Source organism: Anopheles merus, chromosome 2L (genome assembly GCF_017562075.2).
Source record: "Anopheles merus strain MAF chromosome 2L, AmerM5.1, whole genome shotgun sequence".
Classification (NCBI taxonomy): domain Eukaryota; kingdom Metazoa; phylum Arthropoda; class Insecta; order Diptera; family Culicidae; genus Anopheles; species Anopheles merus.
The window spans coordinates 23,502,620-23,788,025 of record NC_054083.1 but is presented as its reverse complement, the minus strand read 5'-3'; the positions used below and the strand labels follow the sequence as shown (position 1 = coordinate 23,788,025).

Below are 285,406 nucleotides of genomic sequence, written 5' to 3'. Positions count from 1 at the left end.
CTGCTTTGGGTGGGCAGATTTCATGGGTTTTGTGTAAGAAGAAAGGAATCTTTAATTCAACGTAGGAGTAATAATGAGAACATAGCATTCAGGTAAGCTAATATTCATTCAAGTCTTGTACTTGCTTAATTATGTTTTTTTTTGCGAAATTATATAATTGTATTCTGTAGTTCTTCATTTTCTTCTTCTTTGACACAACAACCATTGTCGGTCTATACCACTAGTTTAGCCTTAGTTACCCTTAGTATGATAGTCAGTACTACGTATGGGGGCAAGGTCCATTCAAGGATTGAACCCTATACCACTACCCCACGAAAACGGGCCAGGTATTTTCTCCACCCGCATTAATATTCGTCCAGGACTTTCTGAAACGGCTCAAGAACCTAATCCTGTATATATCTATGTGTAATTTGTAGGAATATTCGATGTTTAAATCAAACAAAGAACCTATAGCCATTAGCAGTCGTATTACTTTCCAGGAAATTGATCAATTGATCATCCTCAAAAGAACGATGACAGAGATGTTCTGCACATTTAGAACGATCCGAATCACTGTACATATTCTACTAAACTTTCTACGCTATTTCCTATGCTATTTCCAAGGCTAATTCTTACGCTCTTTCCTACGCTAATTTCTACGCTGCATTCATGGCTTCATGTTCCAGGAACGGTAAGGGTTCAGTGTCCGTTCCAAGTCCGGTATGGATTCAGTATCAACTTTAGGACCGCTATAAGTTCATGATAGCTTCGAGGATCGGAATAGGTTCATGATAAGTCCCAGGACTGCCATGGGTCCATGATAGTTTACAGGGCCAGTAAGGGTTCATGATAGTTTCCAGGACTAGTATGGGTTCATGATAGGTTCCAGGCCCGGTATTCGTTCATGATAGGATCTAGGGCCAGTATGGGTTCAGTATCAGTTCCGGTACCGTTATTAGTATACGATCAGTTCGAGGACCGGTATGATTATTATTTCTTTCCTGGATCGGTTTAGGCTCAGCATCGGTTCATGGGCCTGCATAGGTTCAGTGCCGGTCCTAAAGGCATTAGGTCATGTGCAGTTCTTGAACCAGAAAGGGTGATGTATTGGTGTCAGTACCAGTATAGATTTGGTTTTGGTTTTAGGTCTCTTCAGAAGTGTCTATAAGTAGCTCATTTTAATTGGGTTTCGAGACCATGTTTTGGCGTACTCTTTACAATACAGGGGACCTTTGATTTATTTGGTAACCCTGTACACTGGCCAGATTGACTGAATAACACAAATGCAGTGCAGTCAGAGTCGGCCGAAAGAGAACCCTGTAAGTCATCTTGAAGAGATGATACTTTCGAATACTACGAATTCTATTCTATAGATCATATCGGATTTGAAGTCCTCTAACTGATGCAATCTAACTGATGTTTCTAATGAGCTCCGAGATACTTCAAATTCCATTTATTGCATAAAAAAGAGCATTACCTCAACTTCTCAGATAACGGAACTTCCTGTGGTTCCAAAGAGAACAAAGATGTTGGGAACGCTTCAAGATGTTATACATCGTTGATTAAGCGATAAAGGAAAGGTTATAAAACAGCTTATTATGTACCTTTGCTTCATTTATACCTGAATCTGGTATGTTTTCCATAAAATTCCTCATCAAGCCAATATTGAGCAACGATTGAATGGATGTAAGGATGGTGAGCCTTTCTGGAATGTTAATAGCCCTCTAGTATCTCTCCATCAACGAAGAGCATTGAGAGTAGTGAGGGGATAAGTGCATCGATTGATTAGAACCCCGGTATCAGTAAATAGCCTTACTTTTCATTTTCCATTACATTACACGCCTTATGCCAACCGCATCCTGCTCTAATTCCGATCCCTATCCTCACCAACATGACGACTAACAACAACCTGGTCGAAACAAGAGACCAGTCTCCCCACCTTGCTAGGGGTTTCCAAACTGCCTCGATTACAAACACCCGGTGCGAATGAATCAACATGCACTCCCTCCCTACTAGTGTCCTTTTTGCAGCTCACGCTCTTCCATTGCTTCAAGGGAAGAATTTCCCTAGCCAAAGGATGATACGGGAGGGAGGGTTAAAGGCTGCAAAAAGTGTGAAACCCCTTCGACCATTCAGACATTCATTTACCGAAACACCATCCACTGACACGATCGACCACAAGGACCTGTTTTTGTCGGATCAAACTCAACACGACCTCTCGCAACAACGGTGCGATGCGCTTCTTTGTGCAAAGTGGTCGAATCGGTTCCTTCAGGCATGATGGTCGCCGGAGTTTTTTAGAGGAAGATAGGAGGAAAAAACTCTTCACCAACCGAGCAAAAGGAACGAGCATGGTACACAAAGGGTTAGCAGAAGCGAAGAGCAGAACGGAAGAGTGGAGCTCGGTTCCTCGGATAAGTGTTTCGCATTCTTGATTGTTTTTTCCAGCACACACACACATATGACCCATTCGTCCCATACCTCCTCAAAGTGTCACACTCCTCGTCGTGGCAGAGTGAATGGGTTTTGCGGATTACCCCGGCACTGGATAGGAAACCTCTTCTGGTTCTCTCCTATCCCCACACACACACACACACACACACACACACACACACACACACACACACACACACACACACACACACACACACACACACACACACACACACACACACACACACACACACACACACACACACACACACACACACAAAGGGTGAGTTTTTAAGTTTCCGTTTGCCCGCATCAACACCATCGACACCGGAATCTTCTTGACCGATTGTGAGAGAGAGCTGTTTCTTGTTTCAATACAATCTCCCACCCCGTGGGTTGGGGGAGTGGGCATAAGGTCCGGAAGGAAGCAGTGTGAATATGTGACCTCGGCAGTCGACGTACTAGTTTTACCCTCGGCACGGAATTGGGAGCGAAGAACGGGAAGAACATCTGCGAGTGTGTGTGTGTGTGTGTGTGTGTGTGTGTGTGTGTGTGTGTGTGTGTGTGTGTGTGTGTGTGTGTGTGTGTGTGTGTGTGTGTGGTGTGTGTGTGTGTGTGTGTGTGTGTGTGTGTGTGTGTGTGTGTGTGTGTGTGTGTGTGTGTGTGTGTGTGTGAATGTGTGTGCTTGTGTTGTTCATTTTCCATCAACCGATCTTTCGACACGTGGAACATCATAGCCGGGCAGAGAAAGAATGAGGAAATCGATACTTCCTGCATGCTGTGTGTGAGAGAATGTGCAACAGAGTCTGGGGGTTGGTGGTTTAACACACACCTCCCTGGAGCATCCCGGGTGGTCTTCCGCCTTTCTGGGATGGGTTGGGAGTTTAAGACCAAGCCGGGTAGCCGATGAATGCGGCACCGGTGTAGAATTGTGGATCGTAAAATGTTAGTGCTACTGATTGGAATATATATTTTTTAGTACCAATTTCGAGAGCTCAGCGGCACTCTGTTGTTGGCCCTTGTTCCACTGCCAGCTAGCAAGCAAGAGGAGCTGAACAGAAGGAAGCTTTTAAACAAAAAGAATTGATAATCTGCCTTGTTCCCTTTTTTGTCTTCTTCTTCTTCTGAGCACAGATCCCAAATCGAATGAATTGAGGGCAGTTTTGGGGCGATTTCCTATCGCTGCATTTCCTGATGCCTGGTGTGCATTCATTGAATTATTGAACCTACAGACGATTATCCATTCGAATGGAGCGTTGCCTTTCCTTCGCGCGGTGGCAAAGAGTAGCGTAACAGAACGGTAGCAATTTGGTTGTGCTTCGAACCGATCGGCAGTGGATTAGTTTCTTGCAGCTGTTTGTTATTTACCGCCACTTCATTTGCGCCATTTGGGTGAACTAAAACTCACCCGTCTGTTTACAGTTTCTGTTCGTTACCATAAAATGCAGCATACCAGTTAGTGGTAGCCGTTAATCGTTAGTGTTTAAATTTTGACGTTGATTCTAATGAAGTGACAAGGAAGGCTTTTGTTCTGGCTGGTAGTTAAAGTGGTTCCCAAATGAGATGGTGAATATATACGGCAAATGAAATTGACAGGTATACAATAGATTGATGTAATGACGCCTAAACTTAGGCAATAAAAACTCGGAATAGAATTAGGCGTCATCCAGCAATAACGTTACGCTTACGGGGGAATGGGGATGTCGTCAAACGTTACGAATTGTTGCATCAAAGAGGAGTACTCACTATTTGTTTTCAAACGCAACATACATTGTAAAAAAGATCACAATAAGGACGGCACAAGTATCATGTTTTCTGAAAGGATTATGCAATTCCAGCTATTTAAATAATGGCAAACAAATCCCTTTTCTTGTAAGCCCAATTTTAACCGACAGTGCAGTTCAATTTTGAATCGTAATTCGAATTTTTTTCCAAAATGCTCCCAAAATTCCTTTTAATAGACAAAGAGCTATGCATTGATCGGGCAATTATAGGCATAAATTAGAAAAATTATTTTATTCGGTTACGTTTTTGTCATGTTAAAGAAATCACGGTAATGTAAAAGATAAAGAAATTAAGAAATCTCAATTTCGTGCAATAAACTGAAAGGTCACCCTTCAACTGGGGGAAGCAATTTGTATTGCAAACATTGAAGGGAACATCTTCCATAATTATATTTTGTTAAAATTAGTTAATTTAACTACTTTTTTCAAATACCTTTGGCTTTCGAGAACTAAACTTATTGCAATTGAAATTTTATCGAAAAAAAAGACAATTTCAGCATTACGTTATTCATAGATGAAGCCTTATTTGAATATCTCTATTTTTAAATAGCGTTATGACGTTTCGTTCGAAAAGTTTCGTAAAAAACGTATATTATGTACCAAAAAAGGATTCCTGTAAGAAAAAACACCTATTGTAAGAATTAAGAGCTTTAAACAAATAAAACAATCAACATCTAATAACATAACATAAATCTCTGTTACAATTTTCGTAGAAGACCATTGTGGTTGCTTTGAACTCGCAGGAGGACATAACTAAACTCTTCAAATGAGATGTCGATAGATGTAGGATGGGCATAGTCCTATCCTGACAGTCCGAACGAATCTGACCTGCCATGATCGGAGTTGGTTTTATTTATACTCAAAATAAGTTAAGGGTTTCTCACATTTGGTTCCGGGTTGTATGTTGGAAAGTTATTGTTTTCACTCAGCTAGTTACGTTTGTCATTTGTTGACAAGAACGATGGTTCTTGTCACTAAGTTCCTGTTTTGGGTTTAATGCTTTAAACTGTTCCTGCTTATGTTATACGTTTCGGTTGGTTCTGTTACATGTGTCACAATTGTTTTCATATAAACGGTGTGGCCTGAGCTCTTCCGGCTCTGTATGGTATGATCTGATTTGCTGAGAGTGTTATAATGAATGTGTTGCAATTAGTGCTGGGCGTTCCGGAGCGCACCAACGGCTCCGGAGCCGGCTCCCGACTAACGGCTCTGCACTCACGGCTCCGTTCCAATAGCTGCGGAGCCGGCATCGGGCCCACCGTTCCGGAGCCAGCGACGAAACAACGGCTCCGGACCAACAGCTCCGCACGAACGGTTCAATAGAGACATCATTGTATGATAGCGTAATAAAAAAATCAATATATATTCTCGCACGTGTGGAAGCTAACACACGATATGATTGCAGTATTGACATGCATGACGTTGTGTAGCATTCGTTAGTATCGTCTTTCTTCACAATACTCAAAACTAATCGATTTTTTTTTTGATAAATTCTTTTAAACTTGACATACTCCGCTATTTACGGATTTCCTCGATTGAAACTTAATTGAAAAAGTTCTTTTGGTCCTTCGTGTTAAAACCGGCTCCGGAGCCGTCGGAGCGGAGCCGGCTCCAAAATTGTCTGGAGCTTCGGAGCCGTTTTGCCCATCACTAGTTGCAATAGTGTGGTTTGGCTTACAGAAGTGTGTTACAATGAGTCTATAGCTGATAGTGTGGTTTATAATAAGATCTGTATAGCAGATATGCTACACCATACCGTGACTGATGTGCTGGAGCTTCATGAAAAACCGTAAAACAAACAGCATTAGCCGATAATTGAGTGTCATAATTCGAGACCGTGTGCAATAAATCTATCAAACGCGAGTTAAAAAGAGTAATTGTTTGCCAAAGAAGTTTAAACTGCTGCTATTAATCCCAAACTTTTACCGATCGCTTGCTCTACCGCGCTCCATTGACGTTTAATCCTTTTCCAAGGCTCACCCCTTTTGGCTGGCCACCGCTCTAGCTGTGATGGTTTTATCGCATCATAAATCCATCAATACCACCAACACCATTCTTTGACAGCAATATTCCTCCCTCCCCATGCGCCGGGTCACACCACATTAAGACGAGAAAGTACACATTCAAGCGTAGAATGGAAAGTGTAATGCCGTCTCCAATGTGTACGTCTTATATTTGAGAGCGTTATGTTTATTGTTAGTAAAAGCGGGGCTTCATTCTAGCACGATCATGCTCATGCTCTCTGCTGGCCTTTAGCTGCAGCGGAACATCGTGTTTGGGCGGGGGAGAGAAAATTGTAATTCAAGTAAAGTCAGTCGCCCTTCCGCGGCGGGTGGTACCTGCCAGGTTCAGCTATTGTTGTACTCGTGCTCTAAATAATCTATTCACCAGCGTAGGCAATGTCTGTGCCTGTTACTTCGCAGACTCTGGCCCACCACCTCACAGTCCCTCCGCACACTCTTGGAGAGCAGCGACAAAAACTAATGATCTCCCGGAGCGATGAATTATGATGTTGGAGCGAGGAACTAGTGGGGGAAAAACGGCATGTGAAAGAGGTGTACACGCCCGGCAAGTGCATAAATAGATGCTAGAAGAGGCTGAGAAGTGGAGAGCGGAAGAAAACATTCAAAGCCTCCCAAGTACAACTGGCAGAAGGTCATAAACCTTACGACAGCTCGCACCTTAGTGGCGCACTGGGTCGGGCCAAAGGCTGGCACGGAAATGCACTTACATTGTAGCATATTGTTGTGTTGCTTTTTTCTTTCCATTCTTTTCTCTCTTATCCACTCCCAGGGAAGAGGTTGCGCCGCAAACAATCCCCCCCCGTGCAGAAAGAATCGCGAACGATAATAATGCACTAATGTTCCAGAGCAGACTTGGTACCGTTGGAAGCTCAAAGTTGGTATGATACATGTGTGCCACCCTCCTGCTATCCTATCGCCCCGGCGGAAACGACAGCCAACCTGGCTGGCGACAAATCGTGAGATGCTTTGGGATTATTATTATTTCATATACGTACGTGGATATTGTTTTCGTCTTTATGTTTAGGCACTCCAACAGCAGCAGCAGCAGCGAACGGAAACAAGTTTGTCCGGAGCGACCACAAACTGGGCATGTATTTTTAACCCCAGCGCCAGCGGAGGCTAATTTTTTCACCCTGCACAGAGTGTGTGGGACCAACGACCGTAACGGTGAGCACTTAAAAAGTTTAGCAAACACAAACAAATCATTTTTCCCTGGCTGACGCTTTCCTTCCTTCCTTCCTTCCGCCATTCGCAATGGCTTTCATCTCTCTCTCTCTCTCTCTCTCTCTCTCTCTCTCTCTCTCTCTCTCTCTCGCATTTCTTCGGGAGATGCAGTTGTTATGTGTTGCTTTCTTTCGTGGATGCTATTGTGTGAATAAAAACGGCACACACGTAGCTGACTTTCATAATCTATGCATGCTTTCAATAGTCTGTTAGTTTCGTGTTTTCCCCCACATGCTGGTGTATACAGATACACTGTCTTGCACTAGGAAGCCTTCGGAGTTTTCAATCGTCCGACCGTTGTTAGAACCGTTCGGTGGGGGGGGGGAAAGGGTAGATCTTTATTCCTTTTTAGTTTAGGGCACATGCATCTCTCTCCGGTATGCATTTCAATGCAGCTCCGATGGCATTCAGTGCATTCGAGTGTTGTTTTTGTTGCTTGCTCGTCCGTTCGACTGAATGATGCTGCTGCTACTGCTGCTGCACGTTTGGTTGTTTATTTCCGTTTGCTTCTTAGGATTGCTTCCACCGTGTGCTGTGCAGTTTTAGTTGAGCATGTATGGTACAATGTTTAAAATGGATGTGTTTTTTTTTCTATTGATGAACGTTTTACGCGCTCCAGTTGCTTTTGGAAATGTTTTAATGTATTGCAACATCATAGAAACACCACATCGTGTTGGGTTGGAATGATGTGAGCATAAAAATGACGAATATTATTTTTTATTGTTTATTATTTATAAATATTATCATCTTATGAATATATCATATTATTTATTATAAATATTATAACAGCATATAGCTGAATGTATGTAACAGCTTTAGCGTCTAGAGGATTGCTTTTTAGGTTTTTTGACATTACTTGCTTGACATTTTTTTAAATTTATTTTTTATGCTATTTCCATATTTTAATACCTTTTGCTCATTTTCCCTTTTTCATGTAATGCCTTCCAACATGACTCAATCTTTTATTTTAACGCTCCATCGAACCCACAAAATGCTAAAATGTACACATTGCCTGTTATGCCAATTGCATACTCTGCAGGGGAGAAAATGGGCCTGCACCCGCACGACCTCACTATGCTGAACCGATGGGACATTCCACACTCGCACACGAGCGAATCATTCTGCACCGCCAGACAAAGGCCAAACTGTCTGCACTGGTCTGCAACATCGCTTTTGTTGCCTCACTGGAAACCGTAGATGGTGTTTTAGGTACGGTTAAATGATTCCATTGTTTCGCTAATAGCGCGCGGCGGATGCCCAACAACAGCAGACAACAAAGCGCATCCCAAGATGAAACGTTCGCGATTGGGGCATTGGGCTGTACGATGCGAAGGTGGCAAATAGTGACGGCGCCTGGGATGGATAGGAAGCTTTTGCCGTACGGAGCCTTGTGTGTGGGTGCCTCTAGACTGATAGCAAGGGCAAGAAGTCATCAACGTCATTGACTAACCGAAAAAAGGGGTTTACGGTCTGGACCGCGATAATGGTTGAATGCAGCGAACCCGTTGTCCCGTGTGTACATTTTTGACACGGTGGCGCAAAGTTATCGTACCCGTCGCTACTGTGTATCTAACGTAAAATAAGAAAGAAATTGAAAAGTAATCAAACGGGGAACCGCCAAAGCTCACTCAATACAGTACACCATCCTGTTCGCTTTTGAACTGAACAAACAGTCTAACGGTTGAGATAGTCCAGCGCGAGTTTAATGCCACCCAAAATGGATACAACTTTCCCATCTCACATTCCCATCTCGGGTGTCCAGTGCAGCGTTTTTACGATTTGTAATAAAATTTTAATGTACTTCTGGCCAGCAGTGTCCGCTACATGGAACGAAGCGTATTGCACCCACAGTATGTGTGTGTGTGTGTGTGGCTGCAGTTTTGGCATGGTGCAGATGCAACACACGCTGGAAACTCGGACACCAACGCCAATGAAAAGCGACAAATGTAAACCGATTTGAAGCGACACCGTCGTTGAGCATGAGTTCCATTCCTGTGGGAGTAGCGTTCCGTTGCATTCCCGATAAAGGGAAAGGGTGTGTGTGTGTGGGTTTGTGATTTCGTGTGTTGCGGTTTATTGCTCTGACTTTTCGAACATTAGAATTTTAATCTGCAACAGGGGACAACCTCCGAAATGATCTCATTTAACCGTTCTTCTCTCCATGGACTCAACACACTTAAATGAACACTGTCTCTTTGTTCTCGTTTTTGTGTTTCCGATTCTAAATATTCTTCAACATAAAGTACAGATAAAACAAGCACCTGCACTATGCCCAAGCCGTCCACATTGTATATTGCAATCGATAAACCTCAAACAGACATTATCCTCAACAGACATTCCATACCGGCAGCAAAATGTCGGTGCATAAATCTTAAGACAGAAAAAAACCCTCCCGCACAGACTTCGAACTTAAAGACGGTCCTAACTCCAGCTTAGCTTCTTGCCAAACTGATTTGCAAGATGGCACAAAGTACCTGGTTGGACACGTGAAGATGCAAACAGAGGTCGTATGAGTTGTATCTGGGTTCTGTGGTTTCTATTTTTCATCCTCCTCATCCCTGATGCTGATGCTCCTTTCTTGCGAGATAATGCCGAGCTGCCGGTTGCTGTTTTCTGCATACACCTCTCTCTCTCTCACACATCACTCTGGCCAGCGGTTTATGGGTTTTCAATAATAGTGTTGCAGCCACAGTTCGGTTGCAGATGAGACACGGCACCGAGCACGGAATGGAGCAATGCGAGTGATAGTACCGTACGAGAATGTGTGGCGCTTGTACGCTTTCCCGATTCTCGGGAAAGGTGCAATCGTTGTGCTGCGAATGCCACAAACCGAGTTAATGAAAATTCATATATTACCTTGCATGGAAGCAGATGAGAGCAGACCATGTGAGGGTTCGTCGCTCGGGTGGGATGAAATTGTTTGAGCTCGTAAAATTAAATTTCCGATTACGTTCGACTGGATTGCTTTCGGTGCTTTAAGTTGTCTCAATCATCCACCGAAGCTTGTGCGAACGTTTATCAAGCACTGCATTCAAACGATGCTGCTTATTGCAATTGCATAGAGGGCAACTCAAACCTTCGCTGAATGGTGTGAGGATATTGTTTCAGGGTTTTTTTTTTGATCTGGTCTACTAATAAATTGGTCATCCGTTTTGAACCAATTTAGAACTTCAACCAATGAAAAGAAACTGATGAATAGGATAAATAAACACAACAAAACGTTTGAAGTGAAAATGCTGCTGCAAGAACAGACACTTCTCAAAAACCAGTTAGCGGCAAGCGGCAAAACAAGCGCAGCATTAAATCTTCCTTCCAACACACAAAAGTCAAACAAAAACTTTTGTCTCCAAGCGTGATTCCCCAGTGCGCTGACCAGCTCCCTTTGTTGTTATCGAGGCACACTCGTTATCGGCACGATGCGAAACTTTGCGCTCAAAGCAAAAAGATTTTCCCTCTGTTTATTTAGCAACGCTCGGCCATTGTGCTGTTTAAGTTCCGTGGAAAGCGTTTGCATTGTCCACCGGAACCTGCAGCTAACAGGGAAATGGAATGGAATGCGATGAAGCTTAATTTCATAAAACTTTTGCTTAAACCCATCGCGGCGAAACTTTACGCCACCTCATCCTCATCCGCACTGCAACTCTTGAACAAGCTTTTATTTTAACCGACGACGGTGATGACGACATGGACGAAAAACGCACCTCGGGCAAAAGCAGGCCACAACTTTTCCCGATCTGCACGAAACGGAAACGCATCCGCATTAGAAGTATGGTAATGGCTTTCTGACGAAATGTACTCCAGGATGACGCACCGCCGCTTCGCCGGTGACGGCGCATGTACTGAAAAATCCACCCGGGGTAAGGAAGCAGGAAAGATGGAGACGGAGCTTTGTGGCGTTTTTTTTGTCTTCGCTTTTCGCCACACTCAATACCGGGCTAAGCCTCGGCGGACATTGACAATGATCCTGTTAAGCACCGGATCGGATTAATTCCCACCACGCTTTAGGGTGGAGGCTTTTCTTTTTCTCTCTCTTTCTCTCTCTCTCTCTCTCTCTCTCTCTCTCTTCTCTCTCTCTCTCTCTCTCTCTCTCTCTCTCTCTCTTTCTCTACACAGCTGTCCAGTTCTCTGTCGGATGGGGGAATGGCAGGGCGTTGAGTTGATGGATCATCGAAACTGAAACCGGAAATGACACCAGTGAAGCACTCTTGGGGAGCAGTTGAGGTTTTGTCACCGTGTGCAAGTTGGTGGTGGTGGTGGTGGTTCGGATGGCGCTTGCTGAACGCAAACGGAGCATAAAGTAAATTTCAAGGATGAATAATTTTCTCATTTTTACCTTTACTTATTTTCCTCTTTGGCGCCGTAAAGGCAGGAAATCGCCATGTCTGGCGGAGCAAATCGTCGGAAACGGATGCTGGACGTGGAAAATGGTCCGGCGCGTGTGATATTATTTACCGAGAAGTGCGATAAATGGTGAGCATGGTGAATGTGTGTAAAATAATATGGTTCCGTGTGGGATTTATCTTATGGCGAAATCATTAAAAATGAAACACGATTCCGAATATAATATGAATGCCAAGAAATGTCTTCTAATTAAAAGATTCATTCAAATTAAATATTACATACTTTAGGATCGGGTTAAAAAGTTGATAATGTGCTCATAACTACTCACCAATAAGTCAGCAGAAGGGTTTTATGGCACACTATTGCATACAATTAGGCGCACAATTTTTGCAATGTATGCAAACTGCGCAACAAAATCTTACTTTTAATACTGTAAGCAGCATTTTTTCTGCTCCTAGCTAATCCCAACTAAGCTCTTTTGATACAGAAATGAATTTAAACATTTCGTTCAAGTACTGAATTCGTCGAATCATCTAAACATCTAAACATGCAAACAGAGAAAAACCAGAAAATGAACAACGAGTGACGCTATGAAACGAGCTTTTCTTGCTATGCAAATATTTCCACTCACTCGTTTGTGGGTCAGTGCGCGCGGGTGCTCCGGTACGGTGTGGAAAATGACCACACAAATGCTTACAAAAAAAGGAGAACATTGAACCCACGTACGCGTCACGTACGATACGGTTGCACAATGCTTTTGCACTCGTTTTGCTTCGTACGCGGTTCGCAAAATTGTTCGCCAAAATCGTCATACGCAATCGCCGAATTCGTACACATTCGAACGCGTGTGTTAATTTCACCAGACGAGACCACCCACTTGCACCAGTCGTATTGAGAGGTTGGGGTTTTATCCTTTTCACTTAGTTCGCTTTCATTTGCAACACTTGCTGGGCGTTTTTTTGGAGGGGGCTTTAACCAGATTGCATTTTTTGTTGCTTCGATTTGTAATCACTTTTCCAGCTTTTTTTTTTGTATGTGTGTGGCTTGATACTCATATTTCTCTCTTTCTCTCCCAAACCAGGAAAGATCTTCACATTTTGCACAGACCCCGAACGGGCAGACATGGTTCCGCCGCTGGGCCAGGATTTATGTGCAAGCTGTGGCAAGCTTTTCCGCTTTCACTGTACCATGATAGGGCATGGTACACACACTCACACACATGCAGCAAGCATCGCGACCGCTTTACCTCATCCGTAAGATGGTACGTTGGAAATTTATTTACCATTCTCACCCTAGCTAGTGTAAGTGGGGGTTCTATTCGCTTTTTTGCAACTCTCCGACGCTCCATGTGGGTTTCGTCCGAGCGTCCCACATGGTAGCGATGGCAAAATTGTGAAGTTATCGCCCAAATTTGACCATGCAAAAGTGTGCAAAAGCTGCTGTCTGGGCAGGGCAGGGCTGGGCAGCGAAAGTCATAATGTGTGGGTGCCTTGCCTTGACGTACGATTGCCCGAAGCGTGTCCGTCAGTAGACAGTATATCTTAATTTTCTGGGCGTGATGGGTTGGCGTTTGTGGAGTTCTGGGTGTGAATTGAAAATTAAGGTAGCGTTAAACAAACGGTTCAAACTTGTGGAAACTTTCTTTCACCATGAACATGAAGTGGATATCTTTCATTCGACTCTTACAAGGGTGTTTTACATATGTTAGATGTAGAAAAATCGATTGAAATTGCTTAGTTATGGTTTTAGTTCAATTAGACGCAGCTGAAAACGATACAAACGTAAAACAAAGTAAAACATGAGCTACGGGTATTAGTTTAACTATTTTTGTGGTTCATATAAAACTTTGTCTTGTGCCTCAATGTGAAAAATTTTGTGGATATGACATTAATTTGAGTAAAAATATTCAAACATGGCATGCTCAAGAGATGAAACACAGTCAATGCCACTGAAGTTTGCCTCAAACGGACCAATTTTTGATAGTATGCATGAGTTTTTTTACTGTACTGTTCCTATTCTTGTCTGTAGAACCAAGATGCCAAACTGGTAACCCGCGGACCAAATGTGGCCAGCGAGGTCGACCACTTGAGCTAAAATTTATTTGTAGAAGCACATTGCTGCTTCAATAGTACATGTCAGTCAAATCCGGACTCCTGAAGGATAGAGATTTTCAACTTCGCAGGTTTCTCTACTAATTGTCCGACCATGCATCGTCATAAAACCTTGTCTCTGTGTTTTCCTACATTCTCTCTACGCATGTATGCGTAAAAAAATATCAGCATTCCAAAAATTGTTCGAGTTATAGAAGGAAACCAAACATATTTATTTTGATGGAACTTAGCATTCAATTTCGGATAATTTTAGTAAAATGGTTTAAAATCAATGAAAATTCTGTTATGTCCTTCCCAATGAATACATTTGTCAGAAATTTTGTTTGATAAACATTTCTTTTAATCGTGAATGTCTTACTCATCTGTATGTTGTGCTTAAACATTACTTTTTTTATTGTTAAGCCATCAATTAAGGTACTTGATTACCAAAAGAGCAATTTCTATACGAAAAAGATTTTGAAAAATTAACAAGATCACTCAACCAACTGGAATTAAAAACGCAAGCTGTCACATTTTTATGGCATATTGTTTTGGGAAAGATCGATCGAACCCCTCTTTAGGTATGGTTGCAGCCTAGAACATTATAAAAAAACATTTAGTAATCAGACATCATTTAGAAATCAGACTGTAAAACATTTAGAAATCAGACCAAATCAGATATCAGCACCAACACGTTTTACTTTTGATAGGATGTTACAAACGATCTCAAGCTGGCTACGAGGCAGCCTTCCTAGACCAATGTGACTACAGGTGGGCTTATTATGACTCTGGTTTTGATCGCCATAATGAATGAAGATCTGTATGGAGATTGGAAGGAAGGGTGTAACGATTACTAATGACTTGTATGACACCTTGCACTCCTCGACTGTAAAATGAAGATCTGAACTGAACTGGACGAACCGACCTGTTGCAATGTACGGACTTTGGACAGCATAAAAAAAGAATTCAAATTAACGTTAATACAGTTTACAATCAATTCTAGCTCAAAAATATTGATAATCAAAATGATACCAATATCAATTTTACTTTAGAAAATTTTCTATTCTGTATTGGATAAACCACTGCAGTAGTTATGTTCAGTTTTTGCCATTATTTTTGAGTACTGAATTTTGTTAGTTTGCTATAAAACTATGCAAATTGCGCGAATATCGGAGTCCAATATCAGAGAAATAAAGATTAAACTTTTGTAACGTAACTATTATTCCAAAATGAAATGAAAAGAACTCATAACGATCTGATTTTTGAATGAAATCTGTATCATATTTGTATCATATATATCATAATATCATAGAAAAACTAGGATGCGGCCCGTGCTGCTATTTTAAGTGGCATTTAGGCTTGCGGAGTCATATGAGTTAGACATCGCTGCTGTAGGTCAACGGTGTTTGCTTCATTGCTTTTTAATTCCTTATCAGTTTAGCTTGAAGAGTTGTGATAACTTTTATGGTACTTTTATGAAAAAAGTCTTCAAATATTCACGACCCATAACTCATTGATGAATTTTGAGGCACACACATACTTTCGGCAACCAAGTAGAACATTCCAATCAAACCAATCGATTTACAGACCAAAATTAATAATGCTTTAGAGACAAACATTTATAAATTGGTGGGCAAATAGGCGGTAGCGACGGTAACATCAAATGTGATTGTTTCATAGCCTTTTGATTGTGCACACTATTGTGCAGTTTTGCAATCATGTATGACGGCTACATGCCAATTAATTTGGAAACAAATTCAATCGTTATCTGACAGGCTTAATGCAATATGTTATTTGCTGTATACCCTCCTACCAGAGCACACCGCTCAAAATTCATCCGTTTCTGCTATGAGGATGTCTGCTAAATTAATATCAATTCCAGCATGAAAATTTGCACACTCACATATAGATGCACAGCAAATAAAAGATAGCCAAATCGATCAGTAAGAAAGCAAAAACAAAATACGCTAAACTGCATCTACTCTTCTCCGCGCACGCACTGAACAAATGTAAATGTGATACGCGTATGAGTGCTTAATAGATGCAAATATTTGCACACGGTACACATATTAGATTGATACACGGTATGCAACCACCACCCCTCACGGGTGCACATTTTATGCTGCAAATGGAAATCGATCCCAGTTGCGTACTGCAGCGACAAATTTGTCTACTCGCTGCAATCGCATGCCATGCTGTCCGATTTGACTGTATTTCGTTATTGTTGTTTCGATGAGTGGTTTTTCCCAAAGCCTTCAACCTCCGATTTGCAACAGAGTGTTTGCCTTGCCGCTAGTTTAATGTTTCACTTCAGCTGCTCTTTCCCCTCCATTTTCCCCTTTCTCTTAACAATAATCTCTTTGCTGCGTGCGATAAGCGTGAATAATGAATCCAATTCGCAATTATGCCCGATCATGGTGCTGCAGTTTGCACTCGGACATGATTGTAGTGCCCGGTTGATTTGCTTTCTCCTTCTGTGTATGGGTGTGTGTTTTGTTCATTGATTTGTTGTATAATTTTCATCACCATACACAACAATCGATTTGTCGCTTGATGACAGCAAACAAGGGAGAAAGAGAAAAAGAAAAATGTGCAGATTTTTTGCTAGCATGACATGGCAAGGGACAAGGGAGCGGGACTGGGTGAGACGCAACAAAATGGTCCACTTCCCACACACGCTTTATTGTGGTCTCGCGGAGCTTTTTCCCCATTGCCGTTTGGTGTCAGCATACATCAGACGATGGAAAGACTCATGCTGTGCCCATCGATTGAGCTGATTGATCTTTATTGACGGTTATGAAATTAAAATTAAATTTTATTAAAATTCACATAACCCTTCGTTGTGAGGTGGGGTTCGAAACGGGAGCTGGTATGTATGTCGGTTGAAGAGTGCGTGCATAAAATTCAACATGCATTAACGGTCGAGTACGATAATCAGACCCGAGTGGCCGAGTGATTTCGGGTTAAACGGTAAACGATGGCGAGGCGTAGGTGAGCTGTTTTTGATGCAATAACAACACTCTCTTTTATTATCGCAGCAACTTCACCCGCCATCTTGGCCCATATGACGCTCTCACCGTCGAATGATGATAACAAAAGGGCAAAAATTGCGAGAAAAAAAATACAGCCCAAAAAAACACACAAACGGGAAAAACAATAAATTTAAGCATTCATTTTTCCTCCAGCTCAAACGTCGCCTCTCGAATGATAAGTTGGTAAATGGGAAATAAAGCAATCAGCATCGGCCGGAAACAATTCATTTGGAGCCGGGCCAAACTTTTCGCGCGCGGCCAAAGAGATTAATAATTTTCCGGCACCACGGTCGGAAAATTAATGTGGTCTTAAATTTTACAGATGGCAATAATTTTTCTCCGTTAGGTGTAGGTGAGAAAAAAGAATGAAAGGGCGAGGCAGGGATAGAAAGGGATAAGCGAGATATGGAACTAATTGATATGGATTTTCTAGGCGTGATTTAACGTTTGGTTGCTCGATTTTTGTTCCCAACGAACTGATTTATCTGATTTTCCTTTTTTAGCTTACTCATTTAAGGTACCATATGATTGTACCGTTATCGTTATCTGAAAATAGCTACTCGACTGCAGTCTAGCATCTTTAAACAATCTCATTCATTTGCATGGTTGTGCGGACTTGACATCATGCAATTTACATGTTGAGATCTTGCTATATCATTCCAATCTCGAAAGCTTACCTTAATCAAAACGTCATATCATGTACAACTAACGATATCTTGACCCATTCCTGAGTGTTACTGGTTACTCTGTTGCTTCCGTAGCTAATCGTTTTTCCTAGATAAGGATGTAGTCTGAATGACTTGGAATTACCTGTCACTAGCAAACAAGACATTCAGACAATGCTGAACACCTTCAGTAAAATCCTTTCAGTCTTTACCACGGGTAGTTAAACTCCTGAAATTTAATTCAGATTCTGTATGCTTCGCATGAAGACATTCGCATGGAATGCTGGAATCCGACTAGAATATTTCAATATCAGGGAGTTTTACTCTTCGCTGATGAAATCTTCGCTTTGTTGAAGGATTCACAAGACTGCAGGTGGCTCCAACAAGCATTACATGTTTTCAATTTGAGGTGCACTAATAATGCCTTGTCCTTATTTGTTGATGAGTGTCGTGTTCTTTTGTTTGCTATGGCTAAACAATCGTTATCCTTTAATTACAGCATAGATAATACAAATCTAGAAAGGACCAATTCCATTCACGATTTGAGTATCCTACTTGACAGCCGTCTCAACTTTAGAACAAAATGTGAATCTGTGATATCCAAACCAAATTAAATGTCAGGTTTAATTATACGAATGACGAGAGAATTCCGTGACCCCACGACTATTATAGCTTTTTATTGTTCTTTTGTTCGTTCAATTTTTGAATATGCTAGCATAGTACGGAGCCCTTCCTCAGACATATATTCTGCACGACTAGAATCGATACAGCGAAAGGTTATCAGATATGCGATAATGCTACTTCCCTGGACGCCTGGAGACCCTCGACCTTCGTACGAAGCTAGATCTTCAGTCTTTAGCCACTCGTAACCAAATAGCCCAATGTCTCTTTGTAGCCAGTCTCCTTAACAACACAATTAACGCACCTAGTATACTAAGCTCATTAAAATTTTCTGCACCGACAAGATCCCTGAGACCACGTCAAGTTTTCCAAATTTCACGTTATCGGACCAATTTCAGACATTTAACGTTATGTGTGTCGCGGTCAACCACGCCTATGACCTGTACAAGTTCAATATGTACGCATTCCGTGAGCGTCTTCGTTTAATGTATAGGACATAAGACTATAATTAAGAAATTCGTATTGACGAAAATTGTTTGATGAATGAAAGAACTAAATAAATAAGAACTCTTCAATATGCTTTCAGTAAGTAGTCCCTGATGGAGCCCTAAAATACTAGACTTTTTCTAATCAAAGGACAGAATTAAAGATTTCTTTGAAATAGAACGATTATTGGCTATTGAAAACTATTTACCGAAACACTCCACTAATAGACGTTCTAAAAGTGGTAAGCTTTTGCCAGGATTGCTGCTCTGCATATACAATTGCATAGTTCTAGGGGTATTTTAAACTGTGGAGAAAATTACGAAATGTTTGAGAGTCAATCACAAAACTTCTCTATAAGCTTCTTAGTAAATCATATTTTCCCTCCGCAGAATTAATTTAAGAACTGTCTGGAAGTTCTTTTAATTTGCGCATTTAATGCTTTGCGACATTTTGATTATATTGCTTTCGTTAAAGCGAACGCCACTCATTCGGCCCACTCCACTGCCGGCCATATTAATTCTTCAAACAACCACCTACACAGTATGGCGGTCTTCTGCAGAAACCTTAAGCAAAACGAACATTAACTACATCTCCAGTGTTTATGCTCTCTTGGACTCTGAACGAGAATTTAATTGCTCCAAACAATACACTACACGGTAGCGACGCAAAGTCGGACTACGCAAAGGATTCAACGAAAAGTCAAAGCCAAAACCCAACCTCCCCGTTTTTGATCCCTTTCCACCGTGAGGTTCTTCTTCACCTGTGAAGCTCCTCTTTGGCCCCGGTCAACGACAAACCGGTCACGGTACATTTGACCGAGAGAATCGTAAATTCGCCCGGGTTTTCGTCGAGTATCTTGCTTTGCATAAATTACCTGCTGCTTTGGCTGCTCCTTGCTTCCATACCCGCCGATCTGCTGTCGATGTGTGTGAGGAGAAGCGGTGGTGTGTGTGTGTGTGTGTGTGTGTGTGTGTGTGTGTGTGTGTGTGTGTGTGTGTGTGTGTGTGTGTGTTGTGTGTGTGTGTGTGAGGTGCGTTACATTTTCCGTGCTCCAAAGGACCTCCCCCAGTCGCCGTGGCTCAAGACGTCGGACAGATTGCTGGACGACGTTGTAGGGGCAATATCCAGACAGGTCGTCTCAAGCCCTGCAGTGCAAAGCAGCACGACAAAAGAAGGTTCTTGGAACAAGCGAGCAAGAAGCCGAAGGTCTGGGCAAAGTTTGCTCAAAGTGCTTCGAAACGTTTGGATAAACGATGCACACACCACCGTCCAGCAAACTTGCCATTCCACGGGATACTCTCTCTCTCTCTCTCCGTCTTTTTCCGCTGGAATTCTTGGCCTTCGGGCAGATGCAACCCATCGACCGGGCGGGCATAAAACTGCCATCGTTAATAAAACGTATAGATAAGTTTATGCATAGTTTTGCCAATTTTACATCCAGTGCCGCCGTTTAGACGGCACAAAACGACCGTCCCATATCACACGTACCAGCGCGTCCAGGGTTTTGGCATCGGTGGCGACCAGTCTGACACGTCTGGGAGATACACTATGCCGGAAGCGTGGCCCGGTCCAGGTACGGTAAGGCGGGTGCCCGAGTGCCCGTTGCCAAGAAAGTTTTTAATTAAGGCCAAAGTAGTTTCCTCATGTTGTTTTTTGGTTTGTTTCTTTTATGTACCATCCTTTGCTGCCCATTTTGCGATCGATTTCGGTGTCCCCCTGCATTTTGTTACTTGATTCCACTTCGGCAAAGAAACAGGAACTCATTCGCTGAGCAGACTTTACAGTACCGTGTCCTTTTTTTCGGCTGCAGGACGACAGTTTTGTTTTCTACGGAAAGCAATCGAGAAAATGAACCCTAGCAGTGGAAACCCCGTCACGCATTCGTTTGCTCGATGTGAAAAGTTATTAATTTACGAGTGAAGTGTGGCACCATTATCGACCATAAAGCAGGATTACTGTCGTATGAGTTTTTCGGGCAAACGATCGGGTTGATCGGATCGGTATAAAGGGGAATTTATTTTACAAGCTTTACTTTCGACACGTGTTCTAACGGGTTTGATGTGAATTTGAAAATGGTAGTAAATATTTGCAAAAAAAAGAGGAAAACAATAAGCATTTCAGACAGTTTATTGGATTAGCTAGAGTTGTTAATAGAAGGTATTGGAAAATGGTTCGTATTACGTTCGCACAATCAAACGAAATTATGGATTGTAAAATGGATGATTGGTTTTTGGGTTTATATGTTAGTAAAAATTTGTCCATTTTTATTTATTTCTTCAGTTTTTACACCCCTCAAACCGAACCACAAAGTGAAATCGTATATTGTGCAATATAACATTGCCTTAATAAATAGAAACTTTCAAATATATTTTTATAACAAAATGGAAACGTATGACAATAAAGACTGAACCAACATTTTCATTATTTCATTTCAAATTATTTCATTTCCGTCTAACAGGTTTTCTCCCTTTTTGTCTAAATATATCTGGTTGAGTCTGTTGAGGAAACATATCATAAGCCTCACCAATTGCGGTGAAAAGCCATTTTCCTGGAAACGATAGTATCGTTTAGTATGATCGGATCCTGTCGGATTAAATCGAACGCTCGCTCATTGAGGTTGAAGTTAACATTGCACGTGTCTTTACATATCAAGTCATTATGGCAGACGAGTTGTGGTTTTGGAAGCACGAAGTAGAATACAGGCGTCCCCCGAGTTACGACCCCCTCGAGTTACGACGATTCGCAGATACGACGATTTTGATTTTGACAGTTGAAAGTTGTCATTGACAAGAAATTGATGCATTATTTTTTAATTTCTGGGCTGATAATCGTTATACACACATTTCCAAAGATTCCACAATTACCCTATCTTGAATATCTATATTGTGTACGGCTTTTAAAATATAATTATTACATTACCGAACATTATTTTAAATAAAATACACGATATCATAAATTCCAACTCTTCAAATTCGGTTATAAACTTAGTATTCATAGATATTCGACATACGACTTTTTCGACTTACGCCTTGCTTTGGGACATTTTTTCGGTCCCAAATACAGTCGTATCTCGGGGGACACCTGTACTGTAAGAATACTGTGATATAAATAGCAGTGAAATAGCATGAAAGTGTTTAAATTAATGTATGGTAACTGTATTCCTTCCCGCTTAAATATACTTTGCACGTTGGAAAAGATTACAGTAATCCTCTATCTTGAATAGTAATTAAGCCACCCAGGGCCAAATTCAATGCCGTAAATTTGCCCAAATACAACTCAAGTGAAAAGAAAAAAAAGCCTAAACGCTTCAACCCTTTCATCCGTTTTTTTTCTTTTATTCTTGTTATCACTTCCAGAATGCCTGGATATCCTACTCTACTCGAAGCACACAGCACATTGATATCCTGCTCTGCAAACTCCAAGCACAGCAATGGTCGGGAACGGTATCGGGATTCGGTTCATTTGCGTTTGCAAAGTCCGACTTCCCTGGCCGCACCTCTCCAATCGCAAGAGCCACCGTTTAAGCCAACACCACCATTTATCAAGCCGGGTTCGCGCGCCTACCGTACCGGCCGGGGCGACCAGTTTTCGGTGATTATATTCGAGAATTTATTGGCAGACAGTTCCGGCAGTTCGGCAGTGGTAGCGCGCACTGCACCGATTTGCAGTACCGCAGCACGCATGGAACTTTCCACGCAGACAATGCGGACAATGTAATTGAAAGGTGAGTGGAACATGGAACGGGGGGGGGGGGGGGAGTTAAAGGGGGCGCTTGACAGAAGTGTAGGATGCTGAAGCATTAATCTTCGGGCAGTTCGGTCCCAGCCTTTCACATGGAGAGCGAACGTGAAAACGTGCACAATCCAGCAAATGAAGATCTAATGGTTGGCCACCGTTTCGAATAGGGGTGAAGTGGATTCTACAAAAGCTCCCGGTTGGTACTGTGGCGGACCATGAACATGATCGATTCGTAGACAGTGAAAACGGGAAATCGGAAAATTTGTTGCAATAGAAAGTCATCGAGAAAGATTGCTGCAAAATGCCAGAAGCAGCAATGTTGGGTGTGTTCTTTTTTCACACTTAGTTGCAGGCTTATGGCGTTACAAAGTGTTGATAATATCCGTATTGTTTTTAAAAAACCAGCTCGCAGTAACTGAGTATGCCATGCTGCATTAACTTGAATAATTAAATTATTTATTAAATTATTAAATTAATTTATTAAATTATATTTTACCACAAATCAGACGTTATTGTTCACCGATCGATGTAAGGCATAACGATGGTTTGCATGCGTATGGGAGGTCACATGGAAATGGACCTACGGCATCACGTGTTGTATCAATTTGTTGAACTCTCTCTTACGATCAATGAAGCCCACAGGACAACGAAACCAATTTTAGTATGAATTTATACAAATTCTATGCACCTATACAATTCTATTACGCATTGTCTATGTTAATGGAAGGAGTTTCTTTAGTACTCGAAACTTACTCAATTCAAACCTTTAACTAAGCTACTACAGCGATGCCACTAGGTAATGAGACTTTACTTTGTTTTTATCGTTCGTTTCTTGAAAGTTTCTTCATTTTGGATACCTCTTCACAAGAAAGATTACATATTTTAGTTGCTTTCAGTCAAAAAATCAATCACTAGAAGAATCACTAGTAGAATCACTTTTCCCTATTCTTGCATGTTTTATTAAGGTGTTAATTCCACAAAATGTTCTTAACACCGTTGTTGAACAACAAAATTGAAAATCTTTAAAACTGAAACTGAACAAACCTAAAGAAACAAACAAAGAATACGAAGCACTCAACCCTTGTTTTCTAACTAGTAATGAATGAGTAATTGTCTTTAGGTTACAGAAGCAGATTTTGTTTTACTTTTTTTTTCATGTTTTTTTTTCATGTAAATAACGAGTGTTTAGTGGTTCGTATCACAGATGTTAGTATTATCACTTCGGCAGCAGAGTGCCATGTTCCGATTGGTGGTATGGTGAGAAAGATATCAAACGCATACAATTAACTCTTACATCTTATCTTTGGTGGGAGATTGAAAACAACTACCATTTTTTGATCGGGCTACTACACATTTGCTATATGTATCATAAGTCCCAGTATTGCGATTCAAATGAGTTGCCAAACGGAAACTTGCGATCTATTTGAGTTCCAATAGATCAAAGATAAGTCCGCGTTCCGGCACCCGTCTGAAACCGTTCGCGTGCTATACCTGTACCCTGTGCTGCTGGAGCGCATAAATGCTTCGATACTGGGTGAAGTTTCCGACTTTGTGGAATGTGTGCACATGAGCTACCCATAGCGTTTAAAATGGTGCAGTTTGTCTGCAAGCATAATGAACTTTTCGATTAAAAATCCGGCTTACTTAGAATCGATTTTGAGCCGAACAGTATATTGATCAAATTAGACATTGTTATTAAACATAGACAGCTTTGAGGAGTCATATATGATTTAAAAATATTTTGTCCTATCACTGACTCTAATTCATGTGTCTTTCTTCAATGTCTGTTAGACTCCTTCTCCTTTTGGTGTTCTGCTAACTTTCTCTCCCTGTGTATCGATAAATGTGCTTGTATATCTTTCTCTCGGAGCTTAAATGTGTTGTCTCATAATTATTCACTAAACTCTGTTGTATTAAATCGTGTTAATGTCATTCGTGATCTTGGGGTTCACCTTGATGCAAAGCTGTCATTCAATCATCATATTGAGCGTACCATTAACCATGCCAATAGTGTACTAGGAATGATTTGTGCTATGGCAAATGATGTGCGTGACCCTATATGCCTTAAAGCCCTTTTCTGTAGCTTAGTCCGCCCTATTTTAGAATATGCTAGCACTGTGTGGTGCCCAGTCAGCTCGGTATGGATTGAAAGGGTTGAAAGTGTTAAACGCTGATTCACCCGTATTGCCATTAGGCGTCTTTTAGGGCAATCGGGTGCTTCTCTTCCCCCTTATGTAGTCCGATGCCGTATGCTTGGATTGATGACACTGCATGATCGTCGCTCTGCTTCTCAAGCTTTGCTTATCAGTGGTTTGCTTCGGAACGAGATTGATTGTCCTTCACTTCTTAACAGAATACCGCTGTACGCGCCTGCTCGCTTTCTTCGACGCCGCGATTTCCTTCAAATCCCGTCGAGAAGAACGCTGTATGGCACCAATGATCCGTTTTTTCGATCCCTCCATCGCTTCAACAGTGCCCCTGATGTGTTTGATTTTCATATTCCCCCTCAATCCCTTCGCCCCCTCTTCCTTTAGTTCTTTGACTCCCTTTTTATTTCCCCATCCTAATTCTTTCATTTTACTTGTGTTGGCTGTGTTACTAATTGCTTGCTGTCTAGTATATGTTTGTCTAGTTAGATTTAAGTATTTGTTTGTTATCATTAATTTTAAGTTTTAGTCAGTAAGTTTCCCTATATTTAGCCCTCTGAGGCAGATATTTGTATCGTAATAAATAAATAAATAAATAAATAAATAAATATGCTGTTTGGCTGCTCTCTTATCTTCACTCTAATTTCAACCTATAGTGAATAGATTCTGAATTCTGAAAATTGATGTTAATTGCTATACATCGAAAATTATACAAATGACAATACACATGACCAGTTATGACGCTTTGAAGCTTTTAACAACAAACATAACAATATCATTTGCCGTGTTAAGCTCAAATTTATAATGTTTCCTGGTATAAATATGGAGCTGCGTAAAATATCGGTTGACGGCTTAACACATCAACCATAAACCTTAGTTCCTTATTGATCCATCTGGTACGTGGGACAACACCTCTCATGGAAAACCCCAACCTCCACCGTACGCTATAAAACGAGACTGTATACTTTATAGCAACAGCGAGGTGGATGCTCTTAATTGCTAAATAATCATCACAAATTTATCCCTTACACGTGCACCGAAAGGGAGAGGGCACGGGCCAAACCCATAAGTACCGAGTGTGTGACCGCACGTTCGCTTGCACATTCTTTAGGTATTAATGTTACAGTAATTTGTTTCCACTTCGTCGCACACTGGCGTCACGCTCTGAAGCGATCCATGGCAGCATTATCGTACCGGCACTGCCGGCAGTCTTTGCGTACCGCTGATGCTTGAGTCGTTAGCAGCCAGCCGGGGCAACAGCAGCATCCACTGCTGCCTATACTTTTGCCAAGTGCAAACAACCGAGACCCGGGAACGAGACCCGGCAGCGGACGTACTGAGGCTTTCAGGAGCAGTGTGCCCGTAAAAGGATCTAATGTAAAAGACCTCGCTTGCATAAGACCCTTCAGTGTGCGCGGCTCGCAAGTATGCGGCAGTATAATTTTGCTTCTGGAGTGGCACCAGCCAAGCGCGTAGCCCTAAGAGGCTGAGTACGGCAGGAATTACGGGGGGCCAACGGTTGCCCTTTGACAACACTGAGCGAAGAATTCATTCAAGACGGTCGTGTTCCGTTCCCAACAATGTGGCAACTTTTCAACAAAAGCTTTGCTTTGGTCATTTCGCTTGCCCGGTGTGGACGAGGAAAGGAACGAAAGGGGAGGAGGTACCGAGGTACTTGAAGTAAAGTTCTAGCTTGATTCTTAACTTAACCCTGTATGCTCTTTCTCTCTCGGGCGTCCCTCTGGAGCACTACAGCAGCAGTCACTGCTTCCGGCACAAAGCACACCAAGTGCCGAATGATTGTTCGATCCTTGGGGAGTTCTTCATCCCCACTGCTCCAATTTTTACTTTCTGCGCCTGTAGACTTCTTGAAGCAACCGTCGACCAGTAGTAGTGTTGATGACGTGATTCCAAGTACGGTGTTTGGGCTATAATGCACTCTCTAGACTGGCATAAGCTTCAACATGTTCAACTCCATAATAAATCCTGATTATATTTCCCAAAAATTAAACCCTCTTCATGTCCCCAAAATCTCTCCAAATCTACGTAATTATTGCCGCTCATATGATTGAAGTCGTCCAAGTTCCAATGTCAATTCTAAATCCACCATCGAGCATTGCATCTGATACAAAACAATGTTGTCGTATAGTTAGGTGATAGTCTTGAAATAGCAAGTGACCTTGATTAAAATCCAACAATTCCCAAGAACGCCCCAAGAAAGCCTTACACGTTCTCATAACACTAATTGAGTGACACAATTTCAACTTCCCAGGCTACATTCCATGCAATGTACGTGGTAGGACCGTCGAAACAGTCTGGACTAGTTCAATGTAAATAAACGTTTCGCACGCTCATTCCGCTAACCGATCGACACGGAAACCGCAATCAAAGCAACGCACTTGGGCTGATTTATTTACCATTTACAGTCACGACCGCACTAGAGGGAGTGAGTTCGGGGTTTTACAGTTCCCTTTCCCACGTACCCAGAGATCACAGGCAGCAGAGCAGCAAGAACGTAATAGGGTTTTTGGATTTTCTTTTTTGTTCTAGCCTTCAACGCCCCTTTCTTTTCCCCAACACACACACACATACACACGCACGCATACGAACACACATATTTGCCCACTGCTCGGAGCCGCCAGATAAGAAAATCGGATTTATTTCTATTTTGGGACTGATCACTTCCTACACGAAAGCCACTCGTAGCAAGATCGACGGTTCCACATGGCCCCGGTACCATTGCTGTTGGATGCGGGACGCTTCGTAGTCTGCTTGTTTTGTTTTTGCTGCTCTATTTTATGGCCTAACTCCGCCAGGCGTTGTTTGGGCTATGTGCGGGGATAACGATTAATTTGGCTTGGCTTGGCCAGTATTTCTCCCCAGTCTGAGAGCTGTCCGAGCTGGAGAGATTGCAATATGTTTCGGCAAACTAAAAGTAGCATTTCATTTACGTCGAGTACTTCGAGTATTTAATTATGTATCATATTCTTCATTAGTAAGCTATTATTCAGTATAAAATCATTTTCAGATGCAATAAAAACGTGACATAATTTTCACCCCCTTCTCAGAAACATGTGTTAAACAAATGTGTCAGAAAGACAAGTTAAAAAGAGACAAAGAGGTAACAAACAACCCACCTCCAAAAAAACAGTCAAACAAGGAGCGCCTTCTCCAGCGATGTCGCAGCATGCAGTTTCTTCCGTTTTTGTCCGCGGAACGTCAGGCAGGAGAACAAACACGCATCCGTAACCTTCGCCAACGCTGCTGACGAACACGGCAGACATCGGAGTCCCGCCCCCCTCCCCATGCGTCATCTGATGCAGGTTTCCGAAGTGACCGAAATCGCTAAATATTTAATGCTGCCAGCCAAACGGCAGCAAGCGTGTACATACTCTCTCCGTACAAGGGCGCCTCGGGCGCTGCAGACACACTTGAGGGCGAGCGAATTTTGTCCTAAAGAGATGAGGGGGGGGGGGACGGAGGTGATGCGATACAACACAACCTACGCCATACCGCCCACGCGCACACACACACGCCACTTTTGGGGGCGAGTTTGGAGATACCCTAGTACGCTGGGGAAGAACATGTACGGGAGGTTATAGCAACCAGCAGGTGGGATGGCGGCGTGAGGGCGACCACGTAAGCGGTTCGCGGGTGTCAATTATGCTTTCGATGGTACACCTTTCCGGCAGCGTTGGTCCGGGGGCACGCAACATCGGAGAGCCATTTCTTCTTCGGTGTGCGCTTCTGCAGAGCAGTCGGTGCCTTCCAATCTCCGGGTGGTTTGGTGGGATGCTGCTGTCGAGAGATAATCATCCCCCGTTCTCTTGTGCTCAGGGCCCTGTTTTGATTTGCTTTCTCTTGTCTCTCGCTCTCTTAGTCCGTCGCTCGGCTCTCGTAATGCTAATTTGCTATCTCACTATGGGCTGTATTCATAAACAGTGAAGTCCCTCTAAGGTGAATCTTTGAGGGACGCATAGCTTAGAGAGACATTTATGATATTTATGAATATGCTCTCCGTTGACCGCTTAGTACAATATTTTTTGTGAACTGCTATGCAAAAGTTACTTATACAAATTGGGGTCACATTTAACTTGAAGAGACAAAAAATGTATGGAATATTACAGTGCTCTCAAAATGGTCATCTAGAAAAATCATTTTGAAGACAGCACACCTTACTTCTATAACTGATGTAAAAATGTTCTTTGTCTATTTGTACATTATTCATAATGATATGATGATTAACAAGTAGAGTAGATCAAAGCTCTTTTATGTATATTTTCTATTCTTTATTTCTCATCATTAAGTGTCTAGTTTCAGTTGCAAACTAGGTTATTGTTTAATTTTGTTTACTGATATGTAATTATGTATTGATGTATTGTTTGCCAATTTACCATAATCAGAGGCTGGTGTTATTATAGTTGTATTTTTGACGTTTTCCTTTTGTTTAATTACCAATTTTCTATAAAATTATCGCTTTCATTTCACAAACTTTAAAATTAGATAAGCTTATTTAAGCATTTAGTTTGCATGCTGTTTGATACTTCCCTTCTACGTTACTGATTTATTTTTGTGTTGTATATCTTAGTTGACGACATTTATATTTAATTAAATTATATAAATTATGTTCATTTCTATTTTTCTCACTACTTTTTTTGTTTTTCTTTTACGTTTTTTTAAATGTAGTTAATGTTTTTTGTTTCTACAAAATTAATTCTCTTAAGCTTTCACTTTGTTTTATTATGTTTCTTTTGCGTTATTTTTTAGTTTTCTTTCTACGTTTCTACAAACTAATTTTTTATTAAAGTTACAATCTCTTCACTTCATTCTATATTTCTGCATAGTCAAATTGGTGAGCAAGAGAGCCGAAATCTCTCCCACGGCAGCAACCCACCCAAGAGAGTGAGAGAACGAGCCCGCGAGAGACAGCTGGCGAGAGTGGACAGAAAAATCAGCGTCAGCAAGCGACATCCGTGAGTTGTTGCGGCCTGTCTCAGTGAGTGAGTTTTCGTCCTGTTCGTTGGTTCGATCTGCGCTATCGCTGCGTTGGAGGATTTGTCTTCTGGCTGCTGTAAGAATTGTTCCACCCTTTCATCGTACAAAACCCAACCAACCGCCACCCCCCCCCCCCCCCCCTGAGAGTGGTTGTGTAGGATACACCCTTTTCTGCCGTGTTCGTTCACAAAAGAGCGATTTGTTTCAAACTATTCCGCATCGTGAAGTGCGTTTTTGTGTGTGGTACTTTAAACCTGAACAAACAGTGCTAGATCTCCAGCATCTTCTTCCAGTGTGCATGTGTGTGCACTCGTGCGTGTGTGTGTGTGTGTTTGTGAGTGGGTGAAACGACAAAAGAAGGGAACGACACTGTGTACGGGACAGCAGCGTTCCTTATGTTTCACCTTTCGCTTAAAGACGCATAAAACTTCATAAAACCATGGGCAACAGCAGTACGCAAAGGGGTGCGGGAAATGCAGAGACCAGAACGCAACGGCAAAAGACGCGGGCGGGAGGGAAAGGGACCATTTAAATGGCGTGTAAATGAAACGGGCTCGATAGCAGGAGGGTGTATGGACAGCACAGGGGAATTGTCTTGCCGTGCCATGTTGCCAACATTATAATGGTGTGGCGTTTTGTGCGAAGATGCTGTATGTGTGGCACTGTGTGTAATCGATTATGTGTGTGTATCTACGTTCCCAAGTGCCAATGCGTGTGTGTGTGTGTGTTTGTATGTGTCGCATTTATGTGTGTGAATGTGTGTGGAAGTAAACGAATCATGCCACAAAGCACAACGACGACGAAAATTGGACACAAAACAAAGAAGCATAAGAAATAGCATAACACCACAGATACAGAAACAGACACGGTGGGAGGCGAAGCAAAAAAAAAACAAGCACACAAAAAGTGATATATAATATAAGATGCTCATAGATCGAGATTCGGACAGCGAGATGCTGGACAGCCAAGCATGGTTGTTAAAGCATTTTTTGATAACTTCTTTACCATGCAACCGTAGTATTGGCTGGCAAATTTTCTTCCATACTGCTTAGCCAAGACGTGATTCCGCCCAGCGAGTTCCAAAACGAGTTCCCGCAGAAGACAGTTGGATAATTTCCAGCGTATGCAATACGCCGTTCCCAGTGCCATTGACCGATGAAACCAGTGCTGCCCGGGGCGGGTTTGCCCTGTGTCGCGTCGCGGGGTAAATAAACTCAATTGAGCGACGGTTGCAAAGACTTAACCAGGGACCTCCAATAGGGGAAAGCAAGGGGAGGAATGGTTCTATCTTCTCCAACTCCAATCCCCACCAGCGGTTGCCCGACTCTTTCTCTACGCCGTGTCATGTGGGGGAGAGAAAGAAAATGGAAAACTCTACTCGCTCTTCCAAGTGACCGTGTGGCCGGCGTTCGTGTCCGTACCCAGGCTGTGACTTTCATTAATTGGATGTATTAATGTCAATAGAGAAACATTGAGTAGATTGCGGATCTAGCTCATACCATGGGATGACTGTGTTGGTGTTGGTGTGTGTGTATGTTTGTGTGTCTCATTCAAGCTTGGGAATAACGGTTTCTTGCAACGATTTGCCCTGCGTCCGATGCGCCCCAATCCGATAAGAGCGCCTCCCGAGCTACAAGCGGTGTGATACGCCGTGAACTGGTTCTGTCATTTCTGCACAACCGACCGCAAACAAACAAAATAAAAAAAAAACCGGGACGCTAGCAAACTAGGGGACATAACTGTGCACCAGGAACCGGGTACGACGCTGGTGCGAAGACGGGCCGCAACGATTAGAGAGAAAGCCTGGTTAATCAGCGTTCGCCCTACGCCTGTGACGCAGCGCAAGCAAAACAGCACAGCCAGACAGGCGCACAAGCGATAACTCTGCTACGTACGGGGCAAGTGAGATGCAGTTCTTGCCAGAGTCGTAAAAGAAGAACGAAAGAAAGAACCAATCGACAGCAAATACAAAATCTAACGCGCATTACAAACCCGTATGGGAAAGCGGGTTTTTATTGCGTTATGAAAGTTTGGAACGATTTTGCTCCTCAAACGCGTTCTGTATATTCTAAGAAGGACTCTACTGGGCAAAAAACCAACACGCAAGTTATCCCAATACGTTTTTATTGTTACTTTCTTTACAGTAAAATTTTCAGCCGTTCCAGTGTGTGTGTGTGTGTGTTTATTATCCAGCAGAATAAATTATTGGTGAACAGAAAAAAAGGTGAAAAACAGTGTTGCGAAGCGCTTGAACAGTGAACTTTGACTTTCCAGAAAGTCCGAAACTCCTTATCGGTGGCATCTTTGAGCCGAAGCAGCAAGAAGCAACCCAACAGCGAACCTCATCGTGCGAAGGTGAGTGGAAAGGATAAGCGCGAAAACTGAACGTAGTCTCTTTCTCTGTTAACACTTCTGGAATATCTCTGATTTGGGCAAGATTGTCGCTTGCTCGAGCCGCATCACCAGTGTTCCAAGCGTTGAGATGTTGAGCCCCCGCAGGATTTTCTTATGCCCCTTAACCACACAGTGCCCAGATTTAAAGTCAGGGTACCGTTGGGTCGTTAATAAATATAAAACAGGCCGTAAAATGGGTTTTACGTTCCCAATACCCAATCCCTCTCTCCACGTTAAGACCCGTTGCTTGGCGGCTCCGGGGAATGGCAAAGACCTGTTTATATCATGACACCTACTTGACTTGGCACCGAGACCTTGGCACTCTGGCCGGTGAAAAGTCGCATTAATCGGTGGCTAATTTTACGATCGACATGTGGTGTCGATAAATTTCAGAGACCTTCCCTACCAGTCACACCATATTCGAGGAGGCGTGGATTATAAACTGGATTATGCAGGAAAACTATATCATTTTGCATTGGATTTTGCTAGGCGCCATATTGGATTGAAGGAGTTGGTTGCAGCTTGCGAGGGAGAGAGAAAGATCAAATTCCCAGAATAAACACTTCAACTTCGACTCGGCACTAAATGTCAGGGTTGCAGCGCCCATGTCCCAAGGGTTGGAAGTTCTCCAGTTTGGAGTGTGTTCTGCCCGATGTATCGATAAACTGGGGCGTGCAGATGTAAAACCAGTTATCCGTGCGCTGGCTCCTTATTTGGAATTCGCCACCCTCCCCAGTGGGCTGGCTGCTCAGACAACCCGACCAGAACGGATACGAGCTGTTCGAAGCACCACCACTCGAGCAGTTTGATGTATTCACCTAGTTAACAGTCAATATTTGAGCTATCGTAAACTTGATGAATAGCTAATCGGATGCAGAATCTTTAATCAAAAAGTTGTTTCCGGACTCCGGGTGGACGGCAGGACCGGAGCCACCGTCATTGAAAAGTCTTTTCGTCTGAAGAAGGTTAAAAAGCTCTGTTTACGGTGCCAGTTTAACCCCTCTCCGGGAGCGATCCTGGGTTATGCGAAGTGGCCGAGATTAGAATCGTTTTGCCGACTCTCTGCAGAAGCTAGATCGGAAGCGCTTTCTGCGAAAAGTGGTGCATCGATTCCGTACCGAAGTGGGATCAATATTTCGTTTTCAATTTCCACTCGCCTTCTGGAAACCCAAGCACTCAGTCTTGGCCAGGCATCTTGTTTGAACAGCGTTTATGTGTGTTTTGTGTTTCCGTGCGGGTGTGTGTATGTGTGTGCATAAGCCCTCGAGCACTGACTTGAAGATTGTCCCTCGAGCGCGCCTCGGGGAGAACAGGCAAAAAAGGAAGCAATAAATCTGATTAGCTTTCGGAATCGAGCCACTTCAAAAAACTACTCTCCCGTGGCTAGTCTGCGTCCCACCGGCAGCACTGTGGCAGGGAAAGGGTTTGCTTCAACGAAAAACTCCCTTTTCCGGCGTGATGGCGCTTATGAGCGTACGATTGAAGCGAGGCAGAGGCGCACAGGGGAAGTGCGCAATGCCAACGACACAGCGCCTTCACAGAACGCAAAAGAAAAGGACACGGAGAAAGCCCGAAGGGACGGACTGTTTCTCGAGATTGTACACTTGTGATAAGGTGTACGGATGTGCTGTGGATGGAAGTTGTTCGACGTACCGTGCCCGATACTCTCATGGTAGCCATTGTCCATAAAATCGATTCGATGCTGTGTGTGTGTATTTGAGAAGTCCTGTCGCAGAGGCAAGTGTGAGCAAAACTATCCAGGGGACTGTTTTGAGGCAAACTGTACGGCACGCGAAAGCGCCTTCCGGTCAAAGATTAGATACGGTAGGGCGTGAAGGCTATAAGTATAGTTTATCACAGCCCACACACTCACACCAAACTGCATTTACGAATCCTTTTGAGATGTGTGGACACGTTTCTGCCATCTATGAGCTAAGCATCGTGGTGAGAAATCTGATCGGACATTGAATACATATTCCAAAACACGAACACTGTCTGTCAATGGATTGTCCATTGAGATGCTGCCTTACTGCCTTACTCCAATGCATATTTACTCGGCAGATTAACAAATAGACAGAGCCTACCAACCTCAGAACTTCCAGATATTGCCAATGTAACCCTTGCATTTGGAGACGTTGTTGTGGAAATGTATCTATAGGCAATGGCCGAGCAAAATGAGTCTGTACCAAGAATCAACGTTCTCGACTTCTTTGGGGTCTCCCACCCTGCCATAAGACGTGAGGATAAGACTGACAGATTTCGTGCATCCAAGAAAACGTTGAACACGGCCAAGTATAAAAACCGAACAAACCACGTGAAGCGAAACTTCGATGGCTACGTTTTCCCCCCCAAACTCCAATCCAATGCTCAAATCACCAAGCAAAACCTTCAACTAGAGTTCAATACTGTTTCAAGATGGCGTGAGCTGTTTTTGTACTCTCCTGTGACCGTCGTCTATGACATTCGCTAGCGCCTGTTCAGCCTGCAGGCAGTGTTTCACTGCTCGTACCGATAGCCCTGTGCTGCTCCATGGCGCAAAGGCAAAAGGAGGACGCAAAATCTTCTCTTGGCAAAATGTTCAATATTTTATATAAACTTTCTTCTTTGCTTCCATGCTTCTACATTCAAAAACTGGAGCGAGTTTTGGGCGGTTTGTTTTGCTCCGTTTAAATTCTTAAGCCAAAACTTTATGCTTAAAAAACACACACACAAGACTTTGCAGATTCTTTGCTGCTGAATTTGCGATTGAAATCGTCGATGTGTGTCCTTCTGTGTGTTGGTGGCCAAATCACAAACGACAAAAAATCGAGCATGTTTTGTTATCTTTATTATTATTGCATACGGCGGGCAAAACTTCATGGTTGCATAATGTGGCTTTAAAAAGTAAAACACTGCGCCACAGTAGCATCATGACAAAACACTTTAAATATGCTCAATTTCTCGCTTCTTTCTCGTTCGCTTGGTCAATCTAAAAGCGACATAAAGTGGAGAGTTTTTTTTTTTCTTTATAAAACATAATTTAAAACCCATTTCAAAGATTACTCAACAAAGTTGAGGCACACAGCAATTGATCCCCGGGTCGGTCTGTGTGCCCGGCAGCGCTTAAGCTTTTGCATATCCCACGCTGCGGTGGTCGATAAAAGATCCTTCCGCTAGTGAGCGGTAGGATTTAGGTAGGAACCTCCTTTAAAACTGTCCTCCTCTGGCTGACTTCCGAAATTATGCCACCATCCAGCCGTCCTGCTGCACAGCAGGGCAGAAATTACCATGATATTAATGCGTGTGGCAAGATGCCGCCACCGACCGACTGCCCCCAAAAGGAAGAAACCTCACCACAGCTTATCATGTCGCCTCGCAGTACGCTTTTCTTTCGCTTCACATTAGCATATGTTCTTTGCCTCAATGAAGCACAATAAGTCATCCTTTACTGTGCGATTTTTTTTTGCGCGCGCTGAAAGTTGCAAGATTTTTGACGCATTTTTCATTCCCTGAACTCCTCCGTCGTCCCCATATTGACGCATTAAAACATCGGCTCCGCGTTGACTTGGCGATTTTGTTTTGGTTGTTTACTTATTTGTGTGAGTGACTTTGTAGAAAGTTATCCAAAAACCAAGGTACTGTAGGATCTGACGAATCTTTTTAACGCCCTTCCAGCCAGCCAGCCAGCCAGCCAGTCTTGTGGACGTTTTTCCGTGCGGTCGTAAGGCCCGGTCGGCCCAGCAGCACCGTGGCAACATAGAGAGAGAGAGAGAGTTTTTGCGAGTTCCGCGCGCTGCCCGCGGCAAACTTTGTCCTGACTCTCTGCCAATTTCATTTATTTCTACACCTCTTCCCTTTCCCGCTGAGCTCCGAGGGAAGGATACATTCTTGTTCGCTCTTACGCGTGGCTCTTGAAAGATTCCTTTCGTCGTTTTTAATTCGTTACCGTCTCGTTCGCGCTCTCCAAGCAGCTTGGCTGAAGCTTTAGTGGCCGCCGTAGGAGTCCTTGTGATGCTGCGATTACTTTGATCTGACCGTCCTTAATCTTCTGCTCTTTCCACATCCCTTAGGCTGTGGCACTCAAACACACACACTAACAGCTTTCAGTTCAACAGAGCTTACAGTACACAGTGCAGAAGGTATGAAACATGCTTTGGCTCAATGTTTCTTGCACGTATTTTTCTCTCCCCGCCTAAAGTCCATCAAAAACCTTCACAACTAAAGCCGTTACGCTGGTTACAAAAATGGACCGAGTTTTTTTTACCAGAAGATACTTGAGCACTTTTGTGGTTTTCTAGGCTTCTTTTTTCTTATCCCAACAAGTCGCTCAGCCCCAGCAAGTGCGCTTTGAGCGTGGGTTATATTTCTGTTTCATACATTAAGCTTTAAGTTAATCGTGGGCTTCAACAGAAACCATACCGCGTTGTTGACTAAAGTTGCTCGTACAAAAGTAGCAAAAAAGAGCCACCTAAAACCATCCATAAAGAGCGCACTTCAATATCCACCTGTATCCTCTCCAGCAGGGAGGAGGCTAAAGCAAGCAAGATGTGTAAGTAATTGCACACCGTAGGGCGTATGAAATTTTACTCATTTAACTCCCACAGCTCGGTCGAATCGACGGCCGGTAAGGGCCCTAGCGCTATCTCGCTATACCATTTTCAATCATGCTTCACGGGCCGGCTTTCCATCAGACATAAATATTGTGATAACTGTTGCCCGTTGCCCATTGTTTACACCGTCCCCGCAAACAGTGGCAGTCGCTATTCCGTGGGTGTATCTAGTGTCTACAATATCCTGCCCACGGGCAGCAAAGCATTAGATTATGAGAGAGAGAGAGAGAGAGAGAGAGAGAGAGAGAGAGAGAGAGAGATAGAGAGAGAGAGAGAGAGAGAGAGAGAGAGAGACAGAGAGAGTTAGAAAGAGGGTGAATACTAAATGAGCTGCTGAAGTATGTACTTCATCAAAGAAAAATGAACCCCACCATCTTTGTCCAACACGGCGCTCGTCAAGCGGTAAAGTTGTCTTGAAGTTTACCTTCCAGCGGAGTTTCTCCAACCCCTCATCGTTCTTTGCAGCTACCACCACTACGCTTGGAAATGGAAGTGACAGATCATTTATTAAAATTCTACCATTAATTTCTCTCCCAAGGTAAGAGACACAACTTCTCTCGACCTGCACCGTTTGTGATCCCTTCGCTGGTTTCCATTTACATTATCGATGGTGGAGGGCGACAAGGAGTCGTGTTCTTACTACGTACTACGCAGCAGATAAGAAACTCATCATCATCGTCGCATCATCCCTTTTTCACCTGCCCCGTAGTGCCGCTGGCATTTTGGAGCACAGGGAAAACGGTGCGCCCAGAGCGAAAGATATCTTTGAAGTGAACTATAAATTTATTCACCTCTTCAATTAATCACCGATTCGAACGAGGTGAACTTTTGTGTCACACTGGTGTGGTACGATAGCAATCGTTTGGGAGATGGTTTAAAGGGGTTGTTTTTTCGAGAAGCTCGATCGATTTGAGGATACTCCTCGAAAGGTCCTGAGCAAACGAGCGATGATAATGAAAATGGTTCCGTGGTTTATTTAGTGTCATTAAAAGCACACTATCAACGCATCGAGGAGGATGTGTGGAGCTCATTGCTTGCGTAACATCCTTTCTGTTTGAGTATATAAGTTGCTACAACCCTCCGGGAAAGTCTCCACACCATTAAACGGGTCAATAGGGTACACTTTTACGGAGCACCGCACACATCGTTTACGAGGGATAGTTTCACATTCATTCTGCCCAAAATAGTTGCATCCCTCGCTTCGCCCTCCCTCCCCGGCATGTGGCTTTCATGTGCGAGTGCCGGTCAAATACCCAACCGGAAACACGATGGTACTTGCAAATGGGTTACGCTCTAAATCACTTTAACCGACTTGGTGCGACCGCTTTCGCCCCTCTTTGTGCGTCTTTATCTCGGCACAATCTTCACCATCGAACCCGACCGTACGTGACCATGATTGTGCATCGTTCAAGATGCACAGTCACGGTTTCGGCACGGTGGAACCGTCAAGGATGCTAACTGACACTTCTTAACGTAACGCTCCGGCGCTTGTTAGTCGGCGAGATGGGGTTTGCTGTACGACGATGGAAGTGTACGAGGGCGGATAATGGTCAATGGATGAGATGACTCTCTCCATGTGTAAGGGTGTATGTGTGTGCGTTACATTAGCGTGTTTCGGTAGGAAATGCAGCCCGGAAGCCCCGGGAGCCCAACACTGAAGGACAAAGCCACCTTAAAAGCTTCAATGGAGCATGCACACACACACACACACACAGACACACTAAGGAGCACGGAACCTGATGCTTACGAAATGGTATCTCTGGCCCGACATTCGAGGGGGTTCGGCATCGTTTCGGGAATGTTGAAGCGCTTGAAGCGTGTTATTCTTTCTTTGTTGTTCTCCCCTTTTTCTTTCCCCACTAACAAGCAACCATTCTCGATGTCACCAAAGAAGTTGTTCTTTGCACGAGGTTGGATAGGTATTTTTGGAAACGATCACAAATGCCATCGCACATACTGGAAGTTTGCAAAAAATAACAAGCACTCGGCACACTAGTACCGAAGAATAGGGCAAGATAGCAGCAAAAACAGAACGAATGTGTGTGTGTCTGTATGTTCTCCAGCGAACTACTAGAAAGAAGTGAACTCATCTGCAAGCATCCGGTAGCACACAAACACAAGTTGGTGTTACCTTTCTCGATTATAAAGGTCCTCGCTTGCACGCCGTCCTGGAACGGTTTTGGGGCCACTGGTACATGGGCTCCTTCATTTCGGCTCCAACGATCGGGACCGGTTCGATACGCACGAAAAGTCCGTTTTTCTTGCTTGCACACAACGGGGCACTCTGGGACACTGGGACGATGAAGCAAAAACACACTGAGTTTCCATTTCATTTCTTTCGCCCCGGTTGTGCGCTTTTTGCTGTTGCTCCGGCTGCTACGCTTTTCGATCCATTTCATCGCGTGGTCATTTTCCGTGGCAACATCCCCTGGTGGCCTGGCAATCAGGCCTTTTGTCGTACGGCCAGCAGGAAGAGGCTAGCCCTTTGTTTCTTACCCTTCTGGCTCCTTCTGGTCGCAAAAATCTTCGACCATTTTTGCTGTGCTCCATATCCCAGCACAAAGCTGCACGTGCACATGCAGGAGGAAATTGATTTTTTGTGTCCCAGTTTTTTGCTTTGCAAGTCCCCAAAAAGACAAAAGAAAAAAAGGACGTACAAATCCTTTCATGCGTTGATGGAGCTTTTCGTTTTTGGCTGGCTGGTGCCCAAAAGCTCAATGCCCAAGTTTGCGGTTGCTTTTGTTGAAACGATGGCAGTTGGTGCCGTGTGTCGGTGACAAGAACGATAAGCCCTTGCCGAACTTAAATGCTCTGTGGATGCGTGTGAGTGTGTACAGCTAAGTGATGTGCAAAACTGTGAACGTGGGTGAAGGTCCGATGCCACCGAGAACACACACACACACACATATTAGTATAATAACGATTACGTTATTAATGATGATAAATTATCTAATTTTCCACTGGGACGTAATTTATGCCCGGTTCGGAGCCGGTTGCCAATGAGTGGTGGGACTGTCGGGTTTTGGTGCTCATAGAGCGCTCTGGTATGTATGTTTGTACGTGCTCCCTAGAAACCGAGAAACATCTTTAAACAGCCCGAATTTTCTGGGCAAGAACGTTGTGGAGTTTGAACGATAAGAGTCATGCATCACCAAAGAGGTATGCTTTAAATCGCTTTTAATCCCTTTTTCTCATACAAATTGCTATCACAAACCCGTACACTAAACGGTATCATCAGCAAGGATGCTTTACTGTCTGTCGAAAATCTTAAATTCCCGCTTGCATTCGATCATTCGCTTTAAACCAGCTGCACTTAATAAAATTAGCACAGGACACTGCGAGGGGGAAACAGAGCCCGCAGATCGGTTTTGTTTCGCCAACCCTCGGTAGCACACACCTCACCCAGCCTGGGGTGTTTTGTCCCGGATAACTTTGTTGACTCCTCCACGCATCATCATAAATTAAATTGCTTTCCGCAGCGCATCCTCATAAATTAAAACATTAAAACATGATTACGCCCTATATTTACGACGGCTCCGCTTGGCTGGCGGGCACAGTTCCAACTGCCATTCGGCGAACGGGTGTGGAATGGTATTTCGATCGTGATAAATTGATCACTAACTAAATAGAAACACACATACACACACATACACACCCAGGGTCATATGTACAACAGCGGGAGCAACAAAAAAAAATGGAGCAAAACGAATGGAAAATACGCGAAATGGATCAAAAATCGAACATGACGGTAACGCGCTGATGATGGTTCGATCCTGCAACCGGACCGTTGCCAAAGGGATAAGGACCCAACGAGCCGTGGCAAAAGCGTGGCGCGCAACGGTATAGGTTTTCTACGTTTCTCAGCAATAATCCAGCCCCCCCCCCCCCCCCAAAACCCATGCTGGGCGTAGTGGGATAATTCGATTGACGTCAGCCCAGTGGCAGGGAGTCGAAGCATTCCATTCCGCTGGTCCGTCGGAAAGGGCATAATTTGTTGCAGCACTGAGCAAATAATAATAATAAAAAAACGGATACGCTGTGTATAAATTTCACTCAACCGCATCGAAAGGGTGATCGATTTTTGATATAAATTGTGGCAAGCACGGGGACCAGCGGTGTCACCGGGAGTGACGGCAACGAGCCGTCAAAATCCCGTTCACATTGAGCGGAAAGCTGATGAGCCCCCGGATGAGCGGATTGGTATGCTTCCCGCGGTCGTGGTGGTGTCGTGGTATAAATAATAAAAATCTAATAATTATTCAAAAATTAAAATCGCCACCCCTTCTCCTGGGCAACCATACCAAAGAGGGATTCTTGGTGCGGCCTGTGCAATCTCTCTGCGCCAAAAAAAGGGTGGCGCGCACACACAAAGGGTATCGCATTACGTGACAGCCGATGCAGGCACGTTGCCAAATTGAAAAACGCGGCTCATTGTCGTGTTTTCCAACCCAGCTCCTACCATCCTGCTGTTCAATAAAATCGTGCACCGATTATGCCGTCCGGCACAGACCCGGACCCAGGAATTCAATTTTCCGATCAGTCGGGTGGGCGTCGCGAAGGCAAGTCTGCTGACTCGTGGCAGCCGACCTGACGTGTGTGTTCAAGAAGTACAGGGGATGGGCTTTCTTTGTGGATGAATCATCAACGTCCTGTATGGTTCTCTTTTTTTTCTTTGTTATTGTCTATGTCCTGGACGTCAAACACAAAGAGAAGTTTGTGCTCCAAAGTGGTTGTAAAAACCTAAAACCGAAAAATTGAAATTCTTTCCCCCCAAATCTGTCAGTCTGCGGGCGAGAAAACGTATCCATTACACATCCAACCACGTGGGGGTTTGGCAAGTCAAAATTTGGGGGTTTGGCGCTCGTGTCGTTCTGGCCGGTGGCCTAACTTGCACCCTTGTTTGGCGAAACTACCGCAACAGCTGGGATCTTCTGGGGCGGCGATGAAGCGCGAAACTATTTTCCGTACTGTTTGATGCCGCGGCTGCCAATTGGGAAAATGGTTCGAACGCATCTCTCACTCCCGGTGAGTGAGATGCAGCGTCGAGGAAGAGCGACAGAGAGAGAGAGAGAGAGAGAGAGAGAGAGAGAGAGAGAGAGAGAGAGAGAGAGAGAGAGCTGATGGAAGATAGGGGAAAATTGCTGGCACGGAAAAGTGATACCAATATTAAAATAAATAAATTGCACGCGCATCCCAAGTGGCCAGTCGGCGCGGAGAGCTCCGGTTACAGTTACAGGGGAGGTTTGACGTGGGGCGACTCTGTGATTCGATTTAGCACCGACGTAAGAAGAATGCAATTTTTCGTTTACTTGCAGCTTGGGGCAGGGTGCGATCGATGATGCTTTTTTTTCTTTTTTATGACAGCATGATGTCATCGAAGTTGCAAATAAACATGGTATCAAATGGTTTTTTTTTGTAGTACATTCGACGCGACTTTGAAACAAGAAGATAGTTTCGAGATTTGCTTTAGGAATTCTTTTACATAATCTATTCCGTTACAAAAATCGAAATCTTCCTTCAAAATGTGAAGCCAAGCTTAGTATTTTGTCAGCATTTTCAGCCATTTTTTTCCTATAATAGCTCTCCATACTTTAATGTAAAGCAAATTATCTTCGGATTACTGATAATTCGTTTGTGCTAAATTACGAAGCAATGCATCACAAGATCATTCTACGTCCAATGCCCAACCTGTCTGCCGTCGGGGACGAGATGATGACTTGAAAGGCGCAAATATATCTGTAAATTTGTCCCGTGCAACTCCTGCTAGCGGCTGCCAGCACCGTGGCATCGTGTCAAACGCCATTACGCTGACAGATCGGATGACAGTCGGAAAATGGAGTGTCTCTATCATCATCCGCTCCTTGCGACACTTATCCTCCTCCTCCTCGGTGGTTTCCACCCAGTAAGTGGCCGTAAAAAGAAAAGCAAACAAGGTAATATTATTGAATCGAAATGATTTTCAACCTGTCAGAGAGAGTGATGCAGCGCGCTGCTGTTTTGAAAAGTTTTGATTTGTCTTCCGGTCTTTCGAGCGATAAAAAACGACGTTACAGCAAAGCAAGACAAAAAAAAAGTGCTCGCACGTGTACCGGCACATGAGGGAATTGAAAAGCCTACACTTTTCCCCTCCCAGACGCTGTTCTGTGTATGTGTGTTTTGGGGGATGGGACATTGGGAAAAAATGTGGAGAGAAATGAAATGAAAAGTCAATTTCGAATGAAGTAGTCCCGTGGGAGCTGGCACTCTTTCCGGGAAGGACAAGTTTGCCGAGCCAGCAATTAGCAACGGATACACGCGATTCGGGGCGGCATTGAGAGCGGTGTGTTCGGGGCATAGATACCGGAGAACAGCCGGCAGTAAAAGCAATAGGGAAATTTATAGACACAACAACAAAAAAAAAAGAAACTGAAACATTGTAATGTTGTGCAAGGGAGAGACGTGGGATAATTTGATTTGGGGAACTAAGAGCTTTCGGAGTCCATTTTCTGTTTTCGTTTTTCATGCCAGTAATAGACTGTAGAAGCCATAGTAGCTAGAGTAAGAGCAAAGTTTGGATCCTACCAACTGATGCTTAGTGTGTGCGTTAGTCCATTATTTGACATCTCTCTTTATCTTTTGACATTTACTTTTAATTCGTTCTCGATGGGCTATCATTGACAAACGGATTCTATGAAAGTAGAACTGCAATTGTGTGCCATTTGCGTATAATGAATCGTTGAATTAATTCTTTCAAATATTTAATTACAGCGGATCAGCTTTTGTTTTATTTTAATCGGATATAGACCACCATACTCAGAGGTAGTTCAATGGTTCATTCGACAGAAGCACCGGCTCCTACAAGTTCGGATAGGATCGATTCTTATTCAGACCGTTCTCTCGTGACAAGGACTGATATTCCGATATACACACAAATATACAATAATTCTATGAAGTTAGTAAAATAGGCCAGTATAACCGAGTACCACATGCATTTTGATTGTTACACATGCTTTAGTACTAAACAAGAAAAAAAAACTGTTGATAGTATGTTTCGAATTCAGATGTAATTTTTTTCATGTTTTGCACATTAATGTTTAATGTTCAAAGTATTATTCCCATGAATTTTTACGAAGTTTTATGCCTCGTATTTTTTTAATCAATATTCAATACTTCTTACTATATACGTGTCTTTATTATGATGCCTTCAAATGGATTTCGATATTGATATTACTTCATCCATCGTCATCGACAGCACACTACAATGGTCTAAAACTTTCTCTATGTGTGTCTATAAATCTAAAACGTCTCCTCTTTGCCATAAAACGACTTCAGAACGTGTTAGACACTGTACTGTACACTGTAGACCAACTTTTATGGCATCTTCAACTCCAACGCCTAAGAGTTTGCAAAACGACCAAAGTTTGTCCACTAGCCACGACCGGTGATAAAACCGAGCAGCGCTACTTTATGACTTAAAATCACAGAACGTTCCCTCTCTCAAACAATTTCACTACAGACTTCCATCCCCATATATCCCGCAGCATCTCGGGCATCATACGTGACGCCTCCAATCTGCGAATTATCTCGCCGTCAAATGTATTGTAGCCTAGAAAAGGCTCCCAATGCTCCCAACAAATATGTATGTATATATGAAGCGGATACGACAAATCAGTCCAACTGCCGGAGGCACAACGAAACGCCCAGAAAACCTAACGCCTAGCAACTTCATCCGACAGGCTGAAGCCTAAACCCGTCGGGCAAAACGTTACGGTACGCACACGAAGGGGGCACCGCTTTACGGCTCGCGTTTTCGTTCCTTGGGCGCGTCCTTGGGCTGTAACGGATCGCCTTTTTCCAAGCTCCGCTCCGGAACCGGAACAGGGTGGGGCCAGCCGCACTGTTTTGTGGTGTTTGATGCTTTCTTTTTGTGGCTTTTTTATGTTTCTTTCTGCGCCGGAGCCTTACGCCTCGACTTTTTTCCTGCTTTATTTCGAGGATGTTGATGATGATGGAACGACGGCAAGTTCCGCTGTCTTTTCATAAAGCGTGCGGGAGGAAATACGAGAACTGCTCTCGCTTTACTCAAATTGTACACCCTTTTTGGGTGCTTGGGGATGCCTTATTCTGCTGCCCTTACTCCCCAGAGGCCACGGATGTACGGCTGCTCGGTGCTCCCACTCAGCGAAGACCAAAAAAAAAGGAAGCAGCAGCACCGATCTGCCGTAGCTGATGATGTAATTTTCGGATCATTTTCACTCGCGTGAAACTTTCGCTTCTCACATTGCCGAAGCGGGAGAATGTTTTTCTTGCTTTGCTTCTGCCCACTCCTCTGCGACTGCCGCTTTCCTTAGATTCAATACAAAACGATACTCGGATAAGCAAAGCAAACGCTACCCAACGTTTGCACGAGATCTCATATTGTGGTTTTATTTTGTACTGTAGCTCTTTTTTCCTCTGGCCAACTCCGAGTCGGTATAAGCACGCACCGTCCCACAACAACCTACATGCAAAATTCCAACATCCCCCCCCCCCGCGCAACAGCCACTCACCCTGATGGAGCCGTTTGGAATTGCCAAAAAGCATTCCCATTCCCAGGTTTCCGCCCACGGCATCCAGCAGGGCACAGCGGCAACCATGGTGAGATAGCGTGCCCCTCTTCACAGTTTGAGGATAGCCCAAATTGGGAGGAAAACTTAACGATCTGGGAAAATTCAGTTAATTACCAGCCTGTCAGTTCGGCACGAAGCGCTCTCGTGCGCTGTAGCAAAAGACGCGCAAACACACACACACAGAACACCGAACTTTGCAACGGGTGGTGTATTATTTTTCCTACATATTTTCTTCGATTTCCAGCTTCTTTGCTGTTGTTGTTTTTTTATCCTGTTTATTTACTCTCGCACGCTTTTTCCCTTCACGCGACAGGAGGAAACCCTGAAACCGATCACAGCTCGTATACGGTTGGAGGGCGTAGCGGGAAAAGAATAATATTTGGCCACCAACAACGAGCAGCAACACAAAAAAAGAGAAGTGGGATGGAGCCCTAAATTAGTCGAGCTCGCGCCGTCGAACGTTACTTTTCGGGCGGCTCATTATCTCAATCTCACAAGTGAAGAACGATAATGCCCGAGACGCTGGGTTTTGGGGCTATTGCTGAAGGCTAAATTGGGTCAGCAGGTTTGATGACGCTAGAGAGTCGTGATTGGCACTCCAGCTCTTGCGCCAGTGAGTTTTGTTTGGTTTCGAAATAGAGCGCACCGAGTTTATTTGAATTTCATGGCGAGGAAATTAACTTAAAAGCGCGTAGCCTGCGGTAGTTTAAGGCTTTGCGCTCTCAAAGGCATCGGGCACGTGCCCGTGTTTTGCATCATAAATAGCTAATCAATCCATCGGCAAAGTCGACCTTTGCCCTCCCATGCCCTCCGGGTAAGATGCTGACGACGAAATCCTAGCACCTTCTTGCGCCCGTTTAAACAGGCGGTCCTATTTTTATACGGTGAAGATGGCTTAGCAATAAAAATAAATGGTGAATATATGTTTCTGTAATGCGATTCTGTAGCCCAAAAGCGGAACCTTTGTCCTCTGAAAGGTTTCTTTTTTGTGTTATTGCTGGGTTCCATCGGCATCAATCAATAAGGGAGACATTTCCATCAACAGTGATGCGGACCCTTTTCCAGCAGGTGGTCCCCGGGCATACAATCAGCCAACCCTAGGCCGAATGGGCTGGTGATGATTTAATAACAACACAAAAATATGACGAAGGAAATATCCTGTTCACCTTTTCGCCCGGTTGAAGGATAGCTGTCGAAGGAAAGAAGGGTGCATTGTGCACGCGTGAAGGTTTGAATAAATTTCGCTTTATTTGACTGCTCTTCCACGTATTTGGGGAAAAGGTTTTGCTTTCTTGGGAAAAATTAGGCAGGTTGATTTATTCCGTTCGGCACTAAACTGTGACTCGCTGGAAAGCGCACAACGGATAACATCAACAAGTGTGCAGTTGATTAAGTAACGGATTAATAACCATTCTCTAATACCGCCACGAATGTGCCCCGAAGCGGTCCGTTCTGGGAAGCATTTTAGGGGTTAAGAGCTGCTGCTAAACGGAACGTTTCTAGTAGCACGGATGGTCCTATTTTGATTTAGACTCTATTAGGAACGAACAAAATGAACTCACAAAAAGTGTGCTTTTTAATACAAAAATGTATCGCCTGGACGGTGAGATGACTGGTATATGCGACTGGTATATCTTAAGAATACGCTCACTTTACATTGATGATTTTTTAAGTGCTTAATGTAATGAAATCAACAAATTCTTTGTAGAATTGCTCGCTTCGTTAATTAAGGCAACGCTGTATCGTAGACTTTTTTTCCAAAATTCACAAAAGTTGCTTATAACAATATTGTGCCTACTACTCTACAAACTTTGAGAAAGTAGTTTTCTCAAAATCAATCGTTTAGAGTGACTGACTCTGAGATTTAGAGTGTTTGCTGAATAATTTACATCATGTTCCACAAGCAGCTCCATGTAAGCAAACCAATTAGGATGTTAAAAATCATCCTGACAAAACGCAAGAACACGCTGGAACAGAACCCGAAACGGGTTGACTGTTGAAGAAGAATTTCTCTTCGTCAATGAATTCTGCACCAATGGAATTCATTGAAATCCGTGTCTCGCAAAATACTTTGCCAAATTTACAGCCACCGATACAACGGTGCCGAAAACATTTCATACCATCCTTTGTGCGATGGATTCCCGTAGTTTCAGTTTCCATTTTTTCACCGAAACGATTCCCATCCTGGGAAGTTAATTATATCGGCAAATTGTGTCGTTCTGTTCGTCCTTTCCTTCCACGAGTTGGCGCCCGGCGCCGAGATCATAAAGGAAAACCTTTCGCTACGGCTGTTGTGTGCTGCTGGCTGCAGAAGCCCCGAACGTGTGCCACACCACCACCGGTTGTCTGGCGCCTTTCATAGTGCAGGCGAACGAAACAATGGATCGGTGGTGCCGGTTTTGAAACATCCAAGCCGACGACAGCGTCACGCGTTCCGTTTCCGTTTGTGAAACTCCAACCCCGTGGGGGGTGTGAAGACGATGAAGCCGGTGCCGATTTATGCGCTGATCCCTTTTTGCATGATTCGTCGCTCATAAAACCCTCGTCAGTTACCGTAAATCTGCTGTCGACAGAATGTCTTAAAATTCTGCACAAAATGGAACGGTACCGGCAGGAGGAGCGCCACAAGGGCAGCGTTGGTCTTCTCTCGCTCTCTCTCTCTCTCTCTCTCTCTCTCTCTCTCTCTCTCTCTCTCTCTCTCTCCCCGGGGAGCAAAATTGGGTGGAAGAGATGGAGGCAGATTTCCACTGCATTCCCGGGCTTTCATTCGGGCACGTGCAACATCTTTCTCCTCCCGACCCCTTGGTGGCGTTAAAAAGGGGGTATGGTCGTTTGCCAATATTTCTATCCTGGTGACAATTTGCATCCGTTTTTCGTTTCGCCTGCCTGTTTCGGCTGAGATCCGCACGCGTCAATCTAGCAGCCTGTTAGAAAGACATTTAAACCATTAGAAAGAGAGAGAGAGAGAGAGAGAGAGAGAGAGAGAGAGAGAGAGAGAGAGAGAGAGAGCGAGCGCCCGAGCGTGTGGGTGGGAGAGTTTGTGAGTCTCTTGCGGAAGGAACTGCCAGGTACATCGAGCAAACATGTTTCATTTCCGTTCCTGGTGAGCGAGTCGAAACAAAAAGATGCGAAACAACGGGAGATCAATAAATATCTTTTGAATCGGGATGGGACGGTCGATTTCGGCTACTGATCGTGCAAAAATGACGTAGACTATGAAGTAATCAATTCTGAATTTTATGAACATGTAGAGTCCAAGGAAACAAAGAAGTATTTCGTTTCGTACTTGAAGCTAGTTTCCATGTTTGTTGTTTATATTAAGTCAATAAGGCATGTTCTATCTTATTTCCTATCTTAGTCTTGTTTTATAGCTTGTAAGTTTGGATTGAAGTTGTGTTATTTGTTTTAATAATGTATGAATGGCCGGTCTGGTGGTACAGTCGTCAACTCGTGCGACGTAACAACATGCCCGTCATGGGTTCAAGTCCCGAATAGACCGTGCCCCATACGTAGGATTGACTATCCTGCTATGGTAACAATAAGTCACTGAAAGCCAAGCTCTCTTCATTAGTGGGTACTGGCAGGCCTTGACCGACAGCGGTTGTTGTGCCAAAGAAGAAGAAGAAGAATGTATGAATGGATTATTCTATTTTTTATTTAATGAATTTTGTTTCGTATTCCACAGAACTACAATTTGACAAATTTCATTGAGCAATAAAAGTATTTCATGTAATTTTCTTTTTCTAAAAATTTCCAACCCATGCATCAAACAAGTCAATGCTAATCCTTGCAAAGCATAACTTCCCATGAGGCAAAAGAAACATGTTTGTGCCATCCGAAAGACAGGTATTTTTAGCATTTACCCCACCTTTACGATTCCAGTGGGGTGAGGCAACTGGAGACAAGGCACAACGACGAGCTACACAGTGCTAGACAATTGACATTGTCTCACCTTTTACGAGCTTTGTTTCGATGCACACACACAGCACCGGAATTGCTTCCCGTGCAGACAGACGAACCGAGTAGTAGCGCCGAGAGTTATTAAGCGGCACTTTTGCGACGGATTATTATTTTCCTACGCCACAGCACAACATCACCCCGGAATTGCCCGGGAAGGCGGCAAGCAGCCGGCGCAAACGAGGTGCGAGAACAAAGCATAAAACTCTTTTCACTTCCTGCTGGGAAAGCATAACAACAACAACGACAACGACGATGGAGCAGCGATGAAACAACAACGGCGGAAGTTGACAGATAGAAAAATATAAACCATCCACCCCATGCTCCCATTCTTTATTGTTCTGCGCACTTGTACATACACACACACACACACACACACACAGAAAGACGCCCAACTCTAGCACCCAGCAATACATCATTCATCATTTCCGCCATGGTCGAAAGCTTTTGCAACTTTGCTCGATGAAAGACGGGCGTAGGAAGCTGTGCAGGAAGCCCACACCCGAGAGAGACCGAACTCCCCAAAAGCAGATGGCGGCGTTTCGTTTGTTGTTTTGTCGAATTGTTGGGCGATGAAACAAAAGGATTGGCAAATTCCGGTGAAGCCTACCTTTTGGCAAAGGAGTCCAGGGAGCGGGAGTTAAACTTTTCTCGTCTCCACACGCACTCCCTCCCTCCCAAACCCCCTGTCAGCAGTTCGACTCGGAAAGAAAAGGGAACTGAACTGAACCAAAGCCTGTTTTTAATGCTTCACCGCGCTCAAGACATTCGAGGGCGAAAACGGTTGGGAGGAATTGGAGTTGGAGGATCTTTCACGTAGAAAACAATGCCCTCAAACCATCACCCCCACCCCTCCCCCCTGCAGCAAATCCTTGACAGCTATTGCCCACAGAAAACACAACACAACAGTCACGATAGCTGAAAGGGAAACAGGGTGGCACCTGCTGCACCGATCAACAGCCACACCACACCTTACGTTGGATGATGGGAGGAGGATGGGGGGATGGGATGATATTGTTAACATTGTGTTTGTTTCTTGTTGCTTCACTGCTCGCGCCCCAAAAGCTGTTGGTTCTGATGCCTTGCGCCTACTTCAGAAAACCCAGTCATCCTTGGGTTAGGTCGAGCCGAGAGTTACGAAAATGCTAAAACGGGATGAGTTTACGCCGTAAGTGGCACATCAACAACACAAGCACCAGCAGCGTATGAATACAGCGACAGGAAAAATAGAGAAAATCGCTCAAGCGATGTTAAATTGAAATGTTTGCATTTGCTTACGGATTTGCCCCATTGCACAGAGCAGCAAAGCAGCCTAGCTCCCGAAGGAGTCGATCGTAGTTATGCACTGTGGGGAGGGCAAAAAAAACAGAGTGCTCCAACTTACCAAGCGTACAAAGTGATTAAATACCAACCACTCCCAATCGTACCGACAAACGTGTAAAGGCATGCCATGAATATGCGAATGAAATGTCACCATTTTCTGCTGGATCCTTTCCATCTCTCCCCAATGGAAACACGGCGCCACGGCAAAAAGGACATGCAGATTGTGCCCCGTGCTTCCCGGGTCTCATTAAAAGTTTCCGGCTCGTTTGCTCTTCGACGGGTTTGCACGGACGAGATGGCTTTTAAAAGACATTATACATTCAGCGACCCCTCTCGCCCGCTTTCACCTTCTTGCACGGTACATTGAGCTGCAATGGCATTCTGTGGCATATTTCCATGAGTTAACATTGCCGAGAAATAACTCCTGTTTGCCGCTTGAGAGGGAGGAAGGATGAGGCTGTCCACTCTCGGGATGATGTCATCTCGGTGTAGTATAAGCGGATCGGGACGGATAAATGAAGGCCTGTAATTAATCCTTCCTTCGAGCAAGATATTTAAATTAAATCTTCAATTTATTCCGCCGCTTTCATGTCTTTCAGTTGGGTGTGCAACATAGTTCCTACTGCTGGCCTGCTGGCCTGTCCAGCAGGACTGTATTGATGCATTTCAGAAGTTTAATAAGTAGGGCAATTCATTAATTTGTGGCAGTGATGCAATCACCGGTCTTTCGTAGCGCAATCTCGTTTATCATCTTGTTAAGCGAACAATTGCAACACAAATTGCAAAACATTGCAACTGGAAGGTCTTCTACTAAATTACCCGAACCAAACCCGAACGCTGATTGGAGTTCGATGCCAAACAATTGCCTTAACGACGGTACACCAATCTACTCAACTAGTTCCACCAAACAACAGAAACACATTCTCCTACATCCGCTGGGACTTGCTGCCGTCCAGGCAACAGCACAGGACACCAAATGTGGCCCAATAAATTTGGTGACCATTTGTCTTGCTGCACTGCTGGCTGCCCATCAAGCAGGAGTGTCGACGTTTCTGTAACCTGTTTTTTTGGGCCGGGTGTAGATCTGACTTTTGTGGAGGTGGAAAGCCATAGTAACGAACACTCTCGGACAGCTAGATGCCAAAGATTCCAATAACATTCGATGGCACGATTGAACAAGGATGTCAAGATCGAGCTAGTGGTGTAGGTGTGTAGGTACGTCTGCTACTACACGATAGCCAACGTCTAACAGGCGAGATATCTTAAGACACAAGTAAACTGAAACCTCCCAAGATGCCCGCCCCTGCAGCTGAGCTGCTCGTGTACCATAAATCATTTCTGCAACTAAATAAATCTCTGCCAGCGGGACCTGCCACTCGCTACTATACCTCGCGCTATCCACACTTTCCGTGGGCTGAGTTCTTTCACAGTAGCAACAGCACACCCACTCGCACATGGTGGACGACAGATGCGGAAGAGCGTACTCTGGATGGGGAAGTGGAACAACGGGAAATCTAAGCTGCCAAAATATAGTCGTGCCAGTTTGACAAATTCTCGCCACACCATATCACGGGAAAGAAACTTCAAGGCATAAATGCACACACGCAAAGAAGTAGCAGAAGCTGGGTTAGAGAGAAGTGAGGTTAGTTGCGGCCAATACAAAACCTACTCGCTTTCTTATGTAAGGATTACTTTCCAAGAAGACATTTGTTTTACGGCGAACTGTGATTTCTGTTAACTCTAGAGAATGCTCAGAATTTCTCCGAAAAACAAGCCGCTTGATTACGTACCTTACACCCCCGAAAATCCCAACCAATGCCACAAGAACATCGTGAACTTCCGGACCCAATTTTTACTCTACACCGAGCCGTTTGTAGTTCCAACAAAAAAGGGCAAATTTGACGGAGCATGATATTTGTATTGTTTGGCAGAAAAATGGTGCATAGTTTCTTCGAGTTCTCCTTGTATTTCCGGCAAGCATACCGGACAAGATGGTTTTGTGCTCTTAATTTTACCTCTTAGTCTTCGGTGGAAAGAAATCAACTGGAAGGCACGTCTCTGATGATGGGAAATAAAAAAAAGGAATGCTTGAACGTCCAAACTCAACTTGGAAACTTCCTCTGCTCTCCACGGTTACGTAGTGTTCGGCTCGTGCTGGAGAGTTGTTGGAAAACTAATGAACCGTTATCATATTTGTGCCACTTTTTACCTTCAGCGCTATGCTACCGTCGCTGTGTGAACTTGCAGAAAATTCGCAAGATTGACGTCACCATCTCGTCTCCTCGTCCGATCAAGTGAAGCGAACAAAAGCCGTCCATAACTCGTTTGGTATGTGTGTGTGCCGTAATCTGTAAAATGGCACCACACTTTAGAGAAATGGTGGTACCATGAAAATATGGCGACCTTCCGGCGCACACGTTGCCTCACAAGGGACGCTTGTGAGCTTTTACGCACCCGACCGAGAGTGATTTGCGCTCGAATAAACCTGATTTGCGTGGCGCGTACCCTCACAAACACACACGCGTGCGGTACGGTGTCGCCCGTCTGGTTTGGCCTTGGCCGCTGGCAATCCGGCACCACGGCGAACGGTCCATTAGCTCGATGGAATCGAAAATGACGATTTTTATGACACTCGCACAATAAAACCGTCTGGCACCGGGAGCGCTTCCCCATGCAGATAGCCCGTGTGCTCCGGAGCATCTCCTGTGCACATGCGGATGGATCACTGGAATGTGTAAACATGTCGCAGTATTTATAATGGCAATGGTTGGGAGTATGTGTGCCTCATGATGCTAGTCAAATTTGAAGATGGCGGGGGTGGGAATTTGATGACAAAACAAAATCGAAGATATACGCGTTAACACCTTTTATGTGCAGTGAATATTGGTAATCGGTTGTGAGATTGAAGGTTGGAATTGAATGAGCCTTGTGAATTAGGTATGCATAACAGCACACTATCCGTGTCGCGATGCAAAGTATATGGACAATTTTACAAATCAGTTGCCGAGCTGCATTGAATTTCAATTTTGCTGAGAGTAGTTTCGTTTCATTTCGTCTTCTGCAGACCTTGATTGTGAGATTGTTTACTTTTTGTGTGATCGCTCATTACGCAGGCCATGGTTTGGTAGACGGTTATAACACAGGAGCGGTTTTTGGAACCATCAATGTATTTTAGCTTCATTAGTTGCATATTTTCAAAATAGTTTAAATACAGTGGAACACCGTTTATCTGAGCACATCGGGACTCAACCAAGAGTTTAAATTTGACTGTCATTAGTATATTTGAAATAGTATATTGACGAAATTCTTTATTTTTTGGAATATTGTAATAATTTTTATGAACATTCTTTCTTTCCTGACCTAGGAAAAAAGTTAAATAAAAAACACAGATAGAGCGTAGAGACTATCATAAACTTAGAGAAAAAAGAGAGTAAAAGAAAACTAAGAGAAAGAATATTAGAAGAAAGAAGACGGTTACGGGAAGAGTTAAGAGAGGAGTCGAAATTAAAGAGATAGTAAAAGTGGTTAAACAACCTGAAACAGGATAGAAGAGGATCATTGAAAGTATAAAGAGTATAACGTGTTTTACATGACAGAGGATCACGAGGACGAAAAGAACCAGAGCGAACATACAGCAAGATGGACGAGAGTAAATCGAGAGCATCAGTAGCAGAACGTAATAAGCCATAATTGTAGTGTTGTAAAACAGTTTGCATACCTTCAGGAGCTCAAAATATTTGGTGCGAGAGCGCAGAAGCTCCATTGTATCTACATTTATTTTCATTTTTATTTTAAAAGCATCATTGCCTAGCCTTACAATTGATAACATCATAGAACAAGCTCCAGCAACAACAAAATCAAAAGTTCGACAGGTGTAACAGTTCCCTTTCTTCATTTTGCTACCGTCCCTTAAAAGCCTCCCAAATTCATCTGCCCCGGCCGATGGCTTTCAGCGGCATTATGTGTGGAAAGCCCTATAGAAAGCTTACCAGGCGGAACCAGACCCACGGTAGTGGTGGTGCAACCCAATGATAAACCAACATTTCGTTTGGGAGGTGGAGAAAAAAAAGATTTATCCCAACAAACGGTTCCTTGCTTCCCGCTTGCTTTTGCAGTCCCTTCGCTGCACATTTCCTAGCGAAGCACAGCGATTGTGTCCTAGGGCTAATGGAGGTAAACAATTTGAAGCATAATTTATCATCTCCCACTTGACAGCTGCGACAACCACACCGTACCCTTATCACGGTGATCGGTTATCGTACTTTGGACCTATCTGTGTGTGTATGAGGCAAAGGAGAAAAAAAGCTCAAATACAGTAAGTTGAATACCAAAGCTGTCAATTTTGCCTTCCGAATGATGACGAAAAAAAAGTTTCCAAGAATCGTTTTGCTTATAATAGGTAAAGACAAAAAAAAAACCATCGCCATTAAAGCGTAACAAACCAGCGCGCAGATAGGCACAAAACTCCCGCTCGACATCGAAATTTAACTTTAAATCGTGCGTTATCGTTCCTCCTGGGAAACTGGGGTGGAAACGTTTTATTTGCCGAGCCGTTCTTCCTCAGTTCAGCTTACATTTTAATTTTCCATCCTTCCCACATCCGGCCAACCACCAAAACAGCGGAAGTGAAGCTTGGGATGCGAAATTTTGCGAAACAGCATAACCACCGCCGGGCGCAACACCAAAGAGAGAAAAAAGCGCATAGCAATATTTACAAATTTACACTCCCCGCGCGTCCGGTTGCGAGTTTCGGAGTATCTGTTTTTTTGAGTGTGTGTGTGTGTGCTTTTTGGTTGGCCCATTCTAACCCCATTCCGCTGCACCTACTCTCTGCGCGGGGTACCCTTTACACGGTTACCTAATCAAATTTTGCGTAATTAAGCGTGAGCGACAGGCAGGCCGCGTCCGGACGTTCGCCAACCGGCATGCAGAACACGTACGCGCACAGACCGCCAAGAGCCAATCACAAACAAACAGGCAAAAAATGCACAGCCGAATGATAAACAATTTTATGTTTTTATCGACCCTCTTTTACCATTGCCCTCTTGGGTATGGCCCCCTCCCTTTGGCATCCGGTGTGTGAACGGACAAACGGACGGTCCCCGCTTGGTCCCCGAGTCTCTGCGGCCGGACACTGAATTAGTGGTAAATTGGCATCCACAGTAAGCGAACGGGGGGGACGATACAGTTGCGGGTAGAAGCACGATAGCACGTGTCTTCGATTCTGTCTTCCTTCTTACACCTTTTACCATTCCTGATTGTGAAGACGTGGTGGGTTCGTTATTTCGGATGGGAACGGGCCACAGACACAAGCCCGTGTGCGCCCGGAGGCACACGCCATGAAAGCATAATGAGAACGGTTCCCGCGCGCACATCACACGCCGGAACCGCAACACTCGATTATTGATTACGCACTTACCGCCTCCCCCCCAAAAGCACCACACAACACCGGAAGCACTTTCGATCGATCACTTTGGGCGGCCAATTGACGACGGTGAGGCTCGATCGGTGCTTCGCAAATGGTGCAATCGGCCCCTTGGGAGCGAGCAACAGTAGACAGAGAGAGAGAGAACGGGAGAGAGGGACACTCATTCCGTCGCTTTTCCTTTTAAAGAAAGGGTGTTGGGATTCGGACGGTTTTCACGGGGGCGAGACGAGCAATAGCTTTAACGCCCCTTGCCATCTTCTGCAGCCTTTTTAGGGGGAACGCGCGTAATAAAATAAATACAATTAAGGGACCTCCACAGCACAAAAGATTCCTTTCGGTCATGGGAAGAGCAATGAGAATGGAAGGAAGAAAGGAAGGTTGATTTGCTACAATCGTCTCTCGCCCTCCCTCTATCAGAAACGGTCGTTTGCTTGGGGTTTCTAGCGCACCGTTTCCGGAAAATACGCCAAAACTGAAAATGGACTCCTTCCTCTGTTTCTTCCGCCTTTCCATCACGGATTCCCCGACCGATCGCGTTGAGTATGTGTTAATTGGATTTAGGGACGTTCAGCGAGCATAGGCACACACACACACACGCACGCACTTGAGCAGAACAGAAACAGGTTCCAGGACGGCAGACGGTCGTGTGGTTGTGGGGCCGAGAGTTTCTTAACTTTATCCACGAGGCGTTTGATTTATGCGCACACTGTCAGGGATGATTTGAGATTACCGCAAAGGCGACACACCATAAAACGCTTTCCTCCCCCCCCCCCCCTTTCTTCACACACAGGTCCATCGACCTCGTTTGCAAAAAGGTGTGGCGAAGAGGACGAAGATTCACACAAACGGGAGAAAACCGAAACGCCCGCTTTGCGGCGTGATTTACGCGATTCATTAGATCGTGGGCCGAAAACCTCCCTCCCCGCTGGACGATTATTGTTTATTGCGCGAAATTAATTAAAAATCTACTAGCAACGGGATCCTTTTTTGCACTCCCCCCTCCCTTCCTCTGTGAAACCTTTCTGTAAAGTGTTTGTGTTATAAATTGTTTTCGCCCACCCTGGTTCCTTTTTGGTAAATCAGCACAACACGATTGATGAAACAAACTCAAACCGATATTAAATAGTGCAATAAATATTGGACGTGGACGAAACTTCCGGACATCGATTCCCCCCCCCCCCCTATGCAGGGAATGTAGGGAGGAAAATTCCGACCAAACAAACAACCACAACTGCCGGTAGGGCGATTGGAAAGTGTACCGTTTTGTCGAATAAAATGCAAACCCAGCCGGCACAGCTGGTTTGATTTATTGAAGGACAATATAAATTATAGCCCTGCGGCCAACGTTCAATTTAATTACCGGTTTTTCAATGGGGATAGTGCAAAGCGAACTCGATGTATCGGTGTTGTGTAATGTTTGTTTTACCATTTTTTTTTGTATGCTGTAATAGTCCTCCAGCATCCACACTGTTTCTTTTGCCCAGCATTTTTGACAGTATCTATCGTCTTGAAAATGGTAGAATTGCATACTACTGCCACACTGGTACCTGTGGGTTCGGTGCGGTAACTTTTCCCGGCTTATAATCCCGACGATACACCCGCCGTGCGACTTTCCCGGGAAGAAAAGTTTGTCGTTCCTGGGGGCAACAGCGAACACTTTGCAAAATTGTGACATTGGATCTTGGACGGAAGAAGAACCTGGCGCAGCGAGCGGCTTCCATGTCATGCAAGAAATTAAGACGATGGCAACACTGTGCGGTTGTTCCTTCCCTCTGTTTCCCATTTCACCCAACGTGAGCAACAGCGTCGCTCTCTCCTCCCACCTCCGTAACACGCGTGCATACGTAATTTGCTTAGTCGGGAAGAAGTTATTAAGGCGTAGCACACGGGTGGTACAACATTTTCATGAATAATTCCATCTCCAGCATCACCACCACATCCCAGCTGCCGATGTTGTGGCGTTCATTTTGTACCTCTCTCTCCCTGTACCTTTTCCCCACGGTGGGTTTTTCTCGTGCATGAAAAGTTTAATAGTTATTAAAATGAGCTCTTTCATCTTTCTCCTCTTTCTTCGTCCGCAGGTAAGAGCAAAAGTCTGGAGCATCTTTCGTACTGAGAGACGACACCGCCACACCTGAAGCAGAACACACACGCGCACACACGCCTCGGTTTCGGTGAGGTAATTTTAATGTAAGACACCCGGAAAATTCATCCCCTGCGGTTGCGGATGCTCCCTCACCCCGTGTGTGTATGTATATGCAAGGAACTGGTGACGATGGAGACACACTGACGGTTCCTCCAACAGAGATCCACAGAGATCCTTTCCTGAGATCCGGAAAAGACTCGCCTGCCGCGGGTGAAAGTGCAACATTGCGCAATTTACAAGTCTAATATATGTACTGGCTTGACTAAAGAGTACCGCTGGCAAATATTTAATCACTCCGTTCGCGAGCAAACAGTGGGAAACGGATGACGCGCACAGGTTGCGTCTTTCGTCTTCCCACAGACAGGTCCCCCTCCGTCGCCCAACAGGGCAGGTGATTTCAATTACAAAGAGCAGGAGAAGCTCTGGAAACGGGACCTCAAAACAAAAAAAGGCACGCAAGTTTTGTGCTTTCTTTTCCTCCGGGGAACTCTTTGCTAGTCGGATAATGACGCATTAGCTACGCAACGTCGCCATCGCTACACACGCGTGACGCTGAATGGTTTCCGTTTATTAGTTTGTGGACCTGCGTCCTGGAACTGGAACGAAGAAACCAAGAAAACCCATTGTGAAGCAGCACGACTGATAGGAAAAAGGGTCTAAACTAGTGTTGGGAATTTCGTTAAAAAAAGGAACGGAACGGAACTAGTTCATTTTTCAAAAAGAACGGAACGTGAACCTGGGGTGCAAAAGAACCGGCCCAGAGCTTAGAAGCCAAACTGTCATCCGGGGGGGGGGGGGGATTGTTACTTGAGACAGGATATGAAAAGGCGTTTCTTAAATCATCATGCTGAAATCACCAAATGCAGATGGGTTCAACCTATGTCCAGTAACCTGTACCAGCTGTGCTAATATAAAGCATGCATTTATTATCTAGCATTTTTTAAACTTTTTAGATGCGACGACCATTTTCGGTCAAAGCCTTCCTGTACCACTAATAAGCTTGGCTATCAGTAACTTCAATGCCCATAGCAGGATAATCATCCCAGCGTATGGGGGCTCGATCCATTCGAGGCTTTTACCCATGCCGATGTTATTGAGTGGTACGAGTTGACGATTGTATCACGAGATTGACTAATTATTTGAATTTCACTTACTACTTAAAACAAATAGTTTTTTTTTCACATAAATCGTTTACAACATCACGGCTATCGTGCGGATTCATAATCACATATTATAATACATCTCTTCCAACCCGTTCTGCCATATGAGTACATATTTAAATTTTATAATAATTATTTGTCTAGTTAAGATAAGCTAAATTATAACAAAAAGTATAATAGATGTTATAAATTGCACCATAATACCAAATGCAACACCATTTTTGGTTTTGCTTATCACGATTTTTATAAACGACGCGACTAGTGTTGGGTAAAGTGCTATTGTGCGCACTGTGCGCACAGCACACCATACTGTGCGCACAGCACAGCACAGTGCTTGAAGTGCGCATTGTGCTAGCACAGTGCGGAAGTGCTAGCACAGTGCTAGCACTTTTCGCACAATGCGCACACTTCGCACAGTGCGCTCTCTGAGCACACTTTTCGCACAGTGCGCACTCTTTACACAGTACGCTCTCTGAACACGCTGCAAGGCAACAAATCTGCATGAAGACTTACTGAGAGAACGCACTTTGCTGAGAGAGCGCACTTTGCTGAGAGAGCGCACTTTGCTGAGAGAGCGCACTGCGCTGAGACAGCGCACTGTGCTGAGAGAGCGCACTGTGCGAAGAGTGCGCACTGTGCGAAAGTGCTAGCACTGTGCTAGCACTTCCGCACTGTGCTCAGAAAGCGCACTGTGCGAAAGTGCTAGCACTGTGCTAGCACTTCCGCACAGTGCTCAGAGAGCGCACTGTGCTGAGAGAGCGCACTGTGCTCAGAGAGCGCACTGTGCGAAAGTGCTAGCACTGTGCGATAGTGCTAGCACTGTGCTAGCACTTTGGCACTGGTTCGAAGTGCGCACTGTGCGCACAGTGCGCACAGCACACTTAGGGCAATGTGCGTGTGCGCACAGCACACTGAATTGTGCTACTTTACCCAACACTAGACGCGACGCGACGAAGTGTAATGAATATTCCTATGAGCATGGGAGAGTGCACAGGCAACACATACTGTGTGCGAGAAAGAGTGAACAAGTATCTTGCATGCAGCAAGCAACAGCCGGACAAAGCCGGTTTTTTCAAAGAACGGAACGCACGAACGATAGCACCTTGCTAACAATATTGAAGCGGCAAAGACCGGAACGGAGTGAACGGAAAGAACGAATTGAATGGAACGGAATGAACGGAAAGAACGGAATGAACGGAAAGAACGAAATGAACGGAACGGAATGAACGGAATGAACGGAACGGAACGGAATGAACGGAAAGAACGGAATGAACGGAACGGAACGATTTTGTATAAAGGATCGGAACGGAACGGCCTACATAAAGAACGGAACTTTTTTACTAGGTTCGGACCGGAACGGCCAACACTAGTCTAAACGGACGCGACAAGTGGACGTGGAAATTCGTTATTATTCTAGTCTCTTGCAGCGTGGCTGACGCTAGCCGTCCTTTAAACAAAAACAAGATCATTCCAAGATGCAAAAAAAAGGATGCGAGTGGGATAAGAGTACGCTTCGAAGCACGAGTCTAGCTTTTTTTTTGCCTTCCCCATTTAAGAGAGCTTCAAGAGCTACAGGGACCGTTCCGTTGTGAGAGGCTGTCTCGTTCGTTCTCCCCTCCTGAACTAAATACCGTTCACACGGGTCTCGCGCACAAATGTCCTCAAGTGGTCCCGTCAGTGTCCTGCCCCGTTTGCCATTAGCGCCAGCGGCGTTACACCTGACAAATATATCCAGCGCTACCGCTGACGGTTTCTGTTTGAAGTGGTGTCACTAACCTCACACTAGACTACCTAAACATTGGCCAGAGCTGGGCAGCAAGGGAGGGATGGAGGATGGGAAAAACCAACGCCGCTAGCGGTGCCACGAGTGTGTCCTTCTGTCGAGCATCGTCCCTGAGAGCACATAAATAGCAGCCGGAGAAGCAGATTTGTATTCTTCGACGTAGCGCTGCACTAAAGCGTCCTCGAGCCCAGAAAGCGTTCCTGGCGTTCTGGCCGGAGGGTCCGTCGGAGTAGCGGCCCGACTCAAAACAAAGCAAGCACACACACACAAAGATCCCACCACCAACCGCACCACCCCATTCGGGCGCATTCACATGAGCGCTCGTTTTGTTCTTTTATTAAGGGCTTTCCCTTTTTCTCACTCTCTTTCTCGCGCCCAACAGTGCTTAAAACATGGGACGATTGTGGTTAAACACGGTTCACAATTATGCCGCACACGTTTGCAAATGGGGTATCATCGGCGGTTGGAGTGTGGGTCGGTGATTGGGGCCGGAAACAGAGAGACGCCGAAACGGGGCGAAACGTTGCTTGTGTTCGTTGTGTTTTTATTTCACCTCATTTACATAGCCGCTCTGTGTCGGGCGCTCTGGTTTCCCCACCAAAAACACACACATTTTTGCGTTTCAATGCATAGCTAGTGATTGCAATGGGTTGGATGGCTCCTCAAACCACTTTCTGGTGCCAATGCTGAACTCTGGTGCAAATTGGCTCCCAAAAATCTCTACCCGGGCTACGTAAAAGAATGCTCCAAGATGTGTGTGCCCGAATCTTTGTGGATGGATAGAAGATATTAAAATTCCATCACACTTTACACACCAGCGCTGCCAGCGGATGGGGTAACGGTTCCTCGGAAGTCCTCCCTTGGATTTTTGGTAATGAAACGCGCACTCAATTATGAGCTTGTTATGCTCGCTCGTGCAGGATACTAATTAATATTATACAGCAAACGATCCTTCAGCAAAACCCGAAACAAAAACACGTGGAGAAATCTGAGCTTAATTTTATTCACAACAACAAACAAGTTGTACAATTGGTACTGATGTTGTGTTACGTTATCTCACGCTTGGTTTATCATCACCTAGAACAACGGTGTATTTTTAGGCAATATTACTTGAAATCAAAATTAAAGCAAAATTAGCATTTCATTGAAAACTTTTCTTGCTGTTGAAATTGAGACCAGCCTGATTCTAGAATGTCTGTATAAGTTTGATGAGCATTAGAGTATATGTTTTGGATGTAACATGTGATATATGAGGAATGTTTTTGATCGTCTTTAGTCTAAGAGATAGATAATTTCAAAAGATGTTTGCATCTTAAAATATTAACTGCATTAACATATGATGTTTTGAATGGTTTGAATTTCAGTTTGTTTGTTTGTTCAATTGCTTGTAGAATACAGTTAATTCATTTGCTCTGTCAAATTAAGAAACGCAATATCCCGCAATGAATTATCAGGAGATCTTCTCTCTATTGCTCTAATAAGAAAGAAGTGCAACCACGTATTCCACGTAAGACCATACAAATTAATGAATGTCGTAAATTCCAAGGCCACAGCTATTCTTGGAGTCAACCCGTCCGCTGGAGATGTACATACAATGCAAAATGGTTTTACCTAAGTCTCAAAATCATTGAAATGAATGCACAATCATCAGATATGTCATGGAACCAAGAATTCAAGGAAATTTGAGTGGAGATCGAATGGAGAAACCTCCTTGTGCATATATGTATATCCCTCCTTCCAAATTCTGCAAATTGAGAGCTAGGCCTTCCGGAGAGCCTTTTTTTGGCGAAATGGTGTACTTTCGCATTGCCTAAGACAACACAATTTGCGTCATGTAACTATACCAGAGATCAGCGAAACAACTTTTCAAACCTTTTCGGAATTTCAGGCTTTTCGTATTTCTTTCTCAAAAATTAGAATCATTTTCACATGTGTAAAACAATGTTTTTTGGAAAATAATTCGGAACAATAACTCTCTTTTACTATTGGCAATACGGGCAGACTAGTGAATCCACGACATGATGTTGCAATACGTTTCGTCCCGATTGCACACTTATACTTTACTAATGATTCTTCTTGCCAATACCACTACCAGCTTTACATAAATTATCTTTTGTTGCTTTCTTTATCCGTCCCAATTGTGCAAAGTGCTTCAAAGGCAGCACCGACCATCCTCGGACTCGTTGCTGAGCTCTTTACCTAGACCTTGAACATCCCTTCTTCCCCTTCTCCCTTTTCTAGATCACACTCAGCCAGCAAAAAGGTTATGCGAAACCCACACCAATCTCAATCGCAAATCGGCGTCTCATTAAAACGAGAGATAAAGCACCCCGTACAACCCGTACAGCACTCGATTGTACAGAAGCGTTCGATGGTCCAAAATTGCTTGCAATGCTTTTTTTCGCTCGACCTGCCCCTTAACGTTCATCGGGCAGGCACTATTGTCCCGGGCCCTGGGTCCTGGTGTCAAAGATAAACAAAGCCGTGATTATGGTAAACAGCGTCCAGGCATTCCGGAGCAAGCATGCGCGAGCCATTGCTCCGGTTTTAACCGGAACGCGCGGAACAAGGCGAACATGGTGCTAGGTAACGGTTTAGTTTTAATGTGCTACGGGCTTGTTCCGGCCGGATGCTCATAAATATTTATATCCTCTCTCCCGGAGGTGCTATTTTCCTGCACTTACCATAACTGGACGTCCTGGTTTTGGTTGGTTCGTGACGAACAGCGCTTGCAAGATGTAGCAAGATGTTTGGGTTTGGTGATAGAATTTCCAAGTTTCACCATAACTATTGATGGCGATTGGCGGGACGATATGCCGGAAATGGGTTTCTCCTGCAAGTTTAACACTATCGGAGGGGGTTTTAATGGTGTCTTCAAGACTGCTCTAAGTAGTATGGTTCATTGTCTTCTGTGCTTTAGAAGCTGAAAACAGCTAAATTGGTCGCTATAAACAATCTGTGTTAGTAAATACTTCTATACTTATTCCTCAGCCTATACACAAAACCCTATGAATGCATTTCAACTACCTAACAGCTTTTTTCCTCTCCTATGTTTTGCCTAATCTTTGTGCAATAAATCTACTAGTAAGAGTACACAGCCCGTCTTAACGTCTCCTTCAGCCAAAGACCTTCTAATGCGTTCCCGTCCCATTCATCGCGTTCAAGGACTCTCGTCCTCGGAATGGATGGGCTACTCTCCACGTGCCTAACAGCTTTGCTTACATTCAATGGCGAACACACAACCACACTAAGACAACCCCTGCAAGCAAGCCCCGGATGTCCAACAAGTCTCCGGTTGTCGCGCGCAGCATTAACACCTATTCCGTCCCCGCCATTAAGGGCAGCTTCCAAAACAAAAAAGCCATCATCATCGTGTGCACTTGGCAAATGACGCACAAATGGCGGCTGAGGCAAAAGGAAAGACACTTCCTTCCACGAGCCGTTCTAAATGCTTCCTTCATCGAGATGAATGGCTCTTGGGTGCGCTGCTTTCGCTCTCAACGTCCCGGGCTCGAAAACAGTATGTAGCGTGGCTTGAGGCTGAACGCAAGATAAGGGACAGGGGAAAAAAACAAAATGTATAAATTTACTACCGTTACGGTGAGCACGGTTGTACCGCACCGAGCAGCGGTGGTGGCGGCCGGCTTTAGGGATAAGTCGAAGCAATAAAGGTCTGAGGCTTTTCACGATCGATTCGCCAAAGCTGCTACTCCAAGTTTTCCCTCGAGCACTTAATTTGTTCGCCTTTGCTCTGGCAGACACACATAAACAAGGTGCTTGCAAAGTTCCCATTTTCCGGCAGGGAATGCTTCACTTTGATTCAATCTGGAATCAAAAATCGGTTGTGCCTTACTTCCACATCTAAGCAGCTGTTAATTTCCAAAAAGAACGAAACCACCATCGTTCAATATTTTTAAACATGAAGTGTAAATAAGGGAGAAACAACACGAAAAAAAACACCCTACGAGATTTCTTATTCATCGAGCATTGTTAACAAAATGGCAAATTTGCATCCCTCCGTCAACCATTTTGTACTTGGATATTTTTTTTTTAATGTTTACCCCACGAAAACGAAACCGTTTCACGCCAAATTTACGTTCGATGTTTGTCGCTTCCGGGTAGAAAAGAAAAGGAACCGCGAGAAGTTCAATTGTTGATGCAAAAACCAAATCACAGCTGAGAGATGTGGTGGAAGGTAGTGTGAAACAAGAGCCGGAATAAAAGTTAATAAATGCTTCTTTTCGAATTTTCTCCTTCCTGTTTCCGTTTCTCACCTTACCGCGCACCGCACTGACAACGAAAAAGAAAACAAGTTGTGTCTTACGGGACATTTTGAAACGGGGAATTTCGGGACAAGATGATTGAGTTAATCGAGCAGCACCAGCAAACATTCTTGCTCATTCCCAAACCAACAAAATATATACATACGTGCGTGTGTGTGTGTATGGGAAGCATTTTTCAATTCACTCACTTTGTGTCGCTTCTTAATAATAATGTTGATGATGATGGTGGCGGTGGTGCGGTACCACACCGCACACGCCCCAGGAAAGCCAAGATTCATCGCATTCCATTTGTTTCAATTGCTTGGCTCGGTGTTTGGCAATCCTTTTATTTCGTTTGCTCTGTATGTGTGTGTGTGTTTTTTGAAAACAAATACGATGGAGCATAGAGGTAGCGCATGTGCGTATGTGTGTGGATTGAGATGAAGGTTAGGAAAATGCTGGAAGGAATAAAACGAGACAAACCGAGACGCGAGAGATGATACTTTCCCAGTGCGACTTGCCTACCATTCCAGCCTTCCAGGCTGTTCATAAATATTTATGGATATGTGAATGGTCATAAAATTTCCTCACCCCGCGAAACAGAATTCACATACTCACACACCCCTTTCGGGTGCGGGCGATGTGGATGGGTGGGTCGGTTTGGGCTCAATGTACAGCCCACCGCAAAATCTCTGCACCGGAAAAAGCTGCTTTCGCTAAGGATGGCAGCAGCCTTCCTTTCTCTCGTCATGCAGAACTGCGATTTTGTTCTCGTGCATTTTTCCTTTCAAACTGATCCCACCGATAAGCGAGTGTGTATGTGTGTGTGTGAGAGAGTGAGTGAGATAATATGACAGCGAGTGGCAGGTAGCAGATGAAAACTTTTTGGCCGACGCTTTGGTTGCTACCCGTACCTCGCGTAAATTGGATTAAAACGCTGCCCGGGTGTGCTCAGCAAACCGCAACAACAGGGCGTATTAGGAAGCGATTGGCTTTTATCGGCGTGAGAGTTCAAATCACTTTCTCACATTCTCATGCCCGGGCTAGGGAGAAGGGCGCAGTTTGGTGGTCGAATTCTTGACAGCTCAGCAGAGTAACGCGAGAAACACATACCTACTGATTCTCTTGAGCCAAAAAACAAAGACACACCTGCAGTTGTTTTCTCCACCCACAAAGGCCAAACCATCGTGTGGCCAATTACTGGGTAGAAGTTTATTTTCCGGCTCAGCGGAAACTTACTTTTCACCAGAAAAGGCAACAAAAAACCCATCAGCGACCAAAGGTAACAACAAAGTTCCACGGCCAAAAACCGCCTTATATACCTGGGGGGAAGATGAACCATTTCATTTCATCGCCATTTCCCCGCTAAGCACCGTTCGGCTTTTATACACATTCGACGGGGCGCTTTTATGGCGTCGGCGCCGAACGTGGCGTGGCAATGGGCTACAATTACCTTGCTCTTCCCCTTTCTCACTCCGTACGGCACGACGCCTATCAGTTAATATAAATCTTATAGCACCGCTAAGCGCACCAAATCTAACAGGCTTGCCGAATCCGATCAAGGCACGTATCCAGGTGACGAACAAAATGGCGTGACAGCGCAATTCTCCTGCTGCTCTCAAATTGCTTCGGCGGAAGAAAACACGCACCGCGTGGTGCGTCTTCCGATCCATCTGCCTCTTCTCTCTCTCCCCTTCGTGAATTGTTCGATTGTTCTTGCCAGCGCGAATTCATCTTCCAATTTGTCTATCCGCGCGCGAGCACACATCGTGCGGTGTGATGTCGTTCTCTACGATTGTCGTCGTCGCCGTGTGCAGCTATTGAATATTTATGAGCATTAAGTTGACTCCCTGGCTATGCTCGGGCGGTGCAAACAGGGGGAAATGCCCTAGCAAACGTGTGGTGAAAATGGCGTTTCAAATGTGTCCGCCGCTAGTCGATAAGCAGGGCCGTGATGTACAACACAGGGCCGTTTGGGTTGTTGTTTTTCTTTGTCTTCTTCTTTAGTATCGTTTGTGTGTGTGATGCTTCGATTGCCCCCAAAATGGTACGATCGTGGCCGTTTGGCGTGTAAAGTATCCGGTTTAACGCTGTCTCGGTTTGAGATTTTCGTGGGAAAGGGGAAAAGGTAAAGCGATGGAGGGGTTTTTTGTCGCCAGAAAACAGACTCTTTTTATCTCAGGGTGCTCTGTTGCTTGGGGAAATTTGCTTGTTGGTGGCAGGCAGTTTCAAGCAGAGTGACGCCACGCCTTGTGTATGTTGTCGGCGCCATTTTCGACCCGTTTGTTGTTTTGTTGCAGAATTATCACACGCTTGAATCGCAATCACGCGCCAGGAGAGTTTCACTTGCGATTGCCTTGTTTTAGATTCCTGTTCTTCGATTTGAATAGGTTTATGCTTAAGCAAACAGAGTTCTTATTCCAGAAAAAAGTTTAAAATATGAAGAATAGTTAGAATATTTATTTTCAATTATCTAAATACATAAAATATTTCATAAAATATTCTTTCATAAAAAACATTAAATTATATTTCGATACATGATGCAGCTTTGAACGCTTCATAAAACAGCTTTATCACTCCAAATGTTCAAAACCCGATTTATACCCGTTTATGTACGAGAAAACGCCATCCCGACACTCACCCGCACAAAAGCAATGCACTTTGAAATGTACAACACTAAACTATTCACAATCTAATTCAGAATCTCATCTATTCACTAACAACCGAACGCACAAACGCTGGAGCGAACGTCCAGTCAGTCAATGCCAATGCACACACACACGCACACACCACGCTTTGCATGCCATCGCCAGCGTTGTTTCCGACTTCGGCATGAACGGGGCTAGCCATTTCGCTTCACATGTCAATTTATTTCCGCCTCATAAAACAGATAAACGAACCCAATTACACAACAAAGCAGCCATCCCAATTCGGTGTTCCCGTTCCCGCTGGGTGTCCCGCTGATATGGATCCCCGCCCTGGAGTCCGGTGGAGGCGCCCGGTCGTTCAGGGTAATCTTTATTGCTTGAAAAAAGAGTACATACATCAAAACAAATGATAGTTGAATTTTGCATTCCCCTCACACATGTGTACACACACAAACACACACACAATCAAATATGTAGACGGACCCAATTGTCAATCGGATTGGTTTGTTCCTGCATATGTATGGTATATTGGGTGGTGGAAGGTGGCGCTTGTATTTGTGTTCCAACACTCGCATCTGATCGTGTATGTGATACACGTTTTCCTCTGCTTTCTGTATACTTTTTTTGTGTCCAGCGCCATTTGATTGAATGATGGGAATTATGTCCAGCGTTAGCATAGGCTGACTTCACTTCACATCTACCCACCGCCGACCCCTCATCGACACTTCAATCGGATGAATGTTAATATCTGCTGGCTGTTTGTGAGCAGAAAGGCACACACACACACACATCTGAAGCGGATTTATATGAATGTATATTCGATGTCGGTGTGTCGCTCATGAAAATATACCCCCACACCGACGGCCGTAATGGTTGGGCGCCCCATCAAAATGACTGTAATAATCCAAGCCTCGGCCGACCCACGCTGGAATACGGTTCCATTTTTCATCCCGACACTGATTGTGCACACATACGGATGGTTCTGTGATAGTTCCACTCCTACACATCCCCATCCAGCGTGTATGTGTGTGAGTGTGTGTCTTTATCCTCCACTTCCATCACATTCAAAGTGGGTTCCAATACGTTCTCGAAACCAAGCCGGAGGATATTTGCGTCCTTCTGGTTTATTGGACGATGGACGAACGTTGCACAGTCACAAGTTTGTCAGCAGCCTGTGCAGCATCTCTGGAGGCCCTGTTCCACCACCATATAAGCTGGATAGTGCTCGGTCACGGTCCATTTGAACCATTTTCCTCCGTTTCCCTCTCGATGAAATCATAACCGTCACGGGTAAGAATTATCTCCACGGTGGAACAGTGAGCGGTGAAGGGGCGAACGAGGTGTGTTTGTGTGTGTGTATTTGTATGCCTATCTAATTTGTGAATAGCTAACGAAGGCTTTTGAACCGTTGGACCCAATGAAGAGGGTTTGGTTTGATGTGTATTCTTCGGCGGTGTTATTTACCGATTTCATTGCTTTGGTTTATGAGGAGGTCAAGAATAAATGCCTTTGGTTATTCTACTCCAAGCTTTACGAGGTTATTACAAACTATGACATATATATTCACTTCTTTCGCTGGAATAAGTGTCTTACTATCGCCACGTTAATCAGAGATGTCTCTGACATTTCACCATAATCTGAACATGTAGAAACCATGTCGGGAGTATGACGAAGACCTGTCATATTTCACTCTCAACTCATTGGTGTGACGGTATAATAATACATAATCGAGTGCCATTCGTAAGTTATGTTTTGTGAGATATTCAGCATCTTGAACTGAAAACTGACATTTCACTCACGGCTATGCGTTGAGCTTTTAACCATGAGCTTTCATTGAAAAAAGCCCGGACAGAAATAGAGATCGAATTGTGATTTCACCCTTGCATTGCAACCTAAACCGAGGATTTAAAAATGCAAAAAAACCCTCTCCAAAACTGTCATCAAGAGCTCGTGCGCGCAATTCACACTCCACCCCAAACGGTTCGGGTTCGTTCATTTATTCGCGAGTTTGATTACATCACTTGCCGAGGGCGTACAATTACGGCCACCGCCAAAAGTGTCTACGATCCCTGGGCAAACTATCTGCGAGTTTTCGCTGGCAGTCCCTGGGAAGCTTTGTCGTGAAGCTGATACCAACATCTAGCTGCAGCTATACACACACATACACTCAATCGATTTAAAACCAATCGTACAAAGCGAACAGAAAAAGCACCCTCTATATCTCTTTCCCAAAAAAAACATACACACTCGACCGATAGACGTGTATTGCTCTACATATCTAAATCGGTTCAAAATAAATTGAATTTCAAATGAAGCTTCTTAGGGCGCTGCTGCTGGTGCTGCCGAACGGGGATCTGTCCCGAAAAACGAATCGAAACTTTTCGTGCAGACTGGCTGCGGCTGCTGCTGCTGCTGCTACTACCACCCGCTTGCCTTATTCGTATTTTAATACAGGAGTAAGAAAGGGCAGGCGCTGCGGGAGTAGGGACGTTTTATTTAAATGGAAAACTCCTCCCAGCGCGTGTCTTCTGCTGGTGCTGGTGCGGAATACCCGCCACCGCAACCATATCGCAATCCCGTGTGCAATCAATGGTTCTCGATCGGCTACGAGATGTGGGCAGAGTGGGAAGGTTGAGCACTAGAGAGCAGGGCGATGGAGGAGAGCCTCACATAATAAAAAGAACATCATTTTTCATCCCGCTTCAAGCAGTCCTCAGCTTTCAAGACACCCCCGGAGGCTGGCTAGCTAGCTGCGGGCGAATACAAAAAAGGGGTGAGAAACCTTTAGCCCGCTGCCACTCAAAATTGACACCAAAAGAAGTGGGGGGGGGGTGCTGAAGGGGGCAGTGAGTTTGCATTCAAACGGTACGCCACTTTTACTCCATGCGAAATCTCCTTCGTCATTTCGATCGTCAGTGAGCTGCGTGGCGACTCCCCTTCGCTGGGTGCCTGCAGGGCAACGAAACAAACGATTCAAAAAGCTCACACCCCACTCGAACGCCCCAAAAACGCCCCCCGAAACGGCAGCAGCCAAAGCTTTGAGCTCTACTCGGAACTTTGGATGAAAAATTCATATCCAATAATATCAAATTTTGAAAACCCTGAAACCGTGCCCTTCCTCGAAAGAGCTGAGTGGAGCGTTATTTCTTTCTGCAAACCCCGGATGTGTCGGGTGTGATGTCTGGCTCTGCTCCGATGCCAATGGTTGGTTTCGAATGTCGGGTGCAATGAAGTCGTCCTTCATTCGACACCAGCCCCAAATCGAAAGATGCAATTTCAGCTGGCAGATGCATTCAGCACAGACACACCCCAAGCGCCCTCCGGTGAGTGGGATTTCGTTTTACAGGTAGCTTCCCGCGCGTCAGCCCTCAGAGTTTGTGTCCCCTATCTCTCTCTATCTCTCTCTCTCCCGCTCCCTGTGGTGCCAAATGTGTTTGCCTGTTTGTATTCGAATGAAAGCGTGTGTATGTTCAGTTTGTTTTACCATAACCACAACACTGCCACACCACTGCGACTATGAGAAATGCCGTCTGTCATCGGGCGTAGAAGCGGCAAAAACAGCGAGCAGGATGGTATCAGAAATTGCTTTTCGGTGCGCCCAGGGGTGCAATTGGTTCGGTTGCATCATGCATCGTGCAGCCCTGCCCGTACCCGCCGTCCCCGCCATCCCCGCTGTAGGTCGATCGATCTGCAGAGCAAGCGAACGGTTTCATCATGCATCGATCCCAACGCTCTGGTGGCTTTTCCGTTTGGCGCAAGGTGACCACCAGTCACGCCGCGTTACAGCTCGGATGAATTGTAATACATTTCCTATTAGCAACATGTCAGTGGCAATGCTGCTGTGCCCATCCCTGGTTGTGAGTTTGTTTGTGTTTTTATCACACAAAAAAGCTCATAGAGAAGGAGGAAAATTTTACAACAACATGTTCGGCTCGCTACGGTTCGGAAACGGGACGGCAGGATGAGGCCAGCTCGTTGCAATCGGCTTATGAAACTCAATATGGAGAAAGTAACATTTTTCATCTGATCGATTTTACCCTTCACCGCACACACACACACACATACACTTATTGCATTCTTGGCCCGGAGTGATGGGCTGCAAGAGATGACATGGAGAGCTATAGAATGGTTATTGCCGTTTCCAGCTGTCGGGAGATATAATAAAAAACATGCACAATTTGAATTTATTAAATGAAGCGAATAAATACGGCAGTGCATCAGGGTAGCAAAAATGATACTCGGCGCATAACACAGCAGATGTTACCGTAACGGTAATATAAAATAAGCTTTCAACACACATGTTTAATGTTGTGTTTTAATTAGACGCACTGCGATATAATTACTTTGCCCATGTACATAAAAAAAAAACAAAACATGAGCTAGACAGTAGAAGTGGCCCTGCTGGACGCGGACGTGTTCTAACTTTACTGCACTGCACTGCAATTATTAATGCACAACCAAATATGTCCATTTTGCGTTAATTGACACTGGCATACTTCCTCATTTCGTCAGCTGACAGAAGAGACTGTCGTAATGAAAGTGTGCATTTTATTGTGTTGTTGATTATTACAATTGAATAAAGTACATTTGCTGCCCACAAGTTGGTATGTAAATAGTTTACATACTCTGGCATTATAGTGCAATTTACAGCTCTATTTTTACGCTTTGAGTGCCGCATCACTTGTTTTGGGTGTTTTTACTCGGGGCCAAGCAGCTTTCGTTTACATTTTTAATGGCTTTTGTATAGTATATCCACGGCGTCTAGGGTAGTGTAATCGAATGTAAACAAATTAAAAAGTGATAAATGTAATGAATTTTAATTCAGTTTTTTATTGTGATCCTGCTGTTTCCTCGGATTATCCTACGATAGGTATAATTAAATCGGAATTGTATTTTATGTTACGTATAGATTTATTTTCAACATGGCCTGTTATTAATGAAAAGCCATGTAAACTAAGTATGCTAGCATTTAGTTATTAGTTACAATATAGGGGATAGGCATATTTACTTTCCTATGGATGGACCGAAAGCTCACGAAATAAATGGAATGTTTGTAGCCATATTTTCTTAAAAATATTTGTTAAATAATTCCACGACGAGCGGCGATTCTCGATTTATGAGAAAAGCGATAAATATAATAATTTTCGAAAACTACGTTCAAAATAAATTAATGTATCATACATTAGATCTTGTTGCAACATATTAAAGCCATTTCATTCGGGAGGATAATAATATTTAAAATTAGTAATATCTGGCTTTTACAAAGGTTTCCTAGTCAAATTCCAACGTTTGCAACATTTTTGATTGCCTGTGAGATGTTTTCAACAGTTGTCAAGTGTTTTAATTGCATCACAATAATTTATCAGGTTTTTCACATGAATTCAATACGTCTCAAGCCGGATTAAGTTTGACAGTTTTTTGTGATGTGTTGAAAATTGATGTTGAAAAAACTTTCATCATAATAAATTCTAATTTCTTCAGCATGATTTTCAACACTTGAACGGTTAGCGGGAGATCCAGCTTCAAACCCCGGTGAAAAAACGATGGCAGCAGCCATTTTTTATTTTGGATTTCTTAGCAAAGCCGCTAAGAATTGTGCATCAGAAAAGAAGGTTTATATCGCCATATGAACAACTTACACTTTTTTATTTTGGTTTTAATCAAACAACTAAGATGAAATCTCACGATTCCGTTGCAAAATTTTTGACTTTTTGCAAAAAATAGTTTGATATGTTTGATGTTTAATAATTTGAACAAACAGAGTGCTTTGTTCCTATTTATTACACAGCCCAAATCCTCTTTTTTCACCTCGTTGTCATTTTGAAAGTGTATTGTTTACAATTGGCGTGCAGTGGCAGGTGCAAGTTCGCTACTTATGTTGCGGAATTCTGGCTAGAACCAAGGACAAATATGTAATATAACAGCGTTTTGTATTGTCCAAAACATTATTCTAAAGAAAAACATTCATTTCAGGGCTCATATTTGTCTATTTCAGTGTATTGAAAATGGTGCAATAATTGGCTATGCAAGTATGAAATAATAGAATTTGGAAATTTTGTAAGTTGTAATTTTGGAAGTTTGTACTTGCATAATTGGTTATGCAAGTGTAAAATAATAGAATTTGGAAATTTTGTAAGTGTGCAACAATTTAATTTTTGAATAGGTTTAAAAAAACAGTTTTCCTTGGCATTATTCATCATTTTTATCCCTAAAATAAAATATACATACATGTTTTAAACAATGATGATGTATGCTAGACACAAATTACAATAATATTGTGGTTTTATCCATCTCAAACATACGAAATACGTTGGCTGTTCCCTTAGGTGTGCAACAATTGGCAAATTACCCTGTAGTAGGACAAAATTTAAATATACGGTCAATCGTTGCGTATCTCATTTATGATTGAATTGTTCTACTTTAACAAAAATGTTTTGTAAAAAAGGTAAAATTAATTGATAGATAATTTACAATTTAACTTTCATTTTAATTGTAAATATCAAAACTCTTCAACAACATCAGAATCAAACAAAGAGCGATTTAGTAATGAAAATCCCATACAGCGGAACGCAACAGTTAAATAGGAACAGAAATTACAATCCAATTGGCTGAATTTGTCCAATAAAAAGGACTAACATTTGAGCTGTCTAACTTAAACCATCATTATGACAACCCAATGATGATTTCTATCAATATTTTACCAATAAATTCGATTTTGGTAAATGTTTTGGAGAAAAAAAAACAAACACTGTCATTGAGTACAACAACAACAGTATTAGACCGGACCGTTTAGTTTCCCCCTTTTTTGTTGCTAATGAATAGACACGTTCCAAAAAGCAGTCGAATGAGTAATAGGCAAGCAACGGCCAACGGAAGGACACACATCGCTTCACAACGCTGTCGAGTCTATGCTCAGTGCAATGCTGCTGCTGGTGCTGCTGCCCTTCGGAAGCGTTTTAGAGCGGTCTGTGTTGTCTTTTCTTTTTCTCCCCCCGCTTGCATCACAAGATAAATGATATCCGAGAACCACACATTGTACATCCGTGGCAAGCTCCGTGCAACGAAACTACCCGAGATCGTTTGTACACATGTCCCTAGGTGTGTGTGTGTGTGTGTGTGTGTGTGTGTGTGTGTGTGTGTGTGTGTGTGTGTGTCTGTGAGTGAGAAAAACACAACGAAGCACAAAGAGCCAGTGTTTGCGGGCAGGAAGTAGCAAATACCTATTTATGTTCTTCCCGTTAAAACGGATTAGTTTGTTGTTCCGGTTGCGATAACTTTGTGCGGCGAGCTCGTGCACGCTGCAGCTGCACAACGGCGACTGCCAGCCCTTCCGCAGCCATTTATATTTCTGCACTTCCTGCGCTGGGTAGTGAAGCAGAAACGATGCATTTTTCTCTCTCTCTTACTCCCACACAAACTCCCTCTATCACACTGTTTCATTCATATTTTCTTCACCACACTCACCCACTTCCGTGTAGCTGGAGAGGAGAGAGCCAGGAAGAAGAAGCAGAAGAAAAATGCCAGTGCATTGTGCCATCATCATAATAAACACCGGGCGGCGGATACACGTAGCAGCGCTGGTGCCAACACACGCCAAGGATAATAATGACAAAATGCTTCGCCAGCATAAGCGTACTCTCTCTCTCTCTCTCTGGTCGCCACGTGCGATTGTTGGCGTGTGTCTGTGGGCGTATTGCACGCGCCCGTCTGCAGCGATTGTTTTCCGTTCCGCTTAGAGCGTTGTATGTGTGTGGGTGATCCCTAGAAAGGGACTATTTAATCGGCTCAACGCATTCCAGCACACAGTGGGGCACATAATGCATCACATCGGGCGGGAGCTGTTTATGCAACGGTAGGGTGCGACGATTTCCTCCCATGCAGTCGGGGAAAGCATCTGCTGTGTGCAGGAAAAGATTTCAATTTCCATCTGCCCGCGTTCTGGGGAAAGGGCCGGCAAACTAAGGCCGCGCGGTTACATTAGCCAATCGATGTGGGAGGCCTCCGGCGGTGGTTCGTGTTTACGCAAACGGATTGAGATCGAGCATTTTTCAAGCTCGCGCAGAGAAGTAGCAGTGGCGAACGGCGGGATTGAGGAGTAGATTAAAAATAACAAAACACGGCACTCATCGTCACTCGGTCGGGTAAGCTGGAACTGGAAGAATGGTCTCCCGGTCGGAATGGGAACAGATCCCACCGCCTGGCTAGGATTAGCGCATGCTGGAACGGGAGTTTACTGGAGAGTTCCATTTCCATTCCCATTTGGTTGCGTGGTTTCGAAAGGTTAAGGCTTCCCCCTCTCCCCAGTGTAATGGTTTTCCTCACGCCCTCAACACTGCGATCATCGCTCGAAAGTTGTTTGCATTAAATTTCAATCAAGCGAAAGTAAACAAATCGGCCCATGCTCCGGGAAAGAAGCGCACTGGCCAATTGGAATGTACTGGGATTAAAAGTTTTTCCTGCTTGTTTGACCGTTTGGATGCGGTGGGGGAGACAGGGAGCATTTTTACTGCCGAAACTCAATTAAACGGTACCTTTGTAGCGTAGATTTCTGAGACCGGTCTGGTAACATTTACTATGAAAGATTAAAAAGATTATATTTGAACGAAATTATAATTGCACAAATACTACAGGTGGTGTGGAGTGCCTTAGGTTATAATTTATTTAATTTTAAAACTCAATATGATGTAATATATATTGAATATAAAAATACAATATCTATATATAAAAAAAAACAAGATTTTTGAAGCATTACTAACGCCGTAACAATAAAACCATATTTTAAACTATCCTTTTCATTCTGAGGCTCATTCTGAGCCCGAGCATTCCTTCAATCCGTTTGCGGAATGCAACAAACCACACCACCATGGAATTTCCATTTCCATTGCAATAACATCCTGCCAAAGATAAAGGCGTACCTTGCGCACGTGACTGTCCATGGTCCTGCAGCAATGAATATTAAAAAAGCGCTCAACCCAAGTCACGTCTTTCCAGTCATATGGTCAAGGTAAAATGGTGCCACCCCTTATCGTATAACCGCAGCAACAAAGAAACTTTCTTATTTGATAGCCAATACTCTTTCCCCTGCTCCGCGTGTCCGAGAAGAATGCGCTATCATACTGCATTCCTCCGTACAAGGTGGTGCACATGTCTAAATTCGCCATTCGTGTCTGCAATCTCACCATTTCGAGGTTTGCCACATTTCATTTTCAGCTTTTTAAATTAAAAAAAAACGAGAAAAAATATGTTTTATGTTGTTCAACTGCATTGGAATCCGCTGCTTCCAATCATCTTCTTTTTTGCTCCCAATGTTGCTTAATGATTGGAATTTCTTGCCGAATGCGTCCGTTGCCCATTGGACGACGCGCGGCTTTGGTGGAATCTTTTATGGTGTGTGGATAAATCTGGATCGATTTCCGGGACCTTCAGCCGCCTTTTAAGCTTTCTACCATTCCTGCACGAACCTGCAGCTATCTTTGACACGTGCACGTGGAAAAACTGAAAGCATCCCAATTTTACCCCCCTCATGTGTGTGTGTACGTGTGGTGTAGAAGACTCTTCCTTGCAATAACCTACGAGAAGCTACGGTTTGAACCTTTCACCTTTTTTTTTGACAATTTTGTTTGTACGGCGTTCTTTTTATTGGAGGTGAAAGCCCGCGCGAATGGCCGGGTTTTCCGCAGTTCGCTCAAATCCCACACCGAAACGGGGCGGAAATACGGCACAGCCTTCCATCGTTCCGCTCGACCGGAAACGGATAAGAGGCCGTAGCCCAACTGCTCGCTTCGGTCTTATCCTTTTCATCATTCCAACCCGTTTTCTTTTTTTTTACTTTTGGCCCTGTTGAGAGGTTATCGTCTTACCAACTACTACTACAGCCTTGCCTTTCAATTCCCATCCTCTAACGGAAGTGGACTTTGAACATCGAAAATACTCCGAAAAGTGGTCACGGGAACACAAAACGAACGCTTCGTTTCCTCCGTTTTTGTCACACACCGACTATGAACCAAAATCGGCTAGAAATTCATTCAGCTCTAACACACAAAAAAAACCAACCATTTCTAGACCAACCAACCAGGAAAGCAGGTGGGATGTAAACGGGTGGGTGTTTCGGGTTCAGGGATTTCGTGACCGGGTTCGGAGAAACCTTTTTCTGCGCAGAAAGTCAATTCGGTTCCGATAGAGCCGACCGAACGGGTGACCGTTCGTTTTGCAGCACCATGCCCGTTCCGTGCCGTTTAGGAGCATTATCGACCGTGGAAAGTGCTGCGAAGTGCAAAAAGTGCTATGATTTATAGGGGATTTATTAATTAAACGCTTACGGGTGGTCCCAGGTCATGCGTCTGCTGGGACCCATCCTTATCAGCTGACCAGCAGCAGCAGCAGTACTTGCACCATCGAACCGGAATCGGGAAATTCCAACGTTTTCAGGTTATCTGTAAAACGAGCACAATGCCGGGCCAGAGATGCTACCTTTGTTGGCCTTTCTTGGGTGCGGAGTAGCGTGCACGAGTGAATGTAGTGTAATAATAGTTTCCCATGATTTACGAGAATGTTTTAGTCCCATGACAGTGGAGGTGGAAAACATGGACGTAATATTTTCGAACTAAATGCAAACATGTTTGTTGTACAATTAGTTGCATAAAATATAAAAGATTTAATGCAGATGGAGAAGCCTAGTAGCTCATAGTGACTAACTGGCTGCGTACTGATGCAAACGACGCAATATCTACTTTGTCAATTTATCGATAAGTTTTTGCTTCAATTGAGCCTCAATTACGACAAAAAACATCAAATATCTCAAAAATCGACACATTCTTATTGAAATACCTTGCTTTGCGCAGAAGGAAGTGTCGCTGCGTAACGATGGAGAAGCCCAGTAGCTCATGCCACACAGCTGGCTGCGTGCTGAATTGAGCGATTGGACACAATGATTTTAAGGCCCTTGCAATATTGTTTGTACACGATAAACGTACTCAAAACCTTTCCGACCATTAAGCCGTGTGTACACTGTATTGCTAAAGTTCACAAATCCACCAGTTCGTTACAGTGCTGCGCGCAAATTTGCACAAATCAATTAGGGAAATGATACGATAAGAGTCACAAGCTGATCACAAACAATCAACGGACCCGCAGCACCATTGTACGGACTGCAAGCATCATCCAACCGCCACTGGCACAGGCGTAATATCCGACCTACTCAAACAAGAGCGATAGGTCACGGACCTCCGCGCGGTAGTACCATCATACCGAGGAGCGCGAACGAGAGATCGACGGCACACAAATAATCACGATTGCAAGTGGTGATTATTATCGTGTGATAGCTAACGAGTCGGAACAAATCATACCCCATACCCGAGACCTCCCTACACCCACCCGCCCGACCGGTCGATTACCACACGAGCCACCAGTACGGTGCTGCCCGACTGGCGCCTGTTGAAATTTAATTAAGGACGTGACCAAGTGATATCTCCCCACACAGTGATTTTCTAACCCCTCGAACTGGTGTGAGTTTGTATGTGTTTGTACGTGCACTTTAGCTGGCTAACGGGCCAATCGAAACGGGTAGGGCGAGAACGGCAGACACTTTTCGACACCTGGACCATGGTCAGGGTCAGTCGTAGACTTTATATGCGGTCGCTTTCCGCTTGCCGTAGATGGGGAGCGCATCGTGACTGATAAATCCGGGCCAGTTACGTGGTCGTAAAATTGGTTTGCCACGATTTGCTACGGTTGATTAGATGAGGCAACTTTATTTGCCGCTCGAGCTGTTGCCGACACGGAAAGGTGAAGGAAGCTTGTTGGAATCGATGCACGGTCGAAATTAAGTTTTCCATGGGTGTTGTGTGTAGCGCCGAGACGACTATAAAACCTTTTGAGGTAGTAAGAAATGTATAGAGTAACATCACGTCGGTTACACAGAAATGTACGATAATCAAAACTCTAAAACTGCTAATTTAGAGACATAAACTACATTGCTGAAGCAGGTTGTTATGCAAAGATAATCACTGATAATAATCGTGCAACAGGAGGTAGCTATGAACAATGGATGCCACTTCATGCAACACAATCCATAAAATTGGTCTGAAATTCTTTCCAAAGTAAGAAAACAAGTCGAATACAATATTATTTTACTAGAATCATTCGTACCAAAAACGAATCCGTGCAGCACACGCGTAATGAAAAATACACACGACGTTTGCACAAGAAAAGCAATTATTCTTCGCCCTTCGGAGCCATCTTCATCTCAACCCACAGCACATTCGCTACAAAGCAGTGTCTTCTGCTTCTTCCCGGCTCTCGCTCTAGCCTGGTTCTCTCGCTTTCCCAGCCATGTGTACAGTGGGAAGATAGCTCGCGGTAGCAAATACTTTAATGCTCTGGTTTTTCTCAACTACTCCCTGCAAACCGCACACAGCTACTCCTCCAGCCGGCATTATTTACCATTTGCATCGCATCAAGCGTGTGGTAAGAGGGGGCAAAAACCTTGGAAGCGTGACCAAGGCCAGCACGTACTGGATTGTTGGCGATTTTCCATTATAAATTACACTAACTGAACTGAGAAACGAGTACTGCGATGTGCTTGCTGCTGTAGCTTGGTAACATAGATGAAGTTTTGAAGGAAAGAATAAGATAAGGATAAGGATTCCATATATAATTTGAATGGAAGATTTTAAGCAAACGGATGATATCCATACATTAAAAGCATATAGCATCCTTGTAGTTTAAGCCTTTTTAAATATTGTTTAATTTTTGCTATTTTACTTTGCTATTTCGACAACATTGTAATATTATCGATATCCATACTACTACCCGTTGCTCTGTATTCTTCAATATTCTCCATGAACTACTTTTTTCATTTGTTTTGTGTTATTTTAAAACACGAAAATGTGCCACTCAACAATCAAAATAGCCCAACAGATAGATCCATCAGCACCGAACGCTGGCATTACCTCTTCGACAGAATTGACAAACAAGCGACCAGGCCACGGCTATGTGGGGCCAATATAAAATCCTACCCAAATACAAACACCACCCCGAGCGGAGTGCGGTGGTTTGGTCCTGTAAATTACTTTTTTTCAAATTCACTCTTCCGGCACCGCTTCCGTTCCGTGCATCACCACCCAGGGTAGGAAAAATAAAATTCGAACCTTTCGTGGGGTACCGAAAACGATTCAAAAGTGCTTGCCCACACAAAAGCCGCATGGTTTTAAAGCTCAGGCTACAAAAAGGCTACCATTTATGCTATCTCTCTCTCTCTAGTCGATCGATATTGACCGATGGAAGCGGATGTAGTGAACCATTTCCATAAGCTCGAGCTTGTTGTTTTTTGTACAAATAAACCGAGTTAATAAAAACCACTGTGTAAATGCATCAACCTTTTCTCTTGCCTTCGCACGATGCAGCAAATTCCTCGCAGCACTGCAACCGTCTACAGTGCAGCAGCTTGGATGGAAAATAAAAATTTAATTGACATTTTCTGGCCCAAGGGCCCCACACGATCGCAAACACACAATGCTGCGCGCAAAATACTTTGTAGCGCTACAAAAAAAAACGGGCGTTCCAGCAGTTTTGCTTTGTGGAACGTTAGCGGTCAGCGTGAGGTGGTGGGATATTTGTTTTATTATTTTTCTTCACCCACCGATCAGTAACAGGGTTTTTTTCCTTGTGAAAACAACCAGATCGGATGTTAAACGGGAACAGGTTGATGGGTCATTGTAATTACCACCACCACCAACAGTAAAACGGGTTTGTCGTTGTTGTGTCGAATCAACTGAAATGGGGAGTGGGCAGGAGCAAAAGAGAGGATGAAAGAAACCATCACCGTTTGCCGTTGCTGCCGGACATTAGAGTGGACGATGTAGGCAATCAGTTTTAATTATTCACCCCAGCCCTCGCGTCCCCCTTAAACACGACGACGGCGAAAGAAAATTACATCCATCCAATGTGGCACAGCGGTCCAAAGCGGAAAGCCAATAAAGCCAGCGAAAGCTCACCGTAGCTCCCCGTACTGGCAACAAGGGGCCAACACACACACCTATGGGTGTATCTGTGTGACCGACAGACCCGAGAAGGTGGCTGGAAAAATAATTAGAATTTATTATTACACATCCCCACCGAGCACGGGCGGACGATCATCTCACGGTGCCCCGGCGTTCTGGCGCATGGATACGTATTCTTACGGCTACTCTTTTGCTGAGCGAAACCATTCATACGTGCCATCCATCCATCATGGGCCTATACAGTGCAGTGACCACCATCGCATCATCATCGCTCATAAGCTATCCGCTTTGCCCAGCCGCAAAACTCCCGCTGGGAGATGGTGATGAGCTGCGGCGAAGGACATACACACACACGGGTTGGTTTTGCTCTCAACCCGTTCCAGGGATGGAAAGATGAATGGACGTAAGGGTTCAGCTTCAGCCAGATCGGATCATTGGCATGCTGTGTATAAGAGCATTGTTGGGCAGAATGGTTCAAGGGTACGGTCTCTTGTCGAAAGGGGTGTAACTCGCTGTTCTGGGTCTGGTGGGAAATTTAGATCAAGAAACATAGCAAACCTTCCATCCATGCTTACAGGATGATAAGTGACGCGATGTCTAGGGCAATCAGTTTGGGCCATCGTTCTCGGTTCTGGCTGTAAACTGGCTGCCCCAATGTGGATGCAAATTGATCCAGTAAATCTATGGTAGAAACTATTTTGTAGACGCATTCAAAGTGCTTTGTATCAATAACGAATTTTTACGAAAAACTACGAATCTAGAATAACATCAAGATACTTGGTATAAACGAAAGTACAAAACTAACTTTCCTTCTTTCTCTCTCTCTCTTCTCTATTGCATAGATGAACATTCTGGTAATATCGTTTCTGGCGGTGGTGTCGCTGACAACCTTCCCGGCCGCCACGTACGGTACGCCGGCCGCTAGCAGTGGCGCGCACGATCCGAAGAAATCGGTCGCCGCCGCCGAAGCCGCCCTGCCGGTCAACGACAACGGACTGAAGGAGATCTGGCAGGAGGACGACCGGGAGGTGCTGATCCGCAACGAGCGCGGCACCAAGAACGGGGGCAGCGCGGCCGCCGGTAAGAAGAACCACAAGAAAGAGAAACTTTCCCCTTACAGCTCACACCAGCAGCACCAGGAGCAGCAGCACCACCAGCAGCAGCAGCAGCAGCCTGCAACCGGAGCTTCTGGCCGCAAGGGACAGAAAAAGGTGAAACCGACTGACGTGACCAGATCGGAGCCGGCAGCGAGTAAGTGAAGCTTTCTTTACGCGTGTGTGACCGCCGAGTGTGTGGATGGCGCGACCCAATCTCTGGAGTGAACCTGCTACACTAACCTGCTACTAACCCCACCGCTGCTTGAGGAGTGTGTGATTTTGTTTTGGGTCGTAATTTGTTCTTTGGTTTTGGTTTTGCTTATCAGTTTGTGTTGTGCTTCCTCCGATTTTAAGTTGATTGTAAAAACAGTCCTGGGAAAGTTCTTAACATCCTAATAACAAAACAGGAGTTTTGTAATAAGTGAGATTCAGATCTGAAGCCTTAACAAGTTATCATGAAAAATTCACGCTCAGAAGTAAATTGAATGATTTATCAAGCTATAATGCACCAAATTCTGAAACCTTTGGGCAATCAGATCTGCAGATCAAAGCGTATACTTTGGCTATACTAAGACTACCTCAAATTCGTTAGTATCCTCAGATTCATTGCAGTACCATATTTGTATCATCTGCATTCTACTACAAATACTATTCTCAATTGAATGTATACCTCAGAGCTATGCATCACTGGTTGATAGTTCCGGATTCCAGGGTGCCTCAAATTTCCTGGACAAAACCAAAGTCCTCGGAAAACGGAATACTTAATTTACACCCGCTCCAAGTTAATTTATGACCCGCGTTTCTGTGAAGTGCACGGGTAGACCGGTGGTTTCGAACAAAATTCAATGTTTGAGTTGGACCCATGTTTTCGTGTTAATTTATTACCTGCTAATTCGACACGCATACACTTAAGCAGAATTAGTCCCAACTCCCTTACACTATGAGGTCGACCTCTGCGGGACGCGGGACCAGGAGTTATGTGCTCGGGGCAAAGCGAGACAAACCACAATCCCTTGCTTGATCCGGACGCATCGTATACATCAGCGACCCGGCACATGTCGATCGGTGTGCGAGGGATACACAGACACACAAAGACCACACTCGGACGCTAATGCCGCTGCGTGGGATACACTAAGAATCAGTTAGATGACCGTGCCGATGTGTCCTAACCTCAAACAAACGCAAGCGGCCAACGGGAACGCGTCCCATCGTTTGTGTTGGTCGACCTGTATGTATGTTAGGGTTTAGCTCGGCTACGACTACAGCAACATACCAACCATATACGCCATAACCACCCGCCCCCTCTTTCACGACCCTCCCTCCTCTATTGCATCGTTAAACCCCACTCCCGGCCGGGGCAGCAGCTTCTTTCTGGCGGAATGAATTTAATCAAAATTAAGTTTACCTCACAAACATTACCGAACGCTTTGGATGCGCTTACTCGACCGACATACCGAACGCCCCATGTGGTGGTGGTCAGTACGGGTGAAGACATCCTGCAACAATCGCCAGCCACAGCCGTTTTCAGCTGTGTACCGGAGCGCCGCAATACGCTTTTCCGAGCAGCACACACAGACACGAGCAGCATCCGACGTGGGATGAAAATTGCTTTCACCAATCGTCGTCCTCGAGCATTTGCACCCTACCACGTGCACTATGATTACCATTTTCATTTTTCATGTCCCACCCAGCAGCAGCACGAGCACAGGTCCTTTGATTTGTGCCAAATAGCGAAACGTTTGGCCCCGTTCCCGCACGGTGGCACAATTTTACGCTTACTGCTCCACCCCGGTCCCACTGCAACGCATTCGTGCAGTAAACGAACCAACGCTGGGACGGTTTTTTTTCCTAACATTGTGCAAATAATTCATAAAATGTGCTACAAATGGCAGCAACGTGTGCTGGAGGTTGCGGACTCGTTCCGCGAATACCCATGACTGAAGCGGTATTTATGCCGTTGGTGCATTTGTGGTGCTTTTCATTACTTGGACCTTGTAGGACTTTTTTTCCTTCTGCGCAATGCGTTGATTAAAATGGCTGGCCGTTCCTTCTTTCTATGAATATTTATCGTATATCGTAAGACATTTCATGAGAACTGCTTAGGGGCTATCCATTAATTGGGTAACGCTTACGGTGTGATATTTCAAAATAATCCCCCAATTAGTGTAACGAAACGTAACGCCCGCTCTATTAATTATGTAGTTGGCGCCACGAAACGCAAAACTATCATCATCGTTTTTGGTACGGAATTTGGAGTCTCGAATCTTAGTGAATTAGAGATTCGCTAGAGATAGAGTTTTTGCAGCATTCCTTAAAATCCGTTCTCTCCCTCTATGTAACACATCGTAACGCTGCAATGAATCCCTTCCTTATTTCTATGAGCGTTACGTAATGAAAGGACAAGCCCTTACAACCATTTTTAAAATGCTTTCGAATAGTCACTGCAGCCAGAATATGGTTGGTAATGTTTAGAAATTATTTATCAAGCGTTTTAAAAAAATTTGTAAGACAAAGATTTGACCCATCTTAACTTACCCGTAATTTTGCAGTATAATTTAAGTGAGAGTGTGAATGTGTTTGTACCTTTCTTGATTTTTTCATCCAAATCTTAAATTGCATAATTTAGCACGTTATTATATAAAAGGTGTGTGTGTGTGTGTGTGTTTTTCTCACCGAATAACAAACGTAACTAACTAACAACAGTAATCATACTAACAGCACAGCCGTTCCCTAGTGTCAACGGTAACATCCATCTAGATATGTACCGAATCTGCGATAAACATAACTTTCTATATTCTTCTTTTTCGCCTTCTTTCTTTTCGCAATCTCTTCCCACCGTATCGTTGTGGATACGCTTGAACGGTAAAAACAAAAACAAAAAAAAACAAACACCAATTCCACCGCCCAACCGCAGACTCCCAGTGCCGCTACACCAAGGGACCGTGGACCGAGTGTGACGCCAAGTCCAACACACGTTCGCGAACCCTTTCGCTGAAAAAGGGCGAATCGTCTTGCGTCCAGACCCGTACCATCCAGAAGAAATGCAAAAAAGGTTAGTCGATGTCATAAAACCGAAAGACCCACCCTCTGCCTGTGCGGGAGGGAAAGATAAAAGGGGCGCACTGAAATCAAAATCCTTGCTATTTGATGCCAAAAGCATGACACATACACGCAAAGGGACTTTTTGGGTCGCTTAGCTTTCTTCCTATGGTGACTTTTTTATCCCTTCCTTTACCCATCAACCATTCCCAAGCTGCTACCACCCCTCCACAACTGAAACCATATTGCTGACGGCAAACGATCTTATCTGTTAATTTTTAACTTTAATGCTCGCGGATAATACAACTGTATGCCCTCCTCTTTCTTTGTTCATTTGCTTTTAATGCTGTCGCCAGCCTGCCGTTACGACAAGGGTGCCTGGTCCGACTGCGACAACAACGGACAGATGTCCCGCACGGACAGCCTGAAGCAGACCAGCGATGCCACCTGCCAGACGACGAGAGTGGTCAACAAAAACTGCAACCAGGGCAAGTCCAAAGACAAACAGAACAAACCACCGAAGGCCGAGAAGAAGGAGAAAGGTAAATGTCCCGACAGTGGCACACACGGGCCACTTTTAGCCCATTCGTCCACAGGTTCGGCCCACTGGGCGCTACCACACACTATGCCGGGGTGGACGGGAAAAGGATGAAAAATGGTATTACACTATCTCGGGGCAAACTTTAAGCAGGCTAAAAAGGGTTGCTCTTCATCAACCCGTTTTGTGTTGCTTTTATTTGTGTGTGTATGTCTGTGTCGAAAAAAACGACAAAAAAACGACAAAAACGACACACGACCATTGCTGTGGGCCACTACCACCTGCCCCCACAGTATGCCTTTTAATATGATCATTTTTTTCCACCGCGATCCTCCACATCCGAACTGTTGTGTAAGCGAAAGGGAAGTAAACATGAAAAAAAACTTTGTTTTTCCATCATCCCGACCAGTGCGAAAGCTTAAGCGGTTCCTAAAGCTGCACAACAAGCAGAAACAACCCAACAACGCATCTTAGTTCGCGTAATGGACGCATCCACACACGCACACACAGCCCAATTCTGCGGTTGATCTTCCCTGCAGCGCCTGTATCTTTGTGTGTGGCGGTTTCGAAAGTCGCTCCTTTTTAATGTAATTTCATTTAAAGAAAATTCTTCACTAAGACCGGGTGAGAAGGTTGTCGTTTGTCGTGTGTTTGAGGTTTTGCTGTGTTGTAGAAAAGTTGATCAAAAAAATAAAACTACACCTGCCGCGGCACCAGACACTTGTGTTTCCACCAATGCACTGTTATATCCAAAGGAAAATGGACAAGCAAAAAGAGTGTTTAGCAGCATTAGCGGACATAAAAAAAACTGATGCACAGAAGCTTTTTGATTGGCATTTGGACATTACAAGCAATACAGCCATTGTTAATACAGTGACATAGTTAATAATTTAAAGACCTAATCAAAATTATGATACAGAGTAGCTGAGAAATCGTTGCAATATTCGTAATATAACAGATAATTTATTGTTTTTATTTTTCTTAAGATTTTGTTTTACTGTTTATCAGATTTTGTCTTAACTCGTCATACAATTTATCGACAGTTTTCTATTTATCTTTTGAATAAATCATCCACGTTTAGAGGATTTTTAATTAGAATATATAAAGAAACATCCAAACAGTGGAATGTTTCCAAGAAAATAGGAAAGGGCCTATGCAGGTTTGCAAGAACATAGGACAATCGTTCACAAAATGCTCAGCATAATTCTAAATAGTTATGATTTTTTCAACCAATTTTTTCTGATTTTTTCAATAAATTAAAAAAAAACTTTCATCAGTTAAGAATGATTTATCACAATGATTTATCAAAGTATAATACACTATTTAAAAAATAGTTATTGGTATGTGTTTAGATATTTTCGTTTTGAGGTGACTTATTACAAAGTGTCACAATCATTACACATTGCAATCATTTACATCCTGTTCGACTTGATAATATATTCCTCTTAACAATACTTTACGGTGTAATGCCGAAATTTTTGTTTTGCGGAAAAAAATATAACCACACGATATGTTCAACATTGATTTGCTGTCGCGTTTGCAAATAGAATTATACAAACCAAGGTCTTTGAAAGAGAACAGGTTGCAAAGGAAAGCCCCTTGCTAGGTTGCCATTTTCAGCTCTCATTAGACAGTTTCACGATTTAAAAAAAATACAATAGTAGAGTGGTTACTAACGATAATTGTAGTTATGAACTATTATCTTATTCATATGCTGTGTTTACATTTTTTTCTAGTCATATAATCAAAACTGTCAATGAATCACAGGACGAGGCCAAATATTAATTGTAAACAAGATTCAAACAAAAAATCAAGCAACCAACGCAAAATTATATGCGTTGCAGTCCAAAATCCTAGTAAAACCCTACATTTCTCCTATTTGGGTGTAAAGATACAACTACTCGTATATTAATTAACGTTCTCACTTAAAAAAAGAGCTTCTAGCACTTTTTGAAAATAATTTGTAATGTAATAATGACATAAGAAAATGGCGCCCCACCAATAACCCCACGCACTGGATATGTGTTGAACGCACTGTTTGCAGTGAAAAGTTGACTTCGAATTGTTCACTAACTTTTCTCTCTCTCTCTTTCTCTCGTTTCTTCCCTTCCGCAACCACAGGTGTCCGCAAAAACCGCCAGTAAATGCATCACGAGCACGTGTGCCAAACAACACACTCATCCCCTACGTTCTACAATGTCTCAGTTTCTGATCGGTGCTGCCGGTGCAGATCCCGATCCTTTCATCCCCCGGCGCAAAGCAAACAACAGCAGCACAACATCATCGCCCAATGTGGTTACAATAAGCTACAATCGTCTTCTTTAAAATAAATACAAAACGGAAAGGAGAGCGAGGGAAAGGAATAGATGGGGTTAAGAAAAGAAGAAGAAAAAAAAGCTGCCCATCAATCCCAAGGAAGGGGGATCAATCTGTCTCCAGACGCCCTCCTGCAGCATCTCCGTTTTTTCACTTACTTAGTTGCGATGGAATATAGCAGGAGGAAGCGAGTGTGCGTGTGTGTGTGTTTGAATAATTAGACTTACGGCGTATGTGCGTGCGTATGGTTCTTTTTTTGCCACGCCACCGTACCTCAGTTCCATTTCCCTTTCATCTTCTCTTCTTTCTGCGTGGGCGGTGCTGAGATCGGTAGCGTTATTTATTAAGCAGATTAGCAGAGAGACAGAGAAGCATTATATCATTCATACGAACAGACACACACACACACACACACACACACACACTCACAACACAGAGCATAGGAGCAACATCAACAAGAAGCATAACAGATGTAAGCATACAACATAAACTAGGCATTAGTGGCAAATGGTTTACACCCGTAACAGGTTAGTTCGACGATGTGCAGATTATTAAATACTTGCAGTACATTTATCGGTACGATTATAAAGTGCCAACACACACACACAACACACATTTCTCCAAAACTACTTACTGCTGCAACAGAGCCGTGGGCAGGGGTCGTCGGTTATGGGATATTTCGATAATTTCTAGCAAATAATAATAAACTGAACGTTTAAACACCGACACTTTCTTGAATGTCGTGAAGCGCTGCGATGTAATATCATACCGGCAAGTGGCATTTTTAAGAACTTTTGTCAACAAAAAAGCAGAAATCATAATAAACGTAATAAAACAACTGAAATGAATAAGTAAAACAAAACCACCTTGGGGTTCCTTGGGGGCACTTCCAGCTATCCTGCAGGGTCTGTATGTGGTCTGATAACAGAGTGGCCTGTCTTTTTAAATAAAGAAACTTTGAACACAAGAACCTCTGGCCCTGGCCGCCCTGTTCCGCAGATTGCAGCCTAAAGCGGGACATCTAATGGATCGTCCCGCAGTTTTGCGCTTTTAACGATTCAAACAAGTCTGTCTGCCCAAATGTACAACGGAAAAAGAAGGGTTTATGTGTTGTATGTGTCAGTGTAAACGTAAAGTAATGTATTTCTCAGAGAAAAACACCCATAAAGTTGTTCCCAAAACGCGGCTTTATGCGCGGTAAGCAGGAAGAAGATAATGCAACAATGCAAACGCACAACGCATAACACATTTCATAAATGGAATCAAATAAATAAACGTTTTATCCTTCGAAAGAAAATGCATTGAAGGAACGCAAAAAAACACACAAACCGAAATTAAACCGAGACAAATTCAGACAAGATTCTAAAACAATAGCTCACATAAAAAACGGGAGAAAAGTTATTAATCACAATATCTCATCTCTCTGGAGAAGTAAATATATTGACAGAACTGTCGCCTCATTTTCCCAACCTCCCGCGGTGTTGCTTCGTTCCAAAAGGCGACGAACTATTAAGTGTTTTAACGACCGCCACGAATTACAGCAGCAAGATCAGCTTCTTTCAATAAACCGAGAATCCCTAACCCGAAAACTCTCCGCGTTGCGACCGTTGTTGGGATCGTTGACGAAACGAGAACCGAAACATAGCATAATCGCAGCACTCCTATATTTACTCCTAGATAACAGAAAAAGCAAGCTAATCGACATGAATTCCATTTTCAGTAGGCAACTTTAAAAACCGCCAGCCAGGCCGGTATCAGTTTCTCTTCCGTTTGCAACATCGACGAATGTGGTGCCGTTTCTTCATCGGTTCAGGCAGGCGGTTTGCTGTTCGTTGAATGTTTTGCGATAGATTTAAAAATCACCCCCCTCACACACACACAACACACATACACTCAGATCCATACACACAAACACATATTTCGAAAGGAAAGGGTAGCGAAAGGGTGTGCGAAACCACTTTTAACACTCCGATTTTACGAAGCAGCAGCAAACGAATGAAGAATGAAAGCGAGAAAAGGAAAAGTGGTATGACGAATGCAATGGAACTGGCTGCGTACTTTCCGTCACTAATTGCCGTAAGCAACTGTGGTCGTCTCTCTTGTATGTTTGATGTTCTCATCTCGAAAGTAAACCGATTATTGATAGCACGTTAAGAAATACTGAGTAGTAGAGTATGCGATGGCCGGCCCTGGAACAAACATAGAAAATCCGTTCGATCCACGTTTGTATGTGTGTTGTGTGTGTATGAAGCGAGCTGTTTCGACAGAAAAGCAACACGATGCACATGCAAACACATAAGCGTTTTCACTGTGAACTTCTGAAAAGGTTCAATAAGTTACGGAATAAAAGCGAAACAAAACAAAACATGGTCGAACATTCAAACAGTTGAAATGCAACACTAGCCACCAGGTGTGTTAACCGTGTAGAGAAAAAGCCTCCTCCGATTATTGGACGTAATGGATTACCGGCAAAAGCACGGAAAGTGGAGCATGAAAATGTTACAAACGACATACTACAAACACAAACACCGGTGGATGTAAATCTGGAAATCTAGAAGCCAAGAACTGCAACAAAAAAAAACACAAAAGCAACACAGAATGTAAAGGCCAATATAAATTAGATAAATATATATATTATATACAAACATACACAAATTCACACAAGAACGACACGTTAAGTAACATGAAGGATTAGGGAGAAAAAGATGATGGAAAGTAGTTACTTAAAAAATGAAACCAAGTCGTACACTCGAACTCGAACGAGAAGGAGGGACAGGCGAGAAGATACTTATACAGATATTCTTAGTATTTAACAATTAAACAAGCAAAACACAGTAACAAAAAACAGTTCAAAATACGGACAGCGATGCATTTTCCAATGCGACGTGTGTGTTGTCTTTTCAGTGTTTGACTTTGTTTTACACTGCTCTTTTTTGCAATGCGTTTTTGCTTTGGTATCTGATATTTGAGTTTGATTACAATATACCAGGTGTTTGGAATTGGAAAATAACCACAAAGCTGGTGTAACGATGTGGTAAAACAATATTTTTAAATTACTTTTTTAGACCTCCTCTTTCACACCCACAGTCAACGCGTAATTGCATTACACCATTTTAACGATGATCAGGCCCCTTTGGTTGCGTCTACTCGATTACTCTCCATTAGATTGGGCCACAATGGGAATAAATTATATAGAAGAAAAAGAAAAGAAATACAATAACTGTAGCATAAACAATAGATCCATAATACACTCACACACACTACCAGAGAGATAGAGCGAAAGACCGTCGAGCGTCAGCAGCCACAGCAACAGCAGCAGAAACATGAAAATTTCAAATATCAAATTTCTTAATAAAACATATTCTTTTGTGATATGTTGTACACTTGCGTGTTTGTGTTCGTTTTTTACTTTATTCCGAATGAAAGTATTCTACTGTTCTACTGTAAGGTAAGCAACTAAACATAAAAGTTTAATAAAAAAAAACTCGCTATGCGGGAGACTCTTTCCAATAAAATGAACCACAAATGTGTTAATATAAATGCACATTTATGCATCATAAAAAATACAAAAATGTCTTCAAATTACTAATATATTGGAAGACTTTTGTAATTCACTATTTCTCCGTCATTATGATTCATTTATTTTCTTGATCAATGATTAAGTCAACAACTCCTAGTCACCACTTGCATTGCTGCAAAACAAAAAATGTTGAACGATCTATTATCGGTTTGTGCCAAGGAAGACTTTGATGCTCAGATGTTAGATATTTCCAACTAGATTTTACCGATTTTTTTTCGATTTGAAAGATAACGATAAATGAATTGGCATTAAATCTACAGCACTCGTCAATACATCACATGCACATCATAAAATTATACGATACTTCTCCTCCTAACAATAGTTTTCTATTAAACGAAGCTCTCATTTACCTAAGCGATATGCAAAATTATAAAACTGCTCAATTTTAACCAATCGTGATCTTGATTTCACATCGACAACAAAAAAAAGCATTAGGAAGTCTAATGATATTGCTCGTTATGCGAGATACGACTCTCTAAGACTCTTTAAGGTATACGTTGAGCATTTAAATTTCCTCGTAATTAGACGAAATCCTAATAAGGGATACTCGTTACGAGAGGTTCCACTGTATTCTCGCTTTTCAGTTATGTGAATCAAGGTAACAGAGTGGCTATACACTTTTTAATTAGTAAAGAATAGTGTAATGTACAATATATTGCTTTTTTCTTAAATTATACAATCTTCAAAAGATACCGAAAAGTATCCTGATGTTCCCCCTGTAAAATGTATGAAATTAATAATGTTTTATATAAAAGTACTAGGCTTCATTTTAAAATATTCATTTCTAACACATATTTTGACTGAAAAACGTGATACTCGACTGACGCAGCATGTGTTCGGAACGAATTGACCGCAAAAAACTCGCGAATAGACTGTACAAAGGTTTAAAAAAACTATACGAAACACACGAACAGGAATTTCGCGGCCGTGAAATGCCGCTTTCTGTATAACAGACGTATAACGGTTCAACTGTCAATTTCCGCGCACGCAAACCCTGTTGCTGTGTCTGCGATTTCGCGGTCTTTCTGAATTGTTTACAATTTGGCACGGCAAACGGCTCGTAGCGAGGAATAGAATTGAACGAGATTTACGCGAACTGACACAAAAAATGGGTAATTATTGCATTTAATGGAGAAATAACATGAAATTAAACCTTTGTTTTTTGATTTCCAGACACCAAACCTGCACCGAAGAAGCAAAAGAAGGTATGTAGAGGCACGCACATGCCAGTAACAGCAGATGTGTTTTATGAAGCAACAGCGCCGTGGTGAAACGAGATGAAATTGAAAAAAAAACATTATTTACACATTGAGCCTTTTTTCGTACTGATAACCGTTGTGCAGGTATTTCGCTGCAAATCAACGGCGAGCGATCTGTTTAGGTTCTAGCAAGACACAGCAAAACAAAATAGTACATGTTGAAGGACTTAGGTTGTTCGATTGCTGATTGATACACACTCTGATACACACACATAGAAAATGAATTTCCGATCAGAGCATGTGCTTTCTATATTAAACATCAAAAACTCTTTGACCAATAGGAACAATTGGAAGTAAAGGTGTTGGACGAAGCACTAACTCCTTCTACTGGACCGTCCAGCGTGCCACAGCGTGGACCATCACCGCAACCTGGACGGTCAGGGTATCCCGCATCTTTTCGTCCAAACAATGCACCCAATGTAACGGCAAGGGTAATCAAGCGGCGTAGGCTAATAGTCAGTCGTGCCTTCCACGAGAATCTGATGGAAACGTTGCGGGCGTTTCATAGAGCCACAACAGAAATGCTTAACCGATTGAAACGACCAACTGACCCAGTAGATGCTGAGCTGTCGGGGATGGGCCACGTGATCCGGAATTGGTCACCAGAACGTCGCAGACGGTGTTTACTACGGATGCAAAGAATAGTTATCGAGGAAGAAGCAGATCATTTTGAAAAAACCTTTGGACGGAAAATCGGAGAAGTGAAAAAGGTAAGAGTAAAGTAGTCCTGTTTTGTTTGCTTTGAGCACTTTCTTAAAATAAACGAACCTAACAACATGCTTTTTGTTTTACAGGTTACCTAGAGCAGTACTTTCGTCGGACCTGATATTATTTCATTTGAATTTAATTGCTTTATGAATAATATGAAACTTTTGTGATTTTGAATGTAATAGAACTAAACTAAACGATATCCTTAAAATATATATTAATGAAATATAAAATACTGCACAACCACAATACCCCCTTACGAACGATGTCGATGAACTCGTCACTGTAGCTAGAGGCAGACCGTATCGTTTGAAGAACTGCCTCTATAATCTCTTCATCAACTTGGTGTACCGTCTGTCTTCAAGGTATATCCCACCCACCGTTAGTTTCTATGCAGAAATATACAACATAAAATAAAATTCAGACCTATATCTCCATGTAAAAGAACAAAATAAATATGATGATAACTCGTTTGTGTCCTACCTTTTCATGGTATATCCTTCACATGACTTTCCACAATTCAGTCATACACTTGCTGGATTAATTTCCAGTTCTGAAAATAGGAAACAAATATGAATTAACTAAGATATTGGTATATTTTGGAGAACATACTACTTACCCGGAAGATTCAACGGTCTTGTACGTAACCCTGCAGCCAAATTCAGCTTAAATAATAGCCAATACAAATTAACAAAATCCCACTGTCATGATACGACACTGTTCTACCCTTTTCGTGTTGTTATTTTGAACACATTTCTATCAAATTGCTACTACTTCCGGTCACTTAAAGGATATGGTTATCTATGTTTTGTTTATATCGAAATGAGGAATTGGAACCAATATTTTGAATATTTAATAATTAATAAAAACTATTTTGCGTATTCCGTATAACAGCTAACAGTGTGTATATCATTTGTCAGTTTGACATTAGTTTGTTTACCAACAAAAGCCGGCTCGTGTTGGTCCGCTCCAATTGACAAAACGCAGTGCTAATATTCCGAGCTTATCTTTTTAACAGCTTTATATTGAATTTAGAGACATTGAAACACCACGATGAGTGAACAAATTGAAGAGCTAGAAGGGTCGGAGCTTGGAACAAAAGATTTCTGGGAGTCGAGCTACACTCGAGAGATAGCGAACTATCGCGACCATGGCGATGTCGGTGAGGTTTGGTTCGACGAGGACAGCCAAAACCGCATCATTTGCTGGATTGCCAAACAAGAGGATGAAATCAAAGCGGAAGATTCTATCATCGATCTGGGTATGTTGGGAATGTGTTACATCTTGCATCATTAACAACATCGAATTCAATCTGCTACAGGCTGTGGAAATGGCATGATGCTGATCGAGCTGGCCAGGGAAGGGTACACGAAGCTGACCGGTATCGATTACTCGCCGAAAGCCATCGAACTATCGAAAGCCATATGCCGGGATCAGGACCTTAACATCAACTACCAGGTGGTGGATTTGATGTCGGAACCGGAGGTGGCAGCGCTGGGACAGTTCAAAGTGGTACACGATAAGGGCACGTACGACGCGATCAGTCTGCATCCGGAGGATGCGAAAACGATGCGCACGCACTACATTGCCAACGTGCATCGGATGTTGCAGGAAGATGGCCTTTTCATACTGACGTCTTGCAACTGGACCGAGAGTGAGCTGGTTCAAAGTTTCGCCGAATTGTTTAAATTACGCACGGTCATACCAACGCCGACGTTTAAATTCGGTGGCAAGGTGGGCAGCGTGGTAACATCGATTGTGTTTGAGAAAAAATGATTAGTTTTAGGCTGAATAAATGGTTATCGCTCAGGAAAAGATGAAATACATTTCATTGTCCGTTTTCCACGGTGTTTGAACAAATGCTTGATTTTCGCACAAATTATAAATAAACCAATTTGTCACTAATATTTGACTGTATGCACGACCACCGTGCCACGTTGAAGTCACTGCTGTCGAACTTCGGGAATCTGCAAACTTCGGCTCCATGTGCTACCTTCGCTCCCAAGTAACAAATGTAAGGCTGTTCAGTGAGCTTCAATTAAGAACCTTATTTGACCATCTAATCAAACTCGTACATCGCAAGCGCACTTACAACAAATATCCGCAGTATGCGATACTCGAAATACGCTAATTTGCAGTACCCGATTGATCTTCAAAACGATTAAAATAGTTTTTAATATTTTCAAAATATTTATGTATAAATAAATATGTATTTAGAATACTTTTTGCATGATGTTTTTTATGAATTTTAATAATATTTACAGAGCAATACACCGATAAAGTTATTAAATGAAAGATGTCCTGATTTGTGGAGAAATGAGTGAAGTTAAAACGTTTTTGTTTAAATTTTACAACAAGCTGTATGTAAAAAGTTGTTGGTTCCATATTTTACCACACATTTCCCTTCGATTGTACCGATTCGGTATCTGTGGCAATGCCCATCTGAAGCGATTTTTATGGACGCCTTCACCACCCAAGCGCCACAGATTAAGCTTAAACGACTGGAAAATTGAATATCCATAGAAAAAAAATGAAAGCTCCACAGCTTCATTGGTTTGATCAATAGATGGCGTATTACAACTCATCATTATATTGCTATCCTTTTCTTGCAATGTATTTCGTCAAGTTGCATTTTATTATGACCTATATAGCCTTCTAACTTTCTGAGCAAAAATCTATATAAATGGTCGTGTGGTTAGATACGTGGGTATCAACACCAATGACCATTACTCAAATCTCACTTGCTTCAGTGCTGGTGGTTTCCGTTGGAGTTTAGTATTTAAACAATCGTATCGCCGTTCTAGTTCTAGCGATGCATAACTTCAATGCGAAACCATACAACAGTACAGAGGAAATGAGAAAGCTCTCCTCCAAGCGATGAAGCTCAACTGGTTGGGGTATCCCACCAACAGATAGCGCCACCAGCTTTTTTGCTATTTTTAGAATGCATGAGTCGTTTGGCGTCTGCTAAACGAAGTCTTTCTATATTCCGTTTAGGTAGAGAACTTGAGTCGTTTAGAAGCCGTTTAGTGGTCGTTTAGTGGATTTGTCCCAAGCGCCACAGATTAAGCTTAAACGACTGGAAAATTGAATATCCATAGAAAAAAAATGAAAGCTCCACAGCTTCATTGGTTTGATAAATAGATGGCGTATTACAACTCATCATTATATTGCTATCCTTTTCTTGCAATGTGTTTCGACAAGTTGCATTTTATTATGACCTATATAGCCTTCTAACTTTCTGAGCAAAAATCTATATAAATGGTCGTGTGGTTAGATACGTGGGTATCAACACCAATGACCATTGCTCAAATCTCACTTGCTTCAGTGCTGGTGGTTTCCGTTGGAGTTTAGTATTTAAACAATCGTATCGCCGTTCTAGTTCTAGCGATGCATAACTTCAATGCGAAACCATACAACAGTACAGAGGAAATGAGAAAGCTCTCCTCCAAGCGATGAAGCTTAACTGGTTGGGGTATCCCACCAACAGATAGCGCCACCAGCTTTTTTGCTATTTTTAGAATGCATGAGTCGTTTGGCGTCTGCTAAACGAAGTCTTTCTATATTCCGTTTAGGTAGAGAACTTGAGTCGTTTAGAAGCCGTTTAGTGGTCGTTTAGTGGATTTGTGGCACTTGGGGTGGCACTTGGGCATACACTATTTTGGTCCATATTGCGATAATTAAAATGATTTTATTTGTTAAACCATTATAAACAAATAATTTTATGTTATTCCTAAATAACCTACAAAATTACATTACCAGATAAAATTGGATGACACGATCCGATGGAATAAAAAAACTGATTCCGTCGTACAACAAAATCCCATGTCTGAAGTTATCTGTCAAATTCCCTACAAAATTTTGACAGGCCTTCCAATAAAATCTCATCCGATGGAGCACTGCCACATGTCTCAATCCTTTTTTGGAAAACGATTTTTTTGAGCGACAAAATGACAGGATTAAAAGCATAGCAGTTGCAAGCGCGTTTGCAATCGAGCTCAATGTCGAACGGCTTTGAAATTTACTGTCCGCCGTATTTTGTTCGTTGGGTCGCTCACCTGTCAGCGCTCCGTCAGCACTTTGGGCTACGTGTGCCGCTCGCCTCCTGCTGCAATAATTGTTGCTTGGGCCAAGACTGGGGCAGATATATTTTCTCCCGTGCTGTAGCGCCGTTCGGTCATAGAAAGTGTTCAATTTTTCGGCCGTTCCTCTGAATTTGGTGCCGTCCGGTGCAACTGTGGTGACCTGGTTGCCCCTGCACCCCAATTCCCGTGGTTACACACGTTCGCCCCTCTGGTCTATTGTACCCGTTGCAGCCGTCGTAGTGTGTGTGTGTGTGTGTTTGTGAGTGTGCGTGTGTCGCTCTTGCTGTCCCGGTGTGTCACTGTCGTCGTCGTGGTACATGGTGTGGTGTGATCAGTAGTTCCAAACGCCGCTAGCTCCCGTACGGACTCGTTTTGCTCCTGATCGCAAAGGTATAGAAAGGTCAGCCCCGGTGCCTCTAAAATCTTTCCCTCTGGCTCGCTGTCTCCCTCTCTGCATCGTTTCCGGGATTGAGCATTCCTTCCTTTCCCGTCCCGGCCACATAACAATATTGGTATCGCGTGAAAGTGTGGCAGTCTTCCAGCCACCGACAGTGGAATGTGCTAACTTCCCGACAGCGAGAGAGAGAGAGAGAGATAGCGAGAGGGTGGTGGAAGAAGGGGAGCTGTGTGAAATCTTGTTTTTCACGTGAAGTTGACCACCGTTTTTCTCGTATCATCTTTCCTTCCGTCTCAGTGTGTTCCAACAGTCCCGTAGTGAAAACAGAAAAGTTCTGCCGAGCAGCAACGTTGCCCTACGGAACGCAAAATGAGTGCCGCTAATGTCCCCGCCGCCGCCGCCAACCCTGCTCCACCGCCCGTGCTGAAGAAAGGCATCGTGAAGCAGGTAACGTACACAGCATACACACGCACACCGACACGCGCTTTCCACATGACTGCTGCATCCACACACCATATTACTGCCCAACATAAAGTGCATCGCTCCTCCATTGTGGCACCAACAAATGCACAGCCACACACACACATCGCCGACGGGAGCAGCAGAAAGCCAAGCAATCGAAAAGATCATCCGTGGCACGAGTTGGTGGACGGCGATAAATGATTAGAGCTCAAGTTGCACACATCACCCTGCCATCAGCCCATTATCGAAAAACTTACCCTCCACCCCCTTCGGAGGCGGTTGGAGCGGGCTGGGGGGGAGCAAATTTTCTGTCTCGCTAGAGGAAAAAACAAGAAGCTGTTGTGGGGGTAAAGCATCCCTTCTCTTGCCTCTTAAACCGTGATTTTCCATCCAGTGCACATCGGTCTTTGTTGAACAACTTTTAATCCAACGCACCTTTCTCGCTCTCGCTCTCCCCCTCTCTCTCTCTCTATCTTTCTTTCTTTCTTTCTCGCTTTTCCCTCCCTATCGCTACGCCGCCGTTCCACGCTGACACGCTGCGATGTGGCATGCCAAGTTGGCATTATTTTATGTAGCGCTGCTGTGTCCCTTCTGCTCGCCACATAACACACACCTACCTCCTGCCTCTCCCCCCTATGCACCATGACGTCGCCCTTCCCCTTTCCGGTTCCAGCGATTGGTCACCTGTGGGGTTGCCACGGTGGAATTGATCGCCCACCAATGCCTACTTACGGCGGGGTTTCGTTTAGTTTTACACATTTTGTGAACCAAAACTTGGTCGAAAGGTGAAAGGTGTCCCAAAGTGGAAAAGAAGAAGAAGAAATTGGAGAACGGTGAAAGTATTTCCCGTTGCATGTTTTTGTCTTCTTCTCTCTTTCATCTGTTTCACGGTGGTATATATTTATTGCTTCGTGTTCCATATGTTTCGGAAACACGTTGAGTGTGTTTTGTTTGTGAATTCAATTGCAAAGAGGCAAGAACTGCATCCAATCGGATTACACAAGATTGCAATGGAAATAGCCGTCGAAGAAGAAGAAGAAGCATGTGGAGATAATTTTATCGAGATGCAAAAAAAAGAAAAGACGAAATCTAACCCCCATTTCGATGTAGGGCAATTTATGCTTAGGATATCTGTCTGCCCCCGGGTGTGCGCGTATTTATATTGCGGGATTTAAAACTTTCAACGTGGCCGCTCGGCTCACGGCGAGTGCGTTTTGTGTGTGTGTTGGTGCTGTCAGTTGGATTTACACAGGCGCAGGAATGTCAAAACGCTGTCTTTTTCTTGCTGGCTTCGTGCGGAATCGGAAGTGCCGGCAGTGGAAGGCGTCTCGTTCTCCACGAGGTCGTCTACTTGTGCAGCATATTCTTACGAGTGCGGGTCTCTTTCTTCGTTCGCCCCGTAGATTCTTTCCGGTGATTCGCTGATCCTGCGCGATAAACCCGTCAATGGACCGCCACGAGAGAAGCAGCTTAATTTTGCTGGCATCGTCGCACCGAAGCTTGCCCGCCGACCAACCAACGGATCGAGGTAAGTGGTCAAACGCCAGGAGCCTGCTCCTGTCCCTAGATGATTGAGGTTATGTATGCACGATCGAACGTTTTTTTTTTGTTTTTTTTTCCGCAGTGACGGTTCGAGGGATCAACCCTATGCCTGGGAGTCCCGCGAGTACCTGCGCCAGCGTCTGATCGGGCAGGAGGTGTGGTTCTACTCGGAGAAGCCGCCGAACGCGAACCGCGAGTACGGCTACGTGAAGCTCGGCAAGGAACCGAACGCGGAAAACATCGTCGAGTCGATCGTGTCGGAGGGTTTGGTGACGGTGCGCCGCGACAACGTGCGCCAGACGCCCGAGCATGCCCGCCTGATCGAGCTGGAGGATGCGGCCCGGCGCGCCCGGAAGGGCCTCTGGAGCGATGCGCCCGAGGGCGAGCACGTGCGTAACATCGTGTGGAACATCGACAACCCGAAGCAGTTCGTGGACCAGCACGCCGGCCAGCTGATCAAGGCGATCATCGAGCACGTGCGGGACGGTTCGACGGTCCGCGCCTTCCTCATGCCGAACCCGCGCGTCTTCCAGCACGTCACGCTCATGATGTCCGGCATCCGCTGCCCGGGCTTCAAGCTGGACGCGGAGGGCCGGCCGGACAACACGACCGAGGTGCCGTACGCGGACGAGGCCCGCTTCCACGTGGAGTGCCGGCTGCTGCAGCGCGAGGTGAAGGTGCGGCTCGAGTCGAACAGCAACACCAACTTCCTCGGCACGATCCTGTGTCCGGAGGGTAACATTGCCGAGTCGCTGCTGCGCAACGGGTTCGCCAAGTGCGTCGAGTGGAGCATACCGTACGTGAAGGAGGGCATCGACCGGCTGCGCGCGTGCGAGCGGGAAGCGAAGGCCGCCCGGTTGCGGCTGTGGAAGGACTACAAGCCGCCGGCGGCGTTGGCCAACACCAAGGACAAGGAGCTGGTCGGCACGGTGATGGAGGTGTACAACGGCGATGCCGTGCTGGTGAAGGTCGGCACGGTGTCGAAGAAGGTGTTCTTCTCGTCGATCCGTCCGCCGCGCCCGAAGGAGGACGATGGTCCGCGGGCGAAGAACTCGCGCCCCCTGTACGACATTCCCTACATGTTTGAGGCGCGCGAGTTCCTGCGCAAGAAGCTGATCGGCAAGCGAGTGACGTGTACGCTCGACTACGTGGCGCCGGCCCGCGACAACTACCCGGAGAAGTACTGCTACACCGTGCGCCTGGACGACCAGTAAGTAAAGGGAGATAGTCTAGTTTATCGAATACATAAGCTCGAAAAACCACCAGATATAGGTTAAACACTTTTATCCTTTCATATTGTTGGAAAGTGTTTTGATCAACTGGTGGGACATGATCGTTCGCAATCTGGTACAATACAGCTGGTTCATCCTTCGGGACAATAGACTAGCTTTATCAGATTATGTGATACAATTTTAACAAACAATTGATAATAGTATTGCGTGGGATTTTCCACCATATATAGGTTAAACACTTTTATCCTATTATACCCTTGGAAAGTGTTTTGATCAAATGGTGGGACATTATTGTTCGCAATCTGGTACAATACAGCTACGCCATCCTTCGGGAAATATTGGGCAAGCTCTATCAGGTTCTGCGGTACAATTTTAACATATTAATGTAAATAGTGCTACGGGAGGTTTTCCACCATATATAGGTTAAACACTTTTATCCTTCTATACCCTTGGAAAGTGTTTTGATCAAATGGTGGGACATTATCGTTCGCAATCTGGTACATTACAGCTACGCCATCCTTCGGGAAATATTGGGCAAGCTCTATCAGGTTCTGCGGTACAATTTTAACATATTAAGGTAAATAGTGCTACGGGAGGTTTTCCACCATATATAGGTTAAACACTTGCTTCCTTTTATACCCTTGGAAAGTGTTTTGATCAAATGGTGGGACATAATCGTTCGTAATTTGATACAACACAGCTGTTCCATTCTTCGGGACATTGGACTAGCTTTATCAGATTCTGTGGTACAACTTAAACAAATTATGGAAAATAATGCTACTGGGGATTTACCACCATATATAGGTTAAACACTTGCTTCCTTTATACCCTTGGAAAGTGTTTTGATCAATTGGTGGGACATGATCGTTCGCAATGATCGACAGAGAGTGGTTTTATTCTTCGTAAGAGCTCACTCGCGTCGATTTTACGATACATTAAACAGTAATTTAAGTAACACTTCCATTCTAGATCCAATCGTTTAGAGAGAGAAAAAGGGCATCCTAAAATTGAAATTCTTCTTCCCGTTGTTTCCCCTTACCTCCGCAGGAACATCGCTGAGGCAATGCTTGAGCGGGGCCTCGCCACGGTGATCAACTACCGCCAGGACGATGAGCAGCGCTCGCCCGAGTACGACAAACTGCGCGCCGCCCAGGAGCAGGCGATCAAGGGCCAGAAGGGTATGCACGCGAAGAAGCAGACGCCGTCGCATCGCATCAATGACCTGACCACGGACCATTCCCGCATCAAGCATCACTACCTGCCGTCCTGGCAGCGTGCCCTGCGTACCGAGGCGCTGGTCGAGTTCGTGGCGAGCGGTTCCCGCCTCCGGCTCTACTGCCCGAAGGAAAGCTGCCTGGTCACGTTCCTGCTCGCCGGCATCAGCTGCCGCCGCTCGTCCCGCCCGGCGATCGGTGGTGCCCCGGCCCAGGAAGCGGAACCGTACGGCGATGAGGCGCTCCAGTTCACGCGCGAGAAGGTGCTGCAGCGGGACGTGAGCGTGAAGATCGAAACGACCGACAAGCAGGCGACGAGCGTGATCGGCTGGCTGTTCACCGACCACAACGTGAACCTGTCGGTCGCCCTGGTCGAGGAGGGTCTGGCTGAGGTGCACTTTACCGCGGAAAAGTCCGACTACTATCGCGTGCTGCGCGATGCGGAGGCGCGCGCCAAGGCCCAGCGCAAGAACATCTGGAAGGATTACGTCGAGAAGGCGGCGGCCGAGGAGGAGAAGGACGAGATCGAGGACACGCCGGACGTGAACACGCCGGTCGAGCGCAAGGTGAAGTACGAGAGCGTGGTCGTGACGGAGGTGACGCCCGAGCTGCAGTTCTACGCGCAGCACACGGACCAGGGCGCCAAGCTCGAGGAGCTGATGACGAAGCTGCGCCAGGACTTTAAGGCGATGCCGCCGGTAACGGGCTCGTACGCGCCGAAGCGCGGCGACATGTGTGCGGCCAAGTTCTCCGAGGACAACGAGTGGTACCGTGCGAAGGTGGAGAAGGTCGAGAAGGGTGGCAACGTGACGATTCTCTACATCGACTACGGCAACCGTGAGGTAGGTGGTGTGGTAGAGCTAGCAGCAAGAGCACCTTGCAGAAGTACCGCGCAAGCTCCTTAGATCCATTTCTGTAACTGCGAAAGAAATGCTTGAGTCATAAGCTTGCCAGAGCAATTTATTTCGAGCTTTTGGAACCCTGGGATTAGCGATCTTTTGCCGCACGTTCAATCTCCTCCCTAGGTGGTTCCCTGTACCTATGGCACGTAGCATCGTATCGTACCCCCGGGAACGTTGGTAGTGTGAAAGCGGCGGTAATATTCTGTTACCTGTTCGTTACTAGCGCTGCTACGTTTCCATCACGGTAGAGTGCATGGTGCAAAGGTACACGGGAACCGTGTGCTTAGGGTGTGAGAGTGCAACTGCAAATTGTGTCGCCTGGTCACAGCATTCAGTTGCGTTCTGCTCGGACAAAATATAATTTTCTAGACATGTTTTTGAGCAAGATAGAACAACTTGATATTAATCGTGCTTTAACATTCTTCCACACCGTACACAGACTGTCCCATCGACCCGCCTTGCCATGATCCCGCCTACGTTCATCTCGGAGAAGCCGTTCGCGCACCTGTACGTGCCGGCGCTGTTGCTGCTGCCGACCGATGCTGACGATCGTGCCGAGGCCGTGAAGGCGTTCTCGCAGGACGTACTGAACCGAACGCTCAACATGAACGTGGAGTATCGGTAAGGCTGAATTACTATCCTACGCAGTACACACTCTCGACTGTCTGGCAATGGTATGCCAAAGATGTGGGTTTGTGCAGTGCTTGCGCTGCGCCCCTAGCCAGATCTTCTAGACCATTGCCTAAAGTAACGACAGGATCTGGCACTGCCTGTATCCGTACCGACTTTCGAAAGCGCGCGCAGCGATTAACGGTACTGCGTGCAGCCTTAAATAGGTTTTACATTAATTAAACCAAAAAGATGTGTTGTGAATGCTACACAACAAACAGAGCAGCGTCCCGTAGTAAAATTGTATTAATATTTCCTCTTTTTTTGGTAGCATCTCGGGCACCGAGTACGTGACGCTGGTCGACCCCGCAACAAAGGCCGACATCGCCGAGGACCTGATCGCTGACGGTTACTTGATCGCGGACAAGAACAAGAAGGATCGCAGATTGACCAAGCTGGTAAGTGTTTGGTGGGAACACTCTGAGCCCAGCTGGTGTGTGCCGTTTTTCCCCCTAACCGTTTATATCGTTCTTGCTCTTCTCCTCGCGCGCACAGATTGCGGACTACAAGGATGCCGAGCAGAAGGCCCGCAAGCAGCACAAGGGCATCTGGCAGTACGGTGACAGCACCGAGGACCAGGCCGGAGAGTTTGGCCTCAGCCGTTAATGGGGTCAAGCCCCACTCTCCCAGTATGCTGTTCGGCCAAAGCGCAACCGCAGCGGTTCCGCGTGCTCCGTTCGCTCTATCTTGTCACCTGGCCAGCCCATTCCAACGATGGTCGTTAATTCTTTCCCTTCATTGCCGATCTGTGTAATGGAATGGTGCGCATCGTAATATGATGTGTGCATCGTTCATTCCGGGTTGTGTGAAAAAGGAAGATGAAACTGGCCATCTAAAAAATGGCTGCTAGGCTCAAGATGTCTTTCTAAGTCGGTCTGCTTGGTGCTGCGTTTGGTTGTGAAGTGTGTTGCTGTGAATGCTGCGCCATTCTCAAACGGTTGAACCGTTCCGATGTAAGCGCTTCTTCACGGCGACACGCAAAACTCGGAACGCGCACGCACGCAGCAACCGACAAGAGCTGGAACCGAGAACCGGGCTGAACGCATACAATGAATCATTACACACCTGCCTATCGATATATAACAGTAAAAACTATATAAAAAAGAAAAACAGCTACACTATATAATGTGAGATAAAAACGAAGAAAAAAAAAAGTTGTAAAAGAAAGAGGCGGTATGAGGGGACGCGCTCAACAACGATGGATTTGCTCTGGCGTTTCACAAAGCGGAGGTAGTAAGTGTTTCGTCGCACTGCCCTTTTCGGCCCTCTCGAATGCGTGTGTCACCTTCCAGCGCATTATCAAACACGAGCTTTTCCTCGTGTTTCCAGAGAAGAGAGGCTGGTCGTGAACGAAATCGGCGCGCCTAATACTCTTTGCGGCTGTTGGAATGCGGTTCGATTCCGTTCACAACAACAAAACATCAGCACACCCACACTACTCAGACGGTGCTGCGAGCAAAAACACAGAAGGGCATCTACTGAAACATGAGACTAGACTGGAGCATATAAAACAAACACTCACACACACTCACACATTCGCGGGCGCGCCAGAGCAATGCATATTTTGGTGGGCGGCTGGCCTTTTGTTATCACGCGTTCACATTTAGCCATTAGGTTTGTCTTTTCCCATTAGTATCCACACAAAGCTATGTGTTTATTTTTACGAATTACGCGTAACGCATTGTATCTTCCATTTGCCTCCGATTGTCATAAAGAATCTTTTGATTTGTTTTGTGTTTTTTTTTCTTTCTCTATTTGCTGCGTTATATCGCATTATCTTTTTTTTTCTTTTGTCTTGGTTAAATTCATGGTGGAAATAAAACAAAAAATATACTGACATTATAAAACTGTAAAAGCTGTGCCGCGGGAATGTTAGCAATCTGTTGTGTATTGTATGATATCCGAAATTTGAAAGAGGGCGCAATGGTAGTGTCTTAGTGTCTTACAAGATTTAGTATTAACAAGTCAAACGAACACTAAACTGCGGTAACTAAGAACCGGCTAACATTAATTAGTAAAATTATGTCGATTTTCTACGATAATTATGTAAATTACGAATATTGCACAGTTTCGTTACCCACCAAAAGATGGCGCTGTACAGTGAATTTGAATGCTACAGTGCTATAGATAATTTTGGTAACCTTTTCTTGCGGAACCGGTATCAATTTAACATAAGTTACGAAAAGCATAAGTATTTATTAGATTTAATGTTGGTCACTTACCTGCTGTCGATTATCATCTTTGAAACTCGATCAGACTAGACTTCTTCAAGCATTGAGCGAAGCAAGGACATGGCAGCCATTACTCAGAAAAAATGACTGATCCAATGCTCGGAATTTGCTGCATAATTGTAAAAATCAGAGAAAAAACATAACAACATCGACAGACAGCCTAAAACTTGCTGCATCTTCCATCGTACTTAAGGACTTACATGAAGTTAATGCGATTTCGAAGCAGTTTTCGGCCATTTTTCATGCTGAAAATTTTTCAACCTCACTTTCTACCGACTTGAACGAGTTGATGGATACTTCACTGAACGTTGAAACACTAATGACCAGAATAAAGCCTGTAGTCGTAGCTCAAGGGATTTACAGCCTACTATGCTGCTTTAGCAAAGTAATGCTCCATGACAGACCGGCTACGCGAGAACGCTCCATGACAGACCGGCTACGCGAGAACGGATCTGTCTTGTTGTAGAAGACACGTTTGTGCAAAGTGGTGCCGTTGGTGAAGCAGTTAATTTAAATTTAGTGAATTACTTCATAATTGTTTTGCACTTGTATGGAAGAAAAAGAATTTAGTTAGAGAAAAATTGAGTTTAAATTCCTTCACAAACTGCTCCGTCGAACCTGCGAATCAGTTAAAGGATAGAAACAGACAATCAACCATACCGATGAACGTTAGTAATGAACGTCGTTAGTTCTCTAGAACATTCGCCGCGTTGCTCATTTTCACTCATTTCATAGCCCTCTAGATCAAAAATAAGTAAACCGTCTAGGTTTTGTACTGTCCAACCTGGTGGTACAATCCTGTCCATCCATGACCGACGAATGTTTTTCGACGAACGAGTTCACCGGTACGGCTGAATGTATTGGTTTCAAGACCGGAACAGGTTCACGATTCGAACAGGTTCAGGTACCATTTCACGATTGGAATAAAATCCGGAACTATATCTAGACAAGTATGTTTTGGTTGTTATGACAAGTTTCATGGTTCATGATTAAGAGATATCTGAAAGGAGTAGTATGAGTTAAGTATCAGTTCCAGATTCAGAATGGAATCAGTATCAGTATCCTAGACAGTTATGGGTTCAGTATCAGTTCCGCGAACTATATGGCTTTATCATCAGTTCAAGGATCGGTAGAAATTTGTAGTTGATTCCAGGAACGTTATGAGTTCAGTATCAGTTCCAGGACCGATATTGATTCGTGATCAGTTCCAGCAACATTATAGATTCTTCATCAATTTAAGGACAGGTTTTGGTCGGTAATCGATTCCAGGACCGGTGGAAGTTCAGCACCAGTTCCTGATCAGGCATGAGTTTAGTATAATTATCAGGGCCGGTATGGATTTGCTATCGGTTAAAATACTGTAATGGGTTCAGTGTCAGTTTCAGGACCGGTATGAGTTCAGTTTCGGTTGTTGATCAATGATTGGATCGTTACAAGTTCCTAATTTGGATTGGGTTTGGGCGTGGCAAAATAATAAAAAAATAGGTCAGATAAGCGAGTTGGCTCAGGAAATATTTAAATCACCAAAAGGCTTATCCATCACGTTAAGATTAAGGCAGTCTGCCAATAATAAAACACAAATCCAACATCGACCAAGTGCGATAAAGTGCTATTGTTGTGTCCTAACCGATTTGTATTATCGATAGAATTAAGCGTGGGAGTTGCGCCAATTCTTATCACATGACGTCGTTCATTTACGCTAAGGAGTAATACTGAAAGCCATCAGATTCCAGAATTATCTTTTCTTCTATTTGGGGTTTGTACATTGTAAATTACGCGACATTGGGAGTTTTGCGCTTTGCTTCCAATCAGCTAATCACATTACATTACAGTAAGTCGGATATCGCTTTTGTTCTGTGCACCTATTGATTAGCTGAGGATTTTTGGGAAGTTCCCATTTAACTCGGCAGATATGTGAACCGTTGTACGTTGCACCTGATTTTGGGGTATAAAAGCACACCGCAAATACCCTTCAGGTACAGTCATTGCTATTCAGGATGAAAACCTTCGTGCTTCTTGTTGGTCTGTTGGCCGTTGCCAGCGCCGAATGGATCGAGATCGATTGGTCTCAGGTCCGTCCGATCGAGGAGTTCGATCACTACTGGGAGCGTCTGCCAGCGGAGATGCAGATCTACCGCAAGATGCTGCCGTCGCACCGCATCGTCAACGGCCAGGAAGCTACGCCCGGCCAGTTCCCGTACCAGATCGCTCTGCTGAGTGAGTTCGCGACCGGAACGGGTCTGTGCGGAGGTTCCGTGCTGACGAACAACTTCATCCTGACCGCTGCTCACTGTGTTGTGTCCGGTGCGACGACTCTGGCCCGTGGTGGAACTGCCATCATGGGAGCCCACAACCGCAACGTCAACGAACCTTCCCAGCAGCGCATCCGCTTCTCGACCGGTGGAATCATCCGTCATCCGCAGTACAGCACCACCAACATCCGTAACGACATTGCCGTCGTGCGTCTGGATGCTTCGATCGTGTTCAACACTCGCGTTCAGCCTGCCCGTCTGCCGGCCCGCTCGGACACCCGCCAGTTCGGTGGCTTCACCGGTACCGTGTCCGGATTCGGACGCACCTCGGATGGCAGCTCGGCTACGTCGGCTGTGGTGAGGTTCACGCGCAATCCGGTCATGACCAATGCTGACTGTATTGCTCGCTGGAACACGGCCCTGATCCAGCCCCAGAACGTGTGCCTGAGCGGTGAGGGTGGTCGCTCGTCGTGCAACGGTGACTCCGGTGGTCCGCTCACTGTCCAGGACGGTGGAAGCCTCCAGATCGGTATTGTGTCGTTCGGATCTGCTGCCGGCTGCTCAATCGGAATGCCGTCCGTATACGCTCGCGTGTCGTTCTTCCTGCCCTGGATTGAGGCCAACTCTAACTTCGTGGCTCGTCCTTAAGTTCCTGCATGCTTTTTTGGTACTCAATTTACAATAAAAAGGTCTGATTTCAATGTAAAATATATCGCAGTTGATGAAAGTTTTGTAGAGTTGGATATTGTCGAGTGGAGCCAGTTTCAGAATGAAGTCGATTGAAGACAAAGAATTTTGTTTACTGTAATATGCATAACTATCACGTGTTTCAAAAGCTTAGTATATCCGAGAACATTTGAGTGTTAATTCGGAAATTGGATCCATTGGATGACTTAACTGGTAGAATGAGCATTAGAACATGAAATCCACCAATTGACAATCAATGCAACGAAGACGAAATAGCTATTTGCCGCTGGTTCACCCGGTCATAGGGCCCAACTAAGATGCAGTTTATTAATTGACGGGGACTACGTCGAGGTGGTTGTGGAGTTCTGTTATCTAAACACGGCCTTACGACGATATTAGCAGCGAAATCCGAGGATGCATTGTATAGGGGAATCGCACATACTACGGGCTTCAATCCTAAAGACCTCAAGATTGATCGAAATGTAAGATATCTTACAGCTTAAACACGAGCTGCATAGAAGCTCAGTGATTTCATATGCCGGATGATGTGAAGCAAGACTTGTCGGAGACAGGCAATGTCTAATTCAATGAGAAGTTCCAGCTAAGGACCAAGCAGCTTGGTCACTTATTGTTGAGCGGGCCATGCTGCACTAACGTACAACAATCAAATTCAATTCAAGAGCAGACCATAGCGAGAGAGATAGAGAGAGAGGGAGACATTGAGAGAACGTCATAAATCGAATACTAACGCAGTTGATGGTAGTCCAGAGCATTCGTTCGGCTGTAGCACCAAGATTAACGTTCACTACCAAATCAAAGGTTATTGTGGTACAAAGATAAGAAAACTTATTCGGGACAGTGAAGCACACCGTATCTTATCAGAGATATGGGAAAATACAAGTATAAAACGATTGTCATTGTAGGAAGTCCACCTAAGTTGAATCAGTCGGAGGAAAACTATCGTAGCCTATAATAAAATTGAATTTATATTTATATACGAGAAAAAAACTGTATCAAGACGAAATAATTCTCACACATATCAACATCCACTATAAGATATCCAATCATTCACTTTGCAGAGAGATTACAATACTACTAACAAGTTAGTTAACCCATTTTGTAGATTGCGTCCCCTGACCTACAAGAACAACAGCTCCAATAGTTCCAATAATTTTACGTGATTCTAAAACATACAATCTGTTGATGGTTGACTTTAACATTAATTCAAAAGTAGGGGAAAGTGGGGCAAAATGGGCACCCTCTATTTAAGCATTATTTGACTACAAAGATACTTTCCAATGCTCAAAATGTATTCATTAGTGTGTTCTATGTACACCATGTAAGTTTCATAACCCTTACATAATAAATAACCAAGAAAAATTCAAAATAAGGTTTAGCAGCATATTGATGTAATTTTTGCCACTTCGAAAATAAGCTTAAACCAGTGTCACAGGGATGCGTTGAAGTTTTACATGATATATTTTAGAAGATATGATATTTCTGAACAGTTTGTCTGAAGAAAGCAAGGCGATTGAATGCGTATTTTTGCTAACATAACAAAAAATACAAAAATGCTTCACGTGGGGCAAAATGGGCAGTTACGCTTGGGGCAAAATGGGCAGATGCTTTTGACATACGGCGCTTGGTGAGGCTATGGTGTTGTATTTGTCGCCTCAATAATGATAACAGACACAGCTTTAAAAGATTCGATTTTGTAGATTTAAACGTGTAAAAACTGTTTTAATTTTGATAACATATTTTTGTAAGAATTTTAAGGGCTTTCCTGAGCAGCAAAACAAAAGATAGAACGAAAATACATTTGATGAAACGTGCGCAAAAGCATAGACCATTACCTAAGTGCAGTTGTTGTGGCCCATATTGCCCCAGTGTTTTGACGTTTCACAGTTTGTTTACATATGCCCATTTTGCCTCAGGGTTATGCCCATTTTACCCCGCGTGTCAAAATAGCTGCTCGTAAAACATCAACTTTTATTTTGCACTGTTTTCATGATTTTAAGTTGTTTTCATTCTAATTGGCAAATGTAATCCATAGATAAAGGGTGGAGGCATACAATAATGAAAGAAAAAAATTGTTTTGTGGCATATTCAAAGGAATATTTAGTAAACTGCTTAACATGCCCATTTTGCCCCGCTTTCCCCTATATTCACTTGGGCTGGTCTGGCGGTACAGTCGTCAACTCGTATGATGTAACAACATGCCCGTCATGGGTTCATGTCCCGAATAGACCGTGCCCCCATACGTAGGACTGACTATCCTGGAATGGTAACAATAAGTCACTGAAAGCCAAGCTCAGTTAACTAGTGGGTACAGGCAGGCCTTGACCGACAGCAATTGTTGTGCCAAAGAAGAAGAAGAAGACATTTACCTACTTTGTTAGAAATTTCAATAGGTTCGTCATCATCATCACGAAAGTTTGGTTTTGCGCCTAAATGTAGGCAACAGTGTCATACATTTGAGGTGGAAAAGGAACAACCTGTGTTTAGATTGGGCCCCTTTGTCACTCTTCTGAGTTGCGTAGGGAATGCATCAACTACAGTGCCCGTGAGTGTGCTGTTCGGAACTCCGACACAGTCCGATGTAATGCAAAGCCGAATGTATCCTTGAGCCTTTGAGCCATTTGCAGTATATTTCTAAACGGTATATACTTTGCCGGCATATGAGCGCTTATCATACGAACTACACCAAACCATACGTCTGACGAAACACGTTAACCATTGACGAAAGGCTATAATTTACCGGCGTTGACAGGTAATCCCAGGCAATAGAGTGGATTTCATCGGTGGGATTGGCGGTTCACCCAATCTACACAAGGTGAAAAACAAAAGTCCCTCCAAAACAGAGGTTATTGTGCCACCTAAGATAAGAAAATTACGGCCTTATCCTTGCCTCGTGGGTAGCGTATCTTATCGGCGTGAGAAGAACCGGTAACTTGCTTACCGATTTGAGGAAGTGCGAAAAGAGCATTTTGGACGGATAAACCCTAATTGAACCGATTTTGGGGTATAAAAGCAGTTGGCTCGTGCCTTCTGATTACATTCCCTTTGAGTCAAGATGAAAACCTTCGTGCTTCTTGTTGGTCTGTTGGCCGTTGCCAGCGCCGAATGGATCGAGATCGATTGGTCTCAGGTCCGTCCGATCGAGGAGTTCGATCACTACTGGGAGCGTCTGCCAGCGGAGATGCAGATCTACCGCAAGATGCTTCCGTCGCACCGCATCGTCAACGGCCAGGAGGCTACGCCCGGCCAGTTCCCGTACCAGATCGCTCTGCTGAGTGAGTTCCTTACTGGCACGGGTCTGTGCGGAGGTTCCGTCTTGACCAACAACTACATCCTGACTGCTGCTCACTGTGTTGTGTCCGGTGCGACGACACTGGCCCGTGGTGGAACTGCCATCATGGGAGCCCACAACCGCAACGTCAACGAACCTTCCCAGCAGCGCATCCGCTTCTCGACCGGTGGAATCATCCGTCATCCGCAGTACACAACTACCAACATCCGCAACGACATTGCCGTCGTGCGTCTAGATGCTCCGATCGTGTTCAACACTCGCGTTCAGCCTGCCCGTCTGCCGGCCCGCTCGGACACCCGCCAGTTCGGTGGCTTCACCGGTACCGTGTCCGGATTCGGACGCACCTCGGATGGCAGCTCGGCTACGTCGGCTGTGGTGAGGTTCACCAGCAACCCGGTCATGACCAACGCTGACTGTATTGCTCGCTGGAACACGGCCCTGATCCAGCCACAGAACGTGTGCCTGAGCGGTGAGGGTGGTCGCTCGGCCTGCAACGGTGACTCGGGTGGCCCGCTGGCCGTCCAGGACGGTGGCAGTCTCCAGATCGGTATTGTGTCGTTCGGATCTGCTGCCGGCTGCTCGATCGGAATGCCGTCCGTGTACGCTCGCGTGTCGTTCTTCCTCCCCTGGATTGAGGCCAACTCTAACTTCGTCGCCCGCCCTTAAGTCGATGCGTTGATGTTGAACGATAAATAAACTTAGTTCCAAACTTAAGTACATTCTGTGAATCATTTACTAAGGAGTAAATTCAAACTATGGACAAGATATTTCTCTTGACAGACAGCAAACAACTGGTTCACAGTGAATTGTCGTTAAAAATGTCTCACAAAGATAACGGTTGAGTTGGCAGTTGGTCCCTTTCGTTGCAGAACTCGCAGACGCATTAAGTCGATAGTCTATCCACTAAAACGGTGGGCATTTGGCTGGACATAACTTAGATTTCACTTCATTTGTTCGAAAGAAATTTTTGGTCTAACTTTTAATTACCCTACTAAATTGCAACATAAATGTATTAAAATATCAGTTGAAACATCTTTTAATTATTTTGTTGTAGAAACTGTTCAAATGTGCTATATTATAAAAAATAAATAATGTATCATAAAATTGCCAGGAGCTTCTTGTTCTTATAAAGTTACGAATAGAATCAAACTATATTTAACAAATGGCGACATCGTTAATGTTCTCCATTATGCTATTTTAAATTTCTTTTCTTTATGCCAAACCTCTTATTATGACCGGGTTTTTGATTGTTTTCCATAATGTTTGGGTTCGTCTTACTTGCTTACTTACTTATCCGGCGCTACAACCGCTTAGCGGTCTTGGCGTGCCTCAGGAGTTTCCGAAACCGCTCGCTGTCTTGTGCCTTCGTCTGCCAGACTGTTATCCCGGTCTTAAAGGCGAACGCCTCCACCCCATCTTGCCACCTGAGCTTGGGCCTACCACGCCTTCTCTGTCCTTGTGGACGGTCTAAAAAGACTTTACGGGCTGGGTCGTCCATTTCCATACGTACAACATGGCCAGCCCACCGGAGCCTGGCGAGCTTAATACGCTGTACGACAGTGAGCTCCTCCATTGTCCTTCCACACATACGGGACCAAGTATCCTTCTGAGCATCTTCCTCTCGAACGCGGCTCGAAGGGTTTCGTCAGATTTGGACAGTGTCCATGTCTCAGAGGCGTATATGAGTATCGGTACTATATAGGTACTATATAGTCGCAGTTTTGTCCGTCGCAACAGGTTCTTTGAGGTGAACTGATTTTTCAGGCTGTAGAATGACCTGTTGGCAGCCAGCATCTTTGCGCGCATCTCAGCTTCCATGCTGTTGTCGTTGCTGACCTTTGACCCAAGATAGGTGAATTGTGGGACGAATTCAAAAGTGCGTTTTCCTATCTGTACGTCACACCTACGTAGGTTCTGATTATTTATTGGTAGGTCCGCTGATGTTGCCACCATCAGTTTGGTCTTTGCCTCGTTTATCTGCAATCCTGGGTTCGTCTAATGACGATTTATTTATCGCTTCCCAAATGTTTTTGAATCGTTCCCAGGATTTATTGTGATCGTCCCATTGCAAACCCACACAAACCATTCTTGAATGCGCGGTAAATCATTCAAGAGGTTGTCAATCGTTTATATAACTATAAACATACACTTGTTTGTTAATAAATTTTTTTATTAAAATCCTAATCTTATATCACCAATATCGCAGATCACATACGGACTTAGGCAGCCGCAACAAAGTCAGAGTTGGCAACGATCCAGTCCAGGAAGAACGACACACGAGCGTACACCGACGGCATACCGATCGAGCAACCTCCAGCCGATCCGAACGACACAACACCGATCTGGAGACTGCCACCGTCCTGCACAGCCAGCGGGCCACCGGAGTCACCGTTGCAGGCCGAGCGTCCTCCCTCACCGCTCAGGCACACTTGCTGGGGCTCGATCAGGGCACTGTTCCATTGGGCAATGCAGTCAGCGTTGGTCATCACTGGGTTGGTCGTGAACATCACAACATCCGAGGTAGTCGTGCTAGCGTCCGACGTGCGACCGAATCCGGACACGGTTCCCAGGAAGCCACCGAACTGGCGGGTGTCTGAGCGGGCCGGCAAGCGGACGGGCTGCACACGATCGTTAAACACGATCGGAGCATCCAACCGTACCACCGCGATGTCGTTACGCAGATTGCTGGAGGCATAGAACGGATGTGGGATCACACCGGGACCGGAGAAGCGGATGCGCTGCTGCGACGCTTCCGCAGTGTTGCGGTTGTGTGCGCCAATGATGGCGGTACCACCGGACGCAAGGATGCCGGCCGTTCCAACGACACAGTGAGCTGCGGTCAGGATGAAGTTATTGGTCAGGACGGAGCCTCCGCACAGACCGCTCGTAATAACGAACTCGCTCACCAGTGCGATTTGGTACGGAAACTGGCCAGGCGTCGCTTCCTGCCCATTGGTGACGCGGTGCGATGGACGGACGTGCCGATAGATCTGCAGCTCCTGCGGCAGACGCTCCCAGTAGTGATCGAACTCCTCGATCGGGCGCACCCTGGACCAGTCGATCTCGATCCATTCGGCGCTGGCAACGGCAGCCAGGCAGGCAACGAGCAGTACGAACGTCTTCATCTTGCAACTGAATGAAGCTGCAGCTTGGGTTGAACTTCTTATATAGAACAAACAAATCCAATAGATCTATGATAAAGCTTAATCAGTGGCGGAGTTTCCAGTGGGCGAAACCGACGTTAGATCTGGAGCAGGTGTACGATGCATCAAGTCATGCGTGACGGTTTATCAATTGTTTCGTCATCAGAAAGTTGCATTTCATTCATACCTAAAGTGCCTTGAAAAATACACCTTCAACGGACGAAAGCGTGCGAACGATTAAATTGCCGTCAGTGACGTCATAAATCCTTTAGTAGCATTATCAGTTGGTGCGCATATCATGAAAGAAATGGTCATTTTTGCTTAACCATTGTTTACCAGCCCACATTATGTGTATATGTATCGTACGTACATTATTTATCAAACTCTTCGCTACTTGCATCATCGTATTTTACCAGACAGAGGGCGTATAGATAAGAAAGCAGCAAAACAAAAAAGCAGGCGATTGAAACACAAAAGGTAAACACACATCCTTCGGAAAGCCAAACAGGCTAAGAACGAAGCCGGCATATCTCCAAAATAACCCAAGGAATGCAAAAATAATAGCACGGGAATTCCCTTTGATTGCGTTTCCGGTAGCGGGCCGTCAGGTAATGAATTGGTTAGCCACAATAGCGCTGGAGGGATGGTAGCATTACGCTCAAGCAATTAACTGATTAGCAGCTTTTAAGCGACCCCGGTTGCAATCCGATACGGGTTTACTGACGCAACGGCCGCTTGGAAGCATTTTATGGCAGGCGTACCGCACCATGATGCAGCACAAGATTTGGGAACATCGATAATCGGTCGTGCTGAGCTGATAGGGTAGTTGTTTGAGTCTGCTACCAGTGTAGACAAACAGTCCTTTATGCATGGTCTGGGAGAACGGTGCTTTGAGACGATCGAAGATAATTGATACTAAGGGAGATGAAGATACCAAATATCAGAAGATTCTGCAATTGAAACACAACATCTGAGACTCCATCATTTAATGCTCTGTCAACTTCTATGCTATGGATACGACTGCATCACAATACACCAGTAGGATAACTTGTAGCTTCTGAGCTGGATACTAATATTACTACTACTACTTCATCCTGTCTGAACCTTACATTGCACCTGCTCTCGTTTCGTGTCGCTATCCCACGAACAGTCGATTGGGTTATGCTCCATAGCCAATCGTGTAACGTTTGCAGACGTGCCGTGTACATCAAAGCTCGCAATAAAATTACCGGAAGCATCGATCTTGAGCGATCGTACCGGTATGAAGGACAGATCCAGCGATGTTAGATTGTTATGGTACAAATTTATAAACTCTAGACGACGCGGAAATCGTGCACTGTTCAACGTGACTGAGAGTAACTGGTTGTTCGATAAGCTTAAGCTTACTAGATGTTCCATCCCGGCTACACTTTCGATTGTAAAGTTAGATAGTACATTGGAGCTCAGAACCAACCTCGTAACATTCTTCAAATTGTTCATACACTTTGGAACCTCCGCCAAAACGTTATCGTTGAACGAAAGCCAAACCAGTGCAGGCACGCTCCACTGGCAGAGGTCTAACGACGCTAGCCTATTGATGTCCATCCGAAGCTCCGCTATTGCGCTGTGAACAAACCGGCCAGCAAGCGAGGTGATTCTGTTGCTCTGCAGAAAAACAGAGTTTAGCTGAACGAACACATTGAACAGCTCCATGTTGACTGATTTCAGCCGGTTTCCTGTCAACACTAGCGCCGACAGTGAATCGTACAGGGCACACTGTGTGGTCGACGTGTTCGCAATGTAGCGTAACTTGTTTTGTGTAAGAATTACTGTACTTAGGAGCGCATTTTCACACAAACTTGCCATATCAAGCTGTTGTATGTTGCACGATCTTATTTGAAGGTGGAGTAACATTGGCGCATGTCGTATAGCGTCTGGAAGGGTAGATAGATGACAGTATGCGATCATTAAATGCTTTAGCGTACTATTTGCTTCAATCTCGATGCTACGCAAACTTGTCTGCTCTATCGAAAGAACCTTGAGCGTTTGCGGGACACTGATCCATCTTAAAGGGGTAGCATGCTGTATTTCCAAAGATTTCACAAAACTAGGCAGATCCTTTAGTAGCGGGAGATCCATGCGTTCGATGCAGCTGCGATACATGTAGACCCTGCCGATAGTTTCGGGAATATAGCTAAGGGCGAATTTATCCTCTGTCGAGCAGAAGTCATAGACCGCACAGGAAGCGCTACGACACTGGAGACGAAGTGTAGCGATACGGTTTGCAGCGTTGAAAACAACCACCAACCTAACCCAAACCACATGCATGTCAATACGTTTAAGGGTTGTTTTTTTTTCAACAATAACTTGAAGGCTTCAACATACGCACCATATAACCCACCGGCATTTGATACACATTTAACGAGCTGAATTTACAATAAAACTACCACGAACACTCACTTCCAGCATTGCTTGGTATTCTTTTTATAGAGAACCGCAACCTTTTTTTTAAATTAAAAACAAGCTAACAATAAACGGCAATCAAATGGAAATGTTTGATGTATTATACTCGTTTAAAACGAATGCGTAGATAAGAATAACAATGTGATGGTATGATGATTACCTTTAATCAATGGTTGACAAGTTTCACTGGTATAGTTACGTAGCCAATAAAACAGAGGCAAATACATACTGCTTCAGATTCATTTGTTAAACAAGGTTTATCCAGCTCTCATTGCAATAATTTGCGATCTGCGCGCTATCATTCCTTTGAAGTTTTTCTCGAGCCATCATTTAAATTCTAATCAAATTATAAATATCCATGTCTGAATAATTTGACGCGATTTATTGAATAGCTTCGCACGGATAACGTTAAAAGTAAAATCAATGCCAACAATCTACTAAAGCCAGCAGCGTGTGGCCGAAATATTGCTACCTGTTGGAATTTATTTGTACAATTAAAAATTCAGCCAATTTCATACATAACAAATATTTCGAAAAATCATAGACAAATATCAGTAAGTAGGTTGGTAAAGTTGTTTGGATATTTCTCGTATTTAATTGTGTCGTTCAAAAGTATTGGAGCCGAATGCAGCCACCAGATGTATAGGATAGATTGGGTTCGTCATTGAGTGATGCCGATCATCGGCTTTCAAAGGACGACACGTCCGTCGAATCAGTAAGCAGGCTACATTCTAGCAGAACAGATCTAGATGCGAGAATGCATAGTGCGCCAAGCGGATACGAATACTCAAAATTCACCGCGACCATCAAACGTATTGAGCTGCTCAGTATTCACTTTTTGATGGGAGTTTCATCTGAGAAATAATAGCACAAGGGAACACCGCAACTTTTCGTTAAGGTGTTTACGTAAAGCAGCTGTGTCAAACTCATTTCATCAGAGGGCCGCAAGTACAAATTTTCAGTGATTCGCGGGCTGCAAAGTTGAGAATAAAAATATTCCAAAATATTCATATAAAATACTGTTTAAGATCATTATTGTTAAACAAATTGACTTTTTGTACTCTTCGCTTCAAATCTGGAATCGTTAGTTATTTACAAATTTGCGATGTTGTTTTTCTATGTGCTCTTGTTTATGTGAGCAAAAATGTATAATGTACTTTAAAAGTCACATATAATTTATTTTATTCTTATGATTAAAATAGGATATTTTTCATTAGTTGCGTTCTCACACGGCAGTTTTGCTAGAAAATATCTGTCAAACACACTTATTCACTGAGGTAGGGGAAGTCTAGCAGCGTGTAGCGAATCTTATTCAAGCAATCCGAGCTATCCGTCGCTGGATGAATAACTAAAATATTTGACCGCAATTTTTCGACAGATCAAGAGATTGGTATATTAATTTCTTATAACAAGAACCCGTTTTTTTATGAATAATCTTATTAAATTACGATAATTTTATCAGACGCAGATTCGAGGTGCGTGATCCCAAAAAGATCGGCAAATATTTGTTTGACACTTGAAGGGAAATGATTCGCGAATTACGGTATGGACTGTGTGAGCTAACCTATTAATAAGCTATGTAATGCAGGACTTCGGCATTTCGTATATTTTGATCCTTAATCTAAATCCTTTTATCAAAAACAAAAAACAAACAGAAGTGGCTCCAATCGAACATCAAAGATGAAACATACTAAGGTCGGAGTCGAGCAGATCATCGGAGCAATTCGTAGCCGACTAAAGCCTTTACTCGGCAGTCAGAGGCATTGAGATCGATAGGACCGACCGGAGCTATTTCTGACTGCAGACTAGCCGCTCCGTGCGACAACCGATGACTCCAACGGTTCCGAATGACTCTAAACGGCTCTATAGGCTTCGGATGGCCCAGAGTGGAAATGTTGGTTTGATTTTGCCGGAATCAGAGTCGGAATAGCTAAGATCGGAAATGGTTTTGAGCCGTGGAGCGATTCCGACAATCCATCACTAGTTGTTGCGAAGTTTTCAAATGTGTGTATCTAGTTGTTTTCATGCCTTTTTCGTGTCTAGACAGTTGACGCAATTCCGTTTTTTCATACATAATGTGCAATCGAGTCTGCACAAAATAATGCTAATATTCAGAATTTAATATACACATAATACGACTGAGTTTGTTATATGTTATGGGTACATAAATGTTAGTTTCCAAAAATATAGCGACAAAATTATTGTTCTTCTCTGGAAAATTTAATACACCTCGACAAATAGTAATAACAGACTTTTGGTTTGCAGTGCTTTCAGCACTTATCAAAATATTCTCGCGGGCCGCATTCAGAATCGACCGCCGGGCCGCCAGTTTGACATACCTGACGTAAAGTAACATTACAAGTCTAGCTCACGCAATTTGCAAGCTGCCAAAGTCCAAAAGCTCGAACTGTGTCACTTTTATACTTCACACAAGGAACATTCACCACCTCAATATCGGCTACCGGCCGATGGGTCATCCAGCTATTTTCTACAATATCTACAACGTCTGTTGTGATCTGTTGTGACGATCCAATGACCTCACTGAGAAAAACAGGATGCATTTTTATAACTTAAAAGTCTTCAAATACAACATGTTCAATGATCGAGCCATCAAGAAACAATCTTTTCACATATGAAACAGAGTCGAAGACAATTATGAGGATCAGTTATAATGTATGAGATTGCTGGTCGACATTGGAAACATTGTCGACATTACTTATCTAGGGATGTACTGAAATTGTACAGATCCTTATTAATGCCAGGAGCTTGAACGATTGCTGACTTGCAGAAGGCTTAAGCTACGCGTTATTGTGATATTTCTCATGTTTTTGGTTTTATCAATCTTGCTATTTAAGATTTAAGATTTAAGATCGTTTGTCATATTCGCCGGACGTAATCGCAACTACTGGTAAAGTCTCTCCGGTTTTGAAAGCTGAAAAGGTAGCTGTCTGAAATAGGCTCATAGGCCTATTTATTATCCTTCAAACGGTGGATAAGATAACGCCTAACCATAGCAGACTTTACGGTGGTGCTCGTTATGCAAACGACGAACAGACCCGTCCGTCTTATTGCACCGATCACGCTCCCGCACCGAGGACGTGTGCCACGCACAGACAATCAAATTATCGTACATTAACAGCTGGGAAACGTTGCGTGACGCACCGCAGGCATCGAAGCTGGAAATTAGATTATAAGAAACGTGCACCTCCAACGAACGCACCGGTATAAAGGACAGATCCAGCGCGGATAGATTGTTGTAATCAATATTCAGCATTTCTAGATCGGCCGGAAAATGTGCCGTACTCAACATAACCGTCTTCAGCGTATTGCACGATAAATCTAACTTACGCAAACTGCTCATACCGGCCACACTCTCGATGGTAAAGTTGGACAGTCGATTAGAGCGCATGGTAAGCAGGGAGGTGTTTGTGAAATTATTGACACACTGCGGCACGGCCGTTAGATTGTTGCGATCTAACATAAGGCTGGCCAGCGACGGTACGGACCATCCGCACAGATCTACACTCGATAGCTTGTTTCCGTCCATCCGTAGCTCGGCCAGTGCACCGTGTATCAACTGTCCGGCAAGCGTTCTTATTCGGTTGTTCTGCAGATACAAACCATCCATCCGCACTAGCACATTGAACAGCTCCATGCTGACTGTGGTGAGCAGGTTTTCCGACAGCGTTACACTGGCAAGCGCATCGTATACGCCGCAATGCCTCGTCGACGTGTTCACCACGTAGCGGATCTTGTTGCCCATCAAGCTGAGAACGCCCAGCCGCACGTTATCGCACAAACTCGCCATATTCAGGCCCTGCAGCTTGCACGACGTTATGTACAGCCATTCTAGGCCGCGGGCATGTTTGATAGAGTCCGGTACCTTCACCAGATCACACACCGATACGGCCAAATAGCTCAACGAACTGTTCGCTTCGATATCCATCCTTCTCAGATTGGTAGACGTTATCATCAGATTTTTTACGGCCCACGGAACACTGATCCACCTCAGTGAGAACGAGTTGGTTACGATCAGCTCCTGGATAAAGCTTGGCACACCCTCCAGTATCGCGTGATCGATGTGCTCCATCACCGCATTCTCGATGGACAGCACTTCGACGTGTTGCGGAATGTACTGATACGCGAACGTATCATCGCTCGTGGTAAGATCGTACAGATAGCAGTACTGTTTGGAGCACTGGAGCCGCATCGAGCCCATACGGTTAGCAGTGTCGAGAAGGAAGAGCATTCTAAAACATCACGAGCCGTCATGTGAGAGTGTGTGTGTGAGGGCGCGTGTGTACCAGGTGCGTCCGGAGATCATCTTCTCACCTCAGTATCCAGCGTCTCATGATGGTCCGCTTTGGCCTTGATCTCAAAATGATACCCCATTCGACAATTCGGCAATAACTGTTCACCAGTTTTGTTACTCCTGTATTTTATAGGAATAAAAGAAGCGTTCACTAATGAGTTCATAAGCGGTAGTTAAGTGGCGTGCGCCCTCCTCGTCGCAGTGAGCCAAATCGTTGAATACAGCACACGATCTATTTGAGAGCTTTACTAACAATGCGTTCAGAATAGATTTGAAATATAGAGTAGCAATGCCAGCAGCGTCCAACCATAGTCTCCAAACACGGTGTTTTGGTTTCAGTTAAGGCTCACGTTACTATATTTCGTCTTAAACCCGATTATAGACCAGCTATGGTGGTGAAGTTTTGCAAATTATTTAAACATTCGGGAACGGTTTTCATCGGGTTGTCCATAAACGTAACCAGCAGAATTGCAGGTACATGCCAGTGACACATATCCAAACCGGCCAGCTTGTTGTTTTCAAGCCTCAGCTGCAGCAAGGCATCGTGCACCAACCGTCCCGCTATTGATTTTATTCTATTCCTGTGCAGAAATAAACTGTTCAATTGGACAAACACATCGAACAGCTCGATGTTGACCGTTTTAAGCATGTTTGCTTGCAACGAAAGTGCAGCGAGAGAATCGTAGATCGGGCAATGCTGCGTTGCGGTATTGACGACGTAGCGTATCTTGTTGTTCGTTAGGATCACGGTGGTGAGCTCCCGGTTGGCGCACAAGCGCATTTGGAACATCGATCCACTTCAAAGCGGGAGAGTTTCTGACGTCTACATGTGTGACGAAGCTAGGCAATATCTGCATAACTGTCTGATCGAGGTGCTCCAGCAACATATTCTCCATGCTTAAGAAGATCAAGTGTTTTGGAATGTACTGAAATACGAACGCATCAACATGCGATTTAAAGTCCAAAATGATGCATTTTTGTTCAAAGCACTTTGTTCGAATTGTAGCAATGTGAACAATCGTGCTTAATACAAATAGTAATCTAATGGAAGAAGAGTAATGTGTTACTATATCGACCTGATGTGTTAAAGGATTAAGGCCCAATTCGTGATCACAAAATGGTATTAAAAGTGGAATATGCGTACCTTACAGCCCAGTGGATCATCGTAGCAAAGCTTTTGGCAAACTACGCTTGACACCTCATCGATCACTCATGACGCCTGACACCGACCAGTTGGTTATTTATGGTAGCAAATAGCAGGGTTCGCGATAATGAAGCAGTACTTAATTCTGCATTGGAGTATGCAAAGAAGACTTCAAAAAACAAGACCGCATCAACATCGAGCTGGCAAAATGCTAATGATAATGAGATATACACCTGTAGAGGTATTGCAGCTGTTTTGCATCGGCATGGCATTTATACACGTAACAGATGCTATGGATCAGTAGTTTCGTTCTAGTACAACATACTATCTTGAAAGCAGAACTTCCACTCAACTGTGTGTTATGTGTGAGATTTTCCTACAAAAATATTTCATCATAAAACATTTACAATCATCATTCAGTATACAAGGTCTTTGGTTTATTAAGCTATCTTCAATCCTTAGGCAGCAGCAACAAAATCAGAGTTGGCCTCAATGAAATCCAAGAAGAACGACACACGAGCGTACACCGACGGCATGCCGATCGCACAGCCAGCAGCAGATCCGAACGACACAACACCGATCTGGAGGCTTCCTCCGTCCTGGACGGCAAGCGGGCCACCCGAGTCACCGTTGCACGATGAGCGACCACCGGCTCCGCTCAGGCACACATTCTGGGGCTCGATCACGACGGCATTCCATTGGGCAATGCAGTCAGCGTTGGTCAAGACCGGGTTGGTCGTGAACATCACAACAGACGAGGTAGCCTGGCTAGCGTCCGAGGTGCGTCCGAATCCGGACACGGTACCGGTGAAGCCACCGAACTGGCGGGTATCCGAGCGGGCCGGCAGACGGGCAGGCTGAATACGATCGGTGAAGGTGATCGGAGAGTTCAGGCGCACGACGGCAATATCGTTGCGGATGTTGGTCAGTGTGTAACCCGGATGAGCCCGAATTCCAGCGGTTGAGAAGGCAATGCGCTGCTGGGATGGTTCCGCTGCATCGCGGTTATGAGCTCCAATGATTGCAGTACCTCCCAGAGCCAGAGTCGAAGCGCCCGAGATGACGCAATGGGCAGCGGTCAGGATGTAGTTGTTGGTGAGGACGGAGCCTCCGCACAGACCGGTACCGGTCGGGAAGTTGCTCAGCAGAGCGATCTGGTACGGGAACTGGCCAGGCGTCGCTTCCTGACCGTTGACGATGCGGTGCGACGGCAGCTTCGTGCGGTAGATCTGCAGCTCAGCCGGCAGGCGAGCCCAGTAGTGATCGAACTCCTCGATCGGGCGCACCTGGGACCAATCGATATCGATCCATTCGGCGCTGGCGATGGCGAACAGAGCAACTAGAAGTGCGAACGTTTTCATCCTGACTACTCTGAATGAGAGAAATGAATGAAGGAAGCTACACGGATGTATCGCTTTTATATTTGCTCAGAAACTGCAACGGTTAGATTAGGTGGTTTATTACAGGAACTTTGGCGAATCATCCTTGCTGTTGGAAGGAAACTCTCGCTGGGGAAGACCATTGCACGCGTTACTTGCAAGATTCGTTTTTTTGATAACGCAAAAAAGATGGGAAAGCTCACCTGGAAATACCAAGTGTAAGTTCTATGACACGTTGCAGGCTAAGATAATGGCGAACCATGATGCAATACGTACATTTTAGGTGTATAGATAAATGATTTTAGGTTAGGCTAGGACAATATGGAGATGGAAATAGGAAATCAAATACAATTTTCATTCCCGACATTCCGGACATATGTTTTGAATAAGTTATTAATGAAGGCGAATAGCAACCTGTGGTCTATAGATCTCATGAAATAGCACACAAAACTTCTAAAGAATCCGTTTCATGTAAAGACATGGGCATGGTTTGATTCCCTTCTAGAAAATTTTTCTCATATCAATGACTAACTGTAATTATTTTTATTAAGTTCCGATACCCTGTATAAGGTCAGCATGACTGGGGAAGTTGTAACATATCAGAAATAATTAGAAGAAAATTAGACAAATGTGAATAAGAAGAACAAAAAGAAGAACGAGAAGGGTATAATGAATACAAAAAATAAAATAATATGAATAACAGTAAAAACAATCCACGAGAAACAAGAAGAAGATAGTGAGTAAGAAAATTAAGAAGAAGAGTAAAAATATGATTATGTTTATGTGATGGTGATGATAATGATGATGATGATTATGATAATAATGATAAAGATGACGAAGAAGGAGAAGAATAAATAGGAGTATACAAAAAAGAAGTACAAGAATAATAACAAGTAGATGTGACAAAAACAGGATAAGAAGAAAACGAACAAAAAAAGAATAAAATGAAGAAGAAGTAGCAGAATTGCAAAAGGATAAACCAGATTTTTTTCACAAATTGAAGGCATATGACATTTAATTATCATAAATGATTTATTATTTCATAAATGATTCGTTCTAATGATCAAAAGAGAGTAAAATAGTCATCCAAAATGGGTAATATATTTTCACACTTGCTAATGCCACTTGCTAATGTAATGAGCTAATGTAAATAAATACAATATTTATAGATAGTGATCTATTGAACCGGCCGTCATGGGTTCAAACCCCCAAAGGACCCCTACTCCATTCGTAGGACTGACTATCCTACGAACACTTTGTACAGGCAGATCTTGACCGACAACGGATGTTGCGAAGAAGAACAAGAAGAAGATCTTTTGAAACATCTTTTCCTTCTCCTAACAGGACGGTTTAATCGGAGACATCCATTTATTTGATCACACTTACAAAATTGCGAATACAAGCAGGAGCAGATCTAAGTATTGCATTGTTATCTAAGCTGAGGTGTCACGTAACGGCAATCTCTCGTAACCTCTCATTTGGTATTTCCAAGTGAGCTTTCCCACTTTTTGGCGTTATCACGAAAACGAATCCTGCAAGTAATGCATGTCATGTCAGTAATGCTTCTCAAAAAACAGTCCTTCCAACAAAAAAGATGATTCGCCAAAGTTCCTGTGATAAACCACCTAATCGAACACTTGCACTTCTTGGTGGAGTATAAAAGCGATGCTTCCGTGTCGTTTGCTTCATTCAAAGTTGTCAGGATGAAAACGTTCGCGCTTCTAGTTGCCCTGTTCGCTGCGGCCAACGCCGACATCGATTGGTCGAAGGTGCGCCCGATCGAGGAGTTCGATCACTACTGGGCCCGTCTGCCGCAGGAGCTGCAGATCTACCGGTATGCTCAACCGTCGCACCGTGTCGTCAACGGCCAGGAGGCTACGCCCGGCCAGTTCCCGTACCAGATCGCTCTGCTGAGCAACTTCATCATCGGTACCGGTCTGTGCGGTGGCTCCGTCCTGACCAACAACTACGTCCTCACTGCTGCTCATTGTGTTATCATGGGCACTTCGACTGTGGCTCTGGGAGGTAACGCCATCATGGGTGCTCACAACCGTGACGCTCCGGAACCGTCGCAGCAGATCATTGCTTTCACGTCCGCGGGCATCCGTGCCCACCCTGACTACTCTTCGGCGAACATCCGCAACGACATTGCCGTCGTGCGCCTGAACTCTCCGATCACCTTCACCGATCGTATCCAGCCTGCCCGTCTGCCGGCCCGCTCGGACACCCGCCAGTTCGGTGGCTTCACCGGTACCGTGTCCGGATTCGGACGCACCTCGGACGCTAGCCAGGCTACCTCGTCTGTTGTGATGTTCACCAGCAACCCGGTCATGACCAACGCTGACTGTATTGCCCAATGGAACGCTGTCCTGATCGAGCCCCAGAATGTGTGCATGAGCGGTGAGGGTGGTCGCTCGGCCTGCAACGGTGACTCGGGTGGTCCGCTTGCCGTCCAGGACGGAGGAAGCCTCCAGGTCGGTGTTGTGTCGTTCGGATCAGCTGCTGGCTGTGCGATCGGCATGCCGTCGGTGTACGCTCGTGTGTCGTTCTTCTTGGATTTCATTGAGGCCAACTCTGACTTTGTGGCTGCTGCCTAAGGATTGAAGATAGCTTAATAAACTAACACATGGTGAACAATGTTAACAATGAATATGATTGAAATCAATTAATTGTGTTTTAGTTGTCTTACCAACTGCCATTCAGCACTATGATTTTTTTCCAAGGATTTAGGTCAGACTACCCAGGTGACATTTGTTCTAAAATTGTTATCTATTCGATTGGTGCACGATGCATCAGAAATTGAACATTTGTGTGTGATCAACCGTGTTGAAAGTGCCATGATGTCCCGTGTGCATGTGTGTGATCTTCTTCATTTGATGGAAGATGGTATCGGTTTCATTTTTCACGTTCCGCGTTGGACGTTACGCCAAATAGAAGAACGACACGGAAAAGATCGGATATCCCAGCAAAACAAAGAAGAAAACAACAAAAAGCTAAAACTCCCTTAAAGCGGTGAACTTAAAAGCAAATTTAAAGCTCCACTTTACAGGGTGTTTGCTTGACATCTCGATTTTCATGCTCGAAAATGTCACCTGAGTTGGTTCTAACTACTCGAATTAATGATCATCTGTATCGTATTGCATGTGATGCCTCTTTTAGATTTGGTAAAATTTGCACAAAGTTTCTGTTTATCTTATTCAACCAGATACACTCTAGCATGGTGTAGCGCTATCGTTTAAACCAGCAACGCATATCGGACCCAATATCACGATAGAACATTACACTTCACTTTCCTCTATCAAACAGACGAAGAATATCTCTCAAAAATAAAACATTGATACCGCGTTTACGCTGAAAATTCAAGTCATCCAGGCGTCATTATTTTTGGCACACTACAGATAGCCACTTATCATGAAGCGAAATGGATTTGCCGTTATGACTTGTGCCGGAATTACCCAAATCAAAGAGACCAGTGCGTGTGTTACGCAGACTGGATTATCTTGCGCACGATAAGCCGCTCCAGATGCGTATAAAAGACGCGGCCGGAGCCACCAGTCAGTACACAACAACCGTCAGGATGAAAACGTTCGCGCTTCTAGTTGCCCTGTTCGCCGTCGCCAGCGCCGAATGGATCGATATCGATTGGTCCCAGGTGCGCCCGATCGAGGAGTTCGATCACTACTGGGCTCGCCTGCCGGCTGAGCTGCAGGTCTACCGCACGAAGCTGCCGTCGCACCGCATCACCAATGGCCAGGAGGCTACGCCCGGCCAGTTCCCGTACCAGATCGCTCTGCTGAGCAACTTCGCGACCGGTACCGGTCTGTGCGGTGGCTCCGTCCTCACCAACAACTACATCCTGACCGCTGCTCACTGCGTCATCTCGGGCGCTACGACCCTGGCCACGAGCGGTACCGCCATCATGGGAGCTCACAACCGCAACGTGAACGAGCCCACCCAGCAGCGCATCGGCTTCACCTCCGCTGGCATCCGTGCCCATCCGGGATACAATCCGACCAACATCCGCAACGACATTGCCGTCGTGCGCCTGAACTCTCCGATCACCTTCACCGCTCGCATCCAGCCGGTCCGTCTGCCGGCCCGCTCGGACACCCGCCAGTTCGGTGGCTTCACCGGTACCGTGTCCGGATTCGGACGCACCACCAACACCGGCGCTACCTCGCCCGTCGTGATGTTCACCAGCAACCCGGTCATGACCAACGCTGACTGTATTGCGCGCTGGAACACCGCCCTGATCCAGCCCCAGAACGTGTGCCTGAGCGGAGACGGTGGTCGCTCGTCGTGCAACGGTGACTCGGGTGGCCCGCTGACCGTGCAGTCCGGTGGAAGCCTCCAGATCGGTGTTGTGTCGTTCGGATCGGCTGCCGGTTGCTCGATCGGTATGCCGTCGGTGTACGCCCGCGTGTCCTTCTACCTGGACTGGATCGATGCCAACTCGGACTTCAACGCCCAGCCTTAAGCTCTTCGCTGTACAAAAGATGCATTAAATATCAACGATTTACTTTACACCTGAAAATAGCGTATCATTTATTTAAGCTTCCTTCAAATTAATACTTTTATTGAATGTCTATCTTCGTATCGACCTTTGGGCTTTAAAATCAGCACAGAAACGTATTCACTAGTGGTGGGAGCTCGGAATTGGAATCACAATCGTTTCCGGAATCGGAATCGGGTTGGAATTTGAAAATGGCTCTAGCGTTGGAAATGGCAGTTCTGAAATTGAAATCAAAAGTTTTGGATGAAATTGTCAATCTTGCATGAAAAAATGGGTGAAAATCTCGTCAGTGTGATTGGACTCGTGTGATCTCGTGATTAGACTACGGATCACGTTAAGCGGTTTATATTATGTCTAATCGTATAAATTTTAAACTACTTCCTTTTTATCACACTTTATGACCTAACCCAGGCGAGATATTTAGACATTTTAGGTCATTTTTACAACGCTGGTAATTATTTTTCTGTTCTGTGGGTAAACTTATTCAGGGTTATTATTACACAGTCGAATAAACAATTGGCATTAAAACGTACTTGTAACCCAGTTTGGATCAAGTTAAACGTTGACGGGTTGACGTATTACAAATGGTAGATATAAGGCAAAGGTAATTTTTTTTTTCAAATAAGGCATTGTTTAAAGCATGTTTACAACATTAAGCATTACTGGGCTGTGACACCCTGTATATGGCTCCATTCTACGGTCGACATCTAACTGTCAAAACCATCGTTGAATATTGGTAGAGTAAAATCTAGCTATGCATCGATATATACAGACTTTAATTATCCGCTACGATGGTATTGACAGGCCATACCACCGCTCCAAGATTGAAAATCTATACCACCAGAATATCCTGTCAAATGTGCATAGCAGCAGACTATGGATACTATTACAGTTATTGTTACAGCTACAACTATTCACAGGATATACGGCCGTTCTTACGAGAAAAAAAACTATTTACAGAGCCGGTACGGTTTCAGGATTAGATCCAGGAATGGTTCGAAGATGGGAACAGTTCCAGGATTGGTACGACTTTGGAATTAGTTCTAGGATCAATTTACAATCAGGAGCAGTTCAGGGTCGGTATGGGTTGGAAATCAGTTCCAGGGCTGATATGGCTTCAGTGTCAGTTCCTGGATCGATATATACTCGGGATCTGTTCCAGAACCGGTTTCAGTTGGATGTCATTTCGAAGAATGACACAGGTTAAGGATCAGTTCAAGAGCTCATTCGGGTTCAGTTTAAATTTTATTTTAAGGATTTCGGAAATGTTAAACGATTAGTTTTACTTCCGACGGTGGTTCAGAATAATTCTCTCCTGATGTGCGTCGTGGATTGCAGGGGAATCTGGAAAATATGGTTATTAAACGAAAAAACGCTGCCCACCCTCTAAAGTATACACTCGAAATTATTTTGCGTATCTCTGTAACTTTGGTCCGGTCTCACTAAAATGTAGAGCAAATGATTGATTGATTGATAAGCAACTAACTCATTGAGTCATCTCATAAAAAATTGCTCATTTTTAAGCTCAACGGAAACTTCAAAATTCTGTGCAGGCAGACGGCACTGCCAGAAGTTGCATGAAAGAGCAAACTACGATACGAAATATTTCACTATCTCAGCTCGAATTGCGTCGCATTGACTAGACCGGTAAATTCGAGCAGTTTATGAGCACGCGAACAAATCAAATTCGATGGTTTTTGATTATTAATTTTTGCACCGTCTAATTCCGCAGTGGATTGAAATGGGAGAATTAAATCAAATTCATTTAAAAAAAACGATACAATTGTACAATCAGATGAGATATCACTTTAATGCGTGTTATTTGTTAGAAAACTAATTTCACCACCTCTGTCATTCATGCGCATGCTCATCACATCGAGTGTTCATTCCGACCGAATGAACCCGCTCGTCAACAGGGTACAAAACAACACACACACACACACGCACGCACAGCACCAAACTTCATCTGTCACAATCCAGTCCGCCACACACGAGAGCCGTCGAGGTGGTTGACCAGTCGTGTTGCGCCGCCGTAGTTAATAAAGCAAAGTGATCGGAACGTTCTAGTGGTTTTGTACTTGTACACAGTCGTACCAGATACTCAACAAACTCACAACAATGGCACTGTCCCAGGTAGGTATCGGAAAGGGCTCAGATCGGGCGTTTCTCAATCTTCCCTGTACACATACACGAAGAGCACAGAGTGCATAGTTTTCGCGTACGGCACTTTTTGCGCGACCTTTGAACACCGCGAGCGCGTATAGTGGCGAAATTCATGCTGCTCGCGTGGACTTTGGAATCCCCCCCTCCCTCTTATACCCTCTTCCCCTCGCTCCTCCAACACCTTTCATCTCACTATCGCGAGTCATCGTTGTGCTAAAGGAGGGATGATGTGGTGATGTGGGGGTTTCTTATCGGAATCGTTACCCCGTACGGGGCCAAAGTTCCCTTTTCCCGGTTGGTTACATGCGAACCCTTTCCCGATTTCGCCACTCCGGCAAGCAATTCGAGGAGGTTAACCGGTAGTGAAAGTATTGAAATTAGGCCATAATCCCAGTATGGAACCGAATGAGCTGGTTGAGGGATTTTGTCCTTAAGTCTGGATTGATAAAGAAACCGGTTAAAAAACGAGTGAGGGGGTAGTCTTATCTCTCGTTGGTCTGGTTGGCCGGAGTCTTGTGATCAAGGTGCGCTTCCTACGTCGCTTCCCTTGGCCTTTCGGTGGGCCGTGCTGAGATAGCTGGCCGCGGTGCGACGGCGGCGATAAGGGAACATATGCGCTCCACTGCCGTGCAAAAGCGCTGTGTGTGTATGTGCGTCTCACTGCGACGGTCCATCGAAGTATGCCGAGTGTGCCAATTTCTATTTCCTTCCCCCCATGCCCGTATGCAAAAAATCAAAACAAACGCTATTTGTTGTTTACCTTTTTGCGGGGGGAGGCACTTTTTGCACATCTTCTTCTGCCCTCCCCAAAACCAAACAGGTTTGACGAGCAGTATTATCAAGATTACTAAACGCTTTTTCCTTTTACCGCTTCTTTACAGTTTATGAAACTGGCCGCACGTCCAGCATGCCGTGCGCTGTCGTCGAAGGCGGCCCCCGCAGTGGACGTTTCGTCGACCGGGCCCTGCTTTGCGCTGACCGACGAGCAGCGCGAGATCGTGGACCTGACGAAGAAGTTTGTGCGCGAGGAGATCATCCCGGTGGCGGCCCACCACGACAAGACCGGCGAGTACCCGTGGGCCATCATCAAGAAGGCGTGGGAGCTGGGCCTAACCAACAGCCACATCCCGGCCGACATTGGTACGTATGTTCCGCTAAGAGCGTCTGCGCTGTGCGTGTCAGGAGCTTTAAGATTGATCATTTACCTTCGCTTTGCAGGTGGAACTGAAATGTCGATCGTGACGAGCTGCCTGGTGGCGGAACAGTTTGCGTACGGCTGCACCGGCATCATGACCGCCATCGAGGCGAGCGGGCTCGGAGTAAGTGTTTGTGATGGAAGATTGTGGAAATGACTTGCCCTAACTAATGCACGCCTGGTTTCCTCCACAGCAAACACCCGTCATCATTGCCGGCAACAAGGAGCAGCAGAAGAAGTACCTCGGCCGGCTGCTGGAGGAACCGCTCGTGGCGGCCTACTGCGTCACCGAGCCGGGCGCCGGCTCGGACGTGAACGGGGTGAGAACGCGCGCCGAGAAGAAGGGCGACGAGTACATCCTGAACGGGCAGAAGATGTGGATCACGAACGGTGGCGTCGCCAACTGGTACTTTGTGCTGGCCCGCACCAATCCCGACCCGAAGTGTCCCGCCTCGAAAGCGTTCACCGGGTTCATCGTGGAGCGCGATACGCCTGGCCTGACGCCCGGCCGCAAGGAGCAAAACATGGGCCAGCGGGCGTCCGACACGCGCGGCATCACGTTCGAGGACGTGCGCGTACCGAAGGAGAACGTGCTGGTGGGCGAAGGGGCGGGCTTCAAGATCGCGATGGGTACGTTCGACAAGACGCGCCCGCCGGTCGCCGCCGGTGCCGTCGGGTTGGCCCAGCGTTGCCTGGACGAGGCGCTGAAGTATTCGCTCGAGCGCAAAGCGTTCGGTGTGCCGATTGCGGCCCACCAGGCAGTTTCGTTCATGTTGGCCGATATGGCGATTGGCGTGGAGACGGCCCGGCTCATCACGATGAAGTCGGCCTGGGAGGTGGATCAGGGCCGCAGGAACAGCTATTACGCCTCGATCGCGAAGTGTTACGCGTCGGACATTGCGAACAAGATTGCGACCGATGCGGTGCAGGTGTTCGGTGGCAACGGATTCAACAGCGAGTACCCGGTGGAGAAGCTGATGCGCGACGCGAAGATTTACCAGATCTACGAGGGCACGTCGCAGATCCAGCGGTTGATTATCTCGCGCAACATGATCGATGCTGCCAAGCAGCAGGCGTAAGAAGCGGCGGCGTTTGTCGTACTTCAGACACATCTCGTTATACAGTTATACAGTGGGCTCGATGTCACGCGTGCATTATTCGTTTTTATTTCTGTTTGCTTTTTTCCCCCTCCATGTTAAGATCATGCATCACTAAAAAAATGGTAACCACATAGACTGGGTGTAATAAAGATCATATTTTCTTAAGGACGCTTGTTGCACGTGTTTTACGTTGGAAGGTGGAGGATGAATGAGAAAATTTACAAAAAAAAAATTAAGGTATTATCATGTAATTATTATATTTTTAAGGTATAAAGAAATATAACAGGAATTATGATTGATACAATTATAGAATAAATAATTTAACAAGCATGACCATAAGTGCACCCACTGTGCGCTTCTTGATTGTAGCACAGTGGTCAATACTAGGTCTACACATTTTTTTTTAATAGAAAAGAATCGCAAAAAAGAGGAACGAGAAAATGATAATGTTCATAAACAAAAGCAAAAAAAAAGAATTAGCATGACAAGCAATAATGATTATGGCTCGGTTAAAATACTAACATATTCTCAGAGTGGTTTACACACTGAAACGTTCATACGAAAGGTTACACCTTGCTAAATAGTACGCGAGACCGTTTCTATCCGTGTAACTCAGCGATCGCCAAAGTGCGGCTCGCGAGCCGCATGTGGCTCTTTGATTTCGAGACGGAAGCTCTTGACCGTTTAAAGTTAAAGTTTGCCGACCTTTGGTGTAATCCATACGGGACTTAAAACCATGACGGACATATAGACCCGCGCATATCTTTAAGCTCACTAAATTATCTCCACAAAAGCTCTCTAATCTAGTGATGGATAAAGTCGGTAAAAGTTCGCAGATGACTCCGTGCCGACTACGAAATTTTTGAAGCCGACTCCGCAAGGTAGGTCCGTCCAGCACTATCGGGAGCCGTCCGGAGTCGCCTGGACTCGTCTTTATTCGTTCGGAGTCATCCGGAATTGAAATCATCCGGGAATTAATTCGTCCGGAGTCGGATGCGTCTGGTGTTGGATATGACCGGAGTTGGCAAAAGTCTGTCAAAGTCGGAATCGACCGGAGTCGGAATAGGAATAACAGAGTCGAATCAGAGTAGTGGGTGCGCTTCAGACAGCACATTGCTACCTCAATGCACAATAAATCAGTAAATCATAATAAATAAATATCTTGAAAAATAGTGCTTCCCTTCACATCTTCGTTGAAGATTTTCGTTTTAGGAATTAGTGTTTTGTCGGTAGACAGCCAGCGCCTATGTGCATAGAGCAAAAATCTTGCTCACGCTAAACCGCAGTTGCTTTAATCTATTTCACTAGTCAATAATACGTATAATATGACAAAATGTTCTTAAAACATCAAGGGAACCCACCATTTTAAGTCAATTTTACAACCGCTTCGATCGAGTTTAGGAAATGACTAAACATCTCACACCTCATGAAACACGTCTCACTATAGGATGAAAATGCAACCACCAATGAGATGATTTCCGACTCTTCTCACTATGTACAGTCTTCTCAGTACAGATGGTTTTCTACGTTTTTCAACCATCTAGTCCTCCTATCGTTATATTTTTATTTTATTTGTAGGGCTTCACAAAAGCACACTAAAATTACATCCTTCCTACTCAGGACTCTAGGGATCAAATCCGCACTGAGAAGCTGGAAGAAAAAGATGCCATTGGAAGAAAGTGAGCAAAAAGCCTTCTACAAAAACAACAGATCAGCAAGCAAGCACCAGAGGCATCTGCATTTTTCATACATTTTTTCGATTGAGTCAAAAACGCTAAAAATGAGCAAACTATCGATTCAGATTGCGACTGACGCTAGAACAAATTTTGGGGCCGAAATTGACGCGAAAAAATGGGTCGAAATTTAAAATTTGAACAAAGTTGTATTTTTGTTTAAAATTCATCATTGGTATCAAACTTTATTGAAGTTATCAAGAAATGCCGTAAAAACATGGTATATTGTAGATCCGGGATTAAATGAATCATATTTATACAGACTGTTGCAGACTTCAAAAACAAAATCCATTGCTTCACATCATTTCGGAAATTAAAAGTAAAAAACTTCAATTTTCAATTCGAAATCTGAAAAACCATTTCGACCAAATCACATCCACTTTATTCCAGTGACTGTTCAAACCGTACTCCGCTTTAACGTTTGCCTGCACAGGGTTCGCCACGAAACACGTTCGCTTTTCGATTCTACACGCCCCCCACTCTCAACCCCCTTTTACACTCCCCCCCCCCCCACCACCACCACCATCAAACACACACACTCGATTCACACTTTTACCCACCATTGACAGTGACAGTGAACAGGGAGCAGGGTTGTGAGCATACATATTTCGGGACGCCAAGATCACGATTATGTGTGTCAGTATGTTTCGCGTTTGGAGAGCGAAACTTGTACACACGCGCTATTCTGCTCTCTTTCGCACCTTTGCGAAACGTTCTCTCTCTTAACCGGCCTGCTACGCCTTTATTCCCGTCTCTTTCTTTGCCCTATACAAACACACACAGACACAGCAATTTGATCCCCTTTTCGTCTCGCCATCCCGGTTGGGGAAGAATACAAAAAAATAACTCACCCCTACGGACAAACAAAGAGCGCCACTGAGCAAGTGGACCAATTAGATTACCACCACCACCACCACCACCACTACACTGATCGCGTAATGATCAAGGGGTGCAGAAGAGGTGCTGGGAGGGGATGGCGAAGGGGGGAGAATAAATGAAAGTGAGATAGAGAGTGTTTCCCTTTCAACATCAACCCCATTGCGTGTGTGTGTGTTTGTTTGTATGAGTGTAGTACAATCCGGGAGCATTCCGGGGGGAAGCATGCAGCAGGCGCCATCAAATCGGGGGTCGCAAAATCATTCTTCATCGCCCTTCTTACCTTTCTGGCGTAAGTTTGCAATCTCCTTCTCTCTCTCTCTTTCTCGCTTTTACTATCTTTTTAAATGAGGGTTTGTGTTACGGCCTGCTTAGATGGGAGGCATGTGCGCGGCGTGTTCGTAACCAAGAGAGCGGAAACAGTGAGCATCCCCTTGCGCTCCTCCAGCGCTAGACTTACACAACTGCAATAAAATTTGCGATTTTTCTTCCCTCCTTTACCCCTGTAGTTCTAAGCGAATGTTTGTGTGTGTTTCTATGTAATCGAAAGCGAGAAGAAGGGAGGAAGTTTTAAGGTTTTTATTTTTGCAAATATGATTTCTTCCCTGACCGCTCTACGATTCTTTGCGTTTTGCTCCCGTTTTCTATTCGCTTGCGTTCTTTCTCTTTGTGTTTTCTTTCCACTTTTGTGGATGCTTTATTCTTCACTGTCTTTTTATAAAGAGATGGGCAGTGAGAGAGGGGTACGAGGGGTTGAATTTTGTTTTATTTCTCGCGTTTCCGTTATCGCTCGATTGGGCGCCTATTACGGTGTGTGTGTGTGTGCGCATCAGTGTGCAAGTGTGCATTTCAAATGTTGGTCAAAGCGAGATGCACTTTCCGCTTGCTCCCAGTTTTATCACTAAATTTGACACATTAATGTGTCTGTATTTGTGTGTGCTGATTAGAAAGAGAATTACAGTTGCGCAAGAAAGGCGCACGGGCCTGGTAGCGAAAAGCAAAAATATTAACCCTTGCTATTGCAGAAACAAAACATCAGGCATAGTTCATGCAACGGATAGTTTGTTCCTTTTTTTTCTCCAAAACACACACCGAAAACACAGTAAGCGATGGAGACGGTTTACAGTGATGGACAAAGGGAGCGATACGCGGGAAGCGGGAAAACAGGGTACGGATGCAAAATGCCCCTTTACCTAATTTCAAACTTTAGTTGCCGTCGCTTCCTCCCTCCCCACCCCCCCTCCCCCTTCGCCCCTTCGTTCCCATCAGCACAACTAATTCTTGTAATACCCCTTCACCACTACCAGCACACTCGGGCACACAGTGTGTGTGAGTGTGTGTGTGTGTGTGTGTGTGTGTGTGTGTGTGTTTCCCTTCCGTGCCAAATGTTCTTAGCGTATTGCGTTTCGCACTAAGCCACCTTGTTTTGCTTCTGCCGTCGCCGTCTTTGTGTGTATGTGTGAGAAATAATTGGAACGGGGTGGGGAGAATTCCGGGAAGAGTACGTACCAACACAACGGCAACACGTGTCACCCGGACACCCCTCCCCCCCAACCCCCTTTAGCGGACGAGAGCGAGATAGCCCCTCTCAAGCAAGAGTGAGTGAGCGCTCCTTTGTGCAACACGCACCGAGAGCGATACGCATACGCAAGTGTGTGAGCGCGCGTTTTGTTGCGTTTTGATTGTGTTGGGATTTTTTTTTTTGCAGCTTCTGAGATATACAATTTGTGTTTTGTGAATGCGACACAGTGCTTCCCGTTTTAGCGGTGCGTTTGTATTGCATCAACGTGGAGAGAGGGAAGATGGTTTATAGATGTGTGTGGAGCTACAGTGATGGACACGCTGTCTCGTGCAAGCAAATTATGACTGTTTTCATTGCTATACAATAAAAACATTTTCAAAAATGAAACTTGATTTGCAAAATGTTATTGAAATGAAATGTAGAAGCACACATTTTCACTTTTTAGTGAAACTGACAGGCATCTATCGAACAACCGACTAAAAGTATGCCAACTAAAATCGTTCCACTATTGTGTTCAAATTTTTCTTTCAATCTCGACGGTAATATGTGGCTAGGTATGTTAATGCGTTAATTGTGGCTGGTTCTACTGTGTTTGGTTACTATGCAGTCAGATAGTTTACTTTGCTACGGGGAGTCGGACAAAGCTAGACTTGAACCCCCACCCGAACATGTTGTTAAGTCGTGTGATTTAACCATGGGATCGCAATATTTTGAAAATCATACATCCCTAAAGATTTATGAATCTCTGGAGATTTATTAACCTTAATGGATTAATGGATTTTATAGATTGATGAATCTTTGAAGATTCTTGACTCTTTAGAGACTCGTGAATTCTTGGAGATTCATGAATCTTTAGACATTCGTGAATTCTAGGAGATTTATGATTTTTCAGAGATTTTTGAATCTTTGGTGATTCGATTCGAGATTCGAATCACTCATCTCGGAAGATTCATAGAAACGAATCTCAACGAAAGATTCATGAAACTCAACACTAGTCACAACTTTTGTGACAACTGTTGTCGGTCAAGGCCTCCATGTGTCACTAGTGGGCATGGCTTTCAGTGACTTTTTAATTACCCATAGCAGGATAGTCAGTGCTACGTATGGGGACGCACGGTCAATACGGGGCTTCAACTCAAGACGGGCTTGCTGTAAAGTCATTCGAGTTGACGACCGAATGATACCAACAGAAAAAAATGCATCAGTTTGTATTTTCTTCAGTCAAAATTCTTCTGTAAAACGTGCATTCAATAATGTTTATGTTATAATCGCACTCAATAACGTTATTTGCAAAGCTAGGCTAGATCCTGATAACTAAAAATGTTGGACATTCCTGTACTAAAGCAATACTAAATCAGTATCACTTAAATATAATATAATTAAAAAAAACTAATAATTATGCAAAACACCTTACAATGTACGCTAAAGATGACAAATCAATAGAGTATAGTTTAAAAAAATGAATAAAAATATTTAAAATTACATTCTTCAATTAAAAAAATCCTTTTTTGCACACCACTGTACCCGGCAGTCTCTCACAGCGCGCGCACACACAGAACGCTGCAAACTCACCTATAACGCCAAACCGTGCACGAATGTGAGCAAACGAACCGGCACGGGCCTGTGCAAGTATTGGGCGCTGGCCGGCAGTACTGTGTGGTGTGCGGCGATCATGCCCCATCTCGCACGTACCCCTTTCCGTGACCCCCTTCCTAACGCGCGCACAGCGACCATTAGGGCGGGAGAGCGCGAGAGCGAGATGCACGCGAGAATGAGAGCGCGCGAGTGGTGGCGCGGCCCGGCGGTAACCCGGCAGTTGTTCGCGCGTTCTAAAAAATATCTAAATATTTTAGAATCCATCGTCAGTATGTGTCAGTGCGCGACCGTGAAACAAACGTACCTTCCCTTATTTTCCCTCCGGCCCGGACTGTGCGGGTCCGTTGTTGTTGTTGTGGTTGTTCTTGTTGTTGGAGGTCTTCTTAGTTGTTTTTTCTCTCGCTCTCTTGTTCTTCTTCTTGTCGTTAATCTGTTCCTGCGCGTCGCGACAAGGTGGGAACAAGTAATTAGCGCAGCGCGGTCGGGGGCATTGCTTAGGAGAATGCGTTCGCGACAATGAGCTGCATGCATGTGGTGCCTCCGTGTGTGAGTGTGTGTGAGTGTGTACAAAAAAGATTACTTGGGGCGGACCCCTCCCCCCACTCCCCCTCTCCCCTCCGCACCAACCCCTAACGAGCAGAGCATTTCGCGCACTTGAGAGGTACCGTAAAAGAGAGCGAAAGTTTTGGGCCAACTAGATTCGGGGCGAGCAAAGGAAAGAAAAAGTAATGTTATGCAGTCTGTCTTGCACGGGCACGGGGGACTTCTGTGGGGTATGAATGCCTTTGTTTCGGTGGTGGGGTGTTGGGTGTGATGCAAAATTTGACCACCCATTTTCGAGGGTTTGGCGAAACGATGCCAGAGTGTAGTGCAGTGTTTTTTTTTCCCTTCAGTGCATTTATTTTTGATCCGATCCGACATTTCATCTCGCCGAAAGGAAGGAAGGAGAAGCTGCGGCGGGATTGCCCGCGGACAACCCGCATGCATGTGTGTAATAAATGGCTTTTCGTGGTGTGGCCCGTACGGTGTCTGCTGCGTTTTGGGGGGATCATTCCACCCCCCAGCTCCTCCTCCCTTCCCTCCCGCTCCAAGAAAGTGAATCGCCACATCTCGTTCCCTCCTCTATCGAACAAAGTAGGCAGTGGTGCGCAGCAACAGGCGACACACACCGGGAAGAAGATTTGGCACAAAAACGTGGGACTCGGCGGAGCGCGCACACACCATCGTACAAACGACACAATCAACCGGACACGCGCCATCTATACACGTACGCATACACGCACATGTATGCGGAAGAACACGGCAATATTGCTACGGATTCCAAAAAAAAATGAAAAAACTACCACTACACACACATTTACTTCTAGCGCTGTAGCGCGCGATTTCTTTCTGTAGAAAACGTCGGGCTCGCGCACACACACGCAGTGTTTTACAGTGTGATGCGGAAATTCAACCCCATTTTGTGTGAGTGTGTGTGCTGCTACCCCGGAGACGACGGCGCGCGCCCCAACGTTGTTTATATTATGGGAGGTTTCCCCCCCTTCGCCCTCTAACACCGTCTAGAGCAGCCGTCTCTTTCCCCCCACCCCAGAACGCCAACGTTCAAGTGTGAAGTTCAATAGCGAATGCGTAATACACAGACAGTATGGTCGCGCCGCGTATGGTTGTGTATGGTGGAGCGAACGAACGAATGAGCGGGTAAAAAACACTTCCTTGACGCCCAGATGGTTGATGCTGATGCTGGTGATGATGATGATGATGATGATGATGACGGTGTAGTAACGAAGAGTCTAGTCTACCACAGAGCAGCAAAAGATTAGAATTTTTAAAAACCGTTTATGTGTGCGTTCGTTCGGGATGGGGAATTGTATTCCCTTTCTAATAGTGGCAACACTCTTCCCGCCTTTCAATGTGTGAAGTAATTAGCTAACCCAATTTTTATTGTGTGCTTCTCTCGCTCTCTGTCTGTGTTGGTGTGCTCCCGTACTCTCCGCAGTGTACAGTGCATCATCATCAGTGCATACCATCATCAAACCCGAAAGCCACATCTAAGCAACCAGCGGACAGCGGACAGCAAGTGAGAAGAAAGTGAAGCCGGTGAGAACGGAAAAAAACAAAGCAACAAAAGGTTCTCAACGCAGGATCCGGTTTGGCAGTGGTTGTGCTGTGTGTCTAGTGCTGGCCGTACGAAACATCAAATGCCCGCGCGTGAAAAGTGCAAGTGTGGTAAGAGCGAGCGAGCGAGCGCGTTTGTATGTGTGTGTGTGTGTGTGCCGAGTGAGAGAATGCGAAATATGCTCCTGGCCTAAAGACCTACATATTCCCGGACTCCCCGGACTGTAGTGGTAGTGTATGTAAATCGACCCCGTTCTGCTGGTAAAAGGCTCCGCACCGAGCGAATGTGTCAAACGAAAATAGGGAACAAACGACGAGTGTGAGTGTGTGTGTGTGTGTGTGTGTGTGTGTGTGTGTGTATGGGGTTGGTTGGACGTGGGCGCAAGCGCAAAACGTTCTTCTGTGTGTGGGGAGAGGGCAGAAGTGAAATGGAGTGAGTCATCATGCTCTCTCTCCCTCTCTCTTTTGCGGCTACACATAACAACATCCTCGGCACTGTCGGAAACCTTCAAAATTCCGATCCGATCCTGGAGCAAGCGTTTCAAGCGGGCTTCACCTTTTGTGTGTTAGTAGTGTGTACTTTTCCAACCTTGTCCGTGGATCCTGGGTGGTAGTGGGGAGGGCTGCAACATAAAACCCGGAGGATCTTCGCCTTCGCGCGTTCTTGTGTTTGTGTGTGTCGTTGCTCGTGTGTTTCGGGCCCTTTTCCCGAGGTTATCCTGTCCGTTTTCCAGCGCCACTGTGCCAGACGTCTTCGTACCGTTCCTGTCGGTGGGTGGTGCACTGTTGCGTGGTGCCGTCCCCTTTTACTGTGTAACGTGCGTGTGGCTGCGTTTGTGTGTGAGTGAGTCCGTCTGTGTGTGTGTGTATACAAGAGTTTTGGCATTTTTAATTTGTGCCCTCTGCTCCCGCCCAGACAAAGTACCCCCCCCCCCCCCCCCCCGAAAAGAAGAAGAAACATAAAATATCGATAGTGAAAGTGCGTTTAACCAGTGGTGAGAAATGTAAAAAAGGAGAGATAACAAAAACAAGGAAAAACATGTGTTGTTGTACACATTTTCCTGCCACAAGCAGCAGCAGTGGCATCAGTGGGCCACGTTTCCTTTTCAATGACACCGAAAGGAAAAGAAGAAGAAGAAAAAAAAATAAAGTAATCAGTGCCTGTTTGTGTAAAGACAGTTTGACACATTTTTTGACAGCAGCCGTAAAAAAGATCCATTTCTATTCTGCTTTTGTGTGAGACCACTTTTCCCAAGTCCCGCTGCGTGTATTTTTTTTAATTTTATCAGTGTGTTACATCGTTTATCATATGGTAGACACGCAAGCGCGCGGGCGCTCGCGCCTCCATCACTGTGTTTGTGTGGTGCGTTCGAAGTGTGTTGGAATGTGTTTAGATTTGTTATCCCCAGTCCCCCCTCCCCCTCGCTCGGCTTTCTTTCGTGGATGGGTCTCCGCACGGATGTTTAGTGTAGGTCACTGTTTCAATGTGTCACTTTGCCCCGGTTACACACTCACACCACTGTTGAGCGTGTTAGAATATGCGTTTTTTATCGTAAAAGTGTCTGTTTTTTTTTCGCTGCTTCGAGTTTTATCACTACAAAAGGTTTTTTTTTCGGTGGCTTGGATCCAATTTCTGTGCTCTGTGTTTTGCTCCCGGAAATGGCGGAAAGGGCTCACAAGCGCCCACATGATGATGTTGTGTGTAACGTAACGTGTAGTTTAGTGCGCTTGCAAAGTGCTTGTTAATCGTACCGCTAAAATAGTGTTATTTTTTTCTTTTTTTTCTTTTATAGCCTCAGTGTACCAGTGTGTTAGGATGTGTGAAACAAGAAGAAAGATAAAAAGTGAAAATAAGAAACGGCATGCTGTCTAATACAAAAATGCATTTTTCTAGTGCAAAAGTACGTGCAAATTATATTTTTTATAACGCAAAGCATAGTGTTGTTTCCAAAATAATTCAAATGAATTACAATCGTTACAAGAAACACACCGGTGAAAAGCAATTTCGTGTAGTGAGTGAGCGAGCGTCTACTAAAGTCTGCTACTTCCTAGCCCGTTACAGCGCCGTCCTTTTGCCGTTATTACTTCGCCTGCTGCCGTTGTTTGCAGTGCAGGAGCAGCTTTTGGGAGGGTGCAACCAGCGCACCGAAAGGCAGGGAAAGCGAGGAGGAGGAGAGGACGCTGAACGGTACCGACCTTGAACTATATACTTGCGCAGTGTCCGTGTACCGTGCGCCACGTCCTTCATCCCTGTTCGTGCGGTTGTGTTTATGTGTGTGTGTGTGTGTGTGTGTGGGGTGCAGTAAAGTGCAACACACCCACACACACGCGCGTGTTGCTGCACCTGACCGTGGCCCAATTGGCCACGGGTGCACCGAAAACCAACGGGACGGGCAACAGTGTCTCGGCCTGTAACGAGTGTCCTGTGCGTGTGTGTTGATGCACCGGGACCAGATTTAGTTATGCTTCCGTTGCACGCGTGCTCTTTCTCTCTCGCTCCCTCTCTCTCTCAAAGAAGTTGTCCATCGTGTTGTAACGAATGCATTTTCCGTGTGTGTGTGTGTGCGTTTGCAAATCGGGTGCGCTGGCAGAAAGTGGCCTTCGCGAACCGTCCGATGGCTTGGTAACTTCTGCGAGGTGTCTTCTCCTCCCCCTCCCACCCCCACACAACAAAAACAGGAAGCAGTGTTGAGCGAAAATCGCCTGCCAGCTGGAGGAGAGCTGCAATGCTGCAATGTAATGAAAATCGGAACAACACGAATGCAACCTTAGCGGTCGGGTTTTTGGGGACACAGTGCGATGTGCGATTCGCTCCAAAGCGGCAGACGGAGAGATTGTAGTGTCCTAATTGCCACGAATTGCATCCCAGGTGTGTGTGTGTGTGTGTCTGCGTCATCCAGGCGTGTGTGCTGCCAGTGCCCCATTCTAACGCCAAGTGTTGTCAAGGGCAGATGGGTCTTGCTGGGTTGGTGATAATTGTGAAGAAGTCAGTGCCAACGTTTTTTGAGTGAGTTTTTTAGCAAAGTGTTTGCTTTTCTCTAAATTTCCACTTCCGTTTTCCACGACAGCCCTAGTCGCCGCAATCTCTTGTAGCTGCTGCACCTGCGGGAACCAAAGTGTACCAAAGTGTGTCCGTCGTCCGAGTGTGTCGTACCAAAGCGGAGTGTGTGAATGTAAAAGTGCGTGCGCGTGTGTTTTGGGCGGTTTGAAAAGTTCGTTTTAAAAGGAAATAAAAAGTACAACGCAAAAAAAAGAAGTGTAAAATATTGCTCTGCTGGCACAAACTCGGAGAAAGAAGAAATATCGCGAGGATGCACGAGGAAGCCACCTCAACGGCTAGCTCGTCCACGACCTCCCCGCCCGAAACGTCCTCGTCCTCGAACATTGTGTACCCGAACGGTGACCCCATGCTGCTGTCCACCTCGCCCACACCCGGCCCGGGTGTGGCTTCCTCCTCGTCCTCCTCCGCCTCCTCCTCTACGTCGTCATCCACATCCACCACCGCTAACCTGTACGAGGCGGTGGACCAGCAGGAGCTGCTACTCTCCAACAGTCATCACAGTGCGGCCTTTCATGGCCATCAGCATCAAATTCAGCAGCAGCAGCAAATGCACCACCAGCAACATTCCCAGCAAGCGTTACAGCACGTAACGCCTAACCTGACAGCAGTGGGTACCAAAATTATCGTTAGCGGAGGTGTGCATCATACCATGCAGCAGCAGCATCATCTGTCGCACGAACATCAGACGCATCATCAACATCAAACGCAACATCACAGCCATCACAACCACCTGCAGCAGCAGCAGCAGCTCCACCACCACCACCATCCGTTACACCATGCACAGACGCAGCAGCACCATCAGCCAAGTTCCTCCACGAACGTGATCGTTCCGGGCACGAGCCACGGCTCGCCGCCTCTGCTCGTTCAGGCCAGCTCGAGCGGCGTCTCCGACATGCTGCTCGGGCAGGATCCGATAACGACGACCACCGTGGCGGCGGCGGCAGCGGCGACCGGTACCACCACCCTGCTCGCGCTATCCCCGGACGACGTGGTCGAATCGGTCATCGATGGGCGGGTCGTGACGGCCACGGAGGAGGACACACTGCTCAGCAGTCTGGCCGGTACGACGACGACCGACGGTGGTGGTGTGGTGGTGGACGAGGTCGATGATCACGTCGTCTCGATGGTCGGTGCCGACGGGACGCTACTGGGGTGTGGCGACCCACTGCAAGGGGTCACACACCACTCTCACCACCATCAGCAGCACCATCTTCATCAGCAGCAGCAGCCCAGCTCTTCGTCCAGTATTACGATCGTCACGGAAGAGGCCATCCTTCCGCTGGCGGTGACGTCGGCAGCATCGTCGTGCGTCCTGGCGGCCGTTACTACCCGCCGTTCGCCCGCCTCGTCCACGTCCGGTTCGTCCGAACCGGCCGCATCGTCCTCCGGTGCGGTGCCGATGTCCTCGGGCGGCACGATCGGCAGCAGCCCCTCGTCGTCCACCAGCGCCACGACGGCCGTTGCGGTTGCGACCGTCGGGAGCAGTGGTGGGGCGCACGCAGGGGCCGCTAGCGGGTCGTCATCGGCGTCTTCGGCGGCTGCTGGCATCGTTATGTCCGCCCTGTCGGTTCATAACGATGCTGCTGCCGCCCATCTGACCGAGGCGATCGAGATCAACATCCCGGAGGAGGACGACGGTTGCAGCTACGGCGAGGATTCGGACGGTAAGTGAACATTGTTTTTTATTCTATTTTATATACTTTTTCTTTTGCAAATTGCAATTTGTTTTGCAAATCACTAACCGTTCCTTAGCCGTTTTCACCGTTTCGATTGCGAATGCGACTGTCTGCGATTGTGTAAGTGAAGGGAAATTCGTTATTCCTACAACAAAATGACTTATAAGTATAAGATCGTAAAGGAAAATAGATTACAGTAACTAACTTTAAGCAGTGTATACATCTTACGAATAAAAAAGAATTCAGCATATCATAATCTGTTTAATCTGTAATTAATGCTCTGTCAAATGTATCCTTTTTATACATAACAATATATCTTCAGTGTTTTTCTGCTTGCGGCAAGGTCTATAAATTACTACAGGTCGTTCCGTCCAGTTTAATCTGATAAATTTTCATTTGACAGCTAGGGAGTCCAAAGTTACTTAGCAACTCATACAAAGTCCTTAGAAAACCTATATCCTTGTCTGCCAATATACATATAAATCTACATCCATCATGGCTACCAAAATCTTAGCTAAGGACCTACCTGTAGTCTATCTAGGCACCTTGGTCTGTGGCTGAATTACAACACATGCTAGCTCTGCAACCTTAGTAGACATTCTTAGTAATATGGGCAAGGTACATGAATATACAGGTTGTCCCCGAGATACGCTGATAATGTGGACCTACAAGAAAACGCGTATCTTAAAGTTGTATGTTGAAATTTGCCTTTTTCTGCTAAAAAATTCATATAATTTTGTTTGAAGTAGTGGGCTTTATATACTATATCAATTATTTGATATGATTCTGACTCAAAACTTTAATATTGTAACTTTTTGAGGAGGCTTTAAAACTCCATCAAAAGTAAATTTGCTTTACATTTGACAATTGATGGGTCTCAGATCACTACAATTTGCTCAAGGAACTGTAAAATTTGTAACTCCGCGTGCCTCCGAATATTTGTATAAGAGATACCACGCGTATCTCTGGGACTTTCTCTATAGTTCTTTACTTTAGGGCTAACAATTGTATTGAATTTGAAAGGTCTCGATAGCGAAAGTTACTCATCTCACTAAAATTATTTGAGTTTGCTGCCCTTTGGAAGCATTTTTGATGAATTTCTTACTTCGTTATTATCCATGATGTGGAAAACGTGACAACTGTAAAGTACAAATTTAGTAGCTGGCATGCAATCACATTTCTTACAGTGAGGTCATTCTGTAATATCCTTGCCCAAATTGACAAATTCTTTTTGGCATAATTCGTTTTTGAGGATATAAGTTTTGGTCCAGTGGAGATCTGATTTGAGGACAGGCTTGTTGAAGGCCCGTACAGTATCGACTGCACTAACACGAGCGACGTATGTTCATTCGTTCCGGAGCTATATGAATTAAAACATACAAAGATAGATTTCAATCAACATGTATAGAACTCCACAAATTCACTTTGCTATCTATTCTCTCATGAATAACAAGCTGTGAATTCATAGAGCACTGGAGTACTTGAAAGTTAACTGCCCGATTCATTCTCTTGTTTAACCCAAAATGTGTTGGAAACTCTTTTTTCAAGCGCTCTATGCGTTGGTGACGTACCTAATGGCCTTGTAAGCATTAGCGCCCGTGATTTACTGTCCTGTTTATTTCCAATCTCCCCGGGGAGTCTAGGAGAGCTTAGGGAAATTGGATTTACTTCTTTTAACAGCAAAACTACCAACGATGAGTGTGCTTCTGGATGTATGCATGCTTTTGCCACATCCTCCAGTTCCAAAAGAGAAAAGTTAGCAAGAGATCGATTAGGCTAGGCTAGAAATGTAAAATAACAAGAAAAAAAACGCTCAATTTACAACCATTTCGAGAGAGAGAAAGCGAGAGAGAAGGAGCGATGAAGAGCGAGCTAGAGCGGACAAATGGCGTCAAATTGTGGAAGTGTGAATTAAAATCGTTTTACCCAAGGAAGGAGCAAACCGCAGCAAATTGTGCAAAGCAATAGCCACAGTTTCGGTACATTTAGTCGTCGCTTCTGGGTATGGGGTGGGTTTTATTGGCTTGGAATTTTCATCTAACGCGCGCGGACCCACACACTAAAACCATATTTATTGCGATAAAGCTACTTCCGGTCCGGTTTGTTGTTGTAGTTTCTGTTGGGGCCCCGCTCGGTTTCGGTTTCCATAAATAGACCGCTCCCGGAGCCGTAGTTTCGTCCAGTCCACCGGAGTGTGCTTCCCCAGGCCCAGTGCTGAGCGTGAACCGACCACACACATATATGCCATCATCCAGTGCTGTATGTAACACCGTATGGTGGTGCTGGGAGATCGATACCGGGGCACGAAAAGGCAATATCCCTGGCCATGACTGGTACGCGAGCTCTCGAGATCGCGAGTTTTTTTGTACGGAACAGTAAGCTGGGAACGCGGTGTACGTCCTAGCGCGAGCAAATGAACCTTGCCCTAGTGGCAGTGTACCCAAAACCCTAACCCCAATACTAACGTTGAACTTGACACTTTCGGCACCGGACGGTCCTGCTCGGGGGCTCGATTCTGGGGACGAAGGGGCGAAGTAAAAACGTCTCTTCCTGACCTCTGGACTCGTTCTCGCGTTAGGCTACGGCTGTTGGAATGCGTGTGTATGCATGCGAGAGTTTCCACCAACACCAACACTCGGGCCTCGTTATTCTAGTCAACTCTGCTGGACGGCTTTTTTTCCGGGTGTGTCTGTATGTGTGTGTTGGTTCATGTGAGCTCTGTGCTGCCATGGAAATGGTCCTGCGTGGAACAAATCAAACTTCGGTATGTACATAGCCGCTCCATCGCTCTGTAACACATACACACATACATACACAAAAACATGGTGGAAATGGGCACTATATTTTCCCAACCCCGTGTTCGATCCCGATACGGCAACCGTTTCGGTACGGGACCAGTTTGTATCTCTTTGTTGCTAACCGAAACCGAAAGTAGGTCAGCGACGTTTCCCCATGCGGCAACGCGCCCACCAACCTGCTACTGCATCCTGGTGTGGGGAATGCTTTCCACGTGGAAAGGAATGGATTTTGGCTGCCAAAGTGTGGAGAGCGCCATCGGGGGGGGGGGGGGGGGGGGTGTGTGTGTGTTCTGGATTTGTGCGTTGACCTAGTAGTGGAAGGGTTTGTGCGTCATCACACTATTCGGGAATCAGGATTTTATCTATAGGTGTTCGGTGCTCCAAACTTTGGTCCCGGAAGAACTTGACCTATCTGAAGGAACTGATCTGTGTGATTGTTATGCAAAGCTGAAGTTACGCTCCGGGTCTATGTAGCATATGGATGACATTTTTTTGAAAGTATGTTATTTATTGTAGTGTTGTGAACTAAACCTATTTCTATTGAGGAATTCAAATCGTGTTTGTACTTCTAATCTACATCATGAAAACTGTTTGCATGACATTCAAATGCTCCACAATATTCATTCTTATCAACAGCCTGATCATACCATTAGTACATATAACGCTTCTTTTTGACAGTTGGCTGTAACGCTTTTCAGAGTACGGTCGGTAGTGTATGCGTTAGCTGTAACGCCACCAACGAAAAGCACTATGAACTGACAACAGCGTTCATGTTGAGGAAGTAAATAACCGTCCGCCCGTGCCCTAGACCCGAGCGACATAAAGGGCACTTACTTGACCTTAACCAATATCCTTCGCACGGGTGTGTAGGCAGGTTCGGTTTTTGTTTGTCCTCTCCGTAGCGACCCAAATCTACTACCCCATGTCCCTGTGTGTGTGTGTGTAGTTCGTCGTCTGCGCATGTCCCATGGAAGCGAGTATTAGTGCCGGATGAATATGGGAAAGCGCGCGTGTGTAACTTCGCTTCCGGCATGCGGGGGCTACTGTTGGGGGGGAAGCCTATGAAAAACGTGCCGCCGACCTAACACAAGGACCTTTTGCATGTGCGCGGAGGCTCGAGCCGTCCGAGCCATCATCATCATCATTCTCTTATCAGAAGGGAGGGTTCGTTGCTTACTTTCTCGCTCGCTCCGCGTGCGAGCAGACTCCGCCTCTTTTGATGCGCGCGTGGCACTAATCGCCTGGCCGTGTGCGGGTGTATGATGCAATCGATAGGGTGGCCCAAGAGCGCTGGTGCGCGTGTATCTGTGCGAGAGTACTCTTCACTCTCTCCACCTGCTGCCTGGTGGTGACCTACTTTTCCTATCACTAAATGCAATCGTGTCTCGATTTCCGGCAAAAGCCAAGAGGGGAGGACTTATGCGCGATGATGGTGGCGTGTTGAAGGCGAAGGGGTTTGTTCGTTTTTTGTTGTTGTTGAAGAGTATAGAGCCCAATCGTGAGCAAATCTCCCGGTCATATCCGTTTTGTGTGGCTCTGCGTGCGTCTTTTTCTGCCTCTCCGTTTGGTGCAGGATTTGTGTACTACAAATCATGTAATCATTCATCGCAACCGCTCGTCGGTGCAATGATTTCGTTTGCTACTACCGCAAGCCACCCGCTCACTACGGATGACCTAGTTCTGGCTAGGCGCGGCAGAAGCGTGCCTAAGGCCGAGTGATTGATTTTTAATTTCCATTTCCTAATGCGCCAGGATAATTGAAATGCTGGCATCCCAGGACATTTTTTTCAACTTCGGTAGGTGAGCGGCGTGACGTGGCTTGATGGAAGGCTTCAGGTGGACGGCAAATTCAATAATAATGTCAGCAGCAACACCTGTTGATAGTGCAGTTGCACGTGTATTGCATTCTTTGAGCATGTGGAAAAAGAGGTTCTAACCTACATTCGTGTTCTAAAATACGCTCGTCGTCTGTTATCAATTATGTTGTTACTCAAAGGCTGCGTTAGAACACTAGCTTCAAATATTAATTGGTTTTTATGAATATTTTCCATTATTTGTTAGATAATGGCCTTTTTTGGGCCAGCATTGTCAAAGAGTATCTATAAAGGGAGCCTCAAATATAGCTGATATCTGGTGCTGTGCTTAAGAAAAACTAGATGTCCGGCTTAGGGTGGCCATCACTTTGTATAATTTTCCCAGCTTGATTGGTGGTAGTTGATCTACTTTTCGTTTTGTTGTGCAAAATATTTTAATGTGCAAACATATTTTCCACACCATACTGAAGTAGTTGGTACAAAAAGAGTTGTTCATGTATTGGTTGTTCAGTAAGTTAATAAGTATTACTAAGTAATAATGAACATTATGGAGCGTTAACTGCATTTTGTCTCTTTTGTACTGCTCGGTCTCTCTCTTGATTATACTTTAGCTATTTATCTGTTAAATATTATGAATAAGTGCTAAAACCAAATTAAATTCATTCTTATAAACTATGAAGTGGACGATATAGTACCCTTTACTATGGTCCCATGGCACAATGGGCATTTGCCGGGATGAAATTCAAAAAATCAACTTTGTAATAGCGCAATTCCAAATAATAGGTTTTAATACTAAGGGTTAAACTAAGAAAAATACCAAATATGAGCTCTTTATCTTTTCTGGTTCTCTAGAAAAGACCTTTCAAAGTCGAGATTTGTTTAAAAAACGCAGAAAATTTTTCACTTTTTTGGAAAATTTTGAACCTTTGTAACTTTTTCAAATATAAACCGATTTTGATAAGTTTAGGTATTTTAAAAAGGATATTTAGTCAGCTTTAAAAATCCATTAAAGATTTTGAGTTAAGTTAATTTTATGCAAAAATAAACGATAATAACTGAAGAAACTTCCTAAAAAATTTCATCATTTTAATTTTTGACATGATGCCATTATTGAAGTGGCGTAGAGTGGCGTTGTCTCATATATGTCACATAATAGTGTAATATATATACTATCAATCTGTGAAGAAATATTCTGCGAAAGTTTGCGAACGCGAATTTTATTGAAGTTTTATCACATCAACTTTTTCTAAAAACAGACAAATGCGCAACTAGGCGGCTCCATAGGAGCCTAGTGTAGCGTATTTAGTGTATTCTACAAAACTATATTCTACGTGATTTTAATTTCCATTACGAAGCTGTGTATCTTAGTTTCAGCTCATGTACTTATCTAATATGTAAATTTCTATTCTAACCTAACTTTATTATTAAATATAATGAAGCAAATTAGAATCAAATAACTTTTGGTCCTACTCCAGATTATAGACGGATGTAAGGAAAATAATTCTGAAATTATACGAATAACAGGAAAACGTTATGAATGCACCAGCATCTATTGGCGCTTTGGGAGAAGAAACTCCCAAAAGTCATGACAAACTAAATATAAGGATATAGGGGAGTATGCTACAAAGAATATTTTGCAAGAAAGAAAATGCATCCAGAAGGACATTTTGTATAATGAGCTGTATTCCTCTGATTCGTTAACCAATTCAATATCAGTAGCTACACGCACTAAAACAAAGACAGAGTTTAACTTTACTAATGAAGTAAATACTTTGTTTGTAGCTATCGTTGAACTCTGATTTTTTCGGATAGTTGTAAAACCAAGAACATACAATGTTTAGTTTTATTACCCCTTCTGAAGGCAGTACAGGACTTGGAAAAGTATAGGATGAATATTCAAAGACTAACAATATGAGCTGCTTTTCATGACGAATTTGGGAACTACTTTATTTCAATGTACCTGCTCTACCGAATTATTTAAATGCCTTTATTCATGTCTCTAGAAATGTGAACAAGACGTCAGAAGCTTGTAATAGCATCCACCTAAGTTGTGTATGTAAAATTTTAATATTTGTACTACCTGTGAGTAAAAGTGATGAAAATTAGCTACAATTGTTCTATACAAAACAGAAAATATTATCTTATTCAAAGTTATTATGTTTTGTTCATATATTATAAAACATTACAGTATATTTTAATATGGTTTATACTATTAGAAACAACAAATACAAGAAAAAAAACACACAAAATTAATAAAATTAAGCAAAGGTCCCTTAAAACACTATTTTATGTAGCGCCACCTGGTGGTATGGATGCGAACTACATATAAAATGTTATTTACTATCATAACTCTTTACTACAAACGATAAAAACAAACAATTTCTGCAAAAATAATTTTATCCCGAAATTTGTTCTAAACTGCCCATTGTGCATGGGTCAGGCAAAGATTTCGGTCATAATAGTTTCCAAAAACCGATCGAAAGTTTGCGCTGTAATGGTTACAAAAGCCATTATTTTTCTTAGTTTTAGATCGTGTGAGATTTTTGAAATTATTTCATTATTATCATAGTGATTTGAAACCCTATTTAGTGGTTCAGGGTCTCGTCTACTGCTGTTGCTAATCTCAATATTTAGCATTGCTCATTGGTTTTCTATCTTAATTCCCTCCTTCTTTAATTGTATTGATTTGTTAGCTGTCTTGCCTTATATCGAATAAATTAAAGCAAAAAAAAGGAAGCCTATCGCTGAACACTCCAGATCATAATCGATTTTACATGTAAATAGCGTTCGTTCCACTTCCTGCCATAATTCTCATCTAATTGCTAGGAAAGAAGTCTCCGCTTCCTTTTTTTTATACACGGATGCGCGCATCTGTGTGTGTGTAGTTGTGTGCCTGTATGTGGGGATCTTCACGTGCATCTCCCCTTCCGGGTGGTTGCTGGCGCTTTGTTTGTGCGATCCCAAACCTAAAACCACCACTTCCTTGTTTCGCTTTCGGCATTTCTGATGACTGCACAAGCACGCGTTGAGCAGGCAGGAATTCACTTTCGTCGGGCCGGTTTCTCAAGAACCGGGACCGGTTTTTCCCCCTCAATTTTTTATTGGTTACGCGCAAACACGCCGTGTTTCTCCCCTCGTCGTAGCGTTCGTTCGCGCATTCTGCGAGCCGGCGGCGAGTTCGCGCGATCCGCTATGCTGATGGCTTTCGTTAGAATGAATGGAACGGAGGGTGCCTACTACATCTTCGCGCTTTGTTTCGGTTCCTGGAAGGAAGATTTGTAGGCAATTTCTTAGCGATCAAAAGAAGAGAAAAAAACTAACACACACATACACACAGACTGGTGTAAATGTGGCATGAAAGAGCATACAAACACACCAAGACACAGTAGTGAGAAATGTATGAGGCCAAAGACTACAGCAATAAATGAAGCTGGATCGATCTTTGCCAACTTCCGGGTCGCACCAGGCTTTTGTAGTGGGGTAATGCAGGGAGTGAGGTAATGTGTAAGGAACATAAAATTAACGGCGCTATGAGCAGAAATGGGGGAATCAAAACATAGAACCAAACTACGCTACGGATTGGGGCGCGATTTCTTGTTTGTGGGGAGTTTTCTTTGCGAACCTCTTTTTTGTTTTCGTTTGTTGTTTTTCCGTTTTTTATAATTGGAGGAAAAGTAAAACTAAAATAAGATTTTCTATTGCAAGCATTCGAGGCTTTAGAACAACTACTTCAATCACGACTGTTTGCCTCATTTCGATGACAAAATAAGCTGAAAAGCGACTAGAAAGTGTAGCTTTTGCTTTTCCGATTCGAGGATGGTACAATAAATCGATACTACTGACGAAAATAAACTACTCACACGAAGGGTTGGGTGGCAGGGAAGGGAGGGGACCTGCTTTAAATAATGGTATTCCATCCCTTGCACGGCTGCCGGCGCTGCCGCTCGATCCAAGGGAAGGGATGCCGTGCCCAAGGGACATTAACGAATGTAGCGTTATGTAAACCATTTGATGACATTTTATGATATATATAGCGTAAAAGAAAGCAAAATGGTTGCTGTCTAACGAGAATGTAACGAATATTACATCCTTAGTTTGGTAAATTATAACTATAACTATAACTAGTATAGTTCTCTAAAAACATGTAAATAATGTTTGGCAATCATCATGTTGTGTTGCAAAATTGTCAACTTCTTTCACTTAAGTTAAAACCCATTTTATCTCTAGGTAAAGCTCTCTGCAAGCGTCCTTTTATTGCCGTTCGCTCGCATTGAATGTGCATTAGGCGTTGGCTCTGCGGTGTGATCCTTGGCGACGACAACATCTCCACCCCACATTTGGTATGCATATGCCGGAGACGGGAGACAATGGACCTGCATTGACAATACGGTTGTTGTTTTGCCGGTGAATGCATTTTCAAACTCCGATGCAAGCGTCTGTTGATCCCGAGAGGCTTAGATATGGAAAACGTCTGAAACGACTTGTGCGCGCTATGTGTCGCCCAGCTGGAAGAGAGGATCTTACAGCATACGTTGGATATTGAAATTATGCAATGCAATGTAGAGGAAGGATGTAGACAAGAAAAAGCTGGTAGCACTTGTAAAATTTCCAGTTTTATTAGACTGTTACCCGTTTTATGAGCCACAAATATCATCCAGTGCGGATGCAACCAGAGCTGAGTTGTTTTTTTTTATACAATCAGAGAGAGCACCGTTCTTCAGCAGCAGCAGCAGCAGCAACAGCAAACACGTCTCGATGGGGTGTCTTGCTTTGCTTCAAGTCCTACCCTACAATGCCTGTCGGTCTACCCTTTACCCAGCTTCTAGCGCGGCTTGATTTTCAAGGTGAACCGGTAGCTGTTTGCCGGTTTGTTTCGCGGTCCAATGCTTCTTCGCAAGTCTTCAGGCTCTCTCTTCCTCGTTCGCAACAACGCGTACCCCGCAGTTGGGTTCGCACCACCACCACCACCACTACCACCAAATAGAGCTACTAGAGTCTGTGCGTGTTGTTTGGTCAAAAAATGGAGTGTGGTACGCTAAAACGAAACGATAGGGTGTAAGATTTTGCACAGTGATGCGCAGGCTGCAGCAATATGTAAACAGATGCAAGCACACATTCATATCGTTGTCTGCATTTGATTTTAATGCGATTGAGATGTGAAGGCCTTCTTATTCCCGAAGAAAATACTTAAAATGTAGGTGCATGTTGAAATGTAATAGTTAAACTATTTATTTTTATTTTTTTTATTTTTTGACCAATGAATCTACTTCCTCTCTGATTTAGTCCATAGTGATAAACTGTTTTAGTAAGTGTGAGGTCGGCCTGACTCTATTTCGTAAGCAAGACACACATCAACACTATACATTGCTAGGCATTCGGACACCTTGTTCTTAGTTGTATTACATTAGAGGTGATGATTTACCTAAACAAATAACCATTAGATACTCATTTCGATGAATTAGCAACGCAATAATAAAAATAAAACAATCTTGCTAGAGAACAGCTCCTAGCCGGCAATCGGTTGTTGTGCACCAGCGCTGAGAAGCCGCAGCGCTTGGGGCAGCGTCGATGCTGCGACGATGACTACCACCAACAGTGGGGAAGTTACTACACTCATACGCTCACCCCGAGGCGGTGGCACACTATTTTCTCGTGCGACACGAGCGCACAAAAACGTCCACTAGCCGCGGTGATTAGGGGTGGCTTTTCCAACTCGCGATTGTTGTCTTTGCGGTTGTTATTTCCTCCGTACAGATTGGCGGCGCAGTGATGCTAGTCATGGCACACACAGTGAGCCGAGAGCTCAGAGAAACAACAAACCTTTACCTAGCGTTTTTTTGTCCTAAGCGCACTCTACGCTACCGTTTCCCTCCTACCCCACACTGCCTAGGGCAACCTGCTTCAAGCGTGTAGTGGTTGATGGGCGACCCGTAGCGGAATGATTTTATTTGCTGTGTGGGGCGGCACAGCGCGGGATTTCTGTGTGTGAGCAGACTAGTAAATTGGTTGAAGAATGTTGTGAATCGTAATCTTTTTTTCTGGAAATTTCATGAATAGCAAAATTGTTGAGCAGTTTACATATGACTTTTTTTATAGAACATAATGCTATAACACGCTTAATTCAACAAAATGTGTTAAAAATGCAATACTTTTTTTAATAAAAAATAAAATGGAGACTTTATAAAGCTTTATTAGAGTTAAATTTCTAGTAAAGAATCAAGAAAACCTCCCAAAACTGTCCTACATGAACTAGAAATATTAAAAAAAAAACAAAATAGTTCAACTGTTACCATGTTCTCCACCATGGTGCTGTTACTGCGAGCGAACGGTTCGTGTACTCGCTTCTAGTTTATGCCGTTTCGCCTAGGTGGCGCTGCAGTAAAGCGTTTCTCTCGTTGTGCTGAAGCGTTTCCAATGGAGCTGGAGGAACAATTCTCATTTTGTGTTACATTCTTCATCGATAAGGAAGGGGCAAAATAAAAATTTGTATCGATGTATAGTGAGCTTTGTCTATGAAGCAATTAAAGAGTTTATAATTGCTTTAATAGCTTTTGTATGAACTTAGCAGCAGCACCAAATGTTGTTTTACAAAAAATCTAAATCCAATCACGAAATCGAACTCCTTTTATTTCTTCCAAATGTTCATTTGAGCAATACATTTCATAAAATGTGTTTCCAAACGATCAAATTGATGCCAAATAGCATAAATGTTTGAATATTTCGTCCAAGGAAGAGGTATCGTTTTTCCTCTCTCTCTCTTTCTCTCTCTCTCTCTCTTTCTCTCTGTCTCCTCTCTCTCTGTGTCATACAAATTCACTTGCAGCAGTGTACAATTAATTCCATCAGGTGTGAAGCAAATCAGCCGTGGCAGTGTTTTATGCTAATGCGAACCATTTGCAACCATTACGCTGGGTCGTTGTGGCTCCGTTCGCGGGGTTTCAATTGTATTGCGCTGATTGCGTTACTGTACTAACCCTCCTGCCGAGCTCAAATCCTTCCGTTTTGGTGTTTCGCTTAAGCCTTTCCCTGCTACACGCTGCCGGGCTGAGTGAAAAATCCATACACAGGGTCGCACAGCCGCATTAAAGCGGCAGCACACGAGCGGTACTGCCCGTAACGGCAGCAGCAGCACTATCGGTGTTAGTGGGTCACCTCGTAACCGTGAACTAGTAACGAATCTGCCAGATGTAAACCATCCTGCGACCGGTTGACCGGTGGAGCCGTGTCACCACCACTACCACACCGTTGTCAGGATTCATACCGGGGAGGCTGGTGAGTGCTACTACCTCTTCTCCTGCGCGGGAAACCCGGAATGTGTGACAGCACGTGCATGGCGCGCTACCGAAGTTATTTATTGTGTACTCTTTCTGCCAAGCGCCCGCCGGATTAGAGTACGATTGGGGGCGCTGGTACGGGCAGGTGTAATACATCATGTTAAATTTTAATGATAATCACCAGCTTGGGAGCAGGGAAAGTATGATGTGGTGAAGCATGATTGTGTATTGGCAGGAACTGGCACGGTTCAGCCTTTCCCCCATTCACCCCGTCCCCGAGGGACAAATCTATCGGTGACCTAAATTGGACTGCGTGATGTATGACATTATTTGCTTGAACTGTTGATGTGTCGGAAAACGGGGTAGGAAGAGACAGAAAGTAAGAAGGCATCAATTACTCGGTAAGATATATCCACTGATTGGACCGGCGTGGGGGAGGGATTTGCTTTTTCCACCCCACAAGCCTTCCGTTGTCTGTATCGTTAGAATATTCGGATTCGGTGGAGGCGCATGGTAGGCCATGGAAAAGGAAAGCGTAATTATGCAGGAAAATGGGTGTGGTAGTAGAACATAGATCAGCAATTTGCATGATTCTCCACAAACCTAGTTGTTGACTGTTTCAGTAATGAAAGGTTTTAAACCTTTTCCAGGAATCAACACAAATTTAGAGCTTTTAAATAAATTCGTATTAAAGTACCAAAACAAAGCATTTTAAAATGTGTGCCACACACGCACACACCGATACATTTGCCCGATTTGTCGATACATTGGCAATTACATTGCTTGCTTGGAGCTCTCCTCTTTGGGAGAAATTTCTTCTCCTATAAAGGACTCTTGCTCACGCTTACCCATCTGTGAGTGCCTTCGGTCGGAAAATGAGCGCACCACGGAGTCGTGTAGGGGAAATCGTCAGCTACCCTCTCGAAACTCAGGTGTACCGCTCCGAAATGCACAAGCCCCCATACTAGCTTCTATATTGCCGCACACACACACACAAACATAGCGGCTAATCTTTGCTTGGCTCGGTATAGCCTCGTTTTCTTCGGTTGGTCGGCTGTGTGTGTTTGCGTTTGAGTTGCATCGCGTAAGTACATCGCGATACTTACAACGCATCACACCGTGTGCATGTGTGAGTGTGTGATGAGGAGTACTCGTTTACGTAGGTTTTTCTAGAACTAGGTCATGGTTGCAGTAGTAGCAGCAGCAGCAGCAGCAGCAGCAGCAGCAGTACGGCGTTCTATTTTCAACTAAGTTTATCAACTAGCTCGAGCGGTACAAACACACAACACCTTAGGAAGATGGGCCTAGCCTAGCGGAGAGCGCGAAGGAGGAGGAGGGGTGTAGTGCGGTGGACTCAAGTGCACGGACGCTTATGTACGTGCCGCGTCGTAAAAAGGGCCTGTCGACGATTTGGAGCAATTTTGAAGCTGATTTCTGCCGTACCAAAAGCAGTGGGCCCCCGATGCATTTCTGCATCAAAAGAGTGTGCCTGATGGTGCATGTGTGTGAGCGTGTGTGTGTGCTTGCATACAGCAGGATGCTAGAAAGTGCAGGAAAAGGGAGGGTTTTGGGTTAGCGGCGCGTACGGTAAGGGAAGCGTTTGCTGCAGCGTTAGTAATGCACTTTTTATTGATCGTGCTCCACATTCCTGTAACGCTACGATTCCGCTTTGCCTTACCATGTGTGTATGTGTGTGTGTGTGTGTGTGTGTGTGTGTGTGTGTGTTGGCGGACGGCTTAATGCAGCTATTGCGGTGAACTGAAGCATTTGGAGTCTTCACACACGCGCGCGGAGCCAGACGTTAATTGGGTGGTATTTAGCATGCTTAATAATGCCAATCGATTCTAGCGGTTGTGGGTTTGGATTTACCAATTTTAGGGGCGCTATTTAAATGTAGTTCAATTGTTTGGGTCATTTATTTTTGTTTTTTTTTTTTTTGCAGTTCATGCCTACTTCATAATAAATTATCTTTAAATGTTTTGAAATACCAGGCTTCTCCATTTTGTTGAAACAAAATATAACTTTCATAAGCTTTTATTTTGGAGAGCTTTTAAAACGAGCATAAAACAACAAACAACATAACATTTTCAACTGCAAGTAAAAGAAAACAGAATTGAAACTATTTGCAAAACTATTTGCAAAACTATTTAATTATAACTAACGTCATGTTTAAGCTGTTTAAAAAGCTAGTTTCGCTGTATACTAATTACATTGAGGGATATAAATGTGTAAAAAAAAACAGTTATACATCTTACATGATTAGTATCATTTGTAGGAAATAATGTCAACATCATTATCAAACAATGGGGCCCCGTCTTAAGTTCGTAGGCTGAAATTTTTCCCTGTCAGCTTTTTGCGTTTTATAGCAGTTTTCGAGCAGCTATCAAAGTGGATATAATATACAGGTGGGTTTCTCCCAACGTGTATGAATTTAGAAGGCTGATTTTTATCGCTTCTGTTTCTGAATGAAGGTTTTAAGAGTGTTTTGTGTATTCGCCTAGCCTCCAGAAAGCTTGTTTGAACAAAAGTTTTCACCCGTCCTTTCAAAAAGTGACATTCAAATTAGGTTATAACAAATATGCTATGAGACCACCAGGATTACATACACTTTGAATATGGATTCCATCACCAGGTCTCTTGAATGCACCTTGGGATAAATGTAAACACCACCTTGTTTAGCCATTTTTCGAGCAGGTACTCGAATCTAATTCTAGCTTTGAGGCTCGAAAAATCTAGACTGAAAATTGCAGGCTAGTTTTATGTGTGGTTTTGTATGGAGTGTTTACATGATTTCAGCCTCCAACTGTCCAACTCCATACAAAAAACTGGCTAGAATCGTAAAGGGCCCCAATGATGGTTTCTGAAAAGAAAATTGAAGAGTGTTTATTCTAAAAATACAATATTTTCACCTAAACGCAGTAGTTTGAACAAACGTTGCGTGTCAGTTTTGTCAAGTATCCCTTCTCTATTGTAAAATTCTAGTAAAGGCTAATTAGCGGTTACTTGGATGCTTTTTTTTTGCTGAAACTAAAACTGTCATTTACGACGTATGAGGATTTTTTTCCAAAAAGTGATCATAGAAACTGTTAAGGAAACCTGAAAACCTGAAAAAAGTTTTCCCCCTTTAGGTTGACTCCACTATAGGTCCTTGTATGAAAATGTCGCGGAAACATTTCTACAAAACAGTTACTGTTAAAACAGTTCATACCGGCCTATACCGGCCTATATGGAGACTTACTAAGTAAAACGCAGCCTGATAGTCAATCTTTACTGAAAGCGACGGTCCATGCGAGGCTTCCACCCAGGACATGCATGTTGTTAAGTCGTCCGAGTTGACGATAGTGCCGATGGAAAAAAGACCGGTAAACATTCGGTGTAAGTTCTGTTATGGATGGATCTGGGATAAATTCCATGACCGGTACGGCTTTTGGAGCAGTTACAGGACTCCAATTCATCAATTCCATGACCGTTATGGGATTGGGATCAATTCCACGGTATGGTGTCAGTACCAGTTAAAGGAATCAGTTCTATCATCAGTATGAGTTGTCTAAAATTCCAGAATCAATAGTTCTCTTAACCCTTGCAGTAAAAATTTACCAGGAATTTGCGTTGTATTTTCAAATATCCTATGCACGCGTCCTAAAGATATAAAATGCATTTGAAATTATCTTGCATATACTTTTGAATACGACGGTATGTGTGGCCAACGATGATGAGCTACAATAGTCAATAAAAATTAAATAAAAATATAATTTTTTCTAGTGTAGTTTTTCGATTTAAAATTTACTTCAAGTGATTTGGTGTCAGTGGTTGATTTCAGTTTTATATTTTCGTTGATTGTATATTTTACCGAATAAAATTCAACAAACACACGCCAGCCGTTAGCGTTTAATCGCTACTGTAATATAATATAGTTTCAAGGAGCAGATTGTGCGCGTAAATAAAGAAGAAACGAGCGGCGGCCGGCTGCGAAAGCGAGAGCGAGAATCTCACATTTCGGGTGCTAACTTGACCACCCACCTAACCCCCCCCCGCGCTCCTCCTGGGCGCTGGTCTGGCCAACGGTAAAATCGATTTCGTGCCTGGTGTGTGTGCGCGCCCCGTGGTGTCTGGTTTTGGTGTGCGACTCTCCTCTTGCCGAACGGTGCTAGCGCGTCGTCCTTGGCCTACTAACACGCATTCCAATCGGGGCGCGGGTGCGTAAGCGAGACCGTCCGCGAACCATCAGCCTCTCAGTCAGGCGTGTTAGTATGTGTGTGTGTTTGTTTGTGCGTACACGCAAAAGCGGGGAAGAACTGCGTTGTAAAAGCGGCATGCGTGTATGCAAACGCAACGGTACGCACGCGATCGACAAGGAAAGCGAGCAGAACGCACACAAACACAGAGCGCGAGCAAAGGGGAGAAATATCGAACAAAGTAGGCGGTGGGTGGTAAGGGGCGGCAAGAGATCGAAGAGAGTCTGTAGAACACGGTGCGTGTGGAGGGGCAAGGGGATGGGAAAAAGCAAGCGGGAAACGGCGGCCAAACGATCGAATCGAAAAAAAAAATTACATTTCTGGACGGTCGAAGAAGTGAGCCGTGGGGGGGAGGGCGCAGTGCGTGTGGCTCTCGCGGCAAACGCATCGAAAGAACGGAACGAAAAGGAGAGAGAGAGAGAAAGAGAGAACGAAAGAAGCGTTTGTTGGGTTATGAAGGGGTTAGAAGCGGGGCTGGGGTGAGCACAAAAAATAATACTCAAACACATACACACACATACAACAACTCCGGCCCCAACCAACCGTCACACTGTTCTTCTACTCCGAAGACGCGGCATTTACGCATTTTTCGTGTCTGCTAAGACCGGTTTTTTGTTGTTGCTGTTGATGTTGACGGGTCGTCTTTCACTCTCGATTTTTCTTTCTCGTTTTGGTTCGCAAAGAAGTGTCGGGTCGTTTCGAAACGTGATGCGAGCAGAGGGGCTTTGTTGCTTTTTTGATAGAATGCTTGCGCCCCGTTCTTCGTGTGCGCGTAGCAGAAGAAGGTGAAGAGAGAGAGAGCTGGAGGAACCAGGCGACGAACGGGTGAGATCACACACGACAAAGAAGCAAAAAAAAAAAACGGGAGACGATCGCAAGAATTGCTTTGTGGATCGTGCAATTCACCAACATCCTGCTACCGATGGGATCTTGGACGGGGAATAGAATGCTCATGGGTGTGCGTGTGTATTGTCGTTACAGTTCTTAACATTTTTTTCCTGAACACACAAAGAACATGTTCTTAAGGTTGTGCTTTTTTTTTGCTTTTCATTCTCTCAGTTTTTTTAACCGTATTTTCACATCTGGTTGTCGTGCAGCGCATTTTAACACACTCTCCAACCTCCCCTTCACACTGTTGTGCGGCTCCAGTCGTGGATCACCTTTTGCCAACTTCTTTTGCCGTTTCATTCTTTGCCGTACCAGTTGGCAAAAAACAAAACAAAACAACCCCTACGTCAAGTGATTGTGGACAATTAAAAATAAATGGGCCATTTGTGTGTCTGTTGGGAGGGAGCTAGTAGCAGGGTAGGATTTTATTATTCTTACCGTACTGGAGCGGCAGGGACAGATCGACGACACTCCCAGGCCTTTAACTAGGCTTGGCTGGCTTGGCAGCGGCCTCTTTGGTCCACGCCTGACGTTTGATTGGTGGAGTGCCGTGTGTGTTTGTGTGTCAATCTTGGGTGGAGGACAACACAATCAGTGGGGTTCGCTTGGGGTTCGAATTTTTGCATCAATTTGCTGAAACGAGTGTTAAAGATGTTTTAATTGGTAAGAAATACGAAAGGATCAGATTTTCATCTCCAGTTTTGATATATTAGAGATGATTGATTTTTCTAGCGGATTGCTCGGTTTTGGAAAAATGATTATTTAAGGGGTCTTTTTTCATGACTATTACGATTAAAATTTTCAAGTTATCATGACGTCAATGTCTGTAATCCGTCTGTATACATTAGAGATGCAAATTATCTTCTCTAACAGGTTGAAATACATAGTTACATAGTTATAAATCAGTAAGTAGCACAACATTACTCAGACTAACTAGTTGTTTTTGCCATTCAATTTGATCAGTTTTTGAATTTGCTGTAACTTGTAACTAGCTACTCGTTCCTAGTTAAAAATAAGCACTTTTACTCTTTTTAATTCATCTTAATTCCGACAAGAAACGGAAAAATGTTACTAATATTTACTAGTTACCTACTAGTTACTATTAAACAGTTACGAATTACTTTTGTTCGTTTAATTAATTCCACTCTGAAGACTTACTTTTAACTAGCTACTTTTACAAGCTACCTCTTTGTAGTGTTGGGTTTCATGAATCTATCATTGAGATTCATTCATATGAATCTCCAGTGCTGCGAATCTCGAATCGAATCTAAAGATACATGATTGAATTTCGTGATCTTCAAGATTCATGTATCTTTGACAATAAGAATAAGATTCATTTATCTTTGACGATTGATAAGTATTTGAAGATTCATATGTATCGGAGGATTCATTAATCTATAAAGAGTCATGAAGATTTATAAGTGTCCAGGAGTTCATGAATCGTTAGATTTATATAACTTTCAAAATATTGGATTTGCGTGATCCATAGTGCTTAACTCACACGACGTGGGTAACTCTAGCATGGACCATCTCCTCGGCTGGTTGCTAAGTCTCGAATGCCTGTATAGGCTGGCATGACCATTTAGGTTGTTACACCAAGAAGAAGAATAAAGAGAAGCTCAAGCTCTATGAATCTTTCGAGGTATATTACTCTTTTGAGATTCATGAATATTTAGAGATTTATGAATCTTTCCAACCAAGATTCAGCGCCATTGAATCATTTCAAAGATTCATTCGATTCATGAAGCTGAATCAGATTTGCCGTACTCTAGTATCTAATAGTTTTTGGTGGTTACCTTCAGTATTTCGCTTTACATCTATCTGAATGAATTATCATCAGTTTCTGGTAGCTAGTTGCTATTAATGGTGGTGACTATAATAGAAGAGTTACTAGTTCTTCTTCTTTGGTACAACAACCGCTGTCGGTCAAGGCCTGCCTGTATCCACTAGTGAAGTGAGCTTGGCTCAGGCACGGTCTATTCGGGACTTGAACTCATGACGGGTATGCTGTTACGTCGTACGAGTTGACGACTGTACCACCAGACCGGCCCGAGTAATTAGTTACTTATCGTTATTTATAATTATCATCTCTAGTTCAAACATTGTAAATAATTGTATAATTCATTTGAAGTTACATGACATTCTTTTTCGTCGTTAGTGCAGTTAAAATAAACGATTCGTTTGTTCCTTCTACCGTTTCACAATTCTTCATATGACTTTTTCCGATGCACTTATCAGTGAAACGTTAAATCGGTTATCATGCCGTTAAAATGTTTCACCGAAAAATTGTACCAGTTGCGGCCGGTTTCGTTTAATTATCTGCCATAAAAGCAACCCCCTCCCCCGTACGGGCCATTATATAGTACTCTCTTTCTCTCTCTCCCTCTCTCTCTCTCTCTCTCTCTCTCTCTCTCTCTACCGCTCCATTCATGCGTTAATGAATGATTGGAATCGTAAACGGTGCCTAAGGCCCTTGATCTGGTTTTCGTCTGGTGTCGAAAGCGCGAAGAAGAAACCAAATGCTTAAAACAACAAACTATAATCAATCGACTAATCTGTGTCCTACAAACAAAAACTCAGCTCACTACTGCCCAAAACAAGGCCACAGGATGTGTAAGGATAAGCCTTTTAACAGATGTATGTTAATCCTCCACCCCCCATCCCTGTACCCAACACACGCTGCGGTACATTTCTTTCCAAACAAAAGCTCGCTTGCCCCTAAATGGTGATGATGTTGTACTTTTTATGTACGGTTACTTCGCGGGGTCCTTGCTATGTGTTGCTTGCTGGGCCACATTATGCTACTACCGAATTCCACGCACTACGAGCACACATACGAAAAGGATGAAGAAGAAGAAGGAACACTTGGCCGAAATGGTTTTCGTTTTTACTACGCTCACGAAATCGACACGATCTTGTGTTTGTGTAGCTGTTTTTTTCCAATCTTCCAACGCCTCTCCCCCTTCCTTTTCCTCCCCCACAGCTGTGTTAAACATTGACACCAAAACCGACTAACCTTGACAGACTTTTCGAGGTGTTACGGCACCGCGGCTACACGATGAGCGCGGCACTATACGTCACTTTGACGTCGATGACGTTTGCGCGGCAGTCTGCGTGATGTTTGCGCGTGTTAGTGGTCAATTTTAGGGGTGGAAATTCAAAAAGCACAAAAAGCGTGTATTTGAGAGAATGTTACGAAAAATGCTTAAATGCTGTCCAAAAAAGGCGTTTTACAAAAACAATAAACCTTCTTGAACATGGAACATGGTTTGGACGCCGAAAGAAGGGGTCCACTCGACAGAACCAATTATCTCATATCTTCCTATAACTCAACGTTGTTTTTTTTGTTAAGCGTGATTAGATTAGATAAATGTTCAACGGCAAGATAAGAGCTCTATCGCTCTATCTCTTAATAGTTTTGAGTTTTTATGGTCGCTGCGAAAAAAGCAGCCTTTAAACGAACTAGTTTTCGGATGAAGTAAATCATCCCGCTTCTGCTTATTGTGTGGACAGCTTCATTCTCATAGTGCAAAAAAAAACAATCTAAATTACTCTCATAATAGCAAAGCAAAAAGAAGAATCAAAGCACACGCACCGTGGTACGATATGGATTCAAAAACACACAAACGCACTGACGCAAAAGTTGCATTGTAAAACGGCGGCCCATAACGTAGCGCAATGAATGAAACAAACGCACTGCGAGAGTGAGCGAGAAAGGGCAGTAAAATGTACTAGACAAAATTTAAAAAAAAAACGTACAACAAAAATACATCACCAAACAAAACAAACCAACCCAACGATCGGAACAAGAACATTGGTAGTGCCGGGGGGATGGTGTGTTACTGCAGCCTGCACCCTGCTTGCCGCGCGCTGTGCCCTCTGCAGTCGAGCCGAACCAAACCGAGCCCGGCTTGCCATTAAATGCATTTTATTTACCGTCTGACCATGACATAAATTACATTGCCGTTTTGTTGCTGTTGTTGTTGCTGGTTGTTGTGGTTGTTTCTGTACGCCACTCTCACTCGGCATCTTCGCTGTTCGAAAGGGGGGAGGGTGGTGGTACGAGCTGCCCGACTGCCCTAAACCCTCCAGCCCGCTCTTCGCTTTTCGCGCGTAGAAAGACAACGCTCGAGGCTCGTACTAATCCGTTGCTGCAGTTTTAGACACCAAAGCACGAGTGAAGTCGATGCGGCACACGATTTTTTTTTTCACTCTCAGTTAGTAAGAACCTGTAGATGCTAAAGATGCGCCTTTAACTAGTGTGTGTGTGTGACCCTTTTTTGCGTGGACGCGATCTTGGATGCTGACATTTCTACTGAAGATGGGCAATGCTTGTTTGAGAAGGGTCTTATTTGCTCGACCGAGTGATGAAGATATTCACACAACGAGTCTTTGCGCATCTGGCATGTATGTGTGCTGAAGCTGTTTGGTTTTCTGTAAAATACTTCTTTCGCTTTCTCGGTTCTCTTTTCTTAGCAGAAAGCCAACTTTCTATTCTATCCGATCGCGACCACCAGACGATGCGGTGGTGGCCTTCATCATCCGATCGACATGCAACAACGTGGTGGTCGTTATCAGTGGCAATTCCTTTTGGGGTTGTCTTCACGAAAACGGAATCCCTTTGTATGGGACATTTCTTTGCGTATTCTTACACTTTCCCGCCGCGGTTCCGCCACAGATGAATGCCACAGGCAAGATGATCGCTGACTAACACCGGTTGGCATTGGATGCCAATTACGCTGTGTGGGATTTTCCAACTGGGCTGCCGCAGCCGCCGCCGCCGAGACGGTAACGTCGATGCTGTGCAGCGCGACATGTGGGAGAAAAAGAATGTGTGGCAAGAAGCACGCAGACATCCGGTTTCGGAACGGTGGTTTGGGGTCTGAGTGTTGCACATTTTACCCTCGGCGTTGCATTTGAATATTTCACAACGCAAGTGAAAGTTGCAATGGGTGATACAGAATCGTCTCTGCTCATTTGCTCGATTTTTTCAGACAGGATGTTTCTGTTCCATGCCTTGTTGATGAAACTGTTTACATCATGTCTCGAAAGTGTTTGGAAAGTAAGACAAATTTGGTAATAGTAGTAGAGAAACAATTTTTGGGAGGACCAATAAGTCCATAGCGTTTTGACGTCCGATGTCGCTGCTTTAGTAATCAGGCAATTCTCTTATTTTGAAGTGTCAGTTTTAGGCTTTTTTTCCAATGTTAGTCATTTTTCTACAGTACATACAACATTATTCTTGTAAGCAACAAGCATGGCAACTGTTACATCCTAAAGTGTCGTTTTGGAGGAAGATCTGCTTCACTACTTCACACTATGACACTATAAAGCCAGCGTATCCACACACAGTTTTTGTATGAAGTGTTTTGCTAGATTTAATAGTGTTTGTTTTTGATTTACAAGACGACGAACATTTCAAGGCATCACGAACATTTGTTGATGGACAACTAGGTGCGATGCTAGATGAAGGTCTTGTAAGAACACAAAACAAGAAGACATTTGGAATATGTCAGCAACGAGACAAAAATAGAGAAAAAAAGTATGATTGATAGAAATGGAAATGATCCGAAAGATGGAGAATTGAGTCCCATATGAACTAAAACCCACAGACGACAAACACCGTTTGTTAACTTGTGAGCAATATCTGCTACGAATTTTGTAAAAACGCTCTATGATGCCTCTTCGAGGTGCGTTTATACAAATTTGGGCTTCTATTTTGCGAGACGTCCTAGGCGAACATACCAGCTTATACAGGCTTTCGAAACTTTATTCAGTACGGCGCAGTCGTTCAGTCAGTCCTTGCTACGAGGGTATGGTCTATATGAGGCTTGAACCCATCACGGACATGTTATACGAGTCGTACGAGTTGGAAACTGTGATTCAAAATCTATTTATTGTAAATACATCTTGAAATTACTGAATATACACAATTAAACAAACTACTAAAATAACTTTTCCTACCTCAACCATTTTCATGGTCAAAATGCTTCCCACCTATCTGATTTACTTTCTGCGCTAATCAGTCTCTCTAATGCAATAATTCTTACACAATTAGCTAGCTACACTTGGTCGACGGCTGCTTCTGCTCGGATACCGCCAAACCATCTCGCTTGCCTCACCGTTTCCTCCAGCCACCGAAAAAACCTACCCCCCGTCGTCGTAACACACTTTTGCCACACCGCCAACTCACTCACTCACTCACTCACCGTCAATCTCACGCCCTGCTGTGCTGCCACGCAAGGATTGAAAAGAAAGTGAAAACGGTGTCACTGCCAACAGGTTAGTAGGCCAGCAGACCGCTCCCCCTCCCATTGTGGGCTCCTGCACGGTGTGACGTGTTTGGGGAGTGCGCTGAGCAATCCGTCTCGGAGGTGTGATTGGTGCGTGCGTGTGGTGTGGTGCGGTAAAGCGGAAATGAGTTAGAAAGGGAAGGTGCTCAATGCCATTCCTTTTTTTACGCCTCGCCACCGTTAGAGCGTTGGAGAAAAGGTCTAGAAAAGTGAAACTATTATTCATCACACACCAACACACACACACCGTTGTGGTTAACCCTTGTGGTGATGACACAAGAAAGACTGTGTGAATTTGGTTGATAAAAAAACTTTACTTTTACAAAAACAATGAATGATTGATTAATCAGCAAATTGAATTTTTTTTTCGAAAATTACTAAACTTCAAGACTTTTTTCACATTTATATGGAATTTGATGTTGGAGCACATGTTCATGTGCTGCTCAAGGTTCAATCATCGCCCTCACTGTCTAAATAGATAAAGCAATCCACTTCAGGTTTACCTCGAATGGGTTTTTTCTTTGAAGGGGACGAGCCCCGAACCAAGCACTAGCAACGTAATAGAAAAACAGCTAACAGTAGGGGGGCATGGGGAAGGGTATGGAAAGCGAGTGAAACACACTCTCGACACTCTCACTCTCGACGGTAACCGTGGATGCGTATCGGGTGTTTCGTGAGCATGGTTTTTGGAAAAGTTATTCGAATCGGAAGTGGAAGCACGAATTTGCTTTGAAAGGGTGGGGAAGGCAAAACATGACACGAGAGAGTGGAGGAAGTTGTAATAATTACGCAGCTGACAGTGGGTGGTGTGGGTGGCCGCTGTTACCTTTACGCGTGCTGAATGATTAGTAGCAATACACGTGGCCCACTGCGGTGTGGTCACGATGGTTGAGTTGAGGTAGGCGGCGATGGCGTGTCGCTGTTTTCTCTTTCCTTCCTATTCAAACACCCACACTCTGGCGCACTATCTTTCTCACTTATGGCCATGTTTCATTCGTATCGTGCATTGCGTAATACGATATGCGTACCAACCGGGCTAGTTCTTACTCTATTGTTGTGCTGGCCGCGATCCGATATGGTTCCTGCGAGGGGGCTTGCGTTGATCCACTTTTGTTTGCTGGCGCCAAAAATGTTGTACCCTCTATTAGCCCCATTCGTGGTTGGTGGGATTAATTTCCCCTTGCTGGGAAATTCCAATTCGCCGCCGCCGCTGCGTGAGAATTTAAAGGTCGCACTTTAGTGTGGTTCCGTTCTGATTTCAGTTTGAACGGGTTTAGATTCTCTCGTTCCGTTCATTGCTTGGGCTTTTGCATGCGCGATGAGTGCGTATGTTAGAGGGTGTGGAGTGTGGGCAGTGGTAGAACGAAACATTCCCTAATGTAACGTGATGCAACGTGCACAAAACGTGCGCGTTCTATTGTACTTGGGGTTGTTTGTTGCTTCTTTTCACTACTTTGTGCTGCAAGGTGTGCAGGAGAATCGTTAGGTACTACCAACGAAGAACAATCAACAAACAAGAACTGAATAAGTGGATCTCGAAGATTATTGGATGTTGGACGTGCATACGGATTATTTTAGTACGGGTTAACGTGCATTACATTTGTAACTAACTTTTTTCGTCCACCAGTATCACATTCATGTACAGCAGCTGTGTCAAACTCATTTTATCAAAGGGCCGCAAGTACAGATTTTCAGTGATTCGTGGGCTGCAAAGCTGAGAAAAAAAATATACCTCAATATTTATATAAAATACTGTTTAAAATCATTATTGTTAAACCAATTGACTTTTTGTACTCCTCGCTTCAAATCTGGAATAGTTTCTTATTTACAAATTTGCTATGTTTTTTTTTTATTATGTACTTTTTTATTTGAAAAAAATGTTCAATGTACTTTTAAAGTCACATGCATTGTTTTCATATTTTTTGTTAAAAAAGGATATTTTTCATTAGTCGCGTTCTAACACGGCAGTTCTGTTAGAAAATAACGTTCAACCACACTTTTTCACTGAGGTAGGGGAAATCTAGCAGCCTGTTGCGAATCTTTTTCAAGCAATCCGAGCTATCCATCGCTGGATGAATAACAAAAATATTTGCCTGCAATTTTTTGACAGATCAAAAGGAAAATTGTAATAAAACGTGTTTAAACATTATTTTTCGCTAATACCAAGTTCTAAAGGGTATATGGTGGTATATTCATTTCTTTTTACAAGAACCCATATTTTACGAATAATTTTGTTAAATTACGAAAATTTTATCTGACGAAAATTCGTGGTGTGTGATCCCATAAAGATTGGCAAATCTTGTTTTGACACTTGAAGAGAGATGATTCGCGAATTGAGGTATGGACCGGAATCATTTCTCACCGCATATTAGACGCTCCGTGCGACAACCGATGACTCCAACGGTTCCGAATGGTTTTAAAGTTTAAACGGCTCTTTAGGCTTCGGACGGCACCGAACGGAACTGTTGATTTTATTTGGCCGGATCCGGATTCGCTATAGCTAAGATCGAAAATAGTTTTAAGCCGTGAATGCGATTCTGACAATCCATCACTAGTTGTTGCGAAGTTTCCAAGTGTGTGTATCAAGTTTTTTTTTTTCATTCCTTTTTCTTTTGTAGAAGTTTGACGCAAATCTATTTTTTCCATATAGAATGTGCAATCGATTGTGCACAGAATTATGCTAATATTCAGAATTTAATCGAAACACAATACGATTGAGTTTGCATTCAATTCAATGTTTCTTAAGTATCTCGATTGTTGTGTACGATTGTGTAGAATAAGTTTATGAGATGGTATGGGTTCATTCATGTTAGATTCGGAAAATATACCATCAAAATGATTGTTCTTCTCTGGAAAATTTATTACACTTCGACATATAGTAATAACAGTTTTTTGTTTGGACTGATTTTAGCAATTCTCAAAATATTCTCGCGGGCCGCATTCAGCTTTGAAGAGGGCCGCATGCGGCCCGCGGGCCGCCAGTTTGACATACCTGATGTACAGGATCAGAGTAGGTACTTTATCGCGATACGTTCCTTGGCTGAATCAATTACTGGTAAAGTTGTTGAATAAATTCTTAACCATTTGTAACACGGGTATAAGTAAACGATTAATTCCAGATCAGGACGCATTCATAAGCCAGCATTGGTTTGGGATCAGCTCGAGGATCTCTATGGCGTCAGTATCAATTCCACGAACGGTATGAGTTTTAAATAACTTCCAAGGCTGTCTTTTATGAGCTCTGGATCAATTTCAGGTCCGATACGAGTTATGTATAAGTTTCAAAATTGGTATAGGTTCAGGATCGGTTCCTAGATCAACTTTTAGTCATTCCAAGACTATTGTGGGCTCAGGATCAGTACCTGGGATGTTATGGGTTTGGGAATGGTTTATGGGTTTGGAAATAGTATCAAATCTGTTATGGTAAAAGTCCCAGAATCGACATAGGTTCCAAATCTTTTCCTGAGCCGGCAAGATCTGTTCTGAGATCAGAGTGGGTTGGGCATTAATTCAAGGACTACTATGGTTTGGTGATCAGTGTCAGGATCGGTATAAGGTTATGATCAGTTCTAGTATCATAATGGGGTTCAGAATATGTTCCTGTATGGGTTTAATACAAGTTCCGAGACCTACATGGGTGTTCATGATCAGGACCGATATGAGTTATGTATGAGTTCCAAAATCGGTATGGGTTCCGGATCAGTTCAAGGACCAATATCGGTTTTGGATCAGCAATTTGAGGATCAGTATGGCGTCAGTATCCTCTTCTTCTTTGGTACAACAACCGCTGTCGGTCAAGGCCTGTCTGTAGCCACTAGTGAAGTGAGCTTGGCTTTCAGTGACTTATTGTTATCATAGCAGGATAGTCAGTCCTACGTATGGGGGCACGGTTTATTCGGGACTTGAACGCATGACGGGCATGTTGTTACGTCGTACGAGTTGACGACTGTACCAACAGACCGGCGCTCAGTCAGTATCAGTTTCACGAAAGTTGTGTTTCAGGACCGGGTATCTAGGGATCTGGCGATCTGTTTCGAGACCGGTATGAGTTCATGATCAGTTCTAGTTTCAGAATTGGGTCAGCCAATTTTTCAGTACATGTATCGTCGGGATCAGATTCAGGACCTAAATAGTAAAAGTTATTGGATTGATGTAGGTTCGAGATCTATAACAAGACTGGTTCTTCTTGTGCTATTTGGCGTACGAAGGCTGGTATGGGTTCTGAATTAGTCGTTCTTGAACTGTTCCATGTATTTAAGAAGCTTTTGAATTTCATTCTCTTAAAAAACCGTTTCTTGTACTTACAAGTTATTATTTATTAAAGAAATTTTAATGCGTAAACCAGCAACCGGGAGAAAAAATCGTTTATAAAAAATGTAGATAATTTGGGTTATATGAAAGCTTGTTTATTACTTACCATCTTGAGATACAAAATTCATACCAAGCTATTAGTGCAGACTTGGAAAGTTGTGTTTTCTCCGATGCGTTGAAACCGTTCATAGCTTTTGAAAAGTAAATTGTATGAGTTACATATCGACAGAAAGCTAATCGTATGTTGGATTGCTCAATGTTCCGGGATTGAACATAGTGCTCTTACTAATCAATAACTCGGGTTCCTACTAATCTAGTACACGATTGAAATCGATTGAACCCATATCACTGTCAAAAGATTAGAAATCCTTTCAACCAGTGCAATAAAATAAGCCCCATGTCTACATTCTATACGGATGTGTGCTTCATGTTGTGTCTTGTGTCATATTATTTATGACTCACCGCCTCCCCCTTTGCTTTGTCCCATGGTCGATGGTCGTTTTGTCTAGTTCCTCTGTTTGGTAAAATTACACATTATATGCCCACCCGAAACGCAAGCAGCGTCCCGTTTCGGTTCGTTCCGGTGCGTTTAAAACACAGTCACACAAGACACAATCTGAAGCAAGCGCAAAGGAAAAGAAAAAAATCGAAGAAACTGCTTAACCAAACCAATGAAATGACCGCTCATTATATAAAACCATTCCTGCGAACTGATACACCCAATTCACTCACCCCGTGCCCCCCTTAAGTTTGGTGGCGTTAGAAATCGTTTGCCGCGCGAAACACGAAACACAAGCCACACCAATGCTGGTTCGACCCAAAAATTGGATCACGTACAATAGCGGGAAACAGACAGAGAGAGGGAGGTTAACATCAAGGATTTGATTAATGTAGCACTAATTTGACTATCGGCGGCGGATCGTTGGTGGTGGTTTAAAAAAACCCGACAGCGCCCGTTTCTGGACGGTGACAATTTACACGATCCTGCGCGTACGAAATGTGGGGGAAACACTCAGCCAAGTAGCTTGTGTTAGCGCGATCGGGCTGTTGTGCGTAATCGTGTGGTGATCGCGCAACGCCTCAAACTTCCAACTGTCGACGACGTGTCGTGTCTCGCGGGGAGCCATTTCCCAATCAATGGGACGTAAAAGCATCGTGAACAAAGTGCACCGTGTTGAGCGAACCCTTTTAAAAACAATATCCAGCAACCACGTGTCGGCGTGTCTGTGTGTTCCCTACCCAGGCGTGCGGCGTTTAGATAAGGCTAGATTTCATTTTACCACCGACCAATTTCTCGGGGTTTGACTTTGTTTCGTCTTCCATGCCTGTGGATGGTGTTACGCAAAGCGTTGCTGGGAATGGATTCTTCAAAGAAGGAAGAAAATCTCCAAATTGTGGTCTTTGTCCGGGGCGACACAGATCAATTGCCGAATGGTGCAAATGTGGTGGTAGCCCTGCTCAGCCAAGCATAGATACGACAGCACGCCGTCGTAATGGGCACCTGCGAACGATACGCTCTGTTTTGCCCGGTGTGGATGCTACTTTACATGATTATGGTAGCAGTAAATCAACACGTGAGGGAGGGCTATAAGTTTATATGTGTGTATATTTCGGCTGAAGGTTGATGGGCAATGTCTGTCGGTGGTGGGAAAATCTAATTGATTGGAAAAAATCGAGATAAGATAAATTAAACCAAAACGGAAAGTTGATTGTTTTAAAAAGCTGTATCACTTAATAAGATGTTCAATAAGCAACACATAAGCGAAATATATCACCAATGAAAGCATTAAATATTGAAAAATAATTAAACTTTATCCATATGCTGTTCTAATGATGCTGCTAATTAATGACAATATCAATAATGTAGGGTTTATTTGACAATTCCTTCATTGCTTTACGACTTATAAAACATATTCATGTGTTTGTATTACAAAATTCTCTTTAATGCTGGTACATTACCTGTTGGATGAAATGTCTATTTCAATTATTGTTTTGTAGTTTTACTGTATTTACTTTTACTGTTTGATGTATTATCTTTATGTTCCTCTCTCTATCCACTACCGGTTTTTGATAAATATTAGCTCACCTTTGTTATTATTTATACTTTTATCTTAAAGCTTCTTTGTATGTATGTGTATTTTCTATCGAACAATGGCTGATGATTCAGAACAAAATTTAGTCAAACATAAAAAAAACCATAAAATAACAGAAACCTTGCAGTTTGCTTACAATCGCAACTAAATCCATTCGTACAAAGCAAAGCATCAAAACTTGTACCACTTGTCCGAAGAAAGCACACGCCCAATGGCTTCCGAAGCATAGTCCGCAACTTCCGCAACGGGGAGAGGGAGACAATCAAGAACCAAAGCTTGTGACATAAAATAAGCGAAACTTTTGCTCCGATTGCGAAAACCGACGCTCCATTGGCAACGATGGACAACTTTCTTTCGCGCGAGCTCTCTTCAGAAAAAGGGGCTGTGCACAAAAAGCGCCAGCAAAAACAATCAACAACAATACCACTGGTGACGGTAGTTTGCTTGCGAGAACGCAAGAACAGTCAGTGAAAGTAGCGGTGCTTCACTGCAGATGACCAAGCAGCTGCACCGTGTATCCCTTACTTTCCACTGAACTGTAACAGTCGGCTAGAGAAGCTTGTGCCACACACCGGCGGGTTCTTTCAGCTTTCGGTTCGGCCACTGCAACGGTGTATGCCACCGGTTGTATGGAGAAAGAGGAAATGTTTTCCAAAACACTCGGCTTTGAGCTTTGTTTTTCTTCGGAAAGCAGCAACAGCAACACCGAGCGAGTATTATTGTGTTTGGTACGGTTCTGCTCGTTTGCGCTGACGTAGAACACGCGGCTCGAGAACTCAGCGATGTGTGTTGAAAGAAAGTGGCAACAGTACCGGGTGGCACTACTTTCATTACTTTCCTTTGGATGTTTGTATGCTCTTTTTGTTGCTGCTTTCGTTTGCTCTCCGTTTATTGCATGTTTGTTCTGGAGGAGTTTGTTTTGTTTGATATAAAAAGATTGCACAAACTGGTGCTTGATGTGCTAAGCTACACTCTTTGTTGTTCACGTTAGCGTGCCTATGATTAAGCTTGGACCTCTTGTCCTGTGTTGAATTCGGAAGGCTTAAGCTTACAATTATAATAATTAAGCTGACACTGCTGCTTTCTGGTGAAAAAGGTGAAGAAATTTGCATCATTTCCCATGAGCCGGGCAGTGTAAGGAAGTTGTTTGCTGCTGTTTCGTACTAACGGGCAATACTTGGGAAAAGAAAGTGTCACCTGAAACACGGAACAGAAGTGGGGAAATGCTTTGCGGAGTGGAAAAAGAGCATTCTGTGTTTTTTGGTTGTTCCCGGTAGAAATGAGTCAGTTTGTTTTCCTTTCACCAAAAAGCTTCCGTGTTCAATGTGGAAAGGAAAATTTCTCCTTGATGTTGCAATGCTTTAACTGAAAAGAGTTATTTTTTAAGGCTATATAAATTGGATGAAATGCTTAAATTAGTCGAAATGTACCCATTAAATTCTTCAATCGCTTGATGGGTTTAAGTGTGATGCTCAGGTTTTAATCGTAACCAAACACAAACAAGACTTACAAAGCTCATCGGACAGATTAAGCGAACCACTGATCGAATCTAGTTTTTTTTTGTTGGTGTCATGCTATGCAACCTTTTTTCTTTCGGTGTAACTGACGCCCAACAACAAACCCCAGCCGCCGGGCCTGCCTTGGAGGGTGGGGTATTGGACTTTGAACTTCACGTTGAGCGGCTGCGAAACATTGCTGAGAAGGTTTCAGTTTTCTGTGCGCTTTTCGGCATTATTTCGGGTAGGACTTGCGAAATTCGACCAAACCCAACCCCTCGTCCGTTGTGTGCAAGGGCACAGGCGTGTGTGTGTGATGTAGTGCATAAATGGGGCTGAAGAATTGAAAATAGATCAAAGGTGAAACATGTAAAGTAGCAACACCTTTTGAAGACGGTAGTGTAAGAGCAATAAATGTCTCATTAGAAAAACATCACTTTGGGTTGGGTGTTTTGTTGTTTCAACATTTGCACATGCAATTAGATTCTTTGATTGACCATTAATAACAACTGGGAAATATCCCAGAGTTCTTGTACCTCAAGATGTCCTAGCAGAAACGCGATTTTCTTTATCTAGTGGTCTGAGGAATGGTGTCGTTTACTGTTCTTAATCTATGGTCCCTGTTGCCTGTATTCTTCAATGACCATGATCCTATTCTATGCTGACTTTTGTCTGTGACTAGTTAATTATGATCGCTTTTGACGACTTTTTAGGCCAAATTATATCCTATCACGGAGAAACACCTAATATTAGTTTCTTTAGTCTTTATTACAACCTAGTTCAGATTGTGTCTGATTCCAGGTCTAGGCGTTAGGTTTCGTTCCTGAATTCTGAATCTTGCGCCCTCCACGATTCTAGTCAGTTTTTTGTATGGAGTTTGACAGTTGGAGGCTGAAATCATGTAAACACTCCATACAAAACCACACATAAAACTTGCCTGCAATTTTCAGTCTAGATTATTCTAGCCTCAAAGCTAGAATTAGATTCGAATACCTGCTCGAAAAATGGGAAACCAAGATGGTGTTTATATTTATCCCATGGTACATCCAAGAGATCTGGTGATGGTATCCAGAATCAAAGTGAATGTAGTCCTGGTGGTCTCAGATTATATTTTTTATCACCAAATTTGAATATAACTTTTTAACAGAATGGGTGAAAACTTTTGTTCAAACAAGCTTTGCGGAGGCTTGACAAATACTCAAAACACTCTTAAAATCTTCATTCAGAAACAGAGACGATAACAATCAGCCTTCTAAATTCATACACCTTGAGATATACCCATCTAGATAGCTTCTCAAAAACTGCTATATAATCCATACAGCTGACAGGCTGAAATTTCAGCCTACGAACTTAAAACGGAAAGGGGCCCCTCTGATGGACTTATAGGCTCTGTCTATGTCAAAGTGTCATTTCGTTTGATTGTTGGAGATTTTCTTTAATCATTTTTTTTAAATACAAACAAGAAAGTAAAGGCTAAGAGCATAAATGCTTCTCTTTCGTCATTAGCCCATATACCTTTACAATTCTCTTCAAGCGGATATTAACTTTCAGTTTCGCTTTCAGCCATCCTAAGAAATGGACATTGGATGTATTACATTGGGAAATAGAAAAAAAAGCTCCGATCAAGCGTAGGAAAAGAAGAAGAGAGAGAAAAAAACTCCATCAATTTCTCATCTCCAACCCCAACCACAAAGTTTCCACCACGTGGAGTGGAAGTGAAACTTTAACGGTGCGTGTAGGAAAAGAGAGGGAAAAAAGCAAAACAAAAAATACAAGCACAATATTTGCAAAATAGCAATAAAAAACAAGCACACTCAACCATGCCATTAAACAATAGCCTCACCGACCCAGACGGACCCCTCCCCCCACACCCTCGCCCCATTCCATTCCTCGCCAAAATCGGTGGTGCTCAATTGTGCTTACCCATTTCGGATCCGCTGTGAGCGGCTGCGTGCGTATATTTGTGTGTGTTTCCCCCGGTGATGTTGGCACCAGCCCAGACACCGTTGCATAAGGTGGCTGAATGATGGTGGCCACTGAATCCAGCCGCCGCCCCACCGCCGCAGCCACCGCCGAGCTGCCCGAGCTTTAATGTTTTAATTGAGCTTGACCTCATTCGCTTTCCACCCGTTGCGCCCGTTACCTACCTAGCTCCTAGTGGGCTTGATTCGGCACTCTCTGCTCTTGTTGCCGATTTGTTGCCAATTGTGTGTTTGTGACTTCATCTCGCTTTCTCGGGTGTCGCCTCTGCCCCATTGCAGTACCTGTGATCATTCTTTGCCGTGCGCTTGTTGCGCACAGCCTTAGAGTGCAGCCCGCGAGTGTGTGAGGTGTCTTTTATTTTTGCCTCCCATTCACATACGACAACGAAAAAAAAAAAAAAAAACACGGGCGGTGCAGAATCTAATCGAAGTGTGTCTTTTGCCCCAAAGTCCCCTCGGCCGTCCGATTTGCCATTCACAGCTGACAGACAGACGGAGGCCGCACGCACCCAGCATTATTTGCTTCGTTTTGCTGCGCACGGAAAGGAGGCTGAAGTGATTTTCTAACGCATGGCATATGACAAGAGGGATTGAGAAAAAAGGAGGTTTCTTTCTTCAAGCACTTTCAGCACTCCTTTAATCGTGTCCGTCACGATTAGGGCGTTGATTGAGGATGTCGATTAAAGTGAGAGAGGGTGAAGTCTCTGATGAAGTCTGATGCACAGCGATTAATAGCTCAATCAAAAGCAAGCGGGCAGGCGTGTTTTCCACTGCTGCCGGCATTTCCAGGAGCAGCTTATAAGATCGACGAATCGATTGAAATTAAATCCTATGAGAGGATTGAGCTGTGTTTAGATAATGTTCACTATGTTCGATCTTGCTGGACATTTCATAGCTTTCTTTTGTGTTGCAATTGCTTCAGCAAACCTATTTCAAATATGTTGAAACCCTTTTTCAAAACTCTCAGCGACACGCACTCTTCTACACTCCAGTTCGTTTGACAATCTGCAGCTGTAACCAGTAAGTATTGCAAAACAGATACTCACTGTCTCGCCAGAAATGCTCTGTTTATTTTGCCTGCATTTCGAGTCGCAATTTACTCCTACATTGAAGAGGACTCACCCTCCGAACCCGAACCTCCACCTAGGCTCTCGAGCAAAGCACATGGTCCGTGTACTATCATGTCCCAATGTTTGCGCTTGTTTTGTGCAGCGCAAAGATGCATGTAATGTTTGCTTAAGTGCGTTTCGCCAGTGCGTGCCAGGCAACCGCTGGCGGGGTTTTATGATTAACAACAACAAAAATTAACAAATAAACCAGCACTCTCTACCCAAGATGTACAACAAATATCTCCCCCCAACCCCCGAGAAGAGAGGCCAAAGATGCGGTATGACACAATAGAGCGGTTGACAGAGCGAAAAGAAAAAAAGCAAAGCACACATACACTTCTTAAGTTGGGGCTTCTTGCAGAAGAGTTCAGCGAGTTGTACGCTCATGTTCCAAAGATGTGATTTTACGCTTCGGCATGTGTGTTAGGGTTGCTGTTGCTTCGGCTCTGCTCTTCGGCGTGTTGCTGTGTGTGTGGCTGTGTCCACCAGGTGTCCTTGTACGGACTGCTACACACTTGAGCATGTTCGTCTGTTCGGTGCGGTATGCGGGCTCCTCCGCGCACGCTCCCAAAAGACGGCCGGTGTGCGCCTTTCGCTTGACTCGCCGTTTAAGTCACTAGTGGAGGGTTCGAGCAGACAGGTTGTGTCTTGCAAGAAGGGATGTGGAGGTGATCTTGTAGGGAAAGGTCCAACTCTCGAGAACCTGTCCGACGGGGTGGTAGTAAAAATAGTGTCGTATTTAAAGAGAAGAAATGTTTTGTAATCCTCTCGGTGGTATATATCGGTATCAGCAGTATGGGTCGAGTGGTTTAACGGTTTTTGAAATCTGCTATAGTTTTACGACCTGCGGAATGCTGTATTGATTGGAACAACGGTTTAAAGTGTATTAAAGCTATTTACTGTTTTGAACATTCTTATTATAATTAATTAATTTATTTATTTAATACTCATATTCTGTTAGGGCATACCAATAAAGACAATCAAAAGTCACAACGCCTTCCCAGGATGCACCGAAAAACAAAAAATATCTACGAACAGAATTAAATCTTGGGAAAGAACTGAAAGCTACAATAATGTAGTTCGAGTGAGATGGAGAAAAAATCCAACTCAGAGAAAAATCGCCACAAAAAAAAACAACAACCAAATCGAGCTAATAGCAGCGCCGCGCACCCCACGTACACACACAGTTCTCGCGCGACCCACCACCGGTTCCGACCGGACAGCGATGCGAAGCGAAGCGGACCGAGATTGAGAAAATGTCCTTGGCACACTTAGCACCTGAGTGCACCACTACTACTGCTCGTCGTTGGCTCCACCGCACATACCGCACTCTCAATCCATCCCTCTCCTGCTCTCTCTGTCTCTGTCTCTCGCTCGCTTCCACTCGCTACCGACAGTTTGTCCGGTATCGTCTGTTGCTGGTGCAGCAGTTTAGTCGAGCCTGCAATGGCACGATCGGAGCCTATAGCTAGCCAACACGTCCGAACTCGGCCTGATCGACTAGATTGACCGCTAAGGGGTGGTTGCGGTCGCAGTGGAAGAGTGGGTTGGTGTAAAGATCAGCTAGTCAAGACGTTTGCTTCCATTGCTTCCATCACGAACGCACGAAAGCTTCTCCACCGTTGGAGGTGTAAAAATTTATTTGTTAGCGAATTAAACCAGTCTACGCTTGCACTAGAAATCCGAACGACGAAGTGCTTAAAATTGCTTCGAATCTGAAGTGAAAAAGGGAGTTTTTGGTAGTTTTTTAAACTGCTGAGAGGTTTCCCGTCAGTACCCTATTCAAGTCACTGTTCAGGATTTCGCAATTTTCGCTGCCAGAAGTACTGCAAATTAGTTGCAATTAATTTTTCAATTTCACTTCAATGAAACGCTTCACCTGTAAGCCGCTTAACGCTTCCCACACGCTGCCCCCCATTAAACGCTTAATTAAGTGCTTTGTTTAATATTAATGAACTACTAGCCGAAATTAAAACCTGTCCCACCATAGGTTCGCTGCATTAAGTAGTGGTGTATTGATTTCGTCGTTAATCCTGTGTTTCCGCTGCCGTTTCCCCGTTCCCTTTTGGCCGGTTGGACCGATATATATGGCTCGCTGCGCCGCCGCCACCGCCTTCTTCTGCCCGTGCACCGTACCGTTTCAACTCCCGACTTGATCCACGGCGCTCAATCCAAACGGTGCGCGGGCTGTCATATTCTGAGCGTCCTTGACACAAATAGCCCCCCGCTTGCTTTGGGCCCAGCATGCTGCTTTATATTCATATTAACGAAGTTTTTTTCTCTTGCCGCTCCCTGCCCCCCTCTTTCCACCTCCCCAAACCCGAGGGGCCACTTGATCCATCGGAAGCCCTTCTTCTGCTTCTAGAGCTCCATCGATGTGCGTACGGGCGGTTTATTTTTTATTTTATTTTTTAAAGTTAAAATGAATGTGTTTCTCGTCTGGCGATTTTCCCCCAATGTGTCTCTGTTGCTCTCGTTCTCTTTATTCGTTGATTTCTTTCGTTCGCTTGAGTACTTCAATCAGACACACAGCTCCGCAGTGTGCCTTTTAGCTGTAGAACGTCTTGGGAGCTGATGAAGGGTTTTCGACGTCTGATTGCTCATATTTTTGGATGCCAACCGAAGAAGGGATTGCGTTTACTTTTTATTCTTCTTCCTTTACCTCGTACGTCTGCGATGCCACTCATCCTCGACTGCAACCAGCTGACCGGGGCTCGAAATAAACACAGCCGCCGTTGCTGTTGTAAAGGAGATTCCGTAGAACCCGTTGGGCCGTTCCAAAAAGGAGAAACCGGGTGGGTGGCGATGGGTGAGAATTGAAATATTTATAGACCTGGTCGAATTTTACGTACCGGTTTACAGTTTTACTACTAATTATGCGTGGCCAAACGCGGACGGCCTGCCGTAGTTAAGGCGCGAGACTCGATCGTTTCGCCCTTTTTGTCGACGAGGTTTGAAGTTTTGTTATTGAATGTTGTAACCTTGATGTTGATTTGTTTCGGATTATTAATGTATGTTTAGTGTGACTATTATTATGCGTGCATCGATATATGTGTTTATGATTCAATACCTCTATATGGAAGTGACTTCACGGGATGTAATAAATAATATTGTTTTAATGCTTAGTTGGTACATTCATGGAATATTCCACATCCTTGAATATGCGATCCTTGTTTATTTTACTGTGGTAGAGGACGCTTTATATGGTGATAGTTAGAATGCACAAACATGTCTAGTAAAACAGCTCTACCCCAGTGGCATCGAACATGCCCGCGAGGCGTAAAATGCATCCACTGCACCACGGCACCAGCGCACGGCGGCTAATAGTTGACAACATTGACCTGAAAACACATTGCACTTGAGCTCGATATTTTGTTATGCATTCATTTGTAAGTTTCCGAATGTGTGTGTGTGTGTTTGTTTGTGCATTTTTGTATGTTTTGTTTCTACGCTACTGCTCCCGGTGTGGTGCTGGTGTGGTGCCGCGGTTCGTTTTTCTTCGCCAGCCAAACGGTCTCTCTAACCAGCTTGCGCGCTGCTGGTGCAGTTGCATCTATCTCTCGTTCGGTGTTTCAGCACACATTCGTATTTGCTGCATGCAAGTAAATGTGAGTGTGTGCTCTCTTGCGACTCTAATACCACCGGCAAGCAAGGACGGCACATTTCGCTTGGGTGTGCTGTGAATGGAAATAAATCGTCCCGGGTCGGCTTTTGTATAACAAATGATGCACTCCGCCGGGCCGGTCGGTCGGTCGGGTCGGCTCGATTTATTGGCTAACACAGTTTTCACCAAAAGGGCAAACGATTTGTGGAGACGTTTAAAATTCTGGTCCATAGAAATGCAAGGGAAGCAAGGAGAGAGAAGGGAAAATGGGAAAGGAAATATAGAAGGAAAGCAGGAATATTCAAACCCAATACCTCTATTTGGACGGAAAAATGGGAAATGTGTAGACCAATGCGAAATGTGTTATATTACAAGTTTCTGCTCCAAACGAGATTTTAACTCAAACCTGTGTTGTGATAGACATTGGACAATGGCTCACTACTATAGAGCTGAACGATATACACCATGACAGGGTCGAATAAAGTCATTAGCGTATTAACGATTTCACTAACCAGGACACTTGAAATGAATTTAATGCTTTTCCTATGATAATAAAAAAAATATTGTTTAAAAAAATAAATTTGTATTAGATTTTTAGTAAAGAATAATCTAATTAAAACTTTTATTTTCCACTTCCCGCGAGCATGAACTGCCAAACCGGGAAGTGAATTTACAAACGAAAGTGTGGAAAAGCGAAAACCAAAACCACCCAAGGCACACGAGAAAATGGGATTAGATAAGCTTCACTTACACCCTCACCTCCCCCATAAGCACCCGAGGAAAGGCTTCCGATGGAAATGCGTTTGCCCGCGCCACCATCCATTCCATCGCATCGGTGCAATGCCAAGCCGCTGTTCGGTCTATTTAAACACCGCCCATCTCGACCCGTTCCCTTTTCCCTGCTGCTGTTCGTCAGCTGCATTATTATGCAGTTCGCTCCGTGTGCCTGTGTGCTGGCGGAACCTGAAACGCGGTCAATGTCAGGCGGCCCCGTCATATGGCGCCACCGTACCGTGGCGCTTAGAAAAAGATGCCTTTTGGGGGATGGAGCATCGGGTGGGGAAAGTAAGCGCAAAGCTGAGTTGGAACGGTTGGGGAACAGCGACAACGACGACGACGTCGTGTGGAGTATATTAGTGCGTATAACCAAGTGGGTGTGTGTGTTTATGTGCGAGATACTAGAACATACTTGAACAAGGCAAGAAGAAAAAAAAAACGTTTCTGTTTTTGAGGGCGAGGAAAGTAGTTTACGGCGTTGCTGCCACTACAACGCCGCATCGCCATATTTTCCTTCAATGCCAGCTCGGCTGGTACATCGGTTTAGAAGCCGTTTGTTGTAATTGAATTTTAGGTCAAGTTCTGTATGATCATTTATTTACCCACCCTTTCCCCAGACACACGCTATTCTTTCCCGTACGTGAGGAACCGAACGCGCCAGTGTTTGACAAGCTGCGGCTGCATTCTCCGTAGTTCATCTGATTGCAGCCGGCCCCGCCGGCATGTACTTGAGCTTGGTCCGGCGGTCCGGGATGCGTTTGTTGTGCGGCTCTCGTCTAGAAAACTATTCCGACTGGGTAATGCCGTAACCTTGCGCGCAAACTAAAAAACAATGCCATCGCGCTGGACGCATATCTGTTGCTGCACTGTTTACAGGGGTTTCGAGAAGTCCAACAAACACACAGCATCATCATCGCCACATCGTGTGATGTTCATTTTACATTCACATCTAATGCCGTCCGGTTCTGCTTACGGCATCGAGTTTTTTGAAGGTTAGAGGACAAAGGGTGTCTGGCACACAATTTACATCGATTAGGTCTGTGGGCCCGCCACAGCGGATTAATTTAAAAGACAAAAAAAACAGGGAAGCTCTCGCGCTCTCAAGTAAGTTGGTCAAACAGTTGCATAAATTCTAATGATTTAGGGAAATTTATTAAAGGACCAGAATTATAATGTTGTTTAGTATTTAATGTGTTTTTCATCTGTTTTTTTAATTAAATTTCAATGGCATCTTCATTACGACAAAATTTGCCAATGAAATTAATTTCCTCAAAGCCTATTTTTCACTGTTTGTCCTCCATTAAGCATCTAATAGCAGTTAAGCATCCATTACCGTTGATGAATAATGATTTTTAATCACCGACGTTTATTAAACGCGAAAAGTCGTAAAATTATAATTGCCTTATAAATTAAATTAAGGTCGCTGGAAATCACGCTTTACCATCCGGAGGGATTAGCGCATTTGTTTACTTCTGCACGCAAAGCTGCTGTCATTGACGGTCGTTCTGCCTGCCCCGTGCTACCCCTAACCCCTTAAATCCCAATGCACACGGTGCACTCTCTGCCATTGCCAACCTTCTCGGTGCCAGCCGTGCCGTCGTGGTGCATTTCCTACACACTATCGCGCTGCATCGTGTTTTTGCCCCAAGTGTAGACGCGCGATCGCGCCCGGGATTAGATCGCGATCCTCATCCGGTCCGGTGACGGGCGGTCTCGGTCTCCCTCGGTCTCTAAGAGATCGCCACGGCAAAGGAGGATGGGTGGGAGAACGCCGGAAAGCGGTTGCCCTCGTACACTAGACCTAGTTTAGAAAATGGGCCCGAGGTTAGGCCGCCGTCAAGAATGTATCACCGCGAGTCGTGCCCGTGTGTGTGAGCGTGTATTGGGTGATTGATTTTCTTACCCTTTCAAGCTGCTTGCTCGCTTGTGTGTGAGTGTGTGTGTGTGAGTGAATATAGGAGGTTTGCTTCTTCCTCTTTTTCCTCTTCATTAGCTGAATCGCGTTTCGTTTGCCAGCGCATGCTTTTGTCTATTTTAAGTAAGCGCAGCAGAACGAAGCAGGAAAGTGCGTACTGCAGGGGTGGGGAAGGTGTAAAGTCGGCGGGTGGTAGACTATTTTTGTGCGTCACCCAATGCGTACAACCTGTGCGAGTGATTAACAACAAAAACGGTAGCCCTTGAGACGGGCCGTACTTTTCCTTTAAGGTACGATTTACTGAGCTGAGCGCTCTAGCCCATATGGCTTAGCGTTAATTATTATTAATAGTAGGATAAACGACGCTGTCCGCTCAATGGCAGAGTTTAATTTTAGTCAGCAGCGCTCAAGAAGGTGCCCTTCAACGCCATGCTTTATGCCTAAAAGACATTTGCATGCGCTTTATTGTTGTATGAAGTGTTTGAGTTTGGGCCTTTAAAAAAAACGAAAAATAAGTTAAATTTTCAAATTTTTTTATAATAAAGAGTTTCCAAGTCACTTTTGAAATGAAACATTTTTTTCACCACAAGCAAGAAGTGATTCCACATCACTCTGATATTTTTATTATTATTATTATTATTATTATAATTTTTTTATTATTATTATTATTATTATTATTATTATTATTATTACTATTATTATTATTATTATTATTATTATTATTAGTATTATTATTATTATTATTGTTATTATTATTAGTATTATTATTATTATTATTGTTATTATTATTATTATTATTTTTATTATTATTTTTATTATTATTATTATTATTATTATTATTATTATTATTATTATTATTATTATTATTATTATTATTATTATTATTACTATTATATTAAATTTATTTAATATCATTATATCAATTATCAATTGGAAAACCCTGTATGATGATTTTCAAAGTCAGTTTCGAATGTAAATATTATTATTCACCGTATACAATCTGACATTTCATTTCCATTATAATAATTTTTAATTCCTTCAGCACGATTTTTAACACATCACAACGAACTGACAAACTTAATCCAGCTTGAGACGTGTTGAACATCATGCTAAAGAAATAAAAAAAAATACAGTATGATTTTCAAGTCACTTTCGATTGTGAACATAAGTATTCACCGTATCCAAGATGTTTTTCAACAGCTGTCAAATGGTGTATTTGCTTTAAAATGAAATTTCAGTTTTCAACACATAACAAAGAACTGTCAAATTCAAAACAGCTTGAGCCGTGTTGAAAATCATGCTGAAGAAATTAAAAATTATTACGATGGAAATTTTATATCAGATATATGTGAAATAACATTTTGCACGCGGTGAATAACCCTGCAAATGTAGTCGATGTAATACCCATTGCATTATTTATTGTTTTACAAAAATAATGATTTAGAAGTAGTTGTTTTTTCCTAACAGTGCTGATTGCTAAATAAACAATGTGTGTCGATCGATACTTGCAAAGAGGGGCTAATTAAAAAAAAATCTGCATTCACATTTTGTTTTTGTTTTCATTTTACATTCACATCTAATGCCGTCCGGTTCAGATATAAATTTTATATCAGATATATGTGAAATAACATTTTGCACGCGGTGAATAACCCTGCAAATGTAGTCAATGTAATACCCATTGCATTATTTATTGTTTTACAAAAATAATGATTTAGAAGTAGTTGTTTTTTGCTAACATTGCTGATTGCTAAATAAACAATGTGTGTCGATCGATACTTGCAAAGAGGGGCTAATTAAAAAAAATCTGCATTCACATTTTGTTTTCAGCTTTCAGTGCATTTAATTAACTGTTAAAGCCAAAAAAAAAGGAAAGTCAAATGCACTAGTTCAGCAAAATCGTGTCGTAATTAACATTTTTATTCTTGAAAGCTCTACCACAATGCCAAAATTGCCAATTTGTGTGTCGTACACTTCGAAGCATCGAACAACAATCTTCTCCACAACACGTTTATGATCACCCCGTAAAAAAAATCGGTGTCACAGAATCATAATTGCACGCTACGCCCTAAAGGTGAACTTTCGCGCTGGGTGGTTTCATTTCCTTGTTGCGTACGCGCACAACAACCCCCCATTCGTTCGTTGCAATTTCCGTTCGATTATGTGTGTAGCACGCATCAGACAGGGATGGCAGTCACAGTACATAAATGTCAATGCAGGGATAATTTTTGCATCGATAATGCTACCAATGTTACAACTTCCAGACATAAATCTTTCGATTTGCGGTGTACGTGTGTGTGTGTGCGTATACTCCAGCATACATTGGCCACTAGTGCCGTTGATGACGTTGGAAAGGATGTGTTTTCTGCCGACGCAGGATGCAAACCTACCGGAGTACGGTCTGTACGATTCATGCTTTGGAAGAAAAGAAAAAACGAACATAAAAACACTCAATGCAAAGGCAGAAAATATGAAACATAACCCCCTCGTGTCCCGATTTGCGCACCAAACGGGGGGAGAAATCTGAGAGGAAGGGGTGTTTTAACACAATGGCTATAAAATTTATACCACTGACCTACTTTAATTTTAGGGTTTACTGCTAAAAAACCCACCACCATCCAACTGCAGTTGGAGTTGGGGGATGTCTACCTTCCACCCACAACCCTTTGCTGCGGCTTACTGATTACCCTTTTTTCGTTTTGGTTTGTTCCACACGTGTCTCCCCAGAAAATAATAAAAAAATAAATTCGGCATGAATATTCAAGCAGCCGAAAATGCAACTTATTATTATGTCGGGTTTGTGCTGCACAATTCGTGCAACGGTCGTGTGTTTGTGTGGAAGGGGTGGGGAGGGCCCTTCTGAGGACAACCCTCCCCCCCCCCTGTTTGGTCTATAAGGGCTGGTGGGATGGGGGTGGTGACTTATGGACCTGGGCTTCTTTCGGGTGTTTCATATTTTCGATGCATTCTTCGCTTTAAACAGGCACGAAATTTGGCTGGCTGTGGCGCTGTGGTTATTACTGCTCTCCTCCATGTGTTTCTGTGTGCATGTATTTTTTCCTGCCCTTCCAACCCATCCGATCGGGCCGATGAACGAATCGATCAGCATAATTCGTTATGATGTGTGTGTTTGCTGCCCCCAACGACATGAAAGCGTGAAGTGTGTCAATCTCTGGGCGCGGGTTTTGCAAAGCTTTTGCGTTTTTCTTTTTTTTGCTTCCATTTTTCGCCTGGGATTACTTTGTATGATGGAGCATGATTACTTTTCGGCATTGTCGGTTATTGAACAGAATGAGTGTAATGAGTTTTCCAGCTAATTTGTAGGTTCGGGCTCTTCTTTGACTGCCAGTTGTACTCAGTCAACAAAATAAATCGGTGTTTTTACTATTTTTTAGTTATTTCGTTTTTAGTTATCAATGAAAGATTGCATACATGTTTTAGAAACATTTAATCTTTACACTCAATATTTACTTTACAGGTTTGAAAAGAAAAACTAATTTTAATATAAAATAATGTATATAAAAACACAGTTTTCACTAGATTCATAAAAGGCTACAATTTTCCTTTGAAGTACCTACAAAAATGTCTCAACCGTTTTTTTACCTTTTCGTTGATACGGATGGCTCAAGCAGGAGACCATTTTCTGCTTAAACATCGCTCGACAAAAAACTTCGCAAACACCTTCCACACTTTCATTTTTATGAAGTCTTCCACCCGCAATCAGTGCCGGGCGTCATCCGTGGTGCAGAAGTACTGAACTCGTGTGGCCAGCAACAGCATTGAAGGGGGACCAAACCAAGTCAAAAATATCACAAAAAACTGTCAGACAACGATGTGCTGTGTTGCCCAGAAGGCACTGACAAAAAAAGACCATTAAAACACTACATTTTGCCATTCATCCTGGGAGGCGGTTTGTTCGGCTACGGTCTGGTAAGCTTTCCTGTGTCCGGCGTAATTCTTCGCTGCTACGGGGCTATGAGCATTCACACGGGTCGCAGGTAAGGTGGCTGTGGGCCCAGTTTTCGTGGGTCCGGACGCTCGGTGGCTGGCTCACTGGTCGGGTGAAAGTTTCGTTCTCCATCTTCTGGGGCTGTGCATCGCTCCAATTCTTGTGCAGGGCCTGGGCTGTGAAAATCAATTCCCAGACACCATCATCACTACCACATCGGTTCCGGATCGACTCATTTCGCAAACGACGTGAGAGTATGTGTGTGGAGAAGGTAGATAGGTTGTGGTAGATAACCATCAACACTTGGTGTCTTTTTCGCACTGGACTCCGGACACAGCGTTTCGTGGTGACTAATTGTGGGAGAATGTCTCTTTTCTCCAGGAAGAAAGGATTGTGTAATAAAAAAAAAATAGTTTCGTACTCCAAGCGGAACTGTAACGCTTTTTTTGCCTCCTCAGAATGACGGATATAGTAAATCATAATGTGACAAGCATGAGCTTTAAGTACTGTTTGAGCTTGTACATGTTACGTAAACGTTTGAGAAATTAATACATGGGGAAATAGTGCTTGAATATAGATTCATTTTCAATTTAAAAGCGACTCCATTAGCGAGTTGGGGAATGCAATCAAATGTATCTCCAGAATGGGGTGCTTTATCCAACAAACGATTATGAGATGAAACCTCCTTTTTCTACTCAAGTGATGTGTGCACCTCGCCGAGTCAATTCCATCTGACCAATCTTAACCACTTCAAACACCCACCTTTGGCTTTCATCACGATCACGTTAAGATACTCTGGTAATGGTTTCTCCGACTAAAAAAAAAAGAAGCCAATTCTCTCCACTGATAAACTGCTGTCCCTCATCCCCTCTGAACGGATCCTCCCGACTCCTCGCAGGGTTTATGAGAGGATGGCATGGCTTTCTATATCTCCCGCTGTTGGTGTAAGATAAATACAGCCCACACCCATCGCTCAAACCCCCCCAACAGGGGTTGTCTGTGCATGTGTGCGTGTGTGGGTTGGTGGGAACGCTCGTCTTCGATGCGTATGTTTGCGCTACCTTGTTTTATGTTTTCTTTTCCCGGTTTTCCCCGCATCACGCCAGAAATGAGCGGACGCACCACTCGCTCCCCACGTTCATCCGGCGCGACACAGTGTGGGGTGGTTTTTACGCAATCAATTCCCGACCTCGGACAATCATTCAGGGATGGGGGATGATGATGCAGCTTCCCGGTGCAGACGTGTCGACTCCACTGCTTTGGTCGTAAAAGTGGTTTCTTTATCTCGTACGTGTATGATATGTATTGGTCTGTTGAAAAGTTAGGGAAATGTATTAGTATAAACGTTTAATTATTATTATATTAGGAAATCGTATTGATTGCGAATTAGGGTTTTTTCTTCTTCAATTATTTGTATTTATGACTTGGTCTTCTTGTTATGCTCTTAGTTTTTTTAACTGATTTGTTTATGTAAGTTTCTTGTTGTTTTCTTGTTAATTCATTTAGTTATTTTTTTAGTTTTTATTGATGTTATAGTGTATAGACACATTATTTCTCCTTTTTCACACTTGTTTTATGTAACTTGTATCTCACTTTTATTTTCATTAGCTAATTTTGAATTAGTCTTTGTTAATTATGAATTGACCATTCTTCTTATTTTCCGTTTGTGATATCTATTGCTCAATATATTTCGTTTCATTGTATTTATCATTTTCTTCATATTTTAGCTTTTTTTATTTTGTTTGGTCTTTCTGTGGTGTAAGTCGGTAAATAACGCCAAAAGAAACTCAAATCAATTTGAAATAATCGAAATTTAATGTTTCAAAATGTTTGAAGTATTGATTGTCAGGCTTGTTTTTTTTTCGTCGTGTTCTAGAAAGTCATACATGTTTTAACAAAAAAAGAGATGAATAATGAAATTAATTTACCAGAATATGTGCACATTTATGTCATAGTTATATGTTTTTAAAATGTTTTTTAAAGTAAAAATTTTAAAATTATAAAATTCAACTTCCATTTAAATTATCTAGCTATAATCCTTTTCAATCATTTTTTAACTTATGTTGGTACAAATGTTTATAAAAACAATGTTTGACACACCCCCTCTTATACGTTACGCCTCGAAGGTGCTGTGTGCTACAAGATTATTTATTCGCTCGAATAATATTATCGCTTTATGCAAAGCAAAATGTGTATAAAAATGTGAAAAATTACAATACAAACTGTCGGATATCCGAATGGAAACAGTTAAACACAGCCGAACTGTGGCCCACGTCGTTCTCCCCCCATCCCGTGCCTCTATCAACATGCTCCATCACTTCCATCGCACTTTAATCTCGTGCAGCCACGACTCAGCACCACCAACAGCGGCCACGGCGGCGATGATGATTATTTCGGTGGTAGCATGGCGTCGAAAATAATGCCAGCGCCTCGAGGGGGTGGATCGGAAGCAGGGGTGGGGCTACCGGAGCCGGTGAGCTGGGCTGGGGTGGAGGGTGGATGTGCTACGCCGATCGGAACGCGCGCGCGCTCGTCACTGTGTGCGACCCACTTTCCGTCGATGGCCTACTGCACTTGGCCAATTTTCACTCTCGATGGAGATTGCGCAATCGGGGCCCGCGGCTGCTGGCGCGTAGTTGGAAGAAGCGTTTTCTATTCATAGACAAAGTAGGCGAAGGCGAATCAAGCGTGGAGCGAGCGCACCACCGAATGGGGAGTGAGTGAGATAAAACACACCGTGAACGTACATACACAGAGAGAAACACCGAATGCTGTAAAGGCCGTGAGTTTTGTGTGAGTGATTGTGTGAGAGGGTTTTTTTTGTGTGTTTGTATTGCTCACCTCACCCCCGTTTCGTGAGTAGATCGACCGAATTAGGGGGCCGAGGGTGGTGCGTTGCGATCGTGTGAGCGTGTTAGGGCACGGCGAGAACCACTCATCCAGCCACTCACACATCTCTTGGCGGCGGATACACGAGGAGCTGTACGGTTTTGGTACGGCACGGAGTAGCACCCAGCAAGTAGTGGGGTAGGACCGAGTTTTTTTTGTCGTTGTTTGAGCGAGTAATTAAAACGATGGAGGGAGCACTACATTTTTGGGAAGTTTTTGAGCAATATTTTATGAGTTTTTTTTACAAACTTTTACAAGTGTTGATACAAAAAAAGCCAACTGAGAGCGAACTCGTGCTCCGACACTTGTGGCATGGCTTCTTCTTGTTTTTCTGAGTGAAAAAGCTGAAAAAACATAGCGCCCCTCCGGTCCAACCACATGCTACAGTTGCCCGAACCAACCTCCGAATCCAACGAATTGTGCCCCAAAACCGTTGATGTGTATTGAAAAACGTACAGCTTTCCGAAACGGTACCAGTGGGCCAAAGTAGGGTTGGGGTAGGTGAGGATGTGTAGGTTGGGTGTGTGTTGGACCTTCAAACTGTATTTTTTCTTCTTCTTCTACTGCTTCAAAGTAGAAACCCTAACCTCTCAAAGTAGTTTTCGGGCGGCACCAGAGTGACAAGAAGAGAGGGACCCATTTGATGGTGCTGTGTAGGATTAGTGGAGGTGTGTCTGTTGGGAAGGGAAAGACGAGGGAAAGATTAGCGGATTATTTACTGCCGAAATAAAGCTGTCCGTGTGAGGGAGTGTGTGGCAAGAGCTACCGTACTAAAGTGTACGCACGACCAGCTGACGGCAAAACCGAGGGGAGTGAGAAGGAAACATAATAAAAAACCAAGCTTGCTGAGGGAATCGGTGCTGATCGAGGGTGTAGAAAAAGATTGAACTGAGTTTCAGAACGCAATTAATGTAAAGTAAAGTAAAGTTTGAGGTGCACATGACGGAACCGAGTAGATCGTAAGGGAGATCGATATTGTAAAGGGTGAGGATTATAAATGCAAAATGTTAGAATATAATTTCAACTACAAAATACTTTCTAAGCAGTTGCACAAAATTCCAATCGTAATCAGCTCATATTAGATACGCTTATGAATCTTCTAGTGAGTTTTTGATCTCTAGAACCTGCTCCACATTCAACGACAGTCTTAGTGCCCGCTTTCGTAGTACAGTCGTCAAGACTGAGACCCCGTAACACGCACGTCGTTAGTTCAAATCTCTAACAGTTCTCAGAGACCTGATTTTGATTATCGTATAACAAAAAAAGCATTCGGCAAAGTAACGACTCAAACTTGATTGATACTAGGTTTCTCCTGCAATGTGTTGTACAAAATAAAACAGCGTTTGCAAATGTTTGAAGAGTTGTATTACTCCTCCATCTCTCTAGACGGGGTTCCGGTTTGCTCCAGTATGTTTGTATTTTATCATGCTCCTCTTCGCTGTGTTGGCTGATATCATCGTTTTGGCAGATGGTTTTACCTCTAATCAAACAGCTGTTACTTCCGTAATGGATTGTGTAATATCCAAACTCTCCTTGCACACTCTGTTGCTGCGCAATGTTTCTAATGCGTGTTCGAAGAATTCAAAATCTAAATTTAACCACATTTAGCAGCGATTATTCAAAGCAGTATTAGTGAAAAGCTCACTGCTTTGCTCGAAGATCGAAGCCCATGGATTTCGGATTTCCACTTCCATTGGCTTTTTTTCAAATAAAACGTTTTGAAGTTTCTTTTTTCGGGGAAGATTGCGTTACTTTCCGACCGAGGCTGCCTCACCTTCAACACCGCTGGGTCTGGCTTTGTGTGTGGAACTGGGGCTAACGACGGCGGAGGGTAAACATTACGCAACCGCACTGTGTGTGTGTGTGTCTGTGTGTGTGGTGGGGAAGAATGGACAGGTTAAGATGACAAAATAAAGCACAGGCTGACGCAAAGAGCGCGAACCATCGGTGAAGCTCACGGCAAACAAAAACTGGCAAACCGCGAAGGGAGGTGGAAAAAATCTCCAAAATTTACACCTTCTCGGTTGGGCGGCCAGTGTGCTCCAGTGGCTTAGTTTTGCAGCGACGATGGCTGAGACGAATTTTATGCTCGACTTCAGACGCAAACGAGCGTTGATACAAATTTTGACATAATATCGAGGGTAAAGTTATGCTGTTTTAAAGCCTTCACAATGGTCAGGGCTTTGAAAAAACTAAAGGACTTCTTTGCGGGGAACTTTTTTGTGCCCGTATTGTCAGCTTAAAGTGTGGAGCTTTTACCACGCCCTACCTTGCCTGAGCAATCGTACGTGTAAGCCGCTTAGCAGGTACTTGAGGCCCGCGCACAAGTCTGCAGTCTGATCGTGTTCGGTGAAGTTCGATTTCGAATTTGAGCGCAAAAAACAAGTGGTTGGTCGTTTTCGGAGGGAGGTGTGTGCGGTCGTGTGACCGTGAATCGAGCAGCACGTGATTAGAATGAGCCTTTCCCACTTGCCCCCTTAATCCGTGGACTCGGAACAGGTTAATTTGAAAGTTGGGTAGAGCTTAAGCTCTGTGTGTGTTTTTTGCGGTGCTTTGCTCAAATTAGATTCTATCATTATTTAAGTGTGAAAGGATACAAGTTGACATGTGATAGTCATAAATATACATGTTTTATTCGTGTATATTTCTCATAAAAATATCATAAACAGCGAGAGTTATGTTGCAGCTAATGATGATTGCAAAATAATTCTTAGAAACGCCGTTTGAATTGTATAAATACACCGTGTCACGTCGTTTAATCTTCTCAAATGGTGTCACATGACAGTAAAAAAACAACTCCAAACAATAGAAAACGTGAACATGAGTGATAAATTAGTGGTAGCTTCATTTTTTAAAAATCACTCAACCAACTAGCCTCCTTCCCCTACCCCCGCGAAGACGACACGAAAGTTTCGAAAGAAAGAAGCGAAATGAAACTGAAATTGATTCATTTAGCCAAATTTGGACCACACATTTGTCATTTGCGCTTTGCGCATGGTGGGGAGTGCTTTTGGCATTAACGCCACCAACCACTTGGCTTAGCTTGGGTTATGAAAAAGGTGGTAATAGTACAGCAACATTAAGAAGACAGAGAGAGAGAGAAAAAAAACATCCGCAGGAAAGCAAAACCCTCATCAACTTTGACGATCACGTCCCCGTCTTGCCGCCGATGTCGAAATATGCGTGCGTATATACATTTGAACGAGCCTTACACTACGCCCGTGTATAGATGCGTGGCTGTGTCGAATGCGTATTACGCGTGTTAGAGTGTGCAGAAAAAAATCACTTCTGCAGGCAACGCTGCAGCAGCAGCAGCAGCAGAAGAAGAAAGAAAACACTTTCTGGTGGCGTACAACAAAAGACTTCTTCAACATATGCCCCCCGCGCTGCTGCTGACAATGGCTCCACGTGTGGAGCCCGAATTGATTGTGGTATTGTCATTGCAATTGGTATTGGCGCTCAAAATTATTTTACATCTCACTTGGAGGCGAAGCTGTAACAATCTTGCCCTCTTCCCCACTCACTCCCACTGAACCCGGTCGACATTTCTATTGCAAGTGAAGATGGCGTGTTGCTGTCGTCGTTGTTGAGTTGCCGTTGTTGTTTTTTTTCGCAACAATATCCACGCGTTTTGGGGTGTGTTTCGGCAACGGTTAAAGTTTTCATTGCACATTGTGTCTGCGGCTGCTGCGTACGGTGTGTGTGTGTGCTGTGCATCGTTTTGTCACCTTCAACCCCTCGTGCTCGGTCCCCGTTTCGATCGAAGCAGCATGTGTTTGCCAAGCTCTCTTTGTGGTCTGTGTTGGCAGCCTGGTTGTGGGGTCAACCGTTTTTTCCAGTTCTTCCCTCCTATTGTAGCCCCCAAAAACAGTACCAAATGCGTCGAGCTTGTTGCTAAGGTCGCGCTCTGGCTGATGGTTTGTTGTAGTGCAGGGTACAAGAGAGATAGGGAGGAGGGATCGCGAGCATAATGCAGAATGATGGTAGCTCATTAAGTGTGCTGCAATCGGCGTTGTGCGTTGACGAGATGAGTTTCTAAACGAGCTCAGCTCATCGCGCCTGATGCTAGGGTAGGCTCGCCGCAGGGGCCAGCGAAGTGGACTTTGGAAAGATCACACAAACGCTCGGAAGGGTTCGATATTGACATCATTAGTCGCATAGATTTACGCACGTTTCTACTGCGGTTAAAACGGTCGTACGCACTGCGGCGCCTGATTGGGTCAAATTGGGGCTAAGTTGTATTTTTAATAGGTTTATTTTATGAGTAAAAAAATATTGCAAATACAGTATAAGGCCTACATTCAAATGACTTTGTCCTGATATAACGTTACAAATAAGGTAGTGGGGCTCTTTCCGTTTTAAGCTCGTAGGCTGAAATTTCAACCTGTCAGCTGTTTGCATTGTACAGGCGTCCCCCGAGTTACGACCCCCTCGAGTTACGACGATTCGCAGATACGACGATTTTGATTTTGACAGTTAAAAGTTGTCATTGACAAGAAATTGATGTATTTTTTTGAATATCTGGGCACATAACCGTTATACACACATTTCCAAAGATTCCACAACTACCCTATCTTGAATATCTATATTGTGTACGGGTTTTAAAATATAATTATTACATTATCGAACATTATTTTAAATAAAATACACGATATCATAAATTCCAACTCTTCAACTTCGGTTATAAACTTTATATTCATAGATATTCGACATACGACTTTTTCGACATACGCCTTGCTTTGGGACATTTTCTCGGTCCCAAATACAGTCGTATCTCGGGGGACACCTGTATAGCAGTTTTCGAGCAGCTATCAAAGTGGGTATAATGACAGGTGGGCTTCTACCAAGGTGTATGAATTACGAAAGCGGATTTGTATCGCTTTTGCTTCTGAATGAAGACTTTTGTTTTGTGTTTTGTGTGCTCCCAGAAAGCTTGTTTGAGCAAAAGTTTTAACCCGTCCTGTCAAAAAGTTACGTTCAAATTTGGTGATAAAAACATACTATGACAGAGGTCTCCAAACTTTTCAGTTTACGGGCCGCATTGCTTCAAATATAATGGTGTTGAGGGTCATTTTTTCGTTGCCTGTATCTTATGCGAACGATTCAATATCGTCTTTATAAGAAAATAATACCATAATATACAAAACTCCTATAGATTTTTATTATTTAAGTTTGGTCCTCGTCTCTGAAAAGCAACAAATACATTTTCTTTTAAAATGGTCACAATAATTTACTATTTATTTTAACCTTCACAAAGTTGCCACGGGCCGCATAATAGACTCTCGAGGGCCGCATGCGGCCCGCGGGCCGTAGTTTGGAGACCCCTGTACTATGAGACCACCTGGACTACATACACTTAGATCAAATGTAAACTCTTGGGATAAAAGTAAACACCACCTTGTTTTGCCATTTTTTTGATCAGGTCGAATCTAATTCTAGCTTTGAGGCTAGAATAATCTAGACTGAAAATTGCAGGTTAGTTTTGTGTGCGGTTTTGTATGGTGTGTTTACATGATTTCAGCCTCCAACTGTCAAAATCAATATAAAAAAAACTGACTAGAATCGTGAAGGGCACCAGTATCTGGAAAAAGTGTCATGGAAAATTATACTATTTCCGAATGATTAAGTCAAATTTTCTCGAGATTATATGACATCTTGCCCAGTTCAGCTTTGTCTTTATGGCTCGTTTATGCTCTGGTATGCTGCAGATGAAGTGAGCAGTACTATTAAAAATGTCATTTTAAATACAAAATTTGCATAAACTGTATTATTTAAAACTATCTATAGAGACCTAGGTGATCGATTTCCAAAAATTAAAACATATTTCATATAAGGACATATTTCATTTATACGAAGATATGTTTGTTTGTTTCTAGATCGTTTATCTCGTGCATAATTCAATTAACGCATTCCGATGGACACATAAAGCACCGCTTCCTTCCACATTAACCTCATAATTTCACGTTTTTAAAATCTGTTTAAAATATGCTAAATTTATTCATGTCGCAGAATGTTAAACCTTGCTGACACACATTTTTTTCTTTTTTACAAACATTTACGCGTACATTTAACAATCGATAAAATCGTGACCAGATCGACCTGCACAAGAAGTACAGAGCATACACTCACTATTCTTATTACTTACCACGCCGGCTCATAGTATGTTTGATGCTTTCCGAATGTTTACAACTTTTCTGTGTTTTGTTGTCTTTTGTTTTTGGGAGTTGTTTTGAGTCTTGCGTACATTCCGATAGGTTAGTACATTTCCATAAAAGTTCAGTAAGAAAAAGGCCAATCATAAACGTATGAGCAATGGGCAATGTTTATGGAATTGGTGGTGAACCGTTGCTATATTACCTTTCGTTGCATTTTCGATGCACTTTTCCCCCCGGCAAATGGAGCATCGTCTGCACGATCAACATTTCCTTTGCCCCCGTGCCACCTCGCCGTGTGCATTATTCCTTTCTTCCCTTTTCTCGTGCACTGTTGCATCCACTTTTCTCGCAGACGTGCGTTTGGCCTGTGCAATACATTTTTGTTTTGTTCCCGGCAAACCACGAACCGTCTGCGTTTGGTTTGGATGCACAAAATTGCACGTTTTGTTGTGCTGATGAGCTACAGGGCGGTCGTTTTTTGGCGCTTTTCTTTTTAATTTCACTCCTCTTTCTCTTGGTTCGCCCGTTCGGGTTTCACTCTCGTTTCTTTTCGGCGGCGGCAGCGGCTGCTGCAGCAGCAGCAGCAGCAGCTTCATCGCCGGCTGCTTTGCTATTGGGGCTGTAGTTGTTGCTCGCGTCTGCCTTTTCTGGGTCATACCATAATTGAACGTACGAAATGAGTAAAAAAGAACATGGTGGGTCGCGATCGCAAGCTGCACAATATGATTCGAATTATGCACTTTTTGCCAGCCGCCGGTTTGGCTAAGAAGAAGCGAATAACAGAGGCCGAGCAAAAGCAACGAGACACATTACACCCATCGAACGTGATCCTTTGCCTTTGTGGAGCGCAGATCGTCATGCTTATTGGGTTAGGACTGACAAGTGCTTGAATGTCAGAAAAAAATAATATAGTAAGATATTAGTAACATAGTTAATAGAAGTTTATTTTTAGTATAAAATTGAAAGAGTTTTCCTTGCAAAAACTTTCATCGCACAATTCAAAAATTCAAAATCACTTATCAATTCATTCCTTTTCCAGGACAACGAACGTGACGTAAGTCAGCAAAAGCCTGGGATGTTTTTTGTTGTTGTTTTGTACTTAAACAAACCGTTGAAGAGGCAGAAAGTGCAAGTGACCAACCCGGGGGAAAAGACAGGATGCCGCGTCGCCACGACCCGTGGGAAGGGCTTTTCCTTTCAATGGTGCGCCCATTCGTTCGCTCTTTTGGTCCTGTTCACTTTCTACATCGTTCCTCTGGCCGATCCTCTTTTTCATTCCGCCGCTGGCCGTGGCCCAAACCATCCGTCCTAGCGAACGGTTGCGCAACTCCCGTGCGCGAGCTGCTGTCTCGTTGATGTTGTGATCCTCGCTTTGTGAGTCTGACGGTACCATGCGGACGACATGCGCCTTGAAACGAGCGGCTTTTTTGGAAAGTTTCTTTGCTGAATCAGATATCTGTTCCCGACCGGTGTTGTCCTTCGGCAGAGATTTCATGCGATCTTTCGGTTCTTTCGGTACCAGAAAGGGAGAGTTGGGGTTTGTAAATTATTTTCTGTACGCGCGTTACCCTCTTCCGTTTGCTCTTCCCCTTCCCAAGCTAGATGGTTCTGGGCGTAGTTGGTTGTGATGGTGCTGCTGCTATGTAATATAGAAAGAGCACGATCGCCTTTCGCGCTTTTGACTGGTTTTTGGGATTTTTATTTATCAGATTGTATGCACGCGGAGGACGCAATTGTGCTATTCTGCTGATCGGGACGCTTGTTCCGCGAAAACCACACGATTCGATGAATTTTGCTACACATTCGTGTTGCATCCGCGCGAAGGCAAGACGTAGTAAAATAAGGATATACGAGTGCCGCACGGATAGATCTGGTCGATCGATTCGGTCACGTTTCACGTTATTATTAGCCTTTGTTTGGTCGGGCGAAAGGTCCTGCCGTGCCGTACTGTAGTACCACCAACGAGACGGCAACAGATTGCGCGCTGCGCTGTGGTTACGCGACTCGGCCGATGCTGGATGAAAGTAGTTTCCTCCTACGAAGCTTGATTTACTTTTTGGCGAGTCTCAGTTGCTTTTTTTGCTTTGTTTGTATGCCTGTTGCAGTAGAAGGAAAATAAGTGTCGTGAGAAGCATAAATCAAACAGTGGTGGGCGACTGCGGTGTAGATTTTGGTTACTGAATTAAGCTTCCGTACTGGCAGCAGACATTGTACATTGACTGGTTTTTGAGAAAGTGTTGAAATTAATTCATTCATGGCGAGAGTTTGAACAAACATATATATTGCTTCTTCAAGGTTCTAAAGATCTGGGACTACAGCAATTAGATGAACAAGAATAGAGGTAGTCAATGGTATATGGGAATGATTCAAGGTAACAACTGAATATTATTTTAGGATTAGATCTAGTTAGGACTTCTAAAAGACTAAGACAACTGCTGAGCCCAACAGTGAACTGATCAGTACGAATAGGATAGGAACAAAGATAATCTTCAAGATTTGTAAGAACCATGACACTAGCACGAAAAGAGATCAGACTACCAGGGTGTATAATCAGGAATATGACAATAGCAAGGACAGAGCATAATGACCAATTGATTTTTTGTATTTAAAAAACATAGTATTGTATTTTTTTATCATAACTTATGCTCAGGTCATGTTATTAGTTGGTAATTGCCGAAGAAGGAAGGTCCTGTTTTGGTGTAGCTTACACTTCCCCTTTTATTTACGACAGAACACCTTAACGAATCGGTAGTTTGACTTTCCCGTTGTACCAATAATGTCGTACAAAGGATACCTGTACCCAGACTGGCAATTTCCATGTGCACCGCTGCAAAAGGCACCTTCGGGTTGTTTGTTTTGATTGCATTCGTACCTATAGGGCCTGCCGCTCCTGATCCTTTGTTGATACAACATTTGCCCAGCCACACTAACACGCGTGTTAGAAACATTGGACCGGCTCAAGGAAAGGCCCCGTTTGATCTGTGAGCACATTGGGCCGAGAAAGTAATATCCCTGGGCAGTGTTCCCGAGGAGGACGAGGTACATTCTTTGGGATCACTGGAGGCATTGGTGTTTTATTGTTTGGTGAATTTGCCCTGTACCCTGGACGGATGCACATTGCTGCTTAGATGCGTTTGGGGTAGAATATTTACATAATATTTACGCTAATTGGTAGTCAATTGCTCTCGGGCCCCGTGTTACCCACTGTGGAGGAATAGGATAGGAGTAGGTCGGTCATGAGGATGAAGCGTGTTATTTCCCAGCAGCAAGAGATACACCCAAGAAAGAAGCGGAGGCAGTAGGCAGCAGGGCAAGGCGAAGGATAATTACCACCTTTTATGATGTTCCTGTGTTCCGTGCTGGAATCCATCTGCAGCTCTTGCGCAGGATACGTGCATTAGGGCAGGAGTCATCTTCTTTTGGTAGGGACTTTCGAGGTTTCTTTCGGGCGATAATTATTCGGGATAGAAAGCGAACCTCCGAGAGCATATTCTTTCACCGTTCATAATTGCTCAATTGGCTAGAAGAAAGCATTTCTTTTACGCATGTGAGAAGGAAATGATGGAAAAGAAGGAAGGTTGTGAGTGCTGCACTGGGAAGCGCTATTGACGATCATAAAGCAATAAATCAAAGGCTCACGTAGGTATAAGGCAATAGACAAATCAGCATTTTTTTTAGAGGCGAGATGCAAGGTTTTCGGACAAAACTTTAAGGATTCCAATCTACAACAGTTTCGAGTAACTGTTTCCGATTTGTTAGTAAATGTTTTGATTTAATGTGCAAACAAACATGTTCATTTTTTAGTTTCTCCAAACAATTCCAAACACCTACCTCACCTATATGTCAATTACCGACAACTGCTGTGTTTGTCTACCTGTGTGTAATGTTTAAGGGTTTCTCTCTGTCTAGATACCGGTATCAATAATGCCAGTCGCACGAACTGGCCTACAATCTTGTCAAAGAAATAGTGACTTGTTGAATATTTCACCTCTCTCGGGCAGGCAAATTCTAACGCGGCACCGTTCGACGAACGCAATTTTATTACCATACGTCAATTTTACGACTTTCAACCCAAAAACGTACATCTTCTCGCTCTGGTCTGGTATCAGCGAAGGAACGACAATTGCCGATTTATAGCACGAAGTAAATCAAAAGTAAAAGAACTGAACGAGAAACAGAATCACTGAAACAGCAACACAGTAGTTTGGTGTTACTGGGAGGAAAACCATTGCATTTTTAAAAGGCCGAGACGCCGTTTACCTTTTATGCACTGACCCTACCGGGTTACGTGTTGGATTGGAAATTCTGAGGGATCTTTTGTGGTCTATTACTTTGTTTATGCTAGGAAAATAATGTTTAAATTTAAAGTAAGTTTTACTATCAACAGCAGAGGTAACTTCATTCTCAACCTTGACACTTTTATCATTGTGATTGAATCAGTCTTTGTGCTGACTTGTATGAAATTGAAATAAATAGCCATTTATTATGTTAGCGGGAAATAACAGCATTAATCAGTCTGACTAGCTTGTTCTTTCGCCTAAAACTGTGTCCATGGGAAATCCTCTCACAAAATTGTAAAGCAGAACAATTTACAATCAAATCAGTTACAATTTATATGCCTTTGTACTAGAGCAGACTGGAACGTGTCGCAATGTTCCCGTCACCTCGAAATTCATCCAAAAACTCTCTTAGCTGTAGCGGATTGAGAGAAGAGGAGGCTCGTCCAAAATGAAACAATCTCACTGTCCTCGGATTTCCCCGCCGCTTTGTTTCAGATAGCCGGAGCTTAGCCAGCAGTTTAACGGTGGAGTGGTTTTCCGATTCAATCGCGCCGCTCTGGTGTTGATTATTGGCACTCTGCGCATTTTTGAGCGCGTTGAAAAGGTGTTTGGCATGTGAAATAATTATTTCGGGTGCCAAAAACAAACCCCACGCCATATACGCACAGAGCAAGAAAAAAAGGGAAGGGGATGCATTTCTAGATCGAGCACTTATAATGTTTGAATGCTCGCTTTGTGTCGCGTTTGTTGTACGCTTTGAAAGGTTACACTCAACAGTCGACAAAAGAGCATCTATGTCATCCTGCGTGCTGATTATGTCAGGTTCTTTGTTGCGGATCTGTCATCAATGTCAGCGTGGTTAGATGTTCGCGCTTTTGTGATGGAAAGTTTGGGAGCTCATTTGCAGTTCGAGAATAATGGGCGCGCTCAATTTGATGAGCATTTTAATAGCGTTTTGTTCGGCAAACATCGTTAAAGTGATCGCGTATCATGGCTGGATGCGTTTCAGGGCAATTATATTGATGTGCGCTTAGTTGTATTTGATGTAAAACATTGTTTTAAATAAAAAATCTCATTTCAGTTTTATATCACAACCGAGTAGCAAAGGCTTTATGGACTTATGAATAGATGCCGAAATATTGTTTAATTCGTCTTTCGATTTATTTATTATTTCCTTTTTAAACCAGTCCACAATTGTATTTAATTATACATCAAAAAATTATTGAATTTTACAAAAAAGGTACCAAACATTTATTTGAATAATGTTGGAATGATTCCTAAAGTGGCGAGAATAAATAAAAAAATCGTCAATCAGTTTTGAGACAAATTCAAGAAACATTCAAAACTTCTTGGAAAACCCTGTGCTTTGCTTTATACAGAAATTGAGTATCTAAAAATGGATGGGTGGAATGGAACGGATCAACATTTAAAGCGCATTACAACGACCGACCGTATAGTACAGATGTTATATGTACGACTCCCCAACATGTCCGGCATGAGTTCAAGTCTCTTATTCGTATTCATAGGATTAACTGTAATTTATTATAATTATAATTTAAGCACTTCTATAATTTACACCATTTTTATATCAGATTTTAACTCAATCATTTATTTTGTCTACAATTCCATAAGCAAATTATACCCTTTGATATTTAGGACAGCTCTCTTGTCTGGGCAACACTCTTTTAATAATCCTAACTATTGAATCCTACTCTTTTACCTCCCGTCCCCAACAAGCCTTAACCATCTTAATGTGTGCAAACTGTCGCTAAACTCCCCAGCAAAACGAACCCCAGACAATCTAACCGACTCACGTTTCTAATAGATCACCATTTAGGAAGATTATTAACAGCCGATTATGCGATGACTTCCAACCTTAACGAACTATCGTGTCGTCAGAAAAGGCCCACAAATCTCGCTCCAGTTTCCCGCACATCCCACGCACTATGACGAGTCATCACTCTTCCCCCTGCGAGAGGGTGGTGGATGTGCGAGTTCCATTTGGGCGCCCAGCAAGCCGCAAAAAAGGTTTGATAAAAAAAAAAACTCCCAGAAGCGTCGGGGAGAGAGGCCCGCTTTTGTTTGGGAGGGTGTGAAGTTTACATCACTGCCCTGGCACAATATCTTTTGTGATAAACCAATCCCTCCCTCGTCCCCATTGGAGTAGCGTTTTTTTTTGGTTGCACCCTGAACCCACGCACTCTTCCTGCCTCCCCCTTTTGTCCACGGGGTTGAGATATGGGTGACAGAGAAACAACAAGAGTTGACCAAATACCACAGCAACCAAAACCGGCACCACCACTAGCAGCAGCAGCAGCAGCGGGTCGATTGACACACGCACGCACCCCGCGTAGAGTCGATTGGGAAATGCGTGCGTGTGCATCGCATGCGTAAAGATGGACGAGAGGAAGAGTGGTTGGGTGGGGGGGGGGGGGAGTTTTGTGACAGGCAGTGGGGGTATAATTTAAGCACACCCTCGCCACACCCTGACCTACCGGTGGGACAGTCTTCGTCCCTCGACCAAGGCGTGTGATATATTCCGCGCTGGACACCATCAGGATCGTTTGGGAGAAACGTTTGGGCGAAAAAAAAGAAAAAAGAGAATAATACAAGCCCACCAGTCAACGGGATGGAATTAAAATCGATCCATTTTTAGTGTGTTTGTCTGTGCGCGATTGGGTTATTTCTTATTTATCAATTAAATGTCAACCCGTAGCGCGCGGAGAGCCTATCAGTGGGTTCCCATCGTGGACGAGCAGCGAGCGATAAATCGATGGAATCAAACATGGGGTTGCTCCCCCTCAATCAACCCCGTCCGAAGGGGTTGCATTTTGGTCGGTGTGTGGCGAGGTGTGGAGACACGACATCACCATCATCGTCGTCGTCATCTCTTTGGCCATGCTATCGGACGTTTCGTTCGCTCGCCGTTGGTGGTGCTGCTGCTGCGGTGCGGTACGGCAGCAGCGACGTCGGCGACGAACTCCCCAGCCCCTTCACTCTACTACAGCTTTGAAAAGTAGGTCAGTAGGACACCCGTGCCGAGCAGTGAAGCCGCGACCGTATGTACGACGGTACCGCCGCTTCGCTCTCACTCTCGAATGCCGCGGTCTCGAAGCTCACGCTGTGGGGTGCCCTGGCTGCTGCTGCTGCTGCCTCATCGATTGCGTTGCCTAGGTTGGTTGCTCCCCATCAACCCCCTACCACACCACCCCATGCTGCTTTGCATTCACTTCCACATCCGAATGTGGTCATCTGAGCCGTACCAGCTCAACACACTTGAGTAGCGCATTAGTCGCTGCTCTGTTAAAGGATCGTAATGGTATTTTGTGAGTGTTTTGGATACTCAGTTAAGATTGTTTAATGCATCTATTAAAGGAATCTTTAAAACTAGTACTTTTTTTCAAATTGTTTGTTATTTAAAAAAATTAAAAATATAATTTAAATGCTTAACAACAGACCGCTGCCTCATCTAAGTCGCCTAATCCATCCGAGTAGTAGGCATGATAGTGTGTTTTTGCATCACTTCTATACACCACCGACCGGATCTATTCAGTGATCACACGCGCTCTTGGTCTCTCTCTCTCTCTCTCTCTCTCTCTCTCTCTCTCTCTCTCGGTCTTTCTCCCTCTCTCTTCCTCTCTTTACGTTTCTTCACTCCCACCACCCTCTTAAGCCAGCCCACCAGGGGCCGCGTGATGTGGTGCGGCTTCTGTTTCGGGGAGTGTGTGTTGTAATCGTCCTCCGTTCGCGATTCAAACTCGCACCTCGGCCGCCCTCCCTGCCTTGCTCGCACGCCCCGTGTTTCCCTTTTCAGCCCTAACGCTTGTGCAGGTTTCCGTTCTGCTCGTCTGTGTGTCTCTCTCACCACCGTCGTAGTGAGCGGCGGCCCGATGAAGTCATGCATCTCATCACAGCATCTCACCATGCTACACCGCGAAACAAACCGGACAGACAGACAGACAGACAAGGCGGGGGAGCGCTTGCCGCGCAATATTAGCCTTCGTTATCGTTTGTTTTTGTTATTTTTTGCTTTCATTTTGCGCGTTCCCGTGACGCCCGCTGACAGTGAAATGAAACCGAAAGTGAAACACACTCTCCCCAAGCGTCCCCAGGCAAACGGCGGAAATGCATTTGTGGATTCAGCCGGGTCGGGCCGGGCTGCGAGGTGGAAGTCGCACAAAGTCACAGCGACATACACGCCGCTCACACTGTGTGTTCGCTGGTTGGTTCGCGTTGAGCGTTTATTCCCGGGGTTGGAAAATGAAAGCGAAAGCGAATTCGGGGCTTTTTTGCGTATGTTTTGTGCGTGAGTGGGGATGGTTGCCGGATGGTGTGGTGAAGTACTGAGTGTGTGCGTTCGATGGAGTTGGAATGGGATTGGAAGTTAAATTTCGCAACTTTTTTGGATGGAGCATCATGGTTGTTCGGTAGATGATTTTCCGTATTTTTTATTGTATGCCTGATGCAACAAGTGTTTATATATGACTAAATCTTCATGAAACCCACAAACAAAATGTTTCAAAGGCAATTGCTACCTAAAATTTTTAATATTTTTATTAATAAATTCCAAGCGACATGAACCACATCTTCTTCTTCTTTGACACAACAAACTTTGTCGGTCGAAGCTTTCCAGCACCACTTTTGGGCTTGTCTGTACCACTAACCCACAGCAGGATAGTCAATTTTACGTATGTGAGCGCGGTCGATTCGAGACTTGATCTAATGACGGGTATGTTGTTAAGTCGTACGAGTTGACGACTGTATCATGAGACCGGCGAGATAAATGGAAATTAGTTGTATCTTAACAACGATAAGCATCACCAAAGATTTGTCTAGGACTTCTGGGTAAAAATGGCCATATAAATTGAATATGAATCGAGTTCATGCAATCCTCTCAAATCGTGTCCTTATGAAACTAATTGTCTGCAGTGGGCATACAAATTTACCCCTCCGTCTTGATGGATCCTATTCTATTGCTAAAAAAGGATCACAATTTCTCGTAAAACATAAATCCCTACTTTACTGTTATTTCTGCAGAATTTAACCTTTTCGCACAAATACTGGGTCATGGTTGCAGTTTGTATCGAACGTTCTATTTTTTGCCATGACGTTTTTGGATACTAATAAATCTTTTCTTTGGAAATTAACGCTAAAACAATGCACCGCCGCCGCTCAAAAATCCTTCCCAGAAGAAACAGGCGCCTGCCTTGTGCTGTGGATCCCCCAAAACCTGGGGAGCATCTTCGTCGAAGAATCACGTCAAATTTCGCTGTCGTAGACGCTGGAGTTTCTTGCGATGGTTGGCGGTTAAATTGTCCAGTCCAGCTATGATTAGTGGTGATTTATGTGTCATCGGAGAGTTAACCCAGGCAGACGCTCTGTGCGAATTATGACATACTGGGAAGATATTTCGATGAGAACACCATAAAAAAAGGCTCCGTCGGCGCCCAAAGTTGACGCACTAGATGGCTTCGGAACGGTGGTGTGGTCTACCTGCATCACGTCTGGACCGGCGGCTACAGAGGCTACCCATTGACTTTCGATGCGATGGTTTCAAATTTACAGTTACATTAAACGTTTTGGGCAAAAAAGAGCAAAAAAAAAATCGGCAACCACCGACTCGGAACGCGTCCTTCCGCGAGGGAAAGGGTTCGGTTGCTTTCGTTTGATGGGACAGCAACGTTCGGTGGAAGAGAAGCCGAGAAAATTGTGGCACAAAAAAGCACTCCTGCTGCCGCTTTCAGCCAGGCTGCCGCGCGCACCCACTGAACGATGGGATACTCTCCTTTCTCCGCAAATCGGCATTGGAGCGCCCTTTACGGCGTTGCATCCGTGAAGAATCGCACCGAAAATGCGGTGGTGGTCCCCGTTAAAGACTCGCCGAACCGCAACGAATGAAATAAAAAAGACTTCTTCGAAGCGGTAGGTAAACGGTGCCGCCGATCAAAATAAATCAAGATGTGCGCCCATCGTCTGTTCCTTTGGTTCTGATGATGGAGCTCTCTAGTCTAGTGGAGCCTAGACCCGAAAACGGAATACGATCGGCGGCGTTTAGGTGCAAAAGTTTCGAATTTTCGATTGCGTAAAGACCCGACCCGAGGTAAGAATATGCAAGAAAGTCCACGGAAAAAGAACCCGCCAAGGGAACCCGGCACGTGAAAGTGATTTCGTTCCTGCCGCACACAACGAGACGAACGGGCGCGGGATACGAATTCCTCCAAGCGGCGGCGTGTGGCTGTGTGGAAATTGCATTCGCAAAAAGGGTACGCTTCGAAAAGGGGCATGTCCTGGAGTTTTGGTGCACGTTCGGCGGGGCTACTTTAAGACAAGAAATCAGGAATGGAAAGGTTCCCAAAAGCACACAGGTAAAGGAAAAGGGTTAATCTTTCGCCGAAGGAAGTTTGAGTCTGCAGCAAGGAGCTCCAACAAAAAATAACGTGATCAGCGTGCGTTACGTCACGCCTGTGCCTGTGGGAAGCATTGGTGGCAAAGGAAGAAAATTGAGCAGAGATTTTGTTGTATAACGGCTGCTGTTCAATCAATTGCAGTTCCCTGAAGTTATATGCTTCGCTCATTTGTAGTTGCCAGCAATTCTATCAATCCTTCGATCATGAACGTAAATATTTAGTCAGTATTTGTTGCTTGCTAAAAAGTGTAAACAAATGGTTGATCGTAAGAAGCGTTTTGTATGTGAGTGATCCAAAATCGTATCTAAATTGTTAAATTCGCAACTCACTCCAATGTTGTTGGCGCATGCATTAGTGTTGTGAAAACTCGACGTGTGAAAAGAGCCCATGCGATCCAAATTGATTTCTCACCGATCGCCGATTTCGTCCATAAATAGCCCCGCGGTGCGATCCTCCTAATCGTCAAACATTTGCTTCCTCGTTACCTATTAGCACCTTGCCGCAACCATTTCGCCGTGTTTACCCAAACCTCCACCCAACACTTCCCAGCGGAATTGGGAAAGTAAGGAGAAATAAAGGGAAATGTGTCGCTCGGCCGGTGCGGCATTAAAAAAAAACCTGGTAACGTGGTACCAACAATTATGCAACCCTCGCGTCCTCCTTCCCACCCAAAAGTAGCCCGGGGGAGCAAATGTTCCACCACGGCTTGGTTGCTGTTGTCTATATGTCTGCTGCTGCTGCTGCTTCGTTGGCCTGTCTGTCGCTGTCTGTGTGCTATCTATCTTGCACCAATTTATTTTGAGGCCCGTTTGTTTTTCGGGAGCCTGATGTGGTGTGTTTGTACCATTTCGCATCACGCAAACAGGCCACACGCGTAAGACGAGCGACTTGTTTCTTCTTCTGTCCGTCGCCGTCTCCCAACAGCCGCTGCTCACTTTCTCGCGTAGGTATCAGCTGCGGAGGGCATTACTTTCTCTCTTTCACTGGCAGCTTTGGGACACTGGTCGGGATGCTATTGAGCAACCGAAAGTGTTCAAATATTGTTGTGCATCAACTAGTCTTCAATGTTTGGTTTTTATGTGGAAAATACTTCTTCAAGTTATCGATTTATTCAGCTCAAGAACTGCTTCTTGGATGAAGAATCTCCCACATGATAGTTTCAAACGATGAAGAGTCAAATAAGCTCATCGGACCGACAACAGTGTTGGACGTGTGTTAGGTCAGTTTCTGGTTCCGGTTAGAAGCTCGCCATCCGAGCCAACCGTGCCGTGCCTCTGGGTGTGTGCGTATCCATTCGAATGGGCTTTTTCCCCCATCACTGACTTACAGCATTATTAATTTCCCTTGGCTCTGGCTCTTGGTGGATGCTGTGCAAACAAACAGATAGAGAGAGGCTCAGATCAAGAAAGAGCCAGCACTAACAGACCCTTTTTTCGAGTGAGGATGACTTGCGCAAACAGATAAACGCCCAGCACAGAAAGGCAGCATATAGGCAGCAGGGAAAAAGGAAGCAAACGTACAATTTCTGGTTTAATTGCAGCAGCTCCCGAAAAAGGAAGCTCTTTGCTGACCGCTTCTTTGGTCAGAACCTGCTCCATCATCTTCTCTATTGCTAGAACGGAATATGGTCTACTGGAACTGGAACTCGATCGTGAACCGCATCGGTTTATTTTCTGTTTGAACAGCACACACAACGGCAGCGGCAGTGGCTCAAATCCGGTGGCTCAAGATTTCGAACCTGATCGTGTCGATACGTGCATGAAATCGTCAGGTGCTTGGAGGATGAGATGGGGAAGAGGTAGCCGGATGGTGTTAGCTGGCACGGTTTAACATAGACCTTAATCGGCGCTCTGGCGCTGGCAGTGTGGTGGTGTGCGAGCGAGAGCAGCCGCCGGGGCGGGTATTGTAGACACGCACAAAAGTAGGTCGCCGCCGTCATCGCTATCACCAAAAGCGCGCCGTTGCAAGCACACACAGACACACGCGTGTAGCAAACGGCACGACGACGAACGATGACGAGACCACCACCATGACCACCGTTTGCCATCTCATTTGTCATTTCGCGCGTTACCTTTTCCCGATGGATGGATTACCCCCACAAACACCGTGCGGACTGACGGCGCGCGCTAAAGCAGGAGACGAACGCGCCACTTTCACTTATTACATGAGCGGCAAGGTGTACGTCACCTTCGCGATGAGGGTGGAGGAGAGAAGGCGAGGGCTCTGGGTCCGATTTCTTCACGCGGTCAGGTTCATTCTTTGCTGCTGGTGATCCGGTTACATTCCGGACGATCGGGAAGGAAGTAGAGGGTTTGGTATAGAGAAGAGACGGTGAGGAGAGGATGGTAGAGCTGCTGATGACGAAGCATGATTTGTGTGCAATTTTTGCGTATTTGGTATAGAAATTGAATCTGAATATAATTTTGTCTTTGTTCAATTAATAATTTGAAGAGCAGGCGACGAACTTGATTTTCGAAAGCCCAAAGTACACCCAAACAGTCATTTTATATGACGTTAAATCATTTAAACAACATGGAATGCTACTCGCAACATAAATCAATTTATTGTTAACTAGCAAAAAGAAGCATACTTTTGTGAACAAATAATAATTAAACATCATTTACACTAGTGTACTTCCCTTCATTCGATCATTTTACTGGGCGCCCAATTTTCGGTGCCGAAAGTTTTTGTCAAAAAAAAAAAAACCGTTCACCGGGTCAGGTATTACTTCATATAATGTCCACCGTTTCCACCACCGTTTTACCAACCCAACCACGATCCGCTTTGGACAGCATGACTTCGAAACCGAAAACGAAAGTGAACCAACCCGAGTGGGACTACCGAGCCAGCGAGCGAGCGAGCGAGTGAGAGAGGAAGAAAGCAACCCCGTCACACATAAAACAACAAACCCTCTCGCGTACGGCCCACCAAAGGAATGGGGGTGGTGGTGATGGCTGTGGTGCTCTTACGCTCACAGCGGCCACAGACCATGTGCGTTTTCGTCGCGTGAGTGTCACCGGGCCGCGAAACTGGGCCAAGCGAGAGTGAGAGTTTGTGAAGCACCGAAATGCAAAAAAGGGGTAAGGGTATGAACTCACAGCTCACTCGTTCAACCCCTAAATGCCGGAGCAGTCGCTCACTCGCGCTCTCTCTCTCCCTCGCTTTGTGGTTTGGTGTTAGTGGAGCTCGTCGCTGACACACTGTACGTTGAAGGGGTGGAATGCTTTTTGTGGTACCGAAGATATGACATGATTTTTTTTAATCTGTTGTTCTTTGGTTCACTTTGTTGTAACCTTTTGTGTTTTGTGCCCTGGTCACAGTGAGTCGCGCTCACACGGCTCACGCACTCTCGCGTGTCGCTCTCACGGGCTGAGCTAGTGACTCCCTTGAGGGCTCTGTGTGCGCGGAAAAGGGAACGGACCTCTTGGTGCGTTCCTTTCTTGCGGCCACTTCGGGAATTTTCGGAACCGTTCGTCGCTTGTTTTGGGTTCTCTCGCTCTCTCCCCCAACAAATCCACACTCTACTTGGGGTTGTACATTGAATAAGGGGGGATGAGGCTAGGGGTTGACTCACTCTCACAATCTGTCTCTGTGTGTGTATGTGTTTGTGAGTAGGCTGAGTGGCATGCAGAAACCGAGACGAGTACACATAGTACACGCGTAGTATACTCCGAACATAGCTGCATGGGGGATGCTTTCAACACACCGAACCGCCGTCCTAAACACACGCAACGCGTGCGCTCGCTCACACCCTCGAGAGAACCCACCGACGCACCGACACACTCACTCACACATACGCACGCACGGTGCAGCCGGGTTTACGAGCGACCGGACAACAAATCGGCACTCTTTTGTGATCGGACGCTCGAGCAGGCGAGTGGTGTGTGCGCGCTTATCCGACCGTCGAAAAAAAAACGGAACGGAACAACTTGAACTTGTAATTATATACAGTGTAGTATATAGCCCCCGGGTGCCCCCATGCTGGTCGTAAGTCGTCATTCTCGCTCGATCGTGCGCGCCTCACGAGCCTTCACCGCGGAGTGCTTCATCGTCGTCGTCGTTGTTCGGGTCACCCACTACCACCACCACCAGCACGGTTGCACCAGTGCCAGCAGCAGCAGCAGCAGCAGCGGTCTCGCCGCGATCTGACTGCAGTCATTTCGCCCGCAACCGGAGCAGTCTGCGCACGAGAGACACACAACGTCCTCCTCCCGGTGTTTGTTACGCGTGTTCGTTTGTTTGTTACTTTTCGGGCTTGTCCGCTTGTGTATTCGGTTTGCCGGCGCTTGAAACTAATTCTCAACTGTGCCGTGACCTGTGTGCTGTTGTGGATTGGACGACCGCGGATGTTGAGGTGTTGAGGTCGAAAGCATGATTATCATTCGGTGCAGCCCGGTACAAAACGCAAAGTAAACAGCTCAAACAGTGTTAAACTGTTTTATATTAAAAACCCCTTTAGTTGTAAAATATTGAAGTGTTTCTGGTGTGTGGTTAAAATGAGGACGACCCATCGGCAATTGATGGTGGTGACAGTGCGCGGGTGATACGCGTGCATGTGTGTATTTCTATCTGGTGTATGTTTGTGAAGAGAAGAAGAAAAAAAAAAGAACGCGAATACGCGAATCGATACACAGCAAACACACATGCAGCTCCGCTGTGCTGCACACACATGCGCAAGGGTGAAGAGGGGCAAATAGAAAAATAAACGGTGTCAGTGAAGGCGAAAATCCGTGACCTACTGTCCTGGAAAAAGGAGAGCGGCACAACAGCAGAGCCCCTCCGTGCTACAGCTGGCCGCGCGCGTGTGCGTTTGTGTGTGCATTCGAACGAAAAGGATTAAAACCGAAAGCATTGTGCAGGTCCGCGAGTTTGATTGCTGTAACTGTCGCAGCAGTGTGCGGTTGTAGTCAACGATACTGCTAAACGTTTTGCAGGCATTAAACGTGTACTATCGTAGTGTTCTGTTTGTGTGCGAAGCGTTGAGACACACGCAATGAGTCCACCACGGTGGCTCGGTACGAAAAGGACCAAACGAAACGTAACCCAACCAAATGGCCCAAAACACCGACAGATCCTGACAAGTGTGATCGGATAATTGTACAATTCTAAACCCAAGAAAGTACTGAGTGTGTTTTGCCGGAAGGGTTTCTGTGCAGTGATCACAATCATTTGATGATACGGTGACAATCGGCTGCCAAACAGTTCACCCAGTGGCCCCAATTGGATTCAAGTAACTCCCGACGGTGTACCGGGAGGATATCGATTGGTACCGAAAGGAACAACAACTTCTCCATGCGCCAAAAGGCGGTGATAGCGTTTGTGTGAGGTGTCTTCCTCCAACTGTGTACAAAATAGGTTGTGCTCCAATTTTTCGGCGTTCTTGCGGCAATCGATGCTGCCCTCACCAACCCGGTTGTTGCGGTTTAACTTTGCATCCACTTAGTGAAAAAGAAGGCAATCGTGTCCTCAAAACATTCGCGCATCGGTCGGATTTGGTGGTTGGTTTTTCAAGTGTTCGTGAACCAGTAGCAATCTGCAATTTGAGCATTAAGTCTTCTCAGGTTGGTGATGAGTGCACTCATTCTAAATGAGTGTGCATCCTCTGCAGGTACTTCGTCACCATTTTGACTTGAGCGGAGTGTGTATGTGCTTGAAGTTTGCAAAAATTTAAGTTTGAAAACCAAAACCAGTTTGACCAGTGGATTAATGTGAGGATCTTCTTGGGGCGTGTGTGGTGCCCCGTAATTCCGTTCTTAATAACAAGTTCAATCATTAGTGCACCGCACTACGTACAAGGATAACGCTCATTAGAGCAACAAAAATTGTGATTAGAGTTAGAATTTCCATGCCGTCCGGTGTCGTTTTCATTACCAATATTATTTTCTTCAACTTATTACAGAAAAATATACTTGCACGTTACAAACGTGCTCGAGCGTGCCTACGTGTGTAAGAGTGTGTAATAGTGTGCGTGCGTACGGAAGTGTGTGTATGTGTGTTTGTGTATTATTTTGACCCCCGCCCCAAAAGTCGATGTTTTAAAGTCGTATACAAAGGGGGTCGTAAACACCCTCTGAATCAGTGATCTTTCGTGGGAGAAGAAGAAGTTAAGATCCTTGTAAAACAAGGCGAATCAGTTCTGTGAGTGTGCGTGCTGCGTGACGTAAAGCAAAGCCGCCTGTAAAAGAAAATTGAGTGTGATTTTATTTACCTGCAATACCCTGAAAGTAAAGATTGCATTTTACAAAAGTTACACAAAGATTGGATATTTTACTATCCTAAAGTAAACAACAACAAAACCCTCCAGCCTGGCTACAGAGACTGGGCCAACTGTTCGTGTTAACACACGAGACTAATTTCAACAGTGTACGTCAGTGTGCGTTGTCACCGTTTGACCTCTCCGTACGCGTGAAACACAAAGCGGGGAAAGATGTTACTGGACATGGATCAGCAGCATTCGACCGTGTTTATGTCGCTGAATATGTCGCAGTACTCGATGCTGAGCGAGTCCGGCAGCCCACCGCCCGGCGGTGGCGGTGGAGCCGGCGGCAACACGCAGCTCCTGTCGTTGGCGGCGGCCGCCTCGGCCGCTAACTCGACCGGCCAGAACACCGGTATGCCACCGCCCCAATACACCGGGGGCGGCGGCGGCGGCGGCGGTGGAGGGGGTGGTACCGCGGGCGGTTATCCCGGTGCCACCGGGCTGCTGCTGGGCTCCAGCAACAACAACAATAACAACAGCACCAGCAACAACAATCTTCCGTCCCATCACAACAACAACAACAATGGCGCTGGCAGCAATGGCGGCCACGGCCACCATCATCATCATCACAGCCAGCAGCAGCAGCAGCAGCAGCACCCCGGCAGCCAGCAGCAGCAGCATCTGGGCGGTGCTGGTGGAGGCGGCGGCAACGGGCAGTCGCATTCGCAATCGAACGGTGCATCCGGCGGCTACGGTGCACTATACGGCGGCTTCCACGAAAGCGCGGCCGCACCCCCGTCCGCCTACTCAATGTTTTCCCACGTTCCCACAGGCGGCGGTGGCGGTGTTGGCGGGACCACCGGTGGCGGTCCGTACCATCACGGTGGCAGTGATGGGGGCATCGGCGGCAACAGCAACAGTAGCAGCGGTGGCGGCGGCGGAGGCAGCCAAGCGGCCGGCGGCCAAACGGCGGGCGGCGGCGGCTCCTCCTCGGCAGCGGCGGCAGCAGCGGCAGCCTATCTGGCGATACCGGCCTCAGGTACTAGCGGTGGTAGTTGTAGTAGTGGCGGGGGCGCGTCCGGCGGCAGCCTCATTGAGCACCAAACCGCACTCAATAGTCTGAGCGTCGTGTCCGCCATCCAATGCGATCAAACTGATTTGAAATATTTCATTGAAGAGCTGTGCCCGGTGTGCGGCGACAAGGTGTCCGGCTACCACTACGGGCTGCTAACGTGCGAATCGTGCAAGGGCTTCTTCAAGCGCACCGTCCAGAACAAGAAGGTCTACACGTGCGTCGCCGAGCGCCAGTGCCACATCGACAAGACGCAGCGGAAGCGCTGCCCGTACTGCCGCTTCCAGAAGTGTCTCGAGGTCGGCATGAAGCTGGAAGGTAGGTTCAAATGTGATTTCCTTCTTTTGCCTTTTGTTGCAGAGTTTCTCCCATTACTTGTCATTTCATTCGCAGCAATCATGCCTTTCATATTTCATCTCTTCCTTGCAAATGTTTAGGATATCCTTTTTGTATTTGAACGTATACTTTACAATTTTAAGTTCTAACATCCTAGGATTTAGCTATTTCCAAGATCACATGACACTTCAGAATGTCTAATATCTGTTAACTCCTATGTGGTTGGGTTCCGCTGTCTCACACATGATTGAAATTCCTTTGGTATAGAAAGTTTAAGTAGATCCTGAAGTAAAATCCCTTGGAGATGTGCTCCAACTCAAAGAATCTCATGCAACACACTGTTGGTTTCAATGTGTTGGGTGTCTCTTGTAGATCCTAGATAGCTCTGTAACAAAACCTGAATATCTCTGTCCACACAATAACAACAGCCTCGACATGGTCCCCAACAGCTTTGAGTGCTGTAAACCACGATAGGTGTGTAACTAGAATGCAATATACAAACATAGCATTATTTGGGTCCGTTTCGTTCCGTAGAATAACCCAGCAACTCCGGGTGCGTCGTAATTCGAATGATCGAGAAATAGCAAACCGGCTATCCGACGGTAACGAAACCCGACCGATACATAACGCTTCGACCGCGCATGCACATCAGGTCAGAATTGCCAAAGCGGCGGTTGTAGGGTCTAGAAGAGCAATAACAAAAAGGGAGAAATTTTCTATTTCACTACCTCGGTAAGAATTCCGGTTGATTGAACAGCGTAAGGTTTATTGAAGTTCGGCAAACGAAGTTCAAACACGAATTATGGCTTCTATAATTGAGGACAGTTTCAAACTTTTACCTATGAACCCTTTCTTTTTTTTGAGGATCGAAAATCTTACCCTGTTTGGCCACTTTTGGAAGGAAGATATTGCTTCGTTTCGCTCAGGTAACAACCAAAAAACATCTCTAACTAAATGTGTCCCATCAATTTGAACTTGAGGTTGTAAAACGTGCTAACGGGACTGATTTTTGAATTTGCCTAGCAATGACGCTAAAGAGTTATGACAGAGTCTTTGGGAGCTCGCTCGAAAGCCTGAACACCTGATCCGAGATTCCCATGCCCCCGTGGGGTTATGATCGCATCTCCGATCGGCTATCGATATTTCCAAACCTCAGCACAACAGCAAGAGAGATATGCAAAGGGGAAAAAAACCTTTTGGAACTATTCCGACACGATACAGTGACGTGGTTGGGTCAGGTAAGGCCCGCTTGAAGAAGGGAACCACAATCAGCCTTACCCCACACAAACACAAACACACATACACGTGAGCGATCGCGAGCTGAAAAGTGGTTCCCTTTTCGGTGGCCTACCTGTGCGAAGGCCCCGACTCGTCGATGTCGGGGTGCGTAAAGCGTGATTGCCGAAATCGAAAGTGAAATTTCGGCAAGTTCCCCGCGGGCGTGCGCACACCCTCTGCCACCGGTTGCTCGGTGGTGACGGCGGTGCAGAAAAACGGGGGCAAGGGTGAATTACAAACCCCCAGACAGCTGGACACAGACACAAAGAGCCATGATGAGCATGAGAGATGGTGGGTGCGTAAAGAGTGCGTACGATCGGTAGGCCCGGATCGCCCTTCCTCACTCGCGCAGGTGCTTTGAGCCAAACTTAAAAACGGGCTCGGAGAAAGAGGATGAAGGGGGGGGGGATCGCTTAACAAGATGTGATTTGTGATAGTTTACGTAGGAATCGTAGGGGTGGTGGGTTGATTTTTTTGATGAACAGGTTTGTGGCGTAATAATATGGATCGCGCGCGCACGCAAGCTGGGTGGAGCAGGAGGGTGAGCGACGACGGGCGCGCTTTTTGGGGCTTGCTTACTTTTGTGTCGACCCCGTTATTAGGGGTAGGCCCACCTCGTCCAAAGGTAAGGAAGAGGAAGATAAAGGTGCCACTGGGAGTGGGGTGGGACTTAACTTTTGAGGCTGGTTTTTGTCATCCGTTGTCACCGTGTTGGACGATTGTTGTTGTGCAGTTTACTTGAGTTATTGCTCTCTCTTTCTCTCTCTCTCGCTATCTCTCGCTCTCTCTATCTCTCGCTCTCTCTATCTCTCTTTTTCTCTCTCTCTCTCTTTTTCTCTATGGTTTCAACACTTTCTTGAGGAGTTTTTTTCCTTTTCCCTTTCCTTAACTCCTCCAAAACGATGCTATTATCTCTTTCCTTTGCTTGGTTCTTCATGCGTGAGGTGATTCCGTGTGTTTCGCTTTGTTTTCTTACGCTACCCAGGAGCTCTGTTGGCTTCATTCAACTCACTCTGCTGTTACACCATACGTGAGACTCAGTTTTTTTGGAGCCACTATATTATCGTTTCTTTTGGACAGTATGTCAGTGTTTCGATCAAGCTGTTTTAATCTGCACGGGGATTTTAATCGTTTAATATTCCAGCTTCGATTAGCAGTGGGGTGGGTTTTTTGGTAAGCTGCGTCTGTTTTGGTTTTGGTTGTGCGGCTTTGGCAAAGACTACTGGCAGGTCGATTCTTACATTGCACGAACAGGTTTACTGGTTGCATAAGGGAGAGAGAGCCCGTCATAAGGAGGCAATGAGTGTCACATTCACAAAATTGCATGTGTGAAATTCCCCTATTTTAACGCTCCGTTTCTACTTTCGAGCGTAAAACATCCCGCAGAAACCTTCTTTTGTTGGTGCGAAACTCCCATCTTTTCTTTAAATTCCCTTCGTGGCTCTACCGCAAACAAACAAAATAAAGACTCTTTCTTCACTCTCGAGTTTCAAAGAACAATTCCCCGTACGCCTTGTGTCCCCCAAACTCGCCCAGAAGGGCACGTTCGCCGTTGTCGAATCGAGCCGATTGGATGCAATTATGGTAATTGTGTGCGAAGCCTTATTGGGGTCATAATCTTGGGTAAGGGTGGAGGTGACGGGAGCGCGCGTGTGTACCAAAAGGGCAGTAGAACGCGGGCCAAGCACAAGTGTCGCCGTCTCCAAGGCGGGGAGTGGTTGGAAAGGATACGCTGCAAATCGTTCGACTTTTCTGGCAAACGAACCAATCGGGTGCGAAGCTTCGTCTCGTCGTTGGTCGCAAAACTCAGCTACAGATGCTGTTTTTGGTTCGCACATAAGGATTTTGGCTGAGGTTCACGTCTTGTTTTACAATTTATTTGATTGCTCTTCCGAGCGGGTTGATAAAATATACCTCTCTAAACTTCTTATCTGGTTCAACTTAGAGGAAATCTTTAGAGAGTGAAATAAAATTTGTCACATCACGCGTTAAGGTTAAAGGTACACCTTAACGCGTGATGTGACAAATTTTATTTCACTCTCTAAAGATTTCCTTTATAACAACTATTTGCTTTCCAAACATTTACGTCATTCAATAAAGTGAAAAGAATAAAAAAAAAACACACTGAAGCATCAGCTCTCAATCCAGAACTCTCGCCAACAAGAAGTGGCAGCGTATGCAAATTTCTTCCTTCCTGCTGCAAGAGCCTTCCTTCGGTTTCCCATTTTACAGCAACCGAGGATCCCGGGCGGCATTCTTCACCACCGTGTTCTGCTTTATGATGCTATGCGCCACGACGGAATGCACCGTTGTCGTTTTTTTCAGCTCATTTTTTTCGATTTTTCCCATCCCCAATTTACACACGCAGCGGAGAAAAATTTCAATATGCACACAGGAACGCTCGGAGTCCTCCGCTGCTCGGTTTCTTTCATCGATTAAATATCTATGTGTATGTGTGTGTAAGTGCTCCGAACGCTCTATGCGTGTGTGGTGTTTGTGGCTGGCTCGCTTGAGTTTGATTGTCCGAGGATGCAGCGGATGCAATGCCGCGCGCGCACCACTTGAGGTGCATCCACGGCACGCGACCTACCCCAAACCGGACCGGGTTGTGTTGTCCTGCCCGCCAGGGATCCCACCAAACCGTTGCGGGGCGCTTCTTCTTTCGGGCAACTCATGTATTCATCATGCTTGCCGTTTCTGTGCGCTTGACGCTATGGCCGCTAATGACCTAGTTTTACGCGGCCCGTTCGCTCTCGCTTTCTCTCTCTCTTTCTCGCGCGCACGAATGATATCATTGGTGGCGCGATCGTGATGCTCATGGCGGCACCATTCTTTTCCACGAGAGATATATATGTCTGTGTGTGTCATTTATGTGTAGCGCGATGGAGGCATTTTCAGTTTCTGTGTTCTGGTCCATGTTCTTGTTTCTTTTAGGGTTCTCTTCCCTAAGTGTGCGCCAGCGAATGATTTTTATCTTTGTATCGTTTATTGTTTTCGTTCTGTTTCTGGTTCGAGGGTTTCCTCATTCTCCTGCTAGCTGTGTTGAAAATATTTAACACTATAAAAGGGAGCTCTTGCATATTGCTGACCGAGTTATGTTGATACGATTTCACGGCTTCATCTGGCAGCACAATATTATAAGAATAAGAATTTCATCTAGCAGTAATGTTGCGGGAATGTTCGTAATTGAAAATTTAAAATGAAATCTTCCCATTTTTCATTCTGCTTGATGAAAATTCTTCTTCATTTCGTTGTATGGCATGAAGCATGAGGTCATCAATTTAGCATCAACTCTATGATTTTTAAAGGCATGAAAGTGAGCTTTTTAGCATTGAAATATGCATTGCAATTCGTTTCTACAGTAGTTGGTATAATATGTATGTAAAATCTTTAGAAATCATAGATCCCTCATGTAAGCACTTATTAGCAATGCATAGTTTGCCTTTTGTGCTGCAAGCGTGACGCAAGCAGTGAGATTCTATAAATCACCGTCTCAAGGTTATGCCCATTTTCCCCAAACCATTACAATGAACGACTCTCTAGTAGCTTGTTTGTTCATTGCAACTTCCTAATTGTAGAACAATGTTTGCACACACACACACACATACACACATCCACTCACACATAACTTCTCATCTTGTTCGCGCCGGCAAACAACACGCCGGTTAATAAATCCCCAAAGCAATGTGAATTCCTTTCCCTTTGTGGCTAATTCATCATTCGGATTTTATGTCTGGGCAAAAGAAAAGTTTTTCCCCCACGCGGCGAGTCCTTCGGTGAGTCGTTCGCGAGAAGCGTAAGCATTTTATTAGCCGGCAGGAAGAGCAAAAGTTTCCTTTCATCCTTGGTCCGATTACCACCCTCCCCCAAATCATCACTCCCCCCCCCCCGCGCTAGAGCACTGAAAGTAGTCCAAGGTCATGGTGAACGCGCAGCAACGGAAAGACGGACGGAATCCTTTATTTAGGAACGTCGTTTGCACAATTCTTGCACATGAATACACACACACGCACAGCAGCACACGTTAAGCCCTGCATTTCTTGCACTTTATTCGGCCATTGTGTCGTCCGAGAGTCTGGCGGAAATGATGGTGCGTATCTTGGTGCCCGCTTACCCCATTTTCCTTTCCTGGGACATTTTAGGCGGGGGGAGCAAACATTATCGATCTGCTGCACGGCGGCATGGCAGCCAGGGTTCGTTCCGTGTGTTTGGTTGATTGTAATTTTTCACCTCTTCCTGTTTGTGCACACAACCACCGGGAACCAAAAAAATAACAAAAAGGATTAAACGTCGTTCCACAGCAAAACCCGAATCCCCGAACTGCTTTAGATTCCTTATCCTTTTCTTGACCTTGAATATTCCGGCATGGCAATTTGCTCGACCCACACACACACATACACACAAACACACAGAGAGCTACATTTGCTGCTGCGACCCGGTTTTTCTTTCGCCTTAGTTTAAGGTGGAAATGCGGAGAGGTTGGTGGATTGGTTTTTGCGAACATTTTTCGAGGGCAATCGTTTGTTGCATCGTTTATCGATTTTTTCCAACTCTTGGACGCAAACAGACACACACACACAAACACCGACATGGTTGGTGGACGGTGCACGCGCGTCCCAAGCATATCTGTGTGTCGATCAGAGTGAGTTTTTCCTTCTGTTTTTCTTGTTTTATCCTCCCAAACAATGAGGGATTTTGTAATGGGTTGCTTCAAATGCCGCGTGTTCTTTATCTCTCTCTCTCTCTCTCTCTCTCTCTCTCTCTCTCGGTTTCTCTTTGACTATCTCTCTTTCTCTGTTTCCCAGGCGGAAGTGCAATCCGCTTGCTCTGTGATTGCTGCCCCAGTTTACTGCTTGTTTCGCGCAGTAGGAAGGATAGGGTTTTGGGGACGAACCGGATTCGGTGCCGGTGAGCTCCCGGTGGCTTTGTGAAAAATTATGACCGTTAAACAGAACAAACTGGCGGATTGTTACGGTCGAGGAACGCACACAGACGTAGAGTAGGAGGTAATGATTTGTGTTTTTCCTGTTGTTGTCGGTGTGTATGGTAATGGCTCTTTTTCCGTGGGCGGGTGTTTGTGGATGTTCCTTCTTGCTTTCATAGTGAGAAAACATTCTCTCAGGAGGAGCTTATCTTTTTTGTGTTGGTTGTGAAAATCATACTCCTTTTGCGCTTTCCATTCAGGTTTGCTTTCAAAGTTTTGCTTCCAATTCACCAACTCTCCAGCAGTGCGCAATATCACATGCGGGAGTGAGGCGGAATGTGTTTGTGCTCTCTAATGTGAGCCATCTAATCGATTCCGGAAAATCTCGCCCGACCGGAAGACGGTGAAAGGCGCCTCCGACATCCGATGGCGCCTTCCGACGTCGATTGGTGTGCGTTTTTTTTGCGCGTGAGAGCACAGTCAGGACGCTCAGTATCTAGCCCAAGGTCAGCCGACAGTCGGAGAGGAGGGAAAAACTTACAAACGTTGTTTTTCTATTGCTGTCTTCCTCGCTATCGCTGGGTGAGGCGGGTTTTATGTTTTCGAGAAGGGTGTGGGACCCAGACTATGTTAACCACGAAAAGTTATGCGGACAGGTGCGGAAGAGGGGGGAGATAACAGAAAATTCAACGCCAGACGTGAATTTGAGGAAAAACGTTTCGGAGAAAAAAGCACAGACGATGCCGGCGGTTTCGGTGTGTTGGCGACGTAGTTTTCCTTTATTTTTGGGGGAGTTGATGTGTGTTTTATAGTGACGAAGAAAGAGTATTATGTGTTTACTTTCTAGATTTGTGCCTGTGTGTCGTGTGTGATATCCTTGAAAAGATTTCGGAAAATTAAAATGAGCTGTAGTGGAGGTGTTTGATTTTCATGTCTCTTTTGATCTCACATGGCGATTTGAGTTTTATAACCATCTTTTTACAATGTTTGAACTTCGATTAGCTCTATGGATCAACTTCCCATCACTTGTGGAAATAACAAGGACTCGAATGAAGCTGTAAAGCTAATGTAGACACAAGGTAAATGATGTACACTTGTGATGTATACCTAACAAAATGCTTTCTGAGTTTAACACTGTAACAGCTGTGCAATACTGTGAAATCTATAGAGGCTATCATGACCTGAAGTGAGCTTCATGTTCTTCAGCGTCGATTTAAGAACACATAGCGATCTTCAATTTAACATGCAATTAACTCCAGAACACGCTCACGGAACCGTTCTGGCTGGTTGAGAGATGTAAACCACACTAAACTGAAGTACTTAGAAAATCCATTCATAAAATTCCAAGCAAAATTCTTAAATTTCCATCCTGCCTTAAAACTTCATCTTTTGCTGTGCGTGTGTTTGAAGTGTTTTCCCTGTAGGATCGAACCAACCACAGAAATAGATCGGTATCGCTTGCCAAAACCCAACTCGCACTCGACACGTTTGGCCCACAAAAAAAAACTTCTCCCTCCCCCAGCACCATTTTCAATGCTCCCAACCGTCCCAATAATTCGTTCTCATTCTCACGCTGTGTGTGCCGCTGTTGCTGTGTGTGTTTGTTGATCAGAAAACGCATCAGAATGCATTACACGAGGGGAGCGCAATGAGAAAGAGTGCTCGTTCGTTCTTGAAGAGAACCTTTTTTTTGGGCAGCTACAAAGGATATCTCAAGATTCGTGAGTTCCCCGATGTGTGTGTATGTGTGTGTGTGTGTTTTGTGTCGGTACATTGTGGAGCTAGGTGTGTGAGTGACCTAGATTTGCATCCTGACGGCGGCGTGTTCCACCCTCGCAAACGAGCGGGGGAGGGTGCTGGTGCCTGTTCCCGACCATCCACAACAGTTCGAGTGCTCTTGGACCGCGATTGGGGCAGATTTTGTGTTGGTTCGTTTTATTCTCACTGAACTCGTTTTCAAAGAGAGAGAGAGAGAGCGAGAGAGACATGGATTGAAGAAGAATTTTGTGTCAAATGGAGCGCATTATTAAAATCGGTCATAAAAAAGGGGGTCGGAAAGGACAAAAGGAAGGGTTGATATTTTTATATCACTTTTCTCTCTCTCTCTCTCTCTCTCTCTCTCTCTCTCTCTCTGTCTCCTTCACTCACACACGAAGGCAGGGCTGCTCAAACGCAGCGAAACGGTTCTGCAGTGGAAAAATCTGCACTATACACGTTGTTGGGTACATTTAGACGGCGCATTAAAAAAACGCAACAGGTTCCTGCCATCGCCCACCTTACCACTGCAATAATGCACCACTTTTTTGAACGGGTTTTTTTTTCGGGAGGGTGCGTCTTTAAGCGTGGGGGGCTGCGCTTTGTTGGGTGCATGTGCGCGGGAAAGAATTTTAATTGCCTTTTCATCAAATCCATCACGTGACAACGCGGCCACGCCGGCACCGTCAAAAAGGTGTTTGTGTTCGTGTCCAGCTGACATCGCGTTGTTGCTCTTTTTTTATGGTCCCACACGCGGAACGCTTCAACCCGGGCGCGAAAACGAAACCGAAAGCTCGGAAAGGGGGCGCCCAGTGCCTGGTTTAAACGAACGGCGGTGGTAGGGGTGTGGTGGTGGTAGTGTTGTACTAATATTTTACCGCTTTTAAAAACAACACTTCTGTTCGTGGTGCATATTATATATTGTCATGCCAGTCACGGGCCGGTTTGCCGATTGCCGTTATGCAGTGTGACATAACACACCACACCCTTGCACCAGGCCTTCTTCAGCCCTTCCTTCTGCTCAAACCATTTGGTGTCCAAAAAATTCAAAAAATGAGGCAAAAAAAAGTGACGGACGGCCAACCGACGCCGTCTACAGGGCATCCATGCCGCACTTAAATAAAGCAAACAAACGCACCAAAGGTGGATGGAGTTTAAAAATGACACCCGCCTAGCGTGCTTGGCTACCCTACCTTACCGAAAAAAATAAAAAATAAAAACGGCCACGTAAAAATGCCCCGGAACCACCACAAAACAATTCATTGTTCATAAAAAAAGAGATGGAAAAAAAATTGAATCACAACGGTAAGAAAATATCAATGAAGCAAAACACAGTAACGGTGCAAGCATGTTTTGCCGCCGCCGTCAAGGGAGGCGGTAAACACACACACATACGCGAAGGGCGACAATATGCGCATGACGTCCGATGCATCGCGTAGGAGCTGCTTGCGCGCGCGCGTACTCGCTCGCTCGCGCCATCGTTTGCGCTACCAAACACACACACAAGACACACTTTCGATTTCATTGCAATCGGGGCACCGGGGCGCGACATTCGCTTTGTTGGCGGGGGTAGGGAATGAGAAGGAGGTACTATGAGGGAAGGGTCGAGCAAGTAGCACAAATGCCGCGTGGGATTGATATTGTTGTGGATTGTGTGTTTGTGTGTGGTTTTTTTTCTTCTGTTTGTTTGTTTGTTTTGTCGGCGTTTGTTGTCTTTTGCAGCGTTGGAGATTTGTTTGTTTTGTGTTTTCTTTTTAAATTTATTAAACAGTCAATCTGTTCAGCGCAAGCTATCGAGAATGAAGCTCATTCATTACTTAATAGTTGTAAACATTTTTTTCTTTCAAATTTTGTGGAAGAAGTATTTAAAAGAACCTACACAGAAAGTAATTATTTGTTAAATAATTAATTATTTGAAATCTCACATTCACAGCCGTTTTTCTACTACAAATTGCTCGGAGTAATTGAAATCGCATTGGTTTAATCGCTTCCCCTCGTTAGCAGTAGTTATACTCGCCGATCGGTACATAATCACGCTCTGTTTGACGATTTCGAAGAGGAGGATGCCGCAAAACTGGGTCATGTATTTTAATCCCCATCTCTTTTTTTTTTTAATTAGGCAATGACGTTATGACGCCATCCCTAATGTGAGATGTGCCGAAAAAGTGGGATTCACTTTCTCACAGCTGGCTCACTCGATGTGTTGTTGTGGGCCGCCAGATGAAGCTCTCACACTGTTCGAGAGTTTGCTCAAAAGTATTCCAACGGATAAAACAACAAAAAACGCATTTCCTTTGTGGTAAATTGCCTCACTTTTTTTTTGGGTGGAAACATTTCATCATCCGCATCATCATCCGTATCATTGAAGGTGGTGTGTGAGCAATTACTCACACCGCGCGAGGAGCCGCCGTGCGTGATGAAATCACTCACCCTCCACCGATCCGACCCGATGAGGTAATTCTCATTTCGCTCTCACTCTCGATCAACGGCGGTTGTGTTGTGGAGGGTCTCTCTGTGTGCGTTTTTTTTATCTAATAGTTTGACGCGGTCGTTGTAGGAGTAGCGGGCGAGGAGTAGAGAGGTACACACTGTTTCCTCACTTTCCTCATGGAAGTGCAACAGAACCGGTTGCTTGGAAGCGAATGGCGCGCGGTGCTTGGCGGTGCTGGTGAATGGAACGCGCGAGGCCCACCGTGGCACGTGATGAGAGAAAGAGAGGAATGGGGGGGGGGGGGGAGGTAGGATTGAAAGAAGCGTACGAACAGCGGGTTGCTTTACCCCGGGTTGGGGAGGGTTCGGGCCGGGAGGAAACCTCCTAAAAAAGCTCACACACTCGCAAGCGAAGCGTAAAGCGTGCTTCAAAGCGGATTGTACGTGTGTGTGTGTGTGTGTTCACTGCTCGCCGTATTTCGCTTTCAAAGTTATGCATTGATTAATCGTGACGGCGCGCAAGTAGGTCATGCGAGAGCGAGATGCAATGTTGCGCTCATTCTCGCTCTCTCTCTCGGTCTCGTTCGCTCTCCCCGTTTTGCTCAACACCCCGTGAAACACCCCTACCATCGCGGCCACGATTGGTGAGCGAGCGGAAGGAACAAGCGAGAGAAGCGAGAGATGCAACTCTCCCCCTCCCCCTCATACATTTTTCCCTCGCTTGCTCCTCCAACACGTTCTCACTGCAACAGCGCCCGCTCGTCATCCGTTCCACCCTCCTCACAGCAATGGGGTGGAATATTCTCCATGACAACATCTTCGACGGGGGCTGAAGAGGGTGGCGGGAGGGAGGTTTTGGGTCGGGTGGTGAAGAATCGCAAAAAAACAGATACAAATGAGAGAAAAACTGTACGCCAGAAGTGCAACAAAAAAAAAACTCACCACCGAAACGGAACCGGGTGGGGTGGCCCATACACACACACAGACACCTATAGTCGACGGGGTGTGAAGTTCACTATCCGGAGGGAGGGTGGTGTGCATGGCATGGTTTTTTCCTCTTCTCTTCATTCCAACTCCAACGCAGGCAAGATTTTAAAGACATTTTTGTTGCTGTTGGTGTTGTTGTTGTTGCGAATTGTGTTCAGTTCTTTGCAATGATCTGGGCTGTGTAATATTTTCTGTTGTTTGGGTTGGGAGGCGGCTGAGGTGCCCGTGTTTCTCGTTGTTTTGTGTCGTTTTACAAAGTATATTACGTCAAATTTGAATGGATTCTGTTTTGGATTGCTGCTATTCCACTGGTTATTTGATGGAAAGATACCATTTAGGATGTAGCAGCAGGACATTTTCGAAATGGCAATAGCACTGACTCTCTTCAGTAGATTGAAACCGAAAGTAGGAGATGATTTAAATATTTAACTCACTCCCTCTCTGTCTTGATAAACATACTGTTCTTGTTTGTTTTACAGATTATTCTATATCGTAGTCTGCTTTTGTTGTGTTAAGTAATATAATTTGTGAATGAATCAAATAATCAATGAAATCCAAAACTTTAGTAAAAGTTTCAAGAATTCAAAGATGCTTTATAAAATTTATGAAATTACATTTTAAATTTAGGGACTGTTTTTTGGGCATTAACCTCATAAAGTTGTCATACATCTTCCGTTTTTTTAAGTTTTTTTCATCGCGTTCAAAATGTTATTCCACATCACTCTGATATTTTATTTCCATCATAATGATTTTAAATTTCTTTACCATGATTTTCAACACTTCAAAGGTGTAATGATTTTCAGCACATAACAAAAAACTGTCAAACTCTATCCAGCTTAAGCGATGTTGAAAATCATGTTGTAGAAATAAAAAAAATATTCTAAAATATCTAAATATCTAAATATTTAGATGGAAATGAAATGTCAGATCGATCTGAAGCAACATTTTGCATGCGGTGAATAACGATGTTTACATTCGAAAATGACTTGGTAAATAGTAGGTGGTAGGTGAATAGTAATGTGCACATTCAAAAGTGATTTCGAAAATCCTGTAACTTCTTCAACGTGGTGAAAAGCAATGTTTACATTCGAAAGTATCTTGGAAAACACTGTAAAGTGATGTTTTCTTTGTGGTGATAATACGCTCCAAATTTACCTCCCAGTAGTGTAAAAGAGTTTTTCGACAAAAATATTCATCCTACCCTTAATTCCATCTCAGTAGCTTTACAAAAAAAGCTGAAGTTTGGCACAAAACTGGAATGACCTGTTATACCATTCCCCCGGCTCTGTTTGACACTCCACTAACGCACTTGCCAGCATGTCAATCAGCCTCAGCATGTCCTACCAACTGTGCAAGGTGTGCAAGGATCGAAAGCTAGTGCTGTTACTCCAATCCAAGTCCACCACGAAGTTATGGACAGATTGATTGAGAAAATTGACTTCATATTTCGAGCTCCAAAATCGATGCGATTGATGTAGCGCGAGCTCACTTGACTTTGTTTTGCCCGCGCGCGCGTTACTTTGTTATTGTTGTTAGTTGAAGGGCAGACAGCAGCGGCAACATCGATGGATCAAATGAAGTGGCGGTATAGGCCCTCGTGACTATGTTGTGTCTAAACTTGCAAAAACATGCTGCACTAGAGGCGTTTAGAATCTTTTACACCACTTCCCACTGCAGTGCCAGTACCGCTCGGGGCCTCCGCGTGATCGAAGAATCGAAACTTAAAGTGCGTTTTTCTAATTGCGCGTGCCCCTACTGTGGATGTGTGCAACGTCCCCCCTCGTGAAGACGCTGTTGCATTGCTACCGCAGCAATAACTCATACCCCTCTGCACAGTTTGTCGGCTCAGCCTGCAACCACAGCGTCTCCCCTCAAAAGCTTCCATCTGAGTTTGCCAACCCAAACCACCCACCCAAGGAAGGAAATGAAACTTATGCATTCCTGCACCATTCCTCCTACCCTTCCTTTTTCTTTTCCCACAACCTCTTTGGGTCGATTGTTTTGCGGTTGCTTGGCCGCGTTCTGCCTTAGTCCGCTACTGTGCTAATGCAACGCTGCAGCTCGTACCGTGCACTACAGTCCGCTTCCTTCCACTCTCTCTCTCTCTACACCAGGGTGGCGGGGGGTTTTGTTTCCGATTCGCACGTGTGTGTGTGCGTGTGTGTGTACGAGGTGCGTGCGGGGTTTCTTTTATTTCACTGTGCTGCTTGTGTTTGCTGAAATCGGGCCAAAGTAATGGATGTCTGCGTGTGTTTGTGCGCACCAAATTTGCCCAATCCGATACCGCTTTGGAAAAACCGCATCGGTGCAGCGTGCAATTGCAAAACGATTATTGTTGCTGCTGTTATTGTTGTTGTGAGTGTATTTGGTATGTCGAGAAGAAGCGGTATGCCGAGGTTGTTTTGTTCGCTCTGTTGTGTTTTCTGATCGGAAACGGGTGGTGCAATCGGGGCGTAATAAAGGCGAGGGTGAATAACAGGTGGGCAAAGGAAATGCGTTATTAATGATGAAAGCAATGCGAACTGCACGAACGATCGTTCTAGAAGCGAGAGTGAAACCTTTTGACCGCACAGGTGCAATGAGTTTTCCATGAAAGTAAATCGCAACCCAGGCTTTTCAATCTTAAAATTATCTTCATGCGATTGGACAACCCTGCTCCTTCTCAAAAAGGAGCCTGAAATCGATGAAACAAATATATATTCAAAACTATTGCCCTAGATCATCAACGAGATGATGTCTGGATAGTGTCTTGCAGCCACAACACAGCTGACAACAAAACAAAATGCCAAATTTGTAGCCAAAACGGTGGCACTTTACTGCTCCTAATTATGGACTGTCTTGTCTCGCAGCAAACATGACAAACATGCCACCACCCCTTTGGCAATGTCAAATGCCTGTACATAAAATGCCCGGGAAATCTGTCCGCTCAACGGTTCTTAATCGAACAGCAATTAAAAAAACGTACGCCGATCCCAATCGCGCACCCACAACGAAACAATCGAACGCGTGCCTCCCATGTTGCGAATTTTCTCCATCTTCTAAAAAAACCGACCAAGATCGCGCCCAGATGATCGAGAAAACAAGTGGCAAAAACAAATGCGCCCTGTCATGAGCGGGCGACAGCAGATCGGTGACACGATCACTGCACCACAGCCCCGTGCACCGTGCAGAATCTGGAATGTCAATCCGGTCTCTTAAAGAGGTGGATGGGGGGGGGTGGGGGTTAGGAAGGAGGGAAAATCGTATCTTCGTAAGCGGCACACGGCACGGAGCAATGCAGCGATGGAGTCGTTTCGAGAAATCCCGCCGCCGAGTTTTTTTGCCGCGCGATCGTGTTCTTGTTTCGTGGCTGGGACGGGTGCAAACAAAAAAGGAGCCATTTCGGTGTGCGCCTCAGCTCTCAGCGTGTCGGCTAGTCCTACTGTGGTCGTATTCTGCTGCCAACCTCCCCCTCTGCTTAGGTGAGCTTCCTTCAATTTGGCACCGGAGTTTTTTTTTCTTCTAATGCATCCGGATTGGCGCTGTGCAACGTCTGTGTGTTTGCGAGCTGCTGCGGTGCAACACGTTGCAATTGTGCAATTCTGCAGCCGCACACACACACACACTTGCTGCATGGGTAGGAGTGGGTGCAGTTCTAGTGTGCAATTGCTGCCTGCCACTCCTCTCCTTTGAGCTCTCTGTCTCTCTCTAGCAGTAGATTCTGTTTTATGGTCGTTTTCAATTTTCCAATCTGTTCTCTCTCTCTCTTTCTCTTCTTGCTTCTCTGTACTTCCTTCCCTACCCAAGATGTGGTAAAGTGTGTGTGTGTGTGTCCGTCTGTCTGTGTGGTTTGAGGCCACAGAATTTTATGACCATTTCGGGCAACCGGACGCGGACGGGCACTTGGGGGGAGTTTTGAGGCAAAAGGCACCGTTTTGCTGAACGGCACAGTTTCGGCTTATGCTTGTAGGGGGTTGGGACGGGGGATGGGGGATGGGGGTTTCAACTGCATTCCGCAAACCGCGCCGCCGATACATCGTGATTCGTGAGGCGTGCTATCGAAAGCGAGGCGCTTAAGATAAGGAATGTTTTTTTTTATTTTGTTTGCAAAATGCATCACCGCAATCGTTAAGAACGAAACGCAAAAGGTGAACTCGCGATGGTGGTGGTGGGGTGGGTTGTTGCTGTAAACTGGTTGCGGCGGTGGGAGTTTCATTCTGTGGCCACCCCGCACGTTAATGCTCTCTCCCCTTTTGCTGGGGTTAAAGAGTTCTGCCGCTGTCGAGAATGTTGCGAAAGTGCCTTTTCGACTTGCCTTTTTTCTCACTCTCAATTTTCTAATGTAATGTATTGGGGTCAACCGGGGTGTCCGATGTGGTTCTAATAGATGGATTTGAATCATGCTTGATTTTTATTGCTTTTTGGCGTTCATTTTTTAGTGCTGGCTGCGCATGGTACATTGCATAAATCTGTTGGCTATCAAATCAATTCTTACCGTCTCTGCTTAAACGTGTTATTGCAAATTATAAAACCGATCTTAACGTTCGAATATAAACGCTCCTCACAGCGCCACATTCGCATACAAACGTACCAATTGCATCAGCGTTACTTGCTTGCGCACCGCCGCGTTACGCGCCTGAAAAAACTTTCGATCAAAACTCATTAGTGGTGTATTGATTTAACACGAATAGTATACCGCTCTTCTTGTGCCTCGTGTCCTCAAACCCCGAAGGAAAGAAGTCTCACATTTCAGGACCTACTTTCCGTCCCGGAAGGTGGTCCGCTTTTTAATGAGACGACTGACGACGGATCGGGGAGCACTACTACAAGCAGTTGTGCAGTGTAGCACGGCAGGATTTACGCTTCCTTGAACGTTTTAGCTTTATGTTTACCAACAATTTAAACAAAAAAATAGAGTAATTCTCACGTAAGAGGGTTTTTTTGCTCTCTCTCTCTCTCTCTCTCTCTCTCTCTCTCACCACAACTGGAACGGTCATTCCTGTTTTGCTTCGTTTGTTACGTGAAGTCCAAGTGATGATGGGGCATAACATAAAGCATTTTGGCTCGGGGTTGTTGTGGTTCGATTTTTCCGACCGTTCGTTTTCAGGTCACGATGGATTTTAATTATCACGTGCCAGAGATGCAAGAACTTTTGACCTCATTTTGTGTCGTTTTAAATATTGTTTAATGTTCTGTAAAAATAATTTTCTCCTGTACCTGTTTATCTTACTCACGAGTATATATACAAAGGACAACAAGAATAACATTGGAAAAATTATAGAAATAGCAATTTAAACTCAATTAAATATGTTATAAATTTATTCTAGTATGCAAAAAAGGAACTTCATTGCCCTCACTGCATTTCATCGCCATATTGTCACAATGATGTCGCTCATAAGTTCATCCCGCTTACCGCAGCTTCCATTCCACTCGCCACTCAGTCCGCTCAAACGCTCAAAGCGATCGAAACTTTACTAATTGATGGTTTTATTCCCATTCTCTGTTTCCAGGTATGTTGTTACGATCGCATATCCTGTACTTATGGTATGGTATTTATTCCTCATATATGTGTATGTGTGTGTTGTGTCCTTTTGTTCCCCATGGCTGATGCTTGATCATCGTCACTTCCGGCAGTCAAATGCCACCCCTTTGGCGCTTTGTGTTTCGATTCGATTCAGACATCGATAATCCATTTCGACTTGACTCATCTCGGTCAGACACACATCAAAGAGTGGACCGATTTCGCGCACCAGACAGGACTCTGCTTCCCCCACCTCTCTAGGCAATGAGGTCGAGAATTGGAATGCAAAAAAAGACGTCGTGGCCCGCGTGCGCGTCCCAGATTATGGCGCGAGGGTGTTTTGTGTGTGTACTTGTTGCTCTCATTCGGTGAGAATGTCGCTCCTCGGTGAGAATGTGATTGTGTGATCTTTCCCTCGGGAGCTTCCTTACACACAACCGTGTGTGTGTGTGGTCTGGTGTCCCCATTTTTACCGCGCCATGCGACCTTGACCTACTGTTTGGTGGTGCGCTTCCTTCAAATATTAGATTAACGAGCGTCAAACAGAAACTCCCGAAATATGGCCTGGCCGGATGGCGGCAGAAGCGTGTGTTTGCGCGTGTGTGTGTGTGTGCGGGTATGTTATTGTTATCTGCGCGATAGCAAACTCACACTTGAGCGCTTGTCAGTCGGTTTGGACGAATGATTTTTAAACGAAGTGACAGACGGGCGACGGGTTTGACGAGTCCGCTTTATCAGCTGCAGGGAATTGAAAATTCTTTTTATAGCCCTCCCCCTTGCACCGATTTTGTGTTTTTTGTTTGTTTGGGGCTGCCAGGGCTTTATTACAATTTTTGCGTCGCGTCGAAAATCTGAAAATAAAAAGCAACCCCTGGGCAGTAATGTGGGAGGGGCAAAGGCATTAAACGGAACAGCTGAGCGCTGTCAGGCTAATTAGTGTTGGGTGTGTTGCGCTACGGCAACGATAGGAAACAGCCCGTTTGTCACCACCCCACTAAAAAGGTGCACAATTTAGGTCACAACCACTGCGGTGTCCCAGTGTGGCGACTGTTCAATAGATGCACATTATTCTTCTTTTGCACATCTCGTGGCGCCCTGTGAACCGCTTAGAACGCAGCGCTTAGAACGGTCTAGAAGGCGTTGCTGTGTTTACGCTTAGAATCTATGCTTGTTTAAGGCCGTTTTCCCTCCCTCCCCATCGAGAGAGGGCGTGAGAATCAACCAGCAAGCAGCGGGAGTCCCAAATCTAGAGCAAACCGTGTACGCGTATAATAGTGGTTAGTGGTAGTAATAGTAGTAGTAGTAGCAACAGTTGCCATTCATGTACGCGCCATGATTTGGCCCCGTTCTTCATCCCCTCCGGTGCGTATGGTTCTGTATGTGTGTGTGTGTGTGTACTGGGGTTTGATTTTTGTTTACATTGCGTAGCGTTATTAGGGTGATAAGATTAGCGATTGTGCCAGTTTTTGCACCGCTTCCCTCCTCCACCCTCTCGGGAGGGGTGTTTTTCCCTCTTCTTCTTTTGGTTCTTATTGGGTGGGCCACCGCGCGCACTGCGCGCCACCGTGGAGCCGGCTTGTTTATTCGCGTGTTTTTGTGTTGTTGTTTCAAGCTTGTGAACAAATGCTTCTGAAAGGGGGAGGGGGGGGGGGATCTAGGGGCTTCGATGTTATTGTCGTTGTTTTTTGCGTGTGATATTTCTTTTTCGTTCTTCGTGAGGAGTAATTTTCCATGGATCATTTTCGGGTATCAGAGCTGGGTGACAGGTAAACAAAGGGCAAGAGACAAGAGGTGATAAACAGATGATTTTGATATAATGTTTAGCGGGTTTTAAGGGCCTTATGGCTGTTGAATCGACGCTCCACTGAATAATTAATGCCCGTTTGTGTCAGACTGATTCCAATCCATTAGGAATGTCCAATAGGAATTTTCAATCGAATATTCAATTTCCCATGAGTCTGTGCAAAAAGGATGCTATGGAGTCCAATTCTCATCTTATAAAGTTCATTTCCGATTAGAAAGAGTCAAGAAAGTATCCCACAGCTATGAGATAAACCCTGTATTGAGAAAGTATTTTCTACAAACTACCGGGCTGCTCCATGACTCTGATAAAAAGATAGAAAATGAGGCTTATTTTAATTGTCAGTGCAATATTTTGACACAAAATTAAAAATAAACGTTCTAGGAGAGTTTTTGTTCCATAGAATACATACTTTTGCAATCATGTTCAAACATGTTGTTGGTAAAATCGAGTTCAAAGCCATAAGCGACTGAAGCTTCTTTTGGGTTTTCACCCGCGTGTGAAGATCCAATTAACCACATGTTGCATGATGCCTTACGTTCAAAATCAATCTTCTTCAGCCACCACGGTGCCCTGTTTAACCTTTGATTTCACTCTCAATAGTACATCTTCTTCCATTGCTGTTCGATCTTCACTCCACCACAAACGAAACGCATTAGCGACACTCGCTGAGGTGCGAAATATGTGTGGTTGTGTGTGTGTGTGTGTGTGTGTGTGTGTGTGTGTGTGTGTGTGTGTGTGTGTGTGTATGTATGTGTGTGTATGTGCACAACCCTAGTTGAGCAACCAGCAATATTGGCTGCAGCAGGCAGCAAGCAGTCGTCAAAACCATTGATGCCATTACCGATCTTTCACCGATCACACATATATTATACAATATTTTACCCGACGCAAAGCGTATTGGCAAACCCCGATAGACGGAGGGCTGCACCAGACGCGGAACTGCCGGTGCACTTCCCTCCTCTCGGGAAGTGTTTGATGCTCATTAAAAAAAGCACCACAGTGTCGTCCGGTGACGGTGTACCGTGCGAGGCATAGAAACTTCACAAACGAGTGCGAAGAAGCGCCCATTGCACAATGCACTTCGACGGAGCTATTTGCGGCGAAGCTTCAAACACACCGTCACACACACACACACACAGTCTCATCTAGGCAAGAGGAAGATCCATAAAGTTTTAAGCGCGTGTGCTGCTGCTGTTTGCTCGCTGATGGATTGCAGTTTTGCAATTATGTGTGCCGTGTTGCATACTTGTTTGCTGTTTTCTCGTGCTCTCTCACTTAGCGGCCTGTCATCAGGCCGATCCGGGGAGGGGGAGTGTTGGTTGTCGATGAAGATCTTCCTTCGCACGTCGTGTAGGAGAGTGTAGCTTTACTTTCGCAAAATGTTCGACTTTTCAGCAAACTCCTGTGCCAGGGGGCTCGATTATTTGCACTATTTCAATTGTATTAATCAACGAACAGGCCCGAAAAGCAGAACGCATTCCAGGTGAGGTACGATGTGCCCGGATGGTGCCCCACATTTGTGCCGATGTTTGTTGATTCAGTAAACGGTGCCATCGTAATCGACATCGGTCACGTACCGGTGCGGTGGTGTGTATGTCATTTGCTAATGACATTAGCGAACCGAACGACAACGCGCGGTGCGAGAGCTGTCATTTTGGAAGGGCGCGAAATTGTCGGAACGGGCTTACGGGTGAGAGTGAACGTGTGTCCGTTCACGTGAATGTGTGTGCTAGCTACCAACAAATTCATCCGATTACATAAGAGCTGAACGTTTTGTTTGATTTTGAGGTTTCCACTTGCGCCATGTTTTGCTGCTCTCCACACCTCGAACGATCTTCTCGCTTGATCGATCTTTTGCTCAATCGGTGTTCGTTTTCGGTGTGCCACTGACAGCAAGCCACGGTGAGGCCAAATTAATTTGGACGTTTCTCATCTCACCTCGAAAGCTCATCATCATTACACAGATGATCGCAGCGGCTCGATCGTTCGATCGATCACATCCATAATTCGTTGTTTGATCGGCCAATTGGGAAATTGAATGGTGGGCCAGCGTACCCCGGAGCTCAAGTTTTTCCGTGGCATTAGCCCACTGGTGGTGAAGAAATTATTCACGCACGACTCGCAAACCATCCCCAAATTAGCCGGGGATCGGAGCTTGACGCAATGCTAACGAAAGCCACCGGATTCGAGATTGGCAATTGAGATGAAGTGTGGCGATGAAGAAGCAAAAAACAAAAAGGTTCTAAAACAACCGCCAGGCGTCATTAAGAAAGGTTGCCAAATAGCAGAATTGGATGTGCAGATGGAATGATTCGCCAACTGAAGATCATCGGTTTCGACAGTTTGCCTGCGGGCTGCTTTGGTGGTTTCTTTTATTGCTCCCGATCGTGAGATGTTTGCTCACATTTTCTTTCCTTGCTGTACTATTGGGGATAATTTTGTTTTTCACGAAATATGTTGCTCAAGAGTTGCCAAACAATGAAGGAAAATATGAAGACTACGTCAAACTGTGTGTCCCTACACAAGTGCGGCTCAGTTTTCCGCGCCAAGCACAAACACACGCCTCACCGACGCCTTGCGTGACCCACCACCACCATCTTCGGAAGCTTCGCGCTACTCGGTGGGTCTCGAAAATGTCATGCCGATAATAATGACAGTGTCGTGAATGGAATAGTCCGAGCGGGGCAATAGGCAAGGGTGAATAGGTGGAAGAAGAAATGTGCTACAACCATGGTGCACGAGGATAGAGAGCACGGCACCGGCACTGCAAAGCAAACAAATGATACCACGCCGCAACAACAACAAAAAGTAGACACAAATTGTGAATAAAACAAGAGGGGAAAAACCGCGACAACCCAAGAGGAGACGGTATTGATTTCAGCCACCTTGACCCAAATTCGGACCCACGGCTAGTAGCGTGTGGCGTTCATTAGAAGCTTCGCTCATAGCGATCGCGTTTCCAGCCACGGAACGTTTCGAATTTTCGTAACACTGCCTGGCGAGGGGAAGAAAAATAAATATATGCGTCCATTTTATAATGCGTAGGTTGTGAAATAATGCCTATTGCTAGCATCGAATAGCTCAAAATATCTAAATTTACTAATAGGTTAAGCATAACAAACCCAAAATCCAAAACAACAATCTCACAAAGCTACCAACGCGAAACGCCTGTTGAATTTCTAACGTTTCGCTTTTTCCTCTCAAATTACGTCACTCGTCGCACACCACCACCGAGTGCAGTGCAAGTGCAACTGTATGACATTGAATGGTGGTCAAACGCTGGCTAGAGCGTCGTTTCCTCCAGGAACTCAACCACTGCAAGAAGGTCGGAAAAGTTGTCGGTTTGAGTCAACCGGGACGCTGCAAGCAAGGAGTGGAGTGTTCTTTTTCGCCCCTACCGATCGCATGCTGCCCGTACTCGCATCGACAGTTTGCATTGCTAAGCGTCGTGTGTACGCTGTTGGTTTGTGTCAGCTCGGCACACACTACATGCCCGAGTAGCCGCAGGGTGCAGCCGGTGTGACGTTGTCGCCGAGAATTGCGAAACATAAACCGCTCGTTTGCTTGCAGGAGAGGGAAAGAAAAAGCGAACTGGAGAAGGAGCGAGATCGAGAGAAAGAGAGGGAGTGTAGAGTCACCGAGATAGTGAGCAGGGCGAGAAAGGGCGAAACTGGTTGGCCACGCATGTTCAAGATGCTGCGGACGGACCGATCCCATTATGTGGTGGAATGAAAAGTGAATTCACAACATGTGTGTTGAGCAATCGGTAGCCACGCGTAGTGGAAAGCAAACACATCTGAAAACGATAGACTTTTGCCCACTTAACGGATTTGTAATAGAGGCTTTTTTATTGAGCTTAAAGTAGTAGCGTTATTCGTTTTTAATTGCTGGTTGTTTTTCATATCGAAGCTACAGATCTGTCACGAGCATTATAGCAAACTGTAACGCTGAGGAACAGAATAGATTAATCCCTTGTTATGTTGTTTATATGTTGCTACAAACCTCCATCTTTTGGAATGATCTCATAGTGTTGCGTCAAGTGATTGGGTTTGTATACGTTTATTCATGAGTTCGATCCCCGTTTGGGTGGAATTTGATGGGAGTTTTTTTTTACAATCAAATTGAGATTCATTTGTTGAATAATAATTAGTTGAATAATAAACTCAACATTGCTCATTACTTGTTAATGGAAAAGTAATAACAAGAAGAACTCTCGGCTACATGTGTCAGCTGAATGAAGTTTATACAAAATAGTAACTATAGAATATTTCCCTTTAAAATAGAATGTAAGATAACACTTTCTAGCGCGCTTACCCAACCCTATCCTCTCATTGTTTTACTATCTTGATGCTTCTTACGCATTCAACAATTCAATAGAAAAGTGCACATACATCAGAAACAAAATTATTATTTAATCAACGATCTTCTGCGTCACCCTACCGACGGGAAGAATCCTTCACAACGGCAAACGCCGCCATACAAAGCCAAACAGCAGCTCCGTTCGGTGTATAATACCCGGAAAACTCCTTCCCAGCCAGCAGCCAAAACCGCTTTATACAAACCTAATAACGCAGCCCCGGCCACAGTGGCGTACAAAATAAATAACACCCTAATTACATTACCACCCCGTTGGTGGTGCGTTGAAGGCTGCAGCATCCCGTCTTCCAGCATCTCTAAGGTCGGCTCAAAAAAAAAAGAAGAAAAAAAAAGAAACAACAAAAAAACTCCCAAGACACATCTCCAGATGTTGGCGCACGCCGCCACCGACAAACCGTGCCAGTGCGCGCCTTGACATTGGCCCAGATATGTGCCCAGTGTGCCCCGGGGGCCCGAGGGCCGACCGCGCAATTTCTCTCTTCTATTACCGACGCTGGTAATAGTCCCAGTGCGTCACCTCCCCCCCCCCCATCGTCACCCGTCGTCTATGGGCGGGTGTGCCTCCGTAGACGCGGAAAATCGTGACGTGAACTGGTGGAGAGGAAGAGGAAGGGAAGGGAATACCGCCAGTCGCGTCTCTCCCTTGTTTTTTTTTTCTATCGTGACATTGGCGTACTTCCCCGAACGCAGGGAACGCGGGGTATGAAGCAATAGAGTTAACTATTAATCATCGTTAGTTTTCCTTTTCGCCCGGTGTTCGCTTTTCTCTATGCCAATTCGTATGCACAGTGGTGTGGTGGTGGAGCATGGAGAACGGGTAGTGTGGGATAGGAGGGGGGGGGGGGCAATAGTTTTCTTTCTCTCTATTTGCTTCAGCTCTTCTCGTCGCGTTGCTTTGCCGGCGGCCGGAGGATGGTAATGAAAGTGAAAATTCCACCGCCAGCACTATTATGCAGCAGCGCTCGGTCGGTCCCGGGGGGAGGGCGCGTTGTGAATTGCCGTTATGCAGCTGCAGTGGATGCAGCTTTGGCTTTGACCTTGCGATCTATTTTAGCGATCGAATGGATTGTGCACGATCGGGCGTGTTTTAGTTTTTAATTTTATTTACAAACCGAAAATTTGAAATTATTGCATTGCATTCAATTGGCTGGGGGAAAAATGCATCCAATTTATGCATTTCCATTACTTGGTTTAATGGTAATGGCACGTGAACGCGACATGTTCCATTTTGTACCACTCTCGGGTGTCAATATTTATGTATCAGTTTCATAATAAACTCTTAAAGCCGTTTCACTGGCGCCCTTTAATGAACTTTGTGCATTAGAGCAGTCGGCCAAACGAGATGCAAGTGCCGCTTAGTTTCGATTAGTATGACCCGGTGCAGCACACACTCAGACACACACACACATATCCATTATCATTTTCTCTCTGCCCATTTCGAGACAATTCATTCGCTAGCAAATCAATTTGCTCCACTACTCTCCCCCTCAGAAACGGGCGCGTTTTGGCTGGCTCAATTTCTTGCAACCATTTTTGAGATACATTGTGTGTTCGCACTGTTGTGATTTCCTCGTCACTTTAATAAACCACCACGTCACCTAACCACCCAAACTCCGCAAAAGCCACAACAAAAGAATCTCACCACTTGGGAAACAACCACCATCACACCCTGCAATCGGGGTGGACAACTTTTTGCGGGGTGGTTTGTGGTTGTGTCTCTCGATTGTGGGTCACGCCGCTGCCGTACGCGATGACTGCCCAAGACCCAGCGCTCTAGGGGGCTCTAATTCAATTACCCGCCGTGTGCGTGTGTGTGCCTGTGTGTGTGTATTACGGCAACATACGCGAGGCTAATGTGAAGTCGGCTAGGTTAAGCTCCAGATTATGGCAGGGCTCAAGACAAGCTGAGAACATACAATTGCAGGCGCGTTTGGACACTGCTCGCTGTGGTCATTGTTTACTGCCGGGTGTGGGTCATATTTAATTCAAGTCGTGCCTTTTTTATGCTCCTTTCCCTTTCCTCCCGTGGCTCATTTTGTACTCTCGCCTCCGTATCATAAACAATAACACGGTCGTTCGCGCGCGTTTGAAAGGGCGGGAGCAAACGCGTTGTGATTGCAGCGCGCGACGACGACTCGGCAGTCAAAACACAGTCGCCGATGACGCGTAGCGAGTTCAACACTGACGAAACGGCGAGATTTTGACCAGCGACATTACGGGACGGGTGCAAATCTGGAGATTCGTAACATCGTTTTCACTCTCCATACATTCATCCAGCGTTACTTACTTTGGCGCCGGCGTGTAATTTATTTCCCATTGGCTTGCTGTTGTTTCTTTTTACCACGCATTGCCCCAGGCAGAGCGCGTGTGTGTATGTGTTCTATTATGACCAAAACCCCGTGACACCTCCGTTCGTTCGTTCCGTTTTATGTTGTGCTTCGTTGCATAAGAACTGCGCATGCAACACCAGATAATGCCTGCAGCTTGTGCAATTTTTGGTGCAGTTTCACCCGAAATGAAACAAAAATAAAAGGAACATCAACCGGAAAACCTCCTTCCCCTCCCAGTCTACCATCACCCAATTATGCATCTCATCTCTCCCTTAAAAAAAAGGCCCAAAAGGGAGGATGAGGGCAAAAATAGCCTTCGCACGTCTGGCTGACTGGCTGGATGGCTGGCTGGCTGACTTTCTCCGCATTTCTCATTTTGCGTTCATTTCCTGTGCCGTCGCAGCACTGTCAAGCCTACGGCTTGGATGAAGGGATGCCCCCAGGCATCACAGCCACAGCAAATTGGGAGAGGGAGCGTCCAAATTAGCACGCGCTCAACCAAAACGGCGCATGAAGAACATGAGGCGTAAAACACAGGGAGAGGGAAAGAACTCTTACCACCCCTTTACGCATCGCGTTCCATCCTTTCAAAAACTCATCAACATATCCCGAGCATATCGTGTCCTCGTGCCGGCATCAACACCGCGACAATTCGCACTTTATGTGTTTTTTTGCCCCCCTTTATGGGTGGTAGCAAGCAAAGTGCACGTGCAACAAGTCGGACCTGGCCCAGTGCTCGGTTCCAGCCCGGTAACCACCCGCACACAAACACTTCACAGGGATCGGTTTTTTTTTTTGTTTTTCGGCGAGTGCGGGAGACAACATAAAAAGATCATCCATCCCTGACACAGGCACACACACACACAGACATCAGTGCATTCCGTGTTGCTCCGTGTTGCAGTTTACGGTTTCGGTTTTTTGGTTCGGTTTTCCAATTTGGAGCTATTTTCGAAGCATAAAGTTTAATGATTGCAAAAGCCCCGTTAGCGGGCGCACACGAACGTGCCGGTTCGGCGCACATCTGGGCCAGCCAACGAAAAGTGCATGTTCGTCTGTATGTGCATTTGCAAAGGATGTGTCATGGAGGCAGAAAAAAAACAAAAGGAAGCGGGGGTCGCAGTCAGAAGTAAACCATGCACCGTGCCGTAATTCTTCCCGTTGTTTTTGGGGGAAAGTGTGCATCACTTTTTTGGGCGAGCAATTATAGGGATCGTTTTCTGTTGCAGCGAGTCAATGGTGAGCAAAATGTTAAACTAAAGAAACGCGGTTGACAAGCTACAAAACACAGGCAGCAGAGAAATAATTAAAATTAAATTGCAAGATTTTATTTGCATGTAAAAATAGGTTGTAGAAATAGGTTCGTCGGAAAGTCGTAAACAATCATAAAATAAGGAATGTCTTTACATGAGTCGTTATTAATGTTTAAATTAATAAGCAAAACTGATGATCGAAATTTACATTGGAGCATGTCAGCCTGCGGTAAACTTCCTAATTGTTTGCCTTTAGCATTTGTCAGCAAAACTGGGTCACCAAGGAGCAATACGTTTATAACAGAACACAACCTGCAGCCCAGCAGTGTGTCAGCACCATTTCTTGACAACTTTTCCTCTTACTTTCCCTTTCTCTGTTAACCCACAACAACCCGAACGGTCCTCATGTTAGCTGCGAAAGAATTTAAACTACGTCTACGACTTGTCTCTTCCGTTGATTAAATGAATTGCAAAGTGTGGAAACATTGCAAGAATTTACCAAAAAAGTAAAAACAAAAAAACCTTCTCAAAATAAATACGCTGACACAGTCACCTTTATTGTTTAAGCGTCGCTGGCGAGCACTGTGCCGTTAGCTGCTTGTGTATGTGTTTAACCTTTTGCAGATAAAACAATAGACAAGGAAAGGGAAGAAAACATTCGGCAAAATAGAAACAGTTTTATAACGGTTTCGATTTGGCATTGTAGAAAAAGTAAAAACTCTATCTCAAAAATAACAAACAACGAACCCTTTGCGGGTCCATACGTAAAATAGTGTGTTTGGAAAAAAAATTTAAAACAATTTTTAAACGCAAGTATAACGGTTAAATGCACCGTAATTGTTCGCTAGAGGACTGTTTTGCTAGGCACAGTGTCCACATTCCGCACCGCAGCCAATGGTCCTGCGTCCGGAAGCGGACCGTTCTTTTGTGGGAAGTAAGGAGCAGGATGCACCGAAGACCGTTTGTGCGAATGTTATCATAACAAGCCGCTTTGATGATGGCTAATTGGCAGCTTCGAAATTATTTCCCTTTTTTTAAGGACACACACACACAGACACCTCATACGAAATGATGAAAAGTAACGTAAAACAACCACAGGCCCCGATCATATGGATGATTCCGGAAGCAAAAAAAATGCGACAAACCGGGAAGTCGATTAATAGGTCGTCAGTGTGTATAAATTTGTCTTCTTATTCCTTTTTTTTTTGGAGGGATCATTCTTCTTTTTGTGTTACCGTGTGCTACCGCTGGTACTGGTATCATTAAAATGGCACCACGATCGCGTTAATCGCGAGCGAAAGTGGCGTGCTGTCGCGGAACGGCTGCCACGAAATTGTGACAACATCACCTGCCAGTTGGGGCGACCCGTTGCGTAATCGAATGGACAACGAACTTTTTGAGTGAAACGATTATCGAAACTACTTTCTGAAGTGTGTTTTAGCTCAGAAGGATATGTTTTTTATATGTTCAATTTAATATGTTCAACTTCTAAAAGAGACACAGTTAGATATGATCTTACCTAATAACGGTCCTTGGCGTCCGTCTGGCGGCTATCTTTTTGGGGTAAAATATCTCGTGTCCACCAAAAGAAGAAGAAGAAGCCAAAACTGCATCCCGCGCTCGATCGTGAGAACGGAGGTAGGCATTCTACAAAAATATCAAATCATGTTGTAAAAGAAAAACGGATCTCTACGGAAAAGATTTAATAACCCCCTTGGGTATGTGTGGGGAAGAACTTTACAAAAATGGGCAGCTCGGCAATCCCTCAGTTGGTTGAGGAAGGAAGGGAGAGAGGTTGAAAGATCCTTCTCCGTAAACAATGGCCATTTGTTGCATCTCGCAAGCGTCTAAGCGCAGGGCGTTGTCCCCGCTCACTGCAACAGCGCGAGCACATTCTTCCCGGAAGGTAACGGTTGCAAAGAATGGGGAGGATGATGCACCCTGTCAACATTTTTTTTCGATTTGTGTTCTTCCCGTTTACTACCGTTCGAAGTTAAAACGTTGTTTGAAGCAAGCGATGTTTAGGGCAAGAAGATTGTGATCTTTTTGGCAGAAGTTGTGCTTGAAAACAAAACATGAAAAAGCAGAACGCCAGCCAAAAAGGGACTACGATTTCCAGGAATGAAGGGATTGTTGCAAAAAGACAAAAAAAACAGATATCATCTTTCCCGTTTGGCTAACATCCCGTTAGAATTAGTTTTGCCATTCTTTTTGTGTTCTCCCCAGTCCTCGTTTGACCTACTTCGCGCAATAAATGTGCCCCAATGGTGCTTCACAGCACAAGAAACAGTTGCTGTGGTTCATACTGAGGAGCTGCCACACTTCTAACGCATCCCCACCATACCACGTACATTCTAGAACCCATTTCATCCATATTGGTTTTATTAATAACATTTCTACAATCTTTTCCCCCCTCTTTCTTTCTCTCTCCCTCTCTTCCCGGGCACTGGCAGCCGTGCGAGCCGACAGGATGCGCGGCGGACGAAACAAGTTCGGGCCCATGTACAAGCGGGACCGGGCGCGGAAGCTGCAGATCATGCGCCAGCGGCAGCTCGCCCTCCAGGCGCTGCGTGGCTCGATCGGCGGCGGCGTCGGCATCGGTACGCTCGGTTCGGACGGCGTTTCGCCCCAATTGCAGGGTCTCGATTACCACCAGCCGTACTCGAGCATGCACATCAAACAGGAAATCCAGATACCGCAGGTAAGTAGGCGATCAGTAGTGTGCCAACCTAGGTCAGGATGATGGCTGTACATTAACGCATTGCTCCTTTTCTTCTGCTCCGTAGGTCTCATCGCTCACGTCATCGCCGGATAGCTCGCCGAGCCCGATCGCGATCGCACTCGGCCAGGTTAATCCGCAGACGACGATATCGCTCAGCAGCACCGGAGTCGGCGGCAACGGTGGTGGTGGCGGTGGTGGCGGCGGCGGCGGTGGCGGCGGCAACGGTGGTGGCAGCAATGGGTCCGGTGCCGGCACCGGCAGCTCCAGCTCGAACAGCGCCACCAACATCCAGAACCCACTGTCCGACTCGAAGCTGTGGATGAGCGCCAACTCGACGACCGCCTCGCCCCACTCGCTCAGCCCGAAGGCGTTCAGCTTCGACTCGAATCCCACCAGCACGGCCGACTCCGGCAACCCGGCCGACACCCTAAGGCTAGTGTCATTTTGCTTGCTTTTTCTTAAATGCTTCGGCTCCCTTATCCACCCTCTGTGTGTCTGGTCACAGGATGATTCTGTCACTAACCGTTATGGTTCCTTTATGTTTTTAGAGATTGCAAAAGCAAATGTGCCAAGAAAATACTGTCCCATAGTTGCAACAAGTGTTCATGTATTTGATGGATTGGTATACAGCTTTTGATTGGAAGAACAGAGCAAATGAACTGTTTAAGTGTTCTAAAATGTTTCTAAAGCAGCTTTCATGTACTTTTGCATTTTTTTATTACTTCTTTTGTTAAACTGCTAATTCTTCAATGTGTTCCAATGATTTTAATCTTTTTTGTTATTTAAATATTCTTACTGTTCTGTAAATAATATTCTATTATTTTAACTTATTAATCTACTTCAATTTGTAAAAAAAAACAGCCCTTTATCACTTTTGTTATGTATATATTTATGTTTAATTGAAACTGTTTTGGATAATTTAACTTGTTATATGTTACGCTAACACAAAACTATTACCACAAGCAGCATTAATTAATAGTTTTTTCTCTCCCTTTCTCTGTTTCTCTGTAATTCTTGTTGAACATCCTATTTCATCCTGTTCCCGCAATCTCCCGCAATCTGGAATCGTTCCCCCAAACACTGCACAAAAACACAACACGATCGTGCGACAAAAAAAAATGGGTAACATGGCACTTTCGTTCTTCAAACAATTCTACCCAACCCGCCGGTTTTCTGGACACACCCACACCAACACACTGGACACCACCTGATACCCGCAAAATTACGCTTTCCCGGCCCGTGAAATTCACCATCTCCAGGGTATCGCCGATGATCCGCGAGTTCGTCCAGTCGATCGACGATCGCGAATGGCAGACGTCGCTGTTCTCGCTGCTCCAGAGCCAGTCCTACAATCAGTGCGAGGTCGACCTGTTCGAGCTGATGTGCAAAGTATTAGACCAAAATCTGTTCTCCCAGGTCGATTGGGCGCGAAATACGATATTCTTCAAGGATTTGAAGGTAAGTTGGGGAGGGAGCGGGATTGTTTTTAATAGTATTTACGGATAGCAAAACAAAAAAACGAAAGTGTGTATGGTTGATCGTAAAACATTTTGCACATACAAAGCTGGCAACAACTTTTTGCGTTGTAGCAAAAAACGGGGGGACATCATGTTGCGAGAAGAACCAGCAAACAAAAAAAAGTACACACACATGTACAAGAGAAGCTAAAACAAATCACCTCTCACAAGCTCACTCTCAATTTCCGTCGGTGACCTACTTGTGAAGCTGAGCCGAACCATGCTGTGTGCACCGAAAGTTGAATGAATAAAAGCGGACCCCAACGCACAATAAACCAACGAAACAAACAAAAAAAAAAAGGCAAAACGCACACTTACGCACACGTGTGGACGCTGGGGATGAAAAGAGGGTTGGTCGGTCAGTCGGTCCATTAGTGTGGACTCAAAAATAACGTCGTCAAAAAAAAACGACGCGGGGCCATCTCGCAAGAAAAATGAATTTTCAAATGGCAGCAGCGAGCTCCCCTTCCAATCGCGTGTTTCTTGCCAGACCACCACCACCCCGTGCTGTTTCTTATGCGTTTACATGTGTGCGAATACGTTCATTGAAGCATGTGTGAGTGTGTCAGGGGGGTAGTTTTTTTTTGCTTGCACTGTGCACGCACACTGGCTTTTGCAGAACCTGAGTAAAAGAATGGTGCCACTTATGCAGTTCCACACCACCATCACACAGCAAGCAGGCAAGCAATAGGGAACGGAAAGGGGTTGGGCCCCTTACACGCTGTGCCGAGATGGACACAATGTTGTCCGGCAGTGGCGATGGAGGGAGGGTTTGTTGGAGGGTTGTATGTTTATTACTTTTTGCGCTGTAAATTGTTGCTTGCGTGTTGTAGGTTGGGGTTTGGTGTTTTGTTTTGCACTTACCACGGTTTAGTCCGTCGTACGTTTGGGTGGGAGTTACAGAAATCTCTACGAATGGTTACAATGGTTAGGCATGGAACAGAAAGACACAGTAGGCACAAGGTAGGTGTGTGATCGAGGGGGGAGTTATGATCAATCTAAGATCGGAAAGGTTCAACCTGTTTTTGTGTCCGAGCGTGTCCGTTGGTATGTAAAATATTTCCGAAATTCTGGGCACGATGCACGAATGTAGCCAAAGTTGCAATGTCCGAAGTATCGGACACCATCTAGTACTGATTTTATTTCTAGATTCGCAGCCGCTGCTATAGCGCAATCATCAAGTGGCCAACCTAATGCACCACAGCTCATGCGATCAAATTCAAGCCAGACCCGGTTTAAGACTCACCAAATTCCTTTTCATTTCTTCACTTGTTTTCAGCAGATTTGGAAAGAATTTGTAAACTGAAGTATTAAGATATGTCAAATTAAGATAACTTTATTCATCATATGCCTTTTTGTACTAAAACTAATCGGCTTTCACGAATTACGTCAGTTTTTGGGTGATAAACAAGTCTGATGTTTTGATTTCTTCCTCTGCATTAGATATGTTTTTGTAATTGCTACTAAATAGTGCAATCCTTCCCTAATTGTGATGTCAGTCCAATTGGCACGATAGGATGCGATAGAGATTTTATTTAGAAAAAATGGCATTTCAACGGTACATTATTACTTAGATCTCAGCAATACTCCAATCATTTCTACTTCAAATCACAAAAAACTCATAGTTTCCAACATGGGGACATTAGGCAGTTCATTAAGAGATGTAGGTCAATCAAGAGTTGAACGGTAACACACCACATGTGAAGAGGATTACATGAGAGAGGTCCCCTCAAATAAAAAAAAACGCACACATGTTCCAAAAGTACCCAAAAACTGCCAACAACACCCTTTGCACCCTTAGGAGGAGTCGTTAGTGTACAGCTTACTGTACGTTGCCATAATAAAAAAAACCCTCACATCACCATGGAGTGCGCTCTCTAATGAGCCCTCATTTCGAGTTCTGTTTCCATGGTGGTGAAGATAACTTGTTGCATGTATGTCTGTCTGCACACTGTACATAGATCTCCGCACGTACGTTGACAAGCGGATGGAGGGTGAGGAGAGGGGCATAAATTCGTACCCGAAACCAATTGCCAATCCGGTGCCGGGCTAGCTGCTGCCCTTTCGGACAAACCATGGTTAGGGACAGACCATTACAGAGAGCGAAGAAGCATCCACTACCGACAACCGAGACACTGCAACCGTTTAGCGTAACATCGGTCGGCTCATCATTAGGAGCGTGTTTAGTACCATGTGTGTGTGTGTGCGTTTGGTGTTTCGTTACCTTCGTCAGAATGCTTCCAAATTCCACACAAACCCACTCCCTTCCCCTGCTCAGGCGTGCCATTCCGGTTGAAGGAAAAATCGAACAACCGTTTGCATTCGATGATTGCCAATCGGCGAACGCTAAAAATGCGTTACAAGTGCAATAGAGCGTTGGCGCAAAGCCCCTTCTATGTGTATGTGTTTTCTCTCGCTCTCGAAATAAAGAGAAACAGCGAGAACCAGCAAGAATGTGCTGTGCTGGGGCAAAAGTTTCACTTTTCATTGGTAAAACCGGGCGATGAAACACTTCCTCTCGCGAACCCTTTTAAGCGACCCCTACAATTGGGTTCGCTTTCCGCAATGATCGAACCGGCTCACTCGCTACGGTTTATTCCATAGCGCTAGATCGGTGTCTAAAAAAGAGGCAGCAAAGAGAAGGAATTAGAGAATGAATTGGTACCGCGCGGGGTGAGGTAGAACGGTAGAACCGGACGGTCGGAAAATGCATTTCTTGCATCGTGCTTGCACCATCAGCATCGCGTAAATGTACTCGCGTGAGCACGAATAAAGCCGGGCCGGAGAACGTGTTTCGCACGGGGGTTTTCGCACGGTGGTTTGTCAGGTGGGAGCCGATTCCGGCTCGCACACACAATCGGCACCGGGCCTGGCCTGGGTCTTTGGTGCCGAGGAAGTGGATTAGATTTAAAAATAAAGGCCCCCCTTTACCGAACCCGTTACTGCGAATGTATTTTACATTGCAAGCGAGCGGTGACGGGAAGGGTAGATAGTTAAATCCATCCACCATCACCCTCATGCTGGAATGTGCCCCGTGTGTGTCCCGTGTGTGTGTGTGTGTGTGTGTGTGTGTGTGTGTGTGTGTGTGTGTGTGTGTGTGTTTTTGTACGCAGATATGTGCACGCTTGCGTGTTCTACATTATGTAATTGAATCGATTGAAGGTATTTAACCTAATTTCAGCTTCGTACCTCGGCTGCTCTCATTCTTTCCTTTTCCGTGCGCCCTTTGTAAGTGTCTCTTTCCTGCACGCTTCTTCCGGTTGCTAGGGAAGACGTTCTGTAGTATGGCTTTTGGGGCTTTTAGAAAAAGGAGAATCAAAAATCGACCGCCCTCCTGTTGAGTGTGGACTAGATTGATTGGTCGTTTGAACTTAACCTGAATTCGGAATTGCTTTGCAGGCTAGCTTTTTTGAAGGAACTATGGTTTTGGTTTACATATTTTGCGATGATTGTAAGCAACTGTGGTTCTCGTGATTTACATGTGTTGTAAATCTCTTTACTCTGAAATTCTGTGAATAAAAAGCTGTATGTCGTATACATAGCAACGCGGCTAGCAGCGTAAAGGATGTATTGTATCCTGGTCACGGCACCAAACGACAAGGAATTTCTTTAATGAACAATTAGGACAAATAGGGGACAAAGTGTTTTTTTTTAATGTAAATGAATCAAAATTGATGACACTTTTTATTCATCTAACATGCTTTTTTCGTGTGTTATGTATGCTTCGGAAATACAGTGGCGAACTAAAGTGAAGGCACACTCAACATATTTTCCGTTTTTTGCTAATATATTGACCAATTTATTCCATGTTTTTCAAGCTCTCGAAATGGATAAAATTTGATGAAAAATAAAACAAGTTTTCCTATTGTACAAATCCCACACATGTATTGCATTAATTTTGTGGGTCACTGTAGCATGTATCGATAACCTAATACCGGTTGAACGGTTTGTCAATACAATAGCGCAGCCATAGATATGTGTGATCCTTTCAACCAAATCGATCTACACAGATCATTTTAACGACAGGTCCTATCCACCCAACCAACGAAATCCTATCGCACCCCAGACTCTGGCCCCAAATGGTGGACTTAATTTATGGCTGATTAATAATTCATCGTCCAGTCCCCCATCCCTCCCCAATCCCAACAGCTGCTGTTGGTGGTGGTGCATATTCTGTAACTTGTTTAATTTTGTTTTTCGTTTCTTTATCAACTGTGGTCCGCGCGGGTCTGGTGTGCAATCAAGCCACCACACACAGACACAAACTCCAAAGCCTCCCCACACCGTTGATTTGAGACACCGCGCATTGTGTCTGGACGTTTTTGAAGTGCGCGAAGATGCGTAAAGACGCTTGAATCTCTCAACGAGTGTGCGCGAGTGCGATGGTTGCGTCGTTGTTGCGTCCTTTCCTTGCCAGAGCTTTCCCTTTCGGTTGTGGAACGCCTCGTCACACAGCGGCAACGAAAATCCGTGTCAAGGTTGCACGATTTCACCACCACCAGCGCCATTGGCCTCGCTGCGGGGTTTCTTTTCTCTTCTTAGTACCAATATATATTTATTTATTTATTTCTTACCTTCTTTCGGAGCGCGTTGCGTTGCGTTATTGGAGCACGGGCTCGAGAGCGCCCGCTGCTGCTGGGTGGCGCAAACGAGTAAGGCAAAGGAAGCTTGGGGCGCATCTCCGCACGTCTTTTGACCGGTGTTGCAAGTCCCTTGGGCAAAATCGACTAAAATTAAACCATTTTCGGTGGATGTTAGGCGTTTGAAAGTTTGAATGAAAAACAAACAAATCTTTACGCATATGCTGTGGAAGAACTGTTGCTGCAAAAACTCGTGTAATAAATGCCAACACAAAATGATCACCCAGACAGTGCTGGATCCCTGCAGTATGCCATCGTTTGGGGTTCCCGAGCATGAAAGACAGAGGTGGCCACAGAGATCCGTAAATCAAAACCACATTCGTCTGATTTGGTGATTTATGCGCGTTCGGTCTGTGGCGCTTTACATGGCACGCGTTTGCGCGATCGCCAAGCGTGCGTCCCCAAGAGAGACGAAGCAGAAACTCCATCTCTGAATCTTCATCATCTGTTTTGAAATGCACCCCATCATTTAGTGCGTTTGCGTTTTTTGCTGCCAAAAATGGTCTTTTTCAAAACCGAAAAGAAGTGATTCAGTGTTCCTTTTTTTGTTGTTGTTGCTGTTTTTGTCGCACAGTTTCGTAAATCTCTTTCCAAAGTGCTAAAATTAGAACGCACAAAGGCAGGCGCGCGTACTCGTGCCTCTGCGGGGTGTGGAATGATCGAGAAATACGATCGAATTTAAGTCTGGCACGATCGTTCGCCAAAGCTGCGGCTTACGGTGGTACTGGAAATCTCCGACACCATAATTACATGCACATTACATCGTCTCTCTTGGCCGACCGACAGTCGAAGGCCGCCGATCGTCGTTCCCCGAGTGGCGTCCGGAGGAGCGTTTTCGGAAGGACTGCTCAAGCATGGCATTGTCCCTCGCTTTGCACCGTTTTAGGTAGCCGATTAAATCGAACCCTGTACACTAAGACTGTCCGAGACTAAGGGCAGGAAGGGCTGTTGCAGAGTGGTTTGTTTACCAGCCTTATGCGGTGGTAAATACGGCGGTCTCACGTTCGTTCGCTGTGTTCCGGTACGAACCAGTTCTCATGTGCTGTTGTTCTCGAGCCGGTAGAATTATCACTCCTGCCACCTGTCTCTATCTCTCGCTCTCCACCGTTAGCGCTGCTATTGAGGGGAGAACGATTGATGATTCATTTGGTCGCCGAGCGGCTATGGAGCTCCCCGAAAATGGTTACTCATGTGCGATCAGCGGCGAGTGTCCAAAGTATTGTTTTTGAAGTCTGCGTGGCGCGCTGTAAACAGGATGTAAGCAGTGACGTCTCTAGAGGGGTCTCTCTCTCTCACGTTTTATGCAAAACAAGTAAACAAAAACAAATTTTTGGATAGATCCAAACTCAAGAAAGGGTTACAAAATGTTTTAAAACTGTCATTGAAATTATTTGTAATTTTATACAACTAAAAAAATGAAGTCCAGACCTCAATTATAAGGACCTTAATAATAAATACACACCTGAAGCTATACTATGTCCAAAACATTGCCATTTTTCATATGCATAGTCTCGTAAACAGTCGGGAATTCGGTCAAATTAAAAGAATGAGGCCATCCGTGGGGGGGAGGGACCCCACCCGAACAGCAATAACTGGAACACACCACTTATTGTAAAAGGATTCCTTGGGCGCAAACCTTTACCCACCTGCTCCAATTTGAGGAGGCCTACATTGCGTAATGAAGTAGCGAAGTGCGTTCTACTTTTCCCTTCTTTTTTTTACTTCACTCTAGCGTTTCTATGCCATTTTACTCACTCCACTCTCTGCATCTCCTTTGAGCAGCTTAGCATACAGTAGTTTGGTTGCCTGTGGCCCACTTTCAACAAAAACAGGGGAGAAGGGTAGCTCCCACTTCGGCTCCTCATATAGCCCCTCTTGGTAGAATTTTTGAGGTCCTTTGGCTTCCCGTTTTACAAAAGATGAGAAAGTAGCACAGGCTCTCCGGGCAGGCGCTGATGTTCTTCCCATAGAAAGTGTAGCAAATTTTGCTTTTGTGTTTGCTTCATCCCGGCCTAAAGATATTTCTTCCTCGCCAACCGTAACATACAAGTGAGGGGGAGGGGGAAGATTGGAGCTCTTGTTTAGGATATTATGTTTCAGCATAAAACAAAACAACAACAGCAAAAAGTAGCTGAACGAAACAAGCAGCGTGTAAATAGCCACATCCTTCTATCAACATCATCATCATTATCATCATGAGCGTGATCATCGTCCTGTCTTCATCTCATCTTGTGCATCGACAGCATCATTTAAAACGCTTTGCCAAAACCGTAGGCTGAGGTGTGAAAAGATGCAGAAATGTTGACGGAGAGGTCCAGAGATAGGCACGGCAGGGGAGTAGAAGAAAATAAGATGGGCCTGATGATGAGCAGAACCTACTCCCTCTCGCTTCCATTCTTCTGGCGCATTTAGCCAGTGACAGTGGCTTTTGTGCTGCATCTAACAGCGTTTTTTACCCACCCATTTTCCCCATAGAACGATGTAATGCTTTCACTTTTGATGCTTTTTTCACTTTTGTTTCGATTGCATCCCAACTCGGTAGGCAAAAATGCACGCTGAAGAAGAGCTGATGCAGCTGCTCTGTGTGTGTATCTCTGTATGCCCACGTGGGCATGCATTCAATCAAGAAACGAGACAGAGAGAGAGAGGATAAGAAGCGGGATGTATGGGTGAGGGTGTACTGCGTACATCTCATATCACTTTCATCGAAGCTAATATCGCCACAGGACCCGGCTGAAAATAAATTTCCTACCACTATCTAAACTGGGTCATTGGGTCAGAGCAGTGTAGTGGCAGGGCAGCGGGAGTAGGAGTGGCTCGGCAAGGATGTGCAGTGTATAAAAACGGGGGTATACCTCGATGGGCTGTTGTGAAGACGCGAGGAGAAAGGGTTAGAATAGAACGCTGATGGGAATGGGCAGCTGGGTGGAGGCTTCTTTATTCAATACCCGAGCAGTGGTGGATTTAATCTGCTCCATTTCAATCTTCGTGAGAGTGGAGAGGCCGATCCGTTCGCCTGTGCTTGTGTTTTTTTTTTGTCTGTGCTAACAGTGTCACATGGCGTTGGCAACGTGTTCGGTGGCGCATGGCGCTGGGAAGATTGTACGCTGCTAGAGGGATGGTTATTGTATGGAAGCTTTATTTTAGGATTACTTTTTTAGCGCTACTGAAGAAAAAAAAAAGAATCGATAAATCAGGCGTCACTTCAATATTGAGGGCACGAGCCAGCACTAAGGAAGATTAAATTAGCGTTATTCTTGATAATTAAAGCGTTTTTGGATTACTCAAAAGCTTAATTCCTTTTCTTCACTGAAGTCTTGAATGGTGAAATGAAAGATGATGACTGCATTCAAATGCAAAACGCAATGGTTTGAATATTTTAAGTACCAAAGAGTTCACCAACAAGCTTTATCGCTATACAAATTATACTAAAACTCATACGCTTATTCCTACGATTATGCCTACACTATTGCTACGGCTGCACATGTACTATCGAGTATGGTTTGTCGACTGAAACTGGAACTGTAACGGTTTAGATGGAAGTATAGTCCCGAACCAATCTCCTGTATCGTTCCGAATCCAATACAGTTCCAGGTACTGTTCCCGGAAATGCATGAAATCGGGAGCTATTTCTGGATCGGTATGGGTTCATGATAGGTTCCAGGACCGGCATGGGTCCATGATAGGTTTCAGGACCGGTATGTGTTCATGATCGGTTCCAGGACCAGTATGGGTTCATGATTGGTTCCAGAAACAGTATGGGTTCATGATCGGTATCAAAGTAGGTAAGGGTTTATGATTCAGTTCCGGCATAGGTGCAGTTCTTGAACCAGAATAGGCAATGTATTGGTTTCATGACCTGTAAATGAAGTAGCACAGCCCTGTAATCTGGCATAGTTAACTAGTTGTGTGGAGTTGTGTTGTTTGGATAAAAATTATTCGTTTCAAACCCTGCAAACCATTCGCTTGGCAAAGTGAATCATTAACTCATTCATTCAAACAGACCACTATTGTCAATCTTGTAGCTTTATGACGAACTAATAATCCACCACCACCACCACCACCACCACCACCACCACCGCCCATAGCACTCGCAACAATTCCCAATTTTCACAGCGTTCATTTCGATGCTGTTCAACGCTGGAGAATCATAAAAACCGTTGTGCAACATGTTTCGTGTCCAACCTTCTGGTGCAGCAATGTGCTGAGATTGATTGTGAGTGAAGCCGTGGAAATTAGTCGCGCACCGAAAGGAAAATGACACGCGGCTGCAGAACGTACAAAGCAACAGCACCATCAACAATGCAGTAAAAATGCACCATGGAAAGGGAAACAAGCAAGCAAAACAAAAACTCAAGCATTTAATGAGTAATTGATCGTAAATTGCGCTGGCCACCGCGATCGGTAATGGAAACGAATCACCAACGTTTCGAGCAGAACATTTTGCGAAGTTTGCAAACGGTGCGAATTGGAATTGCGCGGCGGCGATGCGCAAAAAATTGACAGACGATTTCGAAGATTCGAATAGAGAGAGGGAGTGAGCGCGAAAGATCTGGGAGAAAATCTGGGCCATGGTCAAGTGATTGTTAGGGGCGCTGCTTGCAAAGGCCCCCGTTTACCAAGTGACTAGGATCTCGCAAAGTCTTCTTGGGGCCTTTTTCCTCCCCACTTACAGTGAACGGCGACGTGTTGCAGTGTTTTTTTTTGCGTTATTTTCTTCTTTCTTTTGCTGTTAAATCTCACAAGGACAACAAGATCGTTGTGCGTCTTCCAATCATCTCGATCACACTCGACACACACGCATACTAAACGAATATCTTTCTTTCTTCTCCTATCGCTTGCAGGTTGACGATCAGATGAAGCTCCTCCAGAACAGCTGGTCGGATATGCTGGTGCTCGACCATATACACCAGCGCCTGCACAACGGGCTGCCGGACGAAACCACCCTGCACAACGGGCAGAAGTTTGATCTCTTAGGTTTAGGGCTGCTGGGCGTGCCGAGCCTGGCCGAGCACTTTAACGAGCTGCAGAACAAGCTGCAGGAGCTCAAGTTTGACGTCGGCGACTACATCTGCATGAAGTTCTTGCTGCTGCTGAATCCCGGTAAGTGACCGGTGTGCTGATCGGTGCTGTCATTGCCATCGGTTACTAAACATTTCCTTTCTTCTCTTCTTTAACAGATGTCCGGGGGATCACCAACCGAAAGACGGTCGTCGAGGGCTACGAGAACGTGCAAGCGGCCCTGCTGGACTACACGCTTACCTGCTATCCGTCGGTGCCTGTAAGTAGTCGCACAAGTTCATCCATCGCTTGTTGCTTCCTTTGCTTGATACTAACGATTGCTCTCCATTTACTCCATTTCCAGGACAAGTTCAGTAAGTTGCTCAGTATTATTCCGGAGATTCACGGAATGGCAGCACGGGGCGAGGAGCATCTGTACATCAAGCACTGTGCCGGCAGTGCACCCTCCCAAACGCTGCTGATGGAGATGCTGCATGCCAAGCGGAAATGAAGCTGGCCGGTTGAACCGAACCCACCACAACCACCAGCACCACCATCGGCCGCACTGCCACCGGTGCAGCCCCTCCACCACCACCACCATCATCCGGTCGGTGGTTATCGTCGTGTAACGCGTGCAGCTGAGGCGGAGGAATGAACAGCGGAGGCGCGCGAGTGACCGAAAGAACCAATCCAATAGTGGAGCTGATGCTTGCTTCTTGCTGTCCATTTCAATCCACCCCAAATCACCAACAGGCAACATCGCGAGACGCACGTAAGCGCACGTGCACATCTACACACGCACGCACAAACAATCACACACACACACATACTCGTGCAATCACGTCCAGGATGTTATTGTTTTAATCTCCACAAAAAAGAGGTCACTTGAGGAAGAGGGCAAGGATGTGAGATGTATTTGTGTGTATACTTAAACTCAGTTGTTTCCGCTCGCTAGACTTAAAATTCCGGAATGAAGGGAACGAGGCAGGCTTTTGCAAGTGTCCTTCCCTTTAGCGCGCGTGTGTGTGTATGTGTGTCTCGTATGTTACTTCACTTATCCACCATCCTCGTTACTATCGTTAATTAAGGTTTAACGTTATCGATCTTTAAGGCTCTTTAAGCACACGCACACACGGACACAAAAACACGAATCGTCGCGAAACAAATTTTGCTATTTGTTTATTGTTTTTTTAATATCTTTTAGTTCGTTTTTTTTCTTCTCTTAAGTAAACGTGGTATTAGGGGTTAGTAGTGTTTGTAGTAGCTAGGGAATAGACAGCGATAGAATACAGCACCCGAACGGTCAAGGATCGTTATAGAGTGTATGTGTGTGTGTATGTGTGTTTGTAAGTGTTCGGGCGCGTATATGTGTAAAAAAAAGAAAAGAAAATCCCCAAACCTTGACGAACGTACACTAAAAAACGGCTACCAGGTGTGATGAAACAAATTTTAGAAATGATGGTGATTTAATGTAATTACGAGCATCGGGAAGAATCGGAATGAAATTGTGCAATGAGTGTAGTAGGTCCTTTCAAAACAATATGAACAAACCGCCTAACTCTAGAATACATTATGTGACGCACACACACACACACACCTACACTCAATAGAAGAAACCAACAAAATCACACACACATTAACTTGTCGTTACCAACTGCATCTCAGCGAAAACTACCAGAAATGTTTTATTCTCTATTTATTGTGTGTTTGGCAACGGGCGGGAGCAGCATGGGCAGCAAAAGCAAATAGTAGAAGTGAGGGCCCAGGCCTTGCAGGATGTAGATTGCTAAACACTGCATCGGAAGAGTAGCTTTGTGCGGTCTCTTCACCTGTGGCTATTCATTTAAGCGTGTGTCCCACTGTAACGATCGTGCAGTGTAAGTAGCAGCAGTGTAGCCAGGAAGGGAATCGAATCGGTGATATGTATAGAGGTTAGATAGGAAGAAAGAGATAGAGAGAGATGGTTACTCCATCGGGAGAGTGGAAATTATTTTAAATCTTCTAACGCAAATTGAAATGGGAGAAAGATGTTGTGGACGATTTGCCATTAGGACGCTAAATTACAAACCACACACCCCTCTTCAATGGGGGAGGCTCCGTATGGCCACCGCCATGGCGCACCTGCGTGCTCCGTGTGTGTGTGTGTGTGTGTGTGTGTGAGTGTTCTGTGTGTACGTGTGCACTTGTGCACGTGAAATCACTACGTTTTTTTACGCAAACAAAACAAATGCAAATGAAAAGATCGTTTAAAGAAACGCAAAGATAAATATATGTACAGTTTGTTATATATAAGTTTGAGAAGAAGCTAAGAAAAGGAGAAGAAAAAACACACACACACACACACCTACAGTATGTTTAAAATTGCATGAGTAGTGTGATGGGAAAAGGATTGTAAATTTTGTTTATGTTTTAACACACTTACCCCACTACAAACAGCAAATGCAAAAGAAAATGGAAAAGAAAGAGAGAAAAAATCCGGGAGGATAGGAAAGGCAACCACTTTGCTAAAAAATACTAAGTACTAAGTGCGCACACGCACGTGTGTTAATAGTGATCTAGAAAAGGAGAGAAAGCGAGTGTGTGCGTGTGTGTGTGTGCGTGTGAAGGGAATGTTGGGAGGTTTTTAGTAGTGATAGAAACTAATAGTGTAGCTGTACTAAAAACGAAGAAGCCGAAGAGAGGGTGAGTAGGAAGAAAAACACAACACACAATAATACGCATACAGCAACAACAAAACAACACACACACATATAAAAGGAAACAAAGGATCTAAAACTAAGTGTTCACTAAATGTTAAAGCAAAAATCATGATTACATTACAAAACAAAACAAACTAAAAAACAAGCAAGAAAGTAGATAAGGAAAAAAATACGCAGAATTAGTAAGTGAGGCAAGGTTTAATAAGAAGCGGGGTTTAGTAGACAGCAACAGTCCGTTTCATGCGTACGCTTTGCCGGTTCGGTTTGGTTTATAGTTTTCGGTTTATCTTTTTTTCTTTCGTTTTTTGAAGAGGGTTTTAAACCACCCATCGCCGGAATGGGGAGCTACTGGGGAAGCGTGATGCGTTTTTGTGTAGTGCAATTTGCAGTGCAACAGGCGCTGCAGCATCCTGCCTTTGGCTTTGTGTGTCTCGGAGAGAGTGTTGTTTCTTTTCCTCTCCCGGTTATTGCGCTTGTGATTGTGTTTCATGTTTTATCATCATTGGTGCCAGGTGATTAACCGGTATGGCCGACTTTTTTCTTTGGAAATTCCTCCCCTTTTCACGCAGCATACAATGGGCCGTAAACTGGGAACGGTTTCAACAAATACTGGCAGTGCAGTACAGTAACGGAAACTTTAATACAAAAAGAAAAAAAACACACACACACAGAAATAGATAACCGTTTATAAATGCCTATACTACACCATCGTTGCTGTTACAAACTGATATAATATCTAAAACCACACACCACACACGCATACTGCAAACAAACAAACAAACAAACAAAGCATACAAAGTATATAAAACTACTGTTCTAACTGTTATGAAAATAATGTGTACACCCAACTTACCATAATGTGCAAAAACAAAAAAAAAGCAAACAAACATCCCCTAGAAAGAGAGAGAAACTGTTGATATTAACTTTTATTTCTTCCTTGTCTCCACGAGTGAAGAAAAGCGAAAAATCCAACATTTAAGAGACAAACAAAAATAGAACTAACCGATGTACTATTTATAAATATATAAAACTCTCAAAACCTGAATAGTCAGCAACAGAATGTTACCGAATATCTACAAAACAAACGTAAGAAAACAAAAAACAAAACACAATGTAAAATGTAAAGTGCAAGTAATAGTGTAATAATACCCTCCCGCAAAAATAATCCACAAAACCCATTATGCGCAATAGCACAGATTTTAAAACCGCTTTCGACGTGCATCACAAACAGCAACTCACACAAGTAGTATGAGTAAAACTGAGCAACAAACTGGCAGCAGAACAGCAGAAAATACCTACATAAAACAAACAAAAAAGGCCGAATGAATCCGTCTATTTACACAGCAAAATAAGCCTACTGTAACTAAAAATGAAATGCGTGAATTGAAAGATTTAAGAAATGTAAAAGTAAAAACCACAAACACAGCGGCGAATGATCCAGGAAGAGAAAACACACGAAAGATAAATCTTTCAAGAGTTAGCAAGATAAGCGGGCGTTAGAGCAGAAGAGAGAAAGAGATGGATGCCAACGCAGAAAAGAAGAAAAATAGCGTAGCCGGGAAAAGAGAAGAAGAAAAGGACACAAAAGAGGGGAAAAACAGCAAACAGCGGTACAGCAAACAAATTTTCTCTTTACATTGTAAATAGTAGCGTGTACGTATTGTGTTTAAGGGCATTCTTTACATTCCATCTCCTGTTCTTGGCTTTAAAGGGGTGACAACGCGGTCAAATGTTGCCATTTATGTTCTTCTTCTTCTTTATTTTTTCTCGCTCTTGTGTTCTGTTCTATGTTCTATTTTCTGTTTTACTATCTGATCTACTACTGTTTACTACTACTTCTACTACTACTACTACTCCTGCTCTGTTTCCTGCACTCATACAACGCTTGTCTCATAATGTGTGCGGCGTCTTTTTTAGATATGGTTCAATAATATATATTATCTTGCTATTGTTAAACTGTTTCTTTTTTATTTATTTCCATTCTCTCTTGCTTTTATGCTTTCTGTCCTTTCTTTGTTTCTTGTTATGGTTTTTTTCTGTGCTCTATTCTATTTTTTCTGTTATTTTTCGTTGCTTTAAACTTTTTTCTCTGTTGTTGGTATTGGCTATTTATTTTACATTTTCTTATTCTTTTGAATCTCTGTTCACTAATAGAACGGCTACCAGTTACACACTGTCGAATTTTATTCTCATTTTCAGTATGTACCTTTTTGCAACAGTATATTTTCTTCTCTGGGGTTCTTCCAGCTCTTTTCTGCTCTTTTATTGTCTGTTCTATTATTTTCAACACTTTTCCTCTACTTTCTATTCTCTTTTATTTTATTCTGTACCCTTTTAAGACATTTCCTTTTATTTATGCTCCTTTTTCTTCACGCCTTCCAAATCCAACCTTTCAAATGTGTGTTGCTTGCGAGAAGCGGACAAATCGTTAAACAATGAAAACCAAGTAATGAAATCGAGTATCGAATGTGTTCCGAATATATGCATCACTCTTTACAAAGTTACGCACTGTTCGTGTATTAGTGTGGTGTGTATGTGATTAATATGTAGCTGTACAAGCGTGGTCGTAAAGCTTTATGAAAAGGGGCGGGGGAAGTAAAACAATACAACAAACACACAATACACAACGTTACCAAAACAAACCATAAATACAAACAAACCATTACTTACAAATACAGAAAAGGATAGGGAAAAGAACAAAAAAAATAGTTTCTAAAGTAACTTACTCCTGAAACACAGATGGAGAAATAGAAGCAAACCAAAACACTGTAGAAACGCCTTGAACGATGTGTGTTAGCTTTCAGTAGCATTCAGAGAGGGGAGCTAGGACACGGCAGCAAGAAGCAGAAGAAGGAGCCGAATGTGGTAGAAGATTAGAATCCACCCCTCCACAAACCCCCCATTTGCAGGACTTTTGCCGCTCCCAGCAGGAGGAATGCTTAGAAACAAAACGATATATTTTTCGATGTAAACTTTTTGTCCCCTTTTAGCCTATCCCAATCAAAAACAGGATTGTTGGCGGCATGGTCCTGCTCATTCACACACACATAATACACACTCACAAAGCAGCAACACATACAGCTACAGAAACAACACATGAACTAAAATGAAATGCCTTTTCAAAGTACAAACGTGTTTGTTGAAGCGAAGTGGAAAGGATCGATGGAGGTGTGTAGTAGAAGTGGAAGTTCCGAGTAGTGTTCCGTGGGAGGGGGACATGCGTTGTATTTGAAGTAGTGAGTCGTCGTTTTGCGTAGGATTATCTCTCGTACCTTGTACATATGATTTGGTGCTGGTTTGCCCGTACGGAGCGAACCATCTAGCTAGGGTGACCAAAAAAAAACACAAAATCTCTTCTCGTGTGTTTGTGAGCGTGTCTGTTATCTGTCATTAGTGTAGTGGATGTGCTAGATAAAGGAAGAAGATAGGAAAGAGTGTGCGAAAAACACACACACACACACACACACACACACACACACACACACACACACACACACACACACACACACACACACACACACACACACACACACACACACACACACACACACACACACACACACACACACACAAACCGATGGGAAATGTAGAAGTCAAAAACGTATCCTCGCTTCACATGAACAAAAGATAAGAAGAACATAAAAAATACATTATAAATAGTGCGCTTATTGGGAAAAGCAGCACATATAAATATTTTAGATAGAAAAAGGCAACAAAGAAATAACTACAAGCAACACACGTTTGAAAGTAATTTAAATCGGGTTGGATATGTACTGTTTAGCAGATTGATAAAAGCAAACAAAATATATCGGCAAAATAACAACAAATATGAATGAAAAAATCTAAAACAAAAAAGCTGCTACAAGAAGTTATTAGTCAAACAAACAAACAGATATTGTTTAAGAGTTAATTGACATAATTGATTGCTTTTTATCATTTATTTCTTCTCCTTAATCCACACACAATGAACATAAATGATCCCATTTACACGAGGCAGCAATCATCAGGGCAGGGTAGCAATCATCACCCCTCAACTCGACAGGACAGGCGTGTGTGAAGAAGGCAGAGCCACAGGACAGCGATGTAAGGTTAAAAGAATAGGAAAAAAGCCGGTAAAAACATACGTAGCTAGTTGTTTAGTCGAAGAAGAAGAAGGTAAAGAAGAAGAAGAAGAAGAAGAGGAAGAAAAAACAGACCAATGTTATTTGAAGAAAAAAAACAAAACATTCCAGCAGCCGCCAGCCAGTAACAGTACAGCGAAACAGGAATGCGATCGTGATCGTTAGGTGTGCAAAAAGAAGAAAAAAAAGAAAACAAAGCGAAGAAGCTAAACTTAAAGAGCTAAAAACACACACACACACAAACAAACAAACAAACAAACAAAACCGTGGAAATATTATTAGATTGAAAATCATAATTTGCCACAGTGATATATTATTAGGCAGTAGTAGGACGACACTATTAGGATGTAGAAAAACAAACGAAAGGAAAAAAAGTGCCCACTGTTTTAGTGTCGTTTTTCCTCTTTTCTTTTCCTTTTCGCTCCGTTGGCATCTCGAATCAATCTCTTCTCCCTGATCTAATGCTCGCCTGAAGGCGGCGGACCATTTTCTATCTTGGATCATTCGTTGCTCTTTCGTTTTGGGCACGCGTAGTGTGAATTAGGCTAGAAGAGGGAGGTCAAAATTTAAACACAAAAACACTACTGCACCACAAAACACACAAACTTTCTGGTTTCCCGAGCTCACTAGAACTCCGCACACATACTCGCATAACGCAAAAGTAACGCAAAAACTAGCTGTGCAAAACCGTAGCGCAAAACACACACACAACAACAAATACGCAACCAGAATTGGGGAGGAAAAAACGAAACGAAAAAGATGCAAAAATCGTGTGTAATGTGTATAAAATAAGTGTAAGTGTAAAGAAAACGTGCAACCACAACCACACACTACATCACAAATAGAAGAAAAGAAAACAAAGGCTAAAGCAAAATGAAGCAAAAAGAAAATGCGATATTACAAAAAAAAAGCAAAACAGTCACGCGTGAGAAGACAAACAAAAAGAAGATATGAAAAATGAGAGACCGAAGCGAGAGATAAGAGAGAGAGAGTGAAAAAGTGAAACAAACAAACAAACAAACAAAAAAATTGGGTACCTTACCTTGATGTGTTTTCAGAAGAGTTTCTTCTGTCTTTGTAGTTTACGATTATTGTTTTGTTTTATCTACTTTTTCCATCTTTCTTTATACATTTTCTTTCTAGAAGCTAGAATTTTAAGCCGTTTATACGCATAAGTTTAGTACACTAATCTATTCTACTTTACTTTTCTTTCTCATTTTCTTACCTCGTTCCACTGTTCACTCCATTCTCTATCTATACTGCTCTACTTTACAATTTTCCTCTACTTTCACCCTTCTTATTTTTCAATCTGTTACCCTATTTCCCCAATTTCCTTAACACACCTACACCTACTTAAAATAGCGTTTGGGTTTTGTTTTAAAGCATTATTTTTCGTCTTCGCCGCCGCTACCCTTTTACTTGTTTTATATTTTGTAATAAAGTCGTTAGTAATAATAATCGTGTAATAATTAATAATAAAAATGAAACACAAAAAAACTACAACAAAAAACAAAACAACAACCTTCGTTAAGCGGGAAGGGAGAAGGGGAGGGGGAAGATGGGAAGGGACTGTGGGAACTGGAAGGGGGAATGGGATGGAGCAAGGGAAGGGGGAAAGAATCGTTGCACGAATGTACCTTTGGTTTAGAATTAGGAAAGAGAGGAAAGAGAAAGAGAAAAGTGAAGAAACGAAAGTGAAAGAAGGATAATAAAATAGCTTTATTGTTTTTTTTCTGAAAAAAGTGAAAAACAACAAACGATAAAAGAGAAAGAAACCCGAACATCATGTGCATCGAATGCATGCATGATTAAAACACACAACACTATAGAATATATATAAAAAAAAACACACAAAAACAAAACAAAAAACAACTTATAAAACTATACAGAAACTTACTTAAGTGAGCAAAAAGAAGAAGAAAAAAAAGAAAAGAAACGGGAATCTCCCGAAAATATGTCGAATGTTATAAAAAAAAGTAACAAACAGAGGGAGGGAGAAAAACAAAGTGTAGGAAACTGTACTTCCTCTAAGGAAACTTTATATATATACCTGTATGTGTAGGACAGCAGCAAATCCGTCGCAAATCCGAGCTGTAGTTAAGCAAAGGACAGGGGTATTGGGGAGCGGAACAAACACATGAAACATGATTACCAATTACTTTCAAAAAGTACATCATCGATAGACGGAAAGGGACGGAAACGGAGGAATGGCTTATGAGTAAGTGTTGTTTCTGTACCGAAAGAATCACGCAAAGCTGGATCAATATAGTGTGTGTCAGTACGATCGATTCGGTTGCAGTGCTCGAGGTGGTTGGGATGTAATCGCCGGGTTGTTAAGAAATAGTGTAATGATGCTTTTAAAAAGAAGAAGAAACCGCTTGGCCGCCGTACACAGTGAACGGTCACACCGTCAAACGAGACACACACTATAACAAACACTCACACATTGTACATTGTTTCTCTACTGCTGTATTTTCTGTTTTGTGTTTTCTTCACTTCGTTTTATCGATCTTAAGAAGAAGCTGTAACTGTTAAGTTTTTGGTGGTAATATTGGCAGAGTATATATATATACATGTATGAATATAGTGTAACAAAAAAAACAAACCAGAGATGTAGAAATCATGTGAAGATGAAATATATATATATACATATAGTTGTTAAGAAAAGGGTCTACGTGAACATGATACAAAACATATGCAAACCGGCGGAGGGTCATCAGTGAAAAGCGAGAAGTCATTCCTTCTTCTTTTGTGCACTTTTCTCAACCTGGCAAGGAAAACGAAAGGCGATAGAAGAAGAAGGTTTGGCTTCCATGGTTTAATTTATCGTTTCGAAGCCCGAAAGGGAAAGGGAAGAGAACAACAGCAAACACACAAACAAACATAACAACACGAACAACTCGAGATACCATCAAAATTATTATTTTTAATTCATGTATTTAAAATACAAACAAAACCAGACAAGAGAAGGTAATAAAGATGAAAAACAAAAAAAGGGTCGTTGTTTAGTAGTTTTGTGTTAATGAAGATTTTGCATTATGTTGAAAGCACAAAAATAGTTCTATTTTTTATAATTTATATACATTTAATCGTACTTTTGATGTTTTTTCCTTTAAATGTAACGGATGAATGTCTTGCGAATTTGTTTGAATTTTGAATGCGCGTGCTCTGCGGTGCGCGCCATCTCTTGGTCGGTGCTGGTAGCACTAAAAGATTTCGCATTTCGCATTAATTTGCTTTTATACATTTTATTATAAATTTAAAATTACTGTACATAATTTATCCTTTCCTTAATCTTCTTGCAAACGCCCTTTCTGGCTTCTTCTCGGCTGAAACACCACATGGTACGGTTTTGCCGATAGAGTGATTCCTGGCTTCAGCGTCAACGACGGTGCCATACTCGTGCCATCCTCCGACCCTTCGCCCGTTCCCACCAGACAGAACCGTTTCATCATACCCACGAAGAATGTAAACAGACACGACCGTGCCAACGTTTCCCCCAGACATCGTCGCTTGCCCTGTCCAAACGGCAGCAACCGTTCCGTGTTGACTATTTGCCGCTGCTCGTCCAGGAACCGTTCCGGTCGAAACACTTCCGGATCGCCCCAATGCTCCGGATCCATGTGCACGTTGCGCAGTCCCATCAGCACGGTCGTGTCCTTCGGTACTCGATACCCGCCCAGTGTACAGTCAACGACTGCTCGTCTTGGTCCATTCACCGGAACGATGCTAAAGTAACGTTGGACCTCGAGCAGGAAAGCCTCAACGTACGGCAACTTCAGACGATCGTCATAATGAGGGATGGCGTTGGGCTCCAGCTGACTGTCAATCTCCCGATGCACCTTGCGTTGCACTTCCGGATGAACGACCATCATCATGAGCGCGAGATCAAGCGTGGCACTCGTCGTCTGTCCGCCGGCGATGAAGATATCCAGGATGATCATCGTCAGCTGCACGTCGGTGAAGTTGCTGTCGTTGTTGGAGGCTCCTTCTCGGTCGCGCATTTCCTTGATGTACGCATAGATCAGATCGTCCACCGCCCTGTCCTCGGTAAAGTCTTCCTTATGCTCCTCAATCGTGGGATAGAAAAAGTCGGTCAGCTGCTTGTTGAAACGACGCACTAGATTGTAGCCGCTCCATTCCGGGGCGATGAAACGCAACCAGGGCAGCTGGTTTAAGGTTCCGCCTGCCATGTCGAACACTTTCGAGCGTTCCTGAAGCAACTCGAGCAGTCGCTGCAAACGATCATCTTCTCGGGTCACTCGAGAGCCAGTCACGATCGTCCACAGCACGTTGATGACGCTGAGCGCGAGGATCAATCCTGGCCAGAGCGGTTGCTCCGCACGTGTGTCCAGCAAGTCCAGCAGTTCGGTCAGCTCGGTTTGGATCTGTTCGTGCATCGCCTGCCGTCCGTAGCCAACCTGGCGGAGGTGTCGTGTGACAAAGCTTCGTTGCTCGTTCCAGAACGATCCATCCGTACAGGTGATGCCCAATCTGCGCAAGTACAAAAGATATCCTATGTTAACTAACAGCCCAAACGCAATTTTCAAACGATCAGTGCAACACACCTTGTTCCCAATGTACGCAACCGAATGAAGAAATTGTCCGGCCGACCCTGGAACGCTTCGTTGCAGAGAATGTCCTTCACTTCATCGTATCCCAGACCCACCACCACACGCTCACGGCCCAGCTTCAAGCCTATCACGCTGCTCTGGTACGATTCCGACAGCTTATCGAACACGTTCGCCAACAGTCCGCCGTGTTGGGAGGCCATCTTGCGTACCAGTGGTGTATTCCCCACGATCGGCAACCATCTCGGACCTTGCGAGGGCAAAAAACAGAGAGATTAATTCGCTCCAAAAGGGAAATTTGGCACAGACTCTCTTACCCGGAGGATAGTTTGCTGGACGCCATAGTTCCTTCACGAGAAAAGCTACCAGCAAAATCAGCGCCAATGCTGCTAACGTTAGTGTGATCATTGTGAGGATCGTTGCGGATGCTCTTCCAAAGGACTGGCGTTGCTTGTTCAAGATGCACTTGAGCTCTGATGTAAAGGTAAGGATCTGCGGGTGTTTAAATATAGACACCATCTTTGTTATCAAACTGCAGTGGCGCTTGGGTTCGTGTTCCGTTTGGGTTCGATGACCGTTCGGAGGGTGATGCGTGCCGATCGCATCGTCACGCAATGTGCTTCCTGCTTCAATGTGTGAAGCAGCAGTGCGAGTTTGTCTCTAAATTCTACTTCATTACTGTTTTGCTTTATACTACACGACGAGTCTTTCCGGTTCTGTTTAAAACCTACAAGATAAATGCTATATCTACAAGAAATCCATCACATCTTTGATTTCTTACAGGGTTTCCCACGATTTATTGGTCGGTTCCCATCAATTTTTGGTGGGTTCCCATATTTTGTTGATGCGTTCCCACGATTTTTTGGTCGTTTCCCAGAATTTTTTGGTCCAATTGTATTGATATCCAATCGGAAAATACCAATAAATTATGGGAACGAACCAAAAATCTATGGGATACGACCAAAAAATCGTGGGAACGCACCAAAAAATCATGGGAACTGACCAATAAATCGTGGGAAACCCTGTATTAACGTTCTGTTTAAAACTTAATTGCACACCAAAAAACTAGGCAGCTTAAAGCAAAGCTTATCATTGCATGATTGGCACCGGGGTTTCATAAAAATGCAAGTTTAATCTAATTTAATGTTCTTCTTCTCGATGTGCGTTTTCAGATGCTCCATCAGTCCGGTCTGGCAGTAGAATGCTTGAAAGCACACGTGACAAATATACGGTCGTTCACCTAAAATAAAGCCACTATTACTACCAATTTCATACACTCTTTTCCATAACTTACCGGTATGAACGCGAATATGCCGCTGCAGATGGTGCACATCGACGAAGCTTTTAGCACAGTGATCGCACGTCAGCGGCCGCTCCTCCGAGTGCAGCCGGGCGTGGTTGCGCAGATTGGACGTGCTGTTGAAGCGCTTCCCGCACTTATCACACACGTACGGCTTTTCGCCCGTGTGCACACGCAAATGCTTCTTCAGGTTGCACTCCTGGTTGAAGCTTTTCGAGCAGACGGTACACTGGAACAGGCCCTGCGGTCCGTGCACACGCATGTGCGACTTAAGGTGTGCCTCGCAGTAGAATCGCTTTTTGCACTGCTTGCACGCGTACGGTTTCTCGCCGAGATGCTTCCGTATGTGGTAGCGGAGATTGTTGGCCTGCACGAACGTTCGGTCGCAGTGTGGGCAGGGATGCTGCGATTCAATCAGATGCTGCCGCATGTGTTCCGCCATGTACTTCACCTGCTTGCCGCACACTTCGCACTGCTTTGGGCTTTTCGTCGTTGCTCCCCGGGCGGTACGCTTCGGACGTCCGCGTTTGCGGGGCTCTTCCTCGGAGTTGGTGTGCTCATCCACTTCCTCATCCAGAGCGGATTCATCCTCCTCCTCCTCCTCGTGGTCAAGTGCTTCATCGTCATCGAGATCTGAAGCAAGATCGGTGAATTTGGAATTGTCCTCGTCATGGGAATAGGCTCGCTCTTTTTCTGATGACGGTCGTTCATCCAAATGATCCGCTTCATTTTCGCAAGAGCTTCCCTCGTCCAAGGAAATTCTTTCTTCGCGTGAGCTACTTAAACTCTTCCGAGGTTTCTTAGGTTCAACCTTTAGTTTCGGTCGACCTGGCCGTCGTGCAGCTCTGCCTCGAACTGGCTCGTCGCTGGCTTTCCGCCTTCCTCTACGTTTGACAATTTTCGTCACGTAAATACATGCTGGTTCTTCCGAATCATCTTCAGATTTGACTAAAATATTGTGTACAAATTACTTCATTTCAAAGAAAATCAATTCCCTCGTTTAACTCACCATCATCACCCATCGGATCGGACATGTCGCCTACATTCAGTGGATCATAGTCGAGCGGTTCCGGGTCCAGATCGGTCTTGATCACGTACTCTATCACCTTTGGCGGTGCATTCTCATCGAACGCATCGATCCGTCGATGGCAGTGCTCACAGACCGGAGAAATCAAGCCACAAACCGGTGTCACCTGTGGACGATTGGTGAAGCAGTTCAGTAAACATTCATTCACTCTTTGTACAGCAACTAGCTACCTCCACCCGGGTGCATTTGTAGATTTTGTTCAGCATGGCAGTGTCGTCCGCTTTGCAAAAAATCGATTCCATCGGCCCCTCGGTTTCGCCACAAATTTTGCAACACTGTTCCTTCTTCACGAAGGGGCTGAAATGGTAAGTAAAGAGTAAGACCACCATTCACTGGAAGGAACAATTTATTTTTTACCTATCGAAATCAATCTCATTGCTGGTGGTCATCGGAAATGCTGTTTAAAATCGTGTGAAATAAAAAGTACGAAAATCGGATGCGATTGTAAACAACAAAACAAGCTTCGCATGCGAAAACACTACAAACCCAGCCGGGTGAGTTTGACGTTTCTCGTGCACAAGATGTACAGAGTCAGCGTAGTGGTTAGGGCAGATATCTGAAATTTATTTTATATTAAGATTAATTACTATACATCTTAAATAAAATGCGTTAATAGAGAGTAATAATGCAATGTAACGCAAAAATCAACATGAAATAGCATTTATTCCTGTTTTGCTACGAACTTTTGATTGCACCGACTGGCACATCTCAATATGAGCTCTGTTGACCTTGACACATCTTCCACATTCGGTATTCGGCATTTCGTGTTCGTGTCGGTTCGTTGCGCGGGAAGCATGGAGCGTGATTTGAAAATTATCCGTTATTTGTGAAGGTGTTTGGAAGGTTACAAGAGAAAAGCTTGAATTATTAGGACGTACGCGTACTTGGGCCGGTTCCGTGATACAGTCGTGACAACATCCCCGTCATGAGTTCGAGCCTCTAATGGACCGTGCCCGTTATACGTAGGACTGACGGTTCTGGTATGAGTACACCAACAAGTCAAATAATTCCAAGCCTATTAGTGACTTAAGGTTAAAAAAGGTTTTCTTGAATATATATTTCGTTTGTTTAAATAGTCAATTGATATAACGATACCAAAATACGACAATATTGAGATATTTTTGAAATACTTTGCTTTATAAAAGCTTTTATTCGTTTTACAGCGTTAGATAATATAACTCTCAGTAACCTGCACTTAGTTTCATATTCATTTAATTAAATTCCCACGTCGCCAAACACATACACACATACACTTTCTACCTACACACCCGTTCCGCCAGCCGCAGTGTGTACGGCACCGGTGACAACGTAATGCCATCGACAGCGTTCAGCGACGGCAGCTCCTTCCCTTCACATGCAATTTCAAACCGGTGCATAATCGCGCTAAAGAACAGAAAAACGGCCGGTTTGGCCAGTGACTCGCCAAGGCATCGGCGCCGACCCGCCCCGAACGGTATGAACAGATCGTGCTGCATCACCCGGTCACCCTGCACGCTGAGGAACCGTTCCGGCCGGAACACGTCCGGATCGATCCAATAGTCCGCATCCATCTGGAGCGAGTAGAGCAGTGGCATCACGATGGCATCCTTCGGTATGCGATACCCGCACAGTTCCACCTCCTCCATCGCTCGGTGCACAAGCCCGCCCGGTACGACGGTCGCTATGCGTTCTACCTCTAAGATGACGGCCTCCGTGTATGGCAGCATGGGTCTATCGTTAGCCGTCGGTAAACGATCCGGTCCAATGACAGTGTCGAGCTCCTGCTGTACCTTCCGCATCACGTCTGGGTGGTGCAGCATGTACAGAAAGGCAAACCCGAGCACGCTGCTCATCGTTTCAACGCTGGCCTGGAACAGATCCAAGCAAAGGCTGACGAGCTGCGATTCGGTAAACGATTCGTGACTCTCGGTTCGGGACATCTCCACCAGGAAGGCCGAGATGAGACTATCGCGCCTACTGGGGCAGTGTGGATTCTTTCGAATAGTTTCGATCGTTTCCTGCCAATAGAGAGAAAGAGGGAGAGAAAGAGAATATAAACTGATGGAGACTTTGTAAGCAAAGGACATCCAACCGTACCTTCAAAAATCCCCAAAGTGGCTTAAGCAGCCGTAACATCGGTCCATACCCCGAGCTCTCCGGACAGACGTACCGCAGCCATGGGAACCGGTTCAACGTTCCTCCCGACACATCGATCACGTGAAACGTCCGATGGACGGTATCCGCCAACCAGCCCAACCGTTCATTGTCCAGCTCAAACCTCTGCCCCGCCAGCAAAACCCACAGCACGTTCAGCAGCGCCACATCCATCGAACCACTCATCGGGAAAGTTTCTCCCTTCACCGCCCGCCGATGGAAGTTTTCCACCAGCTCCTGCACTTCCCGCTCGATCACACGCACAAAGTCGTTCCGGCCCATGCCGAGCTGCTTCATCGTGCGCACGGCAAACTTGCGCTGTACCTCCCAGTGTGGACCGTCCGTTAGGGCTACGCCGAGCCGCTGGCCGAACGAACGCATGCGAAAAAAGTACCCATCGGGACGGCCGTCAAACTGATCTTTCGCGTACATGGCACGGATCGCTTCACGGCCCGAAACGACGATGATACGATCCTGACCGAAGCGCACTCCAACGATTGGACCGTACTGGTGGCAGAGTTTGGACCACATTAGATGGAAGTAGTGGAGGGATCGGACAAGCTTCAGCATCACCAAACCACTGCCGATGAACGGGAGCCAGTGGGGGCCTAAAGGAGAGAAAGATGAATGGATTTGGGATACTGAAGCACTGTAATGTAGTCTCACCTGGGGGGAATCTTTTCGGCTTCCGGGCATCCCAACAGCAGTACAGCACCGACAACAGCACGATCACGATCAGTGCACCGTTCCACATGATAGGAGCTGTACTGGCCCCCGGTCCCGAACACTAAACTGACCTTTCGAACACTCACCAACCGGGTCCAACGGGATGAACCACGTGACTGAGACCAGATGCTGGCCATGCCGAGCGCTTTATACCACCCGAGAGTCGGTATCCGGCCTGTCCACCCATCCGGATGGGTTGAGCAGCGCAACCGTTTTGTCATGTAAATCTCCTGGAACGAAGCTGAAAACTCCGATAAAGAACCCCAACTCCTCCATCGCCCAAACGGAAGGAAAGGAATCTATTTTTATGCGAACATTACCTAATCTAAACAATCGGTTACAATCTTGCGCCTGCCTCACTTGCAGCGGATGGAGTCCAAAGGAGCATGGCACATTGGTGTCCATTCAGTTTTTTTTGACAGCCAGGTTTCGTCGTTGTTTGGTTGTTCCTATTTTGGAAACCATCTGGTGATGGTGATCTACTGGAGTAGATGCAGCGGATCACAGAGCTTGACCCAGGTTCCGGACACCACGGCTGAAGCTGGAGCCACCGCGTTCTACAAACATATCATTCACGTGTACAACAAGACAAACAACAAACGGGCGTTTTTAGCTTGTTTGGCTTTCAATAGGTGTGTGTGAAGGTGAGTGAGTTGTGAGATCTCGCGTGGACGAAAAAGACGCCAACGGTTGCATAAAGAACTGATCAAGATCAAGAGCCGTTTTCAATAGTCGGAATGGGTTCGTGATGTAATGTTCATTTTCATTCATAGAAATCAACAGAAACTGGTCGTTTTGAGCTAAGACTTAAGTAGGATCAGCTACAAAGTGTTGATACTAAGAAGTAGACACTCAAAAACTGAAACTAACACGCTCCAAACAAGGAAGCACATTGCGTGACGATGCGATCGGCACGCTTCACCCTCCGAACGGTCATCGAACCTAAACTGAGCACGAACTGCATGTTGAGAACAAAGATGGTGTCTATATTTAAACACCCGCAGATCCTTGCCTTCACATCAGAGCTCAAGTGCATCCTGAACAAGCAACGCCAGTCCTTTGGAAGAGCATCCAGAACGATCCTCACAATGATCACACTAACGTTGGCAGCATTGGCGCTGATTTTGCTGGTAACTTTTCTCGTGAAGGAGCTATGGCGTCCAGCAAACTATCCTCCGGGTAAGAGAGTCTGTGCCAAATTTCCCTTTTGGAGCGAATTAATCTCTCTGTTTTTTGCCCTCGCAAGGTCCGAGATGGTTGCCGATCGTGGGGAATACACCACTGGTACGCAAGATGGCCTCCCAACACGGCGGACTGTTGGCGAACGTGTTCGATAAGCTGTCGGAATCGTACCAGAGCAGCGTGATAGGCTTGAAGCTGGGCCGTGAGCGTGTGGTGGTGGGTCTGGGATACGATGAAGTGAAGGACATTCTCTGCAACGAAGCGTTCCAGGGTCGGCCGGACAATTTCTTCATTCGGTTGCGTACATTGGGAACAAGGTGTGTTGCACTGATCGTTTGAGCGTGTTCAATCTATTAGTTAATACAGGATATCTTCTGTACTTCCGCAGATTGGGCATCACATGTACGGATGGATCGTTCTGGAACGAGCAACGAAGCTTCGTCACACGACACCTCCGCCAGGTTGGCTACGGACGGCAGGCGATGCACGAACAGATCCAAACCGAGCTGACTGAACTGCTGGACGTGCTGGACACACGTGCGGAGCAACCGCTCTGGCCAGGATCGATCCTCGCGCTCAGCGTCATCAACGTGCTGTGGACGATCGTGACTGGCTCTCGAGTGGCCCGAGAAGATGATCGTTTGCAGCGACTGCTCGAGTTGCTTCAGGAACGCTCGAAAGTGTTCGACATGGCCGGCGGAACCTTAAACCAGCTGCCCTGGTTGCGTTTCATCGCCCCGGAATGGAGCGGCTACAATCTAGTGCGTCGTTTCAACAAGCAGCTGACCGACTTTTTCTATCCCACGATTGAGGAGCATAAGGAAGACTTTACCGAGGACAGGGCGGTGGACGATCTGATCTATGCGTACATCAAGGAAATGCGCGACCTCGAAGCAGCCTCCAACAACGACAGCAACTTCACCGACGTGCAGCTGACGATGATCATCCTGGATATCTTCATCGCCGGCGGACAGACGACGAGTGCCACGCTTGATCTCGCGCTCATGATGATGGTCGTTCATCCGGAAGTGCAACGCAAGGTGCATCGGGAGATTGACAGTCAGCTGGAGCCCAACGCCATCCCTCATTATGACGATCGTCTGAAGTTGCCGTACGTTGAGGCATTCCTGTTGGAGGTCCAACGTTACTTTAGCATCGTTCCGGTGAATGGACCAAGACGAGCAGTCGTTGACTGTACACTGGGCGGGTATCGAGTACCGAAGGACACGACCGTGCTGATGGGACTGCGCAACGTGCACATGGATCCGGAGCATTGGGGCGATCCGGAAGTGTTTCGACCGGAACGGTTCCTGGACGAGCAGCGGCAAATCGTCAACACGGAACGGTTGCTGCCGTTTGGACAGGGCAAGCGACGATGTCTGGGGGAAACGTTGGCACGGTCGTGTCTGTTTACGTTCTTCGTGGGTGTGATGAAGCGGTTCTGTCTGGTGGGAACGGACGAAGGAATGGAGGATGGCACGAGTATGGCACCGTCGTTGACGCTGAAGCCAGGAATCACTCTATCGGCAAAACCGTACCATGTGGTGTTTCAGCCGAGAAAGCGAACGTAGTTGGAAGATTGAGCTGTACATTTAGCTGTCCCTTAATTCAACAAGCCATCCACTACAACCCTGACTAATCCGTCCTCTCTTGGTATGATAAGTCGCGCGATGGTTCTGCCGGACTATGAGGGATGAAATGGACATTTGTACAGTACATATACTTAACCAAAATTGTTGACTTCTACATAGTATTTTTGTGACTCTCTATTGTTTAATTATAACAAGACAAGATATAAAAAACAGGTGTTATGATAGTCTATTTATGAGACAAAAAATATATTTAATATATATAATATATTTTCGACATTGTACGAGAAATAACAGAAATTTTTCCTGAAACAATGATACCATCAACGGAATAATTGGAATGAAAACAGGTCTTTCTCAAATGTTTAGTAAATCTCGGACAGACTCTCCCTTTATAATGTACGTCTGCTGCAGTGGCCAACGGACCAGTCAACCGTAACATACAGGTGTCGTATAGCGCAGTAAACGTTCGTCGCAGATCTCTTAACGGGGAATAGCAATTGTCCAAAACCTACTCCTACGACTAGGCATCCATGATCCAACAACAGCCCCATTATGTGCGCATCAAATGGTGATCGTTACTTGCCGTAGAACAAACTATGTCCCTTTTATTTCTATAAACAGAGCGTTTAACGAAGTCTACTCACCTTTAGAGGTCAAAGCGACGCCAAAATCATGATGCGTACAGTGTCTATAAGTTAGATTACTGTAAAATGCATGTAACATAAGTTTAACATGAGCCCTTAGAACATTCATCCATGCTTCATTATCATTTGGCGAAATATTAAATTAATAAATAAATCAATAAATCAATAAATACATAAATAAATAAATGCACAGTTACAGCATCGTTAAGATCCCGCCCATTACCCACCGTGCGGACAGCAGGCAACATACGAACACGAACCGATCGGATCCGCTCGCTTCCGAAGTTCGCCAGACGGGCCTACAGCCCGTCAGTCCGTCAAGTGCTCTCGGGTAGTGCGGTTCGTTGGTGCAGCAGTCCGAAACAGTGACAGACAGACAGCCACCGAGTGACTGAATTGCGTCAACTTTTGCAACACACCGACCGGAAGTTGAAGTGATCATCGCCAAACGGTCGCGTGTGCTAGTGTGCAGTGTAACAGAGCATAGAACGTCAATTGAAACCCCTTAAACATCTCACTAGAGTGAACAAAGGAATCGGTAACCGGTGTGTGTGTATATGTGTCGCCGCTTGGTTGTGCATTAGAATCAATTAATAGTCAACGGCACCCGGATCCGTGTGGGCTGATCTCGCAGGCGTAACGTTATGCAACGTCGTGTCTGAACCGTACCGAAATCAGCTGTGCCGCGCGATCCGATACAGAGAATGTTCGCCATCCTTCTCGGCCTAACGGTGGCACTGTTGTGCGCTTATCTCATCAATGAATTTCGTCGACCAGCCAACTATCCGCCGGGTAAGCCAATTGGGCCGCTCTTCGATAGCAGGAACGCGTGAACGCGTGGTCGGGTTGACTTCCGCCATATCGCAGGCACACGGCTCGGCAGACCAACAATCGCTAATCGATCACCACTGCGTGCTGTTGATGGCAGCTTGTCAGACACGAGCCGCACACGAGCCGTCGCAACCGAGACGAATATTGATAAGAGGGAGCCGATTGCGTGAGAATAGTTTCGTTGTCTTATCAGAGACCGCCGTTCGCAGCAACGCACGAAAAGGGAACTCGAATGCGATTGCGTTTGTGCGAGCATGTGGTTGCTGCTCCTCCTCTTCCGGAGTCGTATGCGTCTGCACATTCAATTATTTATAGATAAGGGTGAGCAGGAGAGCGTAACACAAACACATACCGCACATACCGTGCGGGTATAGGATTGCATGCTCACAAAACAGCCCCGAAAACAGCTGATACAGCAGTGGGTAAGGAGAGGATCGGAACGGACTCGGATGCATTAGAACAGTACGCAACAGTATGCTCGTGATGCAGGAAAGCCATGTTGTTGCTTTAGTTCTTCAACACTATTTTGCATGAAAGCCATGTGCTCGTATTTGAAAGTCAATTGATATTGCTTGTCAGTGAGATCTCGTTAATCGTGAATCGAGTATTGTGGTGCTATGATCCTATCCAAACAATCTTCATATTCTGATCGGACGGTTTTGTTGTCTTCAAAGATCCCCAGGTCATTTGAATTCCCTTTGGCTCAAATATGGCTTAGTTTAATTCCAATTTTGAACATTATTATAAACTTGTTATTATAAACTGCCGGTTATCCGGTTAGCCGGTCTCATGGTACAGTCGTCAACTCGACCGACTTAACAACATGCCCGTCATGGGTTCAAGCCCCTAATAGACCGTGCCGCCATACGTAGGACTGACTATCCTGCTATTGGGGGGAAGTCTATAAGTCACTGAAAGCCAAGCCTACAAGTAGGGTAGGCAGGTCTTGAACGACAACGGTTGTAGAGCCAAAGAAGAAGAAGAATTCAAATTTTGAAGATTATTATAAACTTGTTATTATAAACTGTAGACCAAGCAACAAGTAAGTTGTGATACTACGGAACCAACCCTTGTGGTACTATCTTTGTATTTGTGTACTTGTTGTACTTGTGGTACTATCTTTTGCTGGAGAAATTTGCCGGTAACGACTGTGCTAAAATGCAATAGAACCCGAAGCATGTGAAGCTGTTACTCAAGTGAAAGTGAATGAATATCCACCAAATCAGATACCGTGAAACATAACATACCTGTCATGGGTTCAAACCCTGTATCTACTGTGCCCCTTATGCGTAGAAGTGACTGGAGTGAGTCCCTGATTGTCAAATCCAATAGCGATAAAAGGCAGACTTAGCCCAATAACGCTTGATGCACCTTATTAGCAGAAGAAACATCTCTCAAAACTCTACATATTCTTTGTACAGCGTTCTAGTTTTTTTATTCAGGAGGAACGGTCCAAAAAGGGCGTATTGATTTCTTTCATAGTTTTAGTTTCTATCATCTAGTTTTCTATCATAAATATTTGGCGCTTAAAACAGTTTACAATCATGGTCTGCTACCATTAAAATGCACTAGCACTCTAGCACTCTACGTCTGCCAATGCGTTATCCACACCATCTTACCACCGCCTAATCTGAGACTACCACGTTCCATCTAAACTTGTCATTCTATGCGCATATTATGGCCAGTCCATCGGGCCCCAGCGAGCTTGATACACTGCACGACAGTGTGATCATTGCCGAGCAACTCTTACAACTCGTCGTTGTATTTGCTTGTTCATTGTCCTTCCACACCATTCTGAGTATCTACTGCTAAATAGCAAGAGGGCTTTCGCCAGAATTTGGACAGTGTTCATGTTTCCATGTGAGTCCTGATACTGTAATAGTACGATACAGTCCCTGCTTTTTCCGTTACGATAAATTCTCTAGGGTCACTGGTTTCTTAAGCTATAGCATAACCGGTTGGTAGCCAGCATCTTTGTGAACACCTTTGATGCGGTGATAAACGAAATCTTGAACAACTTTAAAATTGAATACAATTATCCGTACGTCTGCCGCACGCAGGACAGGCTCATCAGGCTCGAACCGATGCGCTAATCTTTTATACGTGCCCGAAGCACCAAGTCTATTACATATAAGAAGCAAAATATTGTTCCACACATTGTTCATGTTCTTTTCACGCTCTCTCCACTAGGTCCACCATGGCTGCCCATAGTCGGCAACACACCGTACATACGCAAGCTCGCCCGTCAGTACGGTGGACAGCATAAGGTGTTCGAGCTGCTCGGCAAAACCTACCGCAGCGATGTGATTGGCCTGAAGCTTGGCCGCGAGTACGTAGTCGTGGCGCTCAACTACCCCGCCGTGAACGAGGTACACCGGAACGATGTATTTACCGGGCGGCCCGATAACTTCTTCATTCGCTTGCGAACGATGGGGACACGGTAAGTTCGTGGTTATCAAAAGATGAGCAGACACTGATTCCACCAATTCTAACTTCCAGACTCGGCGTTACCTGCACGGACGGTGCGTTCTGGGCGGAGCATCGTAATTTTGTAACGCGCCACCTCCGACAGGTCGGGTACGGCCGACAACCAATGCAGGTGCAGATCCAGAACGAGCTGAACGAGCTGATCGATGTGATCCGTGAGCGCCATCAGCAACCGATCTGGCCCGGCAGCATCCTCTCGATCAGTGTCATCAACGTGCTGTGGACGTTCGTGACCGGGACGCGCATACCACGCGAGGACGATCGACTCCAGCGCCTGCTCCGGCTGCTTCAGGACCGCTCGAAAGCATTCGACATGTCGGGCGGTGTGTTGTGCCAGCTGCCCTGGCTGCGGTTCATTGCGCCCGAATGGAGCGGGTACAATCTGTTGCGCCGATTCAACCTGGAGCTGAATGAGTTCTTTGCTCCGACCATTGCCGCCCATCATGCCAACTTTAGCGAGGATAAAGCAAACGACGACCTAATCTACGGCTACATCAAGGAGATGCGCGATCGCCAGGACGACCCACAGTCCACCTTTACCGATCTGCAGCTGACGATGATCATACTGGACATCTTTATTGCCGGCGGCCAAACGACCAGCACCACGCTGGACCTAGCGCTCATGATGATGCTCGTTCGGCCGGACATTCAGGCACGCGTGCGACAGGAAATCGATACCACGCTGCGGTCCGACGAGCTGCCGCAGCAAACCGACCGCTCGCAGCTACCGTACACGGACGCTTTTCTGCTCGAGGTGCAGCGCTTCTTTCACATTGTGCCGGTGAGTGGACCGCGCCGTACGCTAGCAGACTGCAGCCTCGGAGGCTACCGGGTGCCGAAGGACACGACCGTACTGATCGGTCTGCGTACGGTGCACATGGACCGGGACTATTGGGGCGATCCGGAGGTGTTCCGTCCGGAACGGTTCTTGGAAAGTGAACGAGACACAGCAGGCAAGCCCCATCTGCACACGGATCGGTTAATGTTTTTCGGCATCGGTAAGCGGCGGTGTTTGGGTGAGGTGCTGGCTAGGGCGTGCTTGTTTACGTTTTTCGTTGGAGTAATGCAAAAGTTTGAACTACTTAAACCGGAAGGTGGTAATCGTGAGATGGAACCGTCGATTGTGTTGCGGCCAGGCATAACACTGTCGCCTAACCCGTACGAGGTAGTGTTTCGTCCGCGATGAGATGGTCTTGGAGGGATGCTCGAGGGATGGTAGAATAGTGGTGGCTTTTGTTTTTGGAATAAGAAAGTGTGAAAGTCCTTCATTTTAATTCTAAGCAACAACAATCATCCAGTCATAGACCCATCAGCCATCAAACCAGGGAAGATAGCTCCAATCGATTTTAAGTGCTGCCGTAACTCACCGCGTGTCATTTACCTTTGCGATACAGTAATGGAAATTTAGAGTGCCATACTTTGCAAAGTATCAATAAAGATATTAAAACAACAACAAAAGAATCACTCCAATTTAATACATTAATGACCCAAATTTGAATGCTAAATGAATGTTTTAAATCAATTGCATACTTTTTGGCGTTATTCAAAGGCAAATGGACAGTTTTTAAATTCATTTGCATACTTTTGGGGCGTTGTTAACAAAAGTTCCGAATAAAGATGGGTCTAGTTGGCAAAAATTCCGAGTCAACTCCTATCCGACTCCGAAAATTTCGGAACCGACTCCGGAAAGTAGGTCCAGCTATCATTATCCAGAGTCGTTCGGAATCATCTGGAGCTCTCCGGAATCGCCAAAAGTAACGCTGAGCCGAAGTCGTCCCGAGTCGACCTTCTAAACCAGGGGTCTCCAAACTTTTAAGTTCGCAGGCCGCATTGCTTCACAATCAACCTTGTTGAGGGCCATTTTGACGCTGCCTTTAGAATGAGTGGAAGTTCAAATCTCGTTTTAATAAGACAATAGTAATGAAATATATCAAATTTCTGCAGCTTTCTTTTATTGAATCTTGATTTTCGTTTTTCATCATCTTTGGAATAAAAAAATCAGTTAGAAAAGAAAGCTATTTAATTTAACCTTAACCCAGTCGGCGCGGGCCGCATTGAAGGCTCTTGAGGGCCGCATGCGGCCCGCGGGCCGTAGTTTGGAGACCCCTGTTCTAAACAAAGGCCTGTATACGAAGTGCATGCACAAAATAAAAGACAAAAAACATAACGAAATGAAATCTCTGATCATTAGCTCCGGACGGCTCCGGACGGCTCCGATTGTCTCCGAACGACTCTGGACGAACGATTTCAACGCCGGACGACTCCCGTCAACTCCGGACGACTCCAGACGACTCTGATCGACTCAGAACCGGACGACT

General features: G+C 44.6%; 20 protein-coding genes across 45 annotated transcripts; 12 read left to right on the top strand and 8 right to left on the bottom strand.

The window, feature by feature from the left end:
- Positions 1-29,548: 29,548 nt before the first annotated feature.
- On the top strand, positions 29,549-92,210 carry LOC121592972. Of its 3 annotated transcripts, none has more exons than XM_041914953.1 (6): positions 29,549-29,635; positions 31,704-31,914; positions 82,680-82,917; positions 85,849-85,986; positions 86,330-86,515; positions 88,633-92,210. In XM_041914953.1, exons 3-6 carry the CDS (start codon positions 82,680-82,682, stop codon positions 88,653-88,655), a joined length of 585 nt encoding a protein of 194 aa, XP_041770887.1. In that variant the 5' UTR covers positions 29,549-29,635; positions 31,704-31,914; the 3' UTR covers positions 88,656-92,210. The 3 variants fall into 3 exon arrangements, with proteins under 3 accessions (XP_041770887.1, XP_041770886.1, XP_041770885.1); XM_041914952.1 differs by having other exon boundaries at positions 82,680-83,088; XM_041914951.1 differs by lacking the exons at positions 29,549-29,635; positions 31,704-31,914 and adding an exon at positions 57,920-58,017 and having other exon boundaries at positions 82,680-83,088; positions 85,849-85,985; positions 86,328-86,515.
- Positions 92,211-93,447: 1,237 nt separating this feature from the next.
- On the top strand, positions 93,448-94,615 carry LOC121592974. Its single transcript, XM_041914955.1, has 4 exons — positions 93,448-93,519; positions 93,581-93,612; positions 93,948-94,376; positions 94,461-94,615. Exons 1-4 carry the CDS (start codon positions 93,516-93,518, stop codon positions 94,467-94,469), a joined length of 474 nt encoding a protein of 157 aa, XP_041770889.1. The 5' UTR covers positions 93,448-93,515; the 3' UTR covers positions 94,470-94,615.
- Positions 94,616-95,235: 620 nt separating this feature from the next.
- On the top strand, positions 95,236-96,213 carry LOC121592973 (EEF1A lysine methyltransferase 2). The gene is made up of 2 exons (XM_041914954.1): positions 95,236-95,635; positions 95,696-96,213. The coding sequence occupies exons 1-2, from the start codon at positions 95,428-95,430 to the stop codon at positions 96,148-96,150; spliced, it is 663 nt and encodes a 220-aa protein (XP_041770888.1). The 5' UTR covers positions 95,236-95,427; the 3' UTR covers positions 96,151-96,213.
- A 2,265-nt stretch (positions 96,214-98,478) lies between these two features.
- Positions 98,479-106,605, top strand: LOC121592971 (staphylococcal nuclease domain-containing protein 1). 2 transcript variants are annotated; one of them, XM_041914949.1, is made up of 8 exons: positions 98,479-98,849; positions 99,154-99,303; positions 100,722-100,846; positions 100,943-102,070; positions 103,140-104,148; positions 104,648-104,829; positions 105,149-105,275; positions 105,373-106,605. In XM_041914949.1, exons 2-8 carry the CDS (start codon positions 99,226-99,228, stop codon positions 105,481-105,483), a joined length of 2,760 nt encoding a protein of 919 aa, XP_041770883.1. In that variant the 5' UTR covers positions 98,479-98,849; positions 99,154-99,225; the 3' UTR covers positions 105,484-106,605. The 2 variants fall into 2 exon arrangements, with proteins under 2 accessions (XP_041770883.1, XP_041770884.1); XM_041914950.1 differs by having other exon boundaries at positions 98,479-98,859.
- Positions 106,606-109,078: 2,473 nt separating this feature from the next.
- Positions 109,079-110,070, top strand: LOC121592188 (chymotrypsin-like). Its single transcript, XM_041913572.1, has one exon. The coding sequence runs from the start codon at positions 109,106-109,108 to the stop codon at positions 110,006-110,008; it is 903 nt and encodes a 300-aa protein (XP_041769506.1). The 5' UTR covers positions 109,079-109,105; the 3' UTR covers positions 110,009-110,070.
- A 3,019-nt stretch (positions 110,071-113,089) lies between these two features.
- LOC121592187 (brachyurin-like) lies at positions 113,090-114,071 on the top strand. Its single transcript, XM_041913571.1, has one exon. It carries the CDS (start codon positions 113,121-113,123, stop codon positions 114,021-114,023), a length of 903 nt encoding a protein of 300 aa, XP_041769505.1. The 5' UTR covers positions 113,090-113,120; the 3' UTR covers positions 114,024-114,071.
- A 1,444-nt stretch (positions 114,072-115,515) lies between these two features.
- LOC121592186 (brachyurin-like) lies at positions 115,516-116,579 on the bottom strand. Its single transcript, XM_041913570.1, has one exon. The coding sequence runs from the start codon at positions 116,480-116,482 to the stop codon at positions 115,577-115,579; it is 906 nt and encodes a 301-aa protein (XP_041769504.1). The 5' UTR covers positions 116,483-116,579; the 3' UTR covers positions 115,516-115,576.
- A 912-nt stretch (positions 116,580-117,491) lies between these two features.
- Positions 117,492-118,926, bottom strand: LOC121592184 (carboxypeptidase N subunit 2-like). The gene is made up of 2 exons (XM_041913567.1): positions 118,869-118,926; positions 117,492-118,787 (listed from the first exon to the last, which is right to left on the bottom strand). The coding sequence occupies exons 1-2, from the start codon at positions 118,895-118,897 to the stop codon at positions 117,590-117,592; spliced, it is 1,227 nt and encodes a 408-aa protein (XP_041769501.1). The 5' UTR covers positions 118,898-118,926; the 3' UTR covers positions 117,492-117,589.
- Positions 118,927-121,775: 2,849 nt separating this feature from the next.
- On the bottom strand, positions 121,776-123,341 carry LOC121592183 (leucine-rich repeat transmembrane neuronal protein 2-like). The gene is made up of 2 exons (XM_041913566.1): positions 123,275-123,341; positions 121,776-123,192 (listed from the first exon to the last, which is right to left on the bottom strand). Exons 1-2 carry the CDS (start codon positions 123,292-123,294, stop codon positions 121,947-121,949), a joined length of 1,266 nt encoding a protein of 421 aa, XP_041769500.1. The 5' UTR covers positions 123,295-123,341; the 3' UTR covers positions 121,776-121,946.
- A 274-nt stretch (positions 123,342-123,615) lies between these two features.
- On the bottom strand, positions 123,616-124,484 carry LOC121592191. Its single transcript, XM_041913575.1, has 2 exons — positions 124,399-124,484; positions 123,616-124,295 (listed from the first exon to the last, which is right to left on the bottom strand). The coding sequence occupies exon 2, from the start codon at positions 124,042-124,044 to the stop codon at positions 123,631-123,633; it is 414 nt and encodes a 137-aa protein (XP_041769509.1). The 5' UTR covers positions 124,045-124,295; positions 124,399-124,484; the 3' UTR covers positions 123,616-123,630.
- Positions 124,485-124,828: 344 nt separating this feature from the next.
- LOC121592189 (brachyurin-like) lies at positions 124,829-125,769 on the bottom strand. Its single transcript, XM_041913573.1, has one exon. It carries the CDS (start codon positions 125,757-125,759, stop codon positions 124,857-124,859), a length of 903 nt encoding a protein of 300 aa, XP_041769507.1. The 5' UTR covers positions 125,760-125,769; the 3' UTR covers positions 124,829-124,856.
- Positions 125,770-127,480: 1,711 nt separating this feature from the next.
- On the top strand, positions 127,481-128,427 carry LOC121592190 (brachyurin-like). Its single transcript, XM_041913574.1, has one exon. It carries the CDS (start codon positions 127,481-127,483, stop codon positions 128,372-128,374), a length of 894 nt encoding a protein of 297 aa, XP_041769508.1. The 3' UTR covers positions 128,375-128,427.
- Positions 128,428-129,322: 895 nt separating this feature from the next.
- Positions 129,323-130,311, top strand: LOC121592185 (brachyurin-like). The gene has a single exon (XM_041913569.1). It carries the CDS (start codon positions 129,355-129,357, stop codon positions 130,252-130,254), a length of 900 nt encoding a protein of 299 aa, XP_041769503.1. The 5' UTR covers positions 129,323-129,354; the 3' UTR covers positions 130,255-130,311.
- A 1,941-nt stretch (positions 130,312-132,252) lies between these two features.
- Positions 132,253-134,916, top strand: LOC121593628 (probable medium-chain specific acyl-CoA dehydrogenase, mitochondrial). Its single transcript, XM_041916183.1, has 4 exons — positions 132,253-132,423; positions 133,335-133,593; positions 133,672-133,772; positions 133,843-134,916. The coding sequence occupies exons 1-4, from the start codon at positions 132,409-132,411 to the stop codon at positions 134,725-134,727; spliced, it is 1,260 nt and encodes a 419-aa protein (XP_041772117.1). The 5' UTR covers positions 132,253-132,408; the 3' UTR covers positions 134,728-134,916.
- A 5,833-nt stretch (positions 134,917-140,749) lies between these two features.
- Positions 140,750-268,018, top strand: LOC121594018 (nuclear hormone receptor FTZ-F1). Of its 21 annotated transcripts, XM_041916860.1 has the most exons (12): positions 140,751-140,928; positions 144,384-144,491; positions 144,643-145,576; positions 145,659-147,315; positions 218,625-218,831; positions 218,970-219,182; positions 248,289-248,536; positions 248,622-248,989; positions 249,817-250,015; positions 259,559-259,817; positions 259,895-259,995; positions 260,080-268,018. In XM_041916860.1, the coding sequence occupies exons 4-12, from the start codon at positions 145,902-145,904 to the stop codon at positions 260,224-260,226; spliced, it is 3,156 nt and encodes a 1,051-aa protein (XP_041772794.1). In that variant the 5' UTR covers positions 140,751-140,928; positions 144,384-144,491; positions 144,643-145,576; positions 145,659-145,901; the 3' UTR covers positions 260,227-268,018. The 21 variants fall into 21 exon arrangements, with proteins under 21 accessions (XP_041772800.1, XP_041772794.1, XP_041772799.1 ...); XM_041916866.1 differs by lacking the exon at positions 144,643-145,576 and having other exon boundaries at positions 140,750-140,775; XM_041916865.1 differs by lacking the exon at positions 144,643-145,576 and having other exon boundaries at positions 140,751-140,852.
- A 1,449-nt stretch (positions 268,019-269,467) lies between these two features.
- On the bottom strand, positions 269,468-271,625 carry LOC121594020 (probable cytochrome P450 305a1). Its single transcript, XM_041916881.1, has 3 exons — positions 271,424-271,625; positions 271,104-271,356; positions 269,468-271,029 (listed from the first exon to the last, which is right to left on the bottom strand). Exons 1-3 carry the CDS (start codon positions 271,623-271,625, stop codon positions 269,826-269,828), a joined length of 1,659 nt encoding a protein of 552 aa, XP_041772815.1. The 3' UTR covers positions 269,468-269,825.
- Positions 271,516-273,991, bottom strand: LOC121594021 (zinc finger protein 37-like). 3 transcript variants are annotated; one of them, XR_006004884.1, is made up of 6 exons: positions 273,851-273,991; positions 273,664-273,790; positions 273,416-273,599; positions 272,401-273,354; positions 272,165-272,346; positions 271,516-271,598 (listed from the first exon to the last, which is right to left on the bottom strand). XR_006004884.1 is itself a non-coding variant. In XM_041916882.1 (5 exons), the coding sequence occupies exons 1-5, from the start codon at positions 273,880-273,882 to the stop codon at positions 272,237-272,239; spliced, it is 1,407 nt and encodes a 468-aa protein (XP_041772816.1). In that variant the 5' UTR covers positions 273,883-273,991; the 3' UTR covers positions 272,062-272,236. The 3 variants fall into 3 exon arrangements, 1 of the variants encoding a protein (XP_041772816.1); XR_006004883.1 differs by lacking the exon at positions 271,516-271,598 and adding an exon at positions 271,753-271,833; XM_041916882.1 differs by lacking the exon at positions 271,516-271,598 and having other exon boundaries at positions 272,062-272,346.
- Positions 273,992-274,630: 639 nt separating this feature from the next.
- LOC121592490 (methyl farnesoate epoxidase-like) lies at positions 274,631-276,496 on the bottom strand. Its single transcript, XM_041913983.1, has 3 exons — positions 276,293-276,496; positions 275,570-276,234; positions 274,631-275,490 (listed from the first exon to the last, which is right to left on the bottom strand). Exons 1-3 carry the CDS (start codon positions 276,378-276,380, stop codon positions 274,750-274,752), a joined length of 1,494 nt encoding a protein of 497 aa, XP_041769917.1. The 5' UTR covers positions 276,381-276,496; the 3' UTR covers positions 274,631-274,749.
- A 931-nt stretch (positions 276,497-277,427) lies between these two features.
- Positions 277,428-279,269, top strand: LOC121592807 (probable cytochrome P450 305a1). The gene is made up of 3 exons (XM_041914606.1): positions 277,428-277,531; positions 277,599-277,851; positions 277,923-279,269. The coding sequence occupies exons 1-3, from the start codon at positions 277,441-277,443 to the stop codon at positions 279,103-279,105; spliced, it is 1,527 nt and encodes a 508-aa protein (XP_041770540.1). The 5' UTR covers positions 277,428-277,440; the 3' UTR covers positions 279,106-279,269.
- Positions 279,270-280,065: 796 nt separating this feature from the next.
- LOC121593786 (probable cytochrome P450 305a1) lies at positions 280,066-284,563 on the top strand. The gene is made up of 3 exons (XM_041916451.1): positions 280,066-280,562; positions 282,792-283,041; positions 283,101-284,563. Exons 1-3 carry the CDS (start codon positions 280,475-280,477, stop codon positions 284,272-284,274), a joined length of 1,512 nt encoding a protein of 503 aa, XP_041772385.1. The 5' UTR covers positions 280,066-280,474; the 3' UTR covers positions 284,275-284,563.
- Positions 284,564-285,406: the final 843 nt, after the last annotated feature.

Bases quoted from the DNA above. Each gene is read 5' to 3' on its own strand.
- LOC121592972 (XM_041914951.1), top strand. From the start codon at position 82,680: ATGAACATTCTGGTAATATCGTTTCTGGCGGTGGTGTCGCTGACAACC. The intron at 83,089-85,848 runs GTAAGTGAAGCT...GCCCAACCGCAG, and splicing joins CAGATCGGAGCCGGCAGCGA to ACTCCCAGTGCCGCTACACC. The intron at 85,986-86,327 runs GGTTAGTCGATG...AATGCTGTCGCC, and splicing joins TCCAGAAGAAATGCAAAAAA to AGCCTGCCGTTACGACAAGG.
- LOC121592974 (XM_041914955.1), top strand. The intron at 93,613-93,947 runs GTATGTAGAGGC...TTTGACCAATAG, and splicing joins CACCGAAGAAGCAAAAGAAG to GAACAATTGGAAGTAAAGGT.
- LOC121592973 (XM_041914954.1), top strand. From the start codon at position 95,428: ATGAGTGAACAAATTGAAGAGCTAGAAGGGTCGGAGCTTGGAACAAAA. The intron at 95,636-95,695 runs GTATGTTGGGAA...AATCTGCTACAG, and splicing joins AGATTCTATCATCGATCTGG to GCTGTGGAAATGGCATGATG.
- LOC121592971 (XM_041914949.1), top strand. From the start codon at position 99,226: ATGAGTGCCGCTAATGTCCCCGCCGCCGCCGCCAACCCTGCTCCACCG. The intron at 100,847-100,942 runs GTAAGTGGTCAA...TTTTTTCCGCAG, and splicing joins CGACCAACCAACGGATCGAG to TGACGGTTCGAGGGATCAAC. The intron at 104,830-105,148 runs GTAAGGCTGAAT...TTTTTTTGGTAG, and splicing joins AACATGAACGTGGAGTATCG to CATCTCGGGCACCGAGTACG.
- LOC121592188 (XM_041913572.1), top strand. From the start codon at position 109,106: ATGAAAACCTTCGTGCTTCTTGTTGGTCTGTTGGCCGTTGCCAGCGCC.
- LOC121592187 (XM_041913571.1), top strand. From the start codon at position 113,121: ATGAAAACCTTCGTGCTTCTTGTTGGTCTGTTGGCCGTTGCCAGCGCC.
- LOC121592186 (XM_041913570.1), bottom strand. From the start codon at position 116,482: ATGAAGACGTTCGTACTGCTCGTTGCCTGCCTGGCTGCCGTTGCCAGC.
- LOC121592184 (XM_041913567.1), bottom strand. From the start codon at position 118,897: ATGTGTATCAAATGCCGGTGGGTTATATG. The intron at 118,788-118,868 runs GTGCGTATGTTG...GGTTTGGGTTAG, and splicing joins AAATGCCGGTGGGTTATATG to GTTGGTGGTTGTTTTCAACG.
- LOC121592183 (XM_041913566.1), bottom strand. From the start codon at position 123,294: ATGAGACGCTGGATACTGAG. The intron at 123,193-123,274 runs GTGAGAAGATGA...GTGATGTTTTAG, and splicing joins ATGAGACGCTGGATACTGAG to AATGCTCTTCCTTCTCGACA.
- LOC121592191 (XM_041913575.1), bottom strand. From the start codon at position 124,044: ATGTTCCAAATGCGCTTGTGCGCCAACCGGGAGCTCACCACCGTGATC.
- LOC121592189 (XM_041913573.1), bottom strand. From the start codon at position 125,759: ATGAAAACGTTCGCACTTCTAGTTGCTCTGTTCGCCATCGCCAGCGCC.
- LOC121592190 (XM_041913574.1), top strand. From the start codon at position 127,481: ATGAAAACGTTCGCGCTTCTAGTTGCCCTGTTCGCTGCGGCCAACGCC.
- LOC121592185 (XM_041913569.1), top strand. From the start codon at position 129,355: ATGAAAACGTTCGCGCTTCTAGTTGCCCTGTTCGCCGTCGCCAGCGCC.
- LOC121593628 (XM_041916183.1), top strand. The intron at 133,594-133,671 runs GTACGTATGTTC...TTCGCTTTGCAG, and splicing joins CCACATCCCGGCCGACATTG to GTGGAACTGAAATGTCGATC. The intron at 133,773-133,842 runs GTAAGTGTTTGT...TTTCCTCCACAG, and splicing joins TCGAGGCGAGCGGGCTCGGA to CAAACACCCGTCATCATTGC.
- LOC121594018 (XM_041916866.1), top strand. From the start codon at position 145,902: ATGCACGAGGAAGCCACCTCAACGGCTAGCTCGTCCACGACCTCCCCG. The intron at 218,832-218,969 runs GTACTAGCGGTG...ATTTCATTGAAG, and splicing joins TCTGGCGATACCGGCCTCAG to AGCTGTGCCCGGTGTGCGGC. The intron at 219,183-248,288 runs GTAGGTTCAAAT...GGGCACTGGCAG, and splicing joins GGTCGGCATGAAGCTGGAAG to CCGTGCGAGCCGACAGGATG.
- LOC121594020 (XM_041916881.1), bottom strand. From the start codon at position 271,625: ATGGTGTCTATATTTAAACACCCGCAGATCCTTACCTTTACATCAGAG. The intron at 271,357-271,423 runs GTAAGAGAGTCT...TGCCCTCGCAAG, and splicing joins TCCAGCAAACTATCCTCCGG to GTCCGAGATGGTTGCCGATC. The intron at 271,030-271,103 runs GTGTGTTGCACT...GTACTTGCGCAG, and splicing joins TTGCGTACATTGGGAACAAG to ATTGGGCATCACCTGTACGG.
- LOC121594021 (XM_041916882.1), bottom strand. From the start codon at position 273,882: ATGACCACCAGCAATGAGATTGATTTCGATAG. The intron at 273,355-273,415 runs GTGAGTTAAACG...ACAATATTTTAG, and splicing joins CGATCCGATGGGTGATGATG to TCAAATCTGAAGATGATTCG. The intron at 272,347-272,400 runs GTAAGTTATGGA...GCTTTATTTTAG, and splicing joins GCATATTCGCGTTCATACCG to GTGAACGACCGTATATTTGT.
- LOC121592490 (XM_041913983.1), bottom strand. From the start codon at position 276,380: ATGTGGAACGGTGCACTGATCGTGATCGTGCTGTTGTCGGTGCTGTAC. The intron at 276,235-276,292 runs GTGAGACTACAT...TCTCTCCTTTAG, and splicing joins GCCGAAAAGATTCCCCCCAG to GCCCCCACTGGCTCCCGTTC. The intron at 275,491-275,569 runs GTACGGTTGGAT...CTCTATTGGCAG, and splicing joins CACTTTGGGGATTTTTGAAG to GAAACGATCGAAACTATTCG.
- LOC121592807 (XM_041914606.1), top strand. From the start codon at position 277,441: ATGATCACACTAACGTTGGCAGCATTGGCGCTGATTTTGCTGGTAACT. The intron at 277,532-277,598 runs GTAAGAGAGTCT...TGCCCTCGCAAG, and splicing joins TCCAGCAAACTATCCTCCGG to GTCCGAGATGGTTGCCGATC. The intron at 277,852-277,922 runs GTGTGTTGCACT...GTACTTCCGCAG, and splicing joins TTGCGTACATTGGGAACAAG to ATTGGGCATCACATGTACGG.
- LOC121593786 (XM_041916451.1), top strand. From the start codon at position 280,475: ATGTTCGCCATCCTTCTCGGCCTAACGGTGGCACTGTTGTGCGCTTAT. The intron at 280,563-282,791 runs GTAAGCCAATTG...TCTCTCCACTAG, and splicing joins ACCAGCCAACTATCCGCCGG to GTCCACCATGGCTGCCCATA. The intron at 283,042-283,100 runs GTAAGTTCGTGG...TCTAACTTCCAG, and splicing joins TTGCGAACGATGGGGACACG to ACTCGGCGTTACCTGCACGG.